Source organism: Delphinus delphis, chromosome 20, assembly GCF_949987515.2.
Source record: "Delphinus delphis chromosome 20, mDelDel1.2, whole genome shotgun sequence".
NCBI classification, from domain to species: domain Eukaryota; kingdom Metazoa; phylum Chordata; class Mammalia; order Artiodactyla; family Delphinidae; genus Delphinus; species Delphinus delphis.
In genome coordinates this window covers 52,697,814-52,972,969 of record NC_082702.1, presented here as the reverse complement: position 1 = coordinate 52,972,969, position 275,156 = coordinate 52,697,814, and the positions used below count along the sequence as shown (strand labels likewise).

The 275,156-nt window shown below is 46.7% G+C and overlaps 3 protein-coding genes and 1 long non-coding RNA gene across 9 annotated transcripts; 2 read left to right on the top strand and 2 right to left on the bottom strand.

Annotated features, from left to right (window-relative positions):
* Positions 1-776: 776 nt before the first annotated feature.
* Positions 777-60,633, bottom strand: HSD17B2 (hydroxysteroid 17-beta dehydrogenase 2). 6 transcript variants are annotated; one of them, XM_060000666.1, is made up of 6 exons: positions 60,145-60,632; positions 24,509-24,580; positions 23,722-23,934; positions 18,064-18,249; positions 4,405-4,542; positions 777-1,311 (listed from the first exon to the last, which is right to left on the bottom strand). In XM_060000666.1, the coding sequence occupies exons 1-6, from the start codon at positions 60,554-60,556 to the stop codon at positions 1,283-1,285; spliced, it is 1,050 nt and encodes a 349-aa protein (XP_059856649.1). In that variant the 5' UTR covers positions 60,557-60,632; the 3' UTR covers positions 777-1,282. The 6 variants fall into 6 exon arrangements, 5 of the variants coding, with proteins under 5 accessions (XP_059856649.1, XP_059856652.1, XP_059856653.1 ...); XM_060000669.1 differs by lacking the exon at positions 60,145-60,632 and adding an exon at positions 30,026-31,293; XM_060000670.1 differs by lacking the exon at positions 60,145-60,632 and adding an exon at positions 26,724-27,178.
* LOC132417063 (uncharacterized) lies at positions 59,329-68,601 on the top strand. Its single transcript, XR_009517746.1, has 3 exons — positions 59,329-59,682; positions 67,039-67,209; positions 67,819-68,601. It is a non-coding gene; the product is annotated as an uncharacterized lncRNA (long non-coding RNA).
* Positions 68,602-82,552: 13,951 nt separating this feature from the next.
* Positions 82,553-93,170, top strand: SDR42E1 (short chain dehydrogenase/reductase family 42E, member 1). Its single transcript, XM_060000677.1, has 3 exons — positions 82,553-82,650; positions 90,747-90,839; positions 91,410-93,170. Exons 2-3 carry the CDS (start codon positions 90,772-90,774, stop codon positions 92,521-92,523), a joined length of 1,182 nt encoding a protein of 393 aa, XP_059856660.1. The 5' UTR covers positions 82,553-82,650; positions 90,747-90,771; the 3' UTR covers positions 92,524-93,170.
* A 32,269-nt stretch (positions 93,171-125,439) lies between these two features.
* PLCG2 (phospholipase C gamma 2) lies at positions 125,440-271,960 on the bottom strand. The gene is made up of 33 exons (XM_059998978.1): positions 271,867-271,960; positions 265,873-266,111; positions 210,769-210,912; positions 208,447-208,540; positions 207,626-207,673; positions 199,104-199,188; positions 197,452-197,535; positions 185,234-185,277; positions 183,602-183,674; positions 178,745-178,846; positions 177,804-177,922; positions 176,195-176,280; positions 174,464-174,584; positions 173,726-173,894; positions 170,258-170,362; positions 168,616-168,705; positions 167,809-167,984; positions 166,502-166,702; positions 165,506-165,625; positions 161,454-161,634; positions 159,919-159,990; positions 156,512-156,621; positions 153,702-153,798; positions 152,309-152,375; positions 150,508-150,665; positions 145,959-146,061; positions 144,235-144,444; positions 142,631-142,776; positions 141,592-141,706; positions 140,512-140,679; positions 136,056-136,144; positions 126,455-126,639; positions 125,440-125,760 (listed from the first exon to the last, which is right to left on the bottom strand). Exons 2-33 carry the CDS (start codon positions 266,063-266,065, stop codon positions 125,718-125,720), a joined length of 3,798 nt encoding a protein of 1,265 aa, XP_059854961.1. The 5' UTR covers positions 266,066-266,111; positions 271,867-271,960; the 3' UTR covers positions 125,440-125,717.
* Between the last annotated feature and the right edge of the window lie 3,196 nt (positions 271,961-275,156).

The following is a 275,156-nucleotide window of genomic DNA, read 5'->3' as shown; positions in this document are numbered from 1 at the left end:
CATACGTGGATGCATGTATTGTGTAGTCAGTAGCTTTCCATTCTGTAAACATGCCATAAATTATTTATCTATTATACTATGATGGGTGTTTGGGTTGTTTTCAAGTTGAGGCTTTTACGAATAGTGCTGCCACAAACATTCTAGTACATATCTTTTCATGACTATTATATACAATATAAAATATAATGTATATAATATATATTATCTATACAATATGTATATACCTACATATATATGTACACATATAATTTTTTAAAATATAGCAGTAACGCCTGCTTCTGTGTATAAAATTAAATATATAATGTTGGGAGTTCCCTGGTGGCCTAGTGGTTGGGATTCTGGGTTTCCACTGCCGTGGCCTGGGTTCAATCCCTGGTCAGGGAAGTTCCCGCAAGCCATGCGGGCAAAAAAAAAAAAGATTAAAAAAATATGTAATGTTGAGCATCATGCTATCTATTTTTTTTAAAGTCTTTCTTGAATTTGTTACAGTGTTGCTTGTATTTTATGTTTTTGGTTTTTTGGCCCCAAGGCATGCGGGATCCTAACTCCCTGACCAGGGATCGAACCCATACCCCACCCCTCCCATCTCCCCCAACCCCGCCCCGGCACTGGAAGGTGAAGTCTTAACCACTAGACCACCAGGGAAGTCCCTCATGTTATCTATTTAATAAATATAATTTTAATTTCATTTTAAATAATACATTAAATTTTAACATAAATTATATGTGATTAACTATATAACCATATATTTAATATAGAAGTAAATTCTTGCTTATTATATAAAATCTAATAGTATCTATATAGTTACTTTAAAATATAGTAGCAATGGCTGCTCATTATATAAATAATGAATAATAAGTAGATACATATGTTTTTAAAATTAATCTCCTCTGAGGAAACTTACAGTATTGTGTGTCATTCTACACTCCCTTCTTGCTCGTACAAACATATAGATATGTTTGGCTTTGGCTTAATTTTATTTTACCAGGAACAAACAAAACACAAAAAGGATCATACTATACGTATTTTCCAGGAATTTGCTTTTTTGTTTGTTTGTGGGTTTTGATTTTTGTTTGTTTGCTAAGTAATGAATCACAGACCTGCCTCCTGGTCAATGGCTATAGTTTGAAACCAGAGCAGCAGAATTTTCCATTGAGCAGCTTTTAGTCACCATTTCTCTATCAAAGGACTTGCCAGTCGTTCCTAGGTTTCACCATTTCAGGGAACGCTGCCGTCACCAGCTTTGCACAATGTATCCTTTTGTTTTTCGGCATTCACTTCTTTAGGCTACAGTCCCCAAAGGGTGGCTGTCTGGTCAAAAAACACATTCATTTTGAATTTTAACAGCTAGTGCCAGATTACTTTCCAGAAAGGTTGCAGCAACCCACACTCCCTCCCACAAAGTGTGTGATTGCTCAGGGATTGCTGTGGGGATGAATCTTTGCTAGCTTGGGTGACTCCTGGATACCAGGACTGCAGGGGAGCCTCACTATGAAATGTAAGCCAGTGAAATCCAATTATACTCATGGAAATGCAAACGGAGTTTCAATTGCTCATTTCTCTTCATGAAGGCACGACCATACTCAAAGAAATGATTACCCTGACAGTTACTACTCCAGAGGCTTCTGCATCTTAAAAAACATGTTCGCATGTACTATTGTTCCTCCAGCTACTTCTGCCCCAGTCTCTACTCTCACAGGGGATTCCTTTTCCTCTCCACTTCCTCCCTCTTTAAACACCTCATGGACTTTCTAATCACTCTTGTGCCTACCCTGTCCAAAATCCCCAAAACTCTCTTTATTGATGACAAAGCCACCACCCTTTTGTCAACCTTCATCTGCCACTTTTTTTTTTTTTTTTTTTTTGTGGTAGGCAGGCCTCTCACTGTTGTGGCCTCTCCCATTGCGGAGCACAGGCTCCGGTCACGCAGGCTCAGCGGCCATGGCTCACGGGCCCAGCCACTCCGCAGCATGTGGGATCCTCCCGGACCAGGGCACGAACCCGCGCCCCCTGCACCGGCAGGCGGACTCTCAACCACTGCGCCACCAGGGAAGCCCCATCTGCCACTTTTGACACACACTTGCCCATCCCCTGCCACTTTGGGGCTACACACAATAAAACTGGTAACATGACGTGGATCCAAATCCCATCTCTGCCTCTTATCAGCACTGTGACTTGAGAAATTCCTTAACTTCTCTGAGCCTTGGTTTTCTACCCATATGATGGGAATATTATGATGCCTACCTCATAGATGAGGATTAAGTGAGATTGTACACATAAAGTCTTAAAATCTGCGAAGCGTGCAACATGCTTGAGCTAGTTTTTATTGCAGGGTACCCAAAAAATCTGATATGTTTCCCTGAATGTCTTCAGGAGCTCTTTGTGTCCCTAAAGATTCCTTTCCTCATCCCCCACTTCAAATGTCATTCTCCAAACTTAAGTCCTCAGCCCTCCACTGTCTGGCCTGTTGCCTTTAGAGAGACCATCAAATATCAGCTTTAAACTGAGGACATCCTGATATAAAAGAAAGAACCAGGCTCTGCACCTAGGGATCTGGTTTCAAATTCCCCACCATCGTGGTGTCACAGATGTCCATGCTGAGCTATATATTACCCATCCTACTTCAGTGTCCTCACCTGGTGAATGATGTCAATTAAACCTACTCCTCAGGGCTGTGATGCAGATTAAAACATATATGGAAAGGATGGGAATAAAATTGGAATGATAATTAAGGAAACAATTTGGAATTATCCAATAAAGTTGAAGATAATTAAAATCTATGATCCAGTCATCCCATTCCTGGGTATATGTCATAGGAAAGATCACACACACATACGCCACGGTAGGTGTGCCAGAAGGTCCACAGCTGAATTGTTCACAGTTGTCCAAAAGTGATCCAAATATCCCATCGATAGTAGAAAAATTGTGGCATATTCACAGAATACTAGCAATGAAAATGAGTGAACTACAGCTACACACAATATAAATGAATTGTGAAAACATAATGTTTGGTGAAAGAAGCCAGATGCAAAAAAACCACATACACATTGATTCCATTTAAAGTTCAAAAACCAGTGAAGCCAAACTATTGTTTGGGGATGCCTGTATGCATGGAACATTGTCAAGAACAACAAATAAACGAATGTTACAAAAAGTATGACAGGTTACCTGCTGCAGGGAGGAGAGGGCTAAAACTGGAGAGGACCATGTGAGGGCTTCTGAGAGCTGGCAATGTTTTATTTTTTGATCTTGATGTTAAGTACATGAATTTTTATAATATTGATAATTTATTAAACTATGTGTGTATATGATATATTTCTCAATTAAAAAAATAAGTTCAACAATATCAGGAAAGAATGTACGGAAAATGGCTAGTGCCTGATAAGAACAGCTGCCCAAAATGCTAGCTATGACAACTTCAGTGAGTCCTTGAAACTGTAACTTAACTGCAGGGTTGCTCTCTGGTCCAAAGGGAATCTTGCGTCTGTGTGTTGGAAGTTTTCGTTGGCTGTGTCACCAAACTCTCAATCCTCCTGCCACGTTCAAATTCAAATTCATCATTCTCCCCTTCCACTAGCTGTCAGGCAGCTTTTTGTGCTCTGTCTCTCAGGCTGCCATATTCGGCATCATCTTGGACCCACCCTCCTTCTCCATCAACTCCCCTCAACTCTCCCACCTGCCCAGGGAGTCCCCAAGTTGGAAACCCCTCTCAAGACTTCACCTTCCCTCCATTCCTGCTGCCCTGGTCCCGCCTCTCAACCTGAGTGGCCCAGGTCTCGTTCCCTCAGTTTCCTTCCCAGATGAGCCCCGTTCACCGAGTCTTCGTGCTCCTCCTGGACAACTCTGGGAGATCCTGGCTGCTAAATGCTTCAAGACAAAGTTCTGCTTTTCTTTTAGATTTTTATCTGGTGCATTTGGGTTAATACTCAGACCTCTAGGGTTTGTTCTTTAGTGTGTTAGGCATCCCTCCCAGTGTGTGGCCTTTTATTAGATATGCTCTTTTACACCTTCATTTAGATCACCGATTACATGGTTGATGACCCAGAACTAAGGACTGAGCCATGGGGGTCATCTACATCCGCTCAGAGTTTCAGGGAGCGGAGAGGAGAGGATGGCCATCTCCTCCCGGGGTAGAAGGATGTGGGTCATGTCCTTCAGAGGGGAGGAGGTTGTGTTTGAAAAATACGTAACATCAAAACTTAATTCCTTGGTGAAAGGCGGCGGGGAGCAACCGTACACTGCAAAACCTGGCACCTGCCCCCTCTATACTTAGAAGAAGCCCACCCATCCCAACCCCTCTTTGGTCCACCACTGAGGGGTTTGTCTTGAACTCTGTCAAAACAAAGGACCTTCAGCATCCCTTCCAGAATGAATATTGCAGAGCTCTTGGCCTCAGACACCTACTTGTTCGGAAGCCTCCAGGCTGGATGACAGAGACTTTAACTCCCCATTTGGATAGCTCTTGTCTCATGACTGCTGAAAACATGGTCAGAGCTGCCTTGGATGAGCTATAGGCTGCCAACTTCTCCATTGGAACCCCTCCTATGGGAACAATGGGAGAAAAAAAAATCAGGTCTGATGTTTTCATTTGTTCATCCGCTAAGTATTTAGATGGCACCTACGTCATTCCAGGAACTGGTATCAGTGGTGACTAAGGCAGAGGAAGGAAGACAAATGCCCTCTGTATGCAGGTGAACGCATATTCTTGGTCACATCATTGTCTGGCTTCCTTTGCTTTTGCTTTCCATGCCGGCTTCATCACAGCTGGTCCAATGGCAAACCAAGCATAAGGCTTAATCTCTCCCAGCTTCTAAGCTAAATGTGGCTTAGGCAGGATAAAGAGCATCTGCCCCAGCCTCTGACCTTCCAGTTTGGCCAACCTACATTCTGAGATTCTGGGTGGACATATCTTTGGGGAAGTGGGGGCAGAGTGGGCACCATTCTCTCCATTACAGAACTTGTAGTTGAACAAATTGGGTTTAATACTTGTTGCAGAATAATGGTCCCTCAAAGATGTCCAGAGATGTCTCTGGAACCTATGAATATGTTAGATTATATGGAAAAGGGGGAACTGAGGTTGCTAATCAACCTTGAGATCATGAGCTTAGCCTGGATTATCCAGGTGGGCCCAATGTAATCACAAGGGTCCTTATAAGTGAAAGAGAGGAGAGAAGGGCATTGGAATGAGAGAGATGGCCCGATGTTGCTGCTTTAAAGACAGAGAAATGGGACCATGAACCAAAAATGCAGGCAGCCTCTAGAACCTAGAAAAGACAAGGAAATGGATTTGCTCGTAGAGCCTCCAGAAGGAATTCAGCCCTGCCAAAACATTGGTTTTAGCCCAATGAGACTCATTTCAGACTTCTGGCCTGTAGAACTGTAAAATAATAAATTGGGGGTTAAAAAAAAAGAGGGTGTGAGAAAGGACTTATTCTAGGAGGGCTGGCTAGGGCTGGGGGCAGACGCTCTTTATTCCACTTGAATCACATTTCTTTTAGAAGCTGAGAGAGATTGAGCCTTAAACTGCATCTCTCATTGGACCAGCTGTGAGGGATGAGCTATGGAAGGCAGAAGCAAAGGAAGCCAGAAAAGTGGTGTGACCTTACTTGGAATAAGGTTCTCTGCAGATGTAATTAAGGTACAAATCTCAAGATGAGACCATCCTGGATTAGGATGGGTCCTAAATCCAATGATGGCTGTCCTTGTAAGAGACAGAGAAAGAGAAGACACAGAGAAACAAGGGAGCAGACCATGTCAAGATGGAGACAGATTTGAGTGATGCTGCCACAGACCTAGGAATGCCTGGGACTACAGAAGCTGGGACAGGCAAGGAGGCATTCTCCCTTACAGCCTTCAGAGGGAGGTGGCCCTGCCAGCACTTTGATTTCAGAACTTCGGGCCACCAGAACTGTGACAGTATAGATTCCTGTTGTTTTAAGCCACTAATTTGTTACGGCGGCCCTAGGAAATGAATACGGGTGTGTTCCTGGTGTTCTTTCACTGGAAGACATGAGATTATGAAGGGGTTCAGAGCACCCAGATCTCATGGGGAACCCAGGATGACTGAGCCCATGACATTAAGGGTCCCAGGTTTGGCAAAGATTTCCCTGGTCAAAGAAGCACCCACTGGCTGAATTGATGAATAAACTGTGATACAGCCATACAATGGAATACAACTCAGTCACTAGAAGGAATGAACTTGATACACACAACAGCATGGATGAGTCTCAAAATAATTATGGTGAAAGAAAGAGCCGGACAGAAAAAAAGTATGTATTGTATGATTCAATTTATTTATAATTGTAGAAAATGCAAACAAATCTATAGTGATAGAATGGATCAGTGGTTATCTGCTGGGGGGCCAGGGTATGGGTTAGAATGGGGGACAAGAAAGTCTGGGGAATGAAGGTCATGTTCACTATCTTGATTGTGGTGATGGATTCCTAGGTACATATCTATGGACCTTGAGGGCATTATGGTAAGTAAAGTAAGTCAGAGAAAGACAAATGCCATGGAATCTCCCTTATATGTGGAATCTTTAAAAAAAAAAACTACAGAAAACGCTAATTCATGGATACAGAGAACATATTGGTGATTACCAGAGGTGAGGGGTGGGGTGCTGGGGAAATGCGTGAAGGAGGTCAAAACGTACAAACGTCCAGTTATAACAAATACATTCTGGGGATGTAATGCGCAACATACTGACTATAGTTAACAGTACTGTGTTGTATATTTGAAAGCTGTTAACAGTAATTTTTTTTTATAAATTTATTTATATTTTTTATTTTTGACTGTGTTGGGTCTTTGTTGCTGCGCGTGGGCTTTCTCTAGTTGCGGTGAGCGGGCGCTACTCTTTATTGTGGTGTGCGGGCTTCTCATTGCGGTGGCTTCTGTCACTGAGGAGCACGGGCTCTAGGTGCACGGGCTTCAGTAGCTGTGGCTCGCGGGCTCTAGCGCCAGGCTCAGTAGCTGTGGCGCATGGGCTCCGTGGCATGTGGGATCTTCCCGGACCAGGGCTTGAACCCCGTGTCCCCTGCATTGGCAGGCGGATTCTTAACCACTGTGCCACCAGGGAAGTCCAAGATAGTAAATCTTAAAAGCTCTTATCCCAAGAAAAAAATTGTAACTGTGAGGTGATGGATGTTAACCTTATTGTGGTAATCATTTCGCAACGTATACATATAGCAAATCATGCGGTACACCTGAAACTAATACAATGTTATATGCCAATTATAGCCCAATAAAACTGGGGGAAGGGAATATAGGCATTGAAGTAGAGATACCTAGAATAGCTAATGTCAGTTATCATCATTATTCTTACATGATTATTAAAGCTTTGGTCTGGGACTTCCCTGGCAGTCCAATGCAGTGGGCGCGGGTTTCATCCCTGGTGGGGGAACTAAGATCTCACATGCCGCGTGCGGTATGGCCAAAATGAAAAAAAAAAAAAAAAAGCTTTGGTCTGGCTCACATAACTTCCTTTTGAGAAAAACTCATCCTTACCTCCCTGTCTTTGTAGGAAGGCTGTCAGTCAACGGTTCTGTCCTCATTCAGAGAGGCAGCCTGACCGATCATAATACCCCATCCCCTGGACCCGGAGATTGGTTTGGGGCTGGGCACGTGACCTCAGCTGAGCCAGAGTCCTGATCTAGATCGTGGAAAGGAGATGCTTTTATGGTTTATTCCTGGCTACTTAAGTGTGATAATGGTGCAACACCGGCACTCCCAGGGGCCATTTCTGCCCCCACACGGGAGAAGGGAAGCAAAGAGAAGCAGAGGAGCGAGAAGGGAGTTCAGAAAGCTGGAGGTAGGTGTTGAGGACGGAAACGGGGAGTGGAGGTGGGGGAGAGTTACGATGACTCGAAACTTGGTTCCAAACAGTCGGTGAGCTAATCAACTCCTTCTCCCTTCTTTAAGTCAGTCTGAGGTTTGGCCCTGTCACTTAAAAGGAAGAGTCCTGAGGCTTAACTGCTGAAATTTCAGTATAGTATCTGCCATCAAACATTCAGCTCTGGTTCCCATCTTGTCACGTATGACCAGCTGATGCTTGTTTAAGTGATTTTTAGTTTCATCAAATCTTAGTTCAAAATCCAATTCCTTCCTTTGACTGGGGAGGACGGCCAAAGAAGTTAAAGCAACTTGTTCAAAGTTTCAACCCAGTCTGTGCGGTTAGACTATGCTCATTTCTCTACGGTTTTTAGAGGTGAGGTGAGCTTGGCCAGTTGGAAGGAAGGTTAGCAGAGGGCAGCAGGTAAAGAGCCAGCTTCTGGAGCCAACACTGCCTGTGTTCAAATCCCAGCTCTGCCATTGATTAGGAAAGGCAGTTAAAGTTAGGAAAACCAGTTTATGTTTATGTGCCTGTCTTTTAATCTGTAAATTAAGAATAATGATAATACATGTATCACGGGGTTGTTGTGAAAGTTAAGCGAATTAATATATTAGAACAGTGTTTGGCACAAAATAAGCTCCCTATTAGGCCTTCCTATTATTTGCCAAGGCACTGGGATTTGTAAAAGCTCCCCCAGGTGATTCCAACGGGCAGATAGGGTTGTTAAACACTTCTAGAGAACATCTATGATTTTTTTCCATTTATTTCTGTCCTCTGGACATGTAAATATTAATACAGCTTGGGCTCTGGAAAAACTGAGATCTCTGTTTTGGTTGTGGAAGTTGTGATCTCAGAAGTTGGATAGTAACCTGGCAGTGCTGTTTGATCCTTGATCCAAGTCTCAGAGATGTGGGGCATAAGGTATGTTGTGTTTCAAGAGACTGAAATTAAAAGAGACTTTCTAGTGCTATGCTGGAAGAAAGTTCTTCTGCTTATATGTTTGGTTTTGCTTGTTTTTTTTTTGAGCTACATATGCCTTGGTCAAAATATATTTCCTTTAAATTATGTTGAGCGAAAGCCGGTTTCAAAAGGTTGCATACTGTATGATTCCATTTATATAATATTCTTGAAAGAAAATTACAGAGATGGAGAACAGATTCATGGTTGCCAGGAGTTGGGGATGGGGTGAGTGTGTGGATGTGGCCATAAAAGGGGTATCTCAGGATTGTTATGGTGCCGGAACCATTCTGTATTTGATTGTGTTCATAGTTACAGGAAACTATACGTAGGATAAAACTGCACAGACCTATAAACACACACACACATAAATGGGTGCAGATATAACTGGTGAAATCTGAATAAGTTCTGTGCATGGTACTAATGGCTTTGACATCGTACTGTAGTTATGTAAAATGTTATCATTAGGGGAGTCTGGATGAAGGGCGAACAGGACTTCCCTGTACATTTCCTTTCAGCTTTCTGTGAGTCTAATTATTTCCAAATAAAAAGTTTTAAAATGCATACTCCCTTTAAGACACGCTTAGGTGGCTTCCCTGGTGGTGCAGTGGTTAAGAATCCACCTGCCAACGCAGGGGACATGGGTTCAAGCCCTGGTCCAGGAAGATCCCACATGCCGCGGAGCAACTAAGCCCGTGAGCCACAACTACTGAGCCCACGCACCTACAGCCAGTGCTCCGTAACAAGAGAAGCCACCGCAATGAGAAGCCTACGCACTGCAACGAAGAGTCGCCCCCACTTGCCGCAACTAGAGAAAGCCCGCGTGCAGCACCAATGCAGCCAAAAATTTTTTTTAAAAAGAAAAATTAAAAGACACGCTTAGGTCAGGAGAACTGCCTAGCTCCCATGTAGGTCTTCGGCCATACCAAGATCATAAAGTCTCCTAACATTTTGGTAAATAAAACTAAAAAATTAAGTTTATTGAAGTTTGGCATGGGAGGCCCAAAAATCAAGGCCTGGCTAATTTGAAATGTTAAAACATGAGAGAAGCGCCCTAAGCAAGCTAGAGCTTTTGAAACATTTTCTGCCAAGGCTGCAACCAAATTTAAAGTGACAATATACTTCTTCCTCACTCCATTCCACGCTCACCCCCATCACTGATGGACGTGGCTAATGCAAAGGCAAAACTTTGCCCTTAGGGCAGTACTCGCTTAGGAGGTACAAAAACTGAATGCTGGGGTTCCCCCTAATCGTTTCTAAGTAGCCAGTGCTGGTAAATGGCTCAGAATATGGGGTGACCTTGTTATTCAGTGACTTAATGGAACACCTAGTCAACAATGGGACGTGTTTTAACCAACCACGTACAGACCTGTGGACTCTTTCCATCCTTCATAACTGCAAATCATCTAGCCCTACTTGGTGTAGCTACCATGAAGGCAGCATCCCCCTCTCTTCTAGAACATACCAGTCCCCCCCCCCCACCCAGCTTTTCTGCCTCAGGGAACTGCTCAGTGAATTTGTTCCCTGGCAGGAATAAACTCAGCATTCATGTTTCTGATCACTCTGGTGGTCCTTGTCTTTCTGGTGGTCCTTGTTTTGACCTTATGGCATACTGCTGGCCGTGGCTAACACGGAGGGAAACTTGAAATTACAATCCTGGAGCTTACAGAATTGTGAGGCCCTTTCCCCACAGCCCCCTCAGGGGGCTCGGTCCTGGTCTTTGCCTGACTCCTTTGGTGTGACATAAGCAACAAGTTAGTAACATTTCCCAAGGTTCTAGCATTCAAATGTTCTTGATGTCCTCTGAGGTAACACAGGGCCTCAAAACACTCCTCCTAGCCATAATGATCAGCACCTACCAGGAGATCCTCTTGTTCCTGACCTAAAGCTAACATATGACCATATAGGAATTACGGAAAAGAAAGGGCTTTCCAAGCGAGTGCTCTATTAACAGGACAGAAATATTGCAGCTTTTCAGCCTGAGGCGGTATAGGTAAGGTGTGATTTTTTTGATTTATAATAAATATGTATTTGGTCATGGTTGCTGTTTCTGGCACAGGGCTTCTAAAACCCTGGGAATTTCCTAAGTGATGAGAGTGGCAAAGGTTAACGAGGACTTTTGTTATGTTAATGGAAGGAGAACCTCTCCTAAGGATGGGCGGAGGGCTGGTTGCAAGTGGATCCAATTAGAGGGGTGGGACTTTCAGTCTCTCCTCCGGGAGGGGAGAAAGATTGAGATCAATCACCAGTGACTAATGATTTAGTCAATCACATGCTATAAGGAAGCCTCCATAAAAACCCCAAAGGAGGGGGTTGGGAGAGCTTCCAGGTTGGTGAGCCGGGAGATTTGGGGAGAGTAGTGAGTTCAGAGAGTGTGGAAGCATCACACCTTTTCCCTGTGCCTTGCCCTGTGCATCTCTTCATCTGGCTGTTGATTTGTATCCTTTATATCCTTTGTAATAAACCAGTGAGTAATCCAGTGAGTAAGCAGGTTTCCTGAGTTCTGTGAGCTGCTCTAGCAAATTAAGCGAACCCAAGGAGGGGGTAGTTGGTACCTCTGATCTATAGCAAATCGGTCAGAAGCACAGGTGATAACCTGAGCTTGCCACTGGCATCCAAAGTGGGGTTGGGGGGCAGTCTTGTAGGACTGAGCCCTAACCTGTGGGATCTGATGCTATCTCCAGGTAGAGAGGTAGAGAGCTTCAGAATTGAGTTGAATTGTAGGACACCCTGCTGGTATCTGAGCATTGCTTGTTGGTGTTGGGGTAACTCCTCTCTCCAATATGGAACCAGGTGCAGGACACTTTTATAGGGGTACCAGGGTCCCATGCCCACAGCAGCTTTCTCATTTTCTAATACCTTCGCAAGCCAGAACACCCATGACCTTGTCTCAGGAGAAAGTAATGAGGGCTCCCAGCTGGTTTCTGCCTCCTCCAAGGTCAACTGGACTCAACTCAAGTAACAAAGTCCCGGGAATTCCCTGGCGGTCCAGTGGTTAGGACTCCGAGCTTTCCCTGCCGAGGACCCATGTTCAATCCCTGGTCGGGGGACTAAGATCCCACAAGCCATGCAGCGCGGCCAAAAGAAAAAAAAAAAAAGGAAAACAAAGTAACCACCACCTGGTGGTCAGGTGGTTAAGATTCCGCGCTTCCACTTCAGGGGGCGTGGGTTTGATCCCCGGTTGGGGAAGTTCCACATGCCGCGTGGTGCAGCCAAAAAAAAAAAACCAAAAACTTTAGGCATGGTTAGCAGAAATTGGAGACTAATAGCATCTGGTTGTTTCCTTGTAATTTGACAGTCTCTGGGGATTCGACAACTGTTTGGTATCAAGATCAATGTCTGGGACCTTGTTCAAAGTGTGATTGAGAAGCAGCAGCTGGGAATCTGTTAGAAGTGCAAGCCCTCAGGTCGTGCTCCAGACCCCCTGAATCAGAAATTCTGGGGGTGGGGCAGAATTTTTTTCTTATTGCGGTAAAATACATAAAACATAAAATTCACCTTTTAACCCTTTTAAGGTGTACAATTCAGTGGCTTTTAGTACGTTTACAATGTTGTACAACCAATAGCACTATCTAGTTCTGTATCTTCATTGCCCCGAAAGGAACCCCCATACCCCAGCCCCTGACAACCACTAAAATGCTTTCTGTCTCTATGGGTTTGCCTGTTTTGGACATTTCACATAAACAGGATTGTCCCAAGATATGGCCTTTTGTGTCTGGCTTCTGTCACTTAGCACAATCTTTTCAAGATTCACCCTTCAGAGTATCAGTGCCTCATTCCTTTTTATGGATTAATAATATTCCATTGTATGGATAGACCACATTTTGTTTATTAATTCATCAGTTGATGGACATTTGGGTTGTTTTCATCTCTGGCTGTTATAAATAATGCTATGAATACCTATGTACAAGCGTTTGTTGGAGCACCTGTTTTCTGTTCTCTTGAGCGTACACTTAGGAGTAGAATTGCTGAGTCGTAACTCTGCGTTTAATTTATTGAGGAACTGCCAAGTGTTTTCCACAGAGGTTGCACCATTTTACGTTCCCACCAGCAACTCAGGAGAGTTCCAGTTTCTCCAGACCCTTGCCAACAAGTGCTGTTTTCTGGTTTTTTGATTATAGCCATCCTTGTGGGTGTGAAATATTATCTCATTGAAGTTTTGACTTCCTGCAGTCGTTATTAAGTAGCTCCCTGGTGTGTCAAATGCATCTGAAGTTTGAAAAAATTGTCCAGGGACCAGTAGCAGTCACTTAGGAACTAGTTATAGAAATACAGAGTCTTGGGCCCCCCTCAGACCAACTCAGTCAAATTCTGCATTTTAACAAGACCCCCAGCTGATCACTATACACATTAATGTTTGAAGCACTGGTGTAGGAGGCAGCCCTAAATTGCTTACACTTCCTAAGCATTGCTTAAACGTACTAGCGTTAGGGTCTGTGTTTTTTTGCCCTCCCCCGCCGCCCCCCCGTTTCCCTGTTGTGTTCTTGCTTGGTAATCTGGAAAAGTGAGAGGACCCAGAATTTGGAGTTAAATCGACCCAGTTACCAGCACTGACTTCATTGTTTACCAGGTGGATGATCCTGGGCTAGAGTGTGCTTGATCTAAAAAGGAATCAGTATCTGCACCCTGCACATGTTAGAACTGAATGACTTCAGGGGTGTAAGCATCGAATTCAACTCAGCATGAAGACGTTCACTCCATCTTGCTCTCCCCTCTCCCCCTTACCCTACACTAAGCCCTGGCTAGCGTGAGAGTTTTAAGGAAACAAATCTCAGCTTTGGCTTCCCCTCATGTCACTGAGCAGCTGAGACTGGCTGAATGATTTGCCAGACGATTCCCTTAAGGCAGCCAACTCGGCAAGAAAAAAAATCCAGGAATGATCCCCTTGTCAACTCCTCCGGACTAAGTAAGACCAGGCTCAAGTTTGGAACTGTGAAATCTGCCGGATACCTAAAGTCTGTAGACTTGTAAGACTCTCTGAGGCCACTTACTTTGGTGTCAAGTAATTTTCATGCATTTTAAATAGCTCGAAGTGATGGGCAACCATTACTATCTCTCAGTAGAGAGGTCCCTGTTACTAGGGTACTTTCTGTGTACCAGTAACTGTGCTCAACACTCAGAATCCACAATGCGTTTAGATCTACAGTTGAGACCAGAAGTTCTCAACTGGGGCTGATTTTGCATCCCACCCCACCCCAGTGGACACGTGGTAATACCTGAAGGTCAGCACTGGGTGCTACTTGCATCTAATGGGTCAAGAACACAGATGTTGCTAAACATCCTAGAATGCATCGGACAGCCCCCCACAGAAAGAATTAGTCTCCCCCAGATATCGATAATGTTCAGGTTGAGAAATGCTGCCTTAGACTCAGGAGCTGTGTCACCTTATCACGACAGAAGATGAAATGGACAGAGACAAGTGGGGCTACTTGCCCCAGTTCACCCAGCTAGTAATACAGGAGCACGATTCAAAGCACAACGGGCTCAACATCCCTGAGGCCTTAGTCGTTTTATAAGGTTTGCTTTCAGCTGTTCTCGTTCAATCACAGCTTATGACATAACATGGGTATTTACTCTGCAATTTCTTAAGAGGAAAACTGGCCAGAAAAGACTTTTAGACCTCTCAAACATAAAGATTTTTCAAGTGCCCTTCGTACAATCAATCAAAGAGTCATCTCCCACTTCCTACAATCCTTGGTTAAATATCTATCAAACTTCCTTGCCAGGATTTGGGTTAAAGAGCTATTCTATTTCTGTGGGAGGGATGATAAACATGATTACAGGGGGGTGGTAAATCCTCCCAGAGAAGATGTGGTCAAATGTGGAAGTAGTGACCTGTTGGGCTTATTTGCCCAGGAGCTAGTGTGTGACAGCAACAGGATGGAACAGTCCCAGGTGGCAATGCCAGCAGTTGGCAGGATAAAAAGCCACAGGTGCCCACAGAGCCAGCCTCTTCATGGCAGATGGCTTTTGGGTCTCTAACTCTACCACATGCCAGGTGCAAGGCTGATGCTTAAAACCGTGTCATTTCATCTCATCTCACCACAGCCCTAAGAAGAAACGATCATTATTATCCCCATAGGAAAATGCAGAAGCTGCAACTCAGAAGTTCAGGACTTTGTCCTAGGTTACTCCATTGTCAGTGGTAAAGACAGGATCAAAACCTAGGCAGTTTATCCCCCCTGAATTTTCCAGCTTCTGGAAGTTACCTGCATTCTTTGGCTCATGGCTCCTTCCTCCATCTTCCAACCTCTCTTTGAGTCTGACCTTCCTGCGTCCCTCTTACAAGGATTCTTGTAACCGCATCAGACCCACCTAGATAATCTAGGATCATCTCTGCCTTTCAGATCCTTAACTCAGTCATACCTGCAAAGTCCCTTTTGCCAAGTAAGGTCACATATTCCAGGTTCCAGGTTTTAGGTCATGCATGTATTTAAGAAACCACTCTTCTACCAGACCAGTTGCCTACTCACAGTATCCTGAGACACGTGCTTTGGGGTTATTTACTACGCAGCAGTGGATAACTTGAACAGAGTCATCAGTTCCATCTTAGCTCCTCCTGGCTCATGCAAACTTCCATGATAAATCTACACCATTGAAATTCTTGTCGTGCAGAGGGTGGCCGAGGTGCCAGACTCAAGACAACCTGTGGGTCAGGGCAACCATGAACTCCTTTTGGAGAACACTTACTGGCTGTCTCCCCCTCTCTCCATAACTCCATCTTCAAAATTAGAAAAAGACCAGGGTGAACTCCCAAATAAGTACGTTTTCCAAAATTACTATTACATTAGCTTTGCCAAGAGACACATCATCAAGTTGGCATCACATTGGATGTGAATTTTGTGGATTGGTGGTTGGTTATATAGTGTCTTTTACACATGCCATGACTTTTCTGATTCTTGTGTTACAGTCTAGCTTCTTATCCCCTTGCTCAAAAATCTTTTCCATTGTTTTGCAAAACACTCATCAGCAAAATGCTAGGGATTCTGCTGAACTCCTCTGCCCCTCATCAATGAGGGAAACTATAAGCATGATTTAAGATCTTTGGCTCCTGTCCTCTTACAAACACCTGCCCTGTCGAGTACATACGCTTCCTTTCTGTTCTGCTTTCATGCTATTGTTTTAACAACTTTATAAAATTCCCTGGGTGGTTTCTGAGTCCTGCAAATGAACCTATTTCTAGAGTTTCCTTGAAACATAAGGATTCAAAGCTGGATGTGATGAAGGAAGACTCCATACATCTTGGTGACTGACTGGGTGGGAGAAAGGAGAGAAAGGCACAGGGAGAAACAAATCCAAGAAGGCTCAAAGCTCTGAAACCTAAAAGACTAGGAGATGAACAGAAAGAAGTCAAGAGAGGAAGCTCTGAATGGTCTGATAGAAAGTTTAGCTTCAGACGTGTTGACTTGGTGACGATGGTAAGATACTGGAATGGAACTAGTAAGGCTGGGTATAAAAGATTATGCATGTCCAGTGGTGAGAATAGGAGTGAGATGTGTGATTTATTTTAATGCTCAAACATTTTCCTCCAGTGGAAATATGTGACAAGTCCATTCAAAGTCTTGGCTTAGAAGAAGTTTTAGAGGTCAAGTTGAAGGTGTATGAATGGGCATCCTCTGTAGCGTAAATTCGTCACTTGCCCATTCATTCATCTGCACACTTGCATTTTTTCATTTATTAATTGCGCTTCTACTTCACGCCAGACACTGGGCAGGTAGTGTGCATATCAGTGATACATAAGTAAAATCTTATGAACGAATCTTATGCTCAAAGTTGAGAACCAAGAGAGGAAGAGAAAAAACTTCCTTGTCACTGTGTCAAGGAGAAGGCAATGATAAGTCTTTTCAGTAAATATTTGTTGAATGAGTGAGGCAAAGGAGCATGTGAGACTTTTCCAGATGTACCAGATTGTACCAGGGAACTGAGAAAAGTGAGGTTTCTACAGAGGTCAAAACTGTAAAGGCTAAGTTCAGAAGAAAGTTAAGGGTGAAATATTGCAAATGTATTTTCTCAGGATTTGTTTGCTTTAGCAAGGTAGCAAAATAATTGGAAATATTTTGCGGTTCTCATAAAATTTGAAATACAGTACTCATTGCTCTTAACCATCTTAGACGTCTCTCTCTCCATCCTTTCTCCTCCTCCCTCCCTCTTTTCCTTCCCTTCCCTTTCCTTCCTTCCTCCTTCCCTCCCTCCATCCCTCCCTCCCTCCCTCCCTCCCTCCCTTCCTCCCTTCCTCCCTTCCTTCTTTCCTTCCTTCCTTCCTCAGGCCAACCAGCAACGCTAGTGACACACTCACATAGCTAGTAAGTTAGAAGAAGTTGCTAAGTTAGAACCAGGGAAGAAAATATGAGGGACAACGATTGTCTAGAAAATACACAAAAATGACTCCCTTAAAAAAAACAACGAAGAAACCAAAACCAACCAGCCAAATAGTTGGATCCTTTATTTAAAAAAAATATATATCACTCAGAACCAACTGATCCAACAGTGAAGAGTGGTATTCCTCAATGTGAAGGCAGGATCCTGGAGTCCAGAGCCCACCCTCTTGGCTTCCCTCTCACCCGTGCAGTGGCCCAAAAGACAACCCCATGGACACCACTCAAAGCTGAGTAAGGCTCTGAGGAACCCCAGTTTGGAAATATCTGTTCTAGAAGAAACAATCAGACATCACATGCATGGGCATTTTTTATGGAAGGGAGATCGTTAAACCCTTGACTTGTTGACTATCTGTTCTCTGAAATGGAGAGAGATGAGTTATCAAATGTCACACCCTGCCCCAACTGCCTTGAGATTGCAGAATGATGGGAATTGTCTTATGGAAAATCCTAGCAGGCAGCCAACTGAGACACAGGGCTCTGACAGTGCCAACAGAGTGAAGACATTTGCTGTTCATCTCACAGGAAACAACAGAGTGTGCAGCATTCAGGGAGGGTTGAAAACAGGTTCCCTGTCACGATGACGTGAAGTGTATGCAGGATTTCCTTTCCAAATCTGGGAAGCTTGTGCATTAGTGGTCACACTGTGAAGATGTGTGAGAGCCGTAAATCCCCAGTGATGAATAGATGAGTTAGAAGGTAGGTAAGAGTCAGTACATGCAAGGATTTGAAAGGAAAGAAAGGTTTTATTGTACTCAGATCAACGGTAAACACACGATTTGACTATTCTTCACCCAGCCCTGCGTGAGAGTGCCCTGCTTTCTCGTTCAGCCCCCAGGGAGCACTGAGGGTCACATTTTGCATGACCAGCACCCATGACCTTGTGGGGAAAGGTCAACTCACCTGCCATGCTGCTGATGTTCACCAGCCTCCCCTTGGATTTCCTAAGAAGGGGCAAAAATGCCTTTGTGACTTCCACGGCCCCGAAGAAGTTCACGGCCATGCATCGTTTGTATTCGGTCATGGGAATGAGCTCCCCGTCAGTTGGGAGGCCAAGGATCCCAGCATTGTTGACCACAGCCCACAGTCCTGAGGACAGAAGGGAACAACTCTGAGGTCAGGCAAGATGGGAGAGTGGGAAGATTTTTAACCCTTCAAGCTCTGAAGTCAAAAGGGCCCCTTTGAGATTTAGGATCTAGGCAGATCACTTCAACTCTCAAACCGTAGGCTCCTTGATTACTTGTGAAATATTAAGCAATGATTTTTTGCAGGAATATTCTTTTGCCTCAAAGCCCTTTCCTACATCCGGCAGCTAGATATTTGTTATACCTGTGGAGGGATGACACAGCAAGGAGGAGATTTAATCAAAGTCTACCTCATGTTTCTCCCTCAAAGGAGTGTGTGGAGACAGAATGATACCTTTCGGACATGCAAATATAAGACGATATATCTTATATGCAGTGCAATGGTATAAGATCCTGTCTTCCCTTTTCCTTCGACTAGAAAAGATTCCTTAGTCCGGGAAAACTAGAGCAGAATTGCCAAGAGCTAAAAAGATTGCAGAGTCCCTGAGCTCTAGGCCCTTCCCCAGCCAGCCTGATCCCCTTGACTGACCAGGATCACCCAGAGGGCTTGTTCACACACAGGTCGCCAGGCCCCACCTCCAGAGAATCTGACTGGGGATGTCTGGGGTAGGGCCTGAGAATCTGCATCTCTAACAAGTTCCCACGTGATGCTGATGCTGCAGGCCTGGACCACACTTGGAGAAACACTGTCCACAACTAGTGATTTTTCATCTTTGACTTCACATTAAAATCACCTGGGGAGCTTTTTAAAACCCCAATGCCCAGGCCACACCCGAGCCAATTAGATCAGAAATTGTGGGGTGGTGAAGAAAGGGCACCTTGGCATTAGTAGTTTTTAAAAGTCCCTACCAAGGGGCTTCCCTGGTGGCGCAGTGGTTGAGAGTCTGACTGCCGATGCAGGGGACACAGGTTTGTGCCCCGGTCCGGGAAGATCCCACGTGCCGTGGAGTGGCTGGGTCCGTGAGCCATGGCCGCTGAGCCTGGGGGTCTGGATTGTCCCTACCTAGGTGATTCCAATGTACAACCAAGCTTTGGAATCATCACCCTAAACGGTAGCAGACAGGTAATACAAAAACTGCAGATGTTTTGGAGGAGGGGGATCTGGAGCAGAAGTGAGTGACCTGGGTCCTCTTTATTTTCTAATTTCTGGGCTTTTCAAAAAAATTAATTTATATATTTTTGGCTGCTTTGGGTCTTCATTGCTGTGCACGAGCTTTCTGTAGTTGCGGCAAGTGGGGGCTACTCTTCGTTGCGGTGCGCGGGCTTCTCATTGCGGTGGCTTCTCTTGTTGCGCAGCACGGGCTCCAGGTGCACAGGCTTCAGTAGTTGTGGCGCACGGGCTTAGTTGCTCCGCAGCATGTGGGATCTTCCTGGACTGGGGCTTGAACCTGCGTCCCCTGCATTGGCAGGCAGATTCTTAACCACTGCGCCACCAGCGAAGTCCCTGGGTCCTCTTTACAGAGGAGCAACATCCGGGGTATGTTCAGCTAGATAGACCTGAAGCAGATTCTCTGAGTTCCCTGAGCCTCGGCATGGTTTAGACCAGCTGTTTCTCAAGGTGTGGTCCAAAACCAGCAGCATCAGCATCAACTGGGAACTTGTTAGAAATGCAAATTCTGGAGCCCCACCTCAGACCAGCTGGATCAGAAACTGATGATCAGAAATTGTTGTTGAAGCTCAGCACTGTGATATAACGTGCCCTCGAGGTAATCCTGATGCACACCCAAGTGCGAGAACCAGTGGGCTATGCAGAGGAGCAGAACGAGCCTCAGTGCTAGCAAAAGCCCAGAAATGGCAGGAGGCACCAACCCTAACAGTGCCTTTCTGATGGCTTCCAAGAGGTAGGTAGCAGCCAACCTGCATGAGGACTGGACAGAGCACTGGACATCTCAGCAGAGTCCAGCATGAGGCACTGACCATTGAAGATGAAATGTCCCATCCCCAGGAATTTAAGATGCTGCCCTGGGGAAATGGGATAAAGCTCAAAATGACTGAAACAGTTTTCGCCACGTGGCAGAAAGATGGCTCAAAATAGAAACTGCACTGACTTATAGAAAATAAAATTACATTTCTTGCACACCTGAGTTGGTGGTCTGACATTTACATGCAATAATGATTGGGAGCATTAAGTGAGGTGATGCCTGGCACGTAGTAAGAGCTCAACAGCTATTACAAGGATGGTGATGGGAGGAGAGGATGCCTCTACTCCCACCTCCAAGTGATGGTTTTAATTCACTCAGCCTGATGCACACCTTTGACCAGTCCACATGCAGGTGGCAGCTTGAGAATGCCCTAAAACAGGGGCCAGCAAACATTTTCTATAAAATGGTGGATAGTAAATATTTTAGCACTGCACGTCCTACTCACTCAACTCTGCCATTACAGACAATCTGTAAATGAATGGGAGTGGCTGTGTTCCAGTAAAACTTATGGACATTGACATTTGTATTCCACATAATTTTCATGCGTCAGAAAAATCTTCTGATTTCTTTTAACCATTTAAAAATGTAAAAACCATCCTGAGCTCACAGGCTACACAAAAACAGGTGGCAGATCTATAGAATATTCTTTAAATGACAAAGTTAAAGAGATAGAGAACAGGTTAAGGATGAGAATAGGGCTCTAAAAAGGTAGCATGAGAAAGCCTGGTGGTGATGGAACAGTTCTGTATCTTGAGTGATATACATCTCATTTCTCAGATGTATATTGAGCACTTACTATATGCCAGGGGCTGTGCTTAATGTTGAATGAATGGAAGATAGGAGTTCTTACTGACTGCTTGCCTCATGTCAGGGACTCTTGTAAGTGCTCCGTATCTAATAACTACTCCTTCAACTACCAAATGAAGCAGATAATATTACTCTCTTTTTGCTGGGAAGGTCAGCTGTAAAGAGGATGTAAGCAGGAAGTGCTTGAGGCCTCCACGGAAAACCCCCAAGTGAAGGCATAAACAGGAGAAAGCAGAGCTAAGAAACGGAGACTGGGTGCTGATGACATTGCTTAAGTGCCTGGATCCAGACATGCCTGAAATCAACGGGCCTTTTTAGTTATATAAGCAAAATACATTCGCTTTATGCTTTAGCAATTTTGAATTGGGTTGTGTCACTTGCGTCTGAAAGGATCCTGTTGGAGACATGGTTCTGGTTCTCAAGGAACCTTGTGGTGAGGAATGAGAGATGGACAGATTTGTATAATTGGTAAGACCAGTGTGTGCAACGGATATCAGGTGAAGGTCCAGAACAGGAAGTGAATGATGTTACCTGGATTACGAGGAGGGTCATGCAAGAGACGTTTGAGCTAGGTCTCCTTTGAGAGTAGAGTCTGCAGCTGGACAGAAGCAAGAGTCTAGAGGAATGGAGTGAGGCAAGAGGGGAATTTGGGTAAGAGGAAGCTGGACATGCAAAGATGTAAACTAGTACATTCTGTTCTGGAAACCATTCCAGAATTTACTGAGTGGACCAGCAGGTATTGCAGATTAAGGGTTTGGCAAGGGCCATTTTCCTGAAGGGCCTTCGAATCCTTGTTAAGGTGTTTGGTGGTGGATGGAGAACCACAGAACCATTCAATGAGGCAAAGCATAGGCCTTGCTCCTGGGAGGAATGCAAGACATGGAGGCTCTGATTATCAAAAGGTTTCCAGGATGGGCTTCCCTGGTGGCGCAGTGGTTGGGAGTCCGCCTGCTGATGCGGGGGACGTGGGTTTGTGCCCCGGTCCAGGGGAGTCCTGCGTGCCGCGGAGCGGCTGGGCCCATGGGCCGTGGCCGCTGAGCCTGCGCTTCTGGAGCCTGTGCTCCGCAACGGGAGAGGCCACAACAGTGAGAGGCCCGCGTACCGCAAAAAAAAAAAAAAAAGGTTTTCAGGAAATGGATGACACTATAAGATGTGCACATTGTAAAGACCACTTTCCATTTGGAAAGCAATGGGGAAGGAAAGCCTTGTTGCAAGGAGGCCATTGTGGGAGCTCAGGTGGGAGATGAGGGCCCCAGTTAAGCCACAGCTCCCTGGGGATGATAGGAAGGGGTGGGATGACAAAGATCTAGGACGTAGAATTGACAGGACTCCGGACCAATAGGATGCAGAAATCGAGGGTAAGCGGCAGGTCTAAGTGACCCCCCCAGGTTGCTGACTTGAATGACAGATTAGGTGGCAGTGCTGGCATTTGAGCCAGTGTCTGAGTCGTCGGATGCAGGAGGGTAAACTGATTTGCAGACCGGCAGCAGAGAAAAAGATAATGAGGTCAGTTTGTGACAAATTGAGGTGGGATGTCTGCTAACCAATTTTATATGCCTATAGGTCCTGACGTTTAGAGGAGAGCTAGGTTGGTAACACACATTCAGAAGTTATCGTATTAAATCGCAGTGTTTCTCAACTCTGGCAGAAAATTAGCATCACCTGGGGAGCTTTCAAATGTATTGATGCCTGGGACCCCCAAATGGGATCTTCTTTACAGTGGACATTCTCAGCAAAAGGAGGGCAACAGTACTGGCCTCACTGTGGAAGTATTAGCTGAGTTATTGTCTGTAGGTACTGATTTAATCTGTTGGGGGAAGGTCCCGGGTTGCGTGGGTATCACGGGTGTGTGACCTGTGTTTCAGAAAGGCCTCATGTTTGGTTAATTTCCTGCCGGCACCATCTAAACATCTTAAACATTTTGTAAACAAGGAGCGCCACATAATTTGCATTTTGCCCTGCCCCCCCCCCCCAAGTTACATAGCCCATCCTGGGCCCAAGCACAGGTATTTTAAAACACTTCCCAGGTGAGAATTCCTGGTATAAGGAGAGAACAGTACAGCCCGGGAAACATGGAGTGGGAAGTTTGGGGATGGAGCCCTCAGTAACATTCACATTTAGGGGAATGGGGGGAGGGGCGGAGAAAGAGGTTCATACAGGAGAAGCAGAAAGAATGAGCAGAGAACTAGGAGGGCAAGAGGGGGCTGGAGACCCCAAAGCCCAAGCAGGGGAGGATAATCAACACACTGAAACACAGCAGAGAAATTAAGAGCTTGGTGTTTAGGATAATACTGATTCGCTTGGCCAGACCACTTAGGGAGGCATGGTGAGAAGTGGAAACAGGGTGGCAGGGTTCCAAGGAGCTTGACTGCAAAGGAAGAGGAAGAGAAAGGCAGTGGCTAAGGGAAGGCAGTGATTATGAAGCTATTTTCTTAAGTCTAATACAAGTTAAGATCGGTGAGAGGAAAGAAATGAGGAGGGGCAGTAATTAATGGGAGAGTGACCAAGCAGATGCTGGAGGGAATGGGATGGAGAATTCTGTAAGTTCTGAGGACGGACCACACCTGACTCATTCCTAATGTCTTCATGTCTGCAAAAGGTGCCAGCGTGTGGCAGGTGCTCAGTACAGGGGTCTCCAGGTGCCAGAACAGACTAGAGGACAATGGTAATGAGAGGCTGGAACCAGTGTTGGGCGTCTGCAAGGAGGGTGGAGGGCACTCGAGGGCACGGGTGGCTGAAGGCAGTACCTCTGTTCTGTAGCTTTTCCTTCACTTTGCTGTGGGCATCTTTTATCTGTTGCGGGTCGGTAATGTCCAGCTGGAGCACGGAGAGACGCTTGGAGCAGGTTCTTCGTAATTCCTCTGCTCCAGATCCCTTTTCATCCAGAACTCCAGCAAATACCGTGAAGCCCAACTCGTCCAGATACTTGGACAAAGCATGGCCAATCCCAGAATCGCCACCTGCAAGGGGTCAAGGCAATACAAAGTGGGCTCAAACCACAATGGCAGGAAAAATCATTGAAGGAAAAAATCACTGCATGCTATTTATGATGGTCCATGTTCTCTGGAGAGAGTAGGTCTTGAGGAAGTTTTATTTATTTATTTATTTTGCTAAGTGAGAAAATGGGCAGAGAAGCCACAAGAGACAAAGTTCTCTGTATGAAAAAGAAAGGAGGTGAGGTAGAATTTGAGGTGGGGGCATAAGTGGGAGGAGAAATGCTGATGAGGGGGAGGGGTCCAGGAGTGGCTGGTGGCCAAAGAACGTAGGAGGGAAAACTAAGACATCTAATGGAAGCTTTTTTATTAATCTCCGCATGTAGTATTTTATGTAATAACCTCCATCACTGCATAAAATCTTCGGTAAAACATTCATTACAAACTAGTACTTTGCAGTTGTTTTCTTCATTTTAAAGATGTAGCAAAGTGTCGTGTCCTGCTTCATAGTGGACCCAGGACAATAGCAGAGGCTGCCCACAGGGGCCAACTCCTTCTGGATTATGAAAGATGAAGGCTCATAGCCACCTGCCCTTCTCACCTCTTCGGAACTTTTTCCCTAGCCATGGCCTTCTCCCAAACCACTGAATAGACATCAATCCTAGGAAGACACCTGCAACAGAAACCAGATAGAAATCCCTAAGTGCACTGCTTTGTGAAGCCAGAGGATAAGATCATATGTAAAATACATGTCAAGCCTACCAGAATTTGAGATGGGAGTTTACCCAACCCACTCTGGAAGATATTACGGACCCTAGAGAAATTGTTTCACACCCACAAGTACAAACGTAGAGACCTGAAATTCCGAAGATGAAGACAACGTGGACATAAAATCACCCTTTGAGCCATACCAGAATAAACGTGTAACAATTAATATGTTTCTACAGCTCTAAAGACGAGAGATCATCTTCACATCGGCTGTGTCAGGCAGTCTTTCCTATAAACCTTGAGGGAATCTGTCTTGTCAGCAGTTGGGGGCTACAGTCAGGCATCCCCCTAAGAATCAGAAAATTCAGGAAATCAGCATGCTGACAGTCAACTCAAGGTTCAGTATGTCAGTGATCAGAAAAGATGTCTGACTTCGAAGCTAACAAGACCTGCCTGGAATCTGACCAGAAGTGTTACTGTCTCCAAAGAGAAGATAATCACCATCAAAAGGGAAAAGGACAGAGAAACAGGCATTCACAGATATTGCTGATAATTGTGAAGGGGTGAAATCTATGACCATTTTAGATACTGAGACCGAAAAAGTCTCAGTATCTATCCTAGAGGAAAAACTCACATATATTCAGAGACAAAGGATGTTCTTTACAGGACTGTATATAATAGCAAAAGAAGGAATTAACCTTAACATCCATGAATTGGAGAATGGTTGCATAAATTATGGTACCCATGATGGAATATGACACAGTGATTTTAAAAGATAGGGTAGAACTATATAAACTGGAATAGATACTGCTCCAAGATACTTCGTTAAGTGAAATAAAATGTTATAGTACAGCAATTATTATAAAGAATCCAATTTATGACCCAAAACAGGGGTGGAAGAAACTAATTCTCTACCTACCCATGCATGCAAATATAAAAGGAAAGATTTGAAAGGAGAGACACCAAGATGGTAATAGTAGTTGCCTCTAGGAGGAGAGGCAGAATGGACAGAGCTTTGTTTTACAATGTTTTCCATTTTTGCTGCAAGAGAGTACTGATTTTTCTTGTGCAATTTCTCTTCTTTTAAAGGTCATGCCAATTAGAATGAAGATGGGCCCTGTAAGTATAGGAAAAGGTATTACCAAGAGGCCATTGTAGGTGGTGTCTGCAAACACTGCCCAAGAGAGTGCAGCCTTAGGAAGAGGTGCGGGCGCTTCTGCCCCTCAGACAGAAGATGTGGGCACTCCTGCCCCTCCTAACACAAGATGAAGGCGTCTGGTTACCATAGTTGATTGCACTTTACTTTGTTTCTTGTATGTCCACATCTACCTGTGTGTGCATGGTTTCCTGACTGGTCCTGGTCAGAGGAGGAGACCGTACCAACTGAGGCAGACCTAAGCGTCTGGGCCACGTGATAGATCTCTGCTGTGCTGTAAATTAGCACATTAGAATTCTGGCTTTAAAATATAATACTACATGCGTATAACAATTTTGCGAGCGCTGCAAATGTAGCTTTGCCCTGTAGAAATGGACCTTACGTTGGACAAATCCAGCTTCAGGGTCTGCGTGGAAAGATTGTGAAGGAGTGTGTGTCTTGCATCAAAGCTTCTTATTTATGATATGTAAGTAGAATAGAGCAAATGTTGTTTGACTCTTTGTTATTTTTAGTACCATTTCTCTAATAAAGCTAAGTATTTTAGAGGAAAGAAAAAAAGATCTGAGGCCAGATCTTTGACAGTGGCGAGTTCACCAGGTGGTGGCTGCAATGCATGTGGCCTCTCCCTGGAAACCACCAAATGTCACTGGTGGTCAAATCCGTCTTGTAAAATTATTCTCCCCATGTCTCCAGTAGAGATTATCATTCCCATTTTACAGATGGGGAAAGTGAAAATGAGAGAGGCCAAGGTCACAGAGATAGAAGGGATGGACCTGAATCCCAGTGCCTGACTCTTCGTCATCCTGGACCACCTTCTCCTTTATCTGTGAAAGCAGAGAAGGAAGGTCTGGGGAAGCCAGCCTCTGAATGAGCCTCTTGTGGCCCAGCAAGGAAGGATAGAAATTAACCTGGAAATAACTAACTCAGAACCAGACTGGAGTGAAGCGTGAACCTGGAGCCAGATGAAACACACTCTGCTGGGTGAGAGCAGGTGTTCACAGAAGGCCCCTCCCATTTGCGACGCACCACACCCTGTGCTTCTGCCTCCTGGGTGGTGTGGCTGGGCATACTGGGGCCATGGGTTTTAAAGCTCCCAGTTCCCCTGAAAGGTTTGTGTCATATCAGGATGCCAGCATGTTGCCTCTGTGCAGAATCATCCTGTGGTGCAGAGATGCAGGCTGTGACCTTCACCTCCACGCAGCAAATAAACTCAGCCAGGGTGCCTACCAAGGAAGGTGAGAAAGGGTCATCTATCAGTGGCCGAGTGGATAAACAAAACGTGGTCTAGCCATACAATGGAATATTATTCAGCAATAGAAGGGAATGGAGTTTTGATACACACTACAACAAGGATGAATCTTGAAAACATTATGCTAAGTTAAAGAAGGAGGAGACACTTTGATCCTGACCCCATTTTCTCTGAGTAGAGAATGATCCAAAGACAGTTTCCAAGGTAATGCCTTAGACCAGCTTAGGCAGCTTCGTGAATCCAGGATCTAACTCTCTTCAGAAAGTTCCTAGGAAGAGCCTGGCCTACAGGAGAGGCTAGCCACAAAATGAGAGATGACATATTGAACTTTACCGAGCCCTGTGGTCCTGGAAAACAGCAAAAGTTAAAAAACACTTCCAGGGCTTCCCTGGTGGTGCAGTGGTTGAGAGTCCGCCTACTGATGCAGGGGGCGCGGGTTCGTGCCCCGGTCCGCGAAGATCCCACATGCCGCGGAGCAGCTGGGCTCGTGAGCCATGGCCGCTGAGCCTGCGCGTCTGGAGCCTGTGCTCCACGGCAGGAGGGGCCACAGCAGTGAGAGGCCCGCGTACCGCAAAAAAAACAAAAAAACAAAAAACCACTTCCACTCTTTGTGTTCTGGGAAATAGTTTCCTGCAAAGGAGTCACCTTCTCCACGTGAATTAGAGAGGATTCAGGGATGCCCTCCTTGTTTACCAATGACAAGGCCAGACCCAGGCCCTCCAAATTCCAACCCTTTGCTTCATAAATGACAAGCTAAACTGTTTGTCCCCAGAGAGTCACTGGAACAAAATGCTTGTTAACCAAACTTTGGTATAGATTCTTTCCTTCCCCCAGGTCCTGGCCCACTGTCAGCCTGAGGCAGCAGATAGCCCCTCCTGAGAACAGGCTGGCCTCAGAGAAGATGGTCCCTCCTCTGCCGTCTGATCACTCCTGGCCTATCCCCATTCCCCTCACCTGGTTCTTTTCAGACTTGTTCACCCTCCCCATGAAAGCAAAACTTTTTTGTCTAACCCTTGAGATACTTGCAGACCTGTGGTCAAAGTGTTCCCTTCACTGCAACAGTCCTGCCCCTGGCCCCATAGTAATCCTGTAGAATAAAGTCTTTCCATACAAAATCTGGATTTGTTTTTTTTATTTGACAGTGAATTAAGAAAGCCAAAGTTCACGGGAGGCCATCTGTTTGTCCTTACCAGTGAGAAAAGGTAGCACAGAGGCCTGGTTTTGAGCCTGGCCCCAGCATCCCTACATGTGCAACCCTGGTCAGGTTATTTAACCTCTCTGTGCCTCAGCTTCCTCATCTGTAAAATAGGCTTGATAATGGTGCCTACACCAGTTGATATTTGTGATGTGCTTAACAGTCCCTGTAATTGCTATAATAGATTTTTTTTTTAAATAATACTAGGCACATGACATCCTTCTTGACTGACAGGCCTTTACATTCATGATATTGGTAGATGGGGAGTTTGCCTCTACTGACAGTCAGCTAAACATCTTGGTTAAGACTCAGACTGCTTGATTCTGCCTCTCCCATGTCTGAGCCTTGGGAAATGTTACATATAGTCATGTGGATCCTCCACTTCCTTATCTGGAAAGTGGGGTTATACCAGTACCTCCCTCCTAGGCTGACCTTGGAAGTCAATAAGACAGAGGATGTTCTGCACAAGGCCCCGCCTGTCATATGTGACTTGTTATCAGTAGCGTGGCTCTAACCCAGATATCATTTCTGATCTCCTGTTAGAGATCAGGCTATGCTAGCCCTGGTTTTCTTAGGGCTGTGCAGGGTTAAGAGGGCCTTGGGAAAGTATGTGGCTGGGGAGCCGCTCCCTGTCTAGATAGAGTAGCCCTTGTGCACTCCAGAAACCCAAAGACAAGGTGGGGGCCTTTGTTAAAAGGCAAAGTGTTTCATAAGTTACCCAATAGTAACCTCTGAAAAGTATCATACCTAGTATGCCAGCCCCTAATGCCAGCCTCACACATATTAACTCCAATCACCCTGGGAGATGAGTCATTTTACTATCATCGCTTTACAGAGGAGGAAACTGAAACACAGAAGGGTTAAGTCATTCAGCTGCACGTGGCAGAGGTAGGTTGGAACCCAGGCAGGGCTTGGCATATAAACATCTGGAGTGTAAAATATTCAAAGCTTCCAAAGCACAGGGCTTAGCATATAGTAGGTGATCAAAAAAAAGCATGAGTTGGCTAAATGGGCATTTAAGAGGGCGTTGGCCTTGGGACTTCCCTGGTGGTCCAGTGGGTAAGACTCTGCGCTCCCAATGTAGGGGGCCCGAGTTTGATCCCTGGTCAGGGAACTAGATCCCACACGCATGCCACAACTAAGAGTCCACATGCTGCAGTTAAGAAGCCTGCATGCCGCAACTATAGATCCCACATGCCACAACAAAGATCCTGCGTGCTGCAACTAAGACCCGGTGCAGCCAAAATAAATAAATGTTAAAAAAAAAAGAAAAAGAAAAAGGACATTGGCCTTAATGCCTTAAAAATGCAGAGAGAGAGAGTCCTATGGCACTAGGGCTCCTGACTCAAAAATAAGTCCCAGAAAACATATTGAGTTGGATGTCTACCCCAAGAGAGGGTGGGGAAAATGCTGGGGGTGGTTTTAAGCTATGCCCTTTGAGATCATTCTATCTCTAGTGGCCTGGAAATCCATCAGCTTGGAGCAAGCAACGAGTACTAGAGTCCCAGTTTTGCAAAATAAGAGTGAATGTGAAATAGTGATTTATTCTAAAATATTAATAAAGTCAATTTGTGTGAAAAACGAAGACGTGAATCACTTTAATTCAGAAGAATTAAGAATTGTATAGTTTCAGAGCTGGTGGGCTAATTGTAAGTGGGTTTACGCTATTACCACATGGGGGCGCCGGATTAGCTGTTGAACAGAAACACATCCCATCATTTGTTGGGTCAAGTCTTAAATTAGGCAAGATGTGAATAATTCAACTTCCGAAGTTCTTCAGGGCTAGGTCCCTTGAATGAAACACACCCACCCTGTAAAGACAGACTGCATGTGCTCTTGGACACAAGCTGGTCCCTTGGAAGCTGCATTCAGAAAGAGACGAAGGGGGAAGAATTTGCAAGTCTGTAAACAATTTCTAGACATTAGTAAAACATCATATAAGTAATAAAACTTTAAGAACTAAAAGCTAAACAAAAGAAGAAGAAACCATCCATAACCTCACCAATCTAACATAACTTTCATAACTTTCGTACTTTTTCTTCTAGTCTTTTTCCTATACAGTGTTCTTTAACAATTACAGTTATAGCACACATATGATTTGACAACTAATTTTTAAATTAATATTACATAAACCAGTTTTTGCTATTTCTACATAGTCTACGAAACCATAAATCATCATTTTTCACTATTGGATAAAATTCTCCCTGTCAAAATGCAGTGGAGAGAGAAATGATGAGAGCCTGGATTCTTGAGCCAGGACACCTGGGTTCAAATCCTCGCTCTGCTACTTACCAGCTGTGTGACCTTGGCCAGTTAACCTCTCTGTGCCTCAGTTTCCTCATCTATAAAGTGAGGTGATACTAGGACCTGCCTCATAAGATCGTTAGAAGGATTAAATGATTATATATACTAAAGTAATTGGACCACAGCCTGGCACATGGCAGTTACCATCCAGGTGTTAGTTAAATAAATGGCAACTGGGTATTTTTTAAATTTTTAATCCATGCTACTCCTTTCATTGGCTACTTCTAGTTCCTGGAACCAAAAGGATTTTCAGTTCAGTTCTTATCTCAGAAGGTCATCATAGCTATTCTAACCACAGTGATGAATTGGCCAAGGACTACCCTCTGCTTTCTGCCAGTGGTCCCGTGTCTCCCAGACCCTGTCCCTAAAGCTCCTCCAAGTCTCCCCTTTGTCAATATCTTTGAACGACAGCAGCTTAAAGCAGAGCTTCTCAGTGGATGAGCGTCTTCAGAGGTATCAAGGCCCATTCTCATGGTGGAATTTCAGTTCTGTCAGTGGAATAGACAAACACAAATTGAGGACCTGCTATGTATCGATACCAAATAAGAGGACACCGTCTGAATATGTGTTTTGCTTGGCCCACACACTGTGTTTCGTAAAAAATTTAAGTAAACACTTAGAGTCCAGCTATTTCACCTGAAAAGCCAGATCGATGGTTTCTCTTGATTAACCAGGAGACGGGCCAACTCCGGGCCTGCGTTCCCACAATGAACTCAGGAGCTCAAGCTGAGGATCCCAAAGCTGCCCCTTCCCACGGGTCATGCTCTCAGATCAGGACTCACCACTTCCTAATGCGCATGCGCATTTCTATGGGCAACATCCTCACCACTGGGACTCACCACCACCCACCCCACCACCCACCCCCCTGCCCGCAGCCCAGGACACAGGCAATTCTTTGTCCCACTTAACAAAGGTCATCTGGGGCTAGCCCTGTTTATCTGGAAACCTGGGGAAAACTAAGGAGGAAAGGACTTTCCCCTCCCTTGTTTAAGATTTAAGCAATCCATCAGATTGCCACCCTCATGTTGACACAGCCTGTTCCCTATAAAATAGATTGAGGTATAATTAAATGGTAGATAAATAGAATAAAACTCTAGTGCACTTAAGACTTCCCTGAGAGCCATACAAGGCTCAGCTCCTAATCCAGGAAGAGAAAATACTTGACAGTTGTACTACTGACACCTTTTGTGTTTCCATACAAACTGTGCAATTTTTTTGTTCTAGTTCTGTGAAAAATACCATTGGTAGTTTGATAGGGAGTGCATTGAGTCTGTAGATTGCTTTGGGTAGTACAGTCATTTTGACAATGTTGATTCTTCCAATCCAAGAACATGGTATATGTCCCCATCTGTTTGTATCATCTTTAATTTCTTTCATCAGTGTCTTATAGTTTTCTGCATACAGGTCTTTTGTCTTCTTAGGTAGGTTTATTCCTAGCTATTTTATTCTTTGTGTTGCAATGGTTAATGGGAGTGTTTCCTTAATTTCTCTTTCAGATTTTTCATCATTAGTGTATAGGAATGCCAGAGATTTCTGTGCATTAATTTTGTATCCTGCAACTTTACCAAATTCATTGATTAGCTCTAGTAGTTTTCTGGTGGCATCTTTAGGATTCTCTATGTCTAGTATCATGTCATCTGCAAACAGTGACAGCTTTACTACTTCTTTTCCGATTTGGATTCCTTTTATTTCTTTTTCTTCCCTGATTGCTGTGGGTAAAACTTCCAAAGCTATGTTGAATAATAGTGGTGAGAGTGGGCAACCTTGTCTTCTTCCTGATCTTAGTGGAAATGGTTTCAGTTTTTCACCATTGAGAATGATGTTGGCTGTGGGTTTGTCATATATGGCCTTTATTATGTTGAGGTAAGTTCCCTCTCTGCCCACTTTCTGGAGGGTTTTTATTATAAATGGGTGTTGAATTTTGTCAAAAGCTTTTTCTGCATCTATTGAGATGATAATATGGTTTTTCTCCTTCAATTTGTTAATATGGTGTATCACGTCGATTGATTTGTGTATATTGAAGAATCCCTGCATTCCTGGGATAAACCCCACTTGATCATAATGTATGATCCTTTTAATGTGCTGTTGAATTCTGTTTGCTAGTATTTTGTTGAGGATTTTTGCATCTATGCTCATCAGTGATATTGGCCTGTAGTTTTCTTTCTCTGTGACCTCTTTGTCTGATTTTGGTATCAGGGTGATGGTGGCCTCATAGAATGATTTTGGGAGTGTTCCTCCCTCTGCTATATTTTGGAAGAGTTTGAGAAGGATAGGTGTTAGCTCTTCTCTAAATGTTTGATAAAATTCGTCTGTGAAGGCATCTGGTCCTGGGCTTTTGTTTGTTGGAAGATTTTTAATCACAGTCTCAATGTCAGTGCTTGTGATTGGTCTGTTTATATTTTCTATTTCTTCCTGGTTCAGTCTCAGAAGGCTGTGCTTTTCTAAGAATTTGTCCATTTCTTCCAGATTGTCCATTTTATTGGCATAGAGTTGCTTGTAGTAATCTCTCACGATCCTTTGTATTTCGGCAATGTCAGTTGTTACTTCTCCATTTTCATTTCTAATTCTATTGATTTGAGTCTTCTCCCTTTTTTCCTGGATGAGTCTGGCTAATGGTTTATCAATTTTGTTTATCTTCTCAAAGAACCAGCTTTTAGTTTTATTGATCATTGCTATTGTTTCCTTCATTTCTTTTTCATTTATTTCTGATCTGATCTTTATTATTTCTTTCCTTCTCCTAACTTTTGGGGTTTTTTGTTCTTCTTTCTCTAATTGCTTTAGCTGTAAGGTTAGGTTGTTTATTTGAGATGTTTCTTGTTTCTTGAGGATTCTATTGCTATAAACTTCTGTCTTAGAACTGCTTTTGCTGCATCCCATAGGTTTTGGGTAGTCGTGTTTTCATTATCGTTTGTTTCTAGGTATTTTTTGATTTCCTGTGTGATTTCTTCAGTGACCTCTTGGTTATTAAGTAGTGTATTGTGTAGCCTCCATGTGTTTATATTTTTTACAGATTTTTTCCTGTAATTGATGTGTAGTCTCATAGCGTTGTTGTCGGAAAAGATACTTGATACGATTTCAGTTTTCTTAAATTTACCAAGGCTGATTTGTGACCCAAGATATGATCTATCCTGGAGAATGTTCCATGAGCACTTGAGAAGAAAGTGTATTCTGTTGTTTTTGGATGGAATGTCCTATAAATATCAATTAAGTCCATCTTGTTTAATGTTTCATTTAAAGCTTGTGTCTCCTTATTTATTTTCATTTTGGATGATTTGTCCACTGGTGAAAGTGGGATGTTAAAGTCCCCTCCTATGATTGTGTTACTGTCAATTTCCCCTTTTATGTACGTTAGCATTTGCCTTATGTATTGAGGTGCTCCTGTGTTGGGTGCATAAATATATACAATTGTTATATCTTCTTACTGGATTGATCCCATGATCATTATGTAGTGTCCTTCTTTGTCTCTTGTAATAGTGTTTATTTTAAAGTCTATTTTGTCTGATATGAGAATTGCTACTCCAGCTTTCTTTTGATTTCCATTTGCACGGAATATCTTTTTCCATCCCCTCACTTTCAGTCTGTATGTGTCCCTAGGTCTGAAGTGGGTCTCTTGTAGACAGTATATATATGGGTCTTGTTTTTGTATCCATTCAGCCAGTCTGTGTCTTTTGGTGGGAGCATTTAATCCATTTACATTTAAGGTAATTATAGATATGTATATTTCTATTACCATTTTCTTAATTGTTTTGGGTTTGTTATTGTAGGTTTTTTCCTTCTCTTGTGTTTCCTGCCTAGAGAAGTTCTTTAGCATTTGTTGTAAAGCGGGTTTGATGGTGCTGAATTCTCTTAGCTTGTCTGTAAGGGTTTTAATTTCTGCATAGAATCTGAATGAGATCTTTGCTGGGTAGCATAATCTTTGTTGTAGCTTTTTCCGTTTCATCACTTTGAATATGTCCTGCCACTCCCTTCTGGCTTGCAGAGTTTCTGCTGAAAGATCAGCTGTTAACCTTATGGGGATTCCCTTGTATGTTATTTGTTGTTTTTCCCTTGCTGCTTTTAATATTTTTTCTTTGCATTTAATTTTTGATAGTTTGATTACTATGTGTCTTGGTGTGTTTCTCCTTGGATTTATCTGGTATGGGGCTCTCTGCACTTTTTGGACTTGATTAACTATTTCCTTTCCCATATTAGGGAAGTTTTCAACTATAATCTCTTCAAATGTTTTCTCAATCGCTTTCTTTTTCTCTTCTTCTTCTGGGACCCCTATAATTTGAATGTTGGTGCATTTATTGTTGTCCCAGAGGTCTCTGAGACTGTCCTCAATTCTTTTCAATCTTTTCATTCTTTTTACTTTATTCTGCTCTGTGGTAGTTATTTCTACTATTTTATCTTCCAGGTCACATTCATTTTTCTGCCTCAGTTATTCTGCTATTGATTCCTTCTAGGGAATTTTTAATTTCATTCATTGTGCTGTTCATCATTGTTTGTTTGCTCTTTAGTTCTTCTAGGTCCTTGTTAAACATTTCTTGTATTTTCTCCATTCTATTTCCAAGATTTTGGATCATCTTTACTATCATTACTCTGAATTCTTTTTCAGGTAGTCTGCCTATTTCCTCTTCATTTGTTTGGTCTGGTGGGTTTTTACCTTGCTCCTTCATCTGCTGTGTGTTTCTCTGTCTTCTCATTTTGCTTAACTTACTGTGTTTGGGGTCTCCTTTTCACAGGTGCAGGTTCATAGTTCCCATTGTTTTTGGTGTCTGTCCCCAGTGGCTGAGGTTGGTTCAGTGGGTTGTGTAGGCTTCTTGGTGGAGGGTACTGGTGCCTGTGTTCTGGTGGGTGAGGTTCTTCTGGTGGGCAGGACCACGTCCGGTGGTGTGTTTTGGGGTGTCTGTGACCTCATTATGATTTTAGGCAGCCTCTCTGCTAATGGGTGGCGTGTGTTCCTGTCTTGCTAGCTGTTTGGCATAGGGTGTCCACCACTGTAGCTTGCTGGTCATTGAGTGGAGCTGGGTCTTATCGTTGAGATAGACATCTCTGGGAGAGTTTTCGCTGTTTGATATAATGTGTAGCCGGGAGGTCTCTGGTGGACCAATGTCCTGAATTCGGCTCTCCCACCTCAGAGGCACAGGCCTGACACCTGGCCGGAGCACCAAGACTCTGTCAGCCTCATGGCTCAGAAGAAAAGGGAGAAAAAAAGAAAGAAAGAAAGAAAAAAATAAAATAAAATAAAGTTATTAAAATAAAATATAATTATTAAAAATTAAAAAGAAATTTAAAAAGAAAAAAGGATAGAAGAGAGCAAACCAAAAAACAAATCCACCAATGATAACAAGCGCTAAAAACCATACTCAACAAAAACAAAAAAGAAAAATAAAAACGGACAGACAAACCCTAGGACAAATGGTAAAAGCAAAGCTATACAGACAAAATCACACAAAGAAGCATACACATACATTCTCACAAAAAGAGAAAAAGTAAAAATATATATATATATGTGTGTGTGTGTATATATATATATATATATATATATATATATATATATATATATATATATATCCTTGCTCCCAAAGTCCACCACCTCAATTTTGGGATGATTCCTTGTCTGTTCAGGTATTCCACAGATGCAGGTACATCAAGTTGATTGTGGTGATTTAATCCGCTGCTCCTGAGGCTGCTGGGAGAGATTTCCCTTTCTCTTCTTTGTTTGCACAGCTCCTGGGGTTCAGCTTTGGATTTGGCCCTGCCTCTGCATGTAGGTTGCCTGAGGGAGTCTGTTCTTCACTCAGACAGGGCGGGGTTAAAGGAGCAGCTGATTCGGGGGCTCTGGCTCACTCAGGCTGCGGGGAGAGAGGGGTACGGCGTGTGGGGCGGAGCTGCGGCGGCAGAGGCCGGCATGATGTTGCACCAGCCTGAGGTGTGCTGTGCGTTCTCCTCGGGGAAGTTGTCCCTGGATCACGGGACACTGGCAGTGGCGGGCTGCACAGGCTCCTGGGAGGGGAGGTGTGGATACTGACCTGTGCTCGCACACAGGCTTCTTGGCGGCGGCAGCAGCGGCCTTAGCGTCTCATGCCCGTCTGTGGGGTCCGCGCTGATAGTCGCGGCTCGCGCCGGTCTCTGGAGCTCGTTTAGGTGGTGCTCTGAACTCCCTCTCCTCACGCACCCCGAAACAATGGTCTCTTGCCTCTTAGGCAGGTCCAGACCTTTTCCCGGACTCCCTCCCGTATAGCCGCGGCGTACTAGCCCCCTTCAGGCTATGTTCACGCCGCCAATCCCAGTCCTCTCCCTGCACTCCGACCAAAGCCCGAGCCTCAGCTCCCAGCCCCTGCCTGCCCCGGCGGGTAAGCAGACAAGCCTCTCGGGCTGGTGAGTGCTGGTCGGCACCGATCCTCTGTGCGGGAATCTCTCTGCTTTGCCCTCCGCACACCTGTGGCTGCGCTCTCCTCCGTGGCTCCGAAGCTTCCCCCTCTGCCAACCGCAGTCTCCGCCCGTGAAGGGGCTTCTAGTGTGTGGACACCTTTCCTCCTTCACAGCTCCCTCCCACTGGTGCAGGTCTCGTCCCTATTCTTTTGTCTCTGTTTTTTCTTGTTTCTTTTGCCCTATCCAGGTACGTGGGGAGTTCCTTGCCTTTTGGGAGGTCTGAGGTCTTCTGCCAGCGTTCAGTAGGTGTTCTCTAGGAGTTGTTCCTCATGTAGATGTATTTCTGATGTATTTGTGGGGAGGAAGGTGATCTCCGCGTCTTACTCCTCCGCCATCTTGAAGGTCTCTCTCACGTAAATTTTTTAATGAAAATAGATGCATTTTTCCTGGAATGTAACCTTTATGAATAATTCTTCTATACTCTTGATATTCCTATTTTAAGATGGGTAACTGAGATGCCACGAGTTTATATACTCATTCAAGGCTACACAGCTGGGATGTACTAGAGTTGGCTCTCAAACCCACCCTTGCTCTTTCACGTTCTTTTACTGCTATGATTCATTCATCGTCTCCTTGAGCACTTGGTGGGGGTGGGGGGTGCACAAAGTGGGGACACCAAAGATGAAAGCTCTCTGCCTGAGAGGGGTCCCCATCACTGGTCCCAGCTCCCTTCACAGAGGATGGAGTCCCATCATCCATGCAACAGTGCAAATGACTTACAACGGCTCTTCCAGAAGGAAAAATGCAATGGGTTTGTTCTCAGTGGTGCATGAGGGAGCCACTCCTAGCCGTGCAGCAAAATAAGCAACCAATCAAAGTAGCTCTGCTGGACGTAGAGAAAGGACTTGAGGACATGGGGAGGGGGAAGGATAAGCTGGGACAGTGAGAGAGTGGCATGGACATATATACACTACCAAATGTAAAATAGATAGCTAGTGGGAAGCAGCCACATAGCACAGGGAGATCAGCTCGGTGCTTTGTGACCACCTAGAGGGGTGGGATAGGGAGGGTGGGAGGGAGGCACAAGAGGGAGGACATATGGGGATATATGTATACGTATAGTTGATTCACTTTGTTATAAAGCAGAAACCAACACAACATGGTGAAGCAATTATACTCCAATAAAGATGTTAAAAATAAATAAATAAAATGTATTGTTAGAGGAAAAAGAAATAATGATTATATCCTGTGGGTAAGATAAAAAAAAAAAAAAAGTAGCCCTGCTGAGTTTGAGCAAGTGGCTGGATTTCCAGACCACAGTCCAGTCCTGAAACCGCTCCTGAGCTCCACATGTTGCCATTCCAAATTCAAACAGAATTCATCACCAATTGCCCCCAGTTGCTTCACCTTCTGGAACTTCTTATTCTCCTAAATGTCATCACCCTCCTTCCAGTTACTTAGGACCAAAATCTTCTCTCCCAATCCTCACCTCCATTCAGTTCCCATGCCTTTCATCCTAAGACATTGACATCTATCTATAGCTCCTTTTCTGCATTTCATGAAAAAAAAAGCCAACTCAGCTCAGCCTCCCATCAGATTGCCACCAAGTTAGGGATATACATCCTCAAATGCCACAGAAGATAACATCATAATTGTCCAAGATTTCATATTACATGTGTTAAGAGTATGCCAGTTAAGAAACACTAGACATGAGACTCATTACTGACATCCCGGAAATTGATGCTGATGGGCATGATGTTCAGTCAGCTGAGATGGCCAGAATTTCAGAAATCCTCAGCCTAGACCAGAAGCCATTAGAAAGAGGTGAGTTAAGTATCTAGACAAGAGTGTGGAAACTTCTTGGCAGTACTAGGGGCCTCAGCCAAACCTCCCCAGACCATTTCCTCCTAGGGTGCCTTTGCAGAGACTCAGAGAATACTTTTTAAAAATCTATTAAATGCTCATCTCCTCAAAAAGAAGTAGGAAGAATCTATTCAACTGTTGGTGTCCATGACCATAAAAAAAAAAGTGGTGCTCTGGCTTTCCCTAATGCCACATTTAACTTCTGACACGTCTTCCTGCCTCTCTCCACCTTTATTCATTCATTCATTCATTTATTCATTTTTCATTCACTAAGGGATCACTGTGTTAGGTCCTAGAAATACCACCATAAAAGAAAGACATGTCCCTGCCTTCATGAAGCTTACTGCCTAGAACAGCGGTTCTCAATCGTGAGTCCCACTAGAATCACTGAGATACTCTAAAACATGTCAGTGCCCAGACCCGATCCCCAGAGAGTCTTAATTAGTTGGCCTGGGATGGGGCTTAGTATTGGCAATAGCTTCTAAAGCTCTCCAAGTGATTTCAGTGTACAGCCAGGGTCGAGAATCACCTAAGGCAGGGATCTCAGTCACGGGTGAATTTGTCCCCCTGGATGCATGGCAACGTTTGGAGACATTTCTGGTTGTCATAACTCTGAGAGTGTTGTTGGCCTCCAGTAGTAGAAGCCAGGGATGCTGCTCAACAGCCCACAGCACTCAGAGCAGACCCCACTACAAGGAATGATCCAAACGGCAATAGCACTGAGGTGAAGAACCCCTGGTTTGGGGGAAGACAGACATTAGGTAAATCATTAAAACAGAGAGTAATGAATGTTATAAGTAGAAAAGTCCTGGGAAGTACAGGCCATAGTTTTTGTTTACAGAGAACTTAAAGTCCCTTCTTTAGTGAACACCCCATTGGAGAAGAATACAGGCAGGAAAGAGAAAGAACTAGGTCACCTCCATCAGGGCAGGGAAACTACTGGGTTATCTACTTCACTGTTCAGTCCTCTGTGCCTAAAACAGTGCTGGGATCTAGGTCCCAAAAGTCTGAGAGCCTTATGTTTATATATGTTACCTTATTTCATGCCCAAGATCTCAAGGTAAAGTGGGTCTTTTTTAAAAAAATAGATTTTAATTTTTTAAGCAGTTTTAGATTTATAGAAAAATTGGGAAGAGAGTATAGAGAGTTCCCATATGCCCTGCAGGTAGTTTCCCCTATTATTAACATCTTACATTAGTATGCTACGTTTTCTATAATTAATGAACCAATACTGAGTCATTATTATGAACTAAATTCCGTACTTTATTCAGATTTCCTTACTTTTTACTTAATGTCCTTTTTCTGTTCCAGGATCCCATCCAGGATCCCATATTATATTTATTCATCCTATCTCCTCAGGCTCCTCTCAGCTGTGACATTTTCTTAGACTTTTCCTTGTGTTTGATATCTTTGATGGTTTTAAAGAGTACTGGTCAAGTATGTTGCAGGATGCTTTGTTTTCACGTGGTTTGGTTAGTGGAATTTTTTTTCAAACGGTCCCAACCCCGTATTTCACAAGAAACTTTACAAGCAAAGTAACACCTGTAAAAACATGTTAAGCAACTCCGTAAAAAAATAGCATACTACTACATAAAAAGTAAATTTACTTAAGATTAACATAACACAAAGAAGGGAAAACTACCTGGACATGTCGTTAAAGTGCCCTGTTATCCCAGGGTGGCTTAGTTCCTCCTCCCTATGATTATCTATAGTTTCATCTGCAAAGGGCTGCCTTAATAATGTCTCTGTGTATCTTTTGCACAGGAAAGGTGTTTCCTGACTGACAGAATGTCCTTCTTGCCAACATGTAGCCAAAAACTCACTTGGCTGCTTCTAACATATAATGGTGCAAGATGCTACCTGCCAAAATTGACTAAAATCCTGCCCAGAAATCCAAGAGATCTCCGATTTACAGAAGTTCTCTATTTTCTGTTTCATTAACCATGACCGTCAATGACTTAGTTCCTTCCAACAGGGTTGGGATGTCCCTGCCACCACACCCCTCTGATGCCACCATGGATGTTGTTCAATCAAAGCCCTTTCTCCCTTAGAACCCACTCCCCCACATACGCCTAACCAACCAGAGACAGCAAAGAGAGGAAGCTATTTGCCATCCCTACTCACACACAAAACATTGTGTTATTTTCTAGTTGGATCCAGGCTTTCATTCCATTGTTGTTTATCCATTCTATACATACCAGTTTGCATCTGCTAATCCCAACTTCCCAATCCATCCTCTCCCACGCCACTGCCTCTTGGCAACCAGCAGTCTGTTCTCTATGTCCGTGATTCTGTTTCTGTTTCATAGATAGGTTCATTGTGTCACATGTTAGATTCCACATATGAGTGATATCATATGGTATTTGTCTTTCTCTTTCTGACTTACTTCACTTAGTATGATAATCTCTAGTTCCATCTATGTTGCTGCAAATGGCATTATTTCATTCTCTTTTTATGGCTGAGTAATATTCCGTTATATACATGTACCACATCTTCTTTATCCATTCTCTGTCAATGGACATTTAGGTTGTTTCCATGTCTTGGCTATTGTGAATAGTGCTGCTATGAACACAGGGGTGCATGTATCTTTTTGAATTATAGTTTTGTCTGGGTATATGCCCAGGAGTGGGATTGCTGGATCATATGGTAATCCTATTTTTAATTTTCTGAGGAACCTCCATACTGTTTTCCACAGTGGCTGCACCAACTTACATTTCCACCAACGGTGTAGGAAGGTTCCATCTTCTCCACACCCATTCCAGCATTTGTTATTTGTAGACTTTTTAATGATGGCCATTCTGACTGGCGTGAGGTGGTACTTCATTGTAGTTTTGATTTCTCTAATAATTAGCGATGCTGAGCATCTTTTCATGTGCCTACTGGCCATCTCAACAGCTATTTATTAAGTACCTACTATGTGCTATGCACATAGTAGATCATGGGGGTACAGAAGTACATAAAACCATCCAAGTCCCTGTCGCATGGAACTTACATGGTAGAAGGAGATGGGATACATCCAATAAACACACAAACAAATGCATATGATATTAAGAGATGATGAGTGCTGCGACTGGGGAGGAGGATGCCAGGTTCTGCATGGAGATCAGGGAAGGCACCTCTGTGCAGGAGCAGTTGAACCGATAACCCAGGGAAGGCTGAATAGGCACAGGGAAGAGCTCTTAGGACATAATTATTAGAGGAAGAACAAGGAGGCCATTTTGACCAGAGCAGAGTAGGTGAGGAAGGGAATAATAGGTAAATCAGAGCAGTGGTTCAAGGCCAGCTCAAGTGGGGCCATTAAGCCAATGGTTCTCAACTGGGGGATTTGGCCCCCACCCCAGGGGACATCCAACAATACCTGGAGGCATTTTTAGTTGTCACAGTTGAGTGGCATCTAGTGTGTAGAGTCTAAGGATGCTGCTTAATATCCTACAATGGACAGGGCAGCCCTACAACAAGGAAGTATCCAGCCCCGATGTCTGTGGTGCCAAGATAGAGAAACCCTGCTTTCAACCATGGTGATGACTACAGCTTTTATTCTAAGTGTGATGAGATGACATCAGAAAGTTTTGAACAAAGGAGTGACATGAGCTGACTTTTATTTTAAAAGTATCTCTTTAGATACTGTGTAGTAAATCATAACTTGAATAGTAAGATATAAAGGCTACTATTTATTGGCCCCTTCTTATATTTGAGACACTGTACTACACACCTTAACTAGGATATCTCAGTCTTTTTATTCATTGTTCCTACCACTACCTGACATTGTATGACATATTGGTATGTTAACTTTTTTAATATAAATTTATTTATTTATTTATTTATGGCTGTGTTGGGTCTTTGTTGCTGCTCACGGGCTTTCTCTAGTTGTGGAGAGTGGGAGATACTCTGTGCACAGGCTTCTCACTGCAGTGGCTTCTCTTGTTGCAGAGCATGGGCTCTAGGAGCGCAGGCTCCAGTAGTTGTGGCATGCGGGCTCAGTAGTTGTGGCACATGGGCTCTAGAGCGCAGGCTCAGTAGTTGTGGTGCATGGGCATAGTTGCTCTGTGGCATGTGGGATCTTCCCGGATCAGGGATGGAACCCGTGTCCCCTGCATTGGCAGGCGGATTATTAACCACTGTGCCACCAGGGAAGTCCCGGTACGTTAATTTTTAAATATTTGTCTCTCCCAGTAGAATGCAGACTTGATGAGGGCAAGAACTTTGCTTTGTGACCTGTTGAATCTCTAGCACCTAGCACAGTGCCTGGAGTACACTGGGAAGTCTGTGTTTGTTGAGTGAATAAATGGCTCCTAGGGTCAATCTGCTTATCCCCATTTCACAGACAAGAGAACTGAGTTTCAACATTTGTTGCCTGAACCACAGCTATGAGTAAATCTCATCTGCGTTTTGTGGCCCATTCCCAGGAGGACAATCTCCAAGTTTGGTGACAATTCCCAGAAAGAAAAGTTCCCAATGGATACTATTCTAGGTGACTTGTCTAAGTAGCTATGTTACACCTTAATAATTTTTGACATCCATATCTACTTATTCATTCATTCGCCAAGTTTTTACTGAGATCATACTGTGTGCCAGGCACTGTGGTAGGCACTTGGGATACATTGATGAGGAAGATAAATGTGATCCCCATCTGTATTAGTCAGCTCAGGCTGCCATAACAAAATACCGTAGACTGGATGGCTTCGACAACAGAAATCCATTCTCCCACAGTTCTGGAGGCCAGAAATCAGAGACCAGGGTGCCAGCATGATCAGGTTCTGGTGAGAGCTATCTTCCTGGCCTGCACGAAGAAAGCTCACTGCAGGCCTCCTCACATGACAGAGAGGTATCTCTTTTTGTAAGGATGCTGACCCCATCATGGGGGCCCCACCCTCATGAGCTCATCTAAACCCAGTCACCTTCCAAAGGCCCCATCTCTGAATACCATCACTTTGGGGGAGTGGTAGGGCTAGGGCTTCAATATATGAATTTTGGAAGAATGTAATTCTTTTTTTTTTTTTTTTTGGCTGCGTACGCAGCTTGTGAGATCTTAGTTCCCCGATCAGGAGTCGAACCCGTGCCCCCTGCAGTGGAAGCATGAAGTCTTAACTACTGGACCACCAGGGAATTCCTGGAGAGAACGTAATTCAGACTATAGCACCATCTTCACAAAGTTTACAGTCCAGTGTGGGATACAGACATTACCTGTATGATATAAAAAAGAAAATGATGATTGTGTTGAGTGTTACAGAGGAACTAAATGAGTGCTGTGATGAATAACTGAGGCAGACGGGACCAGCCTTGAGGAGGCAGATCGTGGAAGACTTCTCCAAGGAAGTAACATACAAACAAATCACCAAAAATTTAGTACAAGGAAAAATACCTCATTAATAACTTTTATACCGATTACATACTGCAGTGATAGCATTTTGGATATATTGCATTAAGTAAAATATATGAGTAATATTAATTTTACCTGTTTCATTTTTTTAAAATGTGACTACTAGAAAAATCTAAATTACTTCTGTGGCTTGCATTATATTTCCACTGGACAGCAGTGCCATGTACTATTCCCTTCCAGCTAAAAACACTAATAGAAAGGGAGAATGAGTGACACCCCAAAGAGATGAAGTGGAGGTGGTGGGGATGGAAAGCAACATGTCGGGAGGTTGAGAAGTCGAATAGGCAGAAATGACTAAGTGACATTTTCAAAACAGAACAGTCTGCTAATGGTTTCAGGTTTCTTTTGGGGGTGATGAAAATTTGGGATTAGTTAGTGGTGACAGTTGGATAACCTTATGAATATACTAAAAACCACTGCCTTGTACACTTTAAATGGTGAATTTTATGGTATGTGAATTATAAGTCAATAAAAAGTAAGATATAAAAAATAATAGAAGAATAGGGCAGTCTAATATCTACCGTGTCTGCTATGACAGAAGAGCCTTGAATTTTCTGGAAAGCTTACTACTTTCAGCTGATTTGTGTGTGTGGTGTGTGTGGCTTTTTTTTTTTTTTTTTTTTTGGTAGGTGGTTTGAGGGTGAGTATTAAAGGAAAAGGGGCTCTTAAATGTTTTGATGGAAAGCAGTGTGGAGAACAGGAGTTCACCTTCACTGGAAATGAGAGTCAGAGCTGACTTGGAGAAAGACTGGGGATTTGCAAACATGTTTTAGAGAGCATGGATAGACCTCTCACAGGGTGTATGAGCCCCTCATATAGGGACTCAAGCAGATGATATCTTGACTTAATGGGGCAGGGTGACCCTCCCTGATATCTGAGTCACTTTGATTATTTGCTTGATTAAACCAAAACGAACTTCTATCTATGGTTATATATTCTAGGTTAGAACCTCCTTGCATAGTGCCAAGGGGATACCCTGCCCATGGGCGACTCTCCACGTCCAGCCTTTTGTTGGTTCCCAGCAGCAACCAGAGATGAAGCTTCCCTCAGGGACAAAAACACACACAGTCAAGTCTTCTCTGTGCATAGTCTCAGAGTTGATTTATAACACCTTTAGAAGGTAGCCCCAACCAAAGAGTCTCGCTCATTAATTCACTCAGCTTCTCTCTGCCTCACACTGGGCTGAACGCTGGGGGTTGAATGATGACCGAGATTGACCCAGTCACTGCCCTCAAGGGGCTTACCGTCTGGTGGGAAACTCAGAGTCCATGGCTGGCACTATGGACTTTTCCTATTCCTGCTAAATTTATCATTGGTTATGTTGGTATTTGCTGTCTTAGTTTGCAATCCCTGTCATTGTTTTTAACTCAGGAGAATGAAAAATGGTGACGATTTCAAGGATCTCTGTCTCCTCTGTAGACTCTGCACAAGGGGCATGTTAATCTTAGCCTGTTTGGAATGCGTGCCTCTTCCAAATCTCCTCTGCTCTTAGTGCTTTTTGGCTTGCCTTCTTTTCTCTGTGGTCCAAGTCACTAAGTGCCTGATCTGCACGGGTTCTGATCTGCACGGGCGCTGTGGATCCTTATGTTTCTGCACCTTCAGTGCAGCCAAAGCCTGTGCTGCTAGGAAAAGTTCTTAGGAAGCACTTTAGTTAATGAGTTATGATTAGATGAAGGATCAAAGAAACAAGGAGAACCGGAAGTCGTGACCAAGAGATGTCATTTAGCAAAGTGTTTACTTAATCAAGAAATAACGGTAGATTGGGCTTCCCTGGTGGCGCAGTGGTTGAGAGTCCGCCTGCCGATGCAGGGGACACGGGTTTGTGCCCCGGTCCGGGAAGATCCCACATGCCGCGGAGCCGCTGGGCCCGTGAGCCATGGCCGCTGAGCCTGCGCGTCCGGAGCCTGTGCTCCGCCACGGGAGAGGCCACAACAGTGAGAGGCCCGCGTACCGAAAAAAAAAAAAATCTATCTCTGCTGCTTCTGAGGCTGGCTGAATTCTATCTGTCAAAACAATGAAGTGCTCAGTCTGGGATGTTCTTGTGTTACCTTCAGTTCCAAACCCTTTTTTCTGAAACTCTCTCGTTTATAGCAGTGTCAGTCTCCTGGTAAAGCCCCAGGGCTGCTTCATCTCTTCCATTCCATTGGGGATAGAATATTTAGTCTCCTTTGTGAACTTCTTTTCCAAACAACTCCCAGCACCCTCTGCCACTGTGTACTCAAAGCAGAGAAAAATACATTCAGACCTGGCCTATTCTTCAAGCTCCAGTTCAATCCCCAATTTCCTTTTTTTTTCCCTTCCTTTCGACTGCCTTTATCCAATTCCCCCTTCCCCGCCTCTGGTAATGGCAAATCTGATCTCTTTCTCTATGAATTTGTTCGTTTGTTTGTTTTTGAAGTATAATTGATCTACAAGACTATGTTAGTTCCTGTTACACAACACAGTGATTTGGTCTTTCTATACATTTCAAAATGATCACCACAAGTCTAGTTATAATATGTCACCATAGAAAGATACTACATAGTTACGCTCCCCACACTGTACATTTCATATCCGTGATGCATTTATTTTGCAACTGGGAGTTTGTACCTTGTAACCTCCCTCACCTATTTCTCTCATCGGCCGCCCCCCTCTATTTGTTCTCTGTATCTATAACTCTGCTTCTGTTTTATCATGTTTGTTTGTTTGTTTTGGTTTTTAGATTCCACATATAAGTGAAATCATAGAGTATTTGTCTTTCTCTGTCTGACTTATTTCACTTAGCCTAGTACCCTCTAGGTCCATCCATCATATCACAAATGGCAATATTTTATTCTTTCTTTATGGCTGAGTAATATTCCTTTGTGTGTATGTGTATGTGTGTGTATCTCACATCTTCTTTATCCACTTCCTTTCATTTCCTTTTATTATTATTGGGTACCCATCATGTGACTTGCTCTGTACCTGGCACTTGGGGACACCGTGATCAATAAAAGTGATATGGCCCGTGATCTAGGGAGCTCACACCTTAGGACGGGGTGTCTCAACCTCAGCACTATTGACATCTGACATCAAGTAATTCTTTGTTATGGGGACCATCCTGTGCATTGTACAATGTTTAGCAGCATCCCTGGCTTCTACCCATTAGATACCAATGGACTGTTCCCATGCCCCCAAGTTGTGACAACCAAAAATATCTTCAGTCATTGCTAAAATGTCCTCTGGGAAGCAAAATTGCTCCAGTCAAGAGCTATTGCTCTAGAAGGAAGAAGACATCAAACAAATACTCATAAAGGTTGGCAAATGTGATGACAGGAGACATTCTGTTTAACTTGGCAGGAACAGAGAGATAAGAGTCCAACGTGGAGACTACCTGTTCCAGCCCAGAAAAATAGCTGGTATTACTTCCAACATGAGGCTTTCTCTGATTGCTTTATTGTCTTTTGTCTTCTCTAGTTTCCTGCCGTAACATTCACTGATTTTGTACTATGCAGCAGGCATAGTACTAAGCATCTGGCATGACTTATATGATTTTATTCTTGTAACTACCCTATAACCATAACTGGCACCACAAACCATTGACGATTCACTACATAAGTGAATTGAAATAAAGTAAATTGAAGGAAAGCTGAGACAGTGACTGCTTGTACTTCTTCTTCATCCCCTGGGCAAGAGCCTCCCACTTCATCAATTACCACAATCTTCGTTGCACTTTCAATGTCTTCTTCATTGAGTCCTTTCTTTTGGGGCTCCAAAACCGCTGCCCCAAATTTCTCCCTCTCCAAAAGTTCTTTTGATCTTACTATTCCCTAGAGCTAATCTCCCATCTTGCTCCTTCCTTTTTCCACCAGTGTTCTCAAAACTTCAGAGTTGCTCACCAACACCATCCCCTCACGGTCCTTGCATTGGGGCTCCTTCTTACCTTTCCTGAAATCTCTCTCATCAGTTTCCCCAGAGAACTGAATCCAGAGGTATCTTGTCGTCCCACTCAATCTGTCCTCCATACCGGAAGTTGTTCATAACTTTCCTCATTGGAACTTTCCTCTTCCTTGGATCTGCCTCCTATACCATTCAGATCTACCTTCTACCTCCTTTTCTATAGATTTGGGTGGCCTTCACTGCCCAGTTCCCTGTTCTAATCTCTATCGACACTCTTCTCTCAGGCATTGTTTTAGTTTTCAGAGCTTTATTTATCCTACCCATGTGGAAGACTAACCTAATTGTATCTCCAGTCTTGGGCTCCTTCTGGATTTTAGCCTCACTTTTCGAATTCATCTGGACACTGCACCTGGATACAACCTTGGCACCTCAGATTTGAAGTGTCTCAAACAAAAGGCTTTATCTTTTCTTCAAAGTCAGTTCTTTCCCCTCAGCCTCTCAAAATCTATTGTTTCTCTTAGGAGGAAGAATCATTCTCAGTGCCTCAGAATCATGGTCTACATTCATTTGTTCATGAATTCATTCCTTGAGCTTGTCGTGGCCACCACGCTTTACATATTGCCTGCCCTCGTGGAGCTCACCGTCCGTCTAGCAAGATAGACTGTCCAAAGAAATCACCAAGAGCTTCGCTGAGGGTTATAGTAGGGAAAGTCTAATGTGCAGTGGCTGTCTCCTCTTCTCTACCTAGACCCAATGAGCTAGCAAGTCCTCTGAGTCTCCCATCATAAGGTCCCTCCAATCAGCTGCTGCTCTCCAAACTCCTGGCCTCTGCCCCAGACTCCTAGGGGGTCTTATCTCCTCTTACTTCTTCTCCCTTCTCTGAACACTCACATGTTGCATTGCCTTGTAATGTCCTGTTTCTTATCTATCCCCCCAACTACACTGTAAGTTTATTCAGTGTAATGAATGCATGCTATTTGTCCCTGTATTCCCAGTACCCAGCACAGAGTGCCCAATAATTATTGGTGAAATAATGAATGAATAGATTCTAATCCCCTTTGCACACTACCGAAAACTTCACAAAACTCAACAGTACCCAAGGTAGGTTTGAAGTAATAACCTAGAGGTAGCCAAGTGACAGCCCCAGGGCACAGCTGGGAATATTTGGAAAATAGGAACTGACTCCCTATGAGAAGTCACCTTGCAGGGGGCATTAACGGCTTCTCATGGGAAACATAACAACCCGACTGTTGGAGAGAAACCCCAGGGAAGTCCCTGCTTGTTCAGTCCTCAAGGTTTTCTGGAGCTGCTAAGGTGAGCCTCGCTGGGTGATAGACCTCTCCTGCCATTGCTAAGAGTCTGCTTTACCATCACACCCTAGGCCTGAATGTGGAAGCCAGAGATGCTTGAGACAGCTTAGCAGGTCTGAAACATTTGACCATCCTTATCCCTTTCCCCCAGAAGAGGCACATCTGCCATTCCCCTGTCTGCACTACTCTATCATCTGCTTGAACTAAAAGAAGGATAGAATACTTGCATTTAAATTCTAACACTGCCACTTACTTATTTTGTTATATGACCTAAGTTGTATAATCCCTTGAAAGCCTCAATTTCTTCATTTTTGAATGGGATTAATGATAGATATTATCTCATTGATCTCTCCATCATGATTTTAGAATATGGGTATTGGGCATGTTGTGAATATTTACCCTACTTTCATATATTTAAAGCTTTGCATATATTAAAAAAATTATCTTATGAGGCATTGTGAAAACTGACTGAAATTAGGCATGGAGAATGCTAATCACAGTGCCTGACGCAGTTTCTAACACACAGGAAGCCTCCAATACCAGGTGGTTCTGAGCAGTACAGTGAAGTCACTACCCATGCCATCAAAGTCTTGCCATGCTGGGATTATTTTATCTATTTATTGGTTGGTTTGTATTATGTTTTTCTCCACTGGAATTAAGCTTCATGAGGGCAGAGACCTTGTCTGTCTTTGCTCCCCGTTGTATGTCAAGTGTGCTCAGGGGGACCGTTGACAAGTGGTGATTGGAAACGTGAAGACAATGACCAGTTGTGTTTCCCATCGCAGCTCAAGTCAATCCCACATCCTCTTCACTCTCGGCACCCCTCGCTCCCAGCCTAGGATTCTCATATAGAGGTGGAGACTCAGGAGGAGAGACAGCAGCTGAGCACTATACCCAGAGCAAGGGCTCCTGATCCAATGCCCTCCAAAGACTCTCTCTCTAAGAGGAGAAGCAGAAAGACAATGCAGAGAAAAGGATCAAGACTGGGAAGAATCATGGGAGAAAACTCAAGAGGCTAGAGTGACCCCATAGGGAGCTCTCAGGTGACGCTAGGGCTTAAAAGGGCAAGAGCCATAGGTAGGTACAGCACAGAACTAAGGGTCCTGACACGGGAGAAGCCCTACCCATGTAAGAAAAGCATCTGTAAGTGAAAACCTAGATGAGTCTGAGGCCTGCAGAAATGAGTTAACCACAGAAAGAAGGCTTGTCTTTCAAGTGATGGTCATAAAGCACAAGAACAAAGGAGCAAGCAGAATGGAGGCCAATGAGGTAGTGTTCATGAGTGGTACAGGAGGCAGAATTACCAAACTCCTATTTCGCTTATATCTCCTTTGCCAAGGGGATTACTAAACCGGACAAGATGGGGAAGGGCAAAAGTTATTATATTTCAGGAAGCATCTACTATGTGCCATGGAGCATACATATATATTTGTAATCTTATGTAATCCTGAGAAGAGGTATCCATCATGATTCCCTTTTTCCACAGGACGAAAACTATCCTCAGATAGGTGAAGCAACTTGTTCAAGGGCCCAGAGCTAGTCGGTGGTCTAATACCTTCTTTTAGATATTGTGTGTGTATGTGAGTGTGTGTTGGGATGGGTGGGGGCGGTAGGTTGTGGGCAAACTGCCCACTGTTGACCCCATTTAAGTTTGTAGTCAAACCTCCCTGGACCTCTATCACATAAGCCACAGTTTAGACACAGCATCCTCCATCCAGAGAGCTGCTTTCTGAGCCTAATATTAGGGCGAACACTCCTTCCTCACTGCCTATGCTTCCTTCAGTATAGAGGGATATCTATCAGTGTGACACTGGACCTCCTCTGTCTCTCATTCCTCCCTCCCCCTCGGGAGGTGGAGCAAAGCATCTGATTGGTGATTTTGACAGAAAGAACTGTACAAGACCGTTTCACTGGATGCAAAGGTCTTTTCTCTCTCTAACAGAAGAACCAAAAGGACAGTTCAGGGCAAATGATCAGGACTGAGAAATAGAGCAGAAAACTCAAGAGGGCACAGTGTCACATGGAAACTCTCCTCTCCTCCTCGGCATCGCCCTGCCTGCAAAACACCTGTGCAATTAGGCTGTGATAGCCTAGCTGTCCAACCCAAGCCCTACCTTGTGGGCAAGGCTTGAGTCTTTTCAACCTGCCTTGACTGGGTGCACCATTAGTCCTACACATCTAAGACACCTTCTCCAAGGCTTCTATCGGGAATAAAGCTGACATCTTGATTTCCACTTGCCTACGTCTATTAGTTCAGAACTCATCTGGGGATATTAAAAAGGGAGTTGTGGATTGACCCCACCAAACAAAGCAACAACGTCCAAGAAGAACCTTGCATGTATACTGATCTAATTTCACCGCATTAGTTCCAGTCTGGTGTGTATTGCTCATACCGAGATGGTACCTGATGTTAAAAATGAGTTGACATCTCAAAGGAATGTCAAGAAATTGGAAATGGTCCAGAGGAGACTTAGTAGAATGGTGAAAGTTCTGGAAACCAGGTCATGGAAGGAATGATAAAACGAATGAGAAGATTTAGTTCAAAGCAGATTTGGCTATTATATGATGCAGTCTTCGCATTTTTCAAGGGCTACCGTGCAAAAGAGTGGTTTAATTACATTATGTGACTTCCAAGGGCAGAACTGAGTGCACTGTTGGATATTTCAGGGAGGCGTATTTTGGCTCATTATAAAGAAAATATTTACAATGATTAGCATTGGATAAAAGTGAAATGATTTTCCTGAGAAGGTAATGAGTTTTCCATTACAGGGGTAACCCCACTGGATTAAATGGGTGATCCTGAAAAGGTCATTCAGGCATTGGGAGATGGCTGGTGGAAATAAAATTTATCCATAGCTTGTGTAAATGCCAAAGTGGCAGAATGAGATGTTCTTTCCTCCTCATGATTTTTTCCACCCAGTGTCACAACGGGCTTGATACAAATGAGTCAGGCCAGGGGCCCCTTGCATGTGACCAGACCCTCCCTGGGGAACAGGATGCAGTGGAACCCCAGCCCCTACACCATTGTTCCTACAATGATATTTCCCTAGGATGACTTATCAGTTTGCTATCTGTATGTGAACACCCACTTTCTGTGGCTTCTAGAATCTTCTCTCAAACTTTAAGTGGGAAAAGGTGTTGGTATTGGGTGGGAGGATCCTAAGGAGGTGATTCCCTCCATCTCATATTCCAGAGCCTATTGCAATCATGCTCATTCTTCTCTTTCCAGAGTTGGAGGACTCTTTCAGCAATCTCATCCTTTGACTATGTGGTCACCACCCTCATGCTGCCCTCTTTGGCTAAGAATGAGAGTTACCATCTACACATAGCCCTTTATGGGTGTTATTTCTTTCCATACTGGCAACAATCCCAGTGAGATCACTACTATGATTATCTGCATTTTACAGATAAGGAAACTGAGGTTCAGACAGGTTAATTAATTTGCCCTAGGTCAGAAAGCTAGTAAGTGGCAAGGCAGGAGCTGGTAGCCATATCTGTCATTATCCTAAGTGTCTGGTGTTAACCACTGCAACCTACTGCCCACCCTGAATGACAGTGACCAGACCTGCACTTAGATGCACATGTGTTGTTTCAAGAGAGGAACGTAGTTTTGGTTTTGTTTCTATTCCTCTCCTTAATGATGCCCAGGTTTGGTTTGACTCTACAGACCACAGGACCTCGGTAGATGTGAGTCTTTAGAAAATAGAATTCAATGAAATCCAGATCCCTTTCCAGTGTTTCAACTGCCCTATCAAAGCCTTTGATCCATAAAAGTGGAATTTGGGTTCTAGTCAACCTAAGACCATGCTGGCCACTGACTTTCAAATTAAAATTCATCTGGCCCAGTTCCTGGACCTTGAGTCCTCTGCACACAAAGGGCATTCAAGGCTCCTAATGGCTTCTGTTTTTGAATTTTAGAATTGTTTTTTAGTACCTTTTCATGGTGGAGATGAGGTTTATCCGTAGCTTGTGTAAATGCCAAAGTGGCAGATGAGATGTTCTTTCCTCCTCATTACTTTTTCCACCCAGTATCACAACGGGCTTGTTACAAATGAGTCAGGCCAAGGGAGACCCCTTGCATGTGACCAGACCCTGCCTGGCGAGCAGTATATGTATATTTTCAATGTCCTGTTTATGGCATGAAACCCATGGGAGATGGCAGTTCTGAGCACGGAGGAAGGATCTCATGATGCAGACTAGTGGGCAAGGGGCTGGGGGTCAGGGAACACAGGGTGCTGCATGTAGTGAATTCCATGTTAAAGAGGAGATGCCACTTTGTGACAGTGGTGAATGGGACAGACCCAGGGGTCCCTGTATCATCCTAGATAGACATGTTTCTCCATTCCACTCTGTCTCTGCCCAAGAGTTCCTCATGCTCCCTGCTTACCTTGCCCCCGTCTTGTCCTCTTTGGCCCCTGGATTTACTGACGTGTGTCATCCCCAGGTGTCTGTTTATCTCCATTTGTTTCAGCAAAATGGAACTATCTGAACCATCTACCCATTAACCTGATATCTCCGGTCTTGCTTCAGAACCTTTGCCCACACCATGTCCTAGCAGATACATATTGACACCCTACAATCTAGTGTAATCCCCAACTCTGAGGCTCAACATTGAACCCCAATGCTGGAAGGTATAAGCAAAGGAATAGCATCTGGGAAGGGTTCATCTTTAGGAGCATAAATAGGGGATGCCAAAATCTGTGGGGTAATCAAGGTTCACAGACTGACATAAACAAATGGAAAAGGCAGCTTTGGCCATGAGCGGGTAAGCAAGGATAATCTTTGATCACTTTCAGAGATAAGAACTTGTTTGTACCATGAACCCTTCTGAAGAGGGCTAAGGACAGAGCCGTAGAGGCCACCTAGTGGGAGGGGTAGGAAGAAGGACCCGGAGGGGTCAAAGGATGGAGACGTGGGGGAGAAGCATGGAAATGTAGTATCCCAGCAGGCAAAGGAGGCCGTGTCAAGAAGGAAAATATGTTCAGCAGTGCTGGAGTAGAAACCAAGCTCTGGGAACTAGGAGGGCACCAGTGACCCTTGGGAGAGCAGCTTCAGCAGCCTGGTGGGAGGGGCTGGGGGTGTGACCAGAGGATAGTCTGTTCGTGCCACATCCTGGGTGAGATGCTTAGAACCAAGTCATCACAAAGCCCTGTCCAGAGCAAGCCAACAATGAATTCACTGCAGAACAATGGGGCCTTCAGAGCTCGGCCATGTCACACTGCCCTTTCTACACAGGTGACCCCAGCAAAAAGAACTGGCAGAGATAAGTACCTAAGCAGGTGGGCAGATTGGCACAAACCCATTGTGTCTAACCAATGGCCACAAAAAGGGGAGGACATTCCACCAGCTTGGTTCATTCACTCAGGGCTCACTCACTCATTAACATTGTATTGGATCTAACGTGCTCAGAGACTGAGGAGGGACTTGGTTATAAAAAAAGATCTGGTCCCTGCCATCAAACAGCTTACGATACATTTGGGGGACTTCATTCCATGAGAGTATCCACCAACCTAAACATGCCATCTAAAATGCCTAATAAAGTCACCGTTCAAACCTTTACAAAATTACCCAAGTTAGCAATACCTTTTTTATGCCTCTCTATAGAGGGCTAAGGTTAAGCTCAAACTGAATGATAAAAGAGGATATGTGCTCATAAAAAAAAAAAAATCTGACAGACCGACTGAATTATAGACTCACTGAGGACAGTATTGATTCATACAATATACACCAATGACCTCTTCCTTTGTAGTATTAACCATCACTATATTGCTTGTGTTTCTCCATCCTCCTTCTCCAAACCTAATCAAGGTCTAGGTCTGTATTTCCAACTGCCAATGACTCTTTACCTGCACTGCCCCCTCACTGCCCTCAAACTCAAACCCAAAGTCAAATTCACCATATGTCGTCTCTCAGTTATCACCCTTTTCAAAGGTATCCCCATCCATGATGCCTTCATTTTATCTTCTCTCATGGGCATATCTTGCATCCAATCAATTGCCAAGTTCTGTATCAAGCAGAGCCTTGTGCACATAAAAGATGTTCAACACTTACTTGCCGATGAATGGACACATTTTATATCCTGGAAACCTTTATAGGCTACTAGTAACTGTAGCTATAACACTGATAATAACTGTGGTTAAGAAAAAGGCTTTGGATGGCAAATGGGTCTGATCTGGGTTTAGTCCCATGTCTGCTGCTTAGTAGTTCAGGGACTTTGGACACCGTTTCCGCATTCACGTTAGTTATTAGGGTTATGGGAATCAAATATAAAAGGCATGTAAAGCTCTGAGTGCAGAGATGTTATTTGCTTTAGTCCCTAGTCCACTGTCAATGTTTATCCATTACAATAGTCTACCACTAAAGTCAAAGGAGTCCAAACCCCAAGCTGATGCCGACAGTATTCCATTTTAGAACCTTAATTAGACTACCTAATAAGTCCTAGAAGGGGGTCACCATCGACCTAGGCACTTTGTTTGGAGCATAAGATAAAGACTACCACATCAAACATATCTTTCTTCCCCTCCCTGATCTCTCTTCCATTGTACCCAATTTTGAAAATTCCAATTAAAATTCTCCAACTCAACAAATTTTAATGAGGGCTGGATGTGTGTCATACCTGATTAACCAGTTAGCCTGGAAGACCTCATTTTCTCTGTAGAAAGCTACTTTTCAGTTCCTAATGAGGCCCCTCCTGCACCCAACACTGGGACCCATGGCACTCTGGGAACCCTCCTGAAGGCACCCTCTGTACCCCACCTCATGGCTATAGTGAGCTGCGGCCGTATCTGTCCCAGTAGACTAGGAAAGCCTCCAGGTGTCTGCCTTGCACACAGCAGATGCCAAATCAGTAGTTAACTTTCGAGATGGGCAAGAAACACTGGAGGGACCAGGATGAAACCCCTGAGGGTGGAAAATCAAAGTTACTTGTGTAACTTCTACGAAATTCAAAGGGTAGGCTGAGAATGACAATACACAACCTCAGAAGAAGAGGAAGGAACCCCCAGGGGATGTGGGTCCAAGGTTAAGGACAACTGGGAACTCAGATCCCATCACCTAACAACATAACAACTGCATGGTCTTTAACTTTCTTCCTCCACTGCTTCTGGACAATACATGGCACATACCAAGGACTCAATCAATAGCTGAATGAATAAATGGATGTTTCTTCTTTCTATTTCTTTGTCAGCTGTTCTTTTTTCATTTTGTTCTCTTCTTATTCTCCCTAACCCCAACCCCACCTGGTCAACACACAGAATCTCCTATCTTCCTCCCTTCCTCTCCCTCTCTCATCTACTAACTCCATCTATGAGACAGTGTGTGTGTGTGTGTGTGTGTGTGTGTGTGTGTGTGTGTGTGTGTGTGTGTATCATTTCCAGTTTGCAGAGGAGAAAACAAGTTCAAAAGCCTAAAACTGGATACTTTCAGGGATCACACTTCTAGTAAGAGGTATGTAGCAGATGTCATGCTGCCCCAGATCCCTTGACCATTTTTTTGGTGCTCTAATCCTTACCACCTTCACTCCCAGCCACCTGCGACTTTGTCCAAGCACTGCCCAGGATGCCGGGGTCCTTTTAGCCAGTGAGCATGGAGAGCCAGAAGTGCTTGGAGTTTAAGCCTCCCCTCCTACCACCAAAGAGGATGAGGGTGACAGCCCTTAACTAATGATTGAGGTGTGAGGGTATAAGGAGTACAGCTCCCCGGCCCACAATGGGGATGGCTCTCACCTGTGACCCACCAGTGCCTCCAGATCTGCCCCGGGGGATTAAGCCAACATGGGACCCTCAGCAGGCTTCTCTTGATGCTGAACCCGGGCTTGGCCTCCTCCCCTTCCCTGTCCATCTTCCTTACTCTGGGACCTCTGTTCCTTGGAGAACTTCCTAATAAATCCCTTTCACACAAATCTTCATCTCAAGCCCTGCCCCTGGAGAACCTACCCTAAGGCAAAGCAAATGCAAGATTCAAAGCCAAGCCTGTCAGACTTCAACATTCTTTTCACTGTATTGTGCTGGAGATGCTATTGCAATCTTGTGGACCTGCTCTTCACTAATCTTAGAGTTATTTAAAAAATTGAATGGCTGCTATGGCTTCAGGGGCCTTGAGGACAAATGTGTATTCAAATGCCCAGTGCTTGCTTATTTCTTCTTCTTGCTATAAGTATATGTCTCGGAGACAAAAGACCTTTATCTTAGCAAAGTGAAATAGGGGACTCAAAGAAAAAGATTTTTTTGAAATTGTTCTTGTCATTGTCTTACACCTGGGTCCATAATTAACTAGGCACTAAGATGGACTTCACCCTCTTAACATAATCTCTTTGTTAAATATTTTTGTTATATAAGTAATATAACTATATTAGAGTAATTCTAAGGGAAAAACAAATCCAGGTACTCTGATCCAACCATTCACAGACTGTTTGCTTCCAGTGCTTTTTCCTCTTCATGTGACATAGAGGCAGTCTTTTCCAAACACCTAGATCCCCGGAGTGTTTTCTCTTAGTTCAGTTTCCATGTTATAACGCAGTCCTGTGGTTGTCATTTTTAATTGTTGCCTATTGTTACATCCAGAGGATATACCGTAATTTGTCACCATTTCGGGTTTCTTTTTTTTCATTTTTAATGACATGTATTGTTTTCTTTCTAATTTTACAATGTCACCATTTTGATTGCTTTTGATATTTCACAATTTTAAATGAGGTTGTGTTGAACAACTTTGTGAATGTGCCATTTTGGTTTGCATCTACCCTTTTTTTACATTTCAGATTATTTCTTTAAGAGAAATGTCCAAATCTTGAATTATCAGATAAAGGAATAATATTTATGGTTTTGATGTATACTGAGACATTTCTCTCTGTATTCCCCGACACTAAAATGTGTACCAATTTGTAACATAAGCCAACCTGAAACAAAGTTTATTCCAAGTCACGATGACTTATTTTTTAATGAGTTTTGGTCTAACTAAATGAAGTCATTTAAAATTTCCCTACTTAGTACAAAGGTCTTGAAAGGGTCTCTAGAATTATGTGGAATCTATGACATTCTTCATGAAAATGACAAAGAACCTGAGAGGCACATTTCAGTTAGCCTCAATGTACGTCTTTCCTTTCTTAATTCTAAGCTTTCTAATTGTTAAGCATTTCATTGAGGGATTAGTCATTGGGCTCAAATTGCCTAATTGAATCAGTCATTTTCCATGGCACTGAACACAAGTCAGGACATTTCAATGGATGATGTGAACTAACTGAACTGGGTGTGTATTTGGTGCGTTTCTGCATGCCTACATCTTCAAAAGCAGAGGATAAAGAACATTGACAAGACAAACAAGCCAGAGATAATTCCTATTTTTTCGGTTACCTTGAAGTTTGCCTCTGTTTATCCTAAGCTTTAGTATTCTTATCTATGAGCCTTAGAAACGCTGCTCCCTGAAATTGATTTCCCAGGAATATTTGGACCTCCAGGAGATCATGTTCCATTAGTGTCAACCACAGCATCGCTATTATTTTTTTTAACATGCTTAATTGTTCTGTCTTCTTTCGCACAAGTGGAAAAGTACAAAAAATAAATTTGACCTAGAATTACCCTGAAGACCATGGGTACTTGCTACTACACGCAGAACAGAAAAATTTAGACTGCTATTATAGCTTTTCACCCAGCCAGCCCCAGAGAATTCAAGTGGAAGAGTGGAAAACACAGCCAGTCTTCTGAGTGCATGATTCCAGGTGATACCAGACATTCACAGAGATAAGCATCCCACGGATCAGCTCAATTTTCTACCTTTGAACTGTTTTGGTTATTTTTTTTTTCATCGCAGAAGCTTTATTTCTGCAGTGCTTCACAACTCCAGCAAGGGCCAACTTGTGTCTCATTTTAAGAAAGAATTTCACTATTGAGTTAAAGTCAAAGGCAAGATAGACAAGTCACTTTCTAGTCCATTTCTCATTGAACTGGGCAACCTGCCTGATTTGCTTCTGTTCACACTCCGTTTGCCTTCACTCCCGCAGGTCACAGCCTGGGGATGGGGGGCGGGGCGGGGTGGGGTGGGGTGATGACCTCCCGGCAAATGATTCTGCAGCTGGTATCCTCACCTTGGCTGGGCTTTCTAGGTTAGGATAACACTGTGGGGATCCTAATTAAAGCCCTATCCAAAATCAAACTTCACAACCAAACAAACCAGTTTTACAACACCCAGGAATTTAATCTGGCCTCACACTTGCAGCAGAAAAAGAAACACGAAGGAAAAAGCTGGCAGCTCAGCCAACAAGCAGCCGCCTCCTGGACACGCTGCCGGCTTGATCCAATTAGTAAATATTAGCGGTCCAATGACAGATCTGAAGACAAAGGTTCAGATGAGACACAAGGTTCTTGACAGCAGTCGGGGAAAACCGCAAAATTTCCAGCCCAGGTAAGTCTCTTCGATCTTTAAAAAACGAAGCAAAGTACAAGGATAACCTAAATTTGACAGCTTTTTTGCGCACCTAGGGAATAAGAGGCCAAGTCTAGAACGCAGCTGAACATTCATCTCAGAACGAAATTTGGTTTAAGCTTCAAAAAACTGAGGCGACAATCCTGGCTACAATGAAACAAACAAACGGCGTTTGCTTACTCTTATATATGCTGGGAAATTAACAAACTCGTGGCTTAGGTGCACGTCCCTTTCCCAGTCCCTCTCACCATCAGCCCCTCAAGTGCACCTCCTAAAGAAAGCAAACCGAAACAGTGTAGTGAAAGACACTGGGGATGTGCTTTCATTTACTCCATGCCAAGTATTTTCTTTTTAAAACTAATCCGAAAGAGTCCCCCTAAGGCAAAGCAAGTGTCAGTTCCCGCCCTGAGGGGGAATCGCAGTGCAGTGCCGTCCGCTTACCTGTGATCAGCACCGCCTTTTGATCCGCAGGCAACAACTCTTGGCCAGAAAAGTAAGTATATACGAGGAAACATGACAGGGAGAAGAGGATCAAGCCCCAGAAGAGGGACAGGCTGAGCAGGCAAGCCCCTCCCCAGAGGCCCGCCAGGCAGACCACCTTTCTCCCCACCTGCCCTTGGTTCTTCTTGAGTTTGCAAAAAATTGTTCCTCCCAGCACTGCGGTGACAGTCAGGCAAAGCCATCCTGGCTCAGAGAAGAAAGTGCCCATTCTCAGAGACTCTCTTCTCCTTTCCGTGCTCAGGGCCTGTTGAGTCAAATGGGCAAAGACAGGCTGCAGGCAGCCTGGGTTATTTGAACGGAGAGGCAAGAAGGGAGGGGGAGAAAACAGCCCCGGAACACCTTGAATGAGCATGAATTAAGCATACGCATACGGCCACATATTTCCTGGTGGGTAATTTAAACCAGTCTGCAGTTTAATGTAAATACTAGAGCACTTCCTATTTGACTGTTCCCCGCACGCCCACTTCACACACAACACAGATGCATACTCACCCACAACAAACACACGCATTTTTTTTAATGACCCCTGGAGAGATAACCAGTTGGGTAATAATTGACAGAATTCAATCTGTCTGAACAGTGAATAACAAAACCTCTAGCTCGCAGGAAGTCTCTTCTGCTTTAGGAGCCTGTGGTGGGTCCATCTGTGGAGCCCTTTTCCTGACTCAAGGGTGCGTGTGTGTGCATCACTGATTTTGCCCACATCAGCAGGACTCCTGCCATCCCCCACTAGAGTCAGACTGAAGCGTCAGATGGAAAGAGAATAGAGAAGTAGAGGAAGAGATTCTTGGCAGATGAGAAGTGCTTTGGTCTCACCAGAGGAAAGATAGGCCAGGGAGAGATAACACAATAATAACAATATAAATAATGGTCAGTACCTATTGGTACTTATTTGCACCAGCGGCCATGTTCAGCTGAGACCCTATTCTCTGCCAGGCTCTGCTCCAGGCACTGGCACTCAACAGTCAATACGCTCAGTCTCTTTGAACGCTATGTCTCTATGAAGTAAGTTCTATTACTGTAGTAATGTTATGGGTGAGTGCCCTGAGGCACAGAGAGGTTAAGAGACTTGCCCAAGATCACACAGAAGTGGAAACAAGCAGCCTTGTTTCAGAGCTTTATGCTCTAACCACTCTACGGCCTGCCTTAGGAAAAAGGCAAAAGACAGTTTGTACATTATGTACTCGCCCTTCTTCCCTTTAGCCTCATTTGAACCACGAAATATTTCAAGGTGGATGTTATTATGCACATTTTACAGAGAGGAAAACTGAGGCTGGAAGAGGATAAGTTACTTAAGTGACAGTAGTGGGTCCAGACCCACACCCATGACTTAACTGGATGCGGGATAGTTACGGCTCTTTGCTGGGTGTCTCAGCACTTTGTCAGTGGCTCCCATGCTGGGGCTGGGGCCAAACACCCATGTGGGTTTCCTGATGGTGCACGCCCACCAAGGATGAAGCAAATCTCCTGGTGGCAGCCTACGTGGCTTCCCAGCTGCTCAGTCCTGGGGCTCCCACGGAGAAGGCAAACCCTGCCGTGATGTAGAAGTCTAGGTAAGAATTCTCCTTGCCTTCTGACGGGGAAGGTGGTATGCTACATTAAGAATATGAGCTTTATTTTTTTAATTTATCTTTTCATTGAATATAGTTGATTTACAATGCTGTGTTAATTTCTGCTGTTCAGCAAAGTGATTTAGTTATACATACATACATATACATTCTTTTTTAAATATTATTTTCCGTTATGGTTTATCATAGGTTATTGAATACAGTACTCTGTGCTCTACAGTAGGACCTATTGTGTATCCATTCTATATATAATAGCTTACATCTGCTAACCCTAGCTTCCCACTCCATCCCTCCCCTAACCCTCTCCCCCTTGTCAACCACAAGTTTGTTCTCTATGTCCGTAAGTCAGTTTCATAAATATGTTCATTTGTGTCATATTTTAGATTCCACGTATAAGTGATATCATATGGTATTTGTCTTTCTTTTTCTGACTTACTTCCATCTGATTGAGTTGAATTGGGTCTCCTTTTCATCCCCATCATTCTGTCTTAGAGCTTTCCTTGAGATCATCCTTGCTTGGCCAATGTTCCATTTCTGGCAAACTTGCACTTAGTTTTACAGGGGGAAGGAGCCAATTGGATCAACTCATTCTTATTAATGATGCCAAATGAGTCAATGTGTTGCTTCCTTCTGCCAGTGGAGGTGCCTTTTTGAAGGCGCCTTCTGAAGACAACGTATCTTACCCAAAATGGAGGATTTCTCAACCCAGGGAGGCGGAGGGGGGGGGTGGGGGGGCGGGGGGAATGCTGAGAATCCTGGAATGTATACTTTCTTCGAATCTATGGCTCTTGAGTTGAAACGGAAATTTGAAGAAGTAACGTCCCATCTAAAAAAGGGATTCTCTCTGTAACATCCCCACCAAGTGGTCATTTTGTCTACTGCCAGTACGTCTCTCGTAACAGGCACTGCAAAGCCTTTAAAGGTGACTTTCCAGTTCAGGACAGCTTGGAGTATTAGAAAGATCTCCTCTTGAGAAGTAACAACTGACACTACAGAAATACAAAGGATCATGAGAGATTACTACAGGTAACTATATACCAATAAAATGGACAACCTGGAAGAAATGGACAAATTCTTAGAAAAGTACAACCTTCCAAGACTGAACCAGGAAGAAATAGAAAATATAAACAGACAAATCACAAGCACTGACATTGAGACTGTGATTAAAAATCTTCCAACAAACAAAAGCCCAGGACCAGATGGCTTCACAGGCGAATTCTATCAAACATTTACAGAAGAGCTAACACCTATCCTTCTCAAACTCTTCCAAAATATAGCAGAGGGAGGAACACTCCCAAACTCATTCTACGAGGCCACCATCACCCTGATACCAAAACCAGACAAAGATGTCACAAAGAAAGAAAACTACAGGCCAATATCACTGATAAGCAGAGATGCAAAAATCCTCAACAAAATACTAGCAAACAAAATCCAATAGCACATTAAAAGGATCATCCACCATGATCAAGTGAGGTTTATCCCAGGAATGCAAGGATTCTTCAATATACGCAAGTCAATCAATGTGATAAACCATATCAACCAGCTGAAGGAGAAAATACATATGATCATCTCAATAGATGCCAAGAAAGCTTTTGACAAAATTCAACACCAATTTATGATAAAAACCCTGCAGAAAGTAGGCATAGAGGGAACTTTCCTCAACATAATAAAGGCCATATATGACAACCCCACAGCCAACATTGTTCTCATTGGTGAAAAACCGAAACCATTTCCTCTAAGATCAGGAAGAAGACAAGGTTGCCCACTCTCACCACTATTATTCAACATAGTTTTGGAAGTTTTAGCCACAGCAATCAGAGAAGAAAAAGAAATAAAAGGAATCCATTTGGAAAAGAAGAAGTAAAGCTGTCACTGTTTGCAGATGACATGATACTAGACATAGAGAATTCTAAAGATGCCACCAGAAAACTACTAGAGCTAATCAATGAATTTGGTAAAGTAGCAGGATACAAAGTTAATGCACAGAAATCTCTTGCATTCCTATACACTAATGATGAAAAATCTGAAAGAGAAATTAAGGAAACACTCCCATTTATCACTGCAACAAAAGGAATAAAATACCTAAGAATAAACCTACCTAAAGAGACAAAAGCCCTGTATGCAGAAAACTATGAGAAACTGATGAAAGAAATTAAAGATGATACCAACAGATGGAGACATATACCACGTTCTTGGATTGGAAGAATCAACATTGTGAAAATGACTGTACTACCCAAAACAATCTACAGGTTCAATGCAATCCCTATCAAAATACCAGTGGCATTTTTCACAGAACTAGAACAAAAAATTTCAAAATTTGTATGGAAATACAAAAGACCCCGAATAGCCAAAGCAATCTTGAGAACGAAAAACGGAGCTGGAGGAATCAGGCTCCCTGACTTGACTATACTACAATGCTACAGTAATCAAGACAGTATGGTACTGGTACAAAAACAGAAACATAGATCAATGGAACAGGATAGAAAGCCCAGAGATAAACCCACGCATATATGGTCACCTTATTTTTGATAAAGGAGGCAAGAATATACAGTGGAGAAAAGACAGCCTCTTCAATAAGTGGTGCTGGGAAAACTGGACAGCTACATATAAAAGAATGAAATTAGAACACTCCTTAACACCATACACAAAAATAAACTCAAAATGGATTAAAGACCTAAATGTAAGACCAGACACTATAAAACTCTTAGAGGAAAACATAGGCAGAACACTCTATGACATAAATCACAGTAAGATCCTTTTTGACCCACCTCCTAGAGAAATGGAAATAAAAACAAAAGTAAGCAAATGTGACCTAATGAAACTTAAAAGCTTTTGCATAGCAAAGGAAACCATAACTAAGACGAAAAGCCAACCCTCAGAATGGGAGAAAATATTTGCAGATGAAGCAACTGGGAAAGGATTAATCTCCAAAATTTTCAAGCAGCTCGTGCAGCTCAATATCAAAAAAACCAAAAACCCAATCCAAATATGGGCAGAAGACCTAAATAGACATTTCTCCAAAGAGCATATACAGATTGCCAACAAACACACAAAAGGATGCTCAACATCACTAATCATTAGAGAAATGCAAATCAAAACTACAATGAGGTATTACCTCACACCAGTCAGAATGGCCATCATCAAAAATCTACAAACAATAAATGCTGGAGCGGGTGTGGAGGAAAGGGAACCCTCTTGCACTGTTGGTGGGAATGTAAATTGGTACAGCCACTATGGAGAACAGTATGGAGGTTCCTTAAAAGACTAAAAATAGAACTATCATATGACCCAGCAGTCCCACTACTGGACATATACCCTGAGAAAACCATAATTCAAAAGGAGTCATGTACAGCAATGTTTATTGCAGCTCTGTTTACAATAGCCAGGCCATGGAAGCAACCTAAGTGTCCATTGATAGATGAATGGATAAAGAAGCTGTGGCACATATAGCCAATGGAATATTACTCAGCCACCAAAAGAAACGAAATTGAGTTATTTGTAGCGAGGTGGATGGACCTAGAGTCTGCCATACAGAGTGAAGTAAGTCAGAAAGAGAAAAATAAATACCGTATGCTAACACATATATATGGAATCTTAAAAAAAAAAAAAAAGGTTCTGAGGAACCCAGGGGCAGGACAGGAATAAAGATGCAGATGTAAAGAATGGACTTGAGGACAGGGTGAAGGGGAAGGGTAACCTGGGACGAAGTGAGAGAGTGATGTGGACTTATATATACTACCAAATGTAAAATAGATAGCTAGTGGGAAGCAACCGCATAACACAGGGTGATCAGCTCGGTGCTTTGTGACCATCTAGAGGGGTGGGTTAGGGATGGTGGTAGGGAGATGCATGAGGGAGGAGATATGGTGATATATGTATATGTATAGCTGATTCACTTTGTTATAAAGCAGAAACTAACACAACATTGTAAAGCAATTATACTCCAATAAAGATGTTAAAAAAAAAAGATCTCCTCTAGACTGAGCTTGATCATGTCACTTGTCCTTCCTTTTCCACTTGGAGTCACACAGGCCAATTCAGTCCCTGTTTCGTTCAGATATTTGGAGACTACTATCGTGTCTTACCTTCTCCAGGTGGATGGTGCTCAGTTCTCTCAATTGCCCCTTATATATGGTAGAAAATGTTTTATCTGGTGCTTAGTGCCTGAAGCAGCCACATTTTTAAGAGTTCAAACATTTAAAAAATCATGTTGTTGCAATAATTGAAGAATATGTTGTTATGATGAATGTAGCATGGTGACAACGTGATTCACCAAGCAGAGAATGACCATGTGTTGATGTCACCATGACCCAAAGGTCAAGATATAGATGTGGTGGTACACGTCATAACAGATCATCTCACGGACATCAAGGTGGTCTTGCTGGTAGCACAAGTTTTGTTATGATTTTCAAGCATTTGGATGATAACTAACATTTTAAGTGTTGAGCAGTAATTGTGCAAATATATATCTATTCTCTATTTCACATTGGGAGGCGGAAAAGACAACCAGATGGTGGTGTTGGATCGAGTCTTTTTCCTGTCACTGAACTATGGTGAAGATGTCTAAATCATTAATTCCAAATAGGTCAGATCTCAATTTATTGTATAGGGTTTCAAGGATCCTTAGCAGCGTGGCCTTTCTTAGAATGGAACCCAAGTATTTACTTCTCCTCCGAAAGGTTAAGCCCAGAAGATACGAATACAACTGTACAATACTTTCAGTATGGTGCAAGCAGCACAGAATAGAGCAAGATTTTCACCTCCCCTATCCCTGAAGTTATATCTTTACTTATATGTCCAAAGACTCGTTTGCTTTTTTGACAGTAGTGCCCTATGATTTACTTCCATTGTGTTTGCTATCAAGTAAAATTCCAATCTTTGTAGTTTTCTTGTCATTAAAATTACTTTGTTGTGAAATATAATGTGGAGAAACTATCCAAAATATAAATGTAAGTAAATATCCATTAGTCCATACTGATATAGATAAATGATTGAAAAAGTAAATAAATGGAGAAAAGACAAATCTCCCATGCAGAAAATTCCCAAATAATTTATGTAGATATACCCACTCAAGGAGGTGAAACAGACCTCACACTTGAGTGTGGGCTGCACATAGTGACTTCCTTCCAAAACACACAGCCTGGAAACTGAGAAAGAGAGGAACCTGACATGGAGAAACTTGACAAACTCCATCTCAGCCAGATGATCAAGGTCAACATGACCAGTGATAAGTCATGTGATGAAAATGCCACCATTATCATTGCAGGACATTCTACAAAACACCTGACCAGCAATCTTCAAAGCTGTCAAGGTCCTCAAAAACAAGGAACTTCTAAGAAATGGTCACAGCTTAGAGGAGCCTAAGGACACATGATGAGTAAATGTAATGTGGCGTCTTAGATGGGATCCTGGAACAGAAACACAACAAGGACATCAGGTAAAAAGTATGGACTTTAGTTAATAATAATGTATTACTACTGGCTCATTAGTTGGGACAGATGCCCCACAGTAATAGAAGATGTTGACAGTAGGGGAAAGTGGGTATGAGTATACAGAACTCCATACTACCTTCACATGTTTCTATAAATCTAAAACTATTCTAAAATAAAAAGTTTACTTAAATATATAGTAATATATAAATATAAAACTATTAATTTTATAATAAATATAATGGTACATATTATATACAATATATTATAATAAATCATAAATGAAGCAACAGATATAAATATATCTAAGTAAGTTTTTATCTTAATAAATTTATAGGGAATTATGAAGATAGTACAGAATTTTATTTATATATACATATACATGTATGGTACATATATATGCATACATAGTGATCTATTATATATTATATATAAATATAACAAGTATTATATAATATATAGTTTTATGTATTTGAGATAATATATAATTTTACACATTATATTATATATATATTCCAACAAATGAAAATAAATTATAACACCTTCTTGGTCAAGAAGAACATTGTCATGGGACTTCCCTGGTGGCGCAGTGGTTAAGAATCCGCCTGCCAATGCAGGGGACACGGGTTCGAGCCCTGGTCCGGGAAGATCCCACATGCTGCAGAGCAACTAAGCCCGTGTGCCACAACTACTGAGCCTGCGCTCTAGAGCCTGTGAGTCACAACTACTGAGCCCGTGTGCCACAACTACTGAAGCCTGCACACCTAGAGCCCATCTCTGCAACAAGAGAAGTCACTGCAATGAGAAGCCTATGCACCGCAACAAAGAGTAGACCCCGCTCGCCGCAACTAGAGGAAGCCCACGTGCAGCAACGAAGACCCAATGCAGCCAATAAATAAGTAAATAAATTTATTTAAAAAAAGAACATGGATAGACCAAATCATTATGTATAACAGGAATGAACATAGTGTTATGGGCCAATTATACTTCAAAAACAAAAAAACTCATAGAAAAAGAGATCAGATTTGTGGTTTCCAGAGGTGGGTTGTGGAGGGGAGGGCAAATTAGATGAAGGCAGTCAAAAGGTAAAAACTTCCAGTTACAAGATAAATAAGTACTAGTACAACATAGTAAATATAATTAACACTGTTGTGTATGTTATATGTGAAGATTGTTAAGAGACTAAGTCCTAATAGTTCTCATCACACACAAAAAATTCTTTTCTGTTTCTTTAATTTTGATCTATACAAGATGATGGATGGTCACTAAACTTATTGTGATAATCATTTCATGAGGTATGTAAGTCAATTTATTATTTTTTATTGAAGTATAGTTGATTTACAATGTGTTAAATTCTGCTGTACAGCAAAGTGATTCAGTTATATATATATATATATATATATATATATATATGTATACTCTTTTTTTATATTCTTTTCCAGTATGGTTTATCATAGGATATTGAATATAGTTATCTGTGCTGTACAGTAGGACCTTGTTGTTTATCCATTCTGTATATAAAAGCTCACATCTGCTCACCCCAACCTCCTACTCCATCCCTCCCCCAGCCCCCTCACCACAAGTCTGTTCTCTATGTCCATGAGTCTGTTTCTGTTTCATAGATAGGTTCATTTGTGTCATATTTTAGATTCCACATAGAAGTGATATCATATGGTATTTGTCTTTCTCTTTCTGTAAGTCAAATCATTATGCTGTGTACCTTAAACTTATATAGTGCTATATGTCAATTATAATCTCAATAAAACTGGAAGAAAAAATTTTAATCTATGACTATGCCCATTGCATCATGGTTGTTTGTAGGTAAAATCCAAATCTGGATCTCAGCTTCACAGAGGAAGGTATCCTATCTTTAAGTGTAGTAACATTTTATATTTTTAGTTTGTAGGCTGCAAAACTCTTCCTGTGTAATTTTCTTAGAAAATCTTTGCTGTGATTCTGGCTGTTAATTTTCCTGGGACTGTAACTAAATAATTGGACTGCAACTTAATAAAAAAATTGCCTAGATCAGTAGTTCCCAAATTTTTCACTTCACAGACCAGTAAACTATTTTCAAAATGAGACAGATGCACATGGAGTCACAAATATTTAGCTTTGCCAAATGAAAATGCATTAAGAAATCAACTACCGACAGTCTACACAAGAAAAGATATTTTAAAACTGAAAAGATGGACACAGTCTCAGAATAAAATGTGGTCTCATACTGATTAATTTTAACTTTATAAGAAACTTTCTATGTTGTCCTCCTTTTTCAGGTATCACCCCAGGAAAGAAAAACTTTGTCACCAAACTGGCAGCAGGCAATGGATTGCCACTTGGGAACCAAAATGTGAGGTGTAAGAATGGAAAAGTCTTGTTCTTAAGACGACAGAATTTCATGCTCAAGAGACGTAGGGAACAAGTTATGGATTCTGTGGATAGGAAGCAGCATGTGAAATCCCAATACTTTTATCTCTGCTCTTGTTTGGGGGCCCATCCCCTTCTTGACTCTTAGCACTGACCACAGCAAGGGGTAATAAACAACAAGCACCAAAATGGAAAAGCCAAGTACAAACGCACGCACAGGATCACCTACACACACCCTTTAAGTTCAATAAGTATGTGTAAGCACGGATTACAAGGTAGTCCTCCTCCTGCCAAGTAGGTTTGTAATCTCGATTTTAAAAAAAGATTTAAACATTCCTCTGCCAACCTGATGGTAATTTTGGCTTTAGGTACACATAGATATAAAACCTGAATATTCTGAAGGCTTTGGCTTTCTGGGACCTTCCTTCTCTCTCATAAGGCTGGAGTCCTAATGCCTCATACAGAACTCGACATTATCCCTGAGGATTTGGGGGGGAGTTACATTTCTCATAAAGCATTTCCTGCCACCAGCAGGTCCAGGTCCCGGTCTGGCTCCTACCAGCAATTCAGTTCCCTTGGACCCCAGTGATTCCCTTCAGGCGGCTGCGAGGGACTCCGAGCCCAGAGCCTTCTCTTCACACGGCAGAATGATCACCGTGTTTGTCCTCAGCATAAGGGTGAGTTGAGACAGGCTGCACTTCTGTTCAATACCCTTTCACACAATCTCCTGCGGCGTCAGTAGGACAAGGCTCTCCTGTCTGACAGACTTTCCCTGGAAGCTGCAGGGTGGGAGATGGCCACTAGGGGGCTGCACGAGGACTACCCGAGCATTAATTGCTTACCATCACTGCTCAGTGAAACCCCTTGGCCCTGCCTGGCCTGGAGCATTTTCTCAGGCTGATCCTCTCCCTGGGACTCTACCCTGCTTGCTTCCAGTACTTTTGTGCTAATGAAATAATTAAGTGGAATAGCAACGGGTGAAACAAAGGAAAGTTTAGCTGTCCTGGTTGAAGCCGAGGTGAGGTACGGGCAGCTGTCCTGCCGGGCTTTTCTCTCACCCCTGAGGCAGCCCCAAGGCACCGCCACAGGACCCAAGGGCTCCTGGACACATGACCAGATGATCTCTGATTTAATCTAAACTTGCAGTGAGGAACCTGAGGAACAGAGAGGGGATAATATTCAACTAGAGTCATACAATGAGCATCAGAATTTGTTATATAACCAGGGCCGTGTGTGTATGTGTGTGTGTGTGTGTGTGTGTGTGCGTGTGTGCGTGTGTCTATATGACTATATGTGTGTAGTTGTGAATATATATGACTGTGTATGTGTGTCTGCGGGTATGTGTGTCCATATATGTGTAGGTGTGCGATTATGTGTATGTTCACATTTGTGTGGGTGTGTGGGTATTTGTGGGAGTGTGTATGTGTGTGGGTGGGGGTGTGTCTGTGTGTGAGTGTATGTATGTGTGCCTGCGCTGTGTGTGTGCAAGGCTGATGTGGCTTCCATCCTTGTTCCATTACAGCTCTCTAGCCCAGCCACTAAGCACCTCCGTGGTCTCTGCAGTCTGTAAACTGGAGATAATATTAATAGTATTTCCCTCACTGTGTTCTTAGCAGGATCATGTGAGCTCACGGCCAGTTAAGCGGTTAGTACGATGTCAGGTTCAAGGTGATCATTCAATAACGGCTGACTTCAGGAACGCCGACCTCACTCCTGAGTCAGGAGACCATCCTGACCTTCATTTTCGTGACCTTTTTGCTGACATTTCCAACCGTGGAGACCATCCACAAGGCAACTTTGCCTTTATTAGCCACTTACGACCATAAATCCAATAATGAAGCAATGAGGGTGGATGGGGTGGAGTGAGCTACTAAAATTAAACAGTAAGAGATTGACGTAATAACTGGTTTTTGCTTATTTCATGGTTCATCAATTACTTACCTAGTGTCCATTCAGTGCCAAGACCCCTCGTAGTCCTTGAGGGACCCAGTGTGAGCAAAGGAGTGGAAAGCTGGGCTCGTGATCCATCGTCCTTCCCTCCTGTACATTGTATATCAGAACAACCATATTAGTAAAGGGCCAGCTTTAAAGATCCATGAGTTCTGTTTTGATTTATCCACTTGGAGACTGACAGGGGTTCTCCATCCACATAGCTCTACTTCTTATGAATACATTAAGGAATCAGCCCCCAAATATTTCTGCCCATGTATCCAAATATTTCTCTCTCTCTTCTTTTTTTTTTTTTTTTTTTGCAGTACGCGGGCCTCTCACTGTTGTGGCCTCTCCGGTTGTGGAGCACAGGCTCCGGACGCGCAGGCTCAGCGGCCATGGCTCACGGGCCCAGCCGTTCCGCGGCATGTGGGATCTTCCCGGACCGGGGCACAAACCCGCGTCCCCTGCGTCGGCAGGCAGACTCTCAACCACTGCGCCACCAGGGAAGCCCTCTCTCTCTCTTCTCATTCTCCCTTTTAAATGTCTTGAAATTAGTCTACACCCCGGTCTCCACTTCCTTTCCTCACTCTTGGAAAGGACTGGAGTGTAAGAATTCTCCCCTGAAAGTGGGGGATGGTGATGACATGAATGCCCCACTCTCACTAGGCTGAGTGCTTTGCCAGCTCCTTCCTGCAGCAGAAGGGAGGCCATGCGTCCCCTTCCATGTTGGTCAGCCAAGGCAGAGAAACCAATCCATCGAGGCAGTGATGACAACAGAACCTCTGAAAGCAGTTCTTGAATGGGGTCTAGAGATAGCACTCGCCTTTCACTGATCCATGGCGACATGAAGGTCATCAGTACGGACAGTGTATTGAGTCTGCATACGATTGAATTCATTTAGTTTAAAGGATTATCTTTGGAGAGTATAGCCTTCCTCTCTTTTTGGCATTAAACTATCTTTTCGTGTATGAAATGGTGGTGATAGGATATCACAGTTTGGTTGTTGTTTCTGTTTTGATGCCCTTACTTGGCAAAACTAAAAGTTGGCGAAACTGCGTGTCTCCCAGATTTTGATCTGAAATCTTACCAGTGTTCAAAATTCAAAAACGTGGGAGTCCCTCTAACATACAACATGGTGGATCTGAGTAAGATAAATCTTGGGTAGAAATCCAACTCTGCTACTTACTTGACTGTATGAACTGCCCTCTCTTCTCTGAGCTGCAGGCTGTTCACCAATGGTGGGATCATAATTTGTACCTCGTATTGGTTATAAAGATAATCTATGTAAACGGCCTGGCATATCAGCGTTTTCCATGGCAGCCATTATCACAGGAACCTTTTCAGCCTCAACAAAAACTCCAGCGGTATAATTCTGTCAGTTTCTGTCCCTTCTTGGGATTTACAAATTGAGAAATTGGAGCTGCAGGCAACCAATGCACAGTTTGACGTGGCTTCTCTCCTGCGGCCATGGCTCCCAGGCTGAAGGTCCACAGAAAGAAACGTGCTGGCATCTGTATCTCCAGAAGGGAGATTAAATCTAGGATGAATCTATTAGAAAGAAGGCATTTCAAAATTTGGGAGCACAGCTGAATACCAAAAGTAAATTATACCATAAGACAGATGTTCCAGGAACTTCTTTTCCATTTTTTTTTTTTTTTTTGCCTGAAGGAAAAGTTTTAGTTCATGATGAAAACAATGAGCAGAAATTGCTATCACAAAATTGTTCATGGTTATTTAAAATGAGACCATTTGAAAATAATCAAAGATGTACACAATGATTTATAGAGAAAGTTGTTCATTTCAGTGTTATTTTTCATATGTTAAACACAGAAACATCCTAAATGGCTTACCATAAAGGATTTGTTGTATAAATTACAGTACTTTCATATGATGGACTGCTATGCAGCCATTAAAAATCATGTTGTTGGAGAATATTTAATGACTTGAGAAAACTTTTGCAATATTTTTTGAGCAAGAAGAGCAGATTATAAAGTAGAATATATAATATGATCATATTTTATGTCCTCATAACCCAGATATCAGTAGGAACTTCCTAAACTCTGGGATCCAGGTAAGACTGGCTCAAATTCCCAATCCCACAGCCTGGGGGTGTCAAAGCCTTACTAAGATTTCTTCAAGATCCTAGGGATCTACCTTCTCACAGCTCCTTCTGCTTCTTGTAAGTCACTGCTTCTCACTACCATTCTGAACTCAGTGTGAAAACCAACCTCTCTTTTTCATTTGTAAAACAAAACTTAAAGCAGTAAAGTCAACTTTGTTGAAGTTCCTCCTACCTTTAGAGGCTTGGAAGTTCAGGTGGGAGGGATGGAGGGGATGCAGGAGCATCACTGTAGTTGCATACAGTGGCCCCACTAGGATATGTGCAGGTCCTAAATCCGTGAACTTGTGAAGGTGACACTATCTGGGGGAGAAGGGATCTTTGCAGATGTAATGAACATAAGGCTCTCTAGATAAGATCATCTTGGATTAGGACGGACCCTAATTCCCATGAACAGAGGGAGACGGGGTGAAGACCTCGTGAAGATGGAGGGAGAAGTTGGAATTATGGTGCCACAACCAAGGAACACCTGGAGACACCAGAAGCTGGGAGAGACAAGGAAGTATCTTAGAGCCTTCAGAAGGAGGATGGCCCTGCCGGCACCTTGACTTTGGACTTCTAGTCTTCTGAACTGTCAGAACAAGTTTCCGTTGGTTAAGCCAGCAAGTTTGTGGTAATTTGTTATGGCAATCCTAGGAAACTAACACAATCACCGAAGTGCACGTAATAGTACCGGGAGCTTTAACAAGGGCCTACGTGTCCTCCCACCATCAGCATTGTGGAGTGTCACCGACCTCATAGCTGCTTCTTTGTGCTTCTCTCACTGTCTTTTTAACCCCCTCCTCTTCCTCCTTCCCTTATTATCCCATGGACTTTAACTTCTCCTTCTATCCTGCAGATTTCTCAGCTCACAGCTCACTCTAATGCCCCAATTTACATGTTCCAATCTTGCTTCACCTGCATCCTTCCCCATCTCAGTGAGGGCAAGGTCATCCTTCTAGTAGCACAGCATACAAGCACTGGACTCCCCTTGATTCTGATCTTTGACTCAACCCCCAACTAATCCATCAAGAAATCTTGCTGGTTCTACCTTCAGAACATATCCACTACCTGACGACTCCACTGCTACTAACCTGGCCCAGGCTACCATCACCTCCTGCCTGGATGACAGCAACAGCCTCCCAGTGGGTCCCTCTGATTCCACCCTTGTCTCCCTCCAGTCCATTCTCAACCCAGCACTGGAGAAATCCTTTCATAACCTTAGTGCTATCGCATCACTCATCTGCTAAAAACCTGGCAAGGTCTCCCCATCTCACCCAGAGTAAAAGCCAAAATCCTCAAGTGGCTCCAGGGCTAGATAATCTGGCCCCTGTTGCTCTCGATCTATGACTTCTATCCTGTTATTCATTCCATCCTAGTCACAAGGTCCTCCTTGCCGCTCCTCAAACACACGGGCAGGACCTTCTGCCTTGGAGTCTCCCTCCAGCTCTTCCCTCTGCCTGGAATACTCCTGTCGACTTGCTTAATTCTCTCACCTTCTCTGATTCCTTCTTCAAGGTCTTCTGCTCAGGGCACCCTGCCCCCACAGCCTCCCCCCTCAACCTAAGTAACAAACTCATGGCAACAACAAAGGCTACAGTCTGTCTATCTATCTATCTGCCAAAAATGAAACAGTTGTCATGAGAATGTTGTTATGTTCATTCAAACTGAAATATGAAGTCATTTTTTCTAACATGATCATTAAATATAATTTGGGGCATACAACTCAAAAAGAATTCAAATACTTTGATCTGCCTAATTGACTGCACAATGTGGAATGGCTTTGCCAACTATCTGATGAATATTTTCTAAATTGAATGAGGTAAATCTTGAATTACAGAGTTGCTTTAAAATATGTTTAAGACACATGATAAGGTTAAAGTATTTTATCAAAAATATTGTGTTCACAAGATTGCTTTTGTGTTGAAATGAACACTGTTTTGATTTACCCAATTGTGAGGACACCTAGTTAAACAAGATTCTTCTGAATGGAAGAATAACATCCATTCCACAGGGATATCCCACTAATAGGCAGGAAGACTTTCCCCTGGTATTTTCTCTCTCCTTCCACATTCTCAACACCCTGTGGTCCATGTTGTGCCTTTGGTCCCCAACACCCTCCCCTGTGTTGCCCCATTTCATCCTACTCTCTTACCTAAGGCTCTCTCTCAGCTTTATCTTGTTCCACAGGACTTTGGGGAATGGCGCAGGGGCCAGGTGTCTTTTGATCCTGGTAGTGGAAGAATAGAGAAAGAAGGCAACTCTGTGGTCCGGCTTCAGGATGGATTGTCTAAGAGATGATCAAACCTTGCAGACCACGAAGATTAACTTGCTGACACGCTGGGGTGTTCCTCTGGTTAGGAAACCATCAGGAAAACACAGTGGAAGCAGAAGGAATGGAAAGACAGAATGAGTCCAAGAGACTTTGCGAGGTAAAATTAAACTAATATGCGAATGAAGGAAAAGAAGGGAGGTATCAAAATGGTACGGCCCAGGACTTCCCTGGTGGTCCAGTGGTTAAGACTCTGTGCTTCCATTGAAGGGGTACGAGTTCGACCCCTGGTTGGAGAGCTAAGATCCCGCATGCTGCATGGCGCGGCCAAAAAAAAAGAAAAAAACGGTACGGCCAATGACAGCTATTGCTGGAGATAAGCGATCCGCTTCTGGACAGCAGGTGAAGATAAATGGACCATCCCCATAAATACATCCTATTGCCAAATTCTTATGTATTTGGGATTCGTCAGCTTGGGGTTCAGAGTTGAGACAAAGAGAAATGCAATGTTCCTTTAAGTGAAGGATGTAAACATAAAAGAATAAAAGGCTCAAGGTTCAGTCTTAGGTTTTACACAGTTAGGAGCTGGGAAGAAAATACAAAGGAGCCAAAGAAAGAAAATGGAGGGGAAAGGATGAAGGAGGAGGAGGGGAGGGGGAGGAGACAGAGAAGAACAGAGAAGAACATAAATAGTTAAAGGAGAAGGGATTCTATAGGAAAAGTTTAGGATAAGCAATATCGTCTGTGACAATGCATGACAACAAGGGAGGGAAGGTTCTTTGCAAAGAAGGAAAATCTAAACAAATGGTAAATTTTAATTTGTCTTACATAACTGAATCCCTAATGAAACATCTGTGCAAGAATTACATTTAGTATCATGTAGTGAACTCATAGCATTCACAACACCGCCTTTGGTTTTACGGATGCATCTGAATAGCACATATGTTGATTTTCAAGAAACGCCACCTGAATGTTTCTTACAAACAAAGATGGAGAAGTAAAAGGAACTTCATCTCTGTACTGTGCACCACCTAGTTACATTATATTGTACTGCCATGGTCTCTGAGGGAGGAAAACATTCGGGTGTGCTGTGGGTTAGATAAACACTCGCTAAATATTGATGCATGCATAATTAAAATGACTAAAATAATCCTGGCACAAAATTACCCTCACGGTTGGAGGAGAGACAAAATGAAGTAATTTGATCATGAAAATTAATACATGTCGACCCTCGGTTTTCAATGCAGCTAAATGAAAACCCCTTACTATTCAAACCTCACTTTCCCTCCTGCTTTGTGCTTTTTTCTCCTTGCCCTAAGAAGAAAGGAGGGGACAGGAACGTCCCAGTGGAAAAGCCATCCTATCTAGATGGTGGAGCAAGAGAATTATGTTTATTTTTCTACGGCAATGGCTCCTAAACTTTTACATGTATTGATTTTGCCACCCATGACACACTTTCATGGGCATATCTGGGGTAACAGGTCATCCTGTCCTCTCCCACTCAAACAACGTTGAAATTATGAAACTGGCATTATTATAGTTGTAATCTTTTTTAAGTAACAGTTTTATTGAGGAATAATCCACAAATCATACAATTCACCCATTTAAAGTATACAAATCAGTGGTTTTTAGTATTCCCAGAGTTATGCAACCATCACCACATTTCATCACCCCCAAAATACGTACTGGTATTTCCTGGGATCAGTTTCCAAATAAACTATTTGCATTTGAATCCTTGCCTCAAGGTCTGCTTCTGGGGAAGCTCAAACTAGGACACGGTGGTTTTCTCTCACAATCCAATCGCCAGAATTCCTTGCAAAGCCTATTCTGAGATACATCACCCCCTCCTAAGAGGACTCCCCATATACAAGAAGGAAATATTGATGGGGTTTGTTCTTCATTTCCTGAAAGGAATTCAAAAGAAGCAGGTCTGGAGCAGATGTCTCCTGGAGGACAATCCCTAGTCATTGTGGGGATGAGCGTCTTGTATAACCGGCTTATTGCACAGCAGTGGGGAATGGGCAGCTGAATGATAAACCTAACTGCTGTGGTTGTCATTCCTAGGATTGTCTTACCTCTCACTGTATTGTCCCATGCTTGGCATGATGCTAGAACACAGCAGGTGCCCAACACATGCTCTCATTTAATAAAGATATTCTTTGCAGACCAAGCTGAGTTCCAGTCCACAAGAAGGGAAGAAAGAGGGCAAGCAATTTCTTTTTTAAGCTTGCGATGTAGAAATTGCACACATAACTTCCACTCACACTGTATTGGCAAAAACTTAGCCACAGGCACACATCTAGCTTCAGGGGAGGCTGGTAAATGTCGTCTTTATTCTGGATTATCGTGTGCTAACAAAACCCTATTATTACAGAAGAAGGGAAAGGTATATTTTGGGTAACAACTAGCAGTCTTCCACAAAGCACACGTTGGTTTTGTTGGTTGGTGTAGTATGTTCTTTGGTTATATGCCAAGAATCCCTTCTCTTTAGAAAGCCACGTCTGACATGTTCTATAATAATCTTTCTCTGTCCGGTGCTTGGGTGGGACTGATTCCCATCTGTGGTAGGCAGAATAAAGGCTCCTACACACATCCAAGTCCTAATCCCTGGAACCTGTGAATATTACCTTCCATGGCAAAAGGGACTTTGCAGGTGTGCTTGAGTTAAGGATTTTGAGACAGAGAGATTATCCTAGATTTTCTTGGTGGACCCTAAATGTAATTATAAGTATCTTTATAAGAGCGAGGCAAAGGAAGACTAAACTATAGAAGAGAGAGAAGGCCATGTGACAACAAGGGGAGCAAAGAGAGATTTGAAGCCCTATGTTCCTGACTTTGAAGATGGAGGAAGGTGCCAGGAGCCAAGGAATGCAAAGAATATGGCTCTGTAAACTGCAAAAGACAAGGAAACAAATTCTCCTCTAGACCCTCCAGAAGGAGTCAGAGCTGCCAACACCTTGACTTTAGCCCAGTGAAATTAATTTCAGATTTACAGCCTCCAGAACTGTAAGAGAATAAATGTGTACAGTTTTAAGTCACCAAGTTTGTGGTAATTTGTTACAGTAGCCATAGGAAACAAATATACTATCTCAAGGCAGATGATAATCCAGTTTCAGTCAATCAGAATATATTATCTCCAGTGTTTGGTTAAGAGATAATCACATGACCCATGACTGTCCAATCACAGTCTTCCCTGGGACTTTTGCTAAATGTAACAGAAGAAATCGTCTTTCTCAAGGATCCAAGGATAAGGAAGTTGTTGGCTTTGGTTGCCAATAAATCCCATCTTGTTGCCCTAGGAAGAGAACCACTCAAACAGTAACAAGGGGAGCTGAGAGATGGGGAGATGGAACTCTGATGATGTTTGAGGCCCTGAAGCTAGATCCAACTTTTGAGCTTCCAGTTATAGGAGCCAATCATTTCTGCCTTTGATTTACCTATACTGGGATGGATTTCTGTGATTTGCAACCCAAATTGACCTGATTAACATGGTTGGTATCTACAGTCTTCAATCTCTGAAAACAGTAAAGAACAAAAGTGGCAGAGGTAAGCTTTGCTATCTCCGGGGGTCTTTTGTGACCTACTAAGAAAGCTCCAAATACCTGAGCCCTGAGCAGAGAACCCTTGGCCAAGATGCTCAAAATAACATGTAGTTTTAATTAGCACTATTTAAACTCTTAGTTTAATCAGAGAAGGAGAAAGAAAAACCATTGACCCAAATAGGATGCTTGATAATTCTGAATAAGTGCTGTAAATGCTTATAAGAGAAGGTTAAGATGCCTAATTGCTGAATAAATGAAATATAAACATTCATTTTGTTACTTGGAGAGTTCTTTAATATGTAATGGGGAAAAACAGTGTATGAAATGCCCTGCAAGTGATAAATGCTTGTTTCCTTTTCATCAATTCTTGAAACCATTAACCACCATTTAAATGTAACTTTTTTTTCCTATTTATTTCTCCCTTTTGAATCTTTTTCATTAGTGGAAGAAAATAGGTTTATCCAGGAGATAGAGTAGCATGAGTATGGAGTGGAGAGGGATTTGGGGTCTGAAGCCTTGGCTTTTAACCCCAGCTTTGCCAATTACCAGATCTGTGACCTTGGGTAAGTTGCTGAATCTCACTTGGGTTCCAGGTGTAGCATGAGACTACTGTCAGGAATCTCTTACGCATATCTGAGAGTTGTAGTGATAAACACCTTTTAGAGCAGTATCTCTCAGTCTTTACTGTGCATAGGAATTCCCTGGGGACTTCCAAATTTTGAAAGACTTTTGTGGATTCTTGTTACATTTGGAGTGGGACCCAAGATCTGCATTTTGAATAAGCTCCCAGGTGATGTTGATGTTGCTGCTTCACACTTTGGGGTAACAAGGTTTAGGGTGCCTTCCAGCCTCACAATGATTTTCCTTCTCTAGAAACTGCCTCAGCTTTTAGTGGTGGGCTATTAATAGTTGTTCTTGTACCCCCTTGCCAAAGCTGACTACAGTAGAGGTGATTTCTGACCCAACCTCGGCCAAAAGAAGTTCTCACCTGCAAATCCAGTTTTGAACAGAGACAACTAGAGCTGGGACATTCATTCACTTGCTCGTTCATTCGGCAGTTCTTTTCAAATTCTCTCTGTTCCAGATACTATAATGAGCAGTGGGGATATACCAGTCAATCAAGTGGGTCTCTGTCCTCATAGAGCATTCACTCTAGTAACACACAAGATAATTTCAGATAAGCTAAGTGCTTTGAAGTGATTGGCGAATTTCAAGGGCTGCAGGAGACCTACTTTAAACAGGTGTGTTGGGGAAAGCCAAGCTCTGCCTTCCCTTTCTACAGTGACCCTGGAGACCACATGTTGAATACAATGGTGTAACAAATGAAAGAAGGCTGGGTCCCTTGTGATTGTGTGCAGGGGAGCCACTCACCCCTTCTCTGAAGGCTAATTGGACTGTGATGAGAGTGAGAAATAAACGTTTTTTCATTAAACCACTGAGATTTCAGGGTTTATTTATTACAAAAGCTAGAACTGTTTACCATGAATACACAAATTGTTAAACTCTTTCTGAGATTCTAAAAGTTGCCCTTTTTCACTTAAATTAGCTAGAGCTATTCTCTACTACTTGAAACCCAAAGAACCTTAATGGATACACTTTCTGCGAGAACCTGATGAGCTAATAGGTATAGTAAAGTATAAAGTTGGCCATCTGTGAGGAATTATAACAGTAAACTGATGTTTCTGAAATGTATCCACTTTCTGGATATATTATTAGGGAAAAAAACTAAAAAAGCATTGACATATAAACTCATACTGAGGTCAGTTTCTTTCTCTGGTCATTTCTATCTTAGAGTTCTTATTCAGACCTTTACAAAATCAACTCACTAAATTGCAGTGGAAACTAAGGAAGTAATTATAAAGTTTATAATTTTCCCTTAAAACATAAGTGCTTAGATTTTAAAAGAGTCCTTGGTGGCATAATAATATTAACATTTAAATTTGCCACAATTCTTCTTATGGGCCATCAACATGCAGTAAATCTGGGCAACCCTTAGAGGACCCTGAAATTCCCCAAAGGAAATCTGTCTTACATACTGCATCCTTGGAGGAATGTTTTCTTCCTTGGCTACTGGTCTGAAGAGCATGTTACTGGTCACCTAGCGCCCTCACTAGCCTTCCTCTTCTCCTCTTCTAATCTTTGTACATCCAGGGCAGCCAGAGAAAAGCTGTTCCTTAAGACTACTTGGTACAACCATATCTCAGTCTCCTAAGACTTATGGCTGAACCCCAGTTGAGGACAAGACAGACAGACAGACAAGATCAGAGAGGAAAGATTAGAGACGCCAATGCTGGGGACTTAGCTTTCTTCACATGGCCTTCATCAATTTTTATATTCCAGGGCTTGAGGTTTTCCTTGTGACTTTGTGGTCCCAGTGAATATTTAGCAGTAAATGACTTACTTCATATGAGCTTCTTTGAGTCTGCATGTGGCAAGAGAAGCATATGAAGTCAAACTCCCATCCTTTGAGCCACCAAAAGGAAATCCTTCCCAGCCAGGGGTCAATTCGTGTGTGTGTGTGTGTGTGTGTGTGTGTGTGTGTGTGTACACAGCGCCTGCAACTTTCCATAGAACCAGACTCCTGACGAGGAGACAAAATATTGGCCTCTCCGGGAGACCTCTGAAGGTGGATGCCAACGTTCCTTTCTACATGGTTTTTAAGTCTTTGGTTCCTTCAGCAGCAAAGGTTAGTCTTAGCATCATTGCCTGCTCAGTGATCAGAAATGGAACTGTAAAAATAGGGAAAAGATGGAAACTCAGAGATAGAGATTTTAAAAGATACATCCAGAGTGAATATTCAGGAGTCTGGAGAGCCTCATCCATCCACCCATCCATTCATCCATACAAGCAATAACTGATTGAGCTGAGCCCCTCCTATTTATCAGGCACTGCCTGTGCTCAGCGTTGGGGGTGCACAAAGACGGAGGTGCAAGTCTAAAGGCAGAAATTGGAGGTAGTTACAGCAGTAGATGTGCCCTGAAAGGGCTCCCGCGAAGCTGGAACACATGGGTTGGACACGTCGGGGAGACTCATGTAGTGAGCATGATGCATAGGTGACGGTGGACGAGCAACCTGCACATCATAGAGATGCCAAGACCTCCGCGCTTCCTAGAGAGGCCCGGAAGTGGAGCCAGGTGGCCGGTCTGACGGCTCCGGCGCCGAGCGCGGGCGGTGGCGATCGTGATAGGCCTGGCTTGCAAGTTCTCGAGCAGACCCGGCGTCGCTGTCGTATTCTGCTACTGTGAGTGGGCCTGGGGAGGGGGGGGGGGGCCGCTCCTCCGCGGGGACCTGGGCTCGGCTGGCGGGGGCGCTCAGGCTCGCACGGGCGTCGGGGCCCGCGGAGGGCGACCCAGCCCGTACCTGCGCCAGGTGGCAGCCCAGGTGGGACGAGCCCACTGGCTTCTGGTACGGGGCGCGGTCGTGAGTGACGATGACCGAAGTCCTCCCCTTTTTACTTCTCTCGGATTCCAAGGAGTGGGGCTCAGCGTGGCTTTCTAGAATGTCGCGAAGGTCTCAAGCACAGGCTAGCTTCTTTTTCTCGTTTTCTTTTTTCTTTTTTTTTTTGCGGTACGCGGGCCTCTCACTGTTGTGGCCCCTGCTGTTGCGGAGCACAGGCTCCGGACGCGCAGGCTCAGCGGCCATGGCTCACGGGCCCAGCCGCTCCGCGGCATGTGGGATCTTCCCGGACCGGGGCACGAACCCGTGTCCTCTGCATCGGCAGGCAGACTCTCAACCACTGCGCCACCAAGGAAGCCCTCGTTTTCTTTTTTTTTTAAAAGATATCTGGGCCCCAAGCTCAGAGCTTTCAACAAGCATCTGTATCGATCTAGACTTGATTCACATTTTTAATTTTCATCGCACTTTGGGGGTAAAGATTACCTTCTCTTGATGACAAATGATTCTGGTTTTCCATTTAAGTGGTCATGTAAGGTTACCATTTAAAATGAACGTATTTATTGTTAAAAGATAAGTAGTTTTAAATGAAACACAATAGGGAAGACATAGTACCAGAGATACCCGGTGTGACAGAAATTATGAACGTGGGAAGTGCACAACACTGCATTGTCCCAAGCCAGCTGGGGACTCCTACAGACCTGGCTTCAAGTCCTAGGTCCAGCTCAGCCACTGACACCTGCATAATTTGTGGACCAGTTTGTTTGTTTGTTTGTTTTTAAAAGATTTTTTTCCAACTTTACTAGGATATAATTGACGTATAACATTGTGTAATTTTAAGGTGTACAGTGTGATGACTTGTTACGCCTATATATCGTGAAATAATAACCACAATAAGGTTAGTTAACATCTCCATCACCTCACAGAATTACAGTTTTTTTGTGTGTATGGTGAAAACTTTAAAGATGTACTCCTTTAGCGACTTTCAAGCATGTAATACAGTATCATTAAATATGGTCCCCATGCTGTATGTTAGATCCCCAGAACTTAATTCTTAGACCTTTTGACCAACATTTCCTCATTTCCCCCATCCCAAAGCCCCTGGCTGCTCTCTGTCTCTAGAGTTCAGCTTTTTTAAGGTTCTTTGTATAAATGATATCATGCAGTGTTTGTCTTTGACTTATTTCACTTAGCACAGTGCCCTCAAGGTCCATTTGTGTTGTCACTAATGGTAGGATTTCCTTCCCTTTTCAATGGCTGAATAATATTTCATTGTGTGTGTGTGTGTGTGTGTGTGTGTGTATACACACATACACACGCACCACATTTCCTTTATCCATTCATCCATTAATGGGCACTTAGGTTGTTTCTGTGACTTAGCAATTGTGAATAATGCTGCAATGAATATGGGGGGTGCAGGTACCTTTTCCAGATAGTGATTTCATTTACTTTGGATATATTTATGCGTAGGCAGGGTTCTTAACCTCTAAGCCTTTTCCTCATATCTGAAAAGCTGAGGATAATAACTACCTCAGAAGATTGTCCTGAGGCTTCAGTGGTAAACCTTAAAGCACCTAGCCCATAATAACTAATAAATATAGCCATAGTTGCTATTTTCATTTTAGCAAGGAGGAAACAGGATCAGAGAGGTTCAGTGACTTTGCCAGGGTCACACAGGGAATTGGTGGGAGAACCAAGTCTAGGACCCAGATTTTCTGATATCTAACCTCAGAAGCTTAACGCTGCCTCCAAACTCTACCTCATGGAAGGGGATGGGGCGCCTCCTGCCTCCCCGCTGGAAATTGGAAGGACTCCTATCAGGTTGCAGAATATGTTAGCTGTTAAAGCCCCTACAGGACTCTGGTCAGCACTGACTTGGCTGCTTCAGGTCAGGGACTCTGCACAGCCCCGAGTGCTTGTTGTGGTTGAGGCGTAAGCTGTGGAGTCAGACGCACCTGGGTTCCAGTAGGTACAGCTCCCTGCTCCCCCATCTACTAGCTGCAGTAAATGGGATTAAGCAATTAGTACTCGCCTCAGAGGGTTGTTAGGAGTGTCAAGGGAAATGATTTGTGGAGAAGGCCTAGCATGATGCCTGGCACACAGTCAGTGCTTAATAAATGCCAGATGACAGTACTTTGATATGTTGAAGTGGCAGGCATGCTGACCTAGAGGGGAGGAAGCACAAGTGTAGTACTTGCAGGTACAGCAGAAAAGGGCATTTGAAAAGTTGGCAGAGCATTCCCTGCATTTGGATTTACTGGGTGTGTGATCCACCAAATACTCCTCGTTCCTGCAGACATTCCTGGGGAAGTGGCCTAGGCCTGTATGGAGTTTATGTGGTAGTTTGGGAAGGAGGTGGGCAATACCGATTATAAAATTATGTAATTACTTTTATCATAAGCATCATGAATAATTGCAAGGATATTTTGTGCAACAAATATCTAGGCAAAAGGAGTTTGAGTGGGTAGCTGGATGAGAAGATAAGGTGATGAGAATTAGCTTCCCTGCCCACCGTCAGTTGTATTCAAAACTGTGTGTGCAAATACCACTGTTTGTCATGAGTATATCAACTTTCCACTTAATGCTGTGCCCTTAGTTTTCTTCCCAAATGCGTTTGGCCTTTTAGGTTTTGCACCTCACATCCTTTTACCTGTATCAGGGTGACTCTCCTTATTGTTTCTAACTTCTTCATCTTTATGGCCTTGACTGCTTTGTATTGAACACAAATAACTTTCAGGTCACATATGGAATTTCAACAGCACCATTTCTAAGCCCTCTAGTCTCAATATACTTTCCTGGTCTCAATACAGTAAGAACACAGTTACCTTTTGCCTCTGGTCAGTACTTGGGCAGTAATTTAAAACACACCATCAAAGGGTTAAACAACCTGGAGATATTTTTATCTCCCTTAAAGTAAATACGGTAAATTTTTGTTTTTATGAAAGCCATCTTCAATTCTGCTCTCTGTTCCGTACTCTAGTGGCACCTAGGTTTGTATATTGCATTATAATACCAGAGAGTTAGTGGCATCGTCCTGTTGAACCCTGGAGATGAAGGAACTGTGTGCATAAGTTAAGGTTCTTATTACTGATCCTTCGCAGTTAATTAGGTCTTTGTAAATCTAAAGTACTCCCAGTCATTTTTATGAGTTTCTTCTCATAACTTCCCTGTGAGATGTCAATTTTATTACCCTCGTTCTATCTTAGTATTATCAAGGGGTCAGGCAGATTTTAAATTTCATTTTTTCTTGTTTGTAATTAAGATTCCTTTTTTTGGATCGTGTACGTAACCTTAACCTGTATCTGCTAAAATGATGGCTCAGATCACATGTGACCCTCCCCCCGACCCAGAGGGAAGCAACTACTGAACAAAGCCACGATTTGGAAGAGCCTTAAAGAAACTGAGATTATAAACACTGGTCTGAGTACCCAGCCCTAGAAGGAATCAGGTGGAAACTAATAAAACAGAAGCCATGAAATATGAAAAATCAGGCAGCTGATTGAGAGAAAACTGTGTACACTCTCTTTCTCCCCGCTGGCTTAGTGTTCGTGGGAATTTCTTTTGGTTGCCTGCAAAATGTGTTTGCAGCGATTTTTCTGTGCTCGTTGACGCAGGGAACCAGGAAAGGAGGAGGTGGCCTCTGGGTGATACCGTTTGTTAATGGCTGGTCATCTGCGAAGGTTGCAGGCTTCTTTCATTGCTGTTTATCTTGTGAAATGATTACGTTTTCCTTACTCGTCACCACGCGTCTGACCCTGCAGATCAGGTCAGTTACACCAGTTCTTGCCCCAGATCATTCTGGACGAGTTGGAAGGTAATGAGGAGTAGCATGAATAGGCCTGACAGGTACCCTGAAGCATTGATAATTTGAACTTGTACATTCCTGGCATGATTAATGTGCACATGAGCCATGACTGACCTGTGGTCTTATGACTGGACTGGAATGTGCAGTTTTAAAAAACAAAGGACAATGAAAGTTTAGGAAGAATTTCTGTTGGAAAATTTTTAACCGGACCCTTTGAGGCCTTGTCCATTTTCTGATTTCCTTACAGAGGAATTCTTGTGGAGATGCTAAGAATATGTTAACCTTTTTTATCTGGCATCCTCTTAATGAAAACCCTGTTAACCAAACAGAGCACTTTTAAAACCCGTGTGGGCTGTTTCGGTTAATGACATCACCTTCCTCACACTTCACCCGGGCCCGGCCTGTTGCCGCCACCTCATCCTAATTTCAGTTGAGCACCCTGGCATTTCACCCTCATCGGCCCTTGCCTAGACTCTTTCCTCCTCCAGGGAAAGCTTAATCTTTCACAAGGACCAAAGTGAGCCCGATGTTCCGTAAACATACAAAGACCCTCTGTTGTCTAGAGCAGCGGTCCTCAACCTTTTTGGCACCAGGGACCGGTTTCGTGGAAGACCATTCTTCCACGGACTGGGGGCCGGGGGCGGGGACGATGGTTCAGGCAGTAACGCGAGCGACGGGGAACTGCAGATGAAGCTTCGCCCTCCCACCCGCCGCTCACCTCCTGCAGTGTGGCCCGGTTCCTAACAGGCCATGGACCGGTACTGGTCGGCAGTCCAGGGGTTGGGAACCCCTGGTCTATAGAATAGAGTTCAGGCTCCCCCAAAGGGGATGCGAAGCTGTCTCCAAGCCGACTCCAGCCATCTTTCCGCCCTAAATCACCAGCCACACACTTTGGCTTCAGTTTGCACGCCCCGTATCGGCTGCCCAACACAAGCCCACCCTGTTGCTCTTCTGTTCATGTGTTTTGCCCCCTCAGCCTGTAGTAGCCCTCTGCCTAGCCTCAGCCTGCCTCCGTCCTCCCGTTGTCCCCAGTCCGCTCTAGTGCTTACTCTTCAGTGAGGTCTTCTCGGACCTGCCCTTCAGAATCAACTTATCCCATCTCCCTTCGACCTCGGTGCCCCCACAGCACCTGGTTTATACCAACATTGCAGTAATCTTGGTTTCTCCTTTTTGCCATGTACTTTAGGTATTTGCAGAAGCTTCTCTCCTCCAGCATAAACTCCAGAATGCAGGAATTCTGTCTCATTTTGCTTTATGTCATTTTCACGCCAGAACTTTTATTTTTAAGAGATGTTAAATTAAAATGGCAACATTGATTGGCATACATAATAACGACTCTTAGACACTGCAGTGCCCTGCATAATTTGTGCCCATCATCATTTTACTAAATTGCATGTATTATTTCACAGTGTTCAAAATCATCCATAAGCAACAAATGCTTGTGAGTATCTACTGTCTCTGAGGTTCTGGTGGGAACACGCCAGTGAGAAAGGCTGAAGGTCTCGGTTCTCATGGCACCTACGTTCTGTTGGAAGGAGATCGGTAGTCAAAAAGGAAACAAATAAATTTAGATAGTGAAATGTGCGATGGAGAAAACAGAGCAGCGTTTAGATAAGGGAGAGCTCTTCAAGAAGGGGTGATCAGAAACACCTCTTTGCGTTGAGTAAGTGGCCCTTGAGCAGACCTAAATATTGAGAAGGATGCAGCCAGGCGAAGATCTGGTGCAGAGGTGGTTCACCAGAGGTGAAGCAAGAAGTGTGTGTAGGGACTTCCCTGGTGGCTTAGTGGTTGAGAGTCCGCCTGCCGATGCAGGGGACACGGGTTCGTGCCCCGGTCCGGGAAGATCCCACATGCCGCGGAGCGGCTGGGCCCGTGAGCCATGGCCGCTGAGCCTGCGCGTCCGGAGCCTGTGCTCCACAGCGGGAGAGGCCACAGCAGTGAGAGGCCCGTGTACCGCAAGAAAAAAGAAGTGTGTGTAGACCTCAGGGCACAGATGAGCTTGGCATCTTCAAAAAAGGGGAGAAGTTCAGGTGGCTGGAGGGTAGAGTACCAGTGGTGGAAGAGTGAGCTGAAGTCAGAGAAGGAGGTTGCCACCAGGTCGTGATGGTGACAGTAAGAAGTCTGGGTTGAAATGTCAGTGACTGACATCTTTTGTGTTTGGAAGCAGCATCTGTTAACAAAGTCACGTGATTACGTTAAATGATAGAATTGACTACAGCAAGTTTTATGCCTACTCCAAATCCAAGTGGGAGTGTTCTGCACTCCGGAAATAATAGAAACATAAGGTCACTGTTGGGTATATTAAAGGGACGCCGGGATGTTCATTCTTTACGGATTTTCTTGTAAGCACAGTGGCAGCGGCAATTGCTTTGTCAAACCTTGGGACTCCATCAGCCATCCTCCACATCATTTTGCTCAGTTTTCCTAATATTTCTCAGTCTTCTGCATACCCTCAAGCCACTGAGACAGTCACTTGCTGAATCTTGTCTTCAGCTGTCACACCAACTGGTTTCTGCATGAATGATCTGATTGGCTTTCCTGGCACTCACATCTCCTTAGTAGAGTTTTCCAGAAGAACCCAACAAACTTTTTGTAACCCTGTGCTTTTGAGAGACCTAATCATGGTATGTGGGAATGTAAGAGAAAAATCAAATCCCCAGACTCTAGAGCCTGAAGAAAAGGAAATTCAAGAAGTGACATCCGTGGAGCACCTGCACTATGTCAGGCATTTTTCATACACTGTCCCATTCGGTCTCCATAAGCCTGTGAGCTTATCATTAGCTCCGCTTTTTAGATGCAGCAACAGGCACAGAGGGATGAGCTTGTCCAAGTGATAGGGCTCTTGGTTGCTTGCAGTCTCCCTGTCTAACCGCACTGCTGAGTGTCTCCAGTGACTTGAGTGAGTGAGTGTGTGTGTGTGTGTGTGTGTGTGTGTGTGTGTATGTGTGTATGTATTCCCAACACATTTGAGGACCCGCATGCCTCCTGTTCCATTTCTTCTTAAGTGGAAAGAGTTGAGTGGCCCACTTTTTGCTTGTTCTGTCTTGTTTTTGAGAGAAAGGGCTCTTGGAGCCTTGAGAAAATAATAAAAATATAAAAATAATTATTATTTTAGCATAGAAGGAGAGGGAGGAAGAAGCAAGAGCCCCATAGGTATTGAGCACATGCTGTTCTTAGAAGATTTCCTGGGTGGGGGAACATGGTTTGCTACACAAAGGATGTTTTTGTCCCCCCCCACCTTTTTTTTTTTTTTACATATAGGGTTAATAAAACACCAGTATTTTAAATAAATAAATAAATTTATTTATTTATTTTTGGCTGCATTGGGTCTTCGTTGCTGCACGCAGGCTTTCTCTAGTTGCGGCAAGCGGGGGCTACTCTTGCGGTGCGCGGGCTTCTCATTGCGGTGGCTTCTCTTGTTGCAGATCACGAGCTCTAGGCGCATGGGCTTCAGTAGTTGTGGCTCGCAGGCTCAGTAGTTGTGGCTCACGGGCTCAGTTGTTGTGGCACACGGGCTCAGTAGTTGTGGCACACGGGCTTAGTTGCTCCGTGGCATGTGCGATCTTCCCGGGCCAGGGCTTGAACCCATGTCCCCTGCATTGGCAGGAGGATTCTTAACCATGGCACCACAAGGGAAGTCCCAAAACACCAGTATTAAACTGTGCTGTAGTGTGCTGTTTAAAAACAAAGATGTTGGAAATTGGTTTAAAGTTCTGTCCTGGATTTTTTTCTGGTGTGTGGGGAAAATGCCTCTCCCTACCAAATGTGAACGACTTCTTTTCCAAAAGGCTCTAATTTTCCGAGGATTCAGAATAAATGCCTTACATTTGGAGAGTGCTTTGTAGTTTTCAAGGCACTCCCACGTACATTATCTTATTTAACCTTCACATTGACCTTGCCAGGCAGTCAGGGCAGATATTACTGTTCCCATGATTCATAGGTAGAAATGTGAAGCCCAAGAAGAGAAAGGAGAGGTGTGGGGAAGAGTTGGTTAATGTCACAAAGCCATGAGGGGAACCCAGGTCTTAGCTTTTCTTTCTACTCGAGCGTATTGCCTTTTTGTTTTTGTTAACCCCAAATGAGGGACAATCACATTTGCATCTGGATCAGTAACAGTGATGCGTACTACTTTCTTATAGGTCCAGTTATCCTTGACTGCCATATATGGATTCCCAAAACTCTCTGAAGGAAACAGTCCTCGTTACGGGAGGAGGTGGCTATTTTGGCTTCCGGTCAGTGCATCTGCAAAATATGTCCATGGAATTATTTTATTGGTAGTTGCTGGGAAAAGTATAGCTTTCAGCTCACACTAATGCAGTGTAGACTTTTACTTGTTTATATAGTGTTAAACCAGGAATGAACCGTGTTGCCCACAGCTCAGATACTGAAATGGAGAACTACAGGTACATGCTGCTTTAAGAAAAATTCTTTATAAAGCCATTGAATTCGGGAGGGGAGATATGCACACCACCGAAAACAGTTTAACATAATCGCTGTTTTTTCACAATTACCTTATCATTCATACATATTCTGAAGAATAGATGGTGGGTCCTAGAATGGGGGCTGGAGGAATGTAACATGTAGACATCACCGTCTTTGAAGATAAAGCCTCTCTCATTTTAATTTAAGTGAATGTGAAGATTCTCATTTTTGAATATTTGCATAAGTAAGACTTGTACCAGTGAACATGTAAAGTGAGGAGCTCAGGATAAGCCAAGAAGACTGGGGAAATTATTTTACACACTTCTCCTAGGCACAGCTTAATAGTGATTTGATCTAACTTTTACTCTTGCTTGTTTCAGCCTAGGCTGTGCTCTGAACCAGAAGGGAGTCCGTGTGATTCTGTTTGACATCAGCAGCCCTGCTCAAACCATTCCAGAAGGAATCAAGTTTATCCACGGAGACATCCGCCACCTCTCTGACATAGAGAAAGCCTTCCAGGATGTGGATGTCGCTTGTGTGTTCCATATTGCCTCTTACGGTATGTCAGGGCGCGAGCAACTGAATCGAAGCCTGATTGAAGAAGTGAATGTGGGGGGCACAGACAACATCCTCCAGGCTTGCAGGAGGCGAGGGGTGCCAAGGTTAGTTTATACGAGCACCTTCAATGTCATCTTCGGAGGTCAAGTTATCAGAAATGGAGATGAATCTCTGCCTTACCTACCTCTTCACCTCCATCCTGATCACTACTCTCGGACCAAATCTGTTGCAGAGAAGAAGGTGCTGGAGGCCAATGGTACAGCCCTGGAAAGGAGTCATGGGGTCTTGAGAACCTGTGCTCTGAGGCCGGCTGGCATCTATGGGCCTGGAGAACAGAGGCACCTCCCCAGGATAGTAAGCTACATTGAGAAGGGCCTGTTCAAGTTTGTGTACGGAGACCCCAAGAGTCTGGTTGAATTTGTCCATGTGGATAACTTGGTGCAGGCTCACATTCTGGCTTCAGTGGCCCTGAAAGCTGACAAGGGCCACATTGCCTCTGGGCAGCCCTACTTCATCTCAGATGGCAGACCTGTGAACAACTTTGAGTTCTTCCGGCCTTTGGTTGAGGGCCTGGGCTACAAGTTCCCATCCATCCGCCTGCCCTTGACTCTCATCTACTACTTTGCTTTCCTAACCGAGACGGCCCACTTCATTCTGGGTCGACTGTACAACTTCCAGCCCTTCCTCACCCGCACCGAAGTTTACAAAACCGGCGTCACACATTACTTTAGCCTAGAGAAAGCCAAGAAGGAGCTAGGTTATGAGGCTCAGCCATTTGACCTCCAGGAAGTAGTAGAATGGTTTAAAGCCCATGGTCATGGCAGAAGTCCTGGAAGTCGTGACTCTGAGTGTCTTGTTTGGGATGGGCTGTTGGTCGTACTCTTGGTTATAGCAGTTCTCACATGGCTGCCGCCTTCTGTGATTCTGTCAGTGTGAAGGAGGAGCTAGAAATAAGGAGCTGATCACATTTGCTGAGATGGTTTTCAAGAAACACAGGTTTCGGACTTGGTGGCACAGTGGTAAAGAATCCGCCTGCCAATGCAGGGGACATGGGTTCAAGCCCTGGTCCAGGAATATCCCACATGCCGCGGAGCAACTAAGCCCGTGCGCCACAACTACTGAGCCTGCGCTCTAGAGCCCTCGAGCCACAACTGCTGAGCCCGCGTGCCACAACTACTGAAGCCCGTGCGCCTAGAGCCCGTGCTCCGCATCAAGAGAAGCCACCACAGTGAGAAGCCCGCACACAACAAAGAGCAGCCCCCGCTCGCCGTAACTAGAGAAAGCCTGCGCACAGCAACGAAGACCCAGTGCAGCAAAATAAATAAATTTATAGAAAAAAAACCACACAGGTTTGAAAAATAGATAGACAGATAGATACCTGGTGTCAGATTTTGGATCTCCAAATCTCTGCTTAAGAATAGATTCTTGGATTAAGTCTTCATTTCCTACCTCCTTGCACAAATCATGAAGGGAGAAATAGAAGGGAAAGAGGGAAGAGATATGGGGATATATGTATATGTATAACTGATTCACTTTGTTATAAAGCAGAAACTAACACACCATTGTAAAGCAATTATACTCCAATAAAGATGTTAAAAAAAAAAAAAGATAAGTTTGAGATTTGGTTCCTTGGGTCCTTCTTTCGATCAGTACAGTACAAGTCATTCTGGAGCCATAGAGCTAAACTTGCTTAGATGGGAAATGTCTTGCTTGAATTTCTCAGAAGCCAAAAATGTACTTACTTCCATTCCGTACACTCGGTATCTGCTTCACGCGGGCTAAAACACACACTGATACGGGAACGGCAGGATGCTAACAGGCTTGAAAATGTGTGAAAAACACCAACTGGGCTACATCCCTACAGCCCAAGCCTCTGAGGAGATGGTGGCCATCACAGAGGAGGTATTTGCTGTTCATGGCGTGCGTTTTGGGAATTAGCTTTTGCCCTTTGTGATATAAGGGTGTTATGCCTGTGTGACCACATGGTAATGTTGATGTTGACACAAATCACAAATAGACCTTTCTCTTGCCTCGCAGGATTCTTTTGAGGGTTAAATTAGACAAGGCATATAAAGTGCCACTCAACATGCTTAAGCCATTTTTTTTTTTTTTTTTTGGTGTACGCGGGCCTCTCACCGCTGTGGCCTCTCCCGTTGCGGAGCACAGGCTCCGGACGCGCAGGCTCAGCGGCCACGGCTCACGGGCCCAGCCACTCTGCGGCATGTGAGATCGTCCCGGACCGGGGCACGAACCCGCGTCCCCCGCATCGGCAGGAGGGCGCTCAACCACTGCACCACCAGGGAAGCCCTAAGCCATTATTTTTATCAATATTATTATTATGCATTCCTTATGAGGGTTTTCTTCCTCAGGGTATTCTGTTTAGAGGGTGCTGATGCGACTGACCTTTCTGGAATGCCTTTGTGGTGTGTCCTCAGAGTCTGTAACGAGCGTGTTTAAATATATTCAGTGTTTGTAAAGTTGTGGTCTCTGAGGAGAGATCGAAGTCTAGGAAACAGCTAAAAAGCTGATGATTCATGAGGATGTTCAAGCTAATGATGCCATTTGCAATTAAAAAATAAAGCATGACTCTCAAGTGATAGACTGGTTTTCTTACTGGGAAGAATTTCGGTTCTCTGAAGGCCACTTCCAGTGAGGAATGTTCTGAACGATGGCAGCATCGTCTGGCCTCCCCGGTGACTGCTGTGGCACACGTTCAGGTTGCACTGTTGCATGGGAACGAAAGTGGAAAGAAGACCCAGAGTCTTTACCCAATCCATGTTTCCAGCTATAGAAAGGACAGTATTCACACATCTTAAGAAGGACAGATGGCTGTGGAAAGTCATGTTAGAGTTGTCCTGAGAGTATTTGTAGGAGGAGGATGCTGGAGAAATAGGCCCTGGCACCTGCCACCTGGCTGTTTTGGGAAAAGCGCTCATCTTGATACCAGAAGACCTGTAACCATGAATATCTTGTGTGGCCTTAACCAAGTAGCTGAAGCCTCTGTAGGGCCTCCTTTGCCTCCTTTGGGAAATAGGAATGACTGTATTTGCCCTTTCTACACAGGGTTGGTTGTGTGCGTAAAATAAGACGCAGCGAAAGTACTTCTAATATATAAATTGCAATGTGAATATGAGGTGGCGGTAGTGATTGTTTTTAGTAAAGTAACTGTAGAGTCTTTTATATCATGAGATGCTTTTGCTTTTTAGTCTGAAGTGAAGTGGTCTGAGTACCTACAGCATATGTAACACTCCAGGTGCTAAAGGGCAGGTTTCTCTGCCCTTCACAGACTTACAGTCCAGTAATGGCATGGTGTGTCCATACGCAAAGGTGACTGAGAAACCAGGTAAGTACAGGAAAACATTGATCCGTTGTTACTGAGAGGTCTCACAGACTTTCAAAACATGTTTTTAATGAAGTCCTTCAAAAGAATGATAGACATTTCTCAGTTTTCTTAAACTAGGTATACTGAGCACGGGGAGGGGGGTGTGTTTCTTGTTTTGTTCTTGTTTTACACAATCAAGGTGTCTAAATGAAATTCAGGATTGGTAAGTGGGCTTTATTGTTATCCAGGTATGAGACATTTGGCCTTTCTGCAACATTTGACACAGTTGTCCGCCCTCTCCTTGAAACACAGTTCCTTTACTTTTCATGCACTTGAACTCTTTTGGCCTTTCTCCTTGTGTTAATTATTTATTGCTCCATAACAAGTCACCTCAAGACATATCTTAAAATAACAAACATTACCTTGTAGTTTCTGTGGGTCAGGTATTTGCGTGTGGCCTACCTGGGTAAGCTTTTCCTTATGGTCTCATGAGGGTCATCTCATGATGTCAGCTGGTGCTGCAGTCATCAGAAAGCTTGACTGAAGCTAGAGGATCCACTTCCAGGATCATCCCCGTGACTGTGGGCAGGAGACCTCAGTTCCTCACCACGTGAGCATCTCTGTTGGACTGCTTGAATGTCCTCATGACACAGCAGCTGTCTTCCCCCAGAGCAGGTGATTCAAGAATGCAAGGTGGAAGCTGCAGTGTCTTTCATGACTTACCCTCAGAAGTCACACACTGCACTCCACAATATACACAGTTCCCACAGGTCAATCCTCTTCAGTGTGGGAGGGAGCTACCCAAAGGTATGAGTACCAGAAGGAAGGGGAGTGTTGGGGGCCATCTTGGAGGCTGGCCTGCACCCTCTGACTCATCTTTCCTTTTCCAGGAAAGGTAGCTCATATACAGCTACACAGTTTTCTCAGCCTGCTTCCACCCAGTAGAATTTGGGGTGACCAAAGCCTCTTTGCCTTTTGTACCGTATCCCTGTCAGTCCTAATTATTCTGAACACTATGTGTCTCCTCTGAGTCTTCACAGCAGTTCACTCCATTAGGCAAAAGCCACACCCACAAATTTCTTTGAGATACATTCTTCTCTACTTGGGGTTTCTGCTCAGACTGCTGAGGGACAAGTGCCCTTAAGCTTCCTAGAAGCCTTGCTGTTTGAACAGCCCTCTGAGGCACCTCCTTAGGTCTCTCCTGGGTCTTAAAAGATTTTAGCTACAACCTTGGTCATGCACTGTCATTTCCATAATATATGGGCTACATAGGTTAGCCCTACTCCACATGGGAGGAGACTCAAGGACATGAATACCGGGAGGTGGGGATTGTTGGAGGCCATGTGGGAGACTGCTACCACATTTCTGCATCTCACCAGTTTTCCCATCTCCTCCACACCAGTTTCACATGGTAGATTTCCTCAGTGCTAGGCCCTCTGCTAACACCAAAGTTTCTCCCTAAGTGATCTAGTTCAAGCCCCTGGTGTTAATTTCCATCTCTATTCTGAATAGTACTACTACGTTTATAGTTCCGGCCCAGACCATTCTTCTCAGCTCCAGACCCAGCCAGCCAGCCACCTCTGCATGTCCGCCTGGATATTGCACAAGCACCTTTCAGTCAACGTATCCAAAATGGAATTCACAATCCCTCCAAATTCTTACAGGGTTCCTTTCCTTAACAGATGTCACCAGGGTTGAATTTCTCATGCCAGAAATCTGGGATAATCTTTGACCCCTGCCTCCCGTTAACTTGACACACCTAATCCACCTTTAGCCCTTGACCTTACCTTCTGCTCACGCCCAGTGTACAGGTGTTGCTTCTCTCCCCTTAGGCTCCAACAATAGCCTCTTTTCTCTTCCATGTGCATCCACTTCTGCATCCCTCCATCCCTGGATCCATTCTCCACATACCAAGCAGAGTGGTCCTATAAAGATGTAAATCTACGTCACTTCCCTGCTCGAAACTGTCTGTAGGTTTAGGTTGAGAATCCTCACTGTACCCCGAGACTCTGCCTGATCTGAGCCCCACCTACTGCTCCCTGCTCATCTCACACTATGCTGCCTTCTCTGCCCAGCTACACTGCCGTCTTGCAGGTTCCTAAGTTCCAAGCTTCTCACACCTCCTGCCCCACTTATTGACCTTATAATATTTATTTCATATCTCAGCTTAATTTTCTTCCAGAGGCATTCTATGATCCTAACAATTTAGGCTTGGTCCTCCTGCTACAAGCCCTCATAACGCCCTGCTTTTATAGCCTTTATCACAACTGTAATAGTTTGAGTAATCATTTGTGGAATGCCTGTAAACTCCACGAGGGCAGGAACTTCATATTGCTTGCTATTGTACCCCTAATGCCTAGTACAATACAGGAATTCAGTAAGTATTCGTTGAATTAATGCTATTTTTCTTTCTAAGGGTGACTACCCCTTTCTGTCGCGTATATAACTTACTGTTTCTAATCTCTTGAAGACTGGGAAAATATCCAACCTATTAGAATTGTGTGTTGACTAAGTCAAGACTAGATGAAGTCTAATAAATAAGTAATGTTATTCTCCAAATGATGTGGTGGCACTCCCTCCATATCTGAGCTGAAACTGACCACTTTAAAGAACTCAATCTATTATCTGAAAGGCAACTGCTTTCCTTTCTAAGGTCAGGAGATACTGCAGTTGAGGAATTCCATTATTCTACGGTTCCCAACTTTCCTCCCCTTTCCTCAACTGTGGGTGGAATCCCTAAACTTGCACAGAGCCATGAAATGATGGCCACACTGTGGGTATGGAGGCTCTCCTAGATGCCTGGGCGTAGGCCACCCAGTACTGCCACCCCAACCTCTGCTTCCAAGGAGTAGGTGGGCAGTTATCGTAAGCCTGTTGGGGGATCACACCATGTGACAAAGACTCCTGTCATGGAACCCAAAGGTAATGCCAAAGCTGCCCATGTCTGCCAAAAGGAAGAGGGGCCTAGTACGCCTGTTCAAGTCCCTGATGTCCTTCGTGCTGCTCCCGTCATGGGTGGCAGACGGTGCCCTGTTACGAATTGTAGCAGTTACCCGAGGGCCAAATGACTAATTCTGACACCAAATTACCTAGGCTATAGTATTTCTCAAGCCTACAGAGTAGGCCCAGGGATTCTTTTCAAGAGGTTTAATTTTCCTAAATCACTTAACATGGTGACTGTAAGAAAGCCAGTATTGCTTTGTCATAGATTTAATTGGTTTACTAACAATTCTTGGGGCAACTTCTACCTTGTATTCCTTCCAAATCTCCAGCAGTTCCCCTAGCCTTACAGACACGTTAGAAGAAATAGCCTGCAGAGTTCTACCCCCCTCCTCGCACCCACCCTCAACCCAGCTGTGCACTCTGGAGCTAATGGCCCCCCTGTCAGCCGGCAGTGGCAGCTCACACCAGCAGTTCGTGGCTTATTAAAACTGCCACTGTTTGCTAGCATCCCTTGCTGTGGCAGATGACACTCCACTCCCCTTTTCGAAGCCAGAAACCCATTCCCAGCCCTTCGGTAGGGCTGACCTCCACTTGCAAGGCCTGACCAATCAGAAGGCTGTCATCCTTCTGACCGCAGTCATTGGGCCAAAGTGAGCCAATGAGCGTCCTCCTCTCGACTTTTCTCCGAAAGCTCTGGAGGGAAAGTCATTTTGCGGAGGTTGCTTCTGTGGGGTGGATAGGCTTTGGGGCTACCGTGGACTGGCCTACGCCGAAGGAGAGACTGAATTCTGATAATGTTTGGGCTCCTGGCTCCCAGCTGTGAATTAAGTACAGCCGGACCAAGAAATGGAGAGAGAGGAGTTCCTTGAAGACGTCACTGCGACTCTGCCACCCACCCGTGCCCAAGGCTAACTTCATCCTGGATCATGCTGTCATGTGAGTCTCGGTATATTTTATTTTCTGCTTAGTCTTTTGAGTTGGGTTTTTCTCCATGAATTGGAAAAGGTCTTGACTTATAGTCTCCACAGCCCACTCCTGGGCACAGGTGAACATACTCTGTGGTTTCCAAAGACATTCCATTCTCCTGTGTGCCCTCTTCCTTAAAAAGGGGGCCTCTTTTAGCTCCTGGGGAACTGAACATTTGCTGGAGTTCTTCCAGAACGGACTAATTTCCTTTCCTAGAGTCGTGTATGTTTGGGCTGGGCCCGTGTTGAAGCAGTCTTGTTCAACCTCTCTTGTCCTATGATAAGAAAATTATTTGACCAAGTAGTTTGTTCCTCGGAATTTTGGCGTCCTGTGAGCGCAGGGACCACGTCTGTTTTGTTGAGTTCTTTATTCAGAGAACATGTTCCTTCATCGATCCAATAAATGCTTGTTGATTGGCTGAATGCATTTATCAGCCAAGTGACCTCACCTGAGATTACGACTCTGATATCCCAGTTATTCCTTCCTTTAAACCTGTAGCTCCCACCCCTACCTGAAAAAGAGAACACTGGAGGCCCGAGTTTAAAAATGTAGTATTTAAAAAGACAGTATTCCATACAGTATTATTAACCACCGTCATCATGCTGTATATTAAATATAAGTCTCTAGATTTATTTCTGAGGCTCTCGTGACAAAAAAAGCTAACTATGCGAGGAGAAATGTTAATTAGCTTGACTGTAGTAATCATTTCACTTTGTCTATGTATATCAAGTCATCATGTTTTGCACCTTAAATATATACAGTTTTGATTAAAAAAAAGAAAAGAAAATACAGGTTCCAGAGGAGTGATGTCATGCAGAATAGGAGAGCGGGAAGCTCTAGGGTCAGTCCTTTGCCAAAACAACCACTAAACTGGGAGGAAATTGAACCAACAATTGCAGAACGCTTATGTATACTTTAACACACACACAAGAAAATATATATATGCGTAAATATATGCAAAGTCTGAACTCTTCCCCTGGCGGTTCTGGTTCGAGTCTGTGTGTGTTGGGAATCTGCACTCCAGGTGTTTCTTATCTTCCAACAAGGAGGTGGAAAATGCTGCCAGATAACAAACACGTGCTCCCTTTGCAAGACGCTAAGTGAGCGGCTCCTGAATTCTCATTGCTCTTCCCCTTCCAGTGCTTTGCTACAGCAAGTGCTCAGCACACCTTTGCTGAATGAATGGAGGGGGAGATGGGGCTCACCAAAGGACCTTAGACTCAGGTGGCCTCCTGCGTCCTCTTTTCAACAATAGGCCCAGTTGTTTGTTGACTGACAAGCACGCTACTTCTCAGTGCTGACTCCTCCAGGCCACCTGGAACCTGCTTCCCTTGGCCAAAAGGCTCCTTTAGCAACCCATCCGGTTGGGCCTGGTTACCTGATCTTTTGGGCACAAAGGAGCCATTTGCTATTGAAAATCTAACCAGAAATGGAGTCAACCAGACCACAGCATCTCTAAGCTATGCAAATCCATACGACGTTACCCTTCTGTATTTAAGAACTCCATGCACACCAGGGAAGATACTTCTGCTATTGAACTCAAGTAATTATGACGGAGGAAAAATCTAGCTTACTACCAAGAAATCACATGTAACAAAATGACCTGGGCAAGTGTCTTTCAGCCAACAGGGGTTGATCTGCAGTAATTTGCAATGTTTATTTTTAACAGCTGGTTGAAGCATGCAAGTAATTAAAAAATTCTTCATTACTAATATGTCGAATTTTAATCCTGGCAAATATTCTAGATGTATTATTTTTCTCCGGTCCTCCAGGGGAGCCTTATTACAGATCTAAAAGTAAAATACTTTCTTACCAATACATATTTTTAGATTTTGTTATTAGAATGAGTTGCCATGCACTCCTAACCACGTCTAGGAGCTAGTGTCCTGAATAGCTAGTATGAAATGCTGCCCAGCTTTGAAGAGAAATTATTTGCTGTGTTGCTGGGGCAGTTACAACACCCTCACTGAGTTGGGGTCATGCAACTTCTTCAGGGGATTTTTGCCTCTGGGCATGTTTATCACTGGGATAATGATGGATGTAATCCATCACTCTCATTAACGAAATTATTCAAAGAAGGTCATTCTTACTAGTTAATTGCTACTATTTGTTGAGCTATGACTATGTGTAAGACTCTCTATATTTCTTAAGCTCATTTAATTCTCTCAATGCTTTAAAAGTGGGCACTTTTTATCATCTCCAGTGTACATGTGAGGAAATGGAGCTCTAGGGAGGTGGAGTATTCTTGCCCAAGGTCACCCAAAGTCACTTGGCTGGGAAGTGGCAAAGCTTAATCCAGACACCAACTCTTTTTTTTTTAATTGCAATATAGTTGATTTACAATGTTGTGTTAATTTCTGCTGTACAGCAAAGTGATTGAGTTATACATATATATACATTCTTTTTCATATTCTTTTCCATTATAGTTTATCACAGGATATTGAATATAGTTCCCTGTGCTATACAGTAGGACGTTGTTGTTTATCCATGCTGTATATTAATAGTTTGCATCTGCTAACCCCAAACTCCCACTCCATCCCTCCCCCAACTCCCCTTCCCCTTGGCAACCACAAGTTTCTCTGTCTGTCTGTTTCATAGATAAGTTCATTTGTGTCATGTTTTAGAAATAAGTGATATCATATGGTATTTGTCTCTCTGACTTCACTCAGTATGATCCATGTTGCTGCCAATGGCATTATTTCATTCTTTTTCACAGCTGAGTAATATTCCACTGTGTATATGTACCACACCTTTATCCATTCATCTGTCAATGGACAGATGCTTCCATGTCCTGGCTATTGTAAATAGTGCTGCAGTGAACATTGGGGTGCATGTCTTTTTGAATTATGGTTTTCTCAGGGTATATGCCCGGTAGCAGGACTGCTGGATCATATGGTAATTCTATTTTTATTTTTTTAAGGACCCTCCATACTGTTCTCCATAGTGGCTGTATCAATTTACATTCCCACCAACAGTGCAAGAGGGTTCCCTTTTCTCTACATCCCCTCCAGCATCTATTGTTTGTAGATTTTTTTGATGATGGCCATTCTGACCATGTGAGGTGATACCTCATGGTAATTTTGATTTGCATTTCTCTGATAATTAGTGATGCTGAGCATCTTTTCATGTGCCTCTTGGCCGTCTGTATGTCATCTTTGGAGAAATGTCTTTGGGTCTTCTGCCCATTTTTTTGATTGGGTTGTTTGTTTTTTGATGTTGAGCTGCATGAGCTGTTTGTATATTTTGGAGATTAATGAGACGGTATTTTTTAAGTTTCAGGTAGATGATACCATGCTAGAGAAAAAATGGTAACCTATGCCTCTTTGCTTTAAATTTTGATATATTTAATCACTTACAATTGTTGTTGAAACTGCACAGTTCAGATTGGGACTCGAACCCACAATCTCTGAACCACACTCCTTTGCATGGGACTGGAACCCAGCCACACTTCAGGTGCGACTTGAACTCACAATCTCCCAGCAAAAACTGCACACCTGGTCACAGGACTTAATGAAGCTCAGGTTCTTTATCTCTCAGTGCAGAAGGAATTCAGCGTGAGGAAAAGTGATAGGCAAGTAGATTATTAATATAGGACGTTTGTGAGGGATACAAAAGGGCAGGTGAAAGGGCTCTGCCCCGAGAATTAAGTGGGCTACATTTTTATAATTAAAGGAAAGCGGGGAAGGAGAGAAGACCACCTTCTTCCTCATTCTTTGAGTAGATGTCAGGCTACATCACTAGCTCCTTCACATCAGGCAGGAGAGTGTTTGACCCTGTAAGGCCAAATAGGACTGTCATGGCGCTATTCAAATCAGCAGAAGGGTGGTAACAGACACTAAAATATGTTAAATCATCTCAGGTCTCAGTATAACGAGGGTCTTCTGCTTCGGGGTGTCACCTTTCCCTTATATTCCTGTCCTTGGTCCGAAGGATCATTATCTTGCTGAAGTCGACCAGCAGGACGAGGACGACCTCGTTTTTTTCGCTTAATGACCTAGGGCATATCTTGTCCTTTTATTTAGGGACTTACAGTTCAGCAAGCCTGCTTCTTTTCGCGGTGTTCTGATAGTTTTCCTGAGCTATCGTGAGCTCACAGTGGTCTCCCAAAATTCCCTAAAGAGCTCCTTCTCTGTCTATAATCCTCCAGTGGGATTTCTAAAACTACCTGTGTAACTATCATACTCTATCCCTATCACTGTGTCTTGGTTTTAAAGCTGAAAGGGTCAAGCTCTTAATTCTGTATGCAGACTACTTCTTTTCAGTTTCAAAGTAACTATAAATAATTCATAAATGAATTTTCCTTATAAGAAGTTAAAACACTGCAGACGAGGCTGAAGAACCCTTTTACCAATGTGTCCCAAATTATGTACATGTAGGTATTGTATAGCAAATTAGGCTGTAGTGTTCATTACCATTTCCATACTATTGTATTCTACCTCACATTTTCTTCTGCTACTTGTGTTTCTCACTGAATTGTGCATCATGATGGTCTACTGATAATAGTATATATTCCTTGTTTGCTGATGTAGGAGGTGTGCAGGTATATGAATATGGGGACTGTATGTCCCAGGTCTGACTGTATGCCCAGGACAGTTGTGATTTTATGCCTGTAGTCCCATCGAATTTTTAATACTGCCCCTTTTCACTCTCAGATGTGTCCCATTTTGTATAAGGAATTATATGGTCACTCTCTATATAAGATACTACAGTTATAATAGAAAGGATTACATATTTTCCCATAATATCTGTATTACAAGTTGTAGTGAAGTGGTTTTGAGGGAAAAATAATCACTTTGAGTGTGTACAGTAGAATCTAGTAGGAAATGCTAAATTCTGAGTATGCAGCAATATTCTACCCACACTGAAATATCGTTATAAAATTACCTAGCTAAACAGAATTTTATGTATGTGTTTATCGGCAATCCTTTAATGTAACTGGCAGCAAAACAAATTTACTGGTGGAAGAGAAGGTAATCTCACATCTGAGAGTCTGAGAGCAGACACTGGCACTGTACTACACTGAATGCTGGTAACTAGAAAAAGTCATGATGTAAAACATATTTGAAGGAATGCCTCTACCATGCGTGCAGAATAAAGCAAATAAAAATGGACAAAGCCATGTATCAAACTATAGTACATTTGAATAAATTCCTCTGCCAGTAGCCATTGTGCATGTAAAAAAGTATTTCAGTCAGTATTGGTACAAATTATGCAGGACAATGAATACACTTGAAAGAATTCCAATACCAACCTTTTGATTGAAGTAAAATAAACTATTTCTCAGGATACCATAGTATTCAAGCAACAAGAAAAACATTTCAATTCAAATAGAGCTTGCTATTTCAGTAAATACAGCAACCTGAGTCCAAAAGTATTTGTAAAATGCATTATAAATGTTTTACTTTTCATTTTTTCAAAATTTTAAAAGCCATCTGCACTGCCTGAGCACCGGTAATTCTCCTTATGATTGGCCATCACCGTGCTAGTAGTTGAGTCAATAATAGCCTCAAACAATGCATTGTCATTCTCAATATTATGGTTACTATTCTAGTAATCACATTGCTGCATCAAACTTGGGAAAGCCTGGGCCAGCCCTATGGGAACAGGTGCTCAGGTGGAGCTGCCAGCCTGTGGCTCCCCACGTGTGGGAAAAGCTCCTGTTCTATGTGCACACCAGGACTTCCCTAACTCGTGTCGCCACGTACCTCTGGTTGTGCTCCATCTAATCTCCCACCTCCCTGCTGGTCTCCCAGCGTCATCAGCGTGACTCACCTGCCCTCAAGGGTGAAGTCTGAGTGCAGGGAGGTCCAACTCCTAGGGTGCTTTTCTGCTTCCCACCCTGGGCACGATGCTGGGCTGCAACTTGGCTTGAAGGAGTAGACTAGGAGTGTGAGTTTGGTGGCCCCCAGTGTAGATCTTGCCTTTGTGATACTGGACCACAACATGTGTGACACTTTGTGATATGATGATGTTATGGAACATGTCATATTTATGACCACCATAAGGTAGTCATACCTAATTCTTTTAACAGCTGCTTAGTATCAGTGGTTTCTTCTCACACCCATTGTCCAGAACTGAGACACAAAGCGACCCCTAGACCAGCACTGGAAGGTAGTGAGGGAGATGGGGTCTGGGTGGGGCTTGGGTTGGGTTGGGTTGGCCACAGTGTTCGTCTGCCTCTGAAGTGACTGCACAAGTTTACCCTCCCCCCAGACCTGCTAGTCCCTCACCCTAGTTTTCTCACATTTAAATTTTTGCCAATCTGATGAGTAAAAAATGATTTGTCATTTTAAACAATTTACACTTCTGTGATTACTACTGAAGATAGTACCTCGTCAAATACTTGGGAGACCTTTGGGTTTTCTCTCTTTTGAATTGCATGGTCACATTTTTCTCTCATCCTCTTTGTATGGGTTTGTAGGATATATTCAGGGTCATGTCTTTTATCACATAAGACATGGATAGGGTCAGGGGAGGACTAATTGGATGAACGTGGTCAAAACATACAAACGTCCAGTTATAAGGTAAAGAATTACTAGGGATGTAATGTACAGCATGATACATAGAATTCACGCTGCTGGACGTTGTATACGACAGTTGTTAAGTGAGCAAACCCTAAGAGTTCTCATCCCAGAGGAAATTTTTTTCTGTTTCTTTAATTTTGTACCTATATGACATGATAAATGTTCACTAAACTAGTGATAATCACTTCATGGTGTATGTAAATCACATCATTATGCTGTATGTTAACCGTATCTCCGTAAAATTGGAAGAAAAAGAAGGCATGGACAGTATCTATCTCCACTTGCCTTTTAACCTTGTTTCAGTTGTCTTTTAAATTATATAGTACTTCTAATTTTGACATCAAATTAATGCATCTTTTTGGTTTTTCTTTTTTTTTTTTAAGAAGATGTTGGGGGTAGGAGTTTATTAATTAATTTATTTATTTTTGCTGTGTTGGGTCTTCGTTTTCTGTGTGAGAGCTTTCTCTAGTTGTGGCAAGCAGGGGCCACTCTTCATCACGGCACGCGGACCTCTCACTATCGCGTCCTCTCTTGTTGTGGAGCCCAGGCTCCAGGCGCGCAGGCTCAGTAGTTGTGGCTCACGGGCTTAGTTGCTCCACGGCATGTGGGATCGTCCCAGACCAGGGCTCGAACCCGTGTCCCCTGCATTGGCAGGCAGGTTCTCAACCACTGCGCCTCCAGGGAAGCCCCCTGTTTTTCTTTTGATATTTATTTGTGAAAGTCTTTCCCATTCAGAAGAAAAAATATCGAATATTTCTTATAATAATTTTAAAGTTCTGTTTTTTTACCCTGTTACCTTTATCTTGTATTTAGTTGTATAGACAATGGGAAGTAAGTTCCTAACTTGGTGTCTTCTAAATGAACAGTCACCTGGCTCAGTATAATTGGATTACTCATCCTTCTACTAAATTCAAATTTGTTCTCTCCCTCCCCTTCTCTGTCTCTCACCCCCCTCCCTTCCTCTGTCTCCCTCTCCTCCCCCCCTCCCCTCCTTCCCTCTCTCCCTCCCTTCTCCTCTCTGTCTCCCTCCCCTTCTCCCTCATCCCCTTCCCTTCTTCCTTCCCTCTCTCCTCCTCTCTCTCCCTTCCCTACCTCCTCCTTTATGTCTCCCTTCCTCCCCCCTCCCCCTCCTTCTCCCTCTTCCTCCCACTTGTGTGTGTTTATACAAAAACCAAAATCAATCTTGAAGTGATATCTGCAGTCCTATGTTCATTGCAGCTTTATGCCCAATAGCCAAGATGTGGAAACAGCCTAAATGGTCCATAGACAGATGAATGGATAAAGAAAATAATGGTATATACATACAGTGGAATATTATTCAACCATAAAAAAGGAAATCCTGTCATATGTTACAACATGCATGAATCTTGAGGACATTATGCTAAGTTAAATAAACCAATCACAGAGGACAAATATTGCATGATTCCACTTACATGAAGCATCTAAGGTAGTCAGACTCATTGAAACAGAAAATATTAAAATGGTGGTTGCCCGGGGCTGAGAGGAGGGGAAAATGGGGAGTTGTTGTTCACTGGATTTAAAGTTTTAGTCATGCAGGGCTTCCCTGGTGGCACAGTGGTTAAGAATCTGCCTGCCAATGCAGGGGACACGGGTTCGAGCCCTGGTCCGGGAAGATCCCCCATGCTGTGGAGCACCTAAGCCCGTGAGCCATAACTACTGAGCCTGCAGTCTAGAGCCTGTGAGCCACAACTACTGAAGCCCACGCACCTAGAGCCTGTGCTCCACAACAAGAGAAGCCACCGCAATGAGAAGCCCGTGCACCACAACGAAGAGTAGCTCCCAGTAGCCACAACTAGAAAAGGCCCACGTGCAGGGACAAAGACCCACCCCAGCCAAAAAAAAATTAAAAAAAAAAAAAAGTTGGTCATGCAAGTTGCAAAATTTCTAAGGACGTGCTGCACAACACTGTGCTCATTGTTAACATAGTGTACACTTAGAAATTTAAGTAGGTACACCTCATGGTATCTATTGTTTAACATGGTTTTTCAAATATTCTTTTGCGTTAAAGTTTGGTAGAAGTTGTCCATAAAAATCATATGGAATTGATGACCCCTGGAGGGCAGGTCTTTGGCCACTGTTTTTTCTTTGATTGTAACTGGATTGGTCTAGCTTCTAGTGATTCTTGGACATCTAATCATTTTTATTTTAATATAATATTGTCTAGTTTGTCTAGGCTCCCAAATGTTTATTATATTAATAGAGTTGAGTATAGGCTTTTCCTTTCGTTTTTAATCTGTATAGTTATGCATGCTCTTTTTTCTCTCCTAGTACTGTTCATTTGCACTTTCTTTGCTTTTTTCCTTAATTTATCTATTTTATTTATTATTTTAGTCTTTTTAAAAGGTCCGTTTTATCAGTTTTATTAGATTGTAGTTTCTCTGCATCATGAATTTCTTTTATATTAATTTCATTTTTTACTTTTGAGGTTTTTTCCTAGCTTCTAAGTTAAAAGTTTAGCTCATTTATTTTCACTTACTCTTGTTTTGGAATAAACACACTTAAAGGTTTAATTTTTTTTGAGCAGAAGTTTTGTCCTTTCCCTTTAACCTAAAAATATTTTAGAAATAGGTTTTAAAGTTTTCAAGTGTAAGGACTTTGGGGGGATATCTTTACTTTGTTACTTCTTGTGGCAGTGAATTTGGACTTGTATTGGAGCTATTAAAAGAGTTCTTCCTCTCCCAATCCCCAGTCCCTGTGGCTTGGTGTCTAGTGAACATTTATAAATGTGCTGTGCTTGGACGAAACAAGTATCGTCTGTGTACAAAGTTCAGTGTGTTTGTAGAAGCATATGTGTGCACTTGATCAAACTGTGACTTGCATTACTCAGAGGTTCTGTCCTTATTTTGTCTCCTTAAGCTATAGATTTCTGAGAGAGAACTCTGTCCCTCACTGTAATGAGCAACTTGTTGATTTTCTCTCGCAATCTGCTTTATGCTCTTCAAAGCTATGCTGTGAAAAGCATAAACGTTTGTGCTGATAACAGTTTGGGGCAGTGTTCTTGTTGTCAATGTAAAATGTTGCCCTTAGTGGTACCTACCTTGCATTGTAATTTGTCTGATTTAACAGTGCTACACCAGCTTAGTTTTTATTCAACTTTGCCGGGTTCACCTTTTTATATAACTTTTTTCTTCCTCTCTTTCTATTCTTTTTGAAAATAAAACCTTAAAAATAGGAAAAATGAAAAGATAATACAACGGCATCTTCTCATTCCCCAGAATTATTAGCTGCTAATAATAACTGTTTCTTTTAGTCTGCCTCCCTCAGTCTCTCTTCCTCCCTCTGATCTCCACCCCTGCCCACCCCCGCCCCGACCCCGCGCCGAACCTCTCCTTCTCCTGCCTTTATTTTCCATTGTTAAATATTCTTCAGTTTTGGTGGTCACCTATGGACGAGAGAGAGTGAGCATGCCTGTATACACTTTTGGTAGAGCAGCGCTGCTTGTGTGTTTGTGTGTGTGTGAGTGTGTGACGGATAATTTTATTTTTATTTATTTATTTAAACATCTTTATTGGCATATAATTGCTTCACCATGTTGTGTTGCTTTCTGCTGTGTAACAAAGTGAATCAGCCATACATATACATATATCCCCATATCTCCTCCCTCTTGCGTCTCCCTCCCACCCTCCCTATCCCACTCCTCTAGGTGGTCACAGAGCACCGAGCTGATCTCCCTGGGCTATGTGACTGCTTCCCACTAGCTATCTATTTTACATTTGGTAGTGATTATATAAGTCCATGCCACTCTCTCACTTCGTCCCAGCTTACCCTGCCCCCTCCCCGTGTCCTCAAGTCCATTCTCTACGTCTGCGTCTTTATTCCTGTCCTGCCCCTAGGTTCTTCATAACCTTTTTTTTTTTAGATTGCATATATATGTGTCAGCATACAGTATTTGTTTTTCTCTTTCTGACTTAATTCACTCTGTATGACAGACTCTAGGTCCATCCATCTCACTACAAACACCTCAATTTCATTTCTTTTTATGGCTGAATAATATTCCATTGTATATATATGCCACATCTTCTTTACCCATTCATCTGTCGATGGACACTCAGGTTGCTTCCATATGCTGGCTATTGTAAACAGAGCTGCAGTGAACATTGTGGTACATGACTCTTTTTCAATTATGGGTTTCTCAGGGTGTATGCCCTGTAGTGGGATTGCTGGGTCATATGGTAGTTCTATTTTTAGTTTTTTAAGGAACCTCCATACTGTTCTCCATAGTGGCTGTACCAATTTACATTCCCACCAACAGTGCAAGAGGGTTCCCTTTTCTCCACACCCTCTCCAGCATTTGTTGTTTGTAGATTTTTTGATGATAGCCATTCAGACTGCTGTGAGGTGATACCTCATTGTAGTTTTGATTGGTATTTCTCTAATGATTACTGATGTCGAGCATTCTTTCATGTGTTTGTTGGCTATCTGTGCATCTTCTTTGGAGAAATGTCTATTTAGGTCTTCTGCCCATTTTTGGATTGGGTTTGTTTTTTTGACATTGAGCTGCATGAGCTGCTTGTAAATTTTGGAGATTAATCCTTTGTCCGTTGCTTCATTTGCAAATATTTTCTCCCATTCTGAGGTTGGCTTTTCGTCTTGGTTATGGTTTCCTTTGCTGTGCAAAAGCTTTTAAGTTTCATTAGGTCCCATTTGTTTACTTTTGTTTTTATTTCCATTTCTCTAGGGGGTGGGTCAAAAAGGATCTTGCTGTGATTTATGTCAAAGAGTGTTCTTCCTATGTTTTCCTCTAAGAGTTTTATAGTGTCTGGGCTTACATTTAGGTCTTTAATCCATTTTGAGTTTATTTTTGTGTATGGTGTTAGGGAGTGTTCTAATTTCATTCTTTTACATGTAGCTATCCAGTTTTCCCAGCACCACTTACTGAAGAGGCTGTCTCTTCTCTGTTGTATATTCTTGCGTCCTTTATCAATAATAAGGTGACCATATGTGTGTGGGTTTATCTCTGGGCTTTCTATCCGGTTCCATTGATCTATATTTCTCTTTTTGTGCCAGAACCATACTATCTTGATTACTGTAGCTTTGTAGTATAGTCTGAAGTCAGGGAGCCTGATTCCTCCAGCTCTGTTTTTATTCTCAAGATTGCTTTGGCTATTCGGGGTCTTTTGTACTTCCATACAAATTGTGAAATTTTTTGATCTACTTCTGTGAAAAATGCCATTGATAGTTTGATAGGGATTGCATTGAATCTGTAGATTGCTTTGTGTAGTATAGTCATTTTGACAATGTTGATTCTTCCAATCCAAGAACATGGTATATGTCTCCATCTGTTGGTATCATCTTTAATTTCTTTCATCAGTCTCATACTTTTCTGCATACAGGTGTCTTGTCTCCTTAGGTAGGTTTATTCCTAGGTTATTTTATTCTTTTTATTGCAGTGGTAAATGGGAGTGTTTCCTTAATTTCTCTTTCAGATTTTTCATCATTAGTGTATAGGAATGCAAGAGATTTCTGTGCATTAATTTTGTATCCCTGCTACTTTACCAAATTCATTGATTAGCTCTAGTAGTTTTCTGGTAACATCTTTAGGATTCTCTGTGTATAGTATCATGTCATCTGCTAACAGTGACAGCTTTACTACTTCTTTTCCAAATGGATTCCTTTTATTTCTTTTTCTTCTCTGATTGCTGTGGCAAAATCTTCCAAAACTTTGTTGAATAATAGTGGTGAGAGTGGGCAATCTTGCCTTGTTCCTGATCTTAGTGGAAATGGTTTCAGTTTTCCACCATTGAGAAAGATGTTGGCTGTGGCTTTTTCATATATGGCCTTTATTATGTTGAGGTAAGTTCCCTCTATGTCTACTTTCTGAAGGGTTTTTATCATAAATCGGTGTTGAATTTTGTCAAAAGCTTTTTCTGCATCTATTGAGATGATCATATGGTTTTTCTCCTTCAATTTGTTAATGTTTTATCACATGGATTGATTTGCGTATATTGAAGAATCCTTGCATTCCTGGGATAAACCCCACTTGATCATGGTGGATGATCCTTTTAATGTGCTGTTGGATTCTGTTTGCTAGTATTTTGTTGAGGATTTTTGCATCTATGTTCATCAGTGATATTGGCCTGTAGTTTTCTTTCTTTGTGACATCTTTGTCTGGTTTTGGTATCAGGGTGATGGTGGCCTCGTAGAATGAGTTTGGGAGTGTTCCTCCCTCTGCTATATTTTGGAAGAGTTTGAGAAGGATAGGTGTTAGCTCTTCTGTAAATGTTTGATAGAATTCGCCTGTGAAGCCATCTGGTCCTGGGCTTTTGTTTGTTGGAAGATTTTTAATCACAGTCTCAATGTCAATGCTTGTGACTGGCCTGTTTATATTTTCTGTTTCTTCCTGGTTCAGAGTCAGAAGGTTGTGCTTTTCTAAGAATTTGTGTATTTCTTCCAGTTTATTTTATTGGCATATAGTTGCTTGTAGTAATCTGTCTTGATCCTTTGTATTTCTGCAGTGTCAGTTGTTACTTCTCCTTTTTCATTTCTAATTGTATTGATTTGAGTCTTCTCCCATTTTTTCTTGGTGAGTCTGGCTAATGGTCTATCAATTTTGTTTATCTTCTCAAAGAACCAGCTTTTAGTTTTATTGATCTTTGCTGTCGTTTCCTTCATTTCTTTTTCATTTATTTGTGATCTGATCTTTATGATTTCTTTCCTTCTCCTAACTTTGGGGTTTTTTTGGTTCTTCTTTCTCTAATTGCTTTAGGTGTAAGGTTAGGTTGTTTATTTGAGATGTTTCTTGAGGTAGGATTGTATTGCTCTAAACTTCCTGTGTAGAGCTACTTTTGCTGCATCCCATAGGTTTTGGGTAGTCGTGTTTTCATTGTCATTTGTTTCTAGGTATTTTTTGATTTCCTGTTTGATTTCTTCAATGATCTCTTGGTTATTAAGTAGTGTGTTGTTTAGCCTCCATGTATTTGTATTTTTTACAGATTTTTTCCTGTAATTGATGTGTAGTCTCATAGGGTTGTGGTCAGAAAAGATACTTGATACAATTTCAGTTTTCTTAAATTTACCAAGGCTTGATTTGTGACCCAAGATATGATCTATCCTGGAGAATGTTCCATGCGCACTTGAGAAGAAAGTGTATTCTGTTGTTTTTGGCTGGAATGTCCTACAAATATCAATTAAATCCATCTTGTTTAATGTATCATTTAGAGCTTGTGTTTCCTTATTTATTTTCATTTTGGATGATCTGTCCATTGGTGAAAGTGGGGTGTTAAAGTCCCCTACTATGATTGTGTTGTTGCCGATTTCCCCTTTTATGGCTGTTAGTATTTGCCTTATGTATTGAGGTGCTCCTAGGTTGGGTGCATAAATATTTACAATTGTTATGTCTTTTTCTTGGATTGATCCCTTGATCATTATGTAGTGTCCTTCTTTGTCTGTTGTAATAGTCTTTATGTTAAAGTCTATTTTGTCTCAAAAAAGAATTGCTACTCCAGCTTTCTTTTGATTTACTTTTGCATGGAGTATCTTTTTCCATCCCTTCGCTGTCAGTCTGTATGTGTCCCTAGGTCTGAAGTGGGTCTCTAGTAGACAGCATATATACGGGTCCTGTTTTTTTATCCATTCAGCCAGTCTGTGTCTTTTGGTGGGAGCATTTAATCCATTTACATTTAAGGTAGTTATTGATATGTATGTTCCTATTACCATTTTCTTAATTGATTTGGGTTTCTTATTAGAGGTCTTTTCCTTCTCTTTTGTTTCCTGCCTAGAGAAGTTCTTTAGCATTTGCTGTAAAGCTGGTTTGGTGGTGCCGAATTCTCTTAGCTTTTGCTTGTCTGTAAAGGTTATAGTTTCTCCATCGAATCTGAATGAGATCCTTGCTGGGTAGTGTAATCTTGGTTGTAGCTTTTTCCATTACATCACTTTGAATATGTCCTGCCACTCCCTTCTGGCTTGCAGAGTTTCTGCTGAAAGATCAGCTGTTAACCTTACGGGGATTCCCTTGTATGTTATTTGTTGTTTTTCCCTTGCTGCTTTTAATATTTTTTCTTTGCATTTAATTTTTGATAGTTTGATTAGTATGTGTCTTGGTGTGTTTCTCCTTGGATTTATCCTGTATGGGACTCTGTGCTTTTTGGACTTGATTAAGTATTTCCTTACCAATATTAGGGAAGTTTTCAACTATAATCTCTTCAAATATTTTCTCACTTCCTTTCTTTTACTCTTCTTCTGGCACCCCTATAATTCAAATGTTGGTGCATTTAATGTTGTCCCAGAGGTCTCTGAGACTGTCCTCAATTCTCTTCATTCTTTTTTCTTTATTCTGCTCTGCAGTAGCTATTTCCACTATTTAATCTTCCAGGTCACTTATGCGTTTTTCTGCCTTATTTATTCTGCTATTGATTCCTTCTAGAGAACTTTTAATTTCATTTGTTGTGTTATTCATCATTGTTTGCTCTTTAGTTTTTCTAGGTCCTTGTTAACCGTTTCTTGCATTTTCTCCATTCTATATCCAAGAGTTTGGATCATCTTTACTATCATTACTCTGAATTCTTTTTCAGGTAGACTGCCTGTTTCCTTCTTCATTTGTTTAGTCTGGTGGGTTTTTGCCTTGCTCTGCTCCTTCGTCTGCTGTGTGTTTCTCTGTCTTCTCATTTTGCTTAACTTACTGTGTTTGGGGTCTCCTTTTCACAGGCTGCAGGTTCGTAGTTCCCATTACTTTTGGTGTCTGTCCCCAGTGGTTGAGGTTGGTTCAGTGGGTTGTTTAGGCTTCCTGGTGGAGGGGACTGGTGCCTGTGTTCTGGAAGTGAGGCTGGATCTTGGCTTTCTGGTGGGCAGGACCGCATCCGCTGGTGTGTTTTGAGGCAGCTGTCTTGCTAGTTGTTTGGCATAGGGTGTCCAGCACTGTAGCTTGCTGGTCGTTGAGTGGAGCTGGGTCTTAGCATTGAGATGGAGATCTCTGGGAGAGCTTTCACCATTTGATATAACGTGTAGTTGGGAGGTCACTGGTGGACCAATGTCCTGAACTCAGCTCTCCCACCTCAGAGGCACAGGCCTGACAGCCACACAGCTCAGAAGAAAAGGAAGGAGAAAAATAAATAAATAAATAAGTAAAATAAAAGAATGTTATTAAAATAAAAAATAATTACTACAAATAAAAAATTTTTAAAGTATTTTAAAAAAAGGAAAAAAAAAGAAAGGAGAGCAGCCAAACCAAAAAACAAATCCACCAATGATAACAAGCTCTAAAAACTAACTATAGTAAAAAAAACAAACAAAAAGACAAAAAACAAAACAAAACAAAATGCACAGACAGAACCCTAGGACAAATGATAAAAGCAAAGCTATACAGCCAAAATCGCACACAGAAGCATACACGTACACACTCACAAAAAGAGAAAAAGGAAAGAAATATATATATCATTGCTCCCAAAGTCCACTGCCTCAATTTTGGGATGATTCATTGTCTATTCAGGTATTCCACAGATGCAGGTACATCAAGTTGATTGTGGTGATACAATCTGCTGCTCCTGAGGCTGCTGGGAGAGATTTCCCTTTCTCTGTTTGCACAGCTCCTGGGGTTCAGCTTTGGATCCGGCCTCGCCTCTGTGTGTAGGTCGCCTCCGGGTGTCTGTTATTTGCTTAGACAGGACGGGGTTAAAGGAGCTGCTGATTAGGGGGCTCTGGCTCACTCACGCCGTGGGGAGGGAGGGATACGGAATGAGGAGCAAGCCTGTGGCGTCAGAGGCCGGCGTGACGTTGGCACCAGCCTGAGGCGTGCCGTGTGTTCTCCCCGGGGAAGTTGTCCCTGCGTCACGGGACACTGGCAGTGGCGGGCTGCACAGGCTCCCGGGAGGGGAGGTGTGGACAGTGACCTGTGCTCACATACAGGCTTCTTGGTGGCGGCAGCAGCAGCCTTAGTATCTCCTGCCCGTCTCTGGGGTCCGCGCTGATAGCCGCGGCTCGCACCCGTCTCTGGAGCTCATTTAGGCGGCGCTCTGAATCCCCTCTCCTTGCGCACCAGGAAACAATGGTCTCTTGCCTCCTAGGCAGTTCCAGACATTTTCCCAGACTCCCTTCCGGCTAACTGTGGCACACTAGCCCCCTTCAGGCTGTGTTCATGCAGCAACCCCCCATCCACTCCCTGGGATCTGATCTCTGAAGCCTGAGCCTCAGCTCCCAGCCCCGCCCACCCCGGCGGGTGAGCAGACAAGCCTCTCAGGCTGCTGGGTGCTGGTCAGCCGTGATCCTCTGTGCAGGAATCTCTCTGCTTTGCCCTCTGCACCCCTGTTGCTGCGGTCTCCTCCATGGCTCCGAAGCTTCCTCCCCGCCACCCCCGTCTCTGCCAGTGAAGGGGCTTCCTAGTGTATGGAAACCTTTCCTCCTTCACAGCTCCCTCCCACTGGTGCAGGTCCCACCCCTATTCTTTTGTCTCTGTTTTTTCTTTTGCCCTACCCAGGTACATGGGGGGGTTCTTGCCTTTTGGGAGGTCTGAGGTCTACTACCAGCATCCAGTAGGTGTTTTGTAGGGGTTGTTCCACATATTTCTGATGTATTTGTGGGGAGGAGGGTGATCTCCACGTCTTACTCCTCCGCCATCTTGAAGGCTTCCCCCCTTTTTTTCTAAGCAGTTTTTTTAATTTAGTGTACTGTTCAGGTGCCAGTTCTTTTTTGTTTTTTCAATTTTATTTAAGTATAGTTGATGTACAATATTCTGTTAATTTCTTCTGTACAGGAAAGTGACTCAGTTATGCATATATATATATATTCTTTTTCATATTCTTTTCCATTATGGTTCATCACACGATATTGAATATAGTTCCCTGTGCTATACAGTAGGACGTTGTTGTTTATCCATGCTGCATATAATAGCTTGCATCTGCTAATCCCAAAGTACCATTCCTTCCTTCCCCTCCCCACCTCTCCCTTGGCAACCACAAGTCTGTTCTCTATGTCTGTGAATCTGTTTTTGTTTCATAGATTTGGTGTGCCTTGTATTTTAGATTCTGCATATAAGTTATATTGTATGGTATTTGTTTTTCTCTGTATGACTTAATTCACTTACTTCTAGGTCCATCCATGTTGCTGCAGATGGCATTATTTTATTCTTTTTGATGGCTGAGTAATATTCAATTTTCTGTACGTACCAAATCTTCTTCATCCATTCATCTGTCGATGGACATTTAGGTTATTTCCGTGTTGTAGCTATTGTAAATAGCACTGCTATGAACATAGGGTTGCATGTATTTTTTTGAATTATTGTTTTGTCTGGGTATCTGCCCAGGAGTGGGATTGCTGGGTCCTATGGTAGTTCTGTTTTTAGTTTTTTAAGGAACCTCCATACTGTTCTCCACAGTGGCTGTACCAATTTACATTGCCACCAGCAGTGTAGGAGGGTTCCCTTTTTGCCACACCCTCTCCAGCATTTGTTATTTGTAGACTTTTTAATGACAACCATTTTGACTGATGTGAGGTGGTACCTCATTGTAGTTTTGATTTGCATTTCTCTAATAATTAGTGATGGTGAGCATCTTTTCATGTGCCTACTGGTCATCTGTGTGTCTTTTTTGGAGAAATATCTGTTAAGCTCTTCTGCATATTTTTCAGTTGGGTTTTTTGTTTTTTTGTTGTTGAGTTGTATGAACTGTTTGTATAATTTGGAAATTAAGCCCTTGTCTTCTCCCCTCATTTGCAAATATTTTCTCCCATTCCATATGTTGTCTTTTTCATGGTTCCCTTTGCTATGCAAAAGCCTGTAAGTTTGATTAGGTCCCATTGTTTATTTTTTGTTTTTATTTCTCTTGTCTTGGGAGATGGACCTAAGAAAACATTGGTACACTTTATGTCAGAGAATGTTTTGCTTATGATCTCTTCTAGGAGTTTTATGGTGTCATATCTTACGTGTAAGTCTTTAAGCCATTTTTTGAGCTTATTTTTGTGCATGGTATGAGCGTGTATTCCAAGTTCATTGATTTACATGCAGCTGTCCAACTTTCCTAGCACCACTTGCTGAAGAGACTGTCTTCTTCTCATTTTACATTCTTGCCTCCTCTGTGGAAGAACAATTGAGTGTAGGTGTGTGTGTTTATTTCTGGGCTCTCTGTTCTGTTCCATGGATCCATATGTCTGTTTTTGTGCCGATTACTGTAGCTTCATAGTATTGTCTGGAGTCTGGGAGGGTTATCCCTCCTGCTTTGTTCTACTTCCTCAGGATTGCTTTGGAATTCTGGGTCTTTTATAGTTCCATATAAATTTTAGGATTATTTTTTCTAGTTCTGTGAAAAATGTCATGGGTAATTTGATAGAGATCACATTAAATCTATAGATTACTTTGGATTGTATTGCCATTTAAAAAATACATTTTTTCTAATCCAAGAGCATGGGATATCTTCTCATTTCTTTGAATTCTCGTTAATTTCCTTTATTAACGTTTCGTATGTCTCGGCATATACATCTTTCACGTCGTTGGTGAGGTTTATTCCGTTAAGTATTTTATTGTTTTTTTGATTTTAAAAGGGATTGTTTGTTTACATTCCTTTTCTGATAATTCACTTTTAGTGTAAAGAAATGCAGCCAATTTCTGTATGTTAATCTGTGTCCTTCTACCTTGCTGAATTTGTTTATCAGTTCTAGTAGTATTTGTGTGGAGTCTTTAGGGTTTTCTGTATGTAGTATCATGTCATTTGCATATAATAACAATATGAGCTCTTCCCTACCAATTTGAATAGCTTTTCTTTCTTTTTCTTGTCTGACTGCTGTGGCTAGGACTTCCAATACTACGTTGAAAAGAAGTGGTGAGAGTGGGCATCCTTGTCTTGTTCCAGATATTAGCGGGAAGTCTTTCAGCTTTTAAGTATTATATTGGCTGTAGGTTTGTCATGAAAAGCTTTTATTATGTTGAGATGTGTTCCCTCTATACCCACTTTGGTAAGAGTTTTTATCATGAATGGATGTTGAATTTTGTCAAATACTTTTTCTGCATCTACTGAGGTGATCATGTGGTGTTTGTCCTTTCTTTTGTTGATGTGGTGTAATCACATTGATTGATTTGTGTGTGTTGAACCATCCTGGTGACCCTGGGATGAATCCAACTTGGTCTTGGTGTATGACATTTTTAAGTGTTGTTGGATTCGGTTTGCTAATGTTTGGTTGAGAATTTGGGGAACTACATTCATCAAAGATATTGGCCTGTAATTTTCTTTTTTGGTAGTGTCTTTGGTTTTGGTATCAGGGTGATGGTGGCTTCATAGAATGTCTTTGGGAGTGTTCCTTCCTGTTCATTCTTTAGGAAGAGTTTGAGGAGGATTGGTATAAGTTCTTTGTAAGCAAGCCTGCTTTTACATTTCTACCAAGCAGAGCAGCACTTCCAATATTTAAAAAAGAAATAAAACACTATAGAGCTAAAACCACCTTTTCTTATCTCACTCACTGCCTTCCCTCCAACACAATCATTGTCTTGACTTTTGAATGTTCCTCTCTGTCCATTTGTATACGTTTACCTATCTATCCATATGTCTGTTACAAGCAATATGTAACATTGTTTTGCATGTCGTTTTTTAAATGTGTATAAATGGTATCACTGGGTATGCATGGTTCTGCATTTCGCTTTTCTCAAACTGTATTGTTTAAATGTATCCATGTTGTGTATATGTGCTGAGCTCCATTCCATTTCACCTCCTTATACTATTCCATCTTTCAAATAGCCTGCATTTTCCTGCATGTCCTCCTACTAATTTGTGTTGTTCCATTTTTTTTCCTTTGCTATCTTTGAGTGTATGTAGCTCCCTCCACTCAAATTATAGTTGTGAGATCCATCCATGCTGTTACAGCTCAGTGATTTGTAGTCGCCGTGTTTGCTCCATTGTGTAAAGACACACAGTTTAACAGTTGTGCAGTAGATGGACAGTAGAACTCTTTCAGGTTTTGCCTAGTGTGAATCACAGTACTACAGACAGTCTTGTACATGTCCTTTGGAGGCATAGGTATGCACTTCTAGTAGGTATACAGTTGTCCCTCAGTATCTGTGGGGGACTGGTTTTAGGACCTGCTGTGCTACAATACTCCCAGGATGCTTAAGTCTCATAGTCGGCCCGCCTTATCCGCGGATTCGGCTCCTGAAGAGTCAGCCAGTGTGGACTGGAAACATAGTACATTACCTGAAGTTTTGTTGAATCCACGGATGCGGAACCCGCAGATACTGAGGGCCAACTGTATTTAGGAGTGGAATTGCTGGTCATAGGGTATGCACGTGGTTACCTTCGGTAGAGAGAGTCAAACGTCTTTACAATGTAGTTTGCTACCAATTTACAGAACAACCAGTTGCTCTACATTCTTGCTAGCAATTGATGGTATTGTTAGGCTTTTCAGTTTTTGCCACTCCAGTAAGCAATTAGTGGTATCTTATTGCCTTAATTTGCATTTTCTCTTACAGATAATGAGTAAGCATCTTTTCATTTGCCTATCAGCCATTTGGATGTACTCTTGTGAGGTGCTTATTTATGAAATACACCTTTCCCTAATGAATTATGTTACTGATTTAGAGGGATGGAGTCACATTTTGACTGAGGTTCTTTGTCAGATAGATTGTTACAAATGTCTTCTTCCATCCTGTTGCTTGCCTTTCCATTCTACTAATTATATGTTCTGATAAACAGCAGCTCTGAGCTCTAGCAGAGTCTAATTTTGTCTTCCTTCAGGGGTAGTGCTTTTGGTGTTCTGCTGAAGCAACTGCTCTCTACTCTAAGATTGTGAATGCCTTCTGCAACTGTTACGGTTTTATCTTCTCCATTTTGATTTGTAATCTAACTGGGCTTGATTTTTTTTTTTTTTTTGGCTGCGTTGGGTCTTCATTGCTAAGCGTGGGCTTTCTCCAGTTGCAGCGAGCGGGGGCTACTCTTCATTGTGGTGCCTAGGCTTCTCATTGCGATGGCTTCTCTTGTTGCGGAGCACGGGGTCTAGGCGTGCAGGCTCAGTAGTTGCAGCACGCGGGCTCTAGAGTGCAGGTTCAGTAGTTGTGGTGCACGGGCTTAGTTGCTCTGCGGCATGTGGGATCTTCCTGGAGCAGGGATCGAACCCGTGTCCCCTGCATTGGCAGGCGAATTCTTAACCACTGTGCCACCAGGGAAGCCCTAACTGGGCTTGATTTTTGTGTGGTGTAAGTAGGGGTCAGATTTCGTGTCTATTGGTGATGCTAAAATGAATTTGCTTAATAGATATAAATAAATAAATAAATAAATGGCAAAAACTGTGAGTACTGACTCACAGCCAATGATCAATTGAGTTTCCACTGGACACAATTTGCATGTCTAGGGGCAAGAATCATCTGAATTACTCACAGTGGAAGGTGTAGAATCAGATAATCAGGACAGCTGGTAGCCTAAGCATGTATTGTTCTTTGAATTCTCCTTTGAACCAGTTGTAACATTTTCTTGGTTCCTTTGTTAATAAAGGAGTTAAATAAATTTTTGGACATGTGTTCAATTTTGTATCTTTACGAGAGTTATGATTTTATCTGTTTTTAAAAAATGACCTTTTAGCAGTTCTAATTCCTTTGCTTTTTACTCCTCCCTGTTTACCTTCAAGTGCAAGGGTTTGTCATAGATTGTTCTCAAGTTTTTGGACCAGGGTGACTCGTCCAGTCATCAGTGGATGAGGGCTGGGGATAAAACAGTCGTAAGGTACACAGTGTGGCTTCCTGCCCACGGGACTTGATGACAAGAAAATACAATGGCTGACAGCTCTCCTGTGCCCTATCACTTAGTCGAGAAATACAGGTGTTTTTAGTAACATTATTGCCCCTCTAGCACAGAGCATTCTTCCAAAGACTGACAAATTGCAGAGTGGTCATGTGTTAGTTTTAGAAACTTGGGTTTCTACATAGAGTGAGCTTTTGCTGAAAGTAAGACCAGTAACCTAGAGAAAAGAGTAAAGGATAGAAAAACCGATTGTTTAAAGAGAATTGTAACTGTACCTATCTTGTGACCGACCTATTTCTTGTTTTTAGGAGAACAAAAAAAAGTGAATAGCATTTAAAAACAATAACAACAAAATGCTTCCGGGTAGATTGCTGTATTCAATGAGACCAAATTTTATTTTTTTTTAATGTGACACAGCCGTTAAACTTTCACGTTAACAACAGCGAACATTTGTGTAACTCATTCACACGATCTTCTGTGTACACACAAGCACACACTACATAAAAAATAAATTAAGCTTTAATAACGAAACACATTTACAAATGCATCTTCTTAAAGCCTAGCAAAAAGTAAGAAATATGGACACTTCTGAGACAGGATCACTGTAGAAGCTGGCTCTTCAAGAAGAAAATATTTTGAGAAGGAAAAGCCTGAGGCAAATCACTGAGTATTCTTCAAATGCCAGTTTTGTAATTCTCCATATTTCTTAATCTACTTATTAGCTTTCTGTTGGCAAGAATATAGCTTTTAGGGTTGTCTCCAAAAAGTTAGATGTCACCTAAGTAGAAAGTTCAGCTACATTCCTTCTGAAACTTAAAAGAAGTAGAGCCCCTTTTAGCTGTCCTTATTTCCAAATACGACTCATCCTTAGTGGCCCTAGATCAGCGACTGTAAAATTTTATGTTCAGAGACCTCAGCAGTGAATTTTGAAAACCAGTGTATGCCCTTACACATTTCCAAATTGATGTCTAAAATTTCTCATCCTAAATAGCTGCAAAGGATCGAAGTGCCGGCATGTTGTAGATGCTGCAAAACGGTTACATCCCCTTTAAATTGAGCCAAGAGGCTCTAAGTACAATAGGTGGTAGCCACTACCATCCTTTCAAAAAATTAAACAAGGCAATTTTTTAATGGTAGGAAATGCTACATTTTTCGTTTTTACTCACTGAATTTGTATTTTTATTCTACTTCCCCCTCAAAATTTTAGCCCAATTATTCTTGGCTTTTATGTTGTTTAGTTGCATATCTGTAACAAAATTACATATCCTGTCATCATAAGGCTCTTACATATTTTAAACTTCTTCTGGACTGAGTTTAATAAACAAATAGGGTGCACATTTTAATAAAGTACTAACTAAACACAGTAACATTTCATTGGCCATGTATCACTTAGGGAGCTGAAGAAGGCTTCTCCCTCCAACTATTTCATCTCTGTATAGATTAATATTATCTTTATTAGAATTGTCACGGTACAGTATCACTTCTATTCTCCCTTTTCGATTTTATGTATGGAAATATTGGTGGTCTTTCACAGAGATAGATGGGAACAGAAAGAATTATGTGACAGCAGCGTAGCTGAATTCTTCCAACTCCTTCAGAACTACATGCTAAAGTAAATACTCAGAAATCTTGGGTGTTCCTTCAATTTTGTTGACAGCAAAGAATTGGGAACCACCAGCATTGCAGAAGGATTTGTATTGTATCCTGTTAAAGAGGCTCTCCCTTTCCAAACACCATATTTTGATGTTTACATCTTGAGTCATGCTCTACAGTCAGACTGACTATGGGGAAAGATGTTTTCTTCGGTAAGGAGAGAAAAGGGCATTTTCTCGGGCAGATGAATCTTAGGAAAGAGTACAGTAGGAAGGGGAGGTCTGAAAATTGATCCCCTAAAACTAACTCCCTGGAAAGGTCTGGTAGATTGCTAGGGGTAAGACTGGCCCACTTTAAAAATTATTGGCCTTGGGGGCTTAAGTTTAGTTTTTATTTAACTGTGTCATAAAGCATATAAATTATTAGATTATGTCGCCTTCTTAATTAATAGAGCAGCAGGTCCTCAAATGTATTCCACTGTAACTAGTCCCGTAAGATGTTTGTTGGCAAAAGGGTTCTCAGATCAAATTTGGGAAAGGGATATTCTACACCCCTCTTCACTGTGCACATTAGAATAGCCAAGTTTTACAGTAGAGAAATTAACTTTCTATAACCTAAATTTCACAAACTCAAATGATCTAACCAGCCTCCTCCATTTATATTTCCACGTAATAACGGATGTTCACCATTTCCTTTATCAATTAGAATAAAGACTATTTTACACATAGGCAATCACGGCTTGACTCCATCGATGTTCCTGCTATTTCAGGTTGTTCCTATCAATCACGATTCTCCTTGACCTGAACTGGCTGTGCTCATTACATGGCTGTTAAACCACAATCTCAGCTAGATATTTTATACTTAGGTTATGTGGCATCTGGGCCCCTCACTTTCTCTGTGTCTCAACCTAGAGAATCCTCCCACCACCAAGAACCAGATTAATGTGTTACCCTATTAAGGGGAGAGTGTAGTGCCAAAGCAAATATTCTCTAATGGTGGATTCAAGTCACTGTAGCACGGAGGAGCAGGAGCCGGTTTTAGGGGAGAGGGTTCTTCCCAGCACCATCGAGAGTATAAACCCGCTCATGTGCCTGCTCTGTCTCTGCATGAGTATGGCTCGGTATGGATTCTACGAGATAGCAGCTGAAAAGATGCTTAGCTTCTGCCTTCTGTGCTACCACTTCTTAACTTTTTTTGACACAGTAGCAGAAAATCCATTTTAAGCAGAAAGGGGATCCTGGTCTTACCTTTTGGCTTTAAAATGGAGTGAGGTGGAAGGTTTATGTCTTTTATTCATCCCTAGCTGAAAACAGGTAATGACATCAACACCTGAGCTTGTAGAGGTAATGCTGGAGCCAAAAGGGGCTTGTGGCTGGAGGTGCAATAATTAGGCTCCAGTGGCTTCCTGGCCAACAGCCAATGGGGCACTGGCTACAGAGTCTGAAAATTCCCTCCATGCAGTGTTCAATTCAGTGCCTTTTCCATCTAACCTTTCTTGAATGTTGATTTGAACATTTGCTACCATCGGGAATGTTCTTCCCTCAGTTGCTGGCTGCCAAATAAAATAGCAACTCCAACTCAAGGAATAACTAAGTAATAAGAGCAGCCTGACCAAGGTGAGGCTGTTAGGTATACTCAGGGCTTCATGGAAGATAAAACGCATTTCTTTTAGAAGCACATGGATAGGTTCCATGAGACCGGTAACCATGGCGTTTTTTTTTCTTTCCTTAATTTTTTTAAGACCTGGAACCCCCAGACTTTGGCACAGTGCTTGGTGTATGGAAGTACTTGATAAACTTTGGCACAGTGCTTGGTGTATGGAAGTACTTGATGAACTTGCGTGGAATGGAGGGATGGGGTCTTTTGATGAGACAGAGCATGGCTGCCTTTAAGGTACTCTCCAGCTAATTCGTGCACGCTAAACCCAGGATAATAAGGGGTGGGCGGAGTGGATTTCTAGGACACAGTTCCATCCAAGTAAAGCCACCAGACTGACTGCTGGTTTGTGGCTCCCCAGCAGTCACTTGTTTCCCATAGTTCCCTTTTGTCTCCTAAGTTAGTTCTCAGTTCCCTCTGACCAAGTTGTGGCTCTACGGACCACTCCCCACCCCCCGCACACTATCCTCGCCTTGAAAAAGCCTTATTAAAGCATCACACTGTACAAATCATTAAACTGCATCTCAAGATGTAGAGGAGGATCATCTTGTCCTAGGTCGGTCTGCCCCTTTGTGGGTGGCCGAATCTGAGATTTTCTGTAGTTTCCTAAGGCTTTGCTCACTGCTCCAGAAAACTGGATAATCCAGAGAGCCTACCCTGTATCACGCCGTTTAAGCAGTGAGTGACCTCTTGCCTGTGGACAGCTGCAGACCCGGAACTTCCCTATGGCTATGCAGCCAGCTCATAAGTGGACGGAGCAGGGGTGAGTGAGAAGCTGGCCGCGCCTTCAGGGGCTCTGATCAGCTCTGTAAATCAAAAAGGCCCCAAGATTTCCACCCTTGACCCCCACTGCCCCAGTCACGAAGCAAGTCTCTGTCTTAATGGATGGGCTCCACCCCCAGCCCCGTGTCGTGTATGGCAGCAGGTCGGTTCAGCCTGCTGGTGGTAGTTAAAGTGCTTTGACCCAGGGCAGGGCTAGGGCTCCTCTCTGGGCCCTGGTAAATTCTGATGGCCTTAAGGGTGTTCAAATCGTTTCCAGAATCTAATGAATTAGTTCCTTAGAGATGGGGCTCATCTTCTGTGGAAGTCAGTTACCTGGGTCTTTAGGGGCCAGGGAAGGAATCCTGCTCACTCTACAGGTCGTGCACAGAAGCTCTAACCGATCAAGAGTTGCATTGCTTTTATTCAGTGAGGTCTGGAACACGAGAGGCCGAATGTGAGCAGGTTTTGGGGGTCCTCTATAGAGACTATAAGTTAAGAAATTGTCCAAGTCGAGAAAGTTACCAGGAAATTACCCCAACTCATGCCACTTGGGTCGACTTCAGAAACGTCATCTCGCTGACAGGCTTGAGGAGAGGATGACGTCACACATGAGCATGTTCCCAGGGTCCGAAGAGAGCACACAGTCCTACATGCAAACACACGCGCACACACGACACCTTTACACATGGAGCCCGGCTTCTATGAGTAGAACTTGCTGTTGCTGACTCTCTTCTCTCTTAACCTGAAATGAAACAGATTTCACCGTCATCCATTAGTCTAGGACATGGGCCACGTGCTGAACTCTGACATTTCTCTGTCCACACATGTGCAGGATATTCGGGGCTGCAGGGTACAGGGCAGAGTTGGGAGAAGTGAGTCCCTGGCAAAGACACGTAACTTCCGTGGATCTGTTTCCTCACTGGTCGTTGTCCTGGGGTCACTGCTACCGTGTAGGCGTGGTCAAGAGGAAATGAAAGTAACATGGTAAGGAGTCTCCATGCTGTTTGCAACAGAGGTTGCTGCTGGCGTTTTCTTGACGATAGCTCTTGGTGGAGCAGGACTGCCTGGCACACTTGGCTGGCCCTCCTTACGCGTCCGTAGCACAATTCAAAGCATCCCTTCTTGCGGAGGGGAGGGATTCTGTTTCGATTTAGGAACCACTGGACTAGCCCATGCTTGGGAAGTCCGGAAGCGTTCCTTAAACAGTAGTGGTCGTGGCTTATTTGCACTCTGACACTCAAGTGTCCCTCTCATGAGGGCAGTTCGGCTTAGGGAAGGTGCAGATGCTTAAGCTCTAACTGTAAGTAATTGATGGAGCAAAGAGAAGTAGAGGCAAGGGTGTCAGGATTTCTAAAGATGGAGGCTTTCCCGCAGCCCTGGCCCCAGGGCCCAGCATCACAGTGGCTACAGGGTCTGCGGGCGGGGGGCTGACCCACCTGCGGTTGCACTTCTCCTGGTACAGCTGCAGCTGGTTCTCGTTGACGTTGAACTCTCTGACCAGGGCATCCCGGTTGGCGCTGCGCAAGTTCTGGTGTGTGTCGTACAGGAAGAGCTGGTTGTTCAGTTCTTCTTGCCGCCTCCGCAGCTGGCGGCAGGAGGAGTAAAGCTCCTCTTCGCTCTCCTGGAGAACAGAGGTGAGAACAACCATGTGGGCACAGTGTCCTCCAAACCAGGATGTGGGGCATGGCACCTGGAGGGTGTGAGGGAAGGGAGCACAGGGCAGACCTGTCATCTGCTGGGACCTTCCCAGAAAATCTAGGGCCTCTTTTAACCAAAGATAAACTTGCAGTCACTTACTCCACAGGAAGCAAGCAGTTTAGAAACTCTGGTTCTCGAGGAGGGGGAGCTTTACTGTGAAACACTGAAATAACAAATGCACTGCCCGCTGATCCTGTTTCTTAATTAAATCTGTTTTTCCGTGGGTCTGTGTCACCTTCTGGCTCTCATCCAAATGCAAAGGCTCTGTGCTTATAGTGGAACACAGCAGGTGAGGCAGAGGGCAGCCTGGATGGGAGGTAGATTAGTGGTGGCCTGGGGGCTGGAGTGAGTGGAGACAGCTAATGAGCAGGAGTTGCTTTCTGGGGTGATGAAAATATTCCCAAACTGGTCATGATGATGGTTACACAACGCTGAATAGACTAAAAACGACTGAACTGTATGCTTTTAAGTGGGTGGAATGTACGGTATACGAATTATAGCTCAATAAACTTGTCACCCCCGCTGTGGCAAAAAGAGGCAGGGAAACATTAGGCTATACCCCCAGAGATGGGCTTGTCACTCTGGCCAGTAACGATGACTCCCCTGTCACCGCCACCTCCAGCGTGTGACCCAAACCAGGCAGATGGGTAGCAGCCCTGGGCCTCTGGTCAGTGCTCTTGGTAAAAAGCAAGTTTCTTTTCTTGGGGATCAGTGGAAAGAGTGATGATTGTTTCCAGTTGCTAGCGGTCCCTTTGCTATCACGTCGAGAAGGAGAGGGAAACAGAGCCACTGGGAGAGCACCTGGATCCAGCCATGACTGTAACAAGCCCTACTCCTAAACCCCGCAGTTGTCCGAGCCAAAATATTCCCCCCATTATGCTAAGGGGAAAAAAAAATCTTATCGGGTAAGGTGTTTGTATTTCAGCATGGGAGGAAGAGGGTGTGTTGCCTCACTGATGTTTTTAAAAGGTCTCTGTCTATTGTGCAAAGGATGGCTACTCAGGGGGTGGGTCTAGTGGCTGTTACCACTGGTGCAGTAGGTCGAGAGACTCCAGGGCTAAAAACGGGCATCCATATACACAAGTGGGCTGCTTTTGTCATTTATTTTTATAAAACGTGGCTCAGACCATAGCTTGGTCTGAAATTTTTTTCTCACCTTAACGACCTAACAAACCATCATGGATATCCCCGGGGTAACAGGTAGACTCTGACTTTGGAGAGTGGGGAGAGAGGTGGTAAAGGTTATTCTAGCCACTGGCACAGTGCCGAGGAGTAAAACGATGATTGTCTTTGCACAAGGAGTGGAGGTAAAATGGGTAGTTCTTGGTAACTGATTCAACGTACTGAGTGAGGCACTGGCAAGGGTCCATAGTGACTTGTCTTAAACGTTTATCCTTCCTCAAGGAGACCAGCTTTCCTTCCTATTAAAACTAAAGAACAAAACGAAAGCCACATTGAAGTCTTCACGCTGTACTACAAATGGTCTCTTTTCACCTGCTCTCCGCCTAGAAGAAAACAACTTACGTTGCTTTCATATGTGTAATGATGAGTAGCACTGATGTATATACACTACCAAATGTAGAAGAAATAGCTAGTGGGAAGCAGCCGCATAGCACAGGGAGATCAGCTCGGTGCTTTGTGACCACCTAGAGGGGTGGGACAGGGAGGGTGGGAGGGAGGCTCAAGAGGGAGGGGATATGGGGACATATGTATGCATATGGCTGATTCACTTTGTTATACAGCAGAAACTAACACTGTAAAGCAATTATATTCCAATAAGGATGTAAAAAAAAATACACCTTTTCCACTAATGCTTTTAAAATTGCAGGCCTTTGTCTCCTTTTCTGAATCCCAAAGCATTTACAGCTGTGATATAATTTAGTCCTATGAGATACAACATACATTCAGAAAAGTACGTAAAACATATATACAGTTTAGTGAATAACTATAAAGCAAACAGCTATGGAGACACCAGCAAGTCAAGAAACAGAGCAAGTCAAGAAACATAGAGTAGACTATGTTTACTCTATGTACCCCTCCCAATGTACCCCTCCCAATCAAGACTCCCTCCTTCCCTCTTAGAATTTTGTGATAATTATTTCCTGGCTTTCTGTTGAGTCTGAGTTGTCACAAAAATTTAGTTTTTCTTTTCCAAGTCAATGGTTATTTCTGTTTTCTAATACATGGATCTTACCAATTTTTCTCACCATTGCTTCTTGCATTACATTCCTTCTTGCTTACCATGGTCATTCTCTTAGCAAAGCTTATTAGTACTAAATTATCTGTCTTTGCATTTCTGAAAATACCTTCATTTTGCCCTCGCTCTTGAATGGTAGCTCTTAGGATGTAGAATATCTAGACCCACAGCTGTGTATCTAAGGCATGTTGAAGGTATCCCTTAGTCTTCAGGCTGTTATTGCTATACATGGAAGCACTGCTGTTATGTGTCAGTCGTCTGTAGTTAATCTGTCTTTTCTTTTATAATTTTCTCTTTACTCTGTATTCTGCCATTTCAGTAGAATATGCCTGAATGTGGGTCTCTATACTGCTCTGTTTATAGTTGGAGGATGCTTGTCTCTTCATTGCTGGAACATTCTCAGCCATGGTTATTCCAATGTTGGAGCTTCTCATTTTACGCTTTTTTTTTTTTTTTTTTTTTTTGCTCTTTTAGTATTTTTACCTTGTCTTGCTGTATTAAAGCAAATTCCCCAAACACAATCTTCACATTTATTAATTCTTTCCTTAACTGTACCCATTCTGTAATTTCCTACTTATTAATCTTTAAAAACTTTTTTCAGGACTTTTTGATTCATCTTTCCAGGGATTTCTTTATTGGTCCTTTCATTCCTACCTTTTCTGATTAATTTTAAGAAGGGTGGCTCTTTTTAAAATCCATGCATCCACTGGGTTCCCTTTTAAATTTTTTTTTAAATTTCAAAGTTATTTTCAGATTCACTGGAGTCAATTCTCTTGCTTTTGTGCTTGTGAGATATATTAGCATTATTTTCCTTGAGTGTTAAAATTTTAATGTGCAAGCTCATCTGGAATGGGAAGTTTCTTTCCTCCTTCAGTCTATGCACGGGCATCTGGTTTTCTGAATGCTCTAAATGGGGGACTCCCAAGGGCAGGGCCAGCAGTGTTACAGTGATAGTCTGGGGCTCTAGGTTCTCAGGAATACTACTAACCCTGTCTGTGTCCTGACTGCAGGGCTGTATCCACTTTTATCCCATCCCCTCAAGCAAGCAGCTGACTGCTGGCCTAAGTCCTGGGCACCTGCCAAATCTCTTTTCATGAAGGGTGTTTCAGAAGAGTGAAGCCCACTGGCCCCAGGCCATCTATCTGTGTACAGTCTATGTACAGTCCCATTTGTATTAGCACACACAAATGAAATACATAAATTATGTATCCAAACACAAGGAGGAATAAAAAGAACAAAACGCTAAGGAGAGACTGAATCAGTGAAGATAAATTTAGAAATGGCTGAATTGGTAAACCCAAATACAAAATAAATGCAAGAGCGAGGTTGTTTTATGGGAAAAATACAGAGTCAATGAAGTAGATAATCTGTTATCTATACTAATCTAGGAAGGTATGGAAGGCTTGATTTGTGACCCAGGATATGATCTATCCTGGAGAATGTTCCATGAGCACTTGAGAAGAAAGTGTATTCTGGTGTCTTTGGATGGAATGTCCTATAAATATCAATTAAGTCCATCTTGTTTAATGTATCATTTAAAGCTTGTATTTCCTTATTTATTTTCATCTTGGATGATCTGTGCATTGGTGAAAGTGGGGTGTTAAAGTCCCCTACTATGATCGTGTTACTGTCGATTTCCCCTTTTATGGCTATTAGCATTTGCCTTTTGTATTGAGGTGCTTCTATGTTGGGTGCATAAATATTTATCATTGTTACATCCTCTTCTGGATTGATCCCTTGATCATTACGCAGTGTCCTTCTTTGTCTCTTGTAATAGTCTTTATTTTAAAGTCTGTTTTGTCTGATATGAAAATTGCTACTCCAGCTTTCTTTTGATTTCCATTTGCATGGAATATCTTTTTCCATCCCCTCACTTTCAGTCTGTATGTGTCCCTAGGTCTGAAGTGGGTCTCTTGTAGACAGCACATATACGGGTCCTGTTTTTGTATCCATTCAGCCAGTCTGTGTCTTTTGGTGGGAGCATTTAATCCATTTACATTTAAGGTAGTTATCAATATGTATGTTCCTATTACCATTTTCTTAATTGAATTGATTTGCATTTGTTATTAGAGGTCTTTTCCTTCTCTTGTGTTTCCTGCCTAGAGAAGTTCTTTAGCATTTGTTGTAAAGCTGGTTTGGTGGTGCCGAATTCTCTTAGCTTTGGCTTGTCTGTAAAGGTTTTAATTTCTCCGTCGAATCTGAATGAGATCCTTGCTGGGTAATCTTGGTTGTAGGTTTTTCCCTTTCATCACTTTAATATATCCTGCCACTCCCTTCTGGCTTGCAGAGTTTCTCCTGAAAGATGAGCTGTTAACCTTATGGGGATTCCCTTGTATGTTGTTTTTCCCTTGCTGCTTTTAATATTTTTTCTTTGTATTTTATTTGATAGTTTGATTAGTATGTGTCTTGGTGTGTTTTCTCCTTGGATTTATCCTGTATGGGCCTCTGTGCTTCCTGGACTTGATCATTTCCTTTCCCGTATTAGGGAAGTTTTCAACTATAATCTCGTCAAATATTTTCTCAGACCCTTGCTTTTTCACTTCTTCTTCTGGGACCCCTATAATTCGAATGTTGGTGCAATTAATGTCCCAGAGGTCTCTGAGACTGTCCTCAATTCTTTTCATACTTTTTTCTTTATTCTGCTCTGTGGTAGTTATTTGCACTATTTTATCTTCCAGGTCACTTATCCGTTCTTCTGCCTCAGTTATTCTGCTATTGATCCCTTCTAGAGAATTTTAAATTTCATTTATTGTGTTGTTCATCATTGTTTGCTCTTTAGTTCTTCTAGGTCCTTGTTAAACGTTTCTTGTATTTTCAGCATTCTGTATCCAAGATTTTGGATCATCTTTACTTTTATTACTCTGAATTCTTTTTCAGGTAGACTGCCTATTTCCTCTTCTTTTGTTTGTTCTGGTGGATCTTGTCTTTCTGGTGGGCAGGACCATGTCCGGTAGTGTGTTTTGGGGTGTCTGTGACCTTATGATTTTAGGCCGCCTCTCTGCTAATGGGTGGGATTGTGTTCTTCTCTTGCTAGTTGTTTGGCATAGGGTGTCCAGCACTGTAGCTTGCTGGTCGTTGAGTGGACTAATGTGGCTCTGTTTATGTACTGAATTTTTTAATTCAAAAGATAATTTTTTTTTTGGTTTCAAATTCCAGAAGGTCTTTTTTAGAGCTTTAATGTACCTCCAAATAAAGCACTGATGTGTTAGGGGTCTCATAAGATGCTTCCGGCAGCTCTAGTTCAACTGCCAGGCACCTGTACCGGGTATTCACCTGGTCTTTCCTAGTCGCTACGTGCCTGGTTTTCCACTGCATGCTCACGGCTCTGTATGTGCAGCAGTCCCACCAAGGCACTGGGACACAGTGGAGGCACCTGGTTTCTGCTGTTTGGGAGCAGCACTGGTCCAGCTCTGGCTGTTGAGGCACGAGGAGGGCCTTTCTCTCTGTCTCCAGGTCTCACGACTGTAAAGAAGTCTTTCCCAATGTCCAACGCCAGGCCCAGCTCAGCTCCCGAGTGCAGCACCCCCTACTCATCCTCCAGGAGTTCAGTGTGCCCCGCAGCCCTTCTCCAGAGGGATATGTGTGAATCCACACGTCGGCTCTGGCTGAGCCTTGCTGGGAACCACAGACCCTGGTCTTTCCAACTAGGCCACTCTACCCCTTGTACCTTAGCTCCCACCCAGCATGAAGGTGAGCGCTGACGACCCCGGGATCTGTACTCAGAGATCCTGGGGCTGCCAGTTTTCTCAAACGTACCCTCCGGATACTGCTAGCTTGCCCGGCGATAATAATTAGGGTGACTATTCAAGCTTCCGTATTTCTCCTGCTCCATTCTTCTGAATCTCACAAGTCTAGATCATTTGAGTGAAGGAGGCCATTTTCAATTAAGGGCAGGATTGCATATAATACACATCAACTTAAAAGAAACTGTTTACTTCCAGAGCGCACAATTCGACATGTATCCAAAAATATATGGTCTTTTATTTTCCTCTTTGACCTACCATTCCATTGCGAAGTAGCTAGCCTCAGGAAGTAATTTTTAATCAATGTTATATGAAGACCTTCATTATTATAAAGTAAAAAGGTGCAAACCACCTAACTGTCCGTCAGTGGGAGAAAGGCTAAGTGAATTAGGGACCTCCACCTGATGAAACAGGCATTAATGGCTTTGAAAATGGTAAGAATATGGAAAAATGCTTAGCATCATCTGTGAAGTGAATAAAGGGCACATATTCATATTATATGAATCCAACTATGAAAATACCATACGCAAAAAATTATCAGGCAAAGGAAAGATATCTAAATGCTAGCAGTAGTTATGTACAGGTGGTTTATGGGATTTTTTCAACCTCCCCCTTCCTTCGTTTTCCTGCTTCTCAAATTAAGTATCATAGGTAATAAAATGGTGTTAAAAAGACCCTCTGTAAACCATATATACAGCTAAGAGAGTAACAGAATTGATAAGTGATTGTGACATTTAAATGGCTTCTTCAGAAAGGGCTCAACGTGCTTACTGACAGCTTTCTGGGGGCTTTAAACTCTTATCGCAACCAGTGTTTCACGAGTAAACTCCATCTCAGCTCGCACTGGATCCATTCTTTGCTCAGACAAGGCTTTCTGGAAGCTGTTTACCAGAGAGTGTGCCTGGCGTCACAGAGGATACATGATAAATAAAACGTGGTTTGACCTTGGGCACCCAGGTGTCCCAAACACACACCTCTCATCACAGTGTGGGGCACACAGGCCAGATGGTGCCTGTGAATGGCTTACAACCAGGTGACAGGTGTGGAATTAAATAAAAGCTCGGGAAGCAGTAGCAAAGATGAAACCTGCACGTACTCAGACAACTTTTCCCCTGGGAACCCCACACAAAGCCCCCTCTTCCCCCCACCCTCTCAGTGGCCTCCCCAGCAGAAGCTTCCCTCATTAAGGAAGTCAAAGCTGGATAAATACATTTTCTTTTAAATACACTAATTGCATCTGCCGCCGGTGCTACCTAGTCATTTAAATTCTTTATAATGCTTCCAGGTTGTTTAACGACAGCTTTGTAGAGCAGTGTGTAGACGAATGCTCAACGAGGACTACCAGGAAAGGGAGGAACGTATATAAAACTTTCATGTCGGGTTTCCCTGGTGGCGCAGTGGTTGAGAGTCCGCCTGCCGATGCAGGGGATGTGGGTTCGTGCCCCAGTCCGGGAAGATCCCACATGCCGCGGAGCGGCTGGGTCCGTGAGCCATGGCCGCTGAGCCTGCGCGTCCGGAGCCTGTGCTCCGCAACGGGAGAGGCCACAGCAGTGAGAGGCCCGCGTACCGCAAAAAAGAAAAAAAAAAAAAAATCTTTCATGTCGAGCATTTCTATCACTTCGAATCATGAAAGGTCATTTTTTGGATCCATAATTTAAGGCTCAAGTGAAAACTGATCTTCATATAAACATTACATTTACTTTGACAGAGTCCAAAGTGCTATAACATTTAAAGTGTGTTTCAAAATGGAAAACCTTCATTATCCGTCCCCTTATCTTTTTCTGACAGTTTCATCATCACGAGCTTATTTTATACCAACAAACTGTCACTGAGGTTCTTTGGCCCCACCTACTGTGCCTGGTATTTTTGCATCCTCTTCCACCTTGATGCTTCTAAACTGCTTTTGAAACTATCAAGGTTATCAAAACTGAACGGAAGGCAAACAAACAGCTATGCAGAAAACCTAACGTTAGGCTTTTAACTGCATGGGCGATGACTATGGCTGTTCAAAGGCATCCCCCTCCTTGCCTTCTCTCTTCCCCACTGGATGGTGCTCAGCTCTACAGGCACACCTGGGAGATACTGCAGGTTGGGTTCCAGACCATCCCAATAAAGTGAATAGTGCAGTAAAGCGAGTCACACACATTTTTTGGTTTCCTTGTGCATGTAAGAGTCACGTTTCCACTGTACTATATTAACTATGTCTAAAAAACAATGTACCTACCTTAACTAAAAATACTTTATTGCTAAAAAATGCTAACCGTCATCTGAACAAGTCATGGTAATAACAGCCAAGATCACTGATCAGCATAACAAATACAGTAATAATGAAAGAGTTTGAAATATGCAAATTACCAAAACGTGAGACGGAGACATGAAGAGAGCAAATGCTGTTGGAAAAACGGTGCCAACAGACTTGCTGGTCACAGGGTTGCCATAACCCTTTAATTCGTTTAAAAAAACGCAGTATCTGCAAAGCGCAATAAAACGAGGTATGCAACACTGACCAAGCCCACGTCAGCCCTCCGGGTTTTCCAGGTTCTCCCAAGAGAACTGGGGCGAGCACAGATTCACCCAGCCCATGCTGAGTGTTGTGGTTAGGGGAGTGGAAAGACCTTGGGAGACTGTACTGGCCACATATGGGGCCTAGTGGGGTTCGTTCTATAAGAGAGGCCGTCACAGAGACTCGGAAGCTCTAGAATCACAATACATACCATCAAACCCAAGACCGGAACTCCCCACTCCTCGGTGCTGCGTTCTTAACCTTGGTCCTCACCCACCTTATCTCATCCTCTTTCATAATTCAAGGAGGCCAAGCCCTTTCCATCCAGCCTACCCAAACTGGTTAACCAAAGGAGAGAATAAGTGTCTTCAAGGCTGCTGCAAACCGAAAGAACAAGAAGGCAGGCTCCACCAACAGCACACAGAACCACAAAAGGAGTGCCGCTCGCTGTGGGAACTTGAGGTCCATGAATTCCCTTCCCCAGGACAAGCCATGACAAAGCTTTGCTGGATGCTTGCAGACCTTTGGAAGGTGAGGTAAACCAACAGGTGAGGTAAAGCACGCAGGAAAGATGCGTTTACCTAGAAGAGCACTGTCTTGCCTGGCTCTGGCTAAAATGAAACCAAAGAACTTCCAAAGAGCTTCTCCCTTTCCAACTACACAACCTCTTCACAGAATCATATAGCATCCTGCCAGAAGAAAGGCCGCTGGAAGGAAAACCCTAGGACCTCGGAGGAAATCTGTAGCTAAAAGGAATCCTTCTTTTATGATGTGGCATGTTTGGCTAGATAATTCTCCATGTGTTCCAAGTCCCTCAGCCATACTCATTGGTCGTCTCCACCCCACCAGCAGACATAAATAGCTCAGGGCACCCCAGCTGGAGGGTCTCCACCCACCAGGACTGGCCGCATCTCACAGAAAACCAGGAGGGAAGCCAGCTCCATGTCTTCACTGTAGCCGTTCTTCAGGGGAACAGATCTAAATCCTGCAGAGTGGAAAAACAACACCAAGGCAGGCAGTTAATGTCACACCTTTGCTTTCTTGGAGTACCCAGGGATCACATACCCAGTACAAGGAGCAGAGGAGTCAGTGCCCCATGCTGGGGGCTGACTTCCTTCCTGGATGCCACAGGTCCCACCCTGATGGCTGGGGAGGGAGGCTGCAGAACACAGCCTTGACTGACAGGTCCATCCGGAGAAGTGAAGTTAAAAATACCTGTCATCTAGAAATTGAAAATGACTCACTCAGAGCGAATTAAAACCCACAGAACATTGCACATTGAATTCAGAGCGACTACAGCTGTAGTTTCAATTCCTTAAATACTCCTGATGAGGCCAAAGACTCAAAGGAGTAATGAATCCCCACATTGTTTCTGCACTTAGCCCTTTACAAAGCTTAGGACGAGGGAGCGTTTTCTCTTTAAAGATTTCCAAGGGGAAGAAATCTTCCTGTCCCCTGGCAGTTCACAGCAGCATTGATCATTCTCCTCTAAAAGCCATTCCCAATTTACAATTAGGACCTGTGTCTGACGGTCTTTTAAATGTTTCTTTTTATTTAGGAGAGGGTTGAGGTGGGGCTGAATTCCCCCCACCCCTCCCCATTAAGTAATGTTTAAGGCAACACCTCTCAAGGTTGGTTGGTTTGCTTGTTTTGCTGAAGTAGTATAACTGAATACACAGTAGAAATTAAAGTCTCGCTTCCACACACTCATAACCCCTTATTCCAGAAGGAACCACTGTTAACAGTATCTTTCCAAAATAGCCTATGCATGTTTGTTTCCCTTAAAATCGCAAAGGATAGTACGCTGCCCAGCAATTCTGTACCTTACAGTTTCCATTGACCACTGTATCTTAAGGATTTACTATATAGCCCTAGTATCACTTTGAAAGTTTTTAAATTGAAATATAGTTGACGTACAATATTATGTTAGTTTCAGGTGTATTACATAGTGATTTGATATTTGCATACATTATGAAATGATCACCACAGTAATTCTAGTAACCATCTGTGCCCAAAGTTAGTACAATATTACTGGCCATATTCCTTATGCTTTTATATTATATCCCAGTAGCTTCTTTGTAAGGAGAGATTTGTACCTTGAAAGTTTCTTATTTGCACTGTATCTACTGATTGTCTGGGACAAGCAACGCTCAAAGTAGGGCATGTGGTCTAGTTTCTCTGTGCCTTCCACCACTCAGGTTTTGGCTTGTTTGATGACTATTCTTATTTCTCTTAGAGAACCTGTTTTTAGTCTGTCAGTTGATTTATCACCTTTAAATAATATCTATTGAATCCCTCACTTTCCACTGCTAATGATGAGGAAATTGGCATGCTTACGTAACCCTATAGCTTCTCTCCCTTTTCCTCCCCTAATCTGGGTAAGCTGTATTATTATTTCTCCATCAACATGGTGTGTAATATTTGTGTTCCATTTTGTAACCATAATTCTCCCACAAAGGGAGGCTTAGTTCTGTAAAAGAACGTGACAAGGAACACTTGTATACTCACAACCTAAATCTTACCATTAACCTTTCACTATACTTATGTTTATCCACCCACCAATCTATCACGTGTGATATTTACTTCATATTTCAAAGAAAGATGAAGGCCTCTGTACACTTCTCCTTATGTCAGCATGAATCTCATTAACAAGAAGTCAATATTTGTTCAGTGTCCCTTTTGTGATATAAAATTTACAATGAAATGCACAAATTTTTAAAAATGTCCAATGCTCACCACCTTCTCACTGAACTGAACTTTTCCATCAATATTTTGGCTGGCTAAATTTGTCTTTTGTATTCTTGAATACGAGCTCATGGGACATATAATCCCCGGACTGTGCATGTGTGAACACATCCATCCTGTGATTTTATACTTGAGTGACAGTGTGAGTGGGTATAAAACTCTCAGGTCACACTCTTTTCCCAACACTGCTCTCCTTGAATTTTGCTGTAGAGAAGTTTTCTGGCCTATTTTCCCCTTAGAGGTGTTGGGAATTATGGTGTTGTGGATCACCTGTGGGTCTTATTAAAATGCAGATCCTGACTCCAGAGATCTGGGATGGGGCCGAGATTCTGCATCTCTACCGAGCTGATCTATGAACAGTGCGGAAGCAGTCAGTCTAGGTATTGATTGATGTTAGAACGTGCTGAACTGCTGTGCGCTGTGGCGTTCTGGGGGGCAGCCCGTGCACCCCGAGCAAAGTGGTGCGGCCCAGCGCGTGCCTCCAAAGTTGGAGAAGTGAGCTCTGTCCCTCCTTCGGCTGGACGTCTCCAGTTCCACATACCTCCTGTCACTGCTCAAGCCTCATTTTTAGGAGCAGCCCTTCACATAGATTGGGAGTAGGGCTGAACGGTGTTTGCCAATTTCACTAAAAATAGTTTGGTTCCGTTTTTCTTCTTACTGGTTTTGGTTACATCACAGAGGAAAGGGAAACAGAGACGTCTTTGGACGTAGCATCAGTATTTTTGGCTTATTAGGAGTAGGGGAGGCCCTGAGTGTGGCCTGTGGAGTAGGGAAGAACATGGGGTTTGAATCCCAGCTCTGGTCAGAAAGGTGCGTGACCTTGACCTAGTTAATTAACATCTCTAGGCCCAAAGTGCTTATATTTAAAGAGCGGAGATGATAAAACCCCTTTCACAGGACTGCTGTGAGGATTAAAAGAGAAAGAGTTTAAGGCAGCAAGCACAATAAAGGCTGCTTGCTTCTTTCCCGAGCTCCAGCTGGCTTAAAAGCTTAAGTGCGTCTCTAATGACAACGGGCAGAGTTTATTTTCGAGTTCGATGCCTTATGCACAAAGGTATTGTTATTCGGTGTCACGCCTTCCATGAATATGGATGTACGAGGCAGTGCTAGCAGCGGGACACAGAGAGAAGGTCTTACTGGGAGCATCTCACAGCTGGGGGAAGGGTCACGTTTTTTATCATCCTTGAGATGTTGTTTTTTAAATCTCTCCAAGCTAAGCCGTAGCATTTTCTAGATGATTCAGCAGGACACTGTTAGGTGGCTGGTCAAGAGGGTTCCTCGGCTGACCTCTCTCTAAGCCTTGGGAGGGGCTACGGTTCACATCCCTCCTCAGGGACCCCGTAAGGAGGGGGAAACAGCAGAGCCACTGCTCTGTGCAGGATGAGTCCAGGGGAGGTGGGTTAGGAAGGGGTGGGCACAGTTACCACAAAAAGAAATATGTCCTAAGCCTTACTTATTGGGCTAATGTAAAAGAGGCAAATTGCAGAGTAAAGTCCTGCGGCTAAGTTGCTGGGTTTAGTTTCCAGTGGGGGCAAGTTAACCAAGGGGGCTGGCAAACGTCAGGCCTCTTGGACCTTCCAACCGAGTGTTCACTGCTGTCATTAAATCAGGAAGATGGTACTTCTTCTCAAGTTCCTGTTTCATCTACTCATTCGCTTAGGACTGTGTTTCCTCGATAGGACGGGCAGCCTAGGTCTCACCCGGTTTTCTGCGAGTGCCCTCTGAGGAGCTGGCCACACATGAAGATTCCTGGGCCCACCCAGCCTGGCTGAACGGGAACACCCTGGGATGGGCCTGCATTTTCTAACTGGAACACCCCACACACAGGTCTAGTTGTAGAAATGATTAGGTGTGTATGATATAAATGTAGGGACTATCTGGTAAGTTCCAAGTTTAGAAAAAATTTAAAAAAAAATAGGAAACAGGACCCAAGGTTTCCAAACAACATCAAGAGAAAAGACTCTTTGTATACAGATCACTGAAATGACAGTGATCTCTGGCTCTCGAAAAATGACCCTTGGAAAATAGGGGAACAGTGAGTGACCTCATGAGGAATTTAGAAGGATCTATGACTGGGGTCTCTCAGAAATACAGGGCCCTTCTCAAAGCATGAAGGGGTTTCGTGTGGGAAAGGAATCACAAGAAGAAGAAGTGAGTCAACCATCCCAACCTCATAGAAGAAGAAGGTGGTGCTCCGACAGCCCAGGTGACTTGCCCAGGGTGACGTGGGGAAAAGCAGGCCTAAGACTGTAGTTCCGGGTCTCTTCCTTCCCCGGGAGCACCTTACCAGCCACTGAACCTGCCTGAGGAGAGGCCAACAGCTTCTAACCTTCCAAAATGAAACCAAACTACAGTGCCAGCTGGACCATCAACTTATAATCCAGTTTTGGATGCAGAAGCCCCACTATGACCAGCCCAGCGTCTCATCCTGCCACTTGCCGCGGTCCCTGTCCCAGCTCACGGGAACTCCCACGAGATCAGCTGTCCAACCTACCCATGATTTAATAGAAGCCAGGAAAAAGGCTTTTTCATTCTTTTCAAAGCCAGCAGCCCAGACCCAAAAGGATGCCAATCCAAGCCAAACATTATCATTAAAACGGGTCTCACCTGATTTGATTCCTTTAATGGGGAAAGTGGCATGTGCGAGAAAGTTGGGGTCGCTGAACATATCTTCCTCGTACACCACAAAGCGTAGAAACGCGAGGTTTGGGTCATAAATTTCAAACGTCACCTTCTCCTGTGTTGGAGCCCAAACAGGGCTTAGGCCGTTGTCATCTGGAAGGAAATCCAAGCTCACTTAGAGGCCCCATTCGTCCTGCCCCCTCTTGGTTACACCATCTCTACATCCATTGGCTTTGAACGGTGTAAATACACATCTAGGCCAGGAGCTAAGAAATAATTTTTTTCCAATGCCATCACAGGCCTGGCCCTCAGTAAGCAGGGGGGAGGCGACCACCGCCCCTAATAGATCTCCCACCTCAACCCCCTGGGATTGGGGGGTGGACAACAGTGCAGGAACAGGTAGGTTTGGACAAGAGAAAAGGAGACATGGGAGCCACATCCCTCGTCTGATGGGGGAGGCGGGTTAGGTGCTCTGAAGAGATAGTGGGATTTGGAGTTGCCAGGGGAGAACCAGCCTCAGGGAGTAAGGTAAATAGTTAACTTTCACCCTCCACAAAGGCCAGTTTCACTGGTCAGCACGTGAGCTGTTCATCGGGCTACCTTCTACCAGGGGCAGTGGTCCCAAGCCTTAAAAGGCCCACAGTTCAGGTTTTTCCAGGCCTCAGATGGCAGAACAAGCATTCTCTGGGCTTCCCTGGCCTCTGCGGGTTAAGATCACCCAGGTTGGGCTGCAGCCGTTTGGGTCAGGTCAGCCACATCCTCTCTTAGCCCTGGACTCAGTAGGCAAGCAGGTGAGGGCTGATGCACAGGTGAGAGGGAGCTGGAGCCCTGCCGGGGCCTCCCAACGTGAGTTACAGGCTGAGAAACACAGCTGTGGGTCCATGTCCAACTCTTTCATCACGTGGCCCTTTGTTCCCCCCGCCCCCCAAGCTCCCCATAGCAGGCAAGGGGGATGAAGGGAAAGACCTGGACACCAGTGCGTTACCGCATCCCCGATGACTAGCATCCCCAACCTGTGATTCAACTTGCCTGAAGTTTAATTGAAGAAAGGACCCAGCAACTTACTCACAACTGTTGTTTTGAACTTGTTGTTGTCATATTCGGCTCCGCATATTTCCACCTCCACAAAGGGACATGCAATACTTCGTCCAGGTTTGGGAAGATGACGAGCCCCCAGCACCTAGGACACCAAACGCAAGGATTAGAACTCTCCCGGCTCCATCCTGGGCAGAGCCAACAAGTTCCACGTGGGTGGGTTCTCATTTCTTCACTGGTGAAGTACTAGACCCTCCTACAGTGGACACCCCTACTGCTTCCCTTTTGTGGATGAGGAAATAGGGGTGGAGAGTCAGGGAGGATTCCCACAGCTGTTAAGGATGAGCTGGGATGGCAGCCCCAGTGCCAAGAGACTCAACAGGTGGGCCTCACCTGTGCACAGAAATGCATACGCCCAGGCCAGCACCTACAGAGATGGAGTTCAGTCACTCAATTTCTCAGCCCCTCCCAGGAAAGGATGGGGGAGAATGTGGAATCCTTTTTGTTAACAGGCCTTTTTTTTTAATTTTTAAGAACTTTGGTTATTTATATATGCTTCAGTTTTTCTTCCTTAATCTTATGAGAAATGCAGTTCATTTCCCTACCTTGCATCATTTCCCAAACGGGAGAAAACAAAAACTCTAACAAAGAGACAACACCTTCTCTGAAAGTTGGACCAGTTTAGAAAAGCTTTCACCTCTCAAAGTGGCCACGATGGGGACAAGCTCTCTCCTCCATAAAGACCAGAGAGCCACTTCTCACATGTTTGATTCCCCTTTTTTTCTGACCAGATGCTGACCTCACAGGGACCCTGGTGAACCCAGCCAGAGACAGATTCATAGCTCGCCCCCGCAAACAAGGGGAGGTGACCAAGCTGGACCCGGGAAGGTGCCCTTCCCTCCCCTCTTCCCCTGCAATGACCGTGGCAGGCACTGCAATTAAGATCCTGACCCGTGTCTGGGTGTTGACGGTTTAAACCAGGTGACCGGTGTCGTTAGGCAGCGGGCTGGGCCATCCCCACGCTGCACAGCCCCGGCCCCATGCGCGCGGAAGGAGGGCTGGGCCTTACCTTGACCGTCAGAGTCATCAGGATCTTCCTCTGGGACTCGGGCGGCATGGGGTCGTACTTCTCCGCCCTCATGCTCTCGGGCTGCAGGACGTAGCCAGTCCGCCCATTGAGGGAAAACAGGGCGTGGTTCATCTGCAGGTACTTATCTGGAGAGGAAAGATAACTGCTGATGAAAGTGAGGCAAGAAAAGGGGCCCCAAGGTGCTGGGTAGGGGATGATTTATACCTTTTTCCGAAAATAATTTGAGGCAGCTGTTAAAATAGGTATCAGACTCAAATATATGGGTTTAAAAAAATCCATTAAAAACCAATGTTACGGGAAGAAAATGTGGGATTAAAAAAATCTCAGACTGGGGACACCTTTCCAAGTAAGATACAAAATCCACAATGTATTCAAAGCTAAAAATTGCCACAAAGAACAAAATTTCCATAAAAGTTGATGTGCTGTAGAAAAATCAATTTAACTCAACTGACAGGTAAATATCTATATATAAATTTAACCTGCTAAGAAATCTGCTAACTGTGTGCTGTGAATACCTAAACCCCCTTAGAAAAACTGGGTAAGAAGCATGAATGAAGTCTGCGGAAAAGGAAACACAAATGCTTCTTAAGTACATGTTACTCATAAAAAGAGAAGTTACCAGTAAGGGAAGCTGTGACTACAGTGTAACATCGGTTTTCACCTATCGAAGACTGAAAAGTTTTGCTAAAACTAAGTTGGTCAGCTTTTGCCAAAAAGGGGGTAAACGTCTCGCCCGCTCGCACTCCTGCCTGCAGTCCCCATGGAGAGCAGGGTGGCTAAGTGTCTTCGCTCAGACCCTCCTGGATACAGGGGTGCAGTGGTTTTCCTCAGGGCCAAGTTGATCAAAGCTGTTTGACCCAGCCTGCACTTCTGAGAATTCTGCCCCACAGACGTGCTCCCATATCTAAAGTGATGCTCACGTAAGGTTACAGGGGGCAGTGCCGTCTGCAGTAGCAAATGAAGGGAAATAACCTAAACGTGCCTCAGCCGGGGATCAGATGAAGACCTTATGGTTCTGCTCAGTGGAATCCTATGCAGGCACAAAAATACAAAGGAGACGACTGATCAACAGGTCCTCCAAAGAGGCTTAAATACCCACCAAAGTGCAAAGCATCATGATTAATGCCACCCTTTGCATAAAGAAGTTGGGCGTGTTGGCCTTTCCCAGCATATGATTATCTCCAGAAGACAGCCTGGGCAGCAAGCCCTCAGAGAAGGATGGGCCCGGAGAGGGGACCGGAAGATAGCCACTGAACACCTGAATCCATTTGCCTGAAGCTCAATTCCTAGACTTTTAAATTATGTGTGTGGATGCATTTCCTTTCTCTCTTAAACCGGACTGACTTCGCGTCTGTCACTTGCCATCACGGAGCCCGTCACACAAGCACCTGGCATGCCCAGGGGTCCCCGTCATCACTCTGTTCAAGGGGATGGGCCTCGCGCTAGCATGCTGGCTGAACTGACAATTCCTAAGACAAACTACGTGCTCTGGCCACCACATCACACCGGTGGCCCCAGCAGACGGTGCCTGGAATAATGCTCCGTCGTCTCAGATTTATTGGCCACAATCAGCCCCCTTTTACCTGGTGTCTGGAAATTGAGTGCCACCATCTGGGAGCCACACAGCCAGAGGCGGAAGGGGTCGTAGTTGGAGGAGTCCACCCGCTGTCCCTTGGGGTAAATGCGGGTCAGGCCCTTTTGATTGTATTTCAAGAGATCGTTGGGTTTCTGTCTGACGATGCTGTCAGCCTTTGTCTCCACGAAGGAGCGGATTTCTCGGAAGTCGGGGTTTTCTGCACAAAGAGAGGGAGTCGCGTTTATTCTGTGTCTCGCACATTTTCTTAACGCCTAATGTACTGGCGGGATGTGCAGGTCGTGAAATGAAACCAGGAATCTCTCCCGGATGAGACATTCAAGTGGTTATGACGATCCTGCCATAATTGGTTCTGCTGTGGGCTTTCCCCTCCGGGGCCGGGGCGGGGGGGCGCTCCCAGATATTAAGAGGGAGCCCAGTGTTCCCACAGCCTTTTAGTCTAGCATTATTGTAATTTACTTTTTGTTTAGAACTACCAGCAGCCTTGTACAAGAAACCACAAAAGTGGTACAGTTACAGTAAGGGGTGGGGGAAATGGGATCCGCAGGGAGGAGGAGATCTGAGGAGTGGAAGGTGCGGACGTTGGATCTGTTCCTCATCAAAGGTGTTGCAGGCACAAGATGAGTGAACCCAGCATCTTGGTGGAGGGAGAAACGAATGCCAGCAGGAAGGGATGTGACAGGAGAGGGGATGCCTGCGTGGGTGAGGGGACAATGAATGGGAGGAGACTTGTGGAAAAACGCAAACAATTCTTTGCTTGGATGAAGCTCTGCTGCTTCACGTCCAGCTGTGGTAGGACAGCTCTTAACACGCTGAGCGTGGCTGCGTCTGGTTCAGAGCTATGACATCTTTCCCTGCGTGTGGAGGTACCCAGGGACCAGCCTCCCAGTGACCATTAACGCTGAGGTTTAGTACTGCTTCTCTGGTCCTCTGCCTTGGAATTACAGATTCTGGAGATCAGAGACAGGAGTTGCTCAAAAGGAGGAAGAAAATATGAACAGGACCATTATTAGATGAAAGAACTTGCTACTTTGGAGGATTTGGTAGGAGATCCATTTTTGCATCCTTCTGCAGCAGGCCAAATAATGGCCCCCAGGGATATCTAGGTCCTGCTCTCTGGAACCTGTGACTGTGTTCCTTATATAGGAAAGGGACTTTGCAGATTGATTAAATTGAAGGGCTTGAAAGGGGGAGATTATCTGGCCCTAAATGAAACCACAAAGTCCTTATAACTGAGAGCTAGAGGGGGATTTGACTACGTAGAAGAGAAGGCAATATGACCACAAAGGTAGAGACTGGAGTGACATGGCCACAAGCCAAGGAATGCCAGCAACCATCAGAGGTGCAAGAGGCAAGGAACAGATCCTCCTCTGGAGGGAGTGGGGCCCTGACACCTTGATTTCAGCTCAGTGATACTGATTTTAGACCTCGGCCTCCACGACCGTGAGAGAATAAATACGTGTTGTTTCAGCCACCAAGTTCGTAGTAACTTGTTACAGCAGCAGAAAAACTAATCCACCCTTTAAGAGGGTTTGCCTTCTGAAGATACCAGAAGGGCCTGGTTCACCAGCATCCTCGCCCTGAGGACAAACTGAAGGGGAGGTTCCCACTTAGCACAGTTAAGACGAGTAGGAACGCTTTTCACAACGCCAGACTCAAATGGAATCAAGAGTTTCCCCCGAGGCTGGGGGGCAGAGTGATGGGAGACGGTACCTAGGTTGTCCTTGGTCTTGCTGGTTGGTTTGCAGTAGACGACCAGGTCCGAGAGCTCGATGGCGATGGACTGGTTCTTCTCCCAGTACTTCATGTTGTTCTCCTGTGTGGAGCCAATCTCGAGTTTCAGCCCTCAAGCCGGCACCTGCGAAATCCCATCCTCCCAGCACCTGGCAGGCGTCTTCCTCCTCTGGGTCTCCTCTTCTCTTTGGCCCTCACACATGCTCACATCTTAAATGTGGTGGAAAGTTCTCCTCCCCCCTGCCCGTCCTTTTACTTTGGAAATTCTCCACCAAACTGTCTCCACCCAGGATCGCTGTCTAGCTCAGTCTCTGACCACAACTCTCGAGAATACAGGGGAACGAGGGCTCTTCTTTGTCACCACCCCTCTCTCAACCCTCTGCTCTCGGCGCGCTGCCCTATCCCTTCTCCCGAAACCACGCTGTGACAGTTCATCAGATTCTAGTTCTCAAGCCCAGGACCGCTCTAGGCCATGGCCTCCCTGTGCTCACTCGCTGTCCCCCGCACCCCACCTCCCTGCAACGTGCACCTCTCTGTGCAGAGGACTCTCCACGGCCCGGGCCACACACCAAGGACTTGGGAGCCACTCGCCCTCGGAGGACCCACGGTCAAATCCATCTCCAGGTAAGGATGGGCTCTCACTCCACTCCAAACCAGACAACCCTCTCTGGCCTCACCAACTTCTGACCCATCCCCCATTGGCCAAGCGGGGGAACCCTAGAGAGAATATCGTTCACAGATGATAACATTCACCATCCGGGAGGTTGCTCAGCTTCAGGCAGTGCACACTAAGTGCTCGGTGGATACGATACCTAAGCCCACACGTCCCTGAGAGGTACAGTTTATCTCCACTCTTCCACGACATTACAGCACACACAGAGGTTGAGTAGCTTACCCCGGGCTCCACAGCAGGCCGAGACCAGATGCTTAAGCAATCGGCCTCACCTGTGTTACCCCTCTGCTTCGCCCCCTCTCCACCCTCAGCCACCAGGTACGGGAGGAGACCTGTCTGAAAGGCCGCCAGCTTCACATCCCAGGTCCCTCTGAAGCACAGTGACAACGTCCTGGCCCCTCATCCTGCCGCCCCCATCCTCCTCCCTCCTCTGCAGGTCCGTCGGATTCTGGACGCCACCCAGATCACTCCTTCCCCAGGACGCCTTCCTGGGTAACTCCATCCAGGCCTGGGAAAGAGATGCTGCATCCCTCAAGCCTTCCAGAATGCCCACTGCCTCACCTGGTCTTGGCCTTGCACTGTCTCTCGTCCGACTATCTATGTTGGCGCCTTTCAACACTAGTGTCCAGACCAGTGTCCACACTGAGACACGTCCCTTGGGAGCAGGACCCTGCAGGGGGTGAGTCTTCTGGTGACTGACAGGAGCATCACAGTGGTTGGTTACAACTGTGGGGACTGGACTCAGAGGCGGGTTTGAAAGCTGGCCCGATTTGCTGGCTCTGCCGACGGCACAAGTCACCTAGCCTCTCTGTGCCTCAGTTTCCTCACCTGTACGATGAGGCTAACTTGAATACCTAACCTCCTGGAGCTATTGAGAGAATTAAAGAAGGAGGCCTCTGCCCTCGCCGATCACGTGGCAAACAAGGGGTGCGACACGGATTGCCCCAGAAATGCCTTTCCGGGCCAAGGACAAAAGCATCCACTTTTTAAACAAGCAGGCGTGGGCACCCGATTTCTTCTGTAAGAATGCCTCCAACTCATGACTGCTGACAAAGATCCTGGGGCCCAAGTGGACCCTGGCAGTGACCAGCAAACGAGCTTTTTACATGAGCTCCGGCAGCAGCCACATCACCAGGGAAGATCAGAACGTGAAATCTGCCCTAGTTCGTCGAAGCACACCCAGCTTTCACCAGCCCTTCCCACACTCCCTGAATGTCCCTGGGCACAAAGCAAGCTGTAGCGGCAAGGCTCCAAGGGCTGGTGTGGGTGGGACGGGCACGGAGCAAGAGACGAAGAAGGTGTCAGCCAGATCGTCTACGGCCAGATGCCGTCAGGGAGACTGAAGCGTTGTCTAAGCTCAAACCTCAGGTGTTCTTTCCTAATCCTTGTGTCAGTTCGGCTTTGTCCTCTTAGCACACAATTTTCCCCGCAGGTTATTTGGGGAGAGGAAACCCTAGCAACAACACAGCTCACTTCTCACGACAGCACGCCCGCCTGAAGTAAGGGTGGGTTGAGCCAGCTGTGTCCACGTGTCTGGCCTCACCAAGCACAGAGCCATGAAGGGTTATGGGGCATCACTTTTTTTCTCAACCTCAGCAGAAAACAGTATCAGTTCACGATGAAATACCAGTTGCTACTGCAAAATTGTAGAACAGTTACCCTCCAGACCCACAGACTTTGCCCATAGGCCATCTCAGAGTTTGAAATCACAACACACTTCATTGGTCAGGCTTTGGAAACTCACTAACTAGATGAATCCTAGTGACTGGTCTTCTGCCATTTGACTGAAAGAAGCCAGAGATGATGTGAAATTACAGAGCCCTGAGCAGGTTCCTAGGGCCTCGGTGAGGAGCTCCTGGCAGTGAGCTGAGAGCACACCTCGTGTTGCTTTCCCAGTGGCAGCATGGGTCCACCTTGCTTGTTCCCACACCGGCAAGCCCTACAGCTGGTTGTGTTCAGAGTGGAACCTTTGTCAATTCTGCTGACTCCTGTTCTGTTTTTTAACATTTGTATGAAATGTGATACGACTAAGCAGATGTAAAAGCTAATTAAAAAGGAATGTAGACCAAGGCAGAGCACAGCAGCCTTCCAGAGCTATGCTTAGCCTCAGAAACCGTCATGTGCTGGGCAATGAAGGGGACAGCCTTCAAGTGAAGTCACATTTTCCTCCATTAAGAGAAAGGGAGAGAGCCAGGAAGCACCCGGCCGAGGGTGTCATCGCCATGCCCCTTCCCTCCGAGCCCCACACTCAGATGGGGCGTGAGTGCCTGAGAATGAAGTGGCTAAAGGCTTCCTCCTCACTGGTGTTTTTCTCCGTTCTCAGCTACACGGGCCTAGAGTCCCAAGTACTAGAAGATGCTCAGGACAGTCACATGCTCGCAGATGGTGCCGTGCAGATCATGACGACAGCCACTCAGCCGACCATGAAAACACACGCAGAAGAAGACAGGAGGAAACTACCTCTCAGAGGAACCCCGGGACAGTGGCAACCCCCTGGGCCTCGGAGCCCTACTGCATTGGAGGCACCAAGGGCAGATGAGATGGCCCCATGGGGGAAGGTGGGGACAGCCTTGTTGGCCACAAGCGCGTGGCTCATCCCAAGTGACTGATGTGATGATGTGACAGGTCTTGCGAAGAATAAGGACCCATAGGTAGGGCCTCTGACTAGATTCTGGGATGGGGGAAAGACGGCAGGCCCTGCCAGGGAGGGTGCCCATCTGAACAGCTCTCGGCACAAAGTCTTCGAAAGAAGAGGAGTTTACCCCAGGGTGTCGAAAGGATGAGTCAGGGGGCCTCTGGTGACTACAGACTGGCCAAGTTGCGAAGTCCCCCACAGGGGGAAGAAAAAATCAAGCCAAGTACACTGGAGGAGGGAGACTCATCAATTATAACCCGAGGTCAGAGGGATCCAGGAGGTCCTGGGAAAGCCTTAAAGTCAGTCCTAGAAGCAACTGGGTACATGGAAAACCCTAGAACTTCTTCCCAGCTCCGTGGCCACAAGGAAGAGCAGACAGCACCTTGCTCCGTCATCCAAGACACAGCAACACTTCCCCATGTCCTCCTGGCATGAAGACAACGTGATGATTAAATCCTGTGGTGACCTGAGCCCTTGCTGTGTGTCAGGCTCTGGGCCAGCACTTTCTATGCATCATCTCCTTTCATCTTGTGAGTTAGGTATCTGGCTCCTCATTTTACTGACAAGGAAACTGAGGCCCAGAGAGATGTGGTTACCTGCTCAGGGTCCAACCCTGCCAGGATGCAAACTCCAGTTGGCTTAATTCTAAACCTGTTCTTACCTAGAACCTCGCCCTTTTCAAAAGACCTCCAGACAAACCCTAATGCTCCGTTGAGGATAAACCCTCAAAAGCTCATTCCCATCAAGACTGGAAGTTCCCCCCACAAGGATACAAACTTCTGGAAGGAAAGGGCTGTGTCTTGTCGATTACAGTATTCCCAGGGCCCTTTCCAGTACAGAGACGTGAGCTCAGTGAACGTGCGCCGCAAGGATCCAGGCTGCTTTGAACAGTATTTAGAAACAAGAAAACTTTCCAAATGAGGAAGGCAAAACTTTCTTGTTAAGACACACAGGACCCGACAGGCCCCAAACATCAAGGGACACTGCACACACCGTGAGCCTTCAAAGGTTCAAACCAGACCCAGCTCCGCAGGTGGACCTCCAGTACCCATTTCCTCTCCGCAGTGCTCCTGTCGTCTGAACAACCCCCCTCTAACCCCCGAACTCCGTGGGGCCGCTGGGCCTGCTCCTCCGGCAGCCCAGACCCACCCCACCTCAGCAGAGTACCACAAGCCTGAGAATATCAGGCCCACCTGAGCCCAGGTAAGCAAAAGGCTTACCTTGGTGTCGATCTTCCAGGTGATCTCCCGGATGCTCTGGAACCACTCAAACAGCTCCTCCACCTTGTCTGTGGCAAACTCCACCGGAGGGTCACCCTGCTTCTTGGGCTCCAAGATAAAGACGAAAGGCTTCTGGTTCTTCCCCTGTGGGGCCTTTACTTTAGGAAAGGATAACAAAAGGCCTGATCAGCCTGTTAGAAAGCCAAAGAAGACCAGATTTCCACTTCCCCAGGCCACTTCTCTTATGACCCCAACCCAACCATCATTGTCAAAGCGCCGACCGGGACATCTACCTTGTATCAGGTAGCGGTCCACGTCTTAATGTGCAGTTCCTGTCAATGTGACCTTATCTGGAAATGGGGTCTGTGCAGATGTACGGAAGGATCTCAGGATGAGATCGTCCCTGCATTTTGGGTAGACCCTAAATCTAGGAACCAGTGTCCTTCATCAGAGAGAGGAGAGGGAATTTGAGGCAGAGACCCAGGGGCGTTAGCTGGCCATTGAAGAGGGAGGCAGAGACTGCAGTGATCAGCTCAAGCCACAGACCGCCAGCAGCCATGAGCAGCTAGGCGTGGAATAGGTCCTCTCTACAGGGAAAGTATTTTCTGGAAAGAGAAAATGAAGGCTACAAGAGGAGAAATTATCGGCCACGTGATATCATCAACAAAGATCTCTGGGCTCGCACGTGCCAGGCACTGCTCTGTATCTTCTTTAAGTCTAATCACAGCTTTTTGGGGTGCTCTTGTTCTGCCCATTTCACAGGAGGGGAAACAGAGACTCGTTGAGGCAGAGTAACCCACGGAAGGTCACAGAGCTGGTAGTGGCAAAGCTGGGGCTCAAGTCAGACCTGACTCCAAGCTCCCTCCTCATCCCCCTGAGCCACGTGCCTGTGCAAGTTCAGCGCAGGATGATACAAAGGGTGACAGCAGGGAGGGCACGAGCCCCCGGTGCCCCAGACCCAGCTTGTCTCACAACTCGCAGTGGAAGCTCAGGCAGCTTCTGTGGTCACTACAGGGCTTGGTTTTCTCATCTGTTAACTGGAAATGGAACCAAGAATCCTTTGCCCACTTGCCTAGGCTAGTGGGCTGACGGACTACAGGAGGCACGGAGGCCGGCTATGGAAACACGGGCTGCTCAGAGAAGAAAGGCGCTCTGGCTTCTTGCCCAGAAAGTCTCTCCTCACTGCCTTCAGCTCCTTCGTCTGGAAGCTGCTATATGCTCACTTCAAAGGCCCAGGAAGCACCATGCATCTCACACCCCTGTCACCACGGTTTAGGCTGTGGGCTCCCTCCTGCACCAGACTCTGAGGGGGAGGCCAGGTTTCCTGACGCCCAGCTGAGCTGCCAGGAAGCTGCAGCTCTGAGAGGGGAAATGACAGGCCCAGGGTCTCGCAGCAACTGAGAGGCAGAGCTGGGCTAAGAACCAGACACCCCCAACTCTATGCTCCACTGCAGCCCAGCCAACGTCTCAGCTCCTCCTAGAAAAGCATGGGAGACCCAGGCAGACCCCTGCAATGAGGACGATGATGTTGGGAATAACAACAGCCACCATTAGTCCAGCACTTAATATATACGCACCAGGGTATATAACACCAGATTATAGCGCTTTACGGATGTTAATAGCATAGCAATCAAGATGTAAGATGATAGTCATTAACCAGCTTGGCCCAATACTCAGCTTCAGCAACCAAGTCGAAGCTGGAAGGACCCAGGACAGCTGACCCCCTGTCTGGGGTGGTCCTGAGGCCAGGCTGGGGGGAGATTTGGGTGGAAATCTGGGCTGAGACCATGTGTGCACATACCAACATTATAGGTGTTGAGATCCAGTATTCCTCTGCAAAGAGACCCTAAGGGATTGTCTTCAATAATCTGTGAAGAAACAAGACATAACTCACGCTCGTCTTAAAGGGAATAGTGAAAAGATAACCAGTTTCCAAAGTATACCGTTTAGCAGAGGCACTGCCTCTGGAACTGTTTAAAATGCACTTTCATCACAGGCTACGTCCACAGGGAGAGAGCTAAATAACGAAGCATGTTGCTGGTGGGGACCCAGCAGCGAGCAGGTGCTGGCAGGTTCAGCGTTTCATTTTCCAATCTGTAAAAAGGCGCCTTGTGAATTCCAGAGCAGGTTTCGAAGCATTTCCGTGGATCTGGTTTCAGAAACACCCTAGACCCTTTCTTCTGACATTATCAGGAAATGGGACTGGCCCCCTTTCCAAGCCCAGCTCAAGAACCTTCTGTGGCTCCCTGTGTCCTATGGGAGCAACACCTAAGCTCTGCAGTCTCGCCTCAAGGCTTTCCAGGCCCTGCTCAGTCTTCCAGCTCTTCCTCTCGCACGGCACATTTGAACCATCCCAGGGGTCAGGTGAGGTGGGGAGTTGCCTGGTCTCGGGAAAGCTGGAAGAACTGTGTATCTGCCCATCACATGTACTACCCCACCCCTCCCCCAGGCTAATGCCGACTGTGCGGGTAAAGGGCAATGCGGGATGGACACAGCTGGGGAGGGGTGTGGGGGGGGGCGTTACCGTCTCTGCCTCAGGCCGAGCGCAATGAACAAAACTGTTTCCACTACCACACCTTTGCTTAGGCTGTACCTCCCACCTGCAGTTCCCTTCTGCTGGTCTCTGGCTGCTGAACTCTAACTTGACTTTTAACACTCAAAGGCCTCTTCCTCCATGCAGCCTTCCTAAAGTGCCCCGAGTCCCTTACAAGAAAGTCTAAGATTCCAGCCTTGGAGCACTGCTGTTGCACTGAAAGTAGCTGCTCTTCGAGCCTTCTGAGCAAGAGGCAGCGGGGAACAGAAACCAGGTTTGCAATGTCACCAGGAGGGCCTCGACGCACCTTTCCCTTGGGCCGGCCTGCTTACACCAAGCACGTTCTGAATGCCAGGCTGGCCAAGCGAAACGTTTCATCTGCAGGCCGCTTGGCCGTGGCCGTTTTCACTGCGGAGGGAATTCTGCATATGCAAAGCCTTCCAGCCCAGCGCAGCAGCCTGATTTAAACCTGACTGTCTTGTCACAGAGACCGTCACCCACAACTCGGGGGACAGTCCCAATTTCCCCGTCACTCTGCTGTCCCTGTTCGGGAGCTCCTTGGGGAACACAGGACAGCGCGTACAAAACGTGGAGCTGGCTCAGTGGACCCCCCAGAATAGGATCGGTGGGTCCCTCCCTGGGATGAACGATGGAGACTCACCTGCTTTTCCAGGTCCTCCCCGTCAGCTGTTGAAATGTCTTCAACGTAATTGGACGGGAAGTACTGCTGGATTCTGGTTCCGTAGTCTCCTTTCCACCTATATGGAAACACAGAGGGGATCAGAGGGCCTTGGCCGAGCCATGGTCACTGCTCACTAGCTCCCAGCCGATGGGGGAGGGGGAAGGGGGCAAGTGACTGAGTGGCCGGTAGAGGGGGTCGTTATCTGTGACAGCGGAGCCTATCAAAGGGATCCTCTGCTTTTTTTTTTTTTTTTTTTTTTTTTTAATCAGCAGTGAGTGCTGGAGGTCACGTCCTCCCCTTACCATGATCCTAGTGTTCGGTCAAAGCCACCAAAAGTCAAAAGTTTCAGTGCTTTAAGTGGACATCAGACGCCATACAAGACGAAAGCTCAGCTCTAGCGGAGGCCCAGCCCCCTTTCAGGGAGGGCTGTGAATTTAGAGACAGGGGTGGGATAAGGAAGGTTCTGGAGCCAGACGGCCTGGAATCAAACCCAGTTCCACCATCAGCTACGAGGTGTCTGTGCCTCAGACCCTCCATCTGTACGTGGGGATCATCCCAGTGCCTCCCTCAGAGGGTTTTATTGGGACTGTATGAGTTAACATACACTACAAGCTTTGAGTAGCACCTAGTACATATTAAGCGACCAGCAGTGTTGGTTCTTGTTACTCAGCTAAAATCGTGCCCCCCACCCCTGACCTTCCCACCTCTGTAGCAACACTAATAACACGAGACATAATCAACTTTTGTACGTGTCTTGATTCAACCAAACTGGCGGCACCTCCAAGATGTGCCCCCAGGTCCGGTGCCTGGACATGCAGGGCTCCTCCTCCAACCCCTCTTGTGGGCCACTTTCTGCAGCCAGGGGGCTCCTTCCAGAATGCACCTCTGACCCCACCATACCAATAGCTCCTGAGGCCTTCAAAATTAAGCCTAGACTGTTCAGCCTGGCGATCAGAGCCTGGAACGCTATAGCCCCAGGGGCTCCTGGACCCCGAGTCCTACCTCTCTGTGACTTGAACCTGATATTCATTCCAGACCACCTGTGGCCACCTCCCCATGTGGCCCTGCCATGCTGTCTAACTTCTATGCCTTGGTCCATGCTCTTTATAGCCAGCTTGCTCCTAACCATTTAAGACTCAGCTGGGGCCTTCCTCTTCCAAGAAGTCTTCCCTGACTGCCACCTAGGCTGAGTGCTCTTCCTCTGTGCTCCTTGGCATCTGTTCCCACAGCCGTCAAACCAGTCCGCGCCTTATATTTAACTTAACAGTTATACATTGGTCTTCCCCTCGACGTGAGACCTTTCTCGGTCTTAATCAAATCTATCCTCGGGGGCGCTTAACAAATGTTTGTTAACCTGAACAAGCAGAGAGGACTGACTGTCCCACGACCTGGTGGAAACACAGAATTGCCAGTTGTGAGCCTCTTTCACACTCTTTTCACCTTCATTTCTCCAGACCCATCTCCAGCAAAGTCTGGCTGTATTCAGGGCGACTGTATGGACCATTTGCCCAGAACTGAATGGTTTATACCTGTGGTCCAGACGTAGTGTCAACACTGCATTCCCTCCACTCTCGAATGCATCCTGGTTTGAACCACAATTATTTGGTCCTCTAGTATGGGAGGATGCAAAAAAATGTGGACTGAGGCAGACATCCCACTAGGTGGCAATACCGTCACCAGGGAGAGACTAAGAAATGAGGGGACCTCAGCTGGGCATAAGGTCTACCCTCAGTCCCTCACTAAAGGCACTTACTCCAGTCTCTTAACTCATCTTGAGACAAGATCTCTGGGGATCCAGGTAAGAAGTGGGTTGGAAAGAGGGGGTTCTCCAAATAAACAAAAAAACAAAAAGAAAGTCTGAACACCTCCGGGTCTACCACATGAGTAAGTAAAAAGTGTGGCCTCTTGAGTCAGACGGCCTGGCTTCAAATCTCAGGCTGCTGTGTGTCCCTGGACAAGTTACTGCACACTTCTCTGTGCCTCACTGTCCTCGTCTGTAAAATGCAGGTAAGAACAGAACCAACCTTCTAGGATCACTGTGTGCATTAAATGAATTATTTCAAATGAAGTGCTTAAGACAGTGCTTGACAATGCTCCATTCAGGCTGCTGTTCAGATTTCTAAGTCAGGTCCAGCTATCTTGCAGGAGGAAGAGGTGCCAATTTTGTGAGGTGCTTGAGTCTCTGCAAGTGCTCATGGTTATGAACAAGTCCTTATGGCTCTAAAGTAGGAATCATCCCAGGAACCCACTTGCCTAGGGACCTATGGATGGGCAGAGAATTCTTATTCCCAGGTGAAAAAGGAGAAGAGATAACTCAACCCTCTAACACCCAGGTGCCTTTGGCCTAAAAATGTACCTCTTCAGTCCAGGATGGGGCCATCGCATAGGGCACGAGACTAAGCAATAGCACAAGAATTTGAACTTAAAATAATGCACAGGCTTGTGCTGTTTAGTAGCTGGACCTTGGAAAGCTTCATTCACTGCATCTATAAGTGGGGATCATCATAGTCCTAACTCTGCAGGGTTGTAACAAGGATTTGGTTACTGTATGAAAGCAGTCAGCATAGTGCTTGGCACACAGTAAGACCTCAAGAAATAGCAGCTGCTATTATAATTAAAATAATACATAATAAGATGTAATGATATGATAAAGGACATGAGAATTGTTATTGTTATTTATCCACTTTTCTGAATACAGCATGCATCAGTCACCTTCCTACAGAAAGTATAACAGGTCAAAGCCAGCCCAGAACAACAGATAAAGGGGTCAGAGCTCCCCTCAGCCTTACCAGCCCCCAGGCTCCTTGGAGACATTGTGGATGAGGGCGCCACGGCAGAAGCTCAGCTCATCGTTTTGCTTGGCTTTGTAGTCATACAGAGCTTTCACGGTTCTCTGAGGCTTTCAGGGAAAACGAGGGTAAAGGTCAGGCCGGGCAACAAGAGCAGAAGGAGGCGGCTGCATTTTCTGGCACATTTGGTTCCTCTCAAAAGAGAGGGAGGCTTTAGTCCAAGGTTACCGCGCCATCTGCTGGTGAAGGGCTGGCATTGCCAGGGAGCCACGGCCCCCAGGACGTATACCAGGGAGTGGGGATGGGGACTGGCCTAAGTCAGAGCCTAGGGCACCTCAGAGTGAGCCAGTATTGCTCGATTTCCTCAACAAGGAAAGGACATGCCTTTCACATTAAGCCACAACCTCCTCCTCTGAAGTCCTCAGTGCCTGTGCTCCCGGAAGTCCATCTTCCCGGAAGTTCAAGCTCAACACCGTTTCTGGACATCCCCAAGTCTCACCGGCATTTTCACCTAGGCCAGTGATCCCCTAACTAGGCTCCTGAAGGATGCTGACATTTTGCAAGAGTAACTGAGGTGCTCCTCCGTGACATTCACCAAAAGGAGGTCTCTGCACTGGCAGAAACAAGACAGAACTTAGGACAAAATTTCTCTCCAGTGAACCTGCTTTAATGCCGGCTGCTTGGCAAGCATAAATCAATGACAAAATGAACACCCACACACACAGCAAGCAAACACTAACAGGAAAACCTCAGAAACAACCAGCCTGTTTAGATTAGCAGCCGCCCCTCCCCCAACCCAAGGAAATGGGGATGGGGGTTTTATAAGGAATCCGTAAAACTGCTCCTCAGAGCATGGGCTATGGAGTCAGACACGTGGGTTAAAATCCTTGGTTTGCCCCCTCCTTACCAGCTCTATAATCTTGAGGCGCTCTCAGCCTCAGTTTCCCCATCTGTGAAACAGGAATTAAAACTTTACATACTTCACAGGGTCACTGAGACTATTAAATGAGAGAATGCACGAAAGGATAAAAATGACAAGAGCTAGCATTTCTTAGTCAAAGCCCTGTTCTAGGCCTTTTATCTATAGTATCTCCTTAATCCTCACAACAACCCTAACAGGTAGGTAAGCAGTAGGAGTATATCCTGTTTTACAGATGAGGAAGTAGAGGTACACAGAGGTACACAAAGAAGTATCCTTGCCCAAAGTCAACCAACTGGTAAGTGACTGAGCAGAGAAAGAACCCATTAATATGAGTTACTGCCATAGTTCGTGATGTTCCATAAGAAGCAATGTGGGTTTTATGAACTTTGCCGTAGGAACCTCCCACCAGAGCTTTCGCCCTTGACTCGCCCACCTGCAAACAGTGCAGGCTCTACCTGTGCATCCTGCTTCAAGGGCAGACTTAAGGACCAGAGCCACATCTGACCCCATGAAATCCTACAGGTCACTGCCAGACTCCAAGGCCACAAGGAAGGTATAGCCAGTGGCGGGGGGCGGGGGGGCCATATAACGGCTTCCAAAGGAGCAAGTCTCCAGCCTGACAGATGGCAGGAGAGGTCCTCATGTCAGGTCCCTCATGAACTAGAGAAATGAACCACCACTGGATGACCAAGCGGGCATGTGGCACAGCAAACTGGCTAAGAGTGCACTCCTGGGAGCACCCAAATCCCAGCTCCACACCTTCCTCAGCAATCATTCAACCACTGTGTACCTCAGTTTCCTCATCTGTACAATGGGCACAAAAATGGTACCTAATGCCTGGGGCTGTTATGAGGAATAATGAGCCATCATGTGCTTAGAACGATGCTCGCTCTGTGGTCATCAGTATGTGTTAGCTGTTATTACTGATCTAATCACTCCAGTTCTAAGAGCTCATTTAAAGGACATAAAGCAAAAGATACAAAGCCTCACAGGTGAGCAAGTTCAGTTTAGTGTTAATGAGAAGAGCACAGCCTAGAAACAACCCAAATGGCCACTGATGGGGACACAGCCAAATGGGCACAGTTACCCAGAATATTCTACAGCATAAAACACACTCTCTTTTTAAGTTAAAATTCCAGTCCATGTACTTCATCTAAATTGCCTGGCTTACCAGGTTAAACAAAAATGGTCATTAAGTAGCTTAGCAGTGGAGAAACTCAACCTGTGGCCAAGCAGCAGGTGTACAAAGCAGAATAAAAATGGCAGGTGCTGGTGGTGGTGACGCTAAAATACACCTCCACGCGGACAAAGACGAGAAGGGACGGAACACCCAGAGACGCAGACAGCTACTGCACTGGGATGGTGAGACCAGGGCTGGTTCTTTTTCTTGCTTTCCAAGTGTTTTCTTTAATTGTTACATCATTTTTTCAGTCACAGTAATAATAATTTTATTTTGAAGCACTCACCATGGTCTGGCAGCTTGCGATCAAATTCTGCATACAATCATGTCTTACTTGGCTCACTGAGTGTAGGAAGACTTTCTCTACAACTTGGTTTAGTTGCCAGGATTTTATAATGGGGAGATTTCACCTCAAACATCCAGATTACTGGCTTGTCTCGAGAAATCAGAAGACCCAGCCTGATCTCTGGAAAGGCAGCCATCGACTCCTAACGGGAGGCGGCTGCCCTTGAGATGGGCTGTGTGTCCCCAGTTTACCGTGGCCTCCACCAAACCCTGACACCTGGCTGACATGAGGCCATGTCATTCTCATAACCAAAGCATCTGTCACTTCTAATAAAAGTTTTTGCTATTTAGCCAAGTCCCCTAATGCCTTTCACACCCAGTTCCATGCACCCACAACTTTTCAAGACTTCACTTCTTGCTGAAAGGGATTTGCATTGGCCAAGGATTATAAGTTTAAACAACTTTCTCTCTGGATTTCTACAGAGCCCACCAGCTGGGCCCCTTCCTAAGTGAGAACTGTACACTAATCGTGTACCAGACAGCCCCCCAAACAGAAAATTCGCCGCAGGCTCAAACTGAATTTGAGATGAAACCAGGAGCTGCAGGCTAACAGTAAAAATCCAGGCCCACCTGCATGAAATTACAGAGCAGCTGGGGTGGGAATGTAAGATACCGTTTGCACTGCAAAGAGGTCACTGAACCAAATGAATTTATGAACACCACAGGCTCAGTCACTTACCAAGAAACATGTGAAAGACTTTTAATTAGAAGCTGTGTGGCCCAAAGGTGGTTCATCAAACTTCAGAATTTTAGCAAAACACAGTCGCGTTTGGAGGGAATTCTATTAACCTATTCCCTGAAACTAGATGTCGTATTGTCAATCATCAGTTTCTTCTCAAAAAAACATTTTGGGGGGCCAAGTTTTCCAAAATGCTCCCTTACCCTCTTTTAACTTGGGGGTGGGCCCCATGTCAATCTAGTGACTAAGGAATAGCGTGAATTGGAAGTTCGGCACCGTACCATGGAAGGACTGATTTCACTGGGATCCACATACATCCTGCTGACGTCATAGAGGGAGTTTATATCTCTTTCCTGAAAAAGAAGAGAGAAAAATAAATGGAGCCGTCCAAGCTCCCGGGACAGCCCTTCCTTAGAACAAGGATGCTACGCACCTTTGTGGTTTCCTGCTCTCTAGGAGAAGAGCTGAAACCTCACAGTTTACTCACCTTGCAGGTGGAGACAGTAAAAAGCTATTAAGAAGTTCCCCAAAACTTGGAAATTTTACCCCAAAATGAGAGCGGCCCCCATGTGGGCCTACACTGTGCCAGGCACTGTGCTCCTACGTAAGAAAAAAACACACACCCTGAGATCCAGTGGTGTGCTGGAGCGAGCTCACCGCTCTTCCTGACCGCCACTCAACGTCACCAGCTTGACGCTAGCCACTGTGGGAGTATTTACACCACAGAAATTGGCAGATGCCACAAACCAGGGCTTTGTTTCACAGAGAGGTGGGTAAACCTCCACCAGCACACACTGAAGATCCCTCCTGCCCTTCCTCTGCCTCTCTCACTGGCCTTTAGCCCCACCAGCCACATTCCCGTCTCGTGCACCCCTGCTCCCCCACCCCCGGAACTGGCCTCTGCACAGCTTCCCGGCCAGTCTGCTCCCTGGGCTCCCTTGTCACCCTCTGCAGGAGGCCTGCTCCCACCTCTGTGGCCCCAGTCTAACGAAGTGCCCCATCCCTTAGCACACCATCCTGTTTTCTCTTCTTCGTTGTAACTCACCCTGCCCGGTGCGTGTGTGTCACCCAGCTCCCTTTTCTAGAGCCCAAATTTCCCAGCGGCCGATGGTGTTCCACCATACTCCCAGTATCTAGAACAGTTCCTGGCACATGGTTGGTGCACAGTAAATCTCTTTTCAGTAAGTTAATGACTCTATCTGATAGGAACTGAGACATGGTAATCAGATCGGCTGTCTTGTCTGCTCAGAACCCTCCCAACGGCTCAGAATAAAAGCCCGTGTCTCACAGTGGCCCTACACCACCCAGTTCTATCCTTATTTAGTTCTGCCCCCGCCCTGGCTCACTCACCAGCCACAGCAGCTTCCTTTCTGTGCCTTCAGGCACGCTCTCACCTCAGGACCTTTGCACTGGCTGTTCTTTCTTCTTCGTCATAGCTGCGGGCTCCCTCCTCCACCTCCTGTGTCTGCCCACATGTCTCCTTGTCAGCGAGATCTTCCCGGGCACCCTTGAGAAGTGCAGCCCCTTCCCCATCGCTCTATCCACTTATTCACCTGCTCAGTGTGTTTTTCTCCATAGCACTTATCACCCACCAGCTGATACATGCTCTGTATATTTTTTTAAATTTCATTTGTTGTCTGTCTCCCCTACACTAGACTGTAAGAGCCCAAGGGCAGGGTCTTTGTCCACGCTGTTGGACGTAGAGCCGTGTGGGACACACGTAAGTGCTCAGGAAAGGTTTGCTGAATGAACAAACAGATGAATCGTAACCTCAGACAAGATATTCCACCCAATCTCGAGTGAGTCAACCACCTACCATATTGTAGCGCTCCAGGAGCTCGGGGGTCACGGGGTAGCGCAGTTTCATCTTCCGGTAGAGTGCGTGCTTCTCGTAGTAGCTGACCAGCTCCACGAGGCTCTCGAAGTAGGCGGAGGTGCCCAGCACGAAGTGCCGGCCGTCCCGGTTGATGCGACAGTGCTTCACCTTGCCCCTGGCCCTGGGGGGAGACCACATGGTGCTGACATCCTGGCAGCCAGATGGTGGCCATATAAGCCCACCAATTAGAAACAACCTAGTCATCCAACCTAGGGGACCAAATAAATGAAGAGCACACAGCCCTCCCATGGAATACAAGGATGTAGGTCTTTGCAAATCAGATACAGAAGAACCGGTACCTCAGAAGAAACACTTCAGAGTGACTCAACAGCTATAGCTCCTCTGGCCCTTCCCTTCCTCCCCAACTATAGGACTTGACTACAGAACACCCCAGTGTCCAGATCAGGGCCAGAAAACTATGGCCCACAGATTAAATCCACCCCCCTCTCCTGTTTTTGTAAATAAAGTTTTATTGACGCACAGCCATGTTCATCTGTTTATGTACAGCCTGTGGCTGCTTTCACTCTGCAACGGCAGAGCTGAGCAGTTGCAACAGAGACCAACTGGCCTGCAAGGCCTAAAATATTTATCCTTTGATCCTTTATAGAAAACATTAGCCCATCTCTACTCGAGAACTCTGGGACTTGATGCCCAAATCCTTAAATCTTATCTTTAGTGGTCCAACTAGTGCACAAATGGAATTTTTTTTTCCAAAAGGGGAAACAAATCTTTTATTTCCTCACCTATTTGAAACAAGAGGCAGAAAAAAATCCAAAAGAAAATAGAATCCTCAGTCTTACTAGCTTTTATCAGCAAGAACAGAAATATCTGTGACAGTAAGTTTGACCCTAACTTTACAGCCAAGAGCACTTGAAAACTGCAACAGAAATAGTTACTATGCTCAAACTACTTCTCTTAAAAATTTTGCACCTTAACAGACATTTTTTACTGTTTTAAAAAATACATCCCGTTAAGCCATTTCTTCCAAAACTCCTATTTTAAAAAAAAAAAATGCTAGGAGACTACTTCTTCAGTAGCTTACGTGCAATGATATTTTATTAAATATTTATTTTAAAAAAGAAAAGAAATACTGCTGAGTAAATAAAACAAGTTGCAGAATGCAGCTATAGTATGATCCTATTTGTATTTTTTTTAACGGAACAAAATACCACTAACAGAATGGCGCTATATATTTCCCACAGGTACATACATATGTGTGTAAAAAAAAATTTTTTTTGAGTCTTGATGGAGACGCTAGTTACAAAACTGTGCTTTCTACCAAAACAAAGATTGAGATGGCAAAGACCATAGGGGGCTTTAGCTTTCACTGCAGTATCTTAATTTTTTATAAGGCTAATATACTTACGTAGTGAAAAATTAATTTTAAAACTTTATACAAAAGCTCCGCAGGGCAGGGAGGCTCTGGGGTACCGAGGTTCAGAGCAGGTAACCTCCCTGAGCCTCAGGTAACCTCCCTGAGCCTCAGTTTCATCATGCACAGATCTGGGGATGCACAGCTTCTGTCTCAAGGTAAGTGTCAGGACTGCTGTCTGTTAGGTAACCCAGGGTAAGCCCTTTGCAAGGTGTCTGGCACCCAGAAGAAACTAAAGCAATGGATGGTTGGGAAAATATACACAGGCAAGCCAAAACTGCCCTGGGAGACAGAACAATCAAAAGGGGAGAACAGGGCTGGAGTATGAGCCTCCCGGAGTGTGTTGCTACGAGCCAGTGAACACCAACGCCTGAGGGCTTAGCTTCGCGATGAAGCCCCTCATCCCATGGAGGGGCGCCTCCCACCACTCACACCCAGAAAACAACCTCGTCTCTTTGCATGCATTTGAAAGCAGACACTTCCCTCCTGTGGAAATCCATACAGAAGGTTAGTATATGTTCCCAGGGCCTAGAACGGCGCCTGGTACAGAAGAAGTACCCCCACAGATATATGGGGGGAGGGAGGAAGGAAGAAGGGGAGTCCCTTGTAAGTCCTGTGATGACACCTCTCATCCCCACCAGGCCACTGGCCTCATGAGAGCAAGGGCTGGGCTGTTTTTATCGCTCCTGAATTTCTAGACCTGACCCAGAGCAGGGGCTTATCAAACATTTATTGATTTCTAAAAAAGAAAACCTCCAGCTCTCAGGGTGCCTCCAATCTCATGGGGAGGACAGATGTGCAAGCAGAACACGGTGGATGTATATAAGCTGAGTATCAATCTGGGAGCCCGCCGCTTCATCCATGCATTTCCAGTGACCCCAGCCTCATCGCCAGCTTGAAGGTGCCCAATCAGAATCAAGTTACCGGGCTCAAGCAGGGGCCAGTGGGAGTACCTCACAGGACTCATCCTCTCTGTGGACGCTGTCCTGGCACCTCAAGGTAAAGTGAGAACAGAGCCAATGGAGCGTAACACCGAGATGCTCAGAGCTAGTCTCCTGAGGGTCACAGACGAGGCTTGTATCCGAGTGTGTTGGAGGCCAGTTTCACCTCTTGGGCCTCTCAGCCTGTAGCCACTAAATCCCCACCTTTTTTCTTTCAGCCACAGAGTTTGGTTTCTGTCCCTTGCACCCAGAAGCACCCCGACTGACGACAGACTATAGCACAATGCGACCCCCAACGTCCAGCCCAGTGCCTGGTACAGCACAGATTCAATTGAACACATTCAACTCCCATCCAGGGGTAGCAGGCACTGTAAAGAGTTGTGGGGAAAAGAGCAAAGACACCCCTCTGTTGGCGGCACAAAGCACAAAAGAGCCACGCTGGATGGAGCTGGCACACAGTAGGTCCTCAATAAACAGCAGTGATAATGACCATCACCACCCCCAAGAAGGCAGCTCAGGGCTAATGGGGGGATGGGGGGCAGCCTGGAACAGTAGCCAAGGGGGATGGGTGAGGGCAACAGGAAAGGGAGGACAGGAGCAGGCTGGCACACCAGGGCCCCGACTGTGCAGCCGGTAACCACCTTCACCACGGGGAACCGTGGGCCCAGAGCTTCCAACTCCTTCCATTTCTCATGAGAAGCAATCTGAATTTCCAGGTAAAGCTTCTCCGTTTTTAACATCACCGTGCAGGCTGAGCAAAACACCCAGAGGCCCAATTTGGCCCACAAGCCTCTTGCTTAGACCTTACAGTAAAGCACGCAGGCTCTGGAGGAGGACAGGCCTGAGTCTGAAACCCTGACTCAGCCTAGGATGAGGCTGTGTGGCTTTAGACAGGTCAATTAACCTCTCTGGGCCTCCCTTTCCTTACTTGTAATAACTGGATCTACCCCTCATGGGCTACAGTGATGGCCTCGAACAGGTGAGGCCTTGAAGGCAGCCCAGTGTCCCAAACATCAGTTAGGAACTCAATATCTGGTAGCCAGCTTTCTATTACCATCATCAAGAATACACAGGGAAACCCTGAAAATGGGGAGATGGAGGGAAAGTATGACGAACTGGGTCTGAACCTCCCTCACATTGCTGTTGGTAGAAATTGGAGGAATTGGGCATCTTGGGGTAGAATTAACGTAGAGAACCACAGTCCTAGAAATGGTTGGTCCATACAACCACTGGCAGTGGGGTGTCAACTGTGGATGGGAGGAAACAACATCTACAACATCACCCATCTGGGTTGCCAGGGCTGCCTGAGTTCGAATTCCAGCTCCACCACTCACAGACTGCTTGTTTCAAGCAGGTTATTTAATCTCCCTGTGCCTCAGTTTCCTCCTCTGAAAAGTAGGGATCACGGTCATGCTGATCCCACAGTCGTTGGAAGATGAGATGAATTAATATAAAACACAATGCTCCTGAGAATACAGACCAGCGCCCAGCACACTGAAAGCACACGTCAGTATAGTCTGCTCTCGCTCTTTACTATCGCCATCGTCGTGGTTGACAGACACCCTGGGCGGAGGACACAGAGCTCAGCCTCCACCTGCAGTTCCCCCTTTGTTCTCCACACCTGCCCTTCCCAAGCCGTCTCTGCAGAGCACACAGTGGGCTCCAGCCCGTGCACCTACCTGAAGGTGATGGCGTAGGAGTCAGAACCTTCCCGCTTCCGGATCAGGAAGGCCCCATCCCGGGGAACCCTCATCAGCATGTCCTCCGCTTCTCCACGGCTCAGCCCGTCATAGTACCACCTGCAGCACAGGGCCGGGAAAATGGCCAAGGGAGAGGCCGCTGAGACGGGCAGCAGAGGAGGAAACGGTGGGTTCCCGGGATGCCTGAGACACGGCCCTGGAACCCACCACGGAAATTACACAGTGGGCCTCCGCTTCCGAAATCACCTCTGAAGACAGAAGTTTTTAAAAAGATCACCCAGACACAGTTTGGGTGAAGCGTTCATGTAGTGGGTCTGCTTGGAGCATAAGCGAATAAATCAACTTACATCTTTACCCACCCCGACCCCCCCACCCCCGACCCAAGCAACAGAGGGCGGCACAGTCACCACAGTGTCTCAGAACAGCAGAGGCAGAAAAGATAGGGAATAGGGTTTTTAGGTTGTTTTTAAAGATGTGAAATAGCAAGTTTTATGGCAATCCATCTGAATATGGACAAGAAAAGTAAAAAATAAAGGTGTCATAGCTACATGGCCTCCTGTGAAACGTGCATTTGAGCAGCCTTCTGCTTAAAAATTACTCTTTGCTTTTCACAACTAGTCAACCCTTTGCAAGGCCTAACTGATACTCACTTGACAATTATTTTTTCGCTTTCAGACCAAAAGGAACGAGCTTGGACAGAAAACAGTAACACCAGGCCAAAATTATCTCTGAAAATCAACGCTCAAGACCTCACGACCACGAAGATAAAGGAGAAGAAAGGAAAGGAGAGGGAGAGGGAGAGGAGAGAGAAACAGGCCATAGGTAACTGGACAGCGGCTGCCCTGGGGAACTGCAAGAGACCCCGGTGGGCCCGGGTGAGGCGCCCCGTGGGAATCTGGGCCCCAGCACACCCTCCAGGCTGGTGTTTCTGATCCGTGAACGCAGTCGCGCCCCCAGAGCACAGGGCACACGTACGGCTTCGACTCGTGCGGGCTGGGGTTGGGAACTGGGTCGGTGAGTCGGAGCTCGAACTCGGCACAGCGCAGGTGCGTCTCGCTGTAGTGCTGGATGAGGGCATAGATGCTGGTGAACATGAGGTTGTCAGTCAGGTAATACTTCAGGGTCCCGCCCTCCATGGTGGAGCGGATCCGGCAGTGCTGGACGCGGCCCGACCGCCTGCCGGGAGAGGGACCACGTCAGAGCCCAGGCCCGGCCGGCTGGCCCTTCCCGCAGCCGGTACGGCAGAGAGCACAGGGTGGGCCACAGCTGCAGCCGGGGGCCCCAGGAGTGGACGCTACGTGCGGCCACACAAGCCTCCGTCTGCTCTTAGCACCGGCCCAGTGCTTTCACACAAGTTGGTCCTTGGGGCTGGATTCCAGACCATTCTACCTACTTCCTCTACCCGCCGTCCCCTTTTACCTACGTAACTGTTCCTCTGGAGCCAGACAGCCTAGGTTCCAATCCTGACTCTGCCACTGAGGAGCTAAGTGACGGTGAACAAGTGACCTGTCCTCTCTGAGTCTCCCTATTATTACCCTAGTGGTCCAACAGGGACAATGATAGTATCCTCCTCACAGAGATGTCCTGAGGATGAAACGAGATCACACACAGCATGTGCTCGGAACGCTGCCTGGTACCTGGTAAGCATCTTACAGGCGTTAGCTGTCGCGATTATTTGTATGTTGTTAATATTAGAACTTTTATCCTTCAGGTCTCAATTTAAACACCACTTCTTTCAGGAAGTCTTCCTGGATTATTCTCCCAACATCACACTAGACCCCTCTTACAGACTTTCATAACGTCTTGCGCTTTTCCCACTGCACATGTCACAACGAGAATTATGTATCATCTGCCTGATTACTTTTCCACTGTTCATCTCCCTCCTGAAACTCTAATCTCCATCAGGACAAGGACCCTGTCTGTCTGTCACTGCTAAGTCACTGTGCCTAGCACAGAGCAAGTACCCAATAAATAAATATCTTTTGATGAATTCATGCACAGATGACTGAGTGACTGAGTCAATGATGAGTCAATACAGCCTCACCCACAGTTCCGTAAGGCCACTTTACAATTTTAAATGTTGCACTGAAATATCGCTAATCTTGTTGACTAAGTTTGGGGGCCCTCACCCAAGTCTTGCCCCACACAGCTCACTAAATAAAGTCTGGGTTTCCAGCCCAGCCCCACCCAAGTCTGGCCTAAGCTGCCACCACTTGCCTCACGGCACCCCACCCCACCAGCTGCGAGGAGAAGGTGCGTGCCCCGGGCAAGACGGCCATTACCAGAAGGACAGGGTGTAGTCATTGGGGTACGTCTCGCTCTCCCGCACCAAGAAGGTCCCATCCTTGCCCCCCGTCTCGGCGCAGTATTCCTGCAGCAGCTTCTCGGCGCTTGTCCTCTTCTCCACCTTCTTGTGGAACCACTTCTCCCCGAAATGCAGCTCCGTGGGGGCTATATCCTGGGCCGCAAAGAGAGGAGGGGTTTCTGAAAACCCGGACCAGACCCCCAGTATCATCAGGCTAGTCCCTCGGTGTATGCTGATTCCTGAATAACAGACTGGACTGGGTAACAGACCAAAAACGGCCTCAGCTCACTTTTACCCCGAGAGGTCTGGGAAGCCAGCCTCCACTGCCCTCCCCACCCTCCAGCCACCTACTCCTGACACCTCCCCATTTGTGGTGGCCTCCTGGAGTTCTGAGTCCCGGGATAAGGGGTCCCCAGTACAGCCCTCAACTCTACTGTACAGGAAGCCTGAGAGCCATAATACCGTGGGGGCTGCACTCAAGGGACAGTACCAAGGATGACCAGCAGCCCCGGGGGGGAGGGCAGCAGAGCCAGGAACAGGCTAGTGGGTAAGGCTGGACAGAACATCCAAATGTCCCCATCCTCCCCAGGGAGCACAGGCCAAGTACGCCTTTCAGAGAGCAGGAAAGACACCTGAACCTCACTGGCTAAGCACATGGGCCAGCCAGCCAATCCGAGAAGAGCCAGGCAAGCCTTGGTACCCGAAGAGGCAGCTCCTTGGACTGAGCATGTCCAGGCCTGCCGGCCACCGGGTGAGAGCAGCATTACAGGAGGTGTCCACCTACCGGGGGCTGTTCATCTTCCATAGTCTGTTCAATGTCATCGCTGAAGGACAGCTTGGCATCAGCAATGGCACAGTAGTGCCGAGTCCATTTCTACAAAGTGAAACCAGCGTTAGGGCTTCCCCAAAGTCTCTGCTCCATCAACTCTGAGGCCCAAGGCCCCTGCCTGGCATCACCCCAGCATCCACTGGGGACTCGCCTTTCCCACTCTTGGAGCCATTTATGGTGGTTTCACAGAATTCGATCCCCTGTGAGACATTTCTTTTAAAGCATCTATTTATTCTGGGGTTCTTCTGGCATTTTCAGGGCTTCTTTATTCAGGGTGTCTACGGGTAGACACAACATAGTACTGTATTCCTTTAATCTGAAGGCTTTTACGAATGATGGGATTGTTTTCTGTGTGTGTGTCCTCACGACTGTCTTTTTCTATTTCACCCATTTTTTAAGACTTTCAGGATTTCTCAGCCAGCCTGTCTAGAGACCCTTTCTTCAACATTTAAATGTGACTTCATTCTATACTTAAATTTCAACCATTTTTAATTTTTATTCCTAGAATATAAGAATAGACATGTAAAAACATACTCAAATGCAGAAAGACAAACATAACATGATACCACTTAATATGTAGAATCTAAAAAATAATGCAAATGAACCTAAACACAAAACAGAAGCAGACTCACAGACGGAAAACAAGCTTAGGGTTACCAAAGGGGAACATTGGGGGGAGGAATACATTAGGAATATGGGATTAACAGATACAAACTACTACACATAAAATAGATAAGCAACAGGACCTACTGTATAGCACAGGGAACTATATTCAGTATCTTGTAATAACCTATAATGGAAAATAATCTGAAATACATACATATATATATATAACTGAATCACTTTGCTGCACACCTGAAACTAACACACCATTGTAAATCAAATACACTTCAAGCAGTGAATCAATGAATTGATCAATACCTACTCAAATAGATTGCCATGTTAGGTTATGGGATATGAGAAGCGGCATTAACATTCAAAATGCCTCATTCCCATCAAAAAATAATGTTTCCTTGGGACTCCCCTGGCGGTCCAGTGGTTAGGACTCTGCGCTTCCCCTGCAGGGGGTCCCGGGTTGGATCCCTGGTCAGGGGAACTAAGATCCTGCAAGCCACGTGGCTCGGCCAAAAATAACAGTAATAATGTTTCCAGTGGAACTGCCTCAGATTGGAGGACACTAAGGGGTTAGGACAACGAACTGCATTATCACATCCGAGATTGTATCCTGGGTCAGAAAAAGGACATGAGTGGACAAACTGGAATGAGGTCCACAAATTAGTTGGTAGTATTGTGCCCAATGTTCAATTCCTCGTTATGATAATTATACTCTGGTTACAGAGGATGTTACTATTTGGGGAAACTGGGTGAAGCACGTATGAGAACTCTCTGTGCTTGTATGTGTGTGAGAATCTAGAGTATGTTACATTGAATATAAAACTACTTCAAAATAAAACACTCATGATGCAAAAGAAAAATAGTTTCCTTAAAATGACAAATTCACTTGGCACAAAGTGGGAGTGAGACAGGAATCCTCCCGGAGCTCTCCAGCAGGCCGTAACACATTCAGGGCTCTGAGAAGGGGCGCGAGAAGACGCACCTGGTCGATAGAATCCCACATGTACAGTTCACCCTGCTGCCTGTGTTCATCTTTCTTGTCCTCCACGTTGACATCCACGTCGCCTCGGGGACCCAGCTTCTTATGCTGAGGGGAAAAATACACAAAGCCTGTCTCCCTAAGACCCAGGTTAGGATCTGTGAGCCAGCAAACGTTCATTCACATCAGCCAGGCATCCACCGGATCGTCCCACCTCAGGGCCTTTGCACTGTCTGTTCTCTCTGCCCGGCTTCTCTCTCACTACACTGCGCTCTGTGCTCGGCGTCACCTCCTCAGAGGAGCTTCCCTAAAAACAGCCCACACTCCCCCTCCCACCCTTGCCACTCTCTAGCCCCTGGCAGTTCATCTTCACGCTCTTTAGCCTAAGTGTATCTATGTATCTATCTGTCTTCTGTCTGTCTTCCCTGCTAGATTATAAGCCCCATGAGGGCAGGGACTTTGTTTTGTTCCCTGTTGAACCTCCTGCACTAGGTTAGCAGATAGCGCTCGATAAATATTCAATGAATCAATGATGCGCCCGCATTCTCCAGCACACAGAGGGCAAGGCAAGATCACAGCCAGCCCATGGGCACAGGCTGTGCAGGGCAGTGGAAGGCACACTGGGGATGCAGATTTAGAAGACCTGGGTGCAAACAGCACTGCTGCTGCTGTATCGGCTGTGTGACCCTGAGCAGGTGGCCGCACCTCTCTGAACCTCTCATGTCTCATCTGCAAGCCTAAGAGGATGATTACGACAACGGCCACCTGGGCGAGTTCACTGACTGCCCATGTGGACTAGCCTTGATAAGTCCCAGTTGTGGTGACCTGGTGGAGGGAGCTCAGGATTGGGAGTCAGACCTGGGCTTGAATTCAGGGCCTATCACCTTCCTCGCTGTGTGGCCTTGGCTGCATGACCATCTGTCTCAGTGACTTGCCCTGTAAAATGGGGGTAACAGGGACTTCCCCGGTGGCCCAGTGGCTAAGACTCCGCACTCCCAACGCAGGGGGCCTGGGTTAGATCCCTGGTCAGGGAGCTAGATCCCACACGCCACAGCTAAGAGTTCGCATGCTACGACTAAGATACCGCATGCCGCAACTAAAGATCCCACATGCCACAACTGAAGATCCCACATGCCGCAACGAAGACCCAGCGCAGCCAAATAAATAAATAAATATATTTTTTAAATGGGGGTAACATAGCCCCCCTGTCCCGTAAGGCAGTGGGCGTGTAGGATACCTGTAGATAGTGCAGCACGACATAAATGTTCCATTTTGTTCCATCTTTGGCAGGAACTAACTGTGTAACCTCAGCTGAGTCAACCTCTAGACCTCAGGGTCCTCACCTGTCAGGTGGGCTGGGGGCCCGGGATTATCAGTCCTGCAGGTCTGCCGTGAGACTGAATAACACTGACGACCGTGCCCAGCCCAGTGTGTGGCACTCAGTGATCACGTCCCAAATGCTACGTCCACCCCTTTTCCCTGAAATTGAAAGGGCTGAACCAAGAGGTACCACAGGTGGGGCAGTGGGAGCTCTAAAAGGAGTCTTCACACCCTAAAACAAGCGCTGGAAAATACATGGGGACACGCAGAGAGCTGTTCTAACAGAAACCGAGGGAAGCCACGGGGGAGCCGGGAACAGAGAGATGCAACGAGGTTCCCTGAAGACTGACTGCCAAACCTGAGGAGCCCTGGACACCTCCCCAGCCCGGCCAAGCACCCTCTGCCTCTCATCCCACCTTCCTCACGCTGGAAGCTTCCCTGAGCGTCTCAGCGGAACCTGCCCCGGGATCTTAGCCAATTTCTCCAAATACGCTGGTGCTTTGATCCCTGAGGGCACCAGCCTCCTCCTCTCTGGATGGGCCTCAGCCAAAGCCCCCTCACAATTTGGTGTTTCTCTGTCAAGCGGTTTGTCTCCCTAGAAGACCGTGATCTCCTGGCATGTAGGAAATATCCCCAATGCATCTTAGTGGTCCAGTGACAATCTAGGGAACATACCACGCGTTCACACTACCCCACCTTCATGGATGTCATCCCCGAAGCTGAAGGGCCTTCTCCCTTCTCTGCCTGGTAAATCCCTTTCTGTCCTTCCTACGAACCTGCCAGCTGTCACTGAAATCCACGCCGCTCCTCCCACCGACGGCTGCCCAGCTAGAGTCAGCCCCTGCAGATGGTGCGGTCATGTGACTAAGTTCTCACGCACTGGACACAACAGCCCAGGACTGTCCAACTGATGTCCCACCTGCTTACCAGGAATCACTCGCCCTGGACCCCTCACATTCCCGTTTCTACGAGCTGGAGCTCAATGTGCCTTGCAACCCAGCATGGACCACACGCAAGGACAGTGCCCCCTACGGCAGAGCCTTTGCCAGTTCTGTGGCATGGACCCCCTCTGAAGTCTGGGGAAGACTACGGATGCCTTTCTCAGAATAATGTTTATAATGCATAAAATGAAAGGAGAATCCAATTATATCGAAATACAGCTACCAAGTAAATAAAAAATACTTGCAATATACGAATACATGTACTTCTTTACTAACATCTTCCAAAAGATCTACAGGCAGATCTAATAACCATCATAGTTTTAAAGTAGTGACGAGCACACGTTATCTTGAGATATTGGCAACAACGGCAGAAGTGCTGTGAAATTATCCATGATTTCTGCTGGTGACGAAGCCTCAAGCGGCTTGTTGCCAACATTCATAATGGAAGGAAATGTTAAGTTTCACCTACATGTTAATCAAGAGACACCATTTTTGCCCAAAGTTCACACGCCACCACCTCTCAAGTTTTATCTGTGGACTCTCTGGGGGTCTGCAGAACCCCATCCGAAAACCCCTTCCCTGGGAGACCACAGACCAAGATGAGAACATCCTGAGTCCCCGGACAGCCTCGCGGACCAGAGCTCAGAGCTCCTAGACTACTCTCCCGCACATCGAGTCTTGAACTTACATGACTGAAGCCACGGTCCGTCTGGTCTCTTGACCCTAGTGATATACATGCCCAAACGTCACCCCTCCTGGCATCTGTGGTGCAGCCGTCACTCACCCCTCCCCACAGCCACCTGTCGCCCCTAGTACATGCAGCCCTCTGGGGCAACTGTTCACTCCCAGCCCAGCCCCCAGGTGAGAACAGAGCCTGGTGGAACAGCCCCAGCTCCTCACGAGGGCCTGACGCAGAGCGGGACATGGTGAAGACTGGCCAAAACAAATGCACGGGAGTGAGTGAACACTTCTGGGGCACCTGCTGTGGGACAGGGCAGTTCCAAGCGCTCCGCACACGGCCTTCCGCGTTACGCTCGCAGCACGTAAACGATGCGGGTTCTGTGGTGAACCCCCAGACCGCGAGGACTCAGAGGCGGCGGGAGGTGAAGCGACCTGGCCCGGGTCAGGCGTGAGGTCAGCGAGGAGAACGGGGAGCCCGTGCCCTGAGCCGCCGGCTCTCCCCACGTGAGCGGCAGCCCCGGGCCGCTACCTTGATGATGATCTTCTCCCGCAGCTGGCTGGGCGACGGCAGCTGGTCAGCACTGGCCTCCGTGGGCTTGGTCAGCAGCAGGTCGCCGAACGCCTCCTTGAACACCCTGGCCATGTGGCGCTGCTGCTGCACGCAGCAGTGCTCCTCGATGGACAGGATCACGGGGAAGCTGCGGGCGGGGAGGGAGGGAGGGGCGCTCAGCAAGCAGGACGGGGCCGCCCACGCAGGGCTGCCTGGCCCGGCCTCCGGGACCAGGGCGTGCCCTGTGCTCTCGGCCTCGGGGCACGCCAGCGCTCAGCTGGGGCTTCTCAGCAGCGACTTTGGCCAGGATGGAGCCTGGGGTGGGCTGTGTGTGTGCGGGGGGGGTATCTGTGTCGCTATGTGGGGTGTACATGTGTGTCTGTACGTGGAGAATATACGTCTGATCATGTGTCTGCGGAGGGGGTGTCTGTGTGTCTTTGTGTTCTGGGGGTGTCCTATGCGGGCGGTGCCTCTGCACGTGAGCATCTGTGTGGGATGTGTGTGAATGTACGTGCGCGTGCGCTGGGGGGAAGGGGGCGTCTGCACCCATCCGTGGGGGGACTGCCCGTGTCTGTGGGAGGATGTCTCTGAGTGTGTGTGTGTGTCCATGCGGGGTGTGTCTGCAGGGGGGGTATGTTTGTGTGTGTGTCTGTCCACCCAACCCTAGCTGCCTTCCCCTTAAAGGTGAACCACCAGGAAGGAAATCAGCCAACTGACCTCGAGGTGACAAAGGCATGGTCCTTGATGGCCTGCACGACGTCATCAAACTTGATCTTGGTGGTTCGCGTCCAGCCGTGGTAGATGATGGGCTTCCCGTCGGGCCCGTCCCAGCAGTCCACTGAGGGCAGAGACGTGCAGTCTCAGCACCCGCGCCTCCCTAGTCTACTGAGGGCGGCCACGCTGCCCGGGTGACGACCGCGCCACCAGCCCCGGCCCCCGCACTGGCTCAGTCACCAGGACCCCGGGGCCAGAACCGGTATCGCCCTCAGGGGCCACCAACATGAGGACACGTGTTACCTATGCGGTTACAGGAAGATTTTGGTCGTCTAATTAAAGCTCCCGCTGTCCAAAAGAAACGAAACGTTTCTTTTTTAACAAGAGATTTATCATGTGTTTTATCTTCTGATTTGACTTGTCTAAACCTTGGCTTGCTTCTTCTGCCAGCGGAAAGGATACAGAGCAATGGGAAATTTATTTTTAAAGATTCACGGTAAAATATTCAGACCGAGCTAGGTTATGCAGAAGGTGAGCATCCCCTATATATTTTTTTTTTTTTTTGCTGTACGCGGGCCTCTCACTGTTGTGGCCTCTCCCGCTGCGGAGCACAGGCTCCGGACGCGCAGGCTCAGCGGCCATGGCTCACGGGCCCAGCTGCTCTGCGGCATGTGGGATCTTCCCGGACCGGGGCACGGACCCGCGTCCCCTGCATCGGCAGGCGGACTCTCAACCACTGCGCCACCAGGGAAGCCCTCCCCTATATTTTTGACCCCCAAAAATAGGAATAGGAGCTGACAGTTTCAAACTTGATTTTTCACATTTGCTTTTTCCTAAGGAGGGACAAAGGCATGAATTAAGCAACGCTCTGTAGGAATAACTGCCGCTAAGGCCTGATGCCCTGATGGATGCTTTTGATGAAACCGGAGCCTACATCAGTCATTTGTGCCTCTTCTCAGCCCGGTACAGCCATGAGCCTCGGGCGCTGAGTCGGGCCGGGGGCGAAGGGTGGGGGGACAGGAGGAAGCACCGGCCCCCGGCCACGTCCGGGGCCTGGAATCACCTCTGCCGGGGTGGCTGTGAGCAACTGGGGACAAAGAGTCAGGGTGGGGCTTCCCTGGTGGCACAGTGGTTGCGAGTCCGCCTGCCGATGCAGGGGACGCGGGTTCGTGACCCGGTCCGGGAGGATCCCGCATGCCGCAGAGCGGCTGGGCCCGTGAGCCATGGCCGCTGAGCCTGCGCGTCCGGAGCCTGTTCTTGGCAACGGGAGAGGCCACAGCAGTGAGAGGCCCGCGTACCGCAGGAAAAAAAAAAAAAAAAGAGTCAGGGTGGCGGCCATGGCAGGGCCGTTGCTGAAGCACGCAGGGTGTCTGCTGCCTCGAACACAGCAGCCCAGAAAGAAGCCGAGGGACAGGAGGACAGTAAGGCCGTCCTGGCTACTGGCCTCCCAGCCCCTCCACTGTATCCAGACACTTTCTGGAGCCCAAGGTGCTGTGGCTCCAGCCTGGCCCGGCTCAGCACCACTCCTCGTCGTGGCGACCTTCTCTTCTGGGGAAAGGTCCCCGGCTGGTGGCCGCGTGGCTCACCCCAGATGCTACGGGCACCTGGGTTCTCCCTCCATCTGTCCCGTGCATCCCCACTACTCGGGCCTCCAAACAAACAAAGCATCCAGCAACAACACGGCCAGTCGCAGCCCGCCGACCGTGTGGCCGCCAGCGCGAAGGGGGTACTCACGCTCAATGCAGCGGCAGCCCATCCGCAGACAGCGGATATAGGCCTCCGGGGACGACTCGCTCCGAAGCTGGTCACCCGTGAGGTACCTGGACGAGAGGAGGTGGGCGGCTGTGTGGGAGCAGGCCTGCAGCTCAGGGCATCCCCGGGGAACTTCTCAGCCCGAGCTCCCAAAGGCCCAAGTTCTCCCTGTCCACAAAGACCCCCATTTAGGATCCGGGCCAGACACATGCAGTCGTGTGGCCGAGCCAGTCATGAGACTCAGGCCGTGATCGTGGGCTATAAGGATAACCATCCTGGCAATCCAAGTGTGGGCTCGAGAACGTGTGTTCTTTCGAGGAGAATTCGGTCAAAGGGTGTCAGGCGGGAGACTGACGTATGATGATAAATTACCAACCCCCCTGCCCCGCCGCTGCCCACTAGGCCCTCAGTCTCAACAGGGCAGAGATGGGCCATCATTCTGATACCAGGGCCCCAGGCCAAGCACAGAACAGATGGGACTTACCACCCTATGAACTATGTCCACCAAAACTGACGTGAAAATACCTATTTTTCTCACTCTCCTCCTGACCACATTCCCCCTTTAAGAGTCTGTGGTGCTCAGCTGTTTTCTAGGTTTGGCAGGACTGACCATTCTAAGACACAAACTCAAACCAACGGACGTGGTGGGGAAGAGAGAACCATGAAGTCAATTGGCCCCGGAAAAGGAAGGTACCTTCCAAAATGCCGGGAGGTGAACTTAAGGGCCTTCTCTCCAACTCCTGCCCGGACTGACACTTGGTAAAGTACCAGTCGACAGCTCTCTGGATGCCCAGAACCCAGGGCCTCCACCCCCTCACCTGACAAAGCAGACTGAGTAACAGAATTTGAGTGTAACACCCATTTCTCCCTTCCCGTCTGCTCTTTTTTGCAATCTTCCAAAGATATGCAATTTAGTGTGGTGTTCTCTGGCCTAAAAGCTATCAGCGGCTCCCACTGCCACTGCCCTCGCTCTGACCTCAACGATTCCACTCAAGCTGACCCTCCTGTCCTCCTCTCCTGCCACTCACCCTGCCAGGTTCTACACTCTAGTCCTACTAGAACCCCCCCAGTTCCTCCTGCCCCTGGACCTTCGCACATGCCGTTCCTCTGTCTGAACCCTCCTCCTCGCCTCACCACCTGTTCTTCTCTCACCAATGCCGGCTCATCGTGAAGACTCAAAGGAGGCCTTTTCCCCTCCAAGCTCATGAGGACGGGGCTGCTCCTGCCCTTTTCACTGCTGTATCCCCAGCACCCAGCAAGCACAGGGCCTGGCACAGGGCAAACTCTCAGTAAATATCAGTTCAGTGACTAATTCAGTTGCTTTCCTGTGACCACTAAGAATGAGATGCCCAAACAGTGCCAACCAGCTTTGTTGACTTGCTTCTTAGGGCCACAGAAAAAGGTTTATTATTGCAAAACCAACTGGGAAAGAGAGATGTGTCCCCCCATCCTCCAGAAGCTTTCATATATTCCAATCTGAGCAGCGAGGGCCTGCACTCTGCCCACGCGCTTTGCCGGAGCAGTGCCCTTGAGCGCCCACCGTATTGCCCTTCACCTGCCTGACCCGCTGCAGGCTCGCCGTGAAACTCACGTGTTATGTGATGAGGAGATCCAGTAATGGGACAAGGGGTTGTTCATGTCCTGCACATCCACCACGTCATACTTCTCATCCCAAATGCTGTTCTCCCGGGAAAACAGGTACGTGAGGAACTAGGAGAGTCACAAACACAAAGAGGGGATCACCACACTGAGCACGGGTGGTGCTGGGTTCTTCTGGGTCTGTGTCAACACGGGGAGATGGTACATGAATATTCAACAGATGGCCTCCAGACCTCAGTTACCCAAGTTTTCAGTGCAGAAAACTCAGACTGCAATAGGCTGTACCAACACACGTTTCACTGACCTATACGGTATTTACCTTTTTAATGTGTATCCTCAAATATGTGAGGCTACAAGAGTATATGCTGCCCACATATAAGTTTTAAGGCATAATAACATTACGAACAGTTGTGAACCTACATGAGAAACAGAACATGCCAGTATCGTAACATCTAAAAGGCAGGACATTTCATATCCCAGTTCCTGGCCCCTTAAAAAAAAAGAAAAATCAGAAGATTGAGGGACAGTGGGTAACACTCTGTTTCCTGGGAACCACGGTACATGGGACTGGAGCTCCCAGTTCCCCCTCACACAGGGCCAAAAGCACCCATTTCCACATCGTGCAAGAGCCCCAGAAACCTTGGAATTTCCTTGCTCTGCTTGTAATGGTTAGAGACTCCGTGGCAGCACACGCCCTCTAGTGACAAAAGCAAAGATCCCGCCCAGGCTACAGGATCAAATAGAGGAAGAGAAAAGTCAAAGGCTGTGATGGTTCAGGACCTGGAAGGAAAAAAAAAGAGTTCTCGACTAAGAGAGCCAGTTTCGGGGCATCTAACGGCAAAGCCCTCCGAGGGAAGAGACCCAGAAAATACACCTCGGAGGACAGACACCTGAATCACAAAGCCATGCCAACAGGACGAGGGGCCCACTTACCTCATCCACGAACAGGAAGGGCTCGGCAGTTTCTCTCATCGTGTCATCAATGAACTTTGTCATCCGCTCACGGACTTTGTTCAGATCCTGAGCCCAGAGCTCCTTAGAACGATAAAGAGAACAAGAAATCATCAGAAAGAGGAACTGCAAAATTCTTTGCCTCTCAGGATCCGGTTTCAGTCGAAGACCCAAACATGGACGTATTCTGCATGCACATGCCATCGAGGTCTTACCCTGTGCAGGGCCAACATTTTCCCTAAAGGACCAGAGAGTAAACATTTTAGACTCTGGGCCCCAACCATTCAATTCTGCTACTGTCGTGCCAAAGGAGCCACAGACAACAGGCACGCAAAGAGCTGTGGCTGCGTTTGTAAATAAAACTTTATTTATAAAAACAGGCAGTGGGCCAGATTTGGCCCCTGGGTGTAGTCTGCCGACTCCTGCTCTACGCTAGTTCTTGATACGCGTTATCACAAGGAGGCGGGGAGCACAGTGACATCAGACCCCTGGGGTTACTCGCCTGGCTGATGCTAAGCAGGTTACACACCTTTTCTGTACCTCCTCATCCGTTACATGGGAATAATGGTACCTACGCGCAGAGGCTGTGACGGGCTGGATGAAATAAGGGTCTGTGCTTAACACAGCACCCGGTACACGGAAGGTGCTCAGATCACGGCATTGTGTGAGCAATCGTCATCCTCCCGTGACATCTCGTTTAGTCCAGAAAACTCTGCAGGTCACACACTGTCATCGTCATTTTACAGACAAGGAAACAGAAGCTCAGGACATCACATGATGATCCCGACTTCACGCAGCTGGTAAGTAGGAGAGCTGGGCTTCCAAATAACTGAACTTTGGAAAACGGATATAGAATCAGTCCAGATCCGTGAAGGAGTGTGCTGCTCAGACAACAGTAACGTCTGAAACATACATGACCAGTTCAAAAACAGCTTCTGCACGGTCTCAGAACTTCGAAAGCCCTTTAGAAAAAGGATATATAACATAAAGTAACTTTATTGTTTTCCTCCTCAAACCCTAAAACCCCAAATATTCATAGACAAGAGGATGACACCTGAGCCACAGATTCCACGTTGACTCATGTTTCTGGGTTCCAAACATTCTAAAATCTCCATCTTTAAGAATCATAAAAGCACATGTGTTACCCGACGTGTGCAGTTGGATGGGAAGGGTCAGATCAGGACATTTGAAACAAGGAAAAGCGTAAGGGCAGACACAAATGAGGTGGGTGCAAATCAGCAATAAGCCTTGCTGTTCATCCTTGCAAATCTACTTGGATAAAGGACACCCAATAGCTGGGAGCTGGGGGAGCATCCAGTTCATTTGAATACAGCAGTGATGCAATCCTTGAATACCAGAGCATGAAACTCAAATTGTAGGATACTTAATGCAAATGCCTTGCCAGCCCTAGACGCCCCCAAAAGGCCAAAAGCTTCCTGCTTCCTTCTCCTAAAAAGCTTTCGCATAAAAAAACACGGGTACTGGACTTCCCTGGTGGCACAGCAGTTAAGAATCCGCCTGCCAATGCAGTGGACATGGGTTCGATCCCTGGTCCAGGAAGATGCCACATGCCGCAGAGCAACTAAGCCTGTGTGCCACAACTACTGAGCCTGTGCTCTAGAGCCCATGAGCCACAACTACTGAGCCCGCGTGCCACAACTACTGAGCCCACGCACCCAACTACTGAAGCCTGCACACTCTAGGGCCTGCGAGCTGCAACTACTGAACCCGCATGCTACAGCTACTGAAGCTCGCGCACCTAGAGCCCATGCTCCGCAACAAGAGAAGCCACCGCAATGAGAAGCCCACGCACTGCTCGCCACAACTAGAGAGAAAAGCCCACGTGCAGTAACAAAGACCCAATGCAGCCAAATAAATTAATTACTTAGTTAATTAAAAAACAAAAACAAAAAAATGGGAACTTAGCTGCTATAACCTGGAACTGCACTAGCTGTAAATAAGAAATCTTCTACCTAAAGGAGTTTAAAATATGAATAGTCTGGGGGGGTAGAAAAATGTATCTACTTGGTGTGGGGTATTGAGTTGGGCAACTATCAATGTAATAATGAAAATGATCAGAGTAGTGATGAGAGGAACCAGCATGGTGAGGCCGTCAACACTGGGCAGGGGCAGCCCACCGGGTTCTGTGCTCAACCTTGTCACATGGTGGCTCATTTTGAACTCACATAAGCCCAGGCAGGACATATAATATTATTCTCCAGTTATATAAATAAGAAAGCTGAGGCTTCAGTCATTAATTCAGTTGACCTAATGATGAGCCCAAGACCAACACAGGCACATCAGTTCCGGGTCAGTCAGTGTCACCCATGCCTCCCAGGGCTGGACTGTGGCGCATTTAACCAGCCCTCGAGTGGAAACTCAGATCAGTTCCAAGTTCTCACTTCTATTAAAAATGCTGCCATTATTTAGGATAAGTTCCTAGGAGAGCAATTATTTAATCAAAGTATATAAGCCTTTTTTCAAAGTTTTCATTTTAATTGTGTATTGCCAATGTGTTTTCTAAAAACCTGTACTAATTCGCACACCAAGTGCTACAGTGGTTATTCCACATATGAGCATCCACCACCCCCAACAAACGTCCTAGGTCACTGACTCTGCTCCATGCCTGCATCCCACAGAGCGCTGGAAGCTGGGACATTCCGGGTCCACGAAACGTACGGCTCAGGGGCCCCATCCCTGGCAGCACATCTTGTTCCCGTCACGCGCACCCACACACATGCTCATGGGCTGCCTGCATCCTCACTCCCGGATGCGGGATCCTAACGCCCTGTACCTTGCTCCAGGCCCACAGCCCTGATCTCTGAGGGCAGCCCAGCCACGGGGCCGGTGTAGGGAAAGCCTGTGAGCCTCCCCTGAAATAAAATTACTGAGCACGAGGTGGTGGGTTCCAGGATATAAGACTACTTGTCTCTAGGAGTTTAACTGTTTAACTTCAACGGCTCTGTACAAAACTGAGTAATTCAGCGCAAGGAAGCGCACGGCGGAAAAGCAAACAGCCTGGGCCTCTGTCTCTGCTTCACTCTCCTGGCAGCACCGCACCGTGCGTGTAATCGTGCTCAACAGAATTCACGGATCCCCCCTCGGTTCACCTGCCCTGGGTTGTAGTCTCAGGCGGGGCAAGGAAGCCTTCTCTTGGTCACTGCCATTCACCCCACGTGGGGAAAGCGCAACATCTCAGAGCCCTCGGTCAGCGTTCATCACGCACCACAGCAGCTACCAGCTCTGCCCCTCGCGCAAGCGTGCGTCTGTTTACGTTCCCTACAATCAATGACATCTGAACGTGGGATGTGTACTGCCTGACACTAGGAAATTCGTGTTCATTGTGAAAGGGGTAGCAGGGGTATTATGGCCATGTTTTCTAAAAAAAAAAAAAAAAAGTCCATTTCATAAGAGAGACACGTTGAAGTATTTTCAAATGGAATGATACACAGTCCGGGGTTTACTTTAGAATTTGCCAGCAAGTAAATGAAGAAGGAAAGAAGGGAAGGGAGACACGTGGGTATGGAGATGGAGGATGGACAAAATCAAAGCGGCAGAATGTTCTTTGTAATCAGAGTGATGGGTACAGGGTGGCTTATGATGCCAGTCTGTCTACTTTTGTGTATGTTTGAGATGTTCTATAATACACAGTATTTTTTTTAAAGTAAATGAACTGAATATTACTATGAAAAAGACTATATATTGTTATTATGAAAAAGTCTATTAAAAAAAACTAAAGAGAATAAAAGCAAATGAAACGCCAGTGATATAAACAAAACTTTGAAATAGATATGTGACTATGCAATATACATGTACTCATACACACACACAAAGATCAAGGCCATGGGCTTCCCTGGTGGCGCAGTGGTTGAGAGTCCGCCTGCCGATGCAGGGGACACGGGTTCGTGCCCTGGTCCGGGAAGATCCCACATGCCGCGGAGCGGCTGGGCCCGTGAGCCATGGACGCTGGGCCTGCGCGTCCAGAGCCTGTGCTCCGCAATAGGAGAGGTCACAACAGTGAGAGGCCTGCGTACCGCAAAAAAAAAAAAAAAAAAAAAAAAAAAGATCAAGGCCATCTTGTCTAATCCCCACAATTCTGAGAGGTAGGGTTCTCATCCCCACTTAAAGAGGAGGAAAGTGGGACACAGAAAGGTCAAACCACCTGCCCAAGGTCACACAGCAGGTGAGAGGATGTCAGGTTTCTCTCACTCTAACTCAGTTTCTCAGCTGAGGCACTACTGACATGTGGGGTTGGGTAATTCCTTGTTGGGGGGCGGGGAGCTGACCTGTGCACCTTTAGTTATTGCGCAGCATCCCTGGCTCTACGCACCAGATGGCAGTGGCAGCTCTGAGTCGAGTCTGCAGCCACTGCCCTGGGGCAGAACCATCCCCTAGAAAACCACTGCTCAACACAAACTCTGACTCAGCCACCAGCTCGGAGCCCACACGCAAACATTCCGGGAGACGTCCACGTGTCATCTGTTTAAGGACAGCTGTGCCACCTTATCCCCCAGAGGACCCGCAGGCTCATCCACCTTAGTCACACCCTCCACGAGTCAGGGAAGGTTTCCTGGGGAAGCGACACCAGAGATGAGCTGAGAGGAGCAGAAGCCGGCAGGTGAGCACACCGTCCGCCCGCCCTGTGGTGTCCTCCTTCCCTTCCTCCAGCTGGGGCCTGGGAAAGGGGCTGATGAGAGGCCAATCTGATTCCAGAGTTTAAGCCCCCGAGGTGGCACTGAGCAGGGAGACGACACCTGTTTCATGACGGCAGGTGGTGAGAAGGTGAGCAACCGCTGGGGCAGCCCCACCCCAGAAGCCCCTGCCCTGCTGTCCTCTCACCTGCTGTTCATGTAAGAGAAACCGCTGGAAGTCGTGCAGGTGAACAGCGGAGGCATCCGGCCGGTCGGTGTTGCTGTCCTCGGGGAAAGGGAGGGTGTTGAGAGAGGGGCAGCCAACAGTCAGGAGGCGATCCCAGCCAGCAGGATGGCCACCCAGACACCCAGCCGAGTGCCCCCCGCAGGGCCTGGTGCAGGCTGGCCAACAGGAAGACGAAGGTGACCCAGACGACATGCCTGACCCAGGAGGATTCAGAGGGGCCCTGACACCAGAACCTGGGAGAACTGGGCCCTGGAATCTACACTTGGCTGCTCCCAGGTGGTCCAGGTGCAAGGCAGAAGGAAGGGGGAGGGAGGGCGGGCGGGCACAGACAGGCGTGGACAGCAAACGCCCGGACAGGGCTGGATGTGGAGAGCGTTTGGGGTAGGCGATGCTGGAGAAACGACTCCAGAGTTGGCTGAGCCGTCGAGGGCTCTGAAGCAGGGGTGCGGGCCAGATGAAGCCCCCAACTCTGGCGGACAGGGAGAATCAGCTGGAACCTGCAAGATGAGAGCTGTGGAGCGAGCAGAGGCCCGCTGCTGGGAGAGTTTTCCATTTGACACGGACCCCTTCACTCTGAATAAAGGGAGATTCCACCTCGGCCGGCAGCTTGCTGACTGATGGCCTCGTGGAGAGGATGCTCATAGCTACCAGAAAACCAGAACCTCACTGGACTGGGAACCCTGTTCGCTATGGAAAGTGTATCCGGCAGAGCAGGGCATTCCGGGGAAATCTGTACTTTTCCCTGAGCACATGCAGCGGGGGTGGAAGGTGGAGGGTCTCTTTTGAAATACAGGAGGTAAAACAAGCTTTAAGCTTTCTCTCTTTACTAAACACTGAGGGTCCAGAAGTCTGTTGTCTCTGAGTGCATTTCCAACCTTCTTTCCTAACCAGCCTCATGGTCCAACAATACTAATCTTTTCATTAAAATACCACGTAAGAATTGGATTCGTTTTATATACATTTTAGAGTCTTGGGGTTTCTGGCTTAGAAGGTAACAGAGGGAACAGTTGCCAGGGCATCCTCATCAATGAGGGCTGCTTCCAAAAAGCAGGCCCAGGTCAGCGGGCCGCAAATCACATTCTAGGCGCTATTAACTCCATGGCAAACATCTCTCCCAGGTAGACAGGCTCGGAGGACATAGACCACTTTATACTTAGGGGAATTAGTAAGTGTAGTAGAGGTCCTGACAAGTCCTGCAGCACTTAGGCTTTAATAATAACATCATTGTCGCTATTTACGAGCCCTGCCATGTACCACATGAAGCACTTGATATGCTTCAACTCATCTGAATTCAGTTCACTCTGCTTAGCCAGGCATTTCCCCAACTCACCTCTGGGAAAGGAGGTCCTGAAGCAAGCAGGCTTCTCTACAGAACCTTCTGGGTCACCCTCCCAACATTCCACAAGCCCTGCTGCTGTGCATGTTTATTCGTGACACAGGCTTGGGCCGGCCAGTTCCCCAACAGGGGGACCCCACCAGTGCCTGCCAGAGAGGTGACCTCCTGGAGTTCCGATGGCAAGGCTGGGAGGACCCACAAGGGCACCAACGCCCGGCACAACTACCCAGAACAACAACCCAGCAGAGGCGCCTCACCCCAAGATGAACACGGAGGAATCCTTCTTGAATTCGTCAAGAATCTAAAATAGAAAACAGAAGGAACACACCCATGAAACAACATTAGACAAGTCGAGCCACTTAATGCAAATAAACAGATGTTTTTGTTGTTAAAAACTTATCATTGTCGTTTATGTGACTTGCAAATGTTCAAATATTTACATCTTTACACAAAAGGTGGAAGTCTTCCTCACCCTTGCAGAGTCTTTTTTCTGAAAAGCAACCACTCGATGATTTGGCAGCTCTCCGTCTCGAGTCTGTTTTATGGCTATTCATTTAATTCTATCTTATCATATTATAGTACATCTATGTCTCCCAACTTTTTGCTGTTGTTTCAAGCTTTACGTATTATTCAGCAACCTCAAAGCGCCCTACCTCACTACTTTCAAAACCCACAGTGTATTCCATAACATGTCTGTCTTTCAATTTTCTGCTATTATATCCAGTCCCACAAAGAACGTTCATACATGTATATCTTTGTGCACTTGGGCCAGCGTTTCCAGTGGGTAGTTTCCTGGGCAGGAAAGCGCCTGGACACGGGGTGTGTACTGTGGCAGATTCACCAAATTGCTTTCAAAACAGCTGTCCTGACCCGCAGGCCCACCAGAGAATGCACACCCTTTTCTGCACCCTCACGGGTACATTTCCAATCCTTAATATTTCAATGAGCTCATTTCTAATCCTTGAATTCAAGAGAAAGAAACAAATATTCGACAGCTCTGGTCCTACACTTCATGGCCTACTGATCTCCCAACCACTGATGGAAGGATGGCGAGCTCCTCCACCAGGAAGGCCTGGGGTCCCCCAACCCCCAGCCTCCACTCACTGGCCACGCATTTTCCACATGCACGCGCACGCATGCATGCACGCACACACTCACACGCCACACACAGGCACACCCATACTGCGTCTATTTCTGGCTAGGTAGCATCACTGAAATAATCTTTAATGAGACTGTGATTGGATAAGCATTTGAGTAATTCAGAGCACAGATGGAAATGTAGCCCCTGGCGGGTTACAAATGCTAACGATATAAAACAACTCCTGCTCTAGATTCCCCAAGTCCTCTTGCCAAACTGCTTGCACTCCAGGATGACGTGGAAGCTCTATGTTCTAGAACAGGTATCCACAGGCCCCTGGGAAGAATCAGGGGATCTGCATAAGTCTGTGCAAATATGTTGGGGTTTTTTTTTCTGGAAAGATGATGCACAGCTTTAATGAGCATCTCAAGGAAGCAGGTCACCAAAAATGATGAGGAATCGCTTTCAGAATGACTTAGAAGTACTTCCTTTCATCTATGTGTCATTTACAGCAAGGCTATTGATTTTAAAAAGAAAAGGGACTTTAGGCAGTGCCAGCTGTTTGTTATCTGGAGTCATTTGGCCCTTAGATCACTGGGTCAATCTGGTGCTTAAGGCCGGATCCTTTCCAAACCCAAATCCCGAAACTGGTTTCCCTACGTTGGAGAAAGGCCATCTGTGACCCCCCTTCAACTGTCCACTCCACGCGGTCCTTACTCAAAGCCAGCCCCTGCCTTGCCTTGCCTTGCGATGATGTACAGAAAAAGCTGCACCCCATTTCAGCTACATGAGGAGCTGGGATGCAGGAGGAGGTGCCTCTACTGTGGAGATGCTCCAGAGCCAGGAAAGATGGGGAGCAACACCTCAGCTTCCCCACTCCTCTGCCCGCAATCTCCTGTCACCCCATTTGCTGAACCCCCTGGAGGCAGAGGTGCCTGGGAACTTCTTTGTAAGAATCAGCCCCTCGGGGTACAGAGCAGGGCAGAGAACGCACTAAAATCGAAGACGCAAATATGACCAGCCCAGGGCTCACCACTCAGGTAGCACACATGGAAGCAAACCCAGTTCTCTCAGAATTCAAAGGCCAAGGTGCCTGAGGATACGTTAGGAGATGGGCAGAATGCACTGGGGGGCAGGGGTCATGGGAAGTGGGAGAGAGGAATCAGGACGATTCCTGGGCTGTCCCAATGGGGTGGCCAGGTATGGGTCATGGCAGTGGAGGTGGGGGTCGGTGCTGAGTATCACGCCGCCTCTTCTGGACACTCTAGCGTGAGATGCGAGGCAAGCTGGCAATCAGGGGAGTCTGGCATTCAGGGGAGACGTGGGGGCCGGAGACGTGTTTCTGGGAGTAATCAGCATAAAGATGCTATTTGAAGCCGGGGGACCAGATAGGATCACACCAAGAGTAAACAGAGAAGACAAGAGTTCTGTGGACTGAGTTTTGGGTAGGGATGTACAAAAAACCAGCAATAGCATGGTGGGTCTTTTCCTGAAAGCAGCTGGGAGGCCATTCTGGGGGTGCAGCGGGTACTGGGCGTTTCTCCGCCTGGGTGTCAGCATAACTGCAGGGAAAGCTGTCCCTCACCATCTCTGGCCACAGACGCTTGAGGACACGCCAGTGCGTGTGAGCAGGGGGCTGGCTGAGGAGCTGACGGGCACTGCATGGTCCCCCGTGGGGTCCACTCAAGACTCTGGGGGACCAGCGGGTTGGTGGGGCAGAGGGGAGTCACCAGCTCCCTCCGGCAGCAACTAGTTTAACAACTGGTATCAGCACTTGCCGGCGAAGCACCGGCCTCACCTGGGTCATGCAACCATCAGACGCCGAGAAACCGAAGACCCAGCTAAAGAGGCTGAGAGCCAGCAGGAGGCGACGCACGAGGAGGAGGAAGACAGTGCAGCACCCAAAACCCAAGCGACAACATCAAGGAGAGAGCGGCCAACTGCCACGCGGGTCACATGCCACGGAGCGAACGAAACAAAGACCAGAGGGTGGACCACTGTACCTGTCAAGGCGGAGGTCGGTGGTAATGGGACAAGGTGAACTGCTGTGGGGTAGGAGGCACGGAAACACGACTGGAATGGGCTCCAGAGGTGGAGGGAGGGAAGCAAGCGCAGACGGTGGCGCCGATGGCACTCTCTGAACAGGTCACTCTACAGGGTCAGAGAAATGGGGCGGCAGCCGGAAGGGGGAGGTGTGTCAGGAGGATGTTCTAAAGATGGAAGAATGTGCAGCATGTGCTATGGGTAGAACCGCGTCCCCCAAAAGGCACGTCCAAGTCCTAACACCACCTGTGAATGCAGCCTTATTTGGAAACAGGGTCTTTGAAGATGCCATCAAGTTAAGTGGAGGTCATGCTAGATTAGGGTGGCCCTAAATCCAATGAATGGAGTCCTTACAAAGAGGGAGATCTGCAGACAGACACACAGAGAGACGGTGCCCATGGGATGATGGAGGCAGAGACTGGAGAGGTGCGTCTACAAGGTAAGGCGCACCCAGGATCGCCACCAAACGGCAGAGGCTGCAGAGAGGCGAGGAACAGATGGTCCCCTAGAGCCATCAGAAGGGGTGTGGCTCTGCCCACACCTGGCTTCAGACTTAACCTCTAGAACTGTGAGAGAATGAAGTTCTGGCTCTTTTAAGCCACTCAGTGTGGGTCCTTTGTTACGGCCGCCCTGGGAAACGGACACGGCACGATTGCGAGCTGATGCAGGGCAGCCCCGACCTCAGTTACTCCTTGTGCCGATCCTATTAGGAAAGCAGTAAAATAAACCCTGTTTCAGAAGCAAGAAACGGGCTCAGGGAGCACACGTAATTGTTCCAAGGTTATATACCGAGAACATCAAGGGGCCAGAGTTTCAATCCAGGTCCCCCCTGGTCCATCGCCACTGCCCCACACAGTATGTGCAAAGGCACATAATATAAATGACAACATCCCAGCAACGAGGGCAGAACGCTCTAGATACTATGAGCACACAGGGGAGGCAGCAATTAACTTATCTTCACATTGCCATGTACGGTTACATGGCCAAATCCTACCAAGCCAGGGCATTCAGCCCTCTGTGACTCTGGGCAACACCTCTGACGCCCTGCGACCCCAATAAAGGCTCAATAAGGTCAGGGTGACGTCTGTTTAGTTGACCACTGTGCCTTCTTGTGTCACCCGTTTATTGAATGGATGACTAAAATAATAAATTAATTTCTCTGGGGAAAAGTAAAAGGCTACAGGGAAACTAAATTAAATTAAAATTAAGTTAAGTTAAAAGGTTACAGGGAGGGCTTCCCTGGTGGCGCAGTGGTTAGGAGTCCGCCTGCCAATGCAGAGGACGCGGGTTCGGGCCCTGGCCCGGGAAGATCCCACATGCCGCGGAGCAACTAAGCCCGTGACCCACAGCTACTGAAGACCGCGCGCCGTGCTCCGCAATAAGAGAAGCCACTGCAATGAGAAGCCCGCGCACCGCAACGAAGACCCAACGCAGCCAAAAATAAAAAATAATAATAATAAAAAAAAAAGGCGACAGGGAAAAGTAACCTATGACTTTTGGTCCTCAGGAGAAGAGGCAGTTACCAGCTAGACAAGGGAAGGGGCTATGCCAAAGGGAGGGGACAGAAATGACGGCCCAGAGGTCCACCTAAGGTCAGGGAATTGCATCTTCCCACATCGTTGTGGGTGATCACATCCTCTGGGGCTGTAACTTGCCCTCCACAGTGTCTGTGCTTTGCAGGTCATGTGAAGCGGCCATGGGGACAAACCGCAGTGATAGGAAAGCTAACCCGATTCACTGCTAACTTCTGCACTGGGGATCCTTCTCTCCCCTGACCACTGATTAGGATAGCCTGTGACACTCCCTAGACTCCTCCACCAACATATGACAGAATGTTAGTCGCTCTCTTCCCACACGCTCGCACCCATGGAAAATCTGGAAGAGAAAACATCAAACTTCTTATTGAGCGTTTAATTGTAGGTCTAATCACGGGTAGGCTTGCAGGTAGTTTAATTTCCTTTTTATTTTATAATGCACTTTCAACTTGTATGGACTGAATATGCATTACTTTGCTTATAGTAAAATGTATCCAGATATCAGAAACAAATTTCCTGTCGAGGGCTGCCTAGTCTTCTGCTTCAGTACATGAGATATCAAAGGACATGCTGGGAAATCCACTGATTGTGACCAAGATGGTCTTTTTTTAAAAATTTATTTTATTGAAGATTACAATGCTGTGTTAATTTCTGCCACACAGCAAAGTGATTCAGTTATATACCTATATCTATATAGATATCTATATATTCTTTTCCATTATGGTTTATTACAGGATACTGAATATAGTTTCCTGTGCTATACAGTAGGACCTCGTTGTCTGTCCATTCTCTATATAATAGTTTGCATCTACTAATCCCAAACTCCCAATCCATCCCTCCCCCATTCCCCCTCCCCTCTCCCTTGGCAACCACGAGTTTGTTCTCTACGCCTGTGGGTCTGTTTCTGTTTCACACAGTTAACTTCAGTTGTGTCATATTTTAGATTCCACATATAAGTGATATCGTATGATATTTGTCTTTCTCTTTCTGACTTACTTCACTGAGTATGATAGTCTCTAGGTCCATCCACATGGCTACAAATGGCATTATTCCATTCTTTTTTCATGGCTGAGTAATATTCCATTGTATATATGGACCACATCTTCTTCATCCGTTCCTCTGTTGATGGACATTTAGGTTGCTTCTGTGTCCAAGATGGTCTTTTAGAAACAGGACAGAAAGCAAGCGCACCAGAGGCCGGCTGCCCTCACCTCCTCCCAGGGGGGTTCTGCCTCGTAGAGACAGGCTGACAGTAATAGCAGATACCACGCTCTGAGGGCAGCTTTGCATGCCAGACCCGGTGCTGGCTGACTGAGACCTTCCAGTTGTTTTTTTTCTACTAGTGCTTTTAATCTTCGCAACAACCGTCTAGGATAGCCACCGTTGCCCCATGATGGTCAGGAAATCTAACACTGCTCCTAGCCAAAAGCAGCGCTAAAGGAAAATCAGTGCCACCTTAAATTATAGCAGAGTTGTTTTCTACTTTAACAGGCAAACAAGCAACAGAAATCACCTATATTCAGACCCCAGTGGGATAGTAATGGGATGGCAGAGAGCTGTGTGTGTTTATGTTCCCTGGCACCTTGCAAGGCCGGGAAGGCATTTGTTCTTTCAACTGCACTGGACATAATTTGTGAGTCGATTACTGATTATTTCTGAGCTGCTGGAGAGCGACTCAGACTTGGGTTCATGGGAACCCATGGGGGACAGACAGCCCCAGTATCCCCATCTCCTGGTATGCAAACTCTTGCCTTATCCCTGTAACTTGCAAAGGTAACGGAGATACACAGTTATGTGCATATGATTACATGATGATGTTTTTATATGCTTGGAGAACCTGTCTTGCTGGCTTTGAGGAAACAAACAGCCAGGCAGGGAGCCCCATACACGGAGAAGCCGTGGGCAGCCACTAGGAGCCGCGGGCAGCCAACAAGAAGCTGGAGCCCTCAGTCCTACAACGGCAAGGAACTGAATGCTGCTACCACCGCATGAGCACGGAAGCCGATCTTTTCCCATCTGAGCCTCAGATGAGACCACAGCCTCAGTGGAAATCTTAAACGCAGCTTTTTGTGAAACCCCAAAGCAGAGAATCCAGCCTAAGGCACACCTGGATGCCTGAGCCCCAGAAACTGAGAGAGAGAACGTGCATCGTGGTAATACTGTTACGTACACGCCAGCAGTACAGAACTCACACACATAATACGTAAGCAATACATGAGTAATACAGAACGCTAACGCATTTCCAAACTAATCTACCAGAGGGCAGCAAGAATAGAGCATGCGAAACGGCAGGGGGTAAAAACAGACGAATCAACAGTAACCCAACCACCTCATCCCATGGGGTTGAAACTCCAGTCCTGGGCCGAGACCAAGAGTGATATCAGTCAACCATCTTCACTCATAATCAGGGCCTGTAAATGCCAGACCCCCAGCCTCCAGTAACCAAGGGGGGACTTCACAGGTTTGCTGGGGAGGCAGCAAAGTAGCAGTGATGAAGCTGGGTATTAGATTCAAATATTTAAGGAAGAAAAAACACAAGGTCTTAGGTTTGCTTCAAAACCATCTGAGGAGAGGGAGGTGGGTAAGGGCATAGATGAAATAAGATGACCGTGAGTTGACCATTGCTGAAAACTGGCTGCCAGGTGCTTGGGGGTTTGTTATACTATTATCTCTGCTTGTCTCTGTTTGACATTTCCCTTACTACCAAAGTTTAAAAAATTCAAAAGAAGTACCAGCGGGTGGGCAGTGAAGCTGAGCACAGGAGAACTCAAATTCTAGCTCTGCGGCTCTACCAACCTCACGACCTCCGGCAAGTAACCCGAGTGTCAGCAAGTTCATCCCCAACGTGAGGATAAGAGCAGTACCTCTCCCACAGGGTTGCCAGGAGAATTCAATGTATGTAAGACATATAGCACAGCGCCCAGCACAGAGGTCACACTTAGGAAATGTTAGCTCTGATCTTTATTCCCAATACTGTTATGACAGCCTAGTTAGAGGTATGTCCCCCCGCCCAGGGGGACACACATGGAATTAAATTGCTTATCTTCCTGCTGCTGCCAAACTGTTGGAAGCTTTGAGGCTTCACAGCAGCAACGTAAGCGGGTGGTTAGACACAAGGAGGGACTGGCCACTTCAAGCTGGAAACCTGGAGCTACTGCTAAGCAGGACCCCACTCCCTGGATTTAGGTCTGGGCATCATCAATCAGCACGAATGGCCCTGTCTCCCCAAGGAGCCCAGGAAAGCCAGCTGAGCCCCTAACAGCACGGAGGTAATGCTTTTCTCTGCCCTGAGCTTCTAGTGAGGAGATCAGTAAGTAAATGATACGCTGACAAGGGAGAAGCAGTTACCTACGCAAAAGCACTGAGGCCTTCTCAAGTTGGCCAGTAACTATCTATAGAGCCTGGGGCTTTGTTATTCAAATTCCAAGTCACTGAATTAAAATATGCAGTGGCCAGACTGGACAGTTATACCCTCCAGTGATGGAGAGGCTGTTGACCCAGAAGGTCTTAGGGACTGGGTAGGTGACATAAATTAGCAGAGAGAGCTGGATGGGGGGTTGGGGGAAGGGCTGGGGCAAACCAGAGAAAGCATGCTTCCCTCCGCTCAGAGGCTGCCAAATATAGCCAGATCTCGATTTTTTTTTCCCCCAAGAGAAGTGAAAAATCTGGATCTTAATAAGAAATCTCCCAAGTTTTAAATGTAGGCAATTCATTGAAAAAACATTTAAACCATTAGGCCAAGTAGAGCCGAATGCTGGCTGCATGTGGCATGCTGGCCACCAGGGTAACCTCTGGTACGTACAGATGTTTTTCCCCAAAACTGGGCCATCTAGGGTACCCCCAGAGGACTCAGGGATTCTGCAGAAATCTGACACAAATTTCTTTCCCTTCCTTCTCCCTCTCAAACACACATACATGAGCTTTAGAAAGAACCGCAATGCAAAGTGCTCTTGTGTGGAATTTTATCGCGGTGGAGACCATCGGTGGCGGGTAACCTGTACTGGCAGGTGCAGCAGCTTTCATGGGAACCTTATTCCCAAGCTTCGCCTGCTCTCTGCCTGATGAGACAGTATCTTGAAATTTCCAGACAAACGATTATAAAACCTGCTTTTTGCAACTACTTATCTTGAGCGAATCAAGTTTTTCTCAGTTCTGGTCAACTGCCTAAGACAGCAATTGGCATTATTCTGGGTTTCATTTATATACTATCATCACAACATTTTCCTTGCTCTCAAGAATTGATTATGAATGAAAGATACAGATTTTAACACAAAAAGTGTTCTGATCAGCTTTTATGCAGCAGAGTTTTCTTAATTAAGGTTTCGTACAAAAAAGGGGAGCAGGGTTAGATAGCTTTAAAGTTGTATAACCGATGACCTGATTTAATACCTTCATTTTTACAGAGGAGGCTGAGTGACGGGGGGAAAGATGGCTTTCCCCAAAATCACTTGGTCAGTTAGAGGTCAAGTTGGGGCTGGAACACAGGTCTTTCAACCTCCAAAGCCTACGATCTTTCTACTCTATTTGGCAAACTAATTATCACTTGTGTGAAAAAGTGAACACACTGCAACTGAATCTTTTACTCTATGAAATAATGTATTTTTCCCCAATCTACGCAGACAAGAAATGCTTCTCCCATTTCTCTACCTCAGATACATCCGAAGTCCCAAGGCCAGTGGTCATCTAACAAGAGGCCTCATCCTGCGCCCAGCCTGCAGGGAGAAGGCAACTGATAACTGTCTTTCACACTCATCACTTTAAAATGCCTGCACTCTTGACCTCCAGTCCCTCGTCAGTCCTCCGCAGAGCCCGGTGGGGCAGGAATCATAGCCCCAATTGCACAGATGAGAAGACCGAGGCTGGGAGTGGTCAGTGGCTGGCCCAAGGTCACACAGCCGAAGAAAGCAGATCTGTCTTGCTGCAAGTCCTACCCACTCTCTGCTCCCTCGCGGCTCTGCTCTGGACCCACCTCAGCCCCCTGCAAAGCCCTTTTCCAACAGTAACAGCAGTAACCACACACCAGGCACGCCACTCCCTGCACTGAACTGAATGCCTCCCTTTTTAAGCCTTATGCTTTATGGGACATTTTTTTTAATTGCAAAAGTAATGTGCTACTTGGAACAAGTTGAAAACGGAGTGGTACAAAGACAAATTGAATTATCTCTCCTGAGCATCTTTCCAAATCCCTCCAGGACATACACAAACTCAATATTAAATATGAGGGACTTCCCTGGTGGCGCAGTGGTTAAGAATCCGCCTGCCAATGCAGGGGACACGGGTTCGACCTCTGGTCCGGGAAGATCCCACATGCTGTGGAGTAACTAAACCCATGCACGACAACTACTGAGCCTGTGCTCTAGAGCCCACAAGCCACAACTACTGAGCCTGCGCTCTAGGGCCCACCTGCCACAACTACCAAGCCTGCGTGCCTAGAACCCACGCTCCGCAACAAGAGAAGCCACAGCAATGAGAAGCCTGTGCACCGTAACGAAGAGTAGGCCCCTCTCGCCACAACTAGAGAAAGCCCACATGCAGCAACAAAGACCCAATGCAGCCAAAAATAAATAAATAAAATAAATAAATTTAAACCACAGTAATCTATTAAAAAAAACCATTAAACATGAGGTGTGTATACTCTTCCATACCTTCTCCTTGTTCATAAAAAACACTCACAAACATATATAGGAGGAGTAGTTTGTTACCAAAAAATCAGACCTAGCTCCCTGCATGAATCTGCAGCTGGTTTTCCTCACAAAATACCATGAACATCCCTCCAGATGGACAGAAACACAATGGACTCAGGCTTCTTAATCAGCTGCACAGTGTCACACAGTATGGATGGACCATAACTTACCCAGCTTTTGCTCTACTGAGAGGCATTCAGATGGCTCCCAAGTATTTTGCCAGCATAAATAATGCTGCAATAAACAATCTAGTGATACACTCTTAGGCCTCAGTGCTTTCACTTCTCTAAAACAGAGGCCCCAAAATGCCACTGTCAGGTCAAAATGTACGCACATCTTAATTTAATTTTAAAATAGCATATTATCTTTTCTTTAATAAATTTATTGATTTAAATTTATTTTTGGCTGCGTTGGGTCTTCACTGCTGCCCACAGGCTTCCTCTAGTTGCGGTGAGCCGGGGCTAGTCTTCGTTGCGGTGCGCAGGCTTCTCACTGCGGTGGCTTCTCTTGTTGCGGAGCACAGGCTCTAGGTGCGCGGGCTTCAGTAGTTGTGGCAATGCGGGCTCAGTAGTTGTGGCTCGCAGGCTCCAGAACACAGGCTCAGTAGTTGTGGCACACGGGCTTAGTTGCTCCGTGGCATGTGGGATCTTTCCGGACCAGGGCTCAAACCTGTGTCCCCTGCATTGGCAGGTGGGTTCTTAACCACTGTGCCACCAGGGAAGTCCCAATAGCATATTATCTTAATCGAAAAACATATTCTCATTAACAAGGAATAAAAGTATAAAAAGAACAACATACAAAAATCCCTCAACCCAGAGACAAGTTACTATTAATAACTTGGTAAATTTTCTTCCAGAACAAGATGGTAGAGTTAGTAGAACTTTTTTTACTTTAATAGGCTCAGACTAAACTCCAATCAGACTGACGGCCACTCATATTCCCACCGCGAAGGTATGAGAGCACCATTTCCCCACACTGTCGCCATAGCTCTATAACATTTAAAACTTTTGCCAATCTAACAGATGAAACTATGATGTCACTGCCATTCCCACTTGATATTTCCTTGACTAGAAGGGAGACAGAACACATCTCATGGGTCTCTTAGGAACATGCTGGACTTTGAAACACAGGGGAAACAAAAACATCATTCGATCATTTGCTCAAGAATCATCTTACCCAGGCAGATGGCCGACAGGCACAAGAAAAGATGCTCAACATCACTAATCATCAGGGAAATGCAAATCCAAACCACAATGAGATACCACCTCAGACTCGTCAGAGTGGCCATCATCAAAAAGAACACAAATAACAAACGCTGGGGAGGGTGTGTAGAAAAGGAAACCCTCCTACCCTGTTGGTGGGAATATAAACTGATGCAGCCACTGTGGAAAACAGTATGGAGGTTTCTCAGAAAACTAAAAACAGACTCACCATATGACCCAGCACGTCCACTCCTGGGTATGTATCCGAAAGAAAGAAAAGCACTAATTCGAAAAGATACATGCACCCCGATGTTCACGGCAGCATGGTTAATAATTGTCAAGATATAGAAGCAACCTAAGTGTCCACCAGCAGATGAACGGATAAAGGAGATGTGACAGATATACAGATATATAGACACACACACACACACAGTGGAATACTACTCAGCCATAAACAAGAATGAAATATTTGCCATTGGCAACAACACGGATGGACTTGGAGGGTATCCTGCTAAGTGAAGTCAGTCAGACAGAGAAAGACAAATACTATGTGATATCACTTACACGTGGAATCTAAAACATACAACAAACTAGTGAATATGTCAAAAAAAGAAACAGACTCACAGATACGGAGAACAAATTAGTGGTTACCAGTAGGGAGAGGGAAGGGAGGAGGGGCAGTATAGGGGTAGGGGATTAAGAGGTACAAACTATTACATATAAAATAAGCTACAAGCATACACTGTACAACACAGGGGCTATAACCCATATTCTATAATAACTATAAATGGAGGATAACCTTTAAAAATTGCGAATTGTACACCTGTAACTCATATAATATTGTACACCAACTATACTTCAATTTTTAAAAGTAAGGTAAGATAAGACTATCAAAACCTTCAAAAAGGGAATGGAAAAAAAGAAGCATCTTACCAATTTCTGCTGTTCAAACATAAGTTTTTTATAGAAGAGATGGAACTGTTCAAAGCTGAGTTCATCTTTGTGTGCGCCTATTTCCTGTAAATATATAAAAAAAAGTGACCACACGATTTTTCTTGTCCACCACAAGAATGCCTCTTCCCTGTTCACAGAAATACCATGGCTCTGCTACAACACTGGTTAAAATCAAACTTGCATTCCTCTGAACCCAACTATCCACAAGTTTCCTAATTTATCTGCCTGGAGAACATACCCACCAGGGATCCCTGGTGAGATCCTTCCCTTGACTCCCCAGAAGGGAAGGATCTTAGCCAGAATTCCAAGTGCCATAATGCAGAACTCCTCCTTCTGGGGGCAGAAGACACTTTCAAATCTAGACATATTTATAGGGTATGTACAGATAGGTCATTTTTAAAAGCATAAGAAAATGAACCGAGCCCTTAGAATTAACAGAGCTCAACTCCAGGTCTGTCCCCTGAATGGCTTAACAGCTTTGGGCAAATCACTTGACCCTCTCAGACCCTCCGTTTCTTCATCTGTAAAATGGGAGAACCACCATTACCCTCCTCGGACTTCCCTGAAACCAAACCAGAGAACATCCACGTAGCACCTGCTTGGTAAAGGCTTGATAAGGAACAAAATTCCAACTACGTGGCGGTCAGTGGTAAATGCCTCTCCCATCTCTCTTCTGTTAGTCCCCACCCTTCTCTGGTTTCGCCTTCTTGGACCAGTTCGAATGATGGGGGCGGGCCAAAAGATGGCTTGATAAGCCATAAAGTGGGTTAACTGTTCCGGGAGCTCACTGGTATAAAAATGAATGAGCTTCTTCAGCTGAGGAATCCTGTGACATGCCCCTGGGAGTCCACCAACTGGGACTATTGGGATGGAGTGTTGTTGGGCTCCTTGACGAGAGTCACTATCTCTCTGAAGGCCAGAAAGAATGCCTATGGATCACCTCCATCCTTACACCCTTCAGAAGAGCCCCACCTGACCTATGCTACCCCATCACTCATGGAATGACCCGCCTCAGATCTACCAATGGCTTAATTACACAAGAACATAAACAAATTAAATGATGGGCAGAAGGAGGGATGGAGGGATGGGAGGATGGAGGGATGGAGGGATGGAGGGATGGAGGGATGGAGGGATGGAGGGATGGGAGGATGGGAGGATGGGTGGAAGGAAGGATCAGTGGATGAAGGGAGGGGTGGGTGCGAGGAGAGGGGAAGGGCAGAGAAGAGTCGCCTCTGACAACTACGCTATCAGGACCTGAATACAAAACGCCACATCCCTGGCAACCTACATAAGGAATCTTCCATAATATTTTCCAGAAGAAACACATGTGTTCATATTATTAAAAGGCAACCAGGCTGTGGGGTAGTGAGGGAAAGGGAAAGGGAAAGTTGGACTGGTGGAAACATCCCAAGTCAAGCAGCTCGGTGAACGCAGTCTTCGTGGATGACGTCCTCTGCCACGACTGAGAACACGGGCTTAAGGTCTTCACACAATCCCTCTGTCTGGACTAGGATGGATGAATCTGGAGGCGGGGGACTTCCTTGGGCACCATTCAATGGAGCTCAAAGGCACGTAGTGGCTTCACGTAGCCCTGGGTTCACAAAATCGCCGGGCTGAGACACAAAACTTACCACGAACTTATCTTTGAGGAACTTGGCGCTGCTCACTTTGAAGTTGACCAGGGGCAAGATGGTCTTCAACTCTCGGAGGCTGATGCTGCAAAAGAGGGGAACCCCAGCCCCGTTAGCCTTGAGGGGTGTCAAGAGTGGAGGATCTGGCTACTCCCGTCAGCTCCCATCTCTACGAGAAGACCCACCACCAGTCGTTAGTGAGCACTAACTGGGAACAGAGACTCTGGGATCAAGACACCCGATGTGCAAGGCTGGTCTCCACCCTTCAGGGATGGCTGTGGACACGGATCACGTTGGAGATTCACAGTGAGGGCAGAAATGGTGTCGGATAACGTCGGCAGAGGCGAAATGTCACAGGGGTTCCAGCCAAGAAGAGGTCACTGAAGGCCAGAGACAGGCAGGGGAAGGAGCCAACCTTCTCTGAACACCTACTATGTGCCAGGCTGCCCCGGGGATCTCCAGGCAATGACGTCACCTCACCCCTCGCTACACCTCACCCCCCACACAGTATGCATTCTTGAGCCCCAGGGTTCAGAACAGGCAACAGGGATGGGGGCAGGGTATGCGGCTCAAGGTCGGAGCTGGTCTGACGACCTGAGGAGGTGGGCACCATCATCACTCCACGCGGCAGGTGAAGAAACCGAGGCTCAGAGACGCTGGGTGCTACCACGCGGCGGAGGTGGACTCCAGGGCAGCCTGCCTCCGGGTCTGCCTGTAACCACTGCATTTGAAGCCTCTCAGGGAACGCCATGAACAGTGATGGAGGGCGGCGGGTCAAGGGCCTGAGATCCAGACCCTCATGGCTGCAGAGCCAAGTGTCCGGCAGAGCGAGAGAGGGTGGTCTGGGCGGTCTCTGGTGTGGCCAGAGAAGACTGTTCTGCGTTCCTGGAGACGTCAGACTAGAAAGGGGCTGTGCGTGGCCCGGAAGGAAGTCTGCCCGGGCTGTGGGCAGGAACGGCCCAGCTTCCGCCACACTGTCTACTCGGCCTCCGCCAGCACGCCCGGGAGGAAGCAGCAGGCCACACTCGGAAGCTGCCCCGGGAGACCGCCAAGAGGACTCCTGGCCACCCCAGTGTCCCCACCTCCAGCATCCCTGTCTCTCGTCTAACGGCCTCCCTAATGTGGGAGACCTTTATGGGCCACGTGTTCCCCACCTCCCACCACTCCTGGGGCCGGCATCCAGGGCTTTCCCAGAGAAACGGTGAGGGCAGCACAAAGCCCTCGGCAGGCCCGGCGGGGCTGGCCGCGCAGAGAAGCGAGCAGGCTGGCTGAGACCCCCTTTCGGACCCTGCCCCCGGGGTGTCCACGAAGAGCCTGGCCAGGGCAGGATGAAGGGCGAGGAGTGGTGGGGGATGGCGCTGTAAAACGAGGCAGGGAGAGGGTCTGGCCTAGCTGGTAGCCAAGGCGGCTCACCCAGGACCAAGGAAGAGGTCGGCATCCCCTGGGGAACCCAGAACTTCCAGGCAGAAACGGGGCCAGGAAACCTTCCCACACCCAGGAACAAAGGGACTGGGGAGCTGGGAGCCAGTGCAGCTGCCGGGGGGGGCCAGTGGAGCAAACACAGGGCCCGGGGGCGCGAGAATCTGAGCACTGGGGCATCTGAGCCCACCGGCTCCAAAGGTCCCGCCTTACAGTGGAGCAACTGAGCCCCCAGGTAAAGGTGGGGGCCAGTGGCAGGGACTAGCCACTCCACTCCACTCCCCATGCCGCGCCCTCACTCCCCGCTCTGGGCACGTGGACCAGGACTGGCCCGTGGAGCTGCTGGCGGGTAGGAAGCCAGCAGCTCCCAACTTCACCCCTCTCCCCGTCCAGGACTTGTCATCAGATCTCAGCCAAGATCATGGTCTGCCCTCTGGCCGTAACTCAGGACAGCTCTGCAGGGCCTCCCTGGAGCTCCCCACGGGGCCAGCGGAGGCCGTGACTGTGACTGCATCACAATCCAGCTGCCTTCGCAGGTGTGGACCCGCACACACTCCCCGTAAGCTTCCTGCACACAAAGCCCGTCTCAGATTCTGCTTCCTGCAGGCTCAGCCCGTGACCGTGCGTTAGGGAACCAGGGCAATGGGGAGGGATGGCAAAAACTACCCCCTCCCCATGGGCACTGAACAATCATGTCAGCTTCCCTCCTCAGCTTGGCATGCTCCCAGATGCTACAACGCTGCACCCTGGGGCAGCCTTTACCAAACAACTGAGGTTGGCAGCCCCGGGAAACTTACCTGCCACCCTGAGGCTGGTAACCGACACCTCCACCACCCCCAGCTTCTTGTAACAGTAATAAACATTCATTAGTGTTTGCCGTAAGCCAGCCACTGGCCAAGCACTCGTCACAAATGAACCCACTGAATCTTCAAACCAATCCCAGGAGGTAGGAACTATGATCTCTCTTACAGATTAGGAAACGAAGGCACAGAGAAGTCAAGTAACTTACCCAAACTCATACAACCAGTAAGCGTTAGTGCTGAGATTCAAACCTCAGCGCTGCCCAATAGAATTTTCTAGGATGATGGCAACGTTCCGTATCAGGGCTGTCCAATGCGCCTAGGGCGACCAAGGAACTGAATTTTTAAATTTTTATTTAATTTTAATTACTTTAGATTTAAATAGTCACAGGTGGACAGTGCAGCTCTAGAAGCCTGCTTCTCTAAGTAGGGTCCCGGGAACGCCAGGATCAACATTAGTTGGGAATTTGTTACAAGGGCACATTCATGATCCCCACCCAGACCCAGTGCAACAGAACTTCTGCAGGACAGGCAGCGCACCTCTGCAGGTAAAGCCCCCCCAGGCTGTCCGACGTGCTGGAGCCAGGACTGCTGACCGCAGGGAACCTATTTGCATGCCTGCTGAAGACAGAACTGGACCGCACACCTGCCTCCCACCTGCACGCCCAACCCTCCCGCCTCCTGAAGGCCAGGCTGAGCGAGAACAGGAAGTGCACACTCGGTTTATGCAAAGTCAGTGTCACATGCCGAGGGGCAAGGGGCAAAGTGGGAAAGAGATGTCCACAGAGACAACCTGCTCCCAGCCCGTAGGTCTGCTGGCCCCTCTGCAGGACTCAGCCCGTGAGCCTCACCCTGAGGAATGCAATTCCAGTGACCGCCCTCCACCCCCGAAGGTTCAGGGGCTCTCGCAAGGGGTATTTTGACCGAAGAAGTTTTCCCCTAATGCACTGACCTTAGAACCTAATTCCCAGGTAATAGGCAACTAAACTCTAGAGACTCAAAAAGAGGGGGTTTCTGGAAACCTGGTCAAGATTAATGTTAAACGATTCATGCCTTTGACTCAGTCTCCCCAGGCCTGGAAATGTTATAAGGACGAGAACGTTCTGGTTGTCCCTTGTTACGATGCTATGTCTACGAATGAAAAGGGAGGGCTTCGTTCATCTGACCAACACTACAAAGACCGAACCAGCCGGATCCCCGACCTCGAGAGCCCCCACCGGTGTGAACAGCAACAACAGGGGGAAGACTCTAAGAAAGCAGAGAGCGTCCAGCCGACGGGACAGACTAGCACTAAGACCGAGAATCCTACGATGACGCGAAACACGCTTCTCGTGAGGGTCGCTCCATAACGTTCCCTCTGAACGCAATTCAGTGAAACTGTGAACATTAATAAAAACCGGACACAAACTAAATGACAAACAAAAGGCAACTTTTCAAGCCAAATATCAGATCCCATTGGTTGAATTACAATGTAGGCGTTAATACTGTTCCCAAAAAGTTGCAACAAAATGTAAACGTGTTTATGGTTTAAGGTGAGGTGAAAATAGTTTCCCCTCCTTGCATGTGGACTGGACTTAGTGACTGATTCCCAGAAAATAGAGTGGAGGCAGGCGGGTGGGGGGGGCCTTTACAAAGGAGAGATCTGGAAGACACAACCTTGGCCAAGTAATCAAGGTTTCCATCACCCTTGACAAGCCATGGTGAAAGCAGGCATCTCTTGAGCAAGGTGAAGAAAAAGACCTTCACCTCCGTGATATTCTTCCCAAACACAACCTCAGGTTACCCTTAACTCCAGTCTTATCATGACAAAAATATCAGACTAACACAAATGGAGGGACATGTTACAGAATACCTGAGACCTACTCCTCAAAACTGTCAAGGTCATGCAAGACAAGGAAAGATGGAGAAACCGTCACAGCCTAGAGGACACCAAAGGGGCAGAACAACTAAGTACAATGTGGGGTCTTGGGTGGGATCCAAGACCAGGAGAAGGACACTGGTGGAAAAAATGGTGAATTCCAATAAAGTCTAGGGTTTACGTAACGGTCATATAGCAAATGTGGTTTGTCAAGTTTTGACATGAATGATGTGAACCGTAGGGAAAACTGGCCAAAGGGGTATATGAGAAATCTCTGTACCATCTTTGCAACTTTTCTCTAAATGTAACATTATTCCAAAATTTTAAAATTAAAGAAGAACACAATGTAAAGTCATATATATAGTTACATATTAATGAAGTAAAATGAACACAAACCAATAAAGTTGAGGATGGAAATCTACTGAAAACAATTGTACCCAGAGTTAAACAGTGCCTACCATTTAATGTCAAACTCACACAAATTTTTTCTAGTTTTCAGTATTTCCAAAATTTTCTATAACGAACATGAGTTACTTTCATAATATATATACACTACCAAACGTAAAATAGATAGCTAGTGGGTAGCAGCCACATAGCACAGGGAGATCAGCTTGCTGCTCTGTGACCACCTAGAGGGCTGGGACAGGGAGGGTGGGAGGGAGGGAGACGCAAGAGGGAGGGGCTAAGGGGATATATGTATATGTACAGCTGATTCACTTTGTTATAAAGCAGAAACTAACATAACATTATAAAGCAATTATACTCCAATAAAGATGTTTAAGAAAAACAAAAAAACATAGGCTTGGGGGTTCCCTGGTGGTCCAACAGTTACGCCGCTGAGCTTCTAATGCAGGGGGCGCCAGTTCAATCCCTGGTCAGGGAACTAAGATCCCACATGCCTTGCAGCACGGCCAAAAAATAAAATTAAATAAAACATAGGCTTGTTTACCATATCTAAAAAAAAAGTCCATGTGATGTTTTTAAATGGGCAAAGGACTTGTCTAGATATTTCTTTGAAGAAGATATACAAATGGCAAAAAGCACATGGAAGGATGCTCAAGATCTGTAGTCATTAGGAAGATGCAAATCAAAACCAAAATGAGATACTACTGTACACCCACTGGGATGGCTGGAGGGAGGGAAGGGGGGTGGGGGGGGAGGAAGGAAGGGAGGGAGGGAGGGAGGGAGGGAGGCGAGAAGGGGAAGGAGGGAGGAAGGAAGGAGGGAAGAGGGGAGGGAAGGAGGGAGGAAGGAAGGAGGGAAGAGGGGAGGGAAGGAGGGAGGAAGGAAGGAAGGAAAGTTAGGTGTTGGCAAGGAAGTGAGAAAAAAATGAAATCCTGTTGCCCTGCTGGTGGGAATGTATAATGGTTGCAGCTGCTGTGGCACACAGTAGGCAGTTCATCAAAAAATGGAACAGTATTACCATTTGATCCTGCAATGCCACTTCTGGGTAATGCACAAAAGCACTGAAAGCAGAGACTAGAAACCCATATTCACAGCAACAAGACTCACAAGAGCCGAAAGGTGGAAGCACCTGGAGTAAGTGTCCATGGACAGATGGGCGGATAAACACAACGTGTTATATGCACATAGTGGAATATTATTCGGCCTTAAAAAGGAAGGAAATTCTGACACTTGCTACAGTAACGTGGATGAACCATGAAGACATCGTGCTCAGTGAAGTACGCCCGTCCCAAAATGCAGCATCCTTCCGCTCACAGGCCCACAGGAGTCAAATTCACAGAGACAGAAAATATCGGGTTGGCCAAAAAGGTCGTGCAGGTTTTTCCGTAAATGTCATTTTACAGAAAAACCTCAACGACCTTTTTGGCCAACCCAATAGCACGGCGGTTACCAGCGGCTGCAGAGGCGGTAATAGAGTGAGGGCTAAATGGGTACAGAGCTTCAGTTCTGCAAGAGGGGTAGAGCTCTGCAGACGGATGGTGATGGCAGCACAGCAGCATGAACGCACAGAAGCGGACACGGGAAATGGCAAGTTTTATGTTACGTATATTTCACCACAATGAAACCCATACGTAATTTTCAGTCAAAGGAGGTCCCCGTGGGGAAGGGAAGATTTCTGCCTCTTACCAGCTCAGTGATCAGCTAAGCCACAGCTGACCGGCTAGGCTGCTGTGGACAAGTGATCTAACCTCTCCTGGCCTCAGTATCCTCATAAAATGGACCAGAGGGTGCCCAGCTCGCCAGTCTGAGAGCCTTCTGTCCATAAGCTTTCCCCAATTCCCTAAGTAAGGAGAGCGCTCAGAACGGCAGGGGTTACAAAGTGACTCCTCACAAACGCCAGCTGCTGCCATGTTGCCTCTCGAGAGGCTGAAAAGGGAAACATGCTCAGGCCAACAAAAACCCGGGACTGGACACTGCCCGAGCCGGGCCAGCCCAGAGTCTGCCTCCCATTCCCAGGCTCTTCCCTTCGTGCTGCAGCTCCTTTGTTTTCTTCCAGGAAACGGGACCACTGTGCGAGACAGGAAAGGAGGGAGACTGGCAGAAGTCAGTTGCCCTTTCATTGGCACCTTGGTCAAGTTCCTTTTGAAAAACTCCCTCTGGGCCTCCCAGAACCACAGGAAAGGTGGGATTTTCCATGTGTTGACAGAGCAGCAGGGCTCCGCCAAGCGGAAGGGAGGTCGGGGAGCGGGAACGGCAAGCAGGGAACAAGGAATCATGGCCAGAGACAGACTTGCTGTCTGCTGAAGGTTCTGGAAAGGACTTCTCTGTAAAGGACTTGCAAGAATCCATTCTGAGCGAGAGAGCTGGAGGGAGGCTCCCACTTCCTGACAACAGAAGTTGGAGAAGCAGACTGTGGAACCAGATCCACAACGCCATACCCCACCATGTGGAGAGAGGGCCCAGGAGGGCTCCCTCTCTCAGCTCTGTGCCAACCTCAGCTGTGAATCACCTCAAAGCCACAGAGAAGGGAATCAGTCATGGGAGGCTCCACCTCCGAGACTGAAAGAGGCCAGTGTATATAAAATCCCCCAGCGCGGGGACCTCGTTTGATCCACCCTCCGTAACACGGGCCAGGCCCAGGTGTGGGACCACAGAACGCTGGCTGAGAGGAGGAGGGAGGGAAAGGAAGATGGACAGAGACACGGACTGAGCTGCTGGCTGACCTAACAACGTCACTAAACTCTTCACCGCTTCCTGGTTACCATCTGCAAAGCATCCCGTGGGGCACGTGTACAAGAGACCACAGAGGCTCTGAAATCAACAAGTGATGGATGACACTAGCCTGACACTAGAATGCCTCAGGGATGGAAAGACTTTCAGGAACAAGAGAGGTGAGTTGTAGAGGTTACTTGTTGCCTCACTGACGTGATGCTGACACATCTTAATGGAGAACGGAAGGAAGGAAAAACATTTAAAAACTTTCAGAGAGGTCTGATGTGAGGCTAAAATGATACAATTGATTGTCAAGTGCTCAGTACAGTGCCTGGCATGCTGGGTGCTCAATAAATGGTGTTTTTTTGGTCATTACATTATTAACAAGAACTGGATCATAACCGAAAAAAAATGGAGAGGATGTTCAACCTCGCCCATGAACAAGGAAACGCAAATTTAAGCCAAAATCCACTGCTGCCTTTTACCCACAGATTAATAAAGGTCAAACTCTGGAGACATAGTGAAGCAAGTACTTTCTTGCACTGTTGGTAGGAACAGAAATCGCTACCACCTCTCTCAAAAATCTCAGACCCGAGGACACCTGGCCGCTGGAATTCCTCTTCTGGGAATTTATCCTGCTCATACCCTCATCACCTAAGTTTACAAAAAGGGAGATGTGAAGGCTTTCACGGTATAATAAAGGACCAGGAACAACTTCATGTCCATCAAGAAGGAAATGATTTCTCATCAATTAGAGAATTACACTGTATCCATCCAAGGACAAACCGCATTGGATACAAAAACGTCTGGCATGGAGCGTTGTGTGTGCCGACAGGGAACCACTCCAAGACGTGCTGTTCAGTGAACCAGTCAAGGACACTGAATTACGTGTTATCACATCGCCCCACTCACGTCCACCCAGCCCTTACGACCATTGCTACTGAACTGGGTTTACCTCTTGATGGTCAATCCCCCAGCACAGAGGAAGGGCAGGCACCATGGTGACCCTGTTTCTCCCCGGGACACAGAAGGGGCTCACATGTGAAGGCCTAAAGGACGTGCTGCAAGTGCTCCACAAAAGAGAAGCCACCTCTGCAGGTGGACCGGAATTTTCCACCGCAGTGAGGTCCTGCATGGGGGGAGAGCCTGTCACCGTGACCCCCGCCACCTAGCACTGTGTCCGGCACCTTGTAAGTCAAATCTAACTTCATGAGGAGCTTTCCACGGCAGAGAACTTGCTCCAACCCCCTCAGAATGTTTAAAGAAAGAATGAACATCCGAGTCCAAAACAATCGGGAGAAAACTACAAAAATGTGAGCGAATCTTACCTGTTTCTTCTGGTCTGATCCACAGAATAAATCTGCTTTCTCAACCAACTGGGAAGAGAGACAAAGAGAGAAAGTGAGGAAACAGCACGAGTCGAAGTGAGTTCTATAGGGAAGAGAGTTGAAGAGAGTTGAGACAAAGAAAGAAAGTTAGGCAACAGCACAAGTGTAAGTGAGTTCTACAGGATGGGACAAAGGAAACTGGAAACGAAAAGGAGGGTTTTCCAACTTTCTAACTCAGGCGACTTGGGAAGCAGCAGTTTCTCCTTGTGGTTGAAATGCTCCAGCTAGGCCAAGGGGCCCCTTTGACAGAGGCTGGCAATCTTTAAACTGACAATTCCCTCTGATTCTATGAGTTAATCCCCAAAAAGCTGGTAAGGAAAACGGTGTAAATCAGAGGGCTTTGGTTTGCTGGAGGGACAGTAATTCACACACCAATCCCACCCAAAGGGAGTGGCAGGTGGAAAATCCTGGACCTCAAGCCTGGGGTCCTTTGATCAGTCAGCTTAATTCCTCTTCCTAAATCCTTTAAGAAACGAGCCTCCGGCCCTCCCCTCCAACCCAACATCAGTACGAGCTTCTGTCTCAGCCCCAGGGCCCTCCTCACTCCAGCAGGCGAAGACCAAGGCCCAGCACTGAGACAGGCTTTTCTGTGAGATGCTGGAGAGTCCACAGCCACTAATGGGCACCTACTGCATACAGGGCACTCCATGAGCCTCCAAGACGCAATATTCCCTTTTTCTTTCTTTCACCATATTGGCTAAAGGGAGCAGAATAAATGCCTGAGTGAAGGAACACAGAGATAAACAGGCCCAAACCGTCACCTCTCAATGATGGTGGGGGTGGATGCGCTCATCACTTCCTGGTGCAAGATCTTCAAGCCAGAGAGCCACTTAGTTGCATCTTCTTTAGAGTCGGCTGCAGAGGTGAGGGGACAGAAATGCTCTGTTACTCCCTGGGAAGACAGACTGCTGCTTAGGGACCCCCGCCCCACCTTCCCAGCCCCACACAGACCAGGTGGCTGGGAGGAGCCTGTGCTGGTTCCTAGGACCTACTTTTTGTCTCAGATGAGGCCATATGCCCATGGTGAGCCTCCTACAGCAGGGGTGACAAGCCGGTGACTTTTTAAAAGTTTTAGCCCTATGCTAACAAACAAGAGGCAGGACCTGGGATAACTTGTACCACAATCCTGAGCAGCCCTGAGCATCTCCCCTGTTTCCCTTCAAGGCCAGAGAGAGGGGTGGAAAGTAGGTGATGCTGATGCCTGTAAGGGAAGCGGCAACAAGTACCAGTTAAGAGCCTGGCATCATCGCCAAGTCCCAGTGTACCGCTTCAGGGCTGTGTGATGTTCAGTTGGTTACTTAACCTCTCTGTGCCTCATTTCCTAATCAGTAAAGTGGAGATGGCAATGCAAACAACTAGTCCAGTTATTAAACATCTCCAAACTAGGGAGTTTGCTAGTCTAGATAGAGCATGCTGAGGTTTCTGCTCTCACTCTTCCCGTGTGGATGAGGAGAAAACTACAGCTCAGAAGAGTGACGGGACCTGTCCCAGAGCCAGTAAATAAGAAGCTGGGATCCACACATCACCCTGCCATCCTGGGCTCCACGTCCTGCTTGGGCTTTCAGGGCCTCCCTACCAAGAAGAGCACCCAGGCTTCAGCCTGCAGGGGGGCTACGTGCACAGAGCTCAGGGACACAGTCACGGGCCCCTCTCTTCTGCCCCATCTCTGCCTCCTGCTACACACCATCAATCAGACGGCCACCCAACACTTCCTACATCCAGCTTGCTAATTTCCCTCCTCCAAGCCCTGGCACATGCAATGTCCTCTCCCTGGACCATCCTCCCTCTTTAACCCCAACTCCTACTGATGCCTTAAAACCCAGTTGAAAAGTCACCTCCCCTGCAAAGCCTTCCAGGGAATGAGGCACTGTGTATTCCTGCAGCACGCTTATGTTTGGACTACTGCTCTTATCACAGAGTACTCTAAGTTCCTGTCCACACGTCTGTCTCCCCAAGTCGACTGTGAGCTCCTTAAAGGCAGCAACTGGGTCTTATTCCTCTTTACAGCCCCAATGACACGTAGTACAACCTGGCATAGGGCATATGCTCAAAAGATGCCTGATGCAAGCATGAATGAGAACTCAAACCAATGAGACCTATCTGACCCTAAATTATATGTCTTTTATAACTGAGCTGTAATAGTTCTTAAATATTCTAGATATGTTTTGTATCAGGCACATGAATTGCAATTATTTTTCTCTATATTGTGGGTTGTCTTTTCACTTTTTTTTTCTCTTGGCCGTGCTGCATGGCTTACAGAATCTTAGTTTCCCCACCAGGGATCAAACTCAGGCCCCCTGCAGTGGAAGCTCGGAGTCCTAACCACTGGACCGCCAGGGAAGTCCCTACCTGACCCTAAATTCAAAGTCTCTAACGCTACTCAGCTTTCACGGTTTCCCCCCACTTTGGTCTACTTTTAATGCTACTTACTTTCTCTCTCGTCAGTCATGATTGTACGTCAAGTTCTAAGTCAATACATTCTGGGATTAGACCTGAAGGCAGCTACAGGCTTCTGCCCCTGAGCAAAGTGCCTGAGCTTTTTCACAGCCCTTCTCCTGGCTGCTCAGAGGCCTCTTGGACTTTCTGGTGGACTCATAGGGATGGCCTGAAATCTCACCTCCAGATACGTGTGTCTCCGTGTGTGCACGTGTGTGTGCGCATGTATGCGTTTACTGTTAAGTGCATGTACACATGTTTACATGTGTGAGGTGGAAGATTTCAGGATAGTTCCTTCGGATCAGTTAAGCTGAATAAATGGTGCAGGCCAGACTCTGCTGGACGAAAAACGTACCTGCCTTCAGCTTTCTGCACGAGCCAGGTAGGCCCTTAACGTAATCCTTTCCACGTGCCAGTGGAGTCGGCATTATTGGGCTCCTCGTTTCACAGCTGAGCGAACTGCAGCTCAGAGAGGCTGAGTCGCTTACCCAAAGTCACACAGCTAGAAAGGGACAGGGTTAGGATTCAAAACCATGACGCCCTAAACACGCATTAGCGGTTGGGCAGGTGTGAGCATCCTGCTAGTGAACCTTCTAGGAAGGAAACAAAGACCCAGGGAGGGAGAAAAGCACATGCCATACACCCACCTGCTAAGCTGAGCGTGTTGAGAACGAACTGGGTGCCGTACAAGATGGTGAAGCAGCACTCTTCCTTCTGGCGGACTGCTTTCGCACGCTCAAAATCCTTGGAGTTCTTCCCTGGGCGGATTTCCTTTATTTCCATGATATCCACTGAAGGAAAATTAACATCAGCCAATCAGAAGCTGGAGTTCACTCCACCTGAGGCTGCAGCCATGTGCCTGCACCCCAGACACACAGAGCCCAGCTCTTCACTCCCCAGAGTGAAGACAAGCTGGGCCAGCCCCACAGCCCTGCCCAGCTTGCAGGATGATGTGCAAAAAATGAAATGCTTGTTGTTCTGAGCCACTAAGTACCGGGAGACTTGCTGTACAGCAACAGATGACAGAAAAGGAGGAAACCCATCCTCCCTAGAACCCCTGCTGCCACGTGATGCCAACTCACTCCTAGCCAAAACCCACCTGGCCAGGGTGGCACCTGACCCAAGGGTGACCCCTCCCTCCATGGGATGGCCATCTCATCTAAGGGTGACCCCCCCACACACAGGGTGGCCACCTGGCCCAAGAATGACCCCCTCCCCTCACAGGATGGCCACCTGATTCAAGGCAGACCCCCCCCTTCCTGCCATAGGATGTCCCATGAACTAAGGAGTGTCACAGAGTGACAAGTCCATCCATCCTTTCCTCCCTTTCTTCTGTCAAAAAAGCACCTTTTCCTGGGATGAACCCATTTCACGTGCTTGAGGTGAAGATGATCCACACCCCGGCTCCTTTCACCACAACAAGCCGAAGGAGGGGCCAAGGGTCCCAGGAATGACCACGATGTCCCACCCCTGGCACGGTGATGGGTTCAGGGATGAGCACACGGCCTAAGCTGCCCCCATCAGCATCCTCCTGGGACTTACGTGGCCAAAGCTATTCATCAAATTTGTCCTGCTGCTGCCGCCAGGCTGGGGGCAGCAGGCCATGTGGCCTGCCATACAGAAAGCAAAGATTCATCCCTGATGCACTACTGAGCCCCTGGGTCCATTTGGGCTTGAAGCCACTTCTGCACTGGAGCATGCTACCCGTGTGACCCAATAAACTCTCTTTTTTGCTTTGGTTAGTGGGAAATGAGTTTCTGTCACATGTAACCATAAGAATCCTGGGACATACATCTTTGTTCTTACACTGCACAGAGATACAGGAAAGAGGTATTCCGGGAAATGAGAGAGTAGGGAAGGAGACCTCAGCTTTGACCTGAGATCAAGGAAGCAAATAGACCCAAGTGAACACAGGCATTTTAGAGTCAGAATTGAACTGGCAGGAAAGGTTCACAGCCACTCACACATAACAAGAGGAGGAGGAGACAGAGTTTTAAATTAGGGGAGGAGGGGGTGGAATGAACCAAAGCCTTTTTTGTTTTTAATTTATTTTTGGCTGCGTTGGGTCTTTGTTGCTGCACACGGCCTTTCTCTAGTTGCGGCAAGCGGGGGCTACTCTTTGTTGCGGTGCACAGGCTTCTCATTGCGGTGGCATCTCTTGTTGCAGAGCACGGGCTCTAGGCACGTGAGCTCAGTAGTTGTGGCTCACGGGCTCTAGACACAGGCTCAGTAGTTGTGCCGCACGGGCTTAGCTGCTCCACGGCACGTGGGATCTACCCGGACCAGGGCTCAAACCCGTGTCCCCTGCATTGGCAGGCGGATTCTTAACCACTGCGCCACCAGGGAAGCCCGAACCAAAGGCTTTTCACTTTCTTACCATGGATCTAGCTAGACTGAAAACAGTTTGGGGGACAAGAATCATGAAGTAAAGTGAAAAGACTTTAAATAAACAGCATTTGCTCTGTACCCTGTGTGTGGTGGTAGCTACACAAGTCTAAACATGTGATAAAATTCCTTGAAACTATACACCAAAACGAAAACAAACAAAAGTTGAGTCCACATAAAAAACGGTGAAAACTAATTAAGGTCTGACTACTCAGCCATAAAAAAGAACAAAATAACGCCATATGCAGCAACATGGATGCAACTAGAGATGATCACACTTAGCGAAATAAGCCAGAAAGAGAAAGACAAATACCACATGATATCACTTATATGTGGAATCTAAAATATGACACAAATGAAACTATCTACAAAAAAGAAACAGAATCAGGGACATAGAGGATAGACTGGTGGTTGCCAAGGGGGAGGTGGGTGGGAAAGGGTTGGACTGGGAGTTGGGGATTAGCAGATACAAACTGGTATATGTAGAATGGATAAACAACAAGGTTCTACTGTATAGCACAGGGAACTATGTTCAGTATCCTGTGATAAACCACAATGGAAAAGAATATGAAAAAGAATGTATACATATGTATAACTGAGTCATTTTGCTGTTCAGCAGTAATGAACACAATACTGTAATTCAACTATTATTGAATAAAAAATAAATTAAAAAAAACTAATTAAGGTTTGTAATTTAATAACATTATACCAGTGTCCATTTCCTGGGCTTGACAACTATGGTTATGAAAGATGTTATCACAGGGGGAAATTGGATGAATGGTACACAGAAACTCTGTATTATTTTTGTAATGTCATCATGAGTCTAAAATTATTTCAAATTAAAATGTCTTTTAAAACACTTATCAAGGGACTTCCCTGGTGCAGTGGTTAAGAATCCGCCTGCCAGTGCAGGGGACACGGGTTCGAGCCCTGGTCCGGGAAGATCCCACATGTCACGGAGCAACTAAACCCATGTGCCACAACTACTGAGCCTGCGCTCTAGAGCCCGCAAGCCACAACTACTGAGCCCACGTGCCACAACTACTGAAGTCTGCACGCCTAGAGCCCGTGCTCCACAACAAAAGAAGCCACCGTAATGGGAATCCTGCGCACCGCAACGAAGAGCAGCCCCCACTCGCCGCAACTAGAGAAAGCCCACACACAGAAATGAAGACCCAACGCAGCCCAAAAATAAATTAAAAAAAAATTTTTTTAAACCCACTTAATTATGGGTGGTCCTATTATGGGGGCGGGGGTGGGGTCAAGGGGTCCTTCGTTCCTCAAAAACTAACAACAAAACACAGAGTCTTTGTGCGTGCTCAGATTCACAACCTTCTGGGGGGTTAAATCAGCACTGCTGATTTACCTGCTTCAGCAGTTATCTGAGAACATCTGAGGTATTAATGTTTGTTCTCAGAAATCAGTTACTTACCCAACCCAGCTGACTGCCAGTTAAGAGTCTAGTGACCTTAAGCAATACTCTTTTTTTTCCTAGCTGGTCTAACAATGATTATCTAACCATTCTCTTTCCCCGTAAAATATCTCTAAGAGGGAATTTCTGAATTGGCCAACTGTGAGCTTTTTTCCTTACAGCAAAATTATAATAAAAATTTGATGCGGTCATAACTAAAGAAAAAATTTCAGATACTGTAACACTGTCTTCAGGCAATCACCAAGTCTTATCAATTCCTTCTAAATCACTCTTGAATCTATCTTCTACCCATTCCCAGGGCCGACACCGTAATCCAAGCCACTGTCACCTCTCGCTTGCGCTACTGAAGTAGCCAGGAGCTACCCCCATAGTCTTTTCTATGAAATGCAGACATGCTCCAGCCACCCCTGGGCTTCAAGCTTGCTGATGCCATCCCAGTACTATTAGGACTAAGAACCAAGGCCATGTGATGACCCTGCCGACGCCATCTGGATCAACTGTGCATCCTCACTGCTGTGCTCCAGCCACACTGGCCAGCAGCTTGCATTCACTCCCCCACAGGACACCACCGCTGGCTCTGCTGGGGACGCTTTTAGCCTAGTTAGCTCCACGTTCTCCCTTCCAGTTTCAGCTCAATCACCGTCAGACGCACAGAATACCCTCCAACTACTGCTATTACACACACCAAGCCCCTCTTCCCCACAGCACTGAAGACGCCAAGTGCTTAGTGGTGTGAACCGTGGATTCATGGCTCCTTCCCTAGATGGTGCATCTTTCCTCACCACTGTATCTCCACCCCTAGCAGAGCAACTGGTACACAGTGGGGCCCAATAAATAGTTGTTGAAAGAGGAAGCGGACAGAGAGAGATGGAGACACAGACGGGGACAGAACTGGAGATGGGACAGAGGGGGAGGCAGAGGGAGACAGACACACACAGATACGAACACACACAAGTGGAAACAACCAGACAGGGTAAAAGAGGGGCAGAGACAACCAGATATGAACAGAAGACAAGCCATCCAGGTGAGGGAGAGAGGGAGACACAACCATGCAACGTACAAAGTCAGAGAGAAAGAAACATGGGAAAAGATGGGAAGACACTAAAATATAAACAGCCACTCTGATGATGCAAGCAGCCCTGACCAGCCCCACACTGCCCTTCACTTCAGTGCAAGCAAGGATCCTTTGGACGCCAGCCCTGTCCCAGGAAAGGGCCGCAGGCATCCACCCTCGCCAGCCAGGACTGGCTGCCTCCATGATGTCATCCTGTTCACTTCCCCCTTTCCTGTCCCGGGATAAGTATTGGCCTATTCATCATGCTACTGATAAGACTATGCTGTCTCCATTGGATTGCCTTTGTCCCATTGTCAAAGATCAGTTGATGATGTGTGTGGGTCTATTTCTGTTCTCTCTATTCTGTTCCATTGACTAATTGTCTATTATTTCCCCAACGCCTCACTGTCTTGATAACTATGGCTTTCTAGTAAGCCTCAGAGTGGGGCAGCAGACACCTCTGACTTTGTTCTTCTTCAATACTGCACTGGCAATTCTGGGTGTTTTGCCTCTCCATAGAAACTTTAGGGTCAGATTGTCAATATCTACAGAATAACTTGCTGGGATATTGACTGGGATTGTGTTGACTCTACACCAAGTTGCAAAGAACTGACATATTGAGTCCTTCTATCCATAAACGCAGAGTATATATTCACCATACTTTGTCAGCCAGACGCTCTCCTGGATGTACACACTCCTGACCTCCAAAGGTCTTACAGACACACTAGCTTCATCCATGAGACTAGAAATAAAGGCAATAATAATAATCATGTACCGCTCTTACAGAGCCCTTCCTATATGCCAGGCACAGTGCTAATGCTCTGCACATGTCACAGGTCGGTTCCCTGGAAGCCAAGCCTGAGGCAAGGATTCTTTTTTAGGTTTTTATTGGGCGGTGGGGTGGCGGGAGGGTGCTCAAAGGACAAAGGACTGCAGAAATAGATGAGGCAGGAGAATAAAGCTAGGCTGTGGTCCCAGCAGGGGACGGGCTTCAGCGTGGTCACAGGAGGCGCTGGAGCCTGGATCACACCAGGAAAGTGAGTCTCCTGGAAACAGCGAGGCTGTCCTCTTGCTCTCCCATGACTGTCCCCATTATACAGATGAGGAAACAGGCATGCAGAGGTGAAGTACCTCGGCCAGGGTCACCAGCCAGCAAGTGGAAGAGCCAGGATCTGAACCTTTACGTTGCTTCTCACGGTCAAGCAGGCGACGCTGAGAAGCCACGTTAGGACACGCAGCCCTCTTCCCACCGCGCTCCAGTCAGCAAGTCTCACCGTACATGGGCCTCCTGGCTATGTCGGCTCTCATTTCAGTGACTTCTCGACACCGCCTTCCTTCTCCCCCTCCCTGCACTGATCTAGCCCGTCATTTTTACATCTGTGCCATAGAGTTCCTCACCAGCACCACCCGCATTCATAGGTGTCTTTGTTGGCTGCCTGTCTGCTCTCTCCTCTAAGCCCCAGGAGGACAAGAGTCGTGTCCGCCCTGTTCACGACCGGAGTCTCACACCCAGCTACGTCAGAGCCTGGATCAAAGCAGAAATTCAGACTGCCGTGGAACACATGATTGGGTTTCCTGGGTGTCTCAGCTTGGCTTCCCCCAGAAGCGGACCCTGAGACAAGGATTTGAGCACATGCAGTTTATCCAGGAGCTGATCCCAGGAAACACCAGCAGAGGAGCAGGGAAGTGAGACAGAGAAGGGAAGGCGCTGATCAGGAGGCTGCTATGTCATCATCCTGGTACCCCAGGGGCACAGGGAGCTGCATGGGGATCTGGGAGCCCCTTAGAGTTTGCCCCACCAAGAGAGGGAGGGAGCTGGGGTGTTATCCCCCAACCTCCAACTGCTATTGGTTGAGGGCTGCTTTTAGGGGCCCTTAACTCCCCAGGCCTCAGGCAAAGAGCTGCAGCATTCATGGCAAAGTGCCTTGAATGTGCAGCAGTGACTACTATGGCAGCAGGGTTAGGCCTCGGCATCCTCTGCTATATCAGGTTATCGAACTGGTAGTTTCTGTGCTACCCCCATGGAACCCGGCGATCAGATGTTTGAGGGGTCAGAGCTGCAATGTCTCTCTAGTTCAGGCAGAACAGTGGCAGATGTGGACAAGTCCCAGCTGTTGCGGGAACAGCGTTTCTGGGCTCCCCCAGGAGAGATCCTACATGGAGACGGGACGAGATGTTACTGCCCCGGTACATTCTGTAGCCCCAGAGGTATCCTGGATCAGCAGGTGGTCCTGGAATTACACGTATCAGTGCACTCCCTCGCTCACTCTCTCTTTTTAATGTGACAGCTTTTTTAAGATATAGTTCACATGCCACACAGGTCATCCACATGAAGTATACAATTCAATGACTTTTAGTATATTCACAGACTTGTGCAACCACCACCAGCATCAATGTTAGAACATTTTCATCCCCCCAAAAAGAAACCCATACCCTTCAGCCTCCACATTTCCCACTCAGCCCACACCAGCCCCCGGACAACACTCATCTACTTTCAGTCTATAGAGACTTGCCTGTTCTGGATGTTTCATATAGAGAGAGGCATACGATACGTGGTCTTTTGTGTCTCGCTTTTAAATTCACTTGGCAGAAGATCTCTGAGGTTCCTCCGTGTTGTAGCACGTGTCAGTACTTCATTTTTATGAATGAATAATATTCCACTGTATGGATTTGGTCTATCCATTTACCCACCGATGGACATTTGGGTTGTTTCCACCTTTTCGTTATTGTAAATAGTACAGCTATGAACATCTGCAGACAGGTTTCTGTCTGAACATACAGGTTTCTTTTTGAACACCCGTTTTCAGTTATCTCAGGTTTCTGGTAGGAGTGGAAATTGGTCCTCTATCGACTATACCCTTAGGGCTGCAGGTGTAACGGTGACGTGCCCCCTTCATGCCACGCGGCTGACCAGCCACCAACCCGGGCCAGCGATGGTGCTCGTATGTAGGTGGCCAGTCACTTGCTGTGCGTGAGCTACCACCGAGCCCTTCAAAGCTGTCACCACTACTTCCCAGGCCTTCTGGGCAAGCAGGGGCCACCTCCAGAGACACAGAGGTGCTCACTCTCTGGCCACCCCCTTGATTACCAGGGGCCCCGGGAAGTCAGGAAGGAAATCCCTGGCCAGTGGGAGTGGTTTTCTATTTGATAACTGGCAGAGTCTGCAACGGCCCTTTGGGCATTTTTGTTGGCGTGCCCAGTACTTGATCTTGCATCACACGGGGGCACCTTCCTTGCTGAAGGGTGGTCCCACCACACCAGGCGTGCGGAGCAGCAAGAAGCGTAAGGCCGGCTGCACCCAGCCGGGTTAATCCCAAACCACCTTTCGGACCTGCCGCTGGGAATAAAACCCTAGTGCCGGGGATGCAAATCCACAGGTTTCCAAGGGTCCCCCAGGTCGTGACAAGCCCATGGCTGGTGAGGAGCAGATAGACTCTGGAACCAGTCCACCTGGGTTCAAATCCAGCAGGTGGTTTCAGGCAGTAACTTCACCTCTTCCTGCCTCCATTTCCTCATGTGAGCAATAGGAGAAACAATGGTCTCCCCACGCGGTGTTCTTTGAGGATTAAATGGAAGTGTGTCCGTAGGTGCGCGTGCATGCACGCGTGCGTGTGAATTAAAATAGTGTCTGGTAATTTTAACTAATGAAGATGTAGTAACTTCTAAGTGCTTGTCAGCTACTATTTTTTTAATTATTAACACAGTGGAATAAAGCTGAACTCGTATAAGGCCTAAGGAAAAACACCATCTCTCAACTTATCTGTTGTGGAAACTGAAGAGGCAGATTCTTACGTAGTGATGTGGAAAAGCTCCACGACAGCTTACATAAACAGGACACCAGATTTACGTGCCTGCATCTGTGTGTGTGTGGGTCCACATGTATGTACAAACGTGTGCGTGCACACCTTGTATACAGGTGCCCGCTGCTGTTCAAATTCTCACTGTATTAATATTTACTGTAACTCGCAAACATTTTTTACCTAAAATGCACCACAAAGATCACACACCTGCTACAGGAAGGTCAGGTGCAGGCATCTGTGGAAATACTGCTGTGTATCAGTCTGCATTAGAGAGGAACATGTCCAGTGCCCTGACGCTGAAAATCATCACGCAGCAAACCTAGTGTCCTGCCCACCCTATTCAGTCTTAGTGTCTACTTCCGGCAAGCCACAGTCCAATTTAGATGACCTCTTCAGTATTTTTAACAGATCTCATTGTCATTTCTATCAAGTTACAAAGTAGTTACAGGACAGAAAAAAATCAAAATTCAGAACCAATACCATGTAGTATCATATGTATGAGTAATAAGTTCATTAAAGCATCAAATCATTAGGTATTTGTTGCTGTCAATGCTTCGTATGGTTGCAGAAATATTTCATGGGCTGGTTTCTAGGTGATTAAGGGTGTCAAGCAATACTGGGGAAGCTGGTTGGGTTTTTTCGAGCTGTTGGTAATGTGCCACCACTTGTATCCATGTAATATGACATAATACACTGCTATCCAAAGAAAGATGCTCTCTACTGTGTTTCCAGGAATGCATTAGGCTCAGCTAAGGAGGGATGCCTGTATTTGTACATGTGCTCATATGTGTGTAAAAGCATGAGAAAACGTTAAAAAAAGAGATTCCCACCAATTTGCTGACCATAGGGATTACTGGTGGGAAGGGGGATGCGCAAACGGTGGCAACGGGAGCTTGATCTGCACTGGTTGAAATTCTGGCCAAGGGGCACAGAGTCGGTAAGAGGACCGACTTTACTTTCCAAGTCGGCTCTGGTGGCCAGAGCTCGGGCCGAGTGTGCTCGTGCAGTCAGGCTCTGCAGCCGTGCTTCCTGCTTGAAGAAGTGAGGTAACACAGCCACAGAAGCAAAGCCTTGTCTCTGAAACCTCCCCCTGCTTCCCGGCATCACCTTGGGTCTTCCCCAGGTCCGGCCACCCCTCCCCACCCATCACCTACAGATGCACACTTGGGGTTCTCTGCCCCTTCTGTCGGTTGTCCCCATGCCCCTGTTCTTCGACTCCTGTTTCCTTCCTCCTCCCACTCTTGGTTCTGGGCCGCGTCTTGCTGACCCGCCGCACGCCTGGAACATCCTCCTATCCTCACGTGACCTATTCCCCAATTTCCTCACTCGACCTCAAGTGGCACCACCCCCCAACAAGCTTAACAAAGTATCTTCAAGGAAGCTCCAGATGTACCCAAGGGGAAGAGACAGAGAAGGTTCGGGGACCTTCCTGCACATACCCACCCACCCTCCTTTTTCCATCTTTCAGTCATTCAACCAACCAGGTAGGTAGTGACCATCTCGCTGAGTAGCAAGGATGAAGCCGACAGGCACGGTCCCCGTCCCCAGAAGCTCAGAGCCTGGGAGGACAGACCCTGTCCGAACCTGCACACAAGCACGTAAACCCACCACCACGCTAAACACCTCAAGGGAGCAAAATCAAGTCTACACGGGGGCTTCTTCCCAGCAAGGAGAAGAAAGGCTTCTCGGGGGCATGCATCTTGGCTGAGTTCTGAAGGCTAGAGTTATCCTGGTGAAGGGGGAGCAGAAAGCCCTGGAAGGAGTCCCGGGCTCCAGAGACCCTGATTCAAATCCCAGCTCTGCTCCCCAAAGACGCCTGGGAGGTTGGGCAAGTCACCTCCCTTCTCTCTGCAATTTCCTCATCTGCACTCACAGTGGTACAGTAGCTCCTTCACTGAGCTGCTCTGCAAACAAGATGAAATTATATTAAATAAAAACTGCAGTGGCCCCCAGGCGGTCTCACAGTCAGGGTTAGTTGAGCTCTTGGGATGAATGTTCTTTCGTAGCATCTTTCAATAACACCTTCACCACTGCTGGTGGTTTCACTTTGTCTCAGTGTTGCTCTGTCTCAGTGAAGGACCCTGCTTTACAAAACCAAGGGTGTGGGGTTATTTCACATACACAGCAGCATCTGACCTTGAAGTCAGATAAAAAAACTGAGATGCACCACAGAACACAGTTACAAGAGGTTCAACGTGGGAGAGGAGAAAGGGCCCAACTTTAAAAGAATCTAGAAGACACGTGCTTAAAGTTCCACTCTACTTGTCCCGGCTATGCAGCTTGGGACAGGTTTCTTTATTCTAGCCTAGCCTCTGCCTTCTTATAGGTAACATGGGGAAATAATATCCCTCCCACAGGTAGACATACCTAAAAGAACTTGGTAGAACATTAAAAATTATTTTAAAGCCTAGAGATGGGAAGTGAGGGGGGCCGTTCTCATCTTCCTTGTTGAAAATGTAAGAAACAATGGATGAGACTGTGCTGGCAGCCAGAGGAGAATATGCCACCTCATGCTTCCACAGAGAGACTTTTCCAGAATCACAACACGCCAATAATTATTTAGCTGTTCCTGGAATGCTCTGTATCCAGGCAGAAATGTTTGAAGGACTGTTTTATGGGTGTTTAAGAGTTTTAAGTGATCCTGGAGAAACTGACTGGCCTCCTCTTCCCTCCGGGGACTCCCTCTCCCCACGGGAGCAGGGAACGCTCTCGGACAGCAGAGTCTGGAAGAAGGAACCGGGCTTGCCCAGCTCAGCCTCCTGGTCCAGCTCTGGTCCAATCCATCCCCCAAGAACCACATGCCCTGCCCTACTCCCTGCCACATGGCGTGGACATCCAACAGTGCCAGTGACAGAGTGAGCAGGTCAGGGGTCAGGGGCCAGAGGTCAATTCTAAACCAGACTCTTAAGGCAGCTCAAACACAGAGCAAACCTTCTCATAGCCAGTTATGAGTTACCTGAGTTTCAGTTCTTGTTTCCAAACTCAAGAGAAGATGAGAGAAAGAGGAGTCTTATGAACTGGTCAGCTGAAACCCCAAGCACTAACTAACCATCAAATATAATTCTTTAAATATGCATTGTTTCAGTGTCACTTAAACTTCATGTTTCCTCCCTCCTGCTGGAAATGAAATGAGAATCATCCCATGCGTGTGATATGGGAGAGGACTTTAATAAGAGGAGCTACATTTTTTTGATGTCTTAATTGTGATGTATTTTAATAGGAATTGGAAAAATACAGATCTAGCATCCTCTAAACTGTGAGATCAAAGTTCCTTCTCTACAAATTTAAGTTAAAAAGAGTCCATTTTAAAATATGTATATAAAACAGGTATTGGGCAGATATTTCAAACATCATTAAGGCATTAAAGGAAGGACTCACTCCCTTACGCCCAGCCTATTAAAATCTTAATTTGCTTTGCCTTAGACCAGTATCGTGAATCAAAATTACACAGAAGGCCTTCGTTGTACAAAGCCTATATATAGATATTTCCCCCACGGGAATCAACCAGTTTCTGGTTTGGGGTGTTTTGGAGTCATATGTGCTTGTGACACTTTCTCAAATGTCAGTCATTTGATTATCAACTTTGTCAAGTGAGCCGTACCTGCATGGTGCTGGCACTGTTTGTCTAATATTTATCTTTAAATCAACTCACCTTTTTCACTTGAACAGATGTATTTTAAAAATGGGTTTATGGGGGGCTTCCCTGGTGGCGCAGTGGTTGGGAATCTGCCTGCCTATCAGGGGACGTGGGTTCGAGCCCTGGTCTGGGAAGATCCCACATGCCGCGGAGCAACTGGGCCCGTGAGCCACAACTACTGAGCCTGCGCGTCTGGAGCCTGTGCTCCGCAACGGGAGAGGCCGCGACAGTGAGAGGCCCGCGCACCGCGATGAAGAGTGGCCCCCGCTCGCCTCAACTGGAGAAAGCTCTCGCACAGAAACGAAGACCCAACACAGCCAAAAATAAATAAATAGATTTATTTAAAAAAAAATGGGTTTATGCCTTATGGTAAAAAGAAAACCAGTCCCGCCCACCATACATTATAGGAATTGTAAAATAACGCAGTCAGTGGAAACAGGACAGTGTTAAATTCTGCCTAAAACCAGCTGATGCCAAAAAGAAACCCTCATGTGCTTCTGCGTTGTAAGAGGACAAAAGCAGGCGTGTTAGAGGGCGTGAGGCCGAGTTCACCATAGTAAGTAAGACTCACAGAAGGACACAGAAGCAAAGCGGTGGTTGCCTCGTGGGGACAGTGGCCACAGAGCTGGACATGTGTCAATTTGAGCTCAGGCTCCCCTCGCTTGCCTTTTACCATAGGTTTGTTATATCTTATTAAAGAAAAATGCCTTTCAAAATGAGACGTGTTAAAATGTTAGAAATGCAGGTGGGTGTGGTTATTAAGAGGGATTTCGGTGGTGATGGAACTTCCAATATCTTGACTGTGGCGGGGGATACGGGGACCTACCCATGGGATAAAATCGTACAAAACAAACAGATACACACAGAGTATAAGGACAACTGGGGAAATCTGAGTAAGTCGGGTAGTGGACTGAATCAGCGCCAGCGTCCCGGCTGTGATGTCACACTGCAGTTCTGCAAGATGTTACCACTGGGGGAAACAGCACAGTCCGCCTGGAAAATGAATCTTCATTTATCTCAAAAGAATCTTCAATTATCTCAATGAAATTTTCAATTAAAAATACAGAGTATGGGGCTTCCCTGGTGGCTCAGTGGTTAAGAATCCGCCTGCCAATGCAGGGGACACGGGTTCGAGCCCTGGTCCGGGAAGATGCCACATGCCGCGGAGCAACTAAGCCCGTGCGCCACAACTACTGAGCCTGCGCTCTAGAGCCTGTGAGGCACAACTACTGGGCCGGCGTCCTGCAACTACTGAAGCCCGCACGCCTAGAGCCCCTGCTGCGCAACAAGAGAAGCCACCGCAGTGAGAAGCCCGCTCGCCGCAACTAGAGAAAGCCGGTGCACAGCAACAAAGACCCAACGCAGCCAAAAATAAATGAATAAAAAATAAATAAATTTACAAAAAAAAGAAATACAGAATATCAAGAAAGAAAGAAACCAACCATGCTAGTAGCAAACAGATATTCCCCCTGACATGACTAGAAAGACCAGAAAGGAACTTTGAAGCGAAGGATGCTCCCACCACCGGCTCACGTTCCACAGGCCCTGCCTGGAAATCGTGCTTTGCCAGGGCCCCGAGCATGGGCTCCCCTGGGGGACACTGGGGACAGCATCCCTTACCCCTCCCCACAGGCTGATTCTCCATTCTAGGAGCCAGCCCTGTGCTCCTCCTTCCACCAGGAATCCATACTATTTCTAGCCGGACCAGAAACAGATGCGCATGGGGCTGGCCGATAAGTCAGTCACTGAAACCCAGAGGAAGTGGCCTGCAGGGGACCCACGGCGGGGCCTAGCTTGGGGCCCCGCTCATTCTGCAAAGGCCAAGGACGGCAGCCAAAAACACAATTTCTATGTACGTCCGCAAGGAGCCTGAGTTCTCAGCACCTGCAGAAGGACAGCGTGGGTTCCCCTTGTAACAAGAGAACAGCCTCTCGTCCCATCTTCCCCCTGCCTGACCTCAGTCCAACCAGCAGCACTACACATAAACACACACTCATTCTTTGAGTCTGATGGTTCTTTTCTTGTTATTTTTTCACAGGAAAAGAAAGGTTCTGAGAATACAGACAATTATCTCAACTTTGACCAGGTTTGTGTAGAGAAAATTCTCGAGGTTGACTGATGTTGAATCTTCCCATGGAAAACGCTGGTCCTCATCTTTCTACCAGGAACCTCTTGGCTTCAGAGGAAACCAAAGAGGAGCAAAAGGGCAGGGAAGCCACATTCACAGAAACATCTAGTACAGCCAGGCAACACATCAGGGATTCTGATGCGAGCCGAGATCGTCATCTGCGTCCCAGAGATGGGGACACTGAGACTGAGGCCACACTGGTGGAGCCAGGACTTGAACCCCAGCAGCCTGGTTCCCAGCCTGTGCTCTTAATCACTATACAGGGAAGAAAGACCTCCCCGCTGCTCAGACCTCACCCTGGGCCAACTGGGTCCTGCTAGATTCTTCCTCTCGGGAGCATCCTTGCAAGGGTCCCGGCTCCGAAAGCCCTACACAGACAGCAGCAACTCTGACAGTTCACAGTTTACCGACCACCAACCAAGTGTAATACTCAGTGTCCATTACCTCAGCGGTGCCTCCTGCAGCCCTAAGGGGTGAGCGGCCACCGTTGTCAGCACCCCCACTTTGCAGAGGAGTAAACAGGCTCTGGCAGGCTGGGTGACCCGGGTGCGAGCCCTGCTGGTCCAGCTCCAGAGCCGGCACACTCCAGCACCCACCCAGGCGGACTCAACAACCAATTCCGCCAGCAGAAAACGGAGCCCGGCCAAGGTCAAGCCCAGGGTAGAAACACCTGAGTTGGAGGGAAAACAGACCAGACCCTTCTTACAAAATATTTATTAGGTGCCAGAGCTGACCTCACCATCTCCTTAATCCTCTGCCAACCTTGGGAACAAACCCCCATTTTCCAGGCTCAGCTCAGGAAGGTGAAGTCATTCCCTCAGGGCCACCTGGCTGGGCCTCGATGCCAAAGGCAGCAGGGTGGCGATGTGGTTGGTGGTGGTGTAGAGAGAGAGCCCCGTCAAACCGGGGAGCCTGGCTCTCTCCCCTCCCCACTTCTATTTCCGAGCGGGCTGCTCCCCCCAGGGCCTCTCCGAAAACCCTTGCGTGAACAGGACAGATACTGGCTAAACGTAGCTCCTCTCTTTGAAGCCAAGCCTCAGGGGGCAGAGGGAGATGCCAAGCGTATTCGGGGCTCCCACTGCCAAAGTCAATCCCTGGATGAGACAGGCAGAGATACCTTTTCACCCTCCGGCTTCTCCTGCAGGCACTGGGCCGTGCTGGCCAGAAAAACGGCTCAGGACTCTCGGAGTGACTGACAGGGCCATGATCAAGGGAAAGGGCTCCGAGGGACGAGGACAGACCGCAAAAGAAGGCCCTGCTCTTCAGAAGCCGTCCCCAGAGTCCTGCGGTGAACACACGACACACTGGTCATTCCCACCCGGCCCTCCCGGCCTAGAAAGCCCTCCAGAGAAGTAAAGCCCTCATCCTTTAAAGGGGGATTTCATCCTGGGGTCCGTGGGCCTTCGTGGGGTCCTTAAACCCCCAACACAGTGCCTTCCAGGCAGGGAAGGAGCAGACTCTCCGGAAGCCCAGAAGCAGGAAAGAGCATTCATCTCAGCTCAAGGCCCAGCTCAAATGCCCCCTTTCTGGGAGGGCTTTCCTTCCTCTTCTCAACTTCCCCTTTCCGGGTCCTCATCACACTTACGGTAATTACTCGTTCCTCTGCTTTAGCGCTACAACCTTGGCGCCGGTGCCGGCCCCGGCCCCGGGCCCCGGGCAAGCATGGCACGCTAGAAGCCTTCAAACAGTTACAGGCGCGGACGCCTGGACCTCTGGGCGCCTAACAACCGCCTGTGCCGGCTCCCATCATGCCCCCCACAGCTAACTGGGCACCGCGGTCTCCCCCGCCAGACGCAAGGCAGGAGGGCCGGCCTCTGCCTCATTCTTCAGCTTTGCAGGAATGGGCTCTGGCCCTCACGATGCCCTCAGTCAGCTCAGTATCAGACTGCTCACAGAAGGTTAACTAAAATGGCAAATTCTGCTCGAAGAGGAAAAGGAAAGAATGCATCAGGAAATATGCCTTTATCTCCTTGCTGCTTAACCTGAGGGTTATTCCTAAAAAGCAGCTGCTATGTGGAGCGGAGGCCGGGAGAAGGATGCCGACCATCTATCGCCACCATGGAAATGATGCTAATGGCCTCCCGGTATCCACAGTGCGTCAGGCACTGCGTGCATTTCCTCGTCTGAGCATCAGAGCACCACAATATTATTATGATTACTCCCATTTAACAGAGGGGAAGACTGAGGCTGGAAGACTAGAAAGCCGGCAGCTGGTAACTGGCTCCAGGCTCCCAAGCCCAACGGCGGGGCATGACCAGTTCCAGCAAGACAGCAGCCTGCAGATGTCAGTCCCTTCTGCTGGGGGCAGAGAAGGGCCCTGTGGCCCCTGCTTTGCCTTTGCAAATGAGTTTTCACTGTGGTTAACGAGCCAGCCCTTCATTTCCCCACGAGGCTCAGAGTTTTGCAAACCAAGGTTGCGGGGTAGGGGGTGGCAGTTCCTGTTACAACGAGCTAGAAGGTGAGAGCCTTCCTTCCCTTTCAGAGAGGGCAGGACTGGGGCAAGAGGGTCCCCCAAGCACTCCAGTCCAGGCAGGTCCACCCCGAGACCTCCCTGCACAAGGATATGAGTCCAGCGCGGGGGCGTGAACGACTGTCTGACTCCACAGCCTGGGGCGGAAACCCACAGCGTGCCTCCTCTTTCCCAGTATTTGCCAGGGAGCCAGGCTGTGCTCCCAACTGGAGCTCGGGGCAGCAGAGGGTCAAGTCCCAGCCCCACGGTCACTCCACCCACACCCCTGCCAGCTCCCATTCCCCCTGCAAAAGAGAGACACATTAAGTAGGGTCAGGCTCATGGAGGTGATGCGGGGATTTAAGGAGTCGAAAGCTCACATCAAAGAGGTGCGCAGGACACAATCTGGTGCTAAATGCTCGCTGCTGTCACCCACAGGTCATCACGATGAGGGTAACTCCCAACCACTCATCCAGCTGGCAGAGGCGCTGAGGGTCCACGGGCCTGGCCCAGTGGCAGGGGCTGTGGATACCAAGCAGACCAAATCCCTGCCCTCAAGGAATTCTATTCTAAGGAGGCAGACAGGTAAATCAATATGTATTATATCTGGTGGTGGTAAGTGCTCTAAGAATTAAACCAAAGCAGGGACTTCTCTGGCGGTGCAGTGGTTAAGACTCCGCGCTTCCAGTGCAGGGGGCGAGGGTCTGATCCCTGGTTGGGGAACTAGGATCCTACATGCTGTGTGGTACAGCCGAAAAAAGAACAAAACAAAGTAGAGTGAGGCCTGGTGGGTGACGGGGTACGGGAGAAGCTGGGGTAGCAGGTGGGATGCGGGAGGCCGCCTCGGAGGAGGTGCTCTCTAAACTGAGGCTTGAAGGAAGCAAGGGCAGATCCATGTAGATGCCTGGGGAAGAATATTCCAAGAAGAGCACACAGCAAGTACAAAGGCCCCGAGGGGAAATGTGCGTGCTGTGTTCCCAAGAGGGAAATGTGCGTGTGTGTCCTGCATTCTGCTCAGCTCCTGGATGTGAGGAACAGAAGGGCGCTGCCCGGACACACGGCATGTGCTCCCTGGAGCCTCCATGGCCCCCAGTGCCTGCCCATCTCACCTCTCCCACCTGTACACTCTGATCACACCAGCTCCACATGTGTACCTTCAGTCATTCCTCCTGCCTGGCGCACACACCTGTACGGCCTTTGCACCTGCCTGGAGCCCCAGCCCCGCACCTTTCTCATCCCTGTCCACCGTCACCCACTGTAACCAGCCGGCTCCCTCTGGGGTCCTCTGGTGGGTGCTGTGCCCCTGGTGGGTGGTCGTGCCATGTTTTTTTATATACTTATGATTACAGTTTTACTATAAAAGACAGAACTCAGGAACAGCCAGATGCAGAGAGAGGTACAGCAAGGTTTATGAGGGTCCTAAACACAGAGCTTCCATCCCTTCTCTTTGGGGAATCAGGGCTCAGCACTCTCCTGGCACCTCGGCATGTTCACCAACCAGGAAGTACCAACAAGCTTTGGTGTCCGGAGTTTTTCAAACTGGGGTTTCATTACGTGGACATAATTGATTGAACGTAGACCTCATGATTGAACACAATCTCCAACCCCCCTTCCTCTCTCCTCTCACTGGAGGTCAGGCTGTTTTAACATCCCAACCCTCTCATCACAAGTCTGGCTTTTTGTTGACCAGCCCCATCCTGAGTCATCTCATCTCATTAGTATAAACTCAGGTGTGATCCAAACGGCTCTACATAACAAGGACACTTATTTTACTTGGGAAATTCCAAAGATTCGATTCTCCTTCCCAGGAACCAGGGACAAAGACCGGTCCAATTCCTTGTTACACAGCAGTAGGTCTTCTTGAAGTCCCTGCGCTGCTAACAAGGAGGCTTCTGGCCATGATTTTTTGAGACCTACTAAATGGCTAACTGTCCCCCTCTCACTTCTGCATCTGCAGCATTCAGTACCTGGCCAAGGGGGGACTCAGCCAACAGGCAGAACAAGGCCCCTGGACAGTGACGTGGCAATCACCAATGCCACTGGAAACGCACACTCCTTCCCCAGGCGATTCCACCTCTCAGAGTCCATCCACCCATGAGAAACACCCACCCAGGCTGACTGTGGGGCAGCTCACACCTGCAGAAGGAAAAGAGGATCAACGTGCGCGTCCATCACTGGAGGAGCTGAGCAAACTGGCTCTCCTCATCCACGGATCCCTCTCCACCAATTAAAAAAGATAGACCTACACATAGTAATGTGGATAAATCAAAACAACCCAGTGCAACGCGCTGCTCTGGACGGATCCTGGAACACAAAAAGAACATCTATGGAAAAGCTGGTAAAGTCCAAATGAAGTCTGAAATTTAGTTAAGAGCCGTGCACTGATGTTAATTTCCTGGTCTGGGCAAATTCATCACGTAACATAGATGGGAGCGTAGGAGAAAGGCACATGGGAACTCTGCATCTCTGCAACTCCTCTGTATATCCAAATTATTCCAAAATTAAAAGCTTAGTTTCAAGAAATGCTAAGCACAGAAAAGGTGGCAAAAGTTTGAAATTTTATACAAATGGTAACGACTTTTTATTTAAAAGACACAAACCGGGGCTTCCCTGGTGGCACAGTGGTTAATCAGCCTGCCAATGCAGGTGACACGGGTTTGAGCCCTGGTCCGGGGAAATCCCACATGCCGCAGAGCAACTAAGCCCGTGCACCACAACTACTGAGCCTATGCTCTACAGCCCGCGAGCCACAACTACTGAGCCCACGTGCCACAACTACTGAAACCCATGGTCCTAGAGCCCATGCTCTGCAACAAGAGAAGCCACCGCCATGAGAAGGCCGCACACCAGCACGAAGAGTAGCCCCCGCTCGACGCAACTAGAGAAAGCCCACGTGCAGCAAAGAACCAACACAGCCAAAAGTAAATAAATAAAAGAAAGAAATTTTTAAAAAAGAAAATAAATAAATAAAAGACACAAACCAACTGTCATGTGTATCTGTTATTCCAGCTACCCCAGGGTATGAAAAGTGTAAGACATAAAAGAGAAGGGTAGGGACTTCCCCGCTGGCACAGTGGTTAAGAATCCACCTGCCAAATGCAGGGGACACGGGTTTGATCCCTGGTCCAGGAAGATCCTACATGCTGCGCAGCAACTGAGCCCGTGTGCCACAACTACTGAGCCTGCACTCTAGAGCCCGCAAGCCACAACTACTGAGCCCACACGCCACAACTACTGAAGCCCGTGCTCCGCAACAAGAGAAGCCACTGCAATGAGAAGCCTGTGCACTGCAACGAAGAGTAGCCTCCGCTCACCACAACTAGAGAAAGCCCGTGCACAGCAACGAAGACCCAATGCGGCCCAAAAAAAAAAAAAAAAAAAAGAAGAGAGAGAGAGAAGGGTGCACATCTTCATCACGAAATGGTTATTTCTGGGAGAACTGACAGAGGGCTTTATAGCCGTGTCTATAACATTTAATAAAAAGAGATCTCTAGCAAATATAATGAAGAAAATGCTAAGAGCTGGTGAAACTGGGTCATGGTGCATAGGTACGGTTTATATTATTTTCTATGCTCTGCTTTTTATGTTTGAAATATTTCATAATTTAAAAACTCAAACATGTATTTATTAAAATAATTAAAAGTTCATGAATGAGTGAAAAGCACAGAAGCAGAAAAAGACAGGGCAGAGCTAAAGCACGTGCCTGATCATCATTAAAACCCAGATTCTGTGACGCTGTGACTATTTTTGAGTCTAGAAATCTTTAAGAGATTCAACACTCACAGCAGAGACTTCATTCAGTGTTCCCTCTAAAACCAGGATGCAGCTGGTGAGATAATATGACACAATCTATTAAAATGTTCAATGTGCACACCCAGGAATTCCACTTCTAGGAACTCACCCTGCAGCAACAGTAGCACTGGTGCACAAAGATGCAGGTCCAGGGGCATTTCTATTCTGGATGATTGGAAGTGCCCTCCTGTCCACCAGTAGGGAACTCGGGTTAAAGAAACGACAGCGCAGCCACTGTCTGGAACACCAGGCAGCCATCAAAAGAGAATGGAACAGACCCACGTGTACTGATGAGACAGCTGCACAGAGCACAGTAAAGAGAAAAGGCAAGCTGCAGAACATCGTGTGGCCCTATTTCTGCTTAAAAAACTGTACGTAAACTTATGTATGTAAGTGTGCATATGGATATATACATACATAGGAAAGATGTAAAAAGAAATACACTAGACGGTTAACACTGGTTACCTCAAGATTTGGGAGAAGGAAGGACAGAACATTTTTTTTCCTCACTTACATTCTTTGAGTTTGTTATAGTAAGCAGGTAATGCTTTTGTAATAATACAGCAAGAATGAGGCCCCTTTGTCTCAATGTTCACAGTGGCTAACTGACAAAACAACAACCTGGAAACATAGTAAAGGCAGAAGAATAGGTGATTTACCTTTGGTTCAGCCACACCATGGGTTATTATGTAATCAGTAAAAAGGGCGTAGTAGACTATCTGTGTCAACTGAATTGGAGAAATTTCCTGAGCTATTATTCAGTGACAAAAGCAAAAAAAAAAAAAAACCCTCTGTGTACATAGACGGTCAAACTATAAAGAAAAGTGAAGGCCTGGTTGTTAAGGGAAGAGGGGTGACTGGGAGGATACAGGAGAAGCTTCTGGGAGCTGGCAACATTCTCGGTCTGGATTTGAGTGATGGTTACATGGTAGTTCGTCTTATAATTAGTCATGATACTGAATATTTAATGTGTATTGTTTCAAACTAAAAAAATTAAAAAAGCTTACAGTCATACGGTCGATGCCGCAGAGTCTCTATAATGACCACATGTGCATAGCTCAGCCACCCTGCTTCTCATCAGCACCCTACCCTCCTTGCCTTTTTTTTTTTTTTTTTTAAACACAGCAAATGCTCTCTGGCTACAGGACCTTGGCATTTGCCAGGATTCGGAACCCGTTCTCTTGTGGCGCTCACTCTTCCCTCTATGCCAGACTGCCAGGTGCATCTCCAGACCTGAGCCAAGTCTGAACAAGACCAACACAAACAAACGTGAAACCCAGACAGAGGGCTAGGTGTCAGGATGCCTGGGAGATGTGCCGTGTCTCCCTGGAAAGAGGTCTCTAGGGATAAACCCCAGGGTTCTCGGCCTTTCTCAGCTCTTTTTTAAATTTTACTCCAAAATTTGGAAAAGAGAAGGAATGCAAATTGACGGGAAAGAAATTCACATTTACTGAAACCTTGGATGGAGCACACCTTTCACGCTCTGAAAAACACTACAAGTTCAGCTGCCACAGCAGCTTCGCAAGGCTGGTGCTATAAAGGTCAGCAGAGTCTCTGAGGAGTTCTATAACTTGCTTAAGGTCACACAAGCATGTCTTCCCAGGATCCTCTGTGGACCCTGCAGACCCACTGATTGCAACTGTGGCCGAAACAAGCAAAGGACAAGGCACCACGTGCCACGCAACAATAAGAATCACAAACACCCTCATCGGCCTAAAACAGACTTTCACTCGTCGGCCAGGGAACTGCATCTGACTGCAGACGTGTTTGGTTAGGTCAAGATCGTGTTGCTTATTTGTTTAAATGAGTCAGCACGTTTTAAAAATGAGCCGATTTTGCATTAACGACCTACATTTCCAGCTGCGGATCTGTCGACCCTGAGCCTACAGTGTGGGGTACGATCTGCTCACCTCGTACCGGGCACACACGGGCTCCCCACCCACCACGGTTCCCACCCGCCCTCGTATCTCACCCACTCTGCGGCCCAGGTGTGCTGTCATTCATTCCCTGGACCCTGTCCAGTTCTCTTATTTAGGTCACCTGCCTGGCCTCCTGCAAGTAGATGAGTTTCTGGTCCTTCACCTGGAACAGAGGAGGTAGCGTTTTAAAGGAATAAGTGCAAAGTTCTGTTTTTGGACCTGAAAACTTAACTGATGCTGTACAGAAGTAGCCAGAGCCCCAGAACAACAGAGACCCTCTATAACTGCAGCAGACATGAATTTACTAGACTCCTTCTCACACATCACATCTACGGGGTCCCAGGAAAACGCCCAGTGAGTCTTGACTGCAGCACAAGGTCACAGGGAAATGCACCCTCAGGACACTCAAGCACGGTGACGCACAGTCCGTAGATCATGAAGCCATTCCTTAGGGGACTGAGGAGGCTGAACCGAGAGAGGAGTTCGGGGCCAAGTGCCCTGGCTTCAGTCACCTGGTCCAGAGGAAGCAGGAGCCTGGTTCTGCTCATCTCCAGCAGTAAGAGCCAGACTTCCAGGTGGGTACAGGAAGAACCTTCAAAAAACCCAAGAGGTGCTCAAAATCGTCTCAGGCCACCTTGAGAGACATACTGGAAACAATCATGGCAGAGCCATTCCGACTAAGTGGCTTCAGGAAGGTCGCGCTAGTTTGCGAGACTCAGTTTCCCCATCTGTAAAATGGGGAGGCTTTATAAGGAGGATTTATAAAGCACCAAGGACAGAGGTTGTTAAGACCCTTCAGAGGACACGGAAAGTGGCTGCTGCTGTTAGGATTTTTAGTGCTTCTCCACCAACCTCCACCATTTATACAGGATATCATTCTAAGTCCTTCACATATTTTAACATCTTTAATTCTAAAACATCCCCATGACATAGGCACTATTTTTATTCCCATTTCGTCCGTGAGGAGACTGAGGCACTCAAGGTGAAGCACCTGGACCTCAGGAGCACACTGCTAAGTGCAGAGCTGGGATTGGAACCCGGAAGTCCATCTTTGGAATCCACCCTTTTGGCCATGACACTTACGGCCTCCTACTACCTGTATGAGGAAACCGGTTACATTGGATGTTTTTCTCAATCCTCCCCTCCATCTCTGAGCCCGGATCCTAGTGCTGTGCATCTAGCAGGAGGGAAGCATACCTCCAGGTGGGGATAAAACCCACAGACCTTGGGGGCAGGGTTGGTGTCGAAGGTGAAGGAGAGAGAGTGGAGTCAGGAGGACTCCAGTTTTCTGGCATGAGCCACTGGGTGGGTGTGGTGAGCTTCTCAACAAGGTGGAGAAACAAAGAGTAGGTTTTAAACAAGGAGGCCTTAATTTTTTTTTTTTTTTGGCTGGACCACGCGGCACAAGGGATCTTCCCCGACCAGGGATCAAACCCGTACCCCCTGCATTGGAAGCTTGGAGTTTTAACCACTGGACCACCAGGGAAGTGCAAGGCCTTCATTTTTTTTAGTGACAAGTTCCATTTTAAACAGTTTCAGCTTAAAAAACTTACTAGAGGTCCAAGTAGGGATAACCAAGACGCAACTGGACATTTCTAGAGTTCCTACTCCAAGTTCGGAGATCCTCCCAATGACTTTTATGAGAAACCTCCCGCGGCCCCCAGTCTGGTCCCACGCCTTTCCCGACAATTCCACGGCACCCTGCACATACCCCTGTCGTAGCATCATCACCTCTTGTCTATCTCCCCCGCAGACTGTGAACCTCTGAGAGATGGGATTCTGCTTTATTCAGCTTGGGCACCTCATTGCCCAGCAGACTGTCTAGAACATGGTCGGTGCTCAATAAATCTTTACTACTAAATGGGTCAATCTAAAAGATCTTGGAAGGAGATGCATATTTGGGAATGTATTCATTTCCTGTTACTGCTCTAACAAATGACCACAAACGTAAGAGGCTTAAAACAATACAAATTTATGATCTTACATTTCCGCAGATCAGAATTCCAAGATGGGTCTCACCAGGGCTGCCTCTTCCGGAGGCTCTGGGGAGAATCCGTTTCCTTGCCTTCTCTGGCTTCTAGAGGCCGCCTGCGTCCCTTGCCTGTGGACCCTTCATCTTCAAAGCCAGAATCTTTCAGCCTCTCTCTGACTCTGATCTTCGACCTCCCTCTTCCATCTTTTAAAGACCCTGTGATGTCCTCGGGCCCACTTGGACCATCCAGGATCATCTCCCATCTTAAGCCCCTTAACCTACTCACACCTGCAAAGTCCCTTTTGCCATGTCAGGTCACATATCCACAGGTTCTGGGGATTAGAACCTGGACATCTTTGGGGACCACCACTCTACCCACACAGGGGGGTGTCCTGGGAACAGACCCAAAGGTTAGAGGTCACAAGATGGCAACCAGTGAGATGACCCCCGCCATGGGGTGTGCTTTATGCCTCAGCCCCAGTGCTGTTCTTTCATTACAACATGTACTACTGAACTTCAATGCCCAACTCCTACCACGGCCCATCACCTCACAAATGTGGCACATGAGGAACACGGCAAGAAGGCCCACGACGCACCCAACAGAGAAGCACGGCCAGCCCTGCAGTCAGTCCCACTCAGCACCAGGGCCTGCTTCTCCACGGAGGCTGGCAGTGGTCTCACATTTCCGGGGGTCATTTAGTGCCACATCACAATAAAAGAATCGTTTAAAAAAATTAAATACAAGCCCACACCAGACAGAGAGGAGCTTGCCTCAGAGAACACCGGGTAGCGGAGTCCCGTCCCCACCCCACCTGGAACCTGACACAGCGGGGGCCGAAGGCGGCACACAGGAAGCCTGGCCCCGAGAACGCATGGCTCGTTTCTCTTCCTGCTCGAGAGAGGAAGCCTTTGTGCAGCAGTTCCCCTAGCCACGAGGGCTCGTGGCCGCCTGACCACAGAGACCGAGGCGCCGAGGCCAGGCCCCAGGGAAGCCAGAGTATCTCACGTCCCAAAGGCCTGGGCAAAACAGTCCATCCAAGCCAGAAGGGTAAAAACAGAAAAATGAGCACAGGGGCCATCACGGGAGGTGACCTCCTGCGGAACCATAGCAACATCAACCTGGCAGGCTGTGCAAGCCTCTGCTGGCTGCTGTAACAAAGTCCACAAATCTAGTGGCTGAAAGCAACCTAAATTTATTCTCTTTCAGTTCCAAGGTCAAAATCAGTCTCACGAGGCTAAGCTGGGTTATCCAGGTATGGGCAGGGTATGGTCCCTTCCGGAGGCTCTAAGGGAGAACCCATTTCCACACGGTTTTCAGCATCCAGTGGCCTGGCCGTCTGCACTCCCTGGCTCGTGGCCCCTTCCTCCAGCTTCCAAGGACATCTCTGCAACCTCTGCTTCTGTCATCGCCTCTATTAACTCTGACCCTCCTGCCTCTTACTTGAAAGGATCTTCGTGATCACACTGGACCCACCTATCCAGACCATCCAGAATGGCCTCCCCTCTCAAGATCCTGAACCTAATCCCATCTGCAAAGTTCCTTCTGCCACATAAGAGAACATATACCCACAAGTTCTGGGTATTAGGACGTGGACATCTTTGGGGCCATTATGCACACCCTACCTTTCAACTCTCCCTATCAGTGATCTGCAGAGGAGCACGGTATTACTTCAAAGACAGCTTTGCAAGTATCTTTCCAGGAAAGCCAAAGCTTTACCCTTCCCCTCATGCCTACCACATTTCCAGACACTGAGGCACAAGTTCTGGGACAAGGAAAGAGGGTAAATGAAAAAGAAAAAACAAAAACAACTCCCTATTTGCAGCAGCCAACCATGTGTCAAACGCAGGGCAAGGTGCTTTGCATACACACTTGAGAGTCTGGTCTCACCTTTGCCAGTTAGCACAGAGGAGAATGAGGCTCAGAGAGGTTAGGGAACTTGCCCAAGATCTCACAGCCTGCAAATGGTGCATCCGGGGTTCAAATCCAGGCCTGTCCGGCTCTCACACTGGGCTACAGAGAAAAAACTTGGATCTTTTTGAGATTTTTTTTTTCTTTTGGTCCCGAAAAGTTGTTCACAGTAAAACCCCTTCCTTTTGGGTAGGAAATTATGCAAAGCAGGTGCCACTGCCTCCACTCGCTTGCAGACTGAGCAGAGAAAGATCTATTTGGGGGCTTTACGCTCCAGTGATCTGCTTACTCGGCCTCAAACTCACCACCCGCTGCTTATACATTTTTTTCTACAGAGGCCACTTCCTGAGGCTCAAATGAGGCAAGCTGGGGAGTCTGCCCAGCAAGACCAGCGCCGGCTCAGAGCAGGACGCAGGGCAAGAAGCAGGGCCAGCTCCGAGCAGGTCAGAGACCCCAGGGCCCGCCTCCAAACAAAACCGAGCCACGTTAGAAGCGGCAGAGTCTGCCCGTGAGCCTGTCGCCAAAATGCACAGCGTCCAAGCCTGCGACAAAGGCAACGGCCACGGAGGCTGCCCTTATTATTATTTTCTTCATTCATTCACGTTATTCAAAGGAGCCCCGGACTGAAAACGCCTGCAATGTCTATCACTTAGTTTTGGGGGTAGTTTGTTATAAGCAAGAGATAACTGAAACCATTATTACTACTCTCAGTGACAAGCACCATCATTTAGCACTTGCCGTGTGCCAGGCATTCTCCTCATCACTCACAGGAACTCATTAAATCCTGACAGCAATCCAGCGAAGTGGACCATATTTCCCCCCATTTTACAGAAGGGGAAACTGAGGTGCCCAAGGTCATCCATCAGAAGGTGGGTGGAATACCACTCATCAATAGAAAAGAACAGACTACTAGGACCTGCAACCACACGCCTGAACCTCAAGAACACCACGCTGAGTGAAAGAAGCCAACCACAAAATAGCACATACTGTATGTGCTACTCCATTTAAGTGAAATTCTAATACACACAAAACAAGCCCAGAAAGGCAGAAAGCAGGTCAGGAGGTGCCTGGCGCAGGAGTGAACGGGCGGGTGCTGACTGCAAAAGGAACACGAGGGAGCTTTCTGGGGTGATGGAGGGGTGGTGGTTACACATGCGTACACGTGTCAAAATGCACTTAACCGTATTCTTAAAATGGGACCATTGCATTGCATGTAAATTATCTCTCCATAAAGTTCATTTTTTAAAGTTTTTTTTTAAAATACCAGATACGGGCTTCCCTGGTGGCGCAGTTGTTGAGAGTCCGCCTGCCGGTGCAGGGGACGTGGGTTCGTGCCCTGGTCCGGGAAGATCCCACATGCCGCGGAGCGACTGGGCCTGTGAGCCATGGCCGCTGAGCCTGCGCGTCCGGAGCCTGTGCTCCGTAACGGGAGAGGCCACAGCAGTGAGAGGCCCACGTACCGCAAAAAAAAAAAAACAAAAACAAACAAACAAACAAAAAAACCTACCAGCTCCCATGATGCTCCCCTCCATCCTCCTCCCTTATGCCAAGTTGATGAGGTAGGCAGCCCTCCGTTTCCATGGAAACTCATGACAAGGGGCACCCTCAAGGAAACTACGCCAACCATTTCCTTCTGCCTGCGAGTGCCAACCAGGCCTGCCACATCTGACGAAGGCTGTGCTTGGATGGGTGGCTCTGGCCTGGCTGTCATCCAGACCACAGAGGCCTCCAGAAACACTGCCCTCGCTGGACAGATGGTTCCTGAAGCTCAGGTCTCCAGAGCTGCATTTCACTACAGCTGAAGGGTATCGCTAGGCTAGGCAGGGGAAGGATGGCATTCATCCACTGAGATGATGTGTACAGTGTACCCAGCATGTGCTGGTCACTGGGCAATGCCCTGGAACACTGAGCAGAACAAACACGGCCCCCCTTCCAAGGGCTGACACAAATGCAAAACCCACAGAAATAAGGAGTGATCACCAGCTGCGCAAAGCTCCCCAGGAGAAGGGCGTGGTGGAATGAGAGAGAATAACGCGGACGTGTGCCAGACAGGGAGGCGGGAGGTTAGGAGTCAACTGAACTCAGATCCGGAGCCAGAAAGGCCCGCACCAGGGAGGAAACCGAGGCACAGAGGGTGGAAGTGGTCAGAAAAACTCTAAGAGCTTAAGACACCAGCTCACTGAATTCTCAGGACCGCCCTACGAAGTCCTGCAATCCTCACTTGACAGATAGGGCACTTGGGCCCGCAGAGAGGAAGTGACTGAGCCACGTCACATGGTGGGAAGGAACAGAGAGGAGATGACCCCCAGCTCTCTCCGTCGTGCCCCTCCCTCCCAGAATCTGACTTCTCCTTTCAGTCTTGCTCTCAACCCCAAAGATTCACTTAATCCTTTTTTCCCTCCCCCAGAGAGGAAGGGACACTAGACTAAATGCTCCGTGCAAGCAGGCAACGTGTCACGACCAGGCACATGTGTCAAAAGTACTCAATAAATGTGTTACGTGACAGAATTATCACCTACCCTCTGAAATGCTGCATTCCCATTTGCAGTCTTTCCTGAAGGGCAGGTGCAGTTGGAGAACTTCACTTTGACCAACTGTGCTTACTGAAGCTGTAGTCACACAATATACAACTGATAAAGTACCTTGACGAGGCAGTAGACAGTGACCCTCAAGTGGGTGCATTTCATCTCACACCTCCTCCCACCAAGAGGGGTATCCCTCACCTTGAATCTGGGCCGGCCTCGTGACCTGCTCTGACCAACAGGATGAGACAGAAGTGACACTGTGCAAGTTCTAGAGCCCAGACATCAAGAAACCTTGCTGCTTCTGCCTCTGAGAACATTTCTTTCTTTCTTTTTTTCTCTTTTCTTTTGGCTGCCCGGCATGTGGGATCTTAGTTCCCTGACGAGAGATCAAACCCGCGTCTCCTGCATTGGAAGCACAGAGTCTTAACATCTGGACTGCCAAGGAAGTCCCGTCAGAACGTTTCTTTGAGACTGCCACATTAGGGATCCAGGCTGGCCTGCTGGAGGATGAGAGGCCACACGGAGAACAGAAGCCCCCAGCCAACAGCCAGCACCAACTGCCAACCACGCGAGTGAGGCCATCTCGGAACGTCCACGCGAGTGAGGCCAGCGCACCCAGCAGAGGAACGGCCTCAGAACCGTGCAACGTAACAAATGGGTGCAGTTTTAAGCCACTAAGTTTTGGGGTAGTTTGTTACAGAGCCATAGCTAACTGAAACCATTATGACCACTATCAACAAAAACTACCGTTCGTTTAGCAGTTACTATGTGCCAGGAGTTCTCCTCATCACTCGTACATTAACTCATTTAATCCACACAACATTCTGATAAAGTGGATAACGTTTTCTCCTACTCTACATAAAGGGGAAGCTAGGGTGTCAAGAGGTGAAGTGACTTACCCAAGGACACCCACCGGTGACCATCTGGACTCAGATCCTCTGACTCAAGCCCACAATCTTAATCCCTTACCACTAATAAGACCTTACATTGATTCAGCTTTCTCTGTATGTTAGCAATTCAACAAAATGCTTTGCATGAATTAACTCACTAAAAATTCACCACAATTGGCAAGGTAGTTGTGACTATCCTCATTTTACGAATGGGGAAAGGGCCCAGAGAGGTGAAGTAATGTGCTCCAGGTCACAGAGCTAGAGAGAGAGCATGCCAGGATTTGGACAGACTGTGTGGTTCCAGTGTGTTGGTTCTTAACCACTCTTCTACACTGGCCTCTCTCTACAGTAACGAAATTCCTTATGTCTCCCCAGACTGATACGTTCATTCTAAAGCCACACGACTGCCTTTGGATCAACGCTGCCTACTTCTTTGTGAAAATGCTGACGGCACACACCACGTACCACTCTTTAACACAGCCCACGTCCGAGCTTCACAAACAGGCTGGAACACCACTTGTGGTCTTTGGGCATCACACACACACACACACACACTCTCTCAAGCTCCCCAGAAGAATAAGACTCCTCTCCAGCGTAATAATAAAAATAATAACGCCTAAGAAAGCTCTTTGTTCTTAGCGAGGGGCAGATGCTTTACAGGCGCTAATTCATTCTATCATCACAGCTGCCCAAGGACAGAGGTGCTAACACTCCCATTTTACACATGGGGGGACTGAGGCCTCAACGTCCTCAGAGAGGCCTTTGCTGACCACCCCACCGTGGGTTCTCCCGCCCCTCGAGGTGCCGTCATTAGTAAAGACGGGTCTTCGTCTTCATTTCCCTTTCACTACCCACCTCTTCCCACCAGCCTACGAGGGTCACGAGAACTATCTTGTCATTTGCCTATTTATGCAGCATCCAACACCTTTAGTGCCTGTCAGGCTCTAAGCAGGTAGCTGAGCAATGGGTACAGGAGCAAAGAAACTGGCTCAGAGGAGACCCACAGCCCAGCTGAAAGAACCGGGACGTGGCCCCGGGCATCCGAGCCCTGCCCCACGCACAGTAACAATGTGTCCACCATCTTGGCTCTCCCTTCTGGAAACCCACCTTCTCAGGAGTGAGTAGTCATCTCTAACCAGGGACAAGGGTCCCTTCTCAGACTTGTCACGTGGCCCTTTCATGGCCCAAACCGGGTAGTGCCGAGCAACTCAGTGTCTGAGGGCTAAGCGTAAGGGTGCTAAATGACACGCATTACGGGCCCTCAGGGGTCTCCGCCAAGAAGGCCACGGGCATCTAAGGAGCCAGCTACACCAGGGCTGGGACGACATCAGGCAGCGAAACTGGATCCCCCCCAAGGAGGCCCTGGGCTGCCCGAGAGGGACTTGCGTTCTGGACGGCTTCGGAGCTCCCTTAACCTTCGGAAGGGCCAGGAGAACCTCAGGGCCACAGGATGAGTCGACAGAACCCAAGCAGGGCCGGGCAGAAGGGAAAACAGTCCCCAACCATGGCGGTTCTAAAGAAACAAATCAGGAAGCCTTGGAGGCGGGTCTCACAGCCCCCAGACTTCCCCCTGGAGCGACAGGTCACCCTGCGGCTGTATCTTCTGCCTCTGGGACCCTGAGGGCTCGGCAGGGCATGAGCAGTTCGCTGTCCTGCGTGGCCCCCACCTGCTCAGGCCGAGACCCCCTGGGGAGGACTCGGAGAGGCTCACCGGCTAGCCTGGCCCCACAGGGAGAGCAGAGACCCTCCAGGTGAAAGACCCCTCCCCTCTTCCGTCCAGAAAGCCTCCACGTGCAACGGCTGCGTCTCCCTTCACTCACGCTCGGCACGAACGGCCATCGCAGGAGGTGGCTTCACAGTGGTTCACTTTAAGCCTCTGAACTCCCTGACTGTGAACAATGACTACACGTTCCTTTCAACCCTGGGAAGAAAGAAACGCTTAAAAATTAACCTCAACAACCAGAAGGTTTAGTGCTGGAAGGAGATTTGTCAGGTTGGCACGACTTCTATTATTATTTTTTTTTTTTTTAATTTATTCTTGGCTGCGTTGGGTCTTCGTTGCTGCGCATGAGTTTTCTCTAGTTGCAGTGAGCAGGGGCTACTCTTCGTTGCAGTGCATGGGCTTCTCACTGCGGTGGCTTCTCTTTTGGTGGAGCACAGGCTCTAGGCGTGCGGGCTTCAGTAGTTGTGGCGCACGGGCTCAGTAGTTGTGGCTCGTGGGCTCCAGAACACAGGCTCAGTAGTTGTGGCGCACGGGCTTAGCTGCTCTGTGACATGTGGGATCTTCCCAGACCAGGGATCGAACCCGTGTCCCCTGCATTGGCAGGCGGATTCTTAACCACTGTGCCACCAGGGAAGTCCTGGCAGGACTTCTGAAACAAACAGTCCCAGTAGTTACAGAAGTAGCTACGTGCTAGCATGATCCTCAGCACAGACGTTTACAGAGCACTTACTCTGGGCCAAACCCTGTGCTACAAACCTAGCACGTGTGAGCTCATTTGATCCTTACCCCAACCCTTGATAGTCCCACGGTACAAAGAAACTGAGTCCAGAGAGGTTAAATCAACTGCCCATGGTCACACAGCAAGGGAGCACAGGGCCATGACAGGGGCTGGGGGCTCTGCTCTCCAACCTCCCTGTGCTTCATCTCCCATGGGGTGCCTTTCAGTCCAGTCCCTGCTATACTCACCTCACTAATCCCCCCAGGCAGGTCCTCTACTCCTGAACGCTCTGACCTAAGACCATATCCCTACCCCTTGGCTCAGCTAAAACAGGCAGGTCGCCTCCAAAGACTATGTCCACCAAGGACAACAGTGACATAAACAGTGGAACAGAAAACAAACAGCAAAGACACATTCCATCCCTCAGACCCAAGTGCTTCCTTCTTACTGTGTTTTAAGACATTTGTACAGACCCTGGCCTGGATTCCCCATCCTCTTCCTCCCACCCTCTCTCCCTGAGGAGGAGACCCTCTTAATATGCCCTTACCACAGCAGCCTTCTGCACATCCAGACATGTCCAAGGTCAAGGCCCAGAGAGTCAGAGAGACTCCCTGGCTACCAGTCTTATCTCTGGTGGGTTAAAGACAGCCACAAATTCTGTGCCACTCTTCCCATTATGACGTAGAATCTACTTCCCTCCCCTTGACTCTGGGCTGGCCTTGTGACTTGCTTTGACCAGAAGAATGCAGCAGAAGTGACACCTTGTCACTTTCGACCCCAACCCTTAAGAGGACCTGCAGGTGAAGACCTAAATAGACATTTCTCCAAAGAAGATATACAGACTGCCAACAAACACATGAAAGAATGCTCAACATCATTAATCATTAGAGAAATGCAAATCAAAACTACAATGAGATATCATCTCACACCAGTCAGAATGGCCATCATCAAAAAATCTAGAAACAATAAATGTTGGAGAGGGTGTGGAGAAAAGGGAACACTCTTGCACTGCTGGTGGGAATGTGAATTGGTTCAGCCACTATGGAGAACAGTATGGAGGTTCCTTAAAAAACTACAAATAGAACTACCATATGACCCAGCAATCCCACTACTGGGCATATACCCTGAGAAAACCAAAATTCAAAAAGAGTCATGTACCAAAATGTTCATTGCAGCTCTATTTACAATAGCCCGGAGATGGAAACAACCTAAGTGCCCATCATCGGATGAATGGATAAAGAAGATGTGGCACATATATACAATGGAATATTACTCAGCCATAAAAAGAAACGAAATTGAGCTATTTGTAATGAGGTGGATAGACCTACAGTCTGTCATACAGAGTGAAGTAAGTCAGAAAGAAAAAGACAAATACCTTATGCTAACACATATATATGGAATTTAAGAAAAAAAAAATGTCATGAAGAACCTAGTGGTAAGACAGGAACAAAGACGCAGACCTATTGGAGAACGGACTTGAGGTTATGGGGAGGGGGAAGGGTGAGCTGTGACAGGGCAAGAGAGAGTCATGGACATATACACACTAACAAACGTAGTAAGGTAGATAGCTAGTGGGAAGCAGCCGCATGGCACAGGGATATTGGCTTGGTGCTTTGTGACAGCCTGGAGGGGTGGGATAGGGAGGGTGGGAGGGAGGGAGACGCAAGAGGGAAGACATATGGGAACATATGTATATGTATAACTGATTCACTTTGTTATAAAGCAGAAACTAACACACCATTGTAAAGCAATTATACCTCAGTAAAGATGTTAAAAATAAAATAAAATAAAATAAAATAAAAATAAAAAAGAGGACCTGCAGGTTCCTCTCCCTCTTGTGCCCCCCACCCACAGAAGCCAATCACCATGTAAGAAGTCCAACTACTACAAGACCACTGAGCTGTGAGAAAGCCCAAGCCAGCCATGTGGAGGGAGGGAGGCAGACAGACAGACTGACTGCAGGAAGGAGCATGGAGGGACAGACACGACCGGAGAGCCTTCTTGGGACTTCCAGCCCAGCCAGGAGCTGACCACATCCAGGTGAAGCACTGCAGTCAACCCCCAGGAGGACAGAACCACACCCAGCCGAGGCCTGCCCAAATTCCTGACCCACAAAACTGTGTTCTGAGATGGTTTGTTATACAGCAATAGAGAATCGAAACACCATCCCCAAACTGGCTTCCAGGCCTGGGGGATGGGGAGGCAGAGGGCGTATCGCCTTCCCAGGAGACTGACACCAGGAAAGGTCTCCCCCTTTGTGAGTCCAGGACCCTGGGTAAGCAAAGCCTTCCCCTACCAATGACACTGCCAACAAAAGCACTCAATTAACACTGAGCTAAAGGCTTCACAGAGCTGCCTCTGGTCTGCGCACCAACTCACAAGGCAGGTACCATCACTGCACCCATTTGACAGATGCAGACACTGAAGCAGGAAGTCACACACAGAGTAGCAGAGCCAGGACTCAAGCCCAGGCTTGTCCAACTCCAACACTGCTGTTACACGTGATGTGACCTCCCGCAGCCCATCAGCTGCCCCAGGGTCCCCCCAGGAAGTGCACACTCACAGCCCTCTGGGACACAGGTCAGATTTGGCCTCGAGCCACAAAGCACAGCCCCTGGGACCAGAAAGGCCACAGTTAGATCCGTTTGGCTGCTGTTCCCTGGGCTCCTGTCAGGTATGAAACCTCCCGTGGTCCCTCAAAGAACGTGTCAGAACTTATCTTCATTTTCATTACAAAGGCAGTTGTATGTGGATTCTACCAATGTTCGCCGGATCCCCCAAACAATAATGTCCGTGAAATTAAAGACCATGTCTATTTCGATCAGAACTCAACGGTTCCCTGCCCTTGGCAAATAATCACTAGTCATTAAATGAATAAATAATGGGAGGAATGAATTCAGCAATGATGAATAAAAGCAAAGAGACAGGGACCTCCCCAGTGGCGCAGTGGTTAAGCATCCACCTGCCAATGCAGGGGACACGGGTTCGAGCCCTGGTCCAGGAAGATCCCACATGCCAGGGAGCAACCAAGCCCGTGTGCCACAACTACTGAGCCCACGAGCCACAACTACCGAGCCCACGTGCGGCAACTACTGAAGCCCACGCGCCTAGAGCCCGTGCTCCACAACAAGAGAAGCCACCGCGATGAGAAGCCCGCGCACTGCAACGAAGACCCAATGCAGCCAAAAATAAATAAATTAATTTAAAAAAAAAAGCAAAGAGACAACCAGTTCGTTGGCAGCCTCTCTTCCTGACCAGCCTTTGAGAGCCACAGCTGAGACGTGTTCTCCCAACCTCGGTTCCCAAAGGGCTTTCACGACCTTACAGTAGAAGAGGCTAATTCTAAGGAAACAGACCTTCCTCCCTCTCAGACTTGAGGTGTGGTACCTCCGGGGGCTGTGGGAAGAGCAGGCAGAAGGTTCTAGAAAGCAGGACGTGGGCCTGAGTTTCTCGCCAAGACTTCCAGTGGGTGGCTTTGGTGGCAGGAGACGCTCTCTCAAGCCCGGGGAAGAGGCCAGACACGCGCTCCCACCCATTCTCTGGCCTCTGCACACCCTCTTCTAGAATTCACGTCACTGGTTCAAGTGGGGGGCCCCAAGACCAAAGCAGAGCCAGTCTTGCCCCTGGATTGACATATGCAGTCAATTCTCACCTTTCACAGCAGTTACATTCTGTAAAGTCACTGTAAACACTGAATAGGCAAATATTGGAACCATTACTCCTCGGGGGAATACAAGGTTAGGTTTCTGCGAGCCTCTGGTCACAACATTTTCCTCAACTGATCAACACAAAACCTTGTTTTATACGTTTGTTTAGACACCTTATTTAACATATATTGCTGATTCCTTAGCACTGAACTCACAGCCAGCAGCAATGTAACTCACGCCCGAACAAAGCTTATGTAACACCTGTTATTTTCTCTATAAGGCATAGCACAGCCTTCTTGTGCTTCATAGGAACACTAGACAGCCGTTGGGGGCCTTTTAAATGACAAAATCACACCCAAAAGGCAAAAAAGTGAGAAAAACGTGGTGCTAACTAGCCTGTTACACTAGGAGAGCTGAAACAAGCACGCAGCCAGCTGGGAACGCATACCTCGGGCAACTCCGATGTCCACGGCTCTAGGAACTCCCTGGCGGTCTAGTGGCTGGGACTTGCACTTCCACTGCCGAGGTCCCAGGTTCAATCCCTGGTTGGGAAACTAGGATCCCGCAAGTTGAGAGGCGTGGCCCAAAACAAACAAACAAAAAAGCACAAAAAAGTTCACGGCTCTACGCATGTGCACAGATGACTACAGAAGCCACGAGGTTTGGTACGGGGGTTACAAATAAGTTTTAGCGAGTAAGCAAATTTGGAAAGGTGGAATCCACGAGTGAGGACCAAGGGTGGATGCTGAGGGCAACTGGCACTCTTGTAGGGCTGCTGGGCTGGGGCTGCTCATGGCTACACGATCTGCTCTATAGCGAGGCCTGTCTCTGAAAGGAGAGAACAGGGCAAAAAGCAAGGACCGGCAGCAAGGTGAGCAAAGGATGAGAGAGGCAGTTTCCGTTTCTGCTCCCAAGGCCCCAGCTCCTTGGATCTGGTGAGTTACAGAGCACCCTTCTCGGCCACACATTCCAGTATATTCTCCTTTTTGCGTAAGCTGGTTTCTGACCCTTGCAGCCCAAAGATTCCAACTCGTGCTCGGGGCAGTGGGAACTGGGCATGAGATACACTCTCTCTAAAGTGAGGACAGAGGTGACAGAGGAGACTGGGCAATTGGCAGCAAGAGGGGAAAGGCACATGCATATGTACACACACACACACACACACGTGCTCCCCAGTCTGCTAGCTAACCAGTGCCACCCGGGATGCAGGGCACCACAAGAAGAAGGTTCTACTGGGACTACCAAATAATTTGCAGAAGCACAGCTGGAAGTGGACACTCAGGCCCCGGGGATCAGGTGTCACACCGAAATCTAGAACAGATGCCCAGGCAGATGGCAGAGCCAGCAGACACGCACAGTTCCACATGTTCAGTCGCCGTGGGAAAATAAAGCCACCGGACCTCATGCAGCAGGATGCAGATTTGCCCTCGGGAGCATCACAGCAGCTGCCACACGGAGAACAGCTTTGCTGCTTGGGGAAGAAGGAAGAGTATGGGGATCACAAAGGAAGAGGGTAATGCAAAAAGAGGAAGTAGGTATATTCTAGAAGTGCACTGTCCGATACAGTAGCTATTGGCCAGATACGGCTCGTGAGCACTTGGAACTGAATTGGTCTAAACTGAGATGTTCTGTAGGTATAAGACACACTAGATTTTGAAGACTCAGAACAAAAACAAAAATGTAAAAATCTCATTAATAATTATATTGTGGGGACTTCCCTGGTGGCACAGTGGTTAAGAATCCACCTGCCAATGCAGGGGACACGGGTTCAAGCCCTGGTCTGGGAAGATCTGACATGCCACGGAGCAACTAAACCTGTGAGCCACAACTACTGAGCCTGCACTCAAGAGCCCGCGAGCCACAACTACTGAGCCTGCGTGCCACAACTTCTGAAGCCTGCATGCCTAGAGCCCATGCTCTCTTACAAGAGAAGCCACCACAATGAGAAGCCCATACACTGCAACGAAGAGTAGCCCCCGCTTGTCGCAAGTACAGAAAGCCCGCGTGCAGCAATGAAGACCCAACACAGCCAAAAATTAAAAAAAAAAAAATTATATTGTGTACATGTTGAAATAATACTTTGGATATGCTGAGTTACATAAAACATATTATTAATTTCACCTCTTTCTTTTTTTAGTGTCGTGACTAGAATATTTGAAACTATGATGTACCCGGCATTGGTGGTTCTCATTATATTTCTTTTAGACAGAGCTGGTCTAGAAAGTAGCCTATCTTCGCTACAGCAGAATGGAGAGGCAGGTGGGTGGGCAGTGCGGTGGGATGGGGGAAAGAGCAAGTGAGGTCTCTGTTCAGATCTTTTGCCCATTTTTAATTGGGTTGTTTGTTTTCTTATTGTTGAGTTTTAGGGATTCTTTGTATATTCTGGATACAAGTCCTTTATTAGTCACGTTGTGCAAACATTTTCTCCCAGTCTATGCCTTGTCTTTTCAATCTCAACCTAAAGTTTTTATAGCACATAGTGACTGGGGAAATCTGACCTTATTAGTTCCTCTAAAAGCCTTGGTAACCTTTGCTTGACTTGCCTAATTCACTTAACTCACCAGTAATAGGGTATAACTCACAGGTTTATTGTGATGACTGGACACTATACATGAATATCCATACACATGATCACATGGGTACATATGTGCTTATAATACCCAGCATGATGCTGACTCATGGCATATGCTCAATAAATGCAATAATTACTCTGCCTTCAAGGTGTTCCTGTCCTCTTGTCGGCAGTGCCTCCCAGTTCCCCCCCCCCCAGCTCCCCTTAGAGGGTAGCTGGCAGCCAAATGGCAGGCAGAAGGGCTAAGCAGACAGTTAAGAAGGGAGGAGGCATTTCCACGGCTCTGTGAAAAGATTCACCAAGTATGGACACCCTGGGGACAAGGCATTAAATCTTGAAGTGATGGAAAATCTGTGCCACACCTCAGCCACCACATCCAAGTGAATTTGAACATTTACTAACGAAAGTAAGATGAGCCAGCCCATTCAAAACATGGTCCTGGGACTTCCCTGGTGGCACAGTGGTTAAGAATCTGCCTGCCAATGCAGGGGACACAGGTTCGAGCCCTGGTCCGGGAAGATCCCACATGCCATGGAGCAACTAAGCCCGTGTGCCACAACTACTGAGCCTGCACTCTAGAGCCCGTGAGCCACAACTACTGAAGCCTGCACACTTAGAGCCCGTGCTCTGCAACAAGAGAAGCCACAGCAATGAGAAGCCCACACACCGCAGCGAAGAGGAGAAGAGTAACCCCTGCTGGCCGCATCTAGAGAAAGCCAGCATGAAGCAATGAAGACCCAACGCAGCCAAAAAATTAATTTAAAAATTAATTTTAAAAAAAGATTTTAAAAAATAAATAAATAAAAATAAAATAGAACAATGGGACTTCCCCAGTGGTGCAGTGGTTAAGAATCCACCGGTCAATGCAAGGAACACAGGTTCGAGCCCTGGTCTGGGAAGATCCCACATGCCACGGAGCAACTAAGCCCATGCGCCACAACTACTGAAGCCTGTGCCTAGAGCTCGTGCTCCGCAACAAAAAAAGCCACTGTAATGTGAAGCCCACACACCGCAATGAGGAGTAGCCTGTACTTGCCGCAACTGGAGAAAGTCTGTGCACAGCAACGAAGACCCAAAGCAGCCAAAAATAAATAAATAAATAAATTTTAAATAAATAAATATAGAACAACGAGCCAAAAGGAAGATGCAAATCAGAACCACGATGAGATATGGTTCCCTCCCACCAGGATGGCTAACATCAAGACAGATAGACAAGGGACTTCTCTGGTGGTCCAGGGGCTAAGACTCCCAGCTCCCAATGCAGGGGGCCAGGGTTCAATCCCTTGTCAGGTGACTAGATCCCACACGCTGCAACTAAAAGTTCGCATGCTGCAACTAAAGATCCTGTGTGCCACAAATAAGACCCGGCGCGACCAAATAAATAAATATTTGGGAGAAGAAAAAGACAGACGAGAACAAGTGCTGGTGAGGATGTGGAGAAACTGGAACCCTCATACACTGCTGGCGGGAATGTAAAATAGTACAGCCACTTCGGAACACAGCCTGGCAGTTCTTCAAACAAGTGAACAGAGTTACACGTGACCTGGCAAAACCACTCTTAGGCATACACCCGAGAGAATGAAAATACATTCACACAAACCTATGTACACAAATGTTCACAACAGCATTATCCACAATAGCCAAAAAGTGGAAACAACCCAAATGTCCATCAAGTGATGAACAAACTATGGTCTATCCTTACCATGGAATATCCTTCAACCATGAAAAGGAGTGAGTACTGATACATGCCACAATGTGGACGCCCACTGACAACAGTATACTAAGTGAAAGTCATCAGGGGCCAAACGGTAGACAGTCCATTTAAATGAAATGCCCAGAATAGGCAAATCTATAGACAGAGAAAGTAGTTCCTCCTCAAAAAGAAAAGAAAAAAAAAAAAAAAGTGGTAGATCATGGTGGAAGATATTCACTCAACAGCACACAGTTATTGAGCACCTACTGATGGCACTGGTGCCAGAAGCTAGAAGTACAGAGACCAAACAAGACAACCCCCGCCTTAAGGAACCAGAGTCCAGTCTTTTCATTCCAGACCCAGCTCTGGTCGGCAACTCTGCATAGCCATACATTTTTGGAACCAACTTCAAAATGGAAGCTCGTCCAGAGCCTTATTCTCGAGCAAGGAAAATGACACCCAACTCACATCCCAGAAGAGAGCCTGTCCTAGTAAAAGGCATGAGCTGAGCAATCAGAATAACTGCAACTAAATCCCCACGGTTACCCTTGGAAAGCTCCTCAGCTTCCCTCAGCATCAAATTTCTCCTATCAACTTTCTGGGGTTACTGTGAGGCCCCATCAGCAGCCTCGGCCCACAGTACGGGCTCCTAAGTTTTCCGCCAGCATCCAAAGTGGTCCTGTTGATGTCACGGCGAGACACACAGCCTTCAGCCAACAGGGGAATCAAGCTGCTAGATTCGCGGCCTGGGACAGAATAAAGGCAAACCGGGAGGAGAAGGACGCCCAAACAACACTCACAAGACCCTTCATTTGCCTGTGAATTTCATATCTGTAAAAGATGTGAGAGCCCATGGACATCCAGATCCTGGTAGGGGTGGTAGGTGGGCATACAAGTCGGTGAAGCTTTCCTGGGGACAACTGAACTCTATGCCCAGAGCCCTCGACACAGCCTGCCTTCCTCCCAGAAATTCTTCTAGAAATTTATCCTAAGGAAATTAACAGGGATGTGCCTATGAGTTAGATATGAAAATGTTCCCGGGATCACTGTTTGACATGGCAAAATAACAAACTACATAATATACAAATATAGAAGTTTGGTAAAAAAATAAAAATATACATAAATAAAAATTATGAAATAAGGTAGAGGGACTTCCCTGGTAGCCCAGTGGTAAAGAATCCACCTTCTAATGCAGGAGACGCGGGTTTGATCCCTGGTCAGGGAACTAAGATCCCACATGCCGTGGGGCACCTAAGCCCTCGCGCCACAACTACTGAGCTTGCGTGCCTCAACTAGAGAAGCCACACGCCGCTAACTACAGAGCTCACGCGCCCTGGAGCCTGTGCGCCACAACTACAGAAAGAAAACCCGCGAGTCGCAACTAGAGAGAAGCCCGCGTGCCACAAATGGAGAGAAACCCGAGCAGACCACGCACCGTAACGAAAAGATCCTGCGCGCCTCAACAAAGATCCTGTGTGCTGCGACTGAGACCCGACGCAGCCAAAAAAAAAATTAAGGAAAATAAATAAATTAAATAACAGGTATTAAAAAAAAAGTAAGGTAGAAAAATATAGCCATTTAAAACAAAAGGGAAGGCATATGCTTGGACTGGAAAGATGTTGACAACTGGAAACCACCTAAGTCTCCATAAGCTAAAGGACAGGTGCATCTATCAAGGTGAACTAATGTAGTAAAAGAGCTATGGGCGGTTCAGATAAAGCTACTGATACCGTGTGGACACCTCACAAATAATATACTATTATGAACTGCAGACTAAAATGTTTGAAATAAATGTAAAAAATATGCATGGGAATGACACTTATCAAAGCATGATACTGGTTTCTCCAGGGAAGGAGGGGTATACGTGAGGACTTAACTGTAACATTTAATTTCTTAAAAACAGACAAAAAAGATCCAAAGCAAATACTACAATGTGTCTATGTTGATTAGGAGGGTGTATTCATTTCCTATTGCTGCTGTGTAACAAATTACCACCAACGTAGGACCACCATTTATTACCTTTTTATTATCTTACGGTTCTGGAGGTCAGAAGTCAAATATGGGTCTCACTGGGCTACAATCAAGGTGTCAGCAGGACTCCCTTCCTTCTGGGGGTCCCGGGGAGAGTCTGTTCCCTTGCCTTTTCCAGCTTCTAGAGGCTGCCGGCATCCCTGGGCTCGTGGACTCCTTCCACCTTCAAAGCACTGACTTTATCACTCTAACCTCTGCTTCTGACGTCACGTCTCCTCCTCTGACTCTGACCCTCCTCCCTCCCTTTCTTTTTTTTCTTTTTTAAAAACTTTATTATTATTTGTTTTTGGCTGCGTTGGGTCTCCGTGACTGCGCACAGGCTTTCTCCAGTTGTGGCGAGCGGGGTCTGCTCTTCATCCCGGTGCGCGGGTTTCTCACTGCGGTGACTTCTCTTGTTGTGGAGCACAGGCTCTAGGCGCGCGGGCTTCAGTAGTTGTGGCTCGTGGGCTCTAGAGTGCAGGTTCAGTAGTTGTGGCCCACGGGCTTACTTGCTCTGCAGCATGTGGGATCTTCCCGGATCAGGGACTGAACCCGTGTCCCCTGCATCGGCAGGTGGATTCTTAACCACTGGGCCACCAGGGAAGTCCCTCCCTTTCACTCATAAGGACCCTTGTGATGACACTGGGCCCACCCAGATAATCCAGAATGATCTCCTCATCTCAAGATCCTTAACTTAATCACATCTCCAAAGAGCCTTTTGCCACATTGGGCAAGAGTCACAGGTTCTGAGGATTAGGATGTGAATACTGGGCTGGGGGGCAGGGTGGTTTATCCCCAGAATAGATAGAAATAATAATAATAATGATAGCAGTGGTCGTAGTAGTAGTGGTCGTAATAGCAGCAGCTAACTCTTACTGAGTGCTCTGAGCCGTCCGTGAGGCCCAAAGTATGCTAGCTATAGCTCTCCTCATCCTCATGAGAATGCGGTGAGGAAGGCATTACTATTGCCCCATTTTATAGATGGGAAAATGAGAAGCTAAAAAACTTGTCCATGGTCACAAACGTTGTAAGTGACAGAGCCAAGATCTGAACCCAGGCAGTCAGACCCTAGAGGACATGCTCTTAAGTACACAGGCGTTTGTCATCTTTGTCTCTATACCAATCTCAACATTTTAAAGAACTCATAAAGAGAAGAAGGTGGTCACAATATAGCACAAAATGAAAAATGCATATTACTAAAGAGTATTATGAAAGGATTATGTTTTGTAAAAATGTAACTGTGTCTTGCAAAAAAAAAAATCTGGAAGGGTTACACCAAGTATGAACTCACATCCCTCTGGGTCGGGGGTGGCGAAGAGCTCGTAATCCTCACCAAAGTTTAAAATCTTTCTACTAGGGGCTTCCCTGGTGGCGCAGTGGTTGAGAGTCCGCCTGCTAATGCAGGGGACACGGGTTTGTGCCCTGGTCCGGGAAGATCCCACATGCCGCGGAGCGGCTGGGCCCGTGAGCCTGCGCGTCCGGAGCCTGTGCTCCGCAATGGGAGAGGCCACAACAGTAAGAGGCCCGCGTACCGCAAAAAAAAAAAAAAAAAAAATCTTTCTATTAATGGACACATGTGACTTCTTCAAGAAAAACAAAGTAAGAGCCGTTTAATTAGGGGGAAATAAAACCACGTCAGAGGGGCCTTGCTGGGAGCTGTCTTCAACAGGAGATGGGTGTAACTTTCACCATCGGCCACCCCAGCTCAGGCCCTTCTTGCCTCCCCAGGGACGTCGGTCCTCCCCCGGCCAGGTCCCTGCTCCCACCAGCAGAGGCTGGCAGCAGGCCAGGAGTGGCCTGGAGTGGCCAGGCATGGCAGGCAGGTGACACCTGGCCGGTGAGATCCAATCGGACTGAGAAGCTGAGGCAGGGAGCCCCCGGCGGGCCCCCAGTCCTGAGGTGTGTCTGCCCCTGTGAGTCCTGGAGGCCTCCTCCTGCCACATCGCTCTCGACTGTGCGGTGCTGACTCTAACTGCTAGTTTCCATTCTACCGATCAGCAAGTTCCCAGGCTTTTCCTTCTCAGAACAGAGTCCTTCACACACAGACACTTTACCGCTCAAAACTCACTCCCAACCATGGCCACCGGCACACCTCGTGTAAGATGAAAGCATCTTACAGCTTCTCCCTACCGTGCCAGGAGTGTGCAAGAGGCCCTCCTGCTCTAAAGTGGCATCAGCACCGATTCTGTTTACGAAACTTCACCGCTGCCCTGTGGACGCTCCTCCTCCAACTCCAGGCCTCCCTGGACTTGCGGAGGGAGAAAGGCAGGGAGCTGGGCTGCCCGCCGACGGTCAGGCTCAAACCCAAGGGACCTTAACCCTGTAGGACCCCTACCCACACGCGTCAGGAGGGGCCAGCCTCTACATGGGTGGGCCACACGACGGCCGCCCCCAGCGCCCCCAGGCACACACAGATGCGGCACACACAAGCTCTGTCAGGTACCTACCATGCGTGTCAGAGGCACTTACAAATGTAATCCTCACCACCATCCTACAGGGTAGCCCAGCCATTCGTTACCCATCTCACGCATGAGGAAACTGAGGCAAGCACAGGCCCAGGCCAGAAGCATCAAGTGTGGTTAGAGAAGTCGTCACAGAGCTGTCCTATCTTAACCCCAGACACTGCCACCTCTGGGGAGAGAGAAGGGGACAGAGGCTGAGAGGGCAGCCAGGGGTGGTTTCCTGGATCTATCTGCTGACCACGTCTCTGAGAAGCACCCACTGCAGGTCAGGTGTGGGCCAGGTGCTGGGATGCCTCCCTGGTGATCAGAAGCCGTGGGCCCCAGCCTCCCGGAGCTCACAGTGTGTGGGGTGACAGGCACCGAGGGCCTGGCTCTGGGGTCACGCATTGCCAGGGGGCAGGAAAAGTCAACACCAGGATGTCTGGCTTCAACCTCAAGGTGCACAGCACTCAGGTCTCTTCCAAGGCAAAACAAGACGTGTCACTTCGCCCACCTGACACGGGAAAATGTTCGTTTTCAGCGAAGACAGACGGGGGTAGGGGTGAGGGTGGGCTGGGGAGGGTGGAGGGGGAGGCAGATTATTTTCTTTCCTACAGGATTCACCACGGGATGCCTTTTAATAGCTCCCTCCCCTAGTCAGACATGCGTAAGAGATCCAACCTGCACCCACTGTCGGGGACCCTCTAATTGCGTGAAGCAGCAACACGTATGCCTCCCAGGGCTTGGCACTACAGCACAGACGCTCCCTGTGCCGGCCCTCTGGCTTCAGATGTGTCCACACTGCAGCTGCCCCTCTCTCCTGTCCTCGCCTCCCCAACGGCCAGATGGACTTCTGGGCTGGGACACCGAGATCCCCAAAAGCCAGACCAAAAGAGAGTCCTGTCCACACCTCCACAGCCATTGGGAGCACAGGGAACTGGATGGACCACAACTAACCAGACACGCACAGCGTCCTCCAAAGGGGAGGCTTGGTTACTAGGAGAGAATTCAAGGGATGTACTTCCAAGAGACGGGCGAGAAGCCTGAGCCATGGTAACGAGAGCAAACCTCACATAGCGCTTCCCCTACCTTTCTAAGTGATTTACCTTCAGGAGCTCATCTGATCCTCCTGAAGACCCTATAAGGTGGGTATTGTCATTCTTCCCATTTTACAGGTGAGGAAACAGAGGCACAGAGAGAGAAGTCTCTTGCCCAAGCCACAGACTTGGGACTCAAACCCGAGCAAGCTGGCTCCAGTCCCCACGTTTAACCAGCACCCAACACTGCCTCTCACACCCTCACAGCCAAGACCAATGCAGCCAGGAACTGAGATGACACTTGGAAGAAAGCAAGGGCTCTCAAATTCCTTTACAACAAACTCCAGCTTGTCCATATTATCTGCGGCCACGTGGATACATCAACCGCTGGGTTCACCTCCCTGCCCCTCGGGCTCCTTTTAAAGGGGAGTGTGTTAGTCTGCTAGGGAGGCTGTAGCGAAACACCCCCAACTGGGTGGCTTCAACAACAGAAATGCATTGTCTCCCAGTTCAGATCAAGGTGTTGGCAGGGGTGGCTCCTTCTGTGGCTGTGAGAGGGAATCGGTTCCCTGATTCCCTCCTGGCTTCCCAGGATGTCGGCAACCCTCAGTGTCCCCGAGCTTACAGAGGCATCGTCGTGTGTGTGTGTGTGTGTGTGTGTGTGTGTGTGTGTGTGTGCGCGCGCCCTCTTCTTATAAGGACACCAGTCATATGGGATTAGGGGCCCATTCGTGTGCCAGCATGACCTCATCTTAACTAATTACATCTGCAAAGACCCTATTTCCACATAAGGTCGCCTTCTGAGGTCCTGGGGATTAGGGCTTCAACACATGAATTTGGAAGGGAGACACAATTCACCCATAACAGGGACCCATCTCTGCCCAGAGTCCTGAAGAAGCCAGACCATGTTCTCTAGCAGGAGACCCGTCTAACCCACCCTCCACACCAAAGCTGACCGGAGATGACACTGGTCTCAAGGGCAGCCAACCCCCGAGCACAGGCTCAGAAGACCCAGCCAATCAGAGGCATCCATCGTTGGGAGGCTGGGACCCAAAGCCTTCACTGATGGGCCGACACTGTCAAAGTGGAGAGCTTTGCTGGGGAGGGTCTAGCCATGACTACGAGGAAACCTAAGACGGCCGACAAAGCCCATCTATGGAGAGACGTCACAACCGGCAGCTCTTGTCACAGATGGGATGGGAGAGTCCTCAGTACCATCACCTCCCCTTCCCAGGAGGCCCAGTGCAAAGGCTCTTCATTTCCCTGAATTCCTGCAAGAATCCCTAAATCCCTGCAATCATTCTATTCTCTAGCCATCAGTGGGGCTCCTACAGCCACCTCTGCATCTTCCAAAATTAGGGGCCGTGGAAGAGCCTGGGGGACGCCTGACAAGCCCCTTTCCCATTCTTCCTGGCACACAACTGGGCCACGTTTCCCAGCATCCTTTGTAGCCAGTCACATGCCAAGTTCTGGTCAATGGAAGATGGGAGGGAAGAGGCACATCGGTTCCAGAAATGACCCCTAAAACCTCCTAAGCCATCCCCCACTCTTCCTCTTCCACCACATGCTGGCCGAAGAGAAGACCCTGCAGTGGCCTCAGATGCCTGAGGGGACAGTGGTACCACCAGACAGCAGAGCCCCACCCCCCAATTCCACTAGACCATGACCTGAGTGAGAAACTTGCATGAGATCAAGAAATCACTTGTCACGGCTGTTAGGCTAACCTGACTAATACAGAAGCTTTATTGCTGTGCCCTCTGCCCAGAATGCTCTCCCCTTAGAGCTTCTCATGGCTCCCTTATCACCTTTCAAGTTCTCAGCTCAAATGTCACCTCCATGGAAATGCTCCCCTGAGGCGTGGCCTCCTAAAACAGCGCTCTTCACCAGTGACTCTTTGCCAAGGTGCCCTGCTTCTTCCTTTCTTAGCAGCCAACACGATCCAGAATGACTGGGTGATTAGCCTGGCTTGTTCTGCCTTTCCCGTGGCACCGTAAGCGCCTCTGGGGGTCCACACTGTCCCGCTCACCACGCTGTCCCCAGGTTCGAGCACCACACCCGACACACACCAAGCCCTCTGAGTGTTTGCTAAACCAACAGACGGCTGAATTCTCATCACACCAAGTGATGGTCATCCAGGGCAGAAGACAGCCCTTGAACACAGAAACCAATTCCTCCACTGACCAGCATACAGGCAGGTCTCCATCAATGTCAGGAATGAAAACAAGAGCTCTATTTCTCACACCAGCAGGCTCTGCCCTAGGGAATCTGCACCCCGGAAGAGGAGGAGGACAACCCATTCGGGTGCAGGAAAGAAACAAGGATCTCGTCACATAAATGCAGGTTCTCATATTCACGTCATCCTTTCCACAATGCCACTTCCCTTCACGTCGGAGGCGGACAAGGGCAGCAGATGCCTGAGCACCTACCTCCTCTGTGCCCAGCACTGCTGAAAGCAGGTTACATGTATTACTTCATTTAATCCTCACAGGAGCCTCAGGAGACAGATTCTTTTACTATTCTCATTTTACAGACTTGGAAAAGAGGCACAAAGAGGTGACATGAATGGTCCAAGGTCACCCTCCAGTGAAGAGGCAGGGCTGGGATCTGAAGGCAGGCACTCGGGCTCCAGAGCCTGTGCTGTTACGATAACTGCACATCTATAATCAAAAATTGTATGTACACACACACACACACACACACACACAAAATGGAATATTACTCAACCATAAGAATGAAATAATGCCATGTGTAACAAGACAGATAGACCTAGAGATTATCATACTAAGTGAAGTAAGCCAAACAGAGAAACACAAATACCATAGGATATTACTTATATGTGGAATCTTAAAAATAAAATGATACAAATGATCTTATATACAAAACAGAAACACAGACACAGAAAACAAACTTATGGTCACCAAAGGGGAAAAGGGGCAGGGGACAAATTAGAAGTTTGGGATTAACATATACACACTACTATATATAAAAGAGATAGGGCTTCCCTAGTGGCGCAGTGGTTGAGAGTCCGCCTGCCGATGCAGGGGACACGGGTTCGTGCCCCGGTCCGGGAAGATCCCACGTGCCGCGGAGCGGCTGGGCCCGTGAGCCATGGCCGCTGAGCCTGCGCGTCCGGAGCCTGTGCTCCGCAATGGGAGAGGCCACAACAGTGAAAGGCCCACGTACTGCAAAAAAAAAAAAAAAAAAAAAAAAAAAAGAGAGAGATAACCAACAAGGACCTACTCTATAGCACAGGGAACTATACTCAATACTTCGTAATAACCTATAAGGGAAAAGAATCTGAAAAAGAAGAGATATATGTATAACTGAGCCACTTTGCCGTACACCTGAAACTAACACAACATTGTAAATCAACTATACTTCAATTAAAAAAGAAAAAATTTTCTTTAAAAAGAAAAATAAGTTTGTACACACTGGGGGCACTGGTGGAATCTTATTTCTGACGGGACACTTGACTGACAGAACTTGGGAACCACTTTCAGACAATGGATTTCTTCTTAGACGGAAGATGCCAGTGGAAAAAAAAAACACCTATTTCTCCATCGTTTGAAAAACACTTTGTTAAAATAAGAACTTGGCAAAATACTTTTTTTAAAAAGATGGGTAAGAAGCTCAAGGTTGGATTTCAGAAGAAGCCAGGATACAGGACGAGCCCATTTCAGCGTCCCTGGCTGTGTCCGCACTTGTCTCCACCATGGGGTCTCCAGCAGGCATGTCTGGCTCCCCACTAACCAGGCACCTCTCGAGTCTCCTTCCCCTGGCACCTCAGCACCAGGCAGAGCGTGTCCTCTGCGCGAATAAGGAACCGGTGCCTTCCCTCCTGTCGTAACGAAACCTGAACGAAGCTGTCCTTCTTAGGTCCCCAGCAGGGTGCTTCTCTATCCCATACAGCACTCAGACATCTCTGATATCATGTAAGAGGAGACAGCAACACAGAGCAGAAGACTTGCGACTCTGAAGGCAGGTTGAACGAAGGCAAACTGTAGTTCTGCCCCTTCCTGACTGTGTAGCCTTGGGCATGTCACCTAGTCTCCCCAGGACTCGGTTTCCTCGTAATAAAGTGGGGATGATTCCTGCTTCCTGTTCACAGGGTCACAGGCAAGCCAAGGACCTCACACCAGGGAAACAGAACAGCTCCTATTTGCGAGAATCCCTCATTCACGGGCCGCCACCACTTGCCAAAAATAAGCAGACGAAGAAAACACGCATAAGCAGAAGTGAAAACTTGAGGATAAAGGGCCCATTCAGTCGAAATGGACATGGTCCACGTCCTCAAAGGCGGCTCATTGCACAGCTGGCCCCATCCACACTCCACGAACAGCTGGCATCACATTGGCTCCTGAGACGCATTCCAGACCGGCCTCCCAGATGGACAACATGCAAGAGGACCCCAAAGGTTCAACTCAGAAAGGTCCCCAAGCGGGCTCCTTCCCAGCTGGAGTCTGCGCAGCTGGTGCCCCTGGAAAATAAGAAAAACCAGAGAGGCAGCACTTCCCGGCATGAGCTCCCTCCCGACATCCAGAGCCTCAGGAGCCAGTGCAGGAAGGAACCCAGGGCACCACCTTGCCCATCAGCCTTGGAAAGTAAACGGGAGAATGACAGCCACGTCTTGTGAGTGTCTGGCTGGAGACCATCGTCTTTATTAGAAGCCAGGCCTTGGGACTCCCATCCATTAAAATATGTACCTTTTATATACAGATAAAACATGTACATATAAAAAAGTACATAAGGACTTCCCCTGGTGGTGCAGTGGTTAAGAATCTGCCTGCCAATGCAGGGGACACGGGTTTGAGCCCCGGCCCGGGAAGATCCCACATGCCGCGGAGCAACTAAGCCCGTGCGCCGCAACTACTGAGCCCGCGCGCCACAACTACTGAAGCTCGCACGCCTAGAGCCCGTGCTCCCCAACAAGAGAAGCCACCACAATGAGAAGCCCGCGCCCTGCAATGAAAAGGAGCCCCTGCTTGCCGCGACTAGAGAAAGCCTGCACGCCAGCACTGAAGACCCAACGCAGCCAAAAATAAATAAATTTATTAAAAAATAATTTTAAAAATAAAAAAGTACATATAATAAAATCCATTTGATTCTCACCCTTATCTTATTGGTAGGGACTATTATCATTTCACTTGACCAACAGGGAAACAGGCACAGAGAGGTCAAACAACCTGCCCTGGATCACGCAGCACCTAGTATTTGGTCAAGCAGGGAGTTGAGCTACAAGTCTGGATCCAGAGTCCAGCTGTTCTCATGGTCACTTGGCTCCAAGGTGGCTGCCGTCAACTTTTCCCCGCCCTGGACGTGCAAGCCTCGCCCTCCCCAAGAGGAGATTTCCCATGCTCTGAACCTGAGCTGGCCCTGGTGACCTGAGCACATGACTTTCTGGGAGTTCTCGGGCTAAGTCATAAGAAGCCCAGAAGCTTTGGCCTGGGACTCTTGGAACACACACCCAGGGGGGACAGCAGGCACCATGTAAGAAGTCCAGCTACCCTGGGACTGTCAAGCAGCAGGTGCTCAGCCAACATTTCCGGCTGAGCCCAGGCTTCCAGCCATCACCACCACAGCACCAGACATGGGAGTCAAGGTTCTGGAACCTTTCAGACCAGGTGACATGCCAGTTGAGTGCCACCTCAGTGCAGGCCACAAAGAGTAGAAGAACCGTCCAGCTAAGCCCTGTCCGAATCACTGACCCCCAAATCTACGCACTTGCATCCAATGGCACCTACTGACCCCACTTCAGGGCAGGCGTCCTGCTGGCCACCTGACAAGCCCCTCCCTTAACTCTCCACAGAAGCAGCTCCTCTGCTATGAGGCCTCCCCCCATTCCCGACCACCCCCCATCCCCACTGAGGGGGACAAGAGCCTTCCATCCTCGCCAAGTACCCAGCGCAGACCTGCACTGTGTACCGACCACACCATCCTGCAATTGCCAGTTGCTGCATCTGTTCCCTCCAGGGCAGGGACTCCATCCTTCCTCCTCTCTCTTAGCAGAACCTAGCACCCAATATGACAGCAAATCTGGGCTGAATACATGACACAGCTCCGTCATGACAGGGTCCAAAGAGAAACCCGAACATACCCAGTGCCATTTTACGGTTCTAAGCAAAGCAAACGCGTGACTTTAGACCAGGGCTTCTTAACCTTGGCACCACCGACACTTTATATAGGATAATTTTGTTTGGGTGGGGGCGGGGACTGTCCTGTGCATTGTAAGGTGTTTAGCAGCACCCCTGGCCCCAATCCACTAGATGCCAGAAGCTACCCCCCAAATAATCACAACTAACAGTATCTCCAGGCATTGCCAGATGCCCCTGAATGGGTGGGGGTGGGATTGCCCCCGCTGAGAACCACGCACTGCTTTGCACAGTGGGACCCCTGGGTGTCTACCTTCACCCAGGCCTGAAAGGGGTGTTGTGACAGCTGTCCAAAGGTCACAGGCTGCTTGCCAATTACCCCAGGACCACACGCTCGTGCTCCCTCCTGTTTGCCTGCCCCTTGCAGACGCCACAGTAACCTGGAGGATCCCGCTAACTAGGACCGCTGAAGCAACACTACAGCTGTGGGGGTCCCCCCAGGACACCCCTATGTCAGGAGGCTGAAAATGCGGTGCTGAGAGTCCCCATCTAGGGCCCACAGGCCTATTCTTTCTAAGTGGTCAGGGGAGCACCTTTTCTAAGCTCTTTACTCCCAAGTTGGGTTTTCTGTTGCTTTACAAACACTACTGACACAGCCATAGCGCACAGACTTGCCAGCGCACGTTCAAAAATGCAAACGTGTTCACATCATCCCTCTTCTGAAAACACTTCGGTGGATCCCTACTGCTCTCCAGAAAAGGTCCAAACACCTAAGCGAGACCCTGCTGCCCCGGACAAGCTGGATGCCGCTCGTCATCAACAGCCAATGGCAAAAATAACAGCAGCAGTTGCCACTGGTCCGGGGCTTACCCTGTGCCGTTCACCATGTTCGACCCTCTGATGTATCGACTCATTTACTCATGCCCAACTGTAACCGTGTGCATGGATACCAATATTACTCCCATTCTGCAGATAAGAGAATTAGATCTCAGAAAGTGCATGTAACTTGCCCTGCAGTCACATGGCAAAGCTCATCAAAGGTGGTGGAAGTCAAGCTCCACGCTGCTTGTACCTAATCCAACAATGTAGGCTCCGCGAGGACTGGAGTCTAATGTGATTCCTGCTGTATCTCCAGGACCTAGAATAGTGCCTGGGAGAGCAGGCATTCAAATATAGATGGATGGAGGTAAGGAAGGATGCGTGGAAGAAAGGAAGGAGGGAAGGAAGGAAGGGTGGATGGACTGATGGAAGGATGGAGGGAGGGAGGGAGTCTCTAGAGCAGTACCTACCAAACCTGGCTAGCTACCAGGATCACCTGGGGAGCCTATTAAAATACTGAATCCCAACCAACCTGGTGAATGACAGACCTCCTCAGCCACTCCAAGGAGGAGGAGGAACTGCTTTTGGTTAATGCGTGGGGAGAACTATAGCGTGTGGATTTCAAGAGGCAAAATCCTGTCTCACACCCATCAGAACTTTCGGGAGAAAGTTCCAGTAGGCTGTATCGTTAAATGCTCCCCCCAGGTGTTTCCGATGTTCAGCCCCCAGAAGAGAAGGGACCAGCCATCCACTCTCAGTGCAGGACACCTGTATTTACCATCCATGCCCTTTCATCCCCAGGAAGGCCCCCACCCCCGCCCCAGCTGCGACAGGTCTCTGGGCCACCTGGGAGGTGGAGTGTGGCCAATGCAAACCAAACTGGGAGGAGAGTTTGCTGCCTCCAGACACGGGCACTTTCAAAGCCGGGCTTCTGGCTCTGTGCCACCGGAGGCCTGCTCGGCTCCAAAGCTAGGAGAAACCTTTTGGAAAGCTACTTAATCTCACTCATGTTAAAAGAAATCACACGAAGAACTACACCGAGCTATCAGAGACCACCTGTGAACGGCCAAGTTCAGAACCCCACGGCAGAGTGGACGAGGGTGTGGGGAACGGGAGGTGCCCTCAACACCTCATGGGCCTCTGTGGGATGTTCTCCAACTGTCCTTTCAAAGTTAAAATAGCCTGTACCCTTTAACTCAGAAATAACAGGTACAGGAAGCTGTCCTTCAGGTAAACACAAAATACGTGTGCATGAAAGCGTAACACAAGGATGACCCTCACACACAGCTGGTGGGAAGGTAAAATGGTGCCACAACTGGGAAAATAGCCTGGCAGTTCCTAAAATGATTAACAAAGCTACCATACTGACCTAGGAGCAATGCTACTCCCAGACAGATACCCGAGAGAAATGAAAACACACAGCCATACAAAAAAATCACTCATGAATGCTCACAGCAGCAGGATTCATGGTAGCCAGAAAGTATAAACAACCCAAATGTCCACCAACAAATGAACGGATCAACAAACTGTGGAATATCTATGCAGTGGAATATTACTCAGCCACATAAAGGAGGGACGTATTGAGACGCACCTCAACGTGGACGAACCTTGAAAACACTGGGAAACATTGTGTTAAGTAAAAGCAGCCGGTCACGAAAGGCCAGATGCTATATGGTTCCTTTTAGAGGAAATCTCCAGAACAGGGACCTCTATAGAGATAGAAAGGAGATTAATGATTGCTTAGGGCAGGAGAGGTGGATGAGGAACAGAGGGATGGCTAAAAGGTGCAGGGTTTCTTTTTGGAGTGATGAAAATTGTGGTAGTGGTGGCACATATCAGAATATACTGTTCATTTTAAATGGATGAATTATATGGTAAGTGAATTGTATCTCCATAAATCTGTTACCAGAAAATTTTTTTAAAAACTAGAATCCGGGCTTCCCTGGTGGCGCAGTGGTTGAGAGTCCGCCTGCCGATGCAGGGGACACGGGTTCGTGCCCCGGTCCGGGAAGATCCCACATGCCGCGGAGCAGCTGGGCCCGTGAGCCATGGCCGCTGAGCCTGCGCGTCCGGAGCCTGTGTCCCACAGCGGGAGAGGCCACAGTAGTGAGAGGCCCGCGTACCGCAAAAAAAAAAAAAAAAAAAACTAGAATCCAAGTATAGTCACTGCAGCTAATAACAAAAGACTGGAAAGACCCAAAGTGCCCGTCTCTAGGGGTTAAACTGTTACACTGTAGCCAGAATGCTATGTGGCCATGAAAGAAAAAGGCAGCTCAACAGGCCGATAATAAACCACCTCCAAGATAATTGTTAAATTAAAAAAAGAAATCAAAGTGCAGAGGTGTACGTAGTAGGTACCCATTCATGTAGGAAACACAATGCACACGTCACACGAGCACAGAATACTTCTGGGAGACCAAAGAACTTGGTAATGAGCTTGCCCCTGGAGCAAGACGTGGGCTGGGGAAGAGACACTTATTTAGAATCGTCTCATTCTCCCCCAGGTGTACGTTTTAATTCCTCAATTAAAAAGTAGCCAATAAAAAAGTCAAATTAAACAAGTCTCTGCAACTGAAAATTGCTTAAGTCTCCTAACTCTGTTTGTTAAAAACAGTCTTAGAAACTTTAGGGACTGAGCCAATTGCCGAATGTAAAGAGGATGGGGAGAAGAAGATGCCTCCACCTGGACCAGAACTTCACTTGAGAGCTACAGAACATTCAGCAGTGCGCTCTGTCCACCTGGAGCTAAAGCACAGGCTTCTCACTCTGCTCGTCTGGCTACCAAGCTATGAGTTTCCACAAGCTCCGGCCAGGTAAGCCCTCAAAGGGCAGACGGCTTGACCATCAGCTCAAACCAAATGGTCCCCGATGCTGTGAGACAGGGAGCCCAGCCCCTGCCATCCCGGGTGAGCTGTCTGGATGTCATTTGCAAGTTGGCCCACGCGGGCTCCTGTTCCTTCACCTGCTGTTTCCTGGCTAACTTCCCCCACCTGCTCTGAACCCATTCAGAGACCCAGACAGAGCGGCCCCACTTTCACTTTCAGAAGGTATCAAACCGACAACAACTGCCGTGACCACTGGTCTGGGCAGGAAGGGGAGGAGGTACTCACGGAAGCCCTCGATCTTATCGGCCGTCTTGCTCCAGGCCACTTGCTGGGTCTCCATGATCACCTGGACAGTCCTCCGCTCCGGGGTGGACTTGCGGAAGCTGAACACCGTCATCACCGTGCCCAGCTCCAGGGCCCTCTTGATCTGACTCTTCTCGTACTCCGGAAGGGCGTCCACGTTGACTGTGGTGCTCATGGTTGCCAGCTCCAGGGGGAGGCAAGGAGTGAGAGAACAAGGGAGGCTGGAAGGGCGGAATAAAGGAGGGAACTGCTTTTAGTTAACTGAGTGGGATTTGGCTTCGACTTCAAGAGTGAAGATCCTGTCTCATGCCCATCGGGATGAGTTTGGGGAGAAGGTTCTAGTGGCGGAGACTCGCTGGCCACTCAGAGAGCCCAGGCAGGACACACAGAGGTTTAAATGGAAGTGAGCTGTGGGTGGAGCCCTCGACCTCAGTGACCCAACCACTATTCGGGCTTTAAATAACCAAATCACTCCAGCCTGGCTGTTACCACTCCTTCCCCACATACTCTGATGCTGTGGAACATATGAATAGCCAGAGCAGCCCAGACTGACTGCTGTCCCCAACCCTGACAGCCTGCCAAGAGATTTCCAACCATCCCTTTACTTCCCGAGTGAAGTTGGGAACAGGAAAAAAAAAAAAAAAAAACCCTTCCGAATGTGTCCATGGAACTGGGGCAAAAAGGGCAGAAGACAGCAGGACCCAGCAGCCTCACGTTCAAATCGTGGTGTAGGTTCCCACTGACCGTGTGGACCTGGGCAGGCTGCGTGACCTCCGTGAGCCCCTGTTCATCGGAACAGTTAGGAAGCCACCTGTGAAGCACCTGGTGTGCCGCTCAGCATCCAGGGGGTGTCCTTGGCGATCCCTCATCCTCCTGCACAGCTGGCATTTCCCAGAGACGTGTTTGCGCCCCAAATCTCAGAGCCTTCCTTGTCTGGTTTCTCTCACGCCCACATCCAATCCACAGGCAAACCCAGAATGCAATCAGTATCACTGCTTCACTGGTCCCTCCAAGGATCTTATACTTGGGTCATTCTGATCGCCTGCTAACTGGTCTCCCTGCTTCTGCTCCAGCCCCTACAGTCCACTCTCAGACCAGGAACCAAAAGGATGCTTTAAGAACAAGAGTGAAATCGTGTCGCTCCCTCAGCCCCTGCTCTGCAAAAACCCTCCCCCCAGTCTGCCTCCCAAATGTCCGAAGACGCACTGCCCCTCACTCAGAAGGGACTTAACTTCAGGCTTGCAGACCGCAGCCCCTACCCCAAGTCACCTACACCCGCAGGCTGAATTGCCACCCTTGTAAAGGGGAAGATGACAGATGAAAGAACCTCCAAAGGTTCCTGTAAGGATCGAACCAGATAATATATCTCAGCCCGTAGAACAAAGATGCAAAGTCAATGCTCCTCAGATTCAGCTCCTGCTACTGTCACTATCCACTGTCCCCTGTCTCCTTCTTACCTCCTCCCCTCCTCCAAATCCCTTGAGGCTCCCACAGTTGCTACTCTGGAGAGAAACCGGTGTTCAGTCAAGGCTGTCTGGGCCTCCACACTGGCTCAGCCTCCCCACAGTCTCTTTGCCAAGTTGCTCAAAATCAGGGCCTCAGCTTCCCCAGCTGTATAATGGGGATAACAATACCACCCTCGAGGGGCTCTGGAAGGAGCAGACGCCACAGTGTATGTACAGCCCCCAGCATCTAGCAGGGCCTCTGATCATGTTAATCAGCCAGCTGGTCAAGACATTAATCAAGGGTCAACTCTATGACAGAAATGGAGGGTGGATTTTTATGTAAATGAGGGGTGCAGGGAGCGGCCCAGGCCCTGTCCTTTGCTCCCTCATCCCTCTACCTCACACCCACAGCCAAAGGCACCTCCCAGGTATGCTGACAGCCCAGCGATAAGGTCATGAATTATACCTGTTCTCCACCCATTTGGAAAGGGACTAGTCAGCTCAATGACTCTGCAGTAGCAGAGACATGGGGGTGGGGGTAATAAAGGGAGTAGCAAGAAGGGGTCCCCAACTTAGTCTGGGGTAAGGCTGGGAACTGACAGTGCTCATAGGAAGCTTCTGGGGGAAGGCGGCGTCTGAATCCAAGCTTTAAAAAAAGATGAAGCGGGAGGGAACAGTGTTGTAATCAGAGGAACAGGCTTAAGCAAAGGCCCGGCAGCAGGACTACAGGGTATGCCAAGAACTCTGCCTGACCTGAGCCTCCTGCCTCACTGCCCTCGAACCCAGGTCAGGGGATGAACACGGTGCCTGAGGCCAGTCTCATCCTGGTAAACTAGCTGTTTATCGGCCCTCCCCAGGTGCCTGCACCTGTCGTATCTCGTTCATCTCATTTATTTCAACGAGAAATACCGGAGGTGAAAACTCAAGTCCTGGGAGGTGAAATCATGTGATCAAGGTCACAGAGACACATGGTGACATCAGGATTGGAACCCTGGTCTGAATCCCACGCCCCTGCTCCTTCAGCACCCGCCTTCTGGAATCCAGAATCTGGTGGCAGAATCTGGTCAGACAGTAACTAACTTGGCAGAGAGGTCAAAGGACTTGTCCAAGGTCACACAGCTGCAAAGTGTCAGAACCAAGATTTGGACCAGGTCCCAGCCGTACACCTCCTGAGTTCCCCACTCCCAGGGCTCAAGGCCCACATGTAGCAGAGCACAAATAGGAAACACACAACCCCTCACAACACTGCCATGTAAACCAGCCAACCGGGAAGCACCAGGGCCCTCAGTTCTTTCTGACTCTGGGAGGGCCTTGGACTTAACCTTCCCAGGATTCTGGTTACTTCCCACTTAGAAGCCCAGGGGATTGATTCAACCATAAACACCAAGTCTCTCACGTCCTTCCCCAAGAACTGGGAAGACATCCTCACGGCCACAAGATCCTTGGAGTCAACCACCAAAATCCACCGGCTCCCAACTCAGCCTTCCAGAGTTCAGTGCTCAGCAACTAAGGCAAGGAGGTCTCCGAGGCCTTGACCCCAGGGGAGGGCACGAGCCATCACAGGCAATTTCTATTCTGCTTCTGCTTTCAAAAAAAGAAAAAGAAAGAAATAGCCTCGAAATCCCTTTTTTGTTCCTGTTTCTCATCCTCCCTGGGTAACTTCATAAAAGTGACTTACGGTGTAAATACAAATGTGGCTGAGATTTAACAAGATTCTACTTTTCATGTCCTTCTACTCGAAATAAACTTCTGGGAAAGATAAATGTCCTATGATACTGCTTATATGTGGAATCTAAAAAAATGGTACAAATTAACTTATTTACAAAACAGAAATAGAGTCACAGATGTAGAAAACAAACTTATGGTTACAGGGTGGGGAAGGGAGGGGGGATAAATTGGGGGACTGGGATTGACATATACACACTACACTATATATAAAATAAATAACTAATAAGGACTTACTGTAGAGCACAGGGAACTCTTCTCATTACTCTGTAATGACCTATATGGGAAAAGAATCTAAAAGAGAGTGGATATATGTATATGCGTAACTGATTCACTTTGCTGTACAGCAGAAACACAACATTTTAAATCAACTATACTCCAATAAAAACTTAAAAATAAAATAAAAAATAAACTTCTGGGATACAAGGACCCAGAACCAGGAAGCAGGGGAGTTCTCTTCAGTGCTCTCTGCACACGTTAGAGAAGCACAGAATTTCATACAAAATCCCACGAAACAATTCTGTTAGACTTTGCTACAGTCGCATCCCTGAGAGGTAACAGCCCATCCTACAGCCCGAGGGATGTTACTGCTGCATCTCACACCCACCCTGCAGCAACAAAGCGATACATATTTTCTTTTTTTTATATACTTAAAAAAAATTTTTTATTGAAGTATAGTTGATTTACAGTGTTGTGTTAGTTGTAGGTGTACCACAAAGTGATTCAGTTATATATATACATATATATATGTATATATATATATGTATATACTTTCTGAGATTCTTTTCCATTATAGGTTATTACAAGATATTGAGTATAGTTCCTTGCGCTACACAGTAAGTCCTTGTTGGTTGTCTTTTTTTTTTAACATCTTTATTGGGGTATAATTGCTTTACAATGGTGTGTTTCTGCTTTATAACAAAGTGAATCAGTTATACATATACATATGTTCCCATATCTCTTCCCTCTTTCATCTCCCTCCCTCCCACCCTCCCTATCCCACTCCTCTAGGTGGTCACAAAGCACCAGGCTGATATCCCTGTGCTATGCGGCTAAAGCGATACATATTTTCATTGGAGGAACAAAGCAGTGTCAGCTGGAGCAGGTAGGAATGTGCATTACTTCAACTTTTTTTTTTTTAGGGCAACCTGTGAGCACCTACTAAAATGTAAAACAGGTATATGCTTTGATCCAGTGCTGTGCAGAAACACACACAAAAATAGTCACAGAAGCATCATTTGTAATAGAAAGAGAAAAAAAAAAAACAAGAAACAATTCAACAGCTCACAAATGGGGGTGGTCCCTTAAATGATGGGACACACACATTAAAGAACGCTCAGTAGCTATTGGAAAGAATGAGGAAGATTTACACACAATTTGATCTGGAAAGATTCGTGAGGTGGATGAAAGAAAAGTTGCAAACTAAAAAGCATAAATATAATTACATTTTTTAAAAGGCGGTCTGCTTATAAACCCAGGAGGAGTGGTTACTTTTGGAGAGCGGGAGAAGGTAAAGGGTCTGACCTGACTTTTTACTGATTTAAGTGCTAACATAATGGATGAGATTTTCTGCTCTGTGTTTTTAAGTGTTTTCCAAATGAAGACGTGCTTTCAAAAATTTCCTCACCCGCAATTTTCCATCAACTCCACTCAGCCAAAGGGCTCTTTATGGGGTTCCTGGCTTGGCCTCTTCCAGAGGAGTTTCACAGGCTCCAGGTAGAGGGAGAGGGAGGGGGGAGGGCTGCAGCATGATTAGGCCATTTCAGCATCAAGGAAACCTGCAGTGAGTATCGTCCTGAGCTGGTACACACGGGGCATTCATATCTTTGTAATAAGGGTAACTGCCTGAGGCGGCCAGGAACCCCTAAATTAAGACTCCCTGAAAGACTGTAGCTAAGGATGATGGCCCGAGCCCCAACGCAGGGCCCTTAAGCATAGGGTAAAGAAGTGGCAGATAAGCCCCAACTCTCCACACAGCCCTGGAATGGAGGCCTGGGTGGCCCAAGTACCCAGGGGAAGAAACTGAGGCTCAGAGACTCTTCAACTTGCCCAAGGTTACACAGCTGGAACAGAAATTCGAATTACACTGACAAGGCCACCTGTTTCCCATGCGCGTGCCACCCCCCTCCATACTTTCTCACTCTAGTTCAAGATCAGGGTGCTACACGATCTACAGGTGGTGCTACAAGAGCCCCTCCCGGGCCCCCTCTGGAATCCAGGCGCCAAGCGCCCCCCGCCCCCCGTCGAAACGGAACACATCTTTCCCGCGAATTCTTCCGCTATGGGGGTAACGACCTCTCTGGGGTTCCACAACATAACCAGGAAAACTCAGAGACGCACATAATGATGCGTACAACTCTTGCGGGGGGAGACGGAATCTTGAATCCCCCGAAAGCTCTATTTCTCAGGGCGAAGGGCTGCGCCTGGAATCAACAAGCCCTGGGCCCAGAGGTGGTCAGGAGACACGCCGGCCCCCCCGGCCACCGGAGCCTACACCACCAGCGCTCGCACGAACCCCAGACCGCAAGCCGCGCCGCTTCCTCCAGGCTCCCATTCAAAGCCGGACGGACCCAGGACACCAACCGACGAAGTGGCGCCGGCCCAGAGTGAGGAAGTGGCCGGCGACGAAGCCCGGACCCCCGCCGTCACCGCGCCGGCCCCGGGCACAGCGGGCGGGGGCCCCGACGGCGTGCCCCACCCCTGCCAGCACCGGCAGCGCCCGGGCACAGGTCCCCCCTGGACGCCGCTCCCCGAGCGCGGGTTCCGCGGGCGCCCGCGTGCGCTCGCACCCGGCCGGGCCACTCACCTGGCCGCGCCTCCGCTGCGGGTCCCGGCTCTGGGGTCCCGCGCGCAGCCGCCCGCCGTCCTGGCTGTGGGCACTCCCTGCCGCGCACGCCCTCCGACGCGGGCGCCGTTACTTCTGCTTCGGCCGCGGCCGCGCGCCACGTGACTCCTCCGGGGCCGCCCCCCGCGCCCCGGCCCGCCCCACCCCCGGCCCGCAGCTCAGGGCACCCCCGGCGCCGCGTCCTCCCTGGGGGCGGACCAGGCCTGGGACCCCGCCTCCGTGGGCCGAGAAAGAAACTGAGGCAGCGGGAGGGGATCGACCTGCCCCTCCTCACTTGCAAGGTGGAGAGAAAACTTCCAGATAGACTAGCTTTCATGGAGCTCCTACTGCACACACGTGTTTTACATGCATTTAATATAATCAACGGGAATTGGCAGGTCATGGCCCTAATTTGAAATCGTTACTGAGGCTGCGCTGGTGACCGCCTCTTACTACCCGGGGCAAGTCACGTAAATACCCTCAGCTCAGCTTTCTCATCCGTCAGACATGATCAAAATAGTGCCGGCCCCAAAAGTCTGTTGTACGGAACTTAGAATACTAGGGAATTGATCTCCCATTTTCCCAGTGAGATTATTTTTTATGGCTCACTTTATAAACTTCTAAGCATATAGACGACATGGTCGAATGCCTAATGATGGTATTTAGTTGATTCATCTGGCTACACCAAGCCTACCTCAAGTCACGTATTGTATGATGTAACATATTCTTTAAGAGAAATACTGCTTTTTTCCACTTTCCTGTTTCATGAAGCAATTTTATTCAAACCTTTCATATGCATCTTTGCCTACAGTCCGTTGTGACTGTAGCCAGCTTTCCAGTCACCTACAGAGCTGTCAGGACACGTCAGTTCTACTCGTAAGCCGCTTGAGTTACAGCATTTTTTAAATCTGTGAATATCGTTCTGGCTGAAAATATAATACCTAAAGCCACAGGGCTCATTCACTGACTTTAGGCAATCTGGACTCATTTCTTTCACTGCTCCTAGCTCCGGGGTGTACTAGTTGCTATTCTCCACAGATCACTTACTGCACCATTTTTTAAAGAAATCTTTGACACCACGTGTAATCAAAGGGCCAACTCCCCAGGAATGATGGCTGAATCTGGGTTAAATTTCTTTGCCTTTTTTTTTTTAACAACTTCAATTTATATTTATTTCCATCAATCCTTTCATCATTTCTATTTTGGTACATGTTATCTAATGTACATAATATATTATTACAATGATATATGTGTAGAATTTCTTTCTTTTTTTTTTCTTTTCTTTATTTATTTTTGGCTGCATTGGGTCTTCATTGCTGCCTGCGGGCTTCCTCTAGTCGCGGCGCGCGGGCTTCTCATTGCAGTGCCTTCTCTTGTTGCGGAGCATGGGCTCTAGGCACATGGGCTTCAACAGTTGTGGCACGTGGGCTCACTAGTTGTGGCTCATGGGCTCTGGAGCGCAGGCTCAGTAGTTGTGGCACACGGGCTTAGTTGCTCTATGGCATGTGGGATCTTCCCGGACCAGGGCTCGAACTCGTGTCCCCTCCATTGGCAGGTGAATTCTTAACCACTGCGCCACCAAGGAAGCCCTAGAATTTATTATTACAAAATCCATGTGTATGGGGAACCGTGTTAAATCTCTTGCTGATAAAATGAAACTAAGTGCAATCAGCTTTGGAAACCACGGTGGGAAGCCTTGGCTCCTAACCTCTGTCCAGACAGATACTAATTCTGGCTGGAGTTTTCCCTGGTCCCTGGGGATCAAGCAAGCAAAGAAGAACATGTAGCACACGCTTCAGCTCAAAGAACTCTCATTTAATATGTGACTGGGAGCTTACAGCATTTCAGGAGTTAAAATGTCTGCTGTGTTTGAGATGGTGGTCATCGGAGATGGCAGTGTGCTTTTTTCGTATTTCTAACTACTTTTCCTCTTTGCCTTGGTTTTCGATCTCAGCTGAACAGCTAAAGGAATGCAGTGCGATGAATGGGAGTGTCTGGGGTTCCTCATCGTGGCCTCTTTTTCTCCAACTCCAACTTGATTGTTCAAAATAAAGTCACTGAGACGGAAGCCCTGGTTCTGGGAGGGCTGAAACACGACATGACACTTCTACTCCAAGGCATAATGGGTAGGGGGAGAAGCCACCCAATGTATTCAGATACATATGGCAGAGCCCCCTGTCATGAGTTAGCTATTTTAGGGCTCAAGTCCATTAAGTCAGTGGGTGGTGGAGGCTGGATTTGAACCCAAGTCTGTCTGGGGCCAGAGCCCATGGGCACACAGGCCCACTGCCCGTCCCCAGCATTAATAGGAGGCATTCAGGCAGGAAGACGTGAGTGTGTAACCACTCCGCATGGATTCACAAATGGGTCAGGAAGTGACCTCAAAGGGTGGAGGGAACTTTCTTTTCCTTTTCATATAAAAAGAAAGAAAAGCGGGAGGGGGGGAATAACCTGAAAGAAAATTGTGTTTTAATCAGCATTGTCTTGACTTTCTATTCTGAGTCCCTCACCAGTCCTCAGGGATGCACATGTTTTTCCCCATAACCCTCTTCCATTTGCTAGCAGCCATGTGCATTGGACCATTAGCCAACCCCCTCACTGCCTCAGTTTCCCTCTCTGCAAAATGGGTATATTAACTGTCCTACCTCCCAGGGTGATTATAAGGATTAAATGAGACGAGAGGTAAAACAGGCAACATAGTTCAACCATCAGGGCTGACTATCTTCAGTATTGTTATTGGGAGGAAGAAGAAAAAGCCCCGTGGTGCAATGGGAAGGTATGGATTTGGAAGACAGGGAGATCTGGTTTCAAGTCCCAAATGGCCACTTCCTTAGCTGTGTGACCTTAAGCTGGTCAGTTACCCTCTCTGAACCTCCAATTTCCCCATCATTCAACCTACCTTTGGGATATAAAGAATAGGCAATCTACAGAGATGGAAAGTAGAGTAGTGGTTGTCTGGGACTGGGAGACATGGGGGTCTTGGAAGGTGATGACTAGGAGGTACAGGGTTTCTCTGTGGAGTGATGAAAATGTTCTAAAATTGATCATGATGATGGTTGCACAGCTCTGTGAATACACGAAAAGTCATTGAACTGTACACTTTAAATTTTTGTGTTTTTTTGGCCATGCTATGCGGCATGCCGGATCTTCCCTGACCGGGGATCGAACCCATGCCCCCTGCCTTGGGAGCGAGGAATCTTAACCACTGGACCACCAGGGAAATCCCTGAACTGTACACTTTAGATAGGTGAATTGTATGGGATGTGAACTCT

What these genes read in the sequence shown, in the direction of transcription:
- HSD17B2 (XM_060000666.1), bottom strand. Translation starts at nt 60,556, where the DNA reads ATGCTCATTCAAGGTGTTCCGGGGCTGTTTTCTCCCCCTCCCTTCTTG. An exon ending in AAAGGCGGTGCTGATCACAG is followed by an intron (nt 24,581 to 60,144) that starts GTAAGCGGACGG and finishes TTTCTGTTGCAG; the next exon opens with GTGTCTTCCTAGGATTGATG. An exon ending in GGAAAAGCTACAGAACAGAG is followed by an intron (nt 18,250 to 23,721) that starts GTACTGCCTTCA and finishes TTCTGTCCTCAG; the next exon opens with GACTGTGGGCTGTGGTCAAC.
- SDR42E1 (XM_060000677.1), top strand. Translation starts at nt 90,772, where the DNA reads ATGGATTCCCAAAACTCTCTGAAGGAAACAGTCCTCGTTACGGGAGGA. An exon ending in GGTGGCTATTTTGGCTTCCG is followed by an intron (nt 90,840 to 91,409) that starts GTCAGTGCATCT and finishes TGCTTGTTTCAG; the next exon opens with CCTAGGCTGTGCTCTGAACC.
- PLCG2 (XM_059998978.1), bottom strand. Translation starts at nt 266,065, where the DNA reads ATGAGCACCACAGTCAACGTGGACGCCCTTCCGGAGTACGAGAAGAGT. An exon ending in GGGAGAAGATCATCATCAAG is followed by an intron (nt 170,363 to 173,725) that starts GTAGCGGCCCGG and finishes TTTTCCCCTCAG; the next exon opens with CATAAGAAGCTGGGTCCCCG. An exon ending in TCCAAGGAGCCTGGGGGCTG is followed by an intron (nt 153,799 to 156,511) that starts GTAAGGCTGAGG and finishes GTTTCCATATAG; the next exon opens with GTGGAAAGGAGACTACGGAA.